At 36.7% G+C, this 288358-nt stretch overlaps 1 protein-coding gene across 1 annotated transcript; it reads right to left on the reverse strand.

Moving 5' to 3' along the window:
- Window positions 1-68390: 68390 nt before the first annotated feature.
- On the reverse strand, window positions 68391-69966 carry LOC149221669 (glyoxylase I 4-like). The gene is made up of 4 exons (XM_089383012.1): window positions 69643-69966; window positions 69432-69537; window positions 69015-69327; window positions 68391-68849 (listed from the first exon to the last, which is right to left on the reverse strand). The coding sequence occupies exons 1-4, from the start codon at window positions 69810-69812 to the stop codon at window positions 68749-68751; spliced, it is 690 nt and encodes a 229-aa protein (XP_089239138.1). The 5' UTR covers window positions 69813-69966; the 3' UTR covers window positions 68391-68748.
- Between the last annotated feature and the right edge of the window lie 218392 nt (window positions 69967-288358).

The following is a 288358-nucleotide window of genomic DNA, read 5'->3' on the forward strand; positions in this document are numbered from 1 at the left end:
TAAGAATTGCAGCGAAGTTATAAGTAAGTATTTACAGATTTATACATTGGTTTGCTTTGGTGAAGGTGCGTATACACCCTAGTTCGACTCTTCCAAGTAGCGTATGCAAAAGAAAATCTTGATGTTCAAGGATGACTAATCTATTAGATTAGTGCTACTATTTTACTGTTGTCTATCAATGAAGTCTTCATAGATATGAAAGTAAAACTTAATGCATAAAGAGTTTGTGTCTAATTGATTAATTGGTTGAGAAATAAGGGTGATCTTTGTTGCTATCTATTTAGAACTTTATAATATTACTGTAGATCTTTAGAATGTCACTCATTGGTACAATTTGTGGTTCAGAGTTTTTGTGATTCAGTATCTTTAGAGCTATATGCAGGTTGGGCAAAAGGAAGTAGCGTATACATGCAGGTTTGCTTCATTAAAGAAGCATATACATTTTGAAACATGCCTTTTGAGGTTACAGTTAGTCCTGGTTGTTGATATAGTGTTTTGGGTTCAGACCTATGTACTGGTTACAGTTATTTATTTGTTTTAGTTGATTGGTTGAATTTGATTAAGTTTGAATGAATGGTTGATTCAGTTGTGTTAGAGGTCCAGAGGTTTCAGTGATTGATTGTTTCAGTTATATTAGAGATTGATGATTGGGTTTCAGTTATATCAGAGATTGATTGGGTTTCAGTGATTGGTTGATGCAGATGTATTTGATGGTTGTATTACAGTGGTGATTGATTTTGAGCTTCAATGTTACTAATGGGTCCAATATGAAAATTTGATGAAACAAAGCCTTCATGTGTATTGTTGTGTACCAAGAGCATCCACTATGAAAATTTATGAAACGTGGTCACTGGAGGATACTGAGGGTTGAAGCCTTTAGTGAGGAAGTCGAAGCTTCCTGCCAGTAGTGGCTGGTGATTTGATCAGGGGGTTGAAGCTCCCTTCCGGTAACAACTGGAGAATGAGTGAAGGTTGTAGCCTTCTGTAGGTTGGATCCTACATACTAGTAAACATATCAGCTAGTACAAGAACTAGGGGTTGTAGCTCCCTTCTAGTAGAAGCTGGAGAACGAGAGAAGGTTGTAGCCTTCTGCAGGTGGGTGCTTGCATACCGGTATGAGTCTGCACCAATACAATATTGTAAACAGAGTTTCTTATTATTAAAAGAAGACAAAGATGACAACAACAGATGGTTTTCACCCACATTGGGTTTCCACCTTAAATCGTGGTGTTCATGTGTGTTGCTTATGTGTGATGGTTTATTCTATTATTACTACACATGGTTACTATTTAATGTTCAATAAAGTACTGGTGCACTGATTAAAGATGAGCATATGATGAATTAACTGAATCATAAGATATATGTTGGTTACCTTAAGAACAGTTGCGTGCACACGCAAGCTTCCTTCTCTGAAGTAGCGTATATAAATCTGATTATGGAAATGAAAAATTTATTGATTTGTAAATACTAATTCACCCCCCCTCTTGGTATTATTTCCAACAATTGGTATCGGAGCAGGTCCTTTGGCAGAAGTTTGATCACTTGAGGAGATCTGTAGAAACAATGGGAAAGAAGATAAAGAAGAAAGCACCTCAAATGAATAAGACATCTCAAGGGAACTATGACAGTGGAAGAGACGATTGGCAATTATGTGGAAGAAACTCCTCAAATTCAGAATTACCTTAGAATGAAGATGAACAAGAAAAAGAATTATCAGGTCTAAATTTGTTGTCCTTTGGTGATACATTTCTATTTTCATTTGAAGATAATGAATGTGATAGCGAAACAACTAAATTTTCTCTTATGGGTGAAAGAGAAACAAATCAAATAGAGGCAGAATTTAAAAAGCTCACAGACACATTTAGAGATCAAAAGGATCTAATTGATAAAAGGGAATGTGCCTACAAAGAAGAGGTTACCAGATTAAAATTCCAGTTGGAGGAAGGAAACAAAGTAAGGAAGCAATACAAGTAAAAGGAAGACCAATGTCAAAGGCTGCAAGATGAAGTGACATCATTGAGAATTGAAGTGAATGAAAAGGACACGACAACCAAGGAACTTTTAGAAAAAACTTGCTATTGTGAATGTCTTGAAAGTATGATCATTTTTCTAAAAGAAGATCTCAAACATTCAAATAAGAAGAATGAAGTACTACTCCAAGCATCTGAAGAACGAGAAAATTAAGTTCTCAAATTAAGGAAACAAGTGAAAGAAGGAAGAAAACCTAAAGAAATCATGAAAAAGAAGTATCTTGAAAAGGAAGAGCAATATCAGGTTCAGGTAAATATTGTAAAAGGTAAATTAGAAGAAAAGGATAAACTTTTACGATTTCAAGATAGTACTAAGATTTTGGATGATACTCTTAGTAGCCAAACGTCTCCTGCCATAAAATTTGGTCTTGGTTTTCATGAAACCGTTAAAGGTGAATCTAACTCACAAAATGAAGCAAGGAACTCTAGTGCAAAATCTAAAATGATCAACAAGGAGATAAGAGGTCAACCCCATCAACAACCAAGGAAAGAAAGACTTCAAAGAAAATTATTTACTCCTAACTATGGAAGTGATAATCGGTTCTTTCCTCCAATGAACAATGTTGAATGTTTTATATGTCATAACTTTGGACATGTTGTAGCCAGATGCAGAAGTAGAATGATTCAAGCTAATAACCGTCACACAGAAAGATCATCAACTTCTAGGTACTTTAAGGGATATTATTTTTCCTGCAATATGCTTGGTCACAAAGCCATTAACTACTATAGATGGAATATGAAACATATAAGATGGTATGCTTGTAACAAGGTTGGTCATATAGAAAAAGAATTCAAGAGCTAAATTCGGTCAACATACCAAAAGGAGCACACATCATCACACTCTAAGGTATGGAAGAAGAAGTATAGCCAGAAATATGTGGCATAGCTCAGTATACAGACATAACATACTCAGGAGAAAATTTGAGTATGAAATTGTAGTGTTCCAATTCTCATACGCAGTTATCATGAAGACAAGTCACATATATACGTGAGTTAGAAGTTGCACAGTCACGTATATGTTGGTTTGATGAAAAATTAGTGGGACAGACTCAGAAAAATGATCTGATATGGTTAAGACAACCACCAATTATATTTTATATCTTGATGATTGATGACTACAGTATGTGGATGTTATTTATAAGTGCTTTTGATCATCATAATTTGTTGATAACCTGATGTATATCTAATTGACGGTGATGCCTTGATATTTCTTACCGATATACGCAATGATCAGATCTGACAATGAACAGGTGGCATAGGTTCAGGGGGAGAATATGTTATGCTTCTAATATTACATTGTTGGAATTATGTTTAGAAGTCTTTGATACCTAATGATTCTTATCAATGGTGATGAGGCTTATGTGGCTAATGTGTTTAAATGATACATCATTTTATGTTGCGGTTATGAGTTGCCTATGATGATGATACTTGTATTGCTTGGGGTTACATAGTTGTTATTCAGATCAGATTTATGGGTGATTATGGATAACTTTTGATGATCCATATAGTACATATATGTTTCTTACATGGTGATCTGCATAAGGACAAGGACAAGTACAAAGCTTTAGTACACAACTTCATTATTTGACGACGAGTCACTCATTTCTTTTATGTCATTGTAATCATGCCTTCAAAGATGCATAAAGTTCATATGGTGCAGTTATGATGTAGGATTCCTCTACAAATGACTATGAGCTCATGGTTTTCTAGCTACATATTGCTATCTCTTTGATGGATACACATTATGATGGATACATGGGCGATTACTTAAGTTGCATATTGATAAATATTGTTGGTTGGCCAAGAGAATGGTGTTATTACAGGTCTCATCAAGACAGAGCTATTTGAAGACATGGATATTCACAGACATGGCTTACTTAGTCACATAATGATGATGCCTTCTTACTTTATGATGATAGGTTTGATACTCACATATGTTTATTATCATGGTTAATGCTTATTAGATGTGGAATGTTCCCTAGTGATGATACATGGTTGATATATTGAGGGTTCTTGTGGAAAGATCATGCAATTCTGGATGATGATGTTATGATCATAGATGATGAATATGGTGTTTTCACATACATATGATATGATGTGAATGATTTTATGTTACTACGTGGAGATATGACATATGCTTAGTTGATTCATGGAAGGTTATGATAAGGCTCTTTCTACTAAGGAAACTAAGCAAGTTGATCTTGATGAGATCAAGAGGATCAGTTGATATCTATATGGGGCATACTTTGTCACAGGTTGATGATATTTAATTTTTCATATGTTCAGAACTAATGATGGAAATATACACGTTGCGGGTCTGGACGTTGCTGACATATTCTTATGGTGCAGATCATATATGGTGTATGATAGTTTTTGATGACTATCATGGTCTTATTTAGATCTTTGGTCTTTCTTATAAATGTCATGTGTATCATTCGATGAAAAGGTCATACAAAGGCCCATGATGTAGTAATATGTCTCTCTCTTTCATAGCCTTTTAATGAGTCCTTTTGGTCATATGATGTAACTTATACCCCCACTATGCATGGGAAGGATGATGTAATAATTGCTATATTTCAGTCATGTATAAACATTTGGTATATCCCCACTTGGTTGGGTAGATGAGTCAAATTTGGTATATCCCCACTTGGTTGGGAGATTGATGTATGTATGAGTCATTGGTGATAGGAAGGTCATACTCACATAGTTGAGTTATAGAGTCATGTTATTCATTTAGAAAATATATTTGCAGACTTTGCATGTGCTTAGGAGAGCATTGATGGTATAATGCATCTCAACATGTACAAAGGGGGAGTTTAATCGGAGAATTCAGTACATGCCTAGGGGGAGCATGATCAATGTTCATATTCAGCTATTCAGATATGAAAATCTTCATTTTGGTAGGCCCTTTACCCTTGATATCAAAGTGGGAGAGTATATTGGTCCACCCTTTGCCCTTGATGTCAAAGGGGGAAGTATTTTGGTGTTGCTTGTTATCTCTAACAGTTTCTACAGCCTGCAGTAATCAACACCAACATAGTTTCCAGCAAGTCCAAAGGGGGAGGTTGTTGGCATTATGATACATGTGTTGTACTTGATGGCAACCCACTTGTAGCAGAACAACTCAGTTGTATATGGTAACTAGATGAATCTACACAAGAGAGATATCAGATGTGACTAAATGCATGGTAGTTGTGTTTACAAATGTGAAAAAATGCATGCCAGTTCAAAGTAATCATCTCAAGAGTAATATGGAAAATCACATTATAACAAGTCTATTCAGAGGGAAAAAAGTAATGGTACAAAAGAGTAGGATGAAGGAACAAAGGACTACAAATGAGAATCAAGAAATTGAAGAAAGAGAATGGTTTAATAAGAATACGTTGGTTCACCTTGTCCAAGTAGCGTATACACGTGGGCTCATGGAACAGAAGAAGCATATACATATGCACGCACTTTCATAGAAGGAAAAGTGCATACATGTTGGAAAACCAAGGTTTTGGTCCGAGGTATTGTTCCAAGGTATTTTGGTCCAAGGTATTTGGTCCGAGGTATTGACCTTAGGCTTCTGGTCCAAGGTATTGGTCCTAAGTGGTTTTGGTCCGAGCTATTGACAAAGGATCTATGTATATAAGGAGGAGAAGATCAATGGGCTAAGTGCCCAAGTAATGAATCTCTTATGAAGTGTTAGATCAAAAGAAAATATGCATGCTATGGGTTTATGATGCTTTGCTTGATCTAGACTAAATATACACCTGAGTGTTTGATGATGGATGAGATCTAATGATGGATCAGGATCATAATGACTTATCATTATGTGATCCAATAATGGATGGTATAGATTCGATTGCTAACACATGTTTTATCCTTTATGTGTGATGATATGGGTATGTCTAAACTCGGGAATTGTAGTGAAGTTATAAGTAAGTATTTGTAGATCTATACGCTGGTTCACTTTAGTGAAGGTGCATATACACGTTAGTTCAGCTCTTCCAAGTAGCGTATGCAAAAGAAAATCTTGATGTTCAAGGATGATTGATCAATCAGATTAGTGCTGCTCTTTTACTATTGTTTGTTAATGAAGTATTCATAGATATGAAAGTAAAACATAATGCATAAAGAGTTTGTGTCTCATTGATTAATTGATTGAGAAAGAAGGGTGATACTTGTTTCTATATGTTTAGAACTTTGTAATATGACTGTAGATATTTAGAATGTCACTCATTGGTACAGTTTGTGTTTCAGAGGTTTTATGATTCAGTATCTTTAGAGGTATACACAAGTTGGGCAAAAGGAATTAGTGTATAAATGCAGGTTTGCTTCATTAAAGGAGTGTATACATTTTGACAGAAGCCTTTTGAGGTTACATTTAGTTCTGGTTGTTGATATAGTGTTCTAGGTTCAGATCTATGTACTGGTTACAGTTATCTCTCTATTCTAGTTGATTGGTTGAATTTGATTAAGTTTGAATGAATGGTTGATTCAGTTGTCATAGGTTCAGTGATTGTTTGATTCAGTTGTGTCAGAGGTTCAGAGGTTTCAGTGGTTGATTGTTTCAGTTATATTAGAGATTGACGATTGGGTTTCAATTCTATTAGAGATTGATTGGGTTTCAGTGATTGGTTGATGCAGATGTATTTGATGGTTGTATTGTAGTGGTGATTGATTTTGAGCTTCAGTGTTGCTAATAGGTCTAGTACTAAAATGTGATGAAACAAGGCCTTCATGTGTACTGTTGTGTACCAGGACCATCTAGTATGAAAATTTATGAAACATGGTCCCTGTAGCATACTGAGGGTTGAAGCCTTCAGCAAGGAAGTCGAAGCTTCCTATGAGTGGTGCCTGGTGATTTGATCAGGGGGTTGAAGCTCCCTTCCAGTAGCAGATGTAGAATGAGTAAAGGTTGTAGCCTTCCGTAGGTTGGAGCCTATGTACTAGTAAACGTATCGGCTAGTACAAGAACTAGGGGGTTGTAGCTCCCTTCCAGTAGAAGCTGGAAAACGAGAGAAGGTTGTAGCCATCTGCAGGTGGGTGCTTGTGTACTGGTATGAGTCTGCACCAGTACAAGACTGTAAACATATTTTCTTATTATTAAAGGAAGATAAAGAAAACAACAGTAGGTGGTTTTCACCCACATTGGGTTTCCACCTTAAATATTTGTGTTCATGTGTGTTGCTTTCGTGTGATGGTTTATTCTGTCATTATTGCACATGGTTAATATTTAATGTTTAATAAAGTATTGATGCATTGATTAAATATCAACATATGATGAATTAACTAAATCATAAGATATACGTTGGTTGCCTCAAAAACAATTACGTGCACATGTGAGTTCCCTTATCTGAAGTAGTGTATATAAATATGATTATGGAAATAAAAAAGTTATTGATTTGTAAATACTGATTCACCCCCTCTCTCAGTATTATTTCTAACAGAGATTTCTCTGTGAACATCTTCTCATTGTTGACTTTGAACTCACTAATGACTGTAAGGACGTGTTGCTCTCTGATCCTCAGCCCGTCTGAAACTCCCACATGCAGCACATGGAGGGTTTGAAGTGGCAACATAGCCAAGTTCATCCCCATGTCCTTAATTGTGCTTGCACTCCACTCGCTTTCCCAACGCTCACCTGAGTACGATTGGTCTGGATCTGTAGATCATGTAGATCCTTCTAGACACTGCCTACTATCTTCATATATACTTGTTCAAACTGCTACCACAACTCTATTATGGCATCTCTGACCTTGTCGCTGATCTCATCAAGATCCCCTTCTGTAAGGACCATTGGTTCGATGTGCATCTACTTGTATGATTTATGCTTCTTTTGTGGCCCAACAGTCGTCTCCTTTTTACGCTTTCTCCATGTGAAGGGAGTGCTCTTTCCCTTTTGACTGCCTCTTTCCTATCTTGATAGTTCTAGCTCATCTGTATGCTTGGAAGCCTACTATCTTCATATATACTTGTTCAAACTGCTACCACAACTCTATTATGGCATCTCTGACCTTGTCGCTGATCTCATCAAGATCCCCTTCTGTAAGGACCATTGGTTCGATGTGCATCTACTTGTATGATTTATGCTTCTTTTGTGGCCCAACAGTCGTCTCCTTTTTACGCTTTCTCCATGTGAAGGGAGTGCTCTTTCCCTTTTGACTGCCTCTTTCCTATCTTGATAGTTCTAGCTCATCTGTATGCTTGGAAGCCGATTCTTCGACTTCCTCTGTACCAGTGCATTTCGCCTCAGCACACTCCTTCGCATCGTGCTCTTTTTCCTCAGCTACCTAAACAAAAACTTCTTTCTTCTTCTTCTCAGTCAGAGCTCGCGTTTCCTTCTGTGCTACCTCTTTACACTTTTGTGCAGCAGTCAACTATGCAACAAAGCTCTAGGCACCCTTACTGGTACCTACACCAAGCTCTATGGGTTCATGCCACTCTGCTGGCCAACTCCCCAGGATCTCCTATGCATCTATTTCTGATGCTAACTATGGAATCTTGTGCCATATATTCTTTGGGTCCTTCCACGCCCTGATTAATATTTTGTGGAAATCGGCATTGAACTCCGCAAAGTCCGTTAACTGTGCAAGAAAGGTTGGGGACAACCTTGGGTGCCGACTGATGACTGTCCTAAGCTCCATCTCCATTAATATCCAGAAAAATTTTGATTCTTGGGTTCCCTCTAGATCCTTAGCTTCCAACAGCGAAGCGACCTTCACTGCTTCTAGTAAGTCCTACGCCTGTGGAGGAAACTGGGTGTCCTCCGAAAATCTCCATGCGACTAAGAAAATTGAAAACAATAGCCACACATTATGGAAGGGCTTACTACCCTCTTGAGCTTTGCGATAGTTCACAAGGAACTCCTTGCACAAATACTTCTCCCAGTTATATTGAACTCCCTTCGCGCACTTGGTAGCCAATGATACTATAGGCACTAGAACTTCGTCTACACAACATTTTCCTATAATTTTTCTGCAAGAATTTGGGCAGCGAACTGCAATGCCTGGTCCTGAATAGAGTAGATAAAATATCTATGAGACTTATTTACAAGACCAAATTCTAATTTCATTTTTCTGCCAACTTCGTTTCTCCACTTTTCCCTCCAAACTGCTTGGCAGGGTCCGCCCCTTTGTATGGCAGCATTGTTATCTGATCAAATTAGCACATTAGTGATCAGGATGGGTTCCCCCAACCATAGGCGCCCATCATGAACCAGTGTGAGAAACTAGTGCACACACACCATGTTGATGATTGATCTATGAAAACGTGGTATGGATAGCATGTGCAGCAACCTAGCCTACTCAACAGCTCTGACCCACTTCATGGTTTCCAACCGCGTAACTCTAGTTTCCTCGTAGTAGATTTTCTTCATATATTTTCTAGTGGCCAAATGAGGGAATCTCTCATGGTCCACGAGATCCCAATCCTCCATCTTTAGCCCTTGAATGTGCACTAAGACTGTGCCTTCAAATTCAACCTGTTTTGGCAACAAGGGGTTGGAGACTTTAAACCTCCCAGAATGGGGGCCTTTTGTAACTTTTTCCTTCCCTTTCCATAGAGGGATATACTCTAGGAGCCGTATGATAGGCTCTCCCTCCTTAGTGTCCAATTCCTCCATGCCTTGGTACGCTTCTTCCTCTAGGCCCACAACTTTCTCTAGCTGCTTATCCTTTTTCTCCTTCAGCTGCACCTATGGGTTCTTCCTCGATGAATGTCTCACCGACATAGGTTTCTTCTGCTTCTCTTTGGTAGCTTATTGCTTTGTCCTAGGTGACCTCGGCATCGTAGGCATAGTGGGCGTACTTTCCATGATTGTTATTTCTGGTGCTGCCGTGTCAGGGACGACAACTTCAAAACTCACGTCTTCTGTGAGATTGTGGCATTCATTTGTGCGAGAATATTCCTCTCGTTAATTTTAGGTAGCGTTGTCAAGATTGGACTAGAAATCAAGTCCTCCCAAAACTTACAATTCATACAATGACAACAAGAGGGTGTAGAGACAATTATGAGAATGAAAAGTGTTCTTCAGCGGACCAACATGCTCAATTTATAGGAGGTTTTGAATTCAAATCTGACTGTTCCCTCCAATTTCTAATAATAAATGTGTCTTTGGCAGCAGATATCCAAATATTTTCAACATAAATTGCACCTATCCACTCCTCTTAATGAAATGTTTTCCATCAAATCATGAATAGTAACTCCAACGGCTACTTTTGGACCCATCTATGTGGTACCATTCTCCATGGCGCAACTCATTCGGCGCAACTTCACTTGTCGCACTCCTGTATTCCATTGTGCAACCTCCCTACTATGATTTTCTCCTCTTCAGGCAGTGTAGTATATAGTCTCGCAATCCCTTGGAACTTCCTAGATTACTAAGACTGTCTTGCTACCATGTAGTCATTGTGCAGGGGTAGGATCCCCTATATATAGCTTTAGCCTACTCTCGTTCACCTTTCCAGGGAATGGTTCCGCATTCATCTTCGCGAGTTGAACTGCGCCACCATCCGTGATCTCCTTAACAACATATGGCCCCAACCAGTGCATCTGAAATTTCCCTGGAAATTTTGTGAACTTGTTGTCATAGAGAAGCACTATGTCATCTATATTAAAAGTGCACAACTTAATATGCCTATCGTGCCATGCTTTCTCGCGTTCCTTTTGCACATGCTGGTGAAATCCTGTAAGAAAGCGGTCCTCTTCTAAGTCCATGATCTGTGCGAGCCGTTCCTCCCGACTCTCGTGATCCTCCATCTTTGTCAAAGCTATAATATGTAAACTCAGCAAAATATACTCCATGGGCATTACTGCTTCAATTTCATAGACTAGCCTAAACGGTGTTTGAATTGTCAACTTCTTGCAGGTCATCCTTTATGACCATATCACTATTGGTACGTGCATATGCCAGTTATTCTTGTATGCGTTGCAGACATTCGTCAACACATTCTCCAAAATTTTATTAAATTCTTCCACAATTCCATTTACCTGTGGGTGATAGGGTGTGCTCTTCTGATGATAAACCTATAATACCTCAAGCATCATGATGATCGTTTCATTCAAGAAATGTGTACCCCTATCATTCATCAATATCTTAGGGCATCCAAGCTATGTTAAGACATATTCAAACAAAAAATTCATAGCGGTGGAAGCTATACAATCCTTCACTTCTTGCATTCTACCCATATGGTTAAATACTCTGTTGCAGTAATGATATACCGTGTACCTGTCTTCTTACCTCGTGGTTGTATTGGATCTATGAAGTCAATGGCCCATTTATCAAATACCTACAATGAAACCTGAGGATTTAAAGGCAACTCATCCCTTCGCGAAGGCTTCCCCATCCTTTGGAAAACAATGCACACCTTGTAGTATGCCTTAGAATCCTTGTGTAATGTCACCCACCATAATCTAGTGCACAAAATCTTCTGCGCGGTCTCTTTTCCTATGTAGTGACCTCCTGCCACTCCTCCATGTGCTTCGGAGACGATACTAGCATGTTCAAACTCTGGAACATACCTTCATAGTATCTCATATGTTCCCATCTTATACAAGTGACCCACAATGACTGAAAAGTTCGCAGCACGAACTACTAACTCTTTCTTTTGCTGAGTAGAATAACCTTTCGGAGTTGTTCCTATTATTAAAAACTAAATGATATCAACAAAATGGTCATCCATGATTTGCACCACAAAGAGATGTGCATATGGAAGTCCTTCTTCCAAACTATTTGGTTCTTTCCGGTTTGAATACTTGACAGATGGTCTGGTCTTGGGTTCAACCTCCCAGACTTCACAATTACTTCAAATTAATATTCCTAAAACATTAGTAACCATCTGTAGATCTCCTGCCCTAGCACAAGCTTATTGACTAGGTACTTCAGCATGGAGTGACCTGTATACATTTTCAATTTTCTACCCAACAAATAATGCCTAAACTTTTGTAGCGCGTAAACCATCACTAGCCCTTTGCGCTCTGAAGTCGAGTAATTCTTCTTAGCCTTGGATAACTTTATGCTTGTGAAGGCTATCGATCATCAATTTCTCCTTCTCCTGCCTGTGTTAATACGAGTCCTAGCATGATACAAGAAGCATCTACATTTCCATGGAATTCCTTCTTCCAGTCTCGAAACACCAAAATAGGCGCAGTCACCATCTTTTCCTTCACGACATCTAGATTGCGCTGACATTCTTCATTCCAAGAAAACATCGCATCCTTTTTCAATATTTTTTCCATCGGCATAGTTATCTGAGCATATGCCTTGATAAACTTTCGGTAGTACCCATTTTGCCCCAATGTCACGTGTAATTGTTTTACATTCCTAGGAGCTTCCAAGTTCACAATCACAGTGATCTATGCAGGGTCCACCATCAATCCCTGCTTACATGATACATGGCCAAGAAAAATTCCAAAGGGTACACATAATATGCACTTTTTCAAGTTCAGTGTGATCTGATAACTTCAACATGTATCCAGCATGAGGAAGAGGCTTGCAACATGGCGCTTTAGTAACCCAAACATAGTCCAATCATCGAAATACACCTCCAAAAATTTATGAATAAACTCTTTGAACATCGCAATCACTACTCTGGAGAAAATTGCAAGCACATTCTTCAATTCAAATGGCATTAACATATATTGAAAGCAACCCCATTCAGTCATGAACGTTGTTTTGCTTCGATGTTCCAGTGCGATATTTATTTGATGATATCCTAAAAATCCATTAGTAAAGGAATAAGCCTCATATTCACCAACATTCTATAACACTTCATCAGTATATGGTGATGGAAACTGACCATGCATGCACGCATTATTCAGCTTTCTTAGATCCATGCATATATGGATTTTGCCTTTCTGTTTCTTCTCCTGGACCACCATTGGGCTTACCCAATCTGATTCCTTTACTGGGTCAATAATACCGGCATCCAACATCGTATCTAGTTCTTGGTGCACCTTCTCTTTATATTTTGGATTTAGTCGATAAGGCCTTTGCTCAAGAGGCTTCACATCCAGCTTCAGCGTAATCTTCATAACACCTAAATCTTCGATGATCCCTTTCAAATATGAGAACTTCGTTGTGAATAAGTCCTGGTACTCACACAGCAGCTCAACAACCTCATCAATCGTATATTCATCCCAATAGTCTCCTATCTTCGCAAACTCAGGCTCTGCTTCAGATCAAATGTTTACTTCTCGAGTTTTCAAAGGCTTTGATATGTCCAGGTTTTCCACCTTCGGTTCCTCGATTTTGCGCTATCCTTCTGTCTCTGGAATGGTAATATTTTGTGGATCTTCTTCTTCTTCTTCAACGGTCACATTATAACATTCCAACACATGGCATCGCTGTGCACTCCAATCTGGCTGAGTCCATTCAATCGATTCCTTTGGTGTTCTGAATATAGCTACTTTTATCTCCTGGAGCACTTCATCAATGCTTTGAAAGCCATCCTCAAAGCTTAAATTTAGTAGAAAACTCTCCTGTAAGATGTCCCATTCAGCTATTCTGTGGCAAAGTTCTGTCTACAAATACCAGTTCATTGGGGTTGTATCCAAGGTATCATAGATGCACCCATTCTGGTTGTGGATCTGTTCCCTAGGCCTTAGTCCATTGTCTCAAATGATCACGCAGATCATCCTTCCCACTTTATTTTTCTATCATTCAAGTATTAGCATACCCAAACCTTAATTTCATCATTCTTCTATATTCTTTCCATCCAATAAACTTCTCCTTGTGCATACCCCACCAATGGGCAGGCATAGCGTGCAGTGCCAACTCTAGTGCCTGGAATCGGTGCTCTTTTGGTACTTCCCTTTCAAATTCATCTAAAAGTAGTTCCACATCAGTCAAACAACCATAATGCGAAAGCTTCCTTACCTCAGTCGAGACACACTGCAGCGACTTGGTCATCATATTGCAATAGAGCATAGATACTTCATGTAACTAATTCTGCCAGTGTTCAAGTTCTTCATTTGAATTTGACATGCAAGTGCTATCCATGTCCCATGCGATTCTTCCATCCGCTATAGGATTGATCCAATCTTCATCGCGCATTGTGATCTTATATATATGATCCAGATCATTGTCACTTTCTACATAGTCGCGAACAAGTTCAGTATAACGTGCTCTTTCTGCAGGGTCTAGTGGCACTACAACCCTCAGTGACTTCCTTTCAAATGTCATCTTCCACTTCTTCAAGTTGATTGCCGCATCCATATCAAAAGCCTAATCAATTCCTAGTAGTGCAAGGTATGGGTTACTATCATTCACTATTTCAATGACCTCAAATTCATCCAACACGCTTGTGCCTCAATGTCCACCGTTACACCATATAAGTGCCCCATCATAGTAATATTTTGTTGATTTTCCATGCGCAGTTGAATAGGAGACCACTGCAGTGCACATCTCCCCATTCTTTCCCATGTCTGGTTAGGTAGGACATTCGCATTAGACCCGAGATCTAGAATTACCTGGTCCATTTTGTATTCTCCTATCTGCGCATTCAACCTCATCTCGCGCCCCGTGTGCTTCTTATGCTTACCGATTTTTGTCACAGTGCACTGCTTAGCGGGAGTCTTCTCTTTATTTTCTCACTTGTCAATTAACTCTTGCAACCCTTCTACCGGTTTCTGACCGCGTAGTAACTTCATGTAGGTCTTCAGAAAAGTAGCTAATACTAAAGATCCACCTCTTGCGTCACACTAGTTTTTGGCATTTTCTCCTGACTTCCTGAGGTGGAGGCCTCAACGAAGTCCTTTTTTTCTTCCATGAAGGTCTCTTTAGCGTGATTGTTAAGCTTATGAAGAAGGAAATAATTTGATACCTTGTTATCTGAATTGAACATTAAAACACAACACTCATTACAAAAACGTTAAAGACAAACATAGATTACAAGCTATGATAACTTTGAGGAAACCCCTTCTTGATTGAATCAATCATATATACATTTAAATAAAGATCCCTTGTATCCATAAAATATGGGTCACTTAGAAAAATAAGATCATCTTCATTTTTTCTGGAAAAAAATTAAATTATGTATATATGTCCACACGAAAAGAATTAGAGTAACGCCTTGTGGAGAATACCAACATTATTCTAAAGGTGAATATGATTGTCACTTGCCCGCTAACACAAACTTTCTAATCAATACTTTTATTAAAAAAATTAAAACTTTACACATTGAAAATGAGTGGATATTTTTACCTTTGGATCTCCATAACTTCACTAATCCCATCTTCCCATACCTTATAGATGAATACGTGCTAGACTCCATAAGAAATCGAAATATCTTCTACTTCCTTAGCTAATATCTTAATAAGATGTAAATATTTTATTTGTTAGTAATATTATTTTTTAAAAGTTAGCACAAATTATCAAACATAATTTCGTATATTATTTGTAAATTCAAGAAAAGGTCATGAATCATTTACATCACACGAAAATTTAATTAACCATTTGTTATCATGAAGAGTGACTCTAAAATTATAACTCTTCCCACATGTGTTGAGGGGTCAAAATAAAGTCCAAGCGCTGAATTACAAAGCTTAGCAAAGGCTTCCAGAGATGGAGTCTCCCCTAGCTGCATTTCAAGGAAGTTCACCGTTACCTCATTATTTACTAATTTTTATTTATTTTTCATTTGTTATTAATTTAATAATGTTTTATTTTCATTTATATCATATAATAATTTTTTTATGGTATTGTTTTCAATTTTTTATTTATATTTTAATATTTTAAATTTTCATTTTATTTTAAAATATCTTTTCTATATTAAATTTAAATACTTTTTACTATAAAAATGATTTTGCAATACTAACTTTTTAAATAGATATTTTTTCCAATTTTAATGTTGCTTAAATTTAATGGGTAGTCTCATTTATAGATGTAATTATTTTTTTCAAGTCATGTTTTTTTATTAATTTTAATTAAAAATTAAACAAGTTTTTTAAAAACTCCAGTTTAAGTTGTTTAATCTGCAGAATTGAGTGTATGAGAGATTTTTCAGAGTGGTGAATCTATATTTTATCTTATTCCAATAAAAAATTCTATTTCATCTATAAATTAAACTAACCAAAATTAATTATTTCATAACTAACTATATATAATACAAATACACTTTACTAAAATATATCTAATTTACTTCTACTTTTAACCCATATATTTCTCTTTAAATTAAACTAACCTAAATTAATTAGGTCATAACTAACTATAACTATATATGATACCAAATACAATTTACTAAAATATATCTAATTTACCTTTGCCTTTTGGTTTTGATTTATGAATCCTTATCCACGGTTTGAAAGTTTGGGAAAAAGTAAAAGTTGTTAAATTTTCCTCCGAGGAATTTGGCCAATTGGTTTAGAAAATTTCGCATCCTCTTTATTTGATAAAATTTGGTTACCATTGTTTGAGAAAAATTGGGTAGTATTAATCCTTAACCAGTGTGTGAGGGTTTGAAGAGAAAATAGTTAAATTTTTTAATGAGGAATTAATTCATCAGCTTCAGTCAAAATAGCAAAGATTTGCGCTTTCCATTGTCAAATGGGTTGATTATGGTAAAGACTCTTATTAGTTCAAAGGAGCAAAGATTGCGCTTTGCATTGTCAAACATGTACATGTTCTTATAGTAAAAAAATGTATTGGTTCAAAATCTTAATTTTAGATGTTTCCAAATTCATTTTTTGTTTGCTTGGAGTAATTGAATTGGTAATGGCCATGGAAATAAAATTTCAACAAACCAAAAATCTTGGATTCAAATTTTGTATAATCTTAAAATGAAAAATTGAATATGATGAAGATATAATGTTATCAAATTTACAACAAAAAAATTCACCATTTTGAAATCAAATCTAATTCTTATAAATAAATATAAACAAATAACTTCATATCTAAAAATAAATTCCATATGTTAAATTATGGTTAATAATATGCTAATGCAGACACAAGAGAAACTAGCATTTCATGGTACTATGAATCCTTCCCACTGGACTTTTTTATTAGATTGCTTAAACAGAGCCTCTTATAAATGGTGATACGGTTCAAATTCTTTGAATAATAAATTGGTATTTACTAATGATAAAAGGAATTTTTCGTAATTGGAAGCAGAAGCTTTAGAAAACTATCCTTCATTTTCAGGTAGCCAATTTCATTGGGCATTTCAACCAAGTTAAATTTCAAATGGTTAATGATTTTATAGTATGTTTTCAATCAGAGTCTTAAATAAAATATATTAATTTTTTATAAGAGTGATAAAATGTATTTTAATAAAAATTAAAAAACTAATATAATATAAATTTTTTAAATGAATTTAAGATTATAAATGAATTTAAGATTTTTTATAATCTTTGGAGCTAAACATTTTAGAAAAATATTTTATGACCCTATGTAAGCACTTTTCAAACATTCATGCCCCTTTGCCTTAAATCTCATTACCATGAGTTTAGACCACACTTTGAAGCAATGAATACAATGAAAATGGAGATTTATTCGAATTTTCAGAATTGCGTTGGGGAAGCGGATCACAAGGTTTTTAGGTTTTTTTAATAGTTATTATAATACTAAAGATGATTATTGATTTATTTTTTGTTTATACAGTTATTAACACAATTATATATAAATTTATAAATTAAATGGTTAATAAATGTTGATAGACATCAATGCATAATATATATCGAAATACTTACTTACTTAATCATATATCTTAAGTTGTTAAAATTTTAGAAAACATAAGAATTAACTAAATTATAACTTTTTTTAAAGTAATGATAAGTATGGTTAAAGATAAAAATAATCAATATACAACTTAAATATACATTTAAGAAAACATGTAACAAATTTTTTGACCATGGAGATTCACCTCACTTAATTATGGACGTTCTTAATTTGTAGGCAAGCCTTGTCATAATACGTGGACCAATACCATGGTCCATCAATACCACATGCTCAAAAAGCCATAACTCCTTTTATATGACTTCATATTATATTTTTTTTAATTAATGAATTCAATTAAAAGGGGAAAGAAAGATAGAAAATGAAAGGATGGACATGTTTAATTACACACAAAAAACAATTTTGTATTGCAACTTTGGTTTCAATTACTATACAATTATATAACTGATCTTAGATCCAACTGCTTGTAACCTTCCAAATTCTCAATTACCTTCAAAACTCAACATCTAAACATTATCTTCCAAGTCCCTCCCTTAATGTTTACATGCCAAATATAAAAATAACACAAATTACTTATAAGTCACATCTTATCTGATATGGTCTCCACTAACACTTCTACCCACTCTGATGACTCAAACACCACCCTCTTTCTCCACCACAATATTTGAGCTTCCAATTGACTCATTCGAGTCCCATCTTGTCTCATATGGTCTTCACTAACACTTTTCTCCACTTTGAAGTCTGATGGACAACATTCTTTCTCCACCACAACATTCATTCGAGCTTCCACTTGACTCATTTGAGTTACCACTATCTCGGACCATTGTTCGCGAGGTTGTAAGATAAACAATATTAACAAATGCAGGCTCATTGGGGCTTCCACCATAAGAGTTGACAAGTAATGAACCACTCTATGGATCTAACAGCATTTGTCGAATATTTTCTTTCACCCATCCATCAATTACTAGAAAGACAGTCTCAACACTGAATATGTTCAAAAGTTGATGAAACAACTTGACCTGTCTCACACATATAAATATAATGAATTAAAGCTTCGATCCTATAATGAAATATATTCATAATTAAATCAATATTAGGTTCATAGGCTTCGGAAACTACTGATTTAATTATGTTAGTTTGTTTATTAATTGGCTCTACACTTTTAATTTTACAAAAGACAATAAATGACACAAAATAAAATCGCTAAATTCTATAAAGACAACGACACTTTATACACCTGTGCAAACTACTATGCAATGAATCCAAGCACAACTTGATCATGTGGCTTCATTTTGGCAACATGGATTACAAAGGATAATGACATACTATGAGCTGTAGAAAATTGTAATTCTCCCCTTGAAAAAATGATTGGAGCTGATATCCGAGGGCCATTGACGAATTGGGCAACTACCTGTAAACTACCTGTTAAGACAATAAACTCTTTTGTGCGACCTTCCATGATTGGTAAGACTTGTACCATAATCAAATGGGTGGTTGCCCCCTTGAGGTTCCTCAACTAGGCAACTATATTTCCCCACGAAATCTACGCAAGAAGCAGTTTTCCAAAGTGATCTGTTGGTGATGCAGGATGATCTTCGTCCCATTGTATTTTGACTCTAGAAGAAGCAGTTTTCCAAAGTGATCTGTTGGTGATGCAGGATGATCTTCGTCCCATTGTATTTTGACTCTAGAAGAAGCAGTTTTCCAAAGTGATCTGTTGGTGATGCAGGATGATCTTCGTCCCATTGTATTTTGACTCTAGAAAAGATTTTATGATTGGAATTCTTTATCAGTGTTTTATTCCTAGTGTCCACATCTCTCATTACTTGGCGATACTCTTCTTGTTTGTTGTCATTCGTTCCGCCTCTTTGGTCGACCTACAAATTGCATTATAACTGATTTCTGGAATAGTGATGCTAACCATTATACTCATTATAACGCATCTGAACGCGTTGCCAAATCTCCATGAATTTTAATGTCAGGTGAGTCTACATTTTTGAAGAAGGAATTTGATCAAGCTCATTGATAATCCCTCTCGCATCCACGATATCTCTCTGGTTGCTATCAAAAACATCCAAGGGACAAACGAAACAAATCCATACAGATAATTGATTTAGAATTTTTGGGAATCGTAGAGCTGCTAGACCCCTACAACATACATATTTATACATTGGCCATTCCTTACTTTGACCTCTCTAGTAGTCTGGCCAAGGCTTTGTATATACGCACTGGCTCCAATAACGACGCAGATACCACATCTCTTCCACCTATGGTCCCCTATCAAATAGAGTCGAGCGCCTCTCCCCTTATCCTCCATGGCTTCACTAATTTGCATAGATCTGATGCTGAGATCTGATGCAGAGGGCCTCTGCCAAATTTGCGTTGAGTTGTATCGATGTTTGTTGAGGGAGGAGATCATTCAAGGCCTTGCAAACGAAGCACAGTCAACAACTAACACACCGGCACACGCATTCGTTGTCTGCAAGTTGATCAATGATTCAGACACTACACATACACACAGGCATATAGAGAAATAAGTTATAAACCTTACAAAAACTCTTCAATTTCACACAAATGAAAACTAAACACCCTCACACGGTTAAACTATGTACAGGAGTTAATTCTCAGTTATTTAAGACGTTCTCATTTTCCTGGGCTTTCCTTGATAGAGCCTATACAAGGTCTGATACCAAGATAGAAATTGAGAGAGTCAAGCTTATACAATTTTTGATACCAAGATAAAAATTGAAAATGCATATATGTTTATATAGATGACAGACATAAAATAATTTTTTATTGCATTTTTTTTCAATTACAATATATTTATATAGTTGATGTCAGATCCAAAAACTTCAAACTTCAGAAATAAGAGTTTTAAAAATCTCAAAACTATTTCTTACAAATTTCAAACCAATTCCAAAATCAACATGGAAACATTATCTTCCCAGTTAAAATGCACAATTACTTTCAAAATAAATCTTAAGCTTTCATCCATATAAACTAGTAAAATATTCTAAAATAAAAAAGTTATTTCATTATAGTAAACTATTAAAAATATTTTAAAATAAAAAACTATTCCGAAAATAAACATTCCTATCACAATATAATTAAGAAAAATATCAAATATATAGAAAATAGATAATTTTATCTGGCCTTTCTTTTTTCCTTCCTTGTAATTCTATTTGTAAATATTTATAACATGATTAAAAATAATGTTTAAAAAATGTTGGTTTTTTTGAATTTAAGAATTCTAGCTTTCTATTTTCTAAAATTTTGATGATTGTTTTTAGTTATTGATAAGATGTATACTCCGGCTTTCAATTATAGGTCCATATCCAATCGAATTCGAGCTCCAACATGGTAACTATGCATTATTATAGTGTAGATGGCAACTTGGTATTTCGGATGGTTCTCGCTCATATTCCCTCCTCCTAAGAGGTGCGAAACTCTCCAATAAGTATGCTAGTGAAACTCTCCAATAAGTATGCTAGTGATTCTGTGGATTCAACAGTTGCTGAAGTATTACAAGTTGATTACGCAATCGTAGGTATTGGTGAAATTAACACAAAGAGCTTTTAAACACAAGTAAGACTATTTGCGAATGATTCCAAACATCAAATTTTTTTTACAAAATATACACGCTATACTCTATTTCTATAATTTTAGCATTACAACATTGTTACACTTTGCAATTGCTATCAATTATAATGCTATACTCTTAGAAAACCATTTGAAATTATCTTCCCAAAGCTTTGTAGTGCACTGAAGTAGCAACACTATGGTTATGGTTTACAGGAAGCATGAAATACATGAGTGCTGGCCTGCTTCCCCATGGCAAATGCAAATGTAACGGAGAGTAGTTCTGTGACATATGATAGAATGGGTGGAGCACACAATGCTCTGATACCACATGAAAGAGACAGAGCAGGGCAGTGCTCCGATACTAATTGAAAGTCACAGAGCACAACGCTCAGATACAAAACAATACAGACCAGCTACGGCTGCTAAATATTAAAACGACATCATTTACATAACAGTGAAACGAGAAAGCAGCAGCTACAGCTCCATACAAGTACTCAGACGCACTCAGACTATGCGTCCCTACTCTCTACCATGTTCTATCATAGCTCAACTGTATTTATACAAAACTATTAAGTCGATTAAGCCCTCTTCAAGCTCGAAGGGTCATGGCAGTGAGTATGGTGGTGGTGCTTTTTCGATGGAGAGCAAGCCACGGCGGTGAGGCGGTGTTTGACCCATTGTCAGTTATTTGATATGGGGTCATAATTAATTTCCAACACTCCCCCTTAATTATGACCGACAACGTAACCTCGATAAAACTTAAACATGCCTGCTGATCTAAGTCTCAGCTAGGCTTACAATGATTCAAAACTTTGACATCAACTCTTGTGCTGGATTTCTTTTTCCTTTTCTTTCACATCATGTATCCTCTAAATTGGTTCACCTTTGTCTTTCAGTTTCTTCATTTGTTGTTGCAGCGCTACCAAAACATAAAAAATCATTTCAGGGTGTCCATGGACGTCCTTTACCTCTTCAAAAATATGTTTGTATGTGGACCACTGCCACATGTCATCTTCTATAGTTTGTTCTTCATCATCAATCTTCTCGTTATTATTTTGCTACAACATAAGTTCATAATAAAATTTAATCTCTTCAGGGCTCCAATACATGAAAATTTCATTTTCATTTTCAATATCATCCATATTGTCTTCAATACTCATACCTGCAATTTCTATGCAGGCATCATCAATACATGGTTTTTCAAACCATGCTTCAAGAAACTTTAATTCTTCTTCATGTTTTGTTGCTTCATCTCGGTTGCTTCTAACATCTGCACACACAATCATTTTTCAATTTATATGGAAAAACATTTTGAGACATGAAAATTTCATTTTCATTTTCAATATCATCCATATTGTCTTCAATATTCATATAGTCGCAATTTCTATGCAGGCATCATCAATACATGGTTTTTCAAGCCATGCTTCAAGAAACTTTAATTATTCTTCATGTTTTGTTGCTTCATCTCGGTTGCTTTTAACATTTGCAGACACAAAATCATTTTCCAGTTTATATGAAAAAACATTTTGAGAACCATATTGGTTCTGTTCATTTTGCTCTCGACTGAGCTTTCTCCTCTTCTTCCTTCGTTAACTCTGTGGATGCCTCATAATCTTGAGTCGCCACCTTTGCTTCTGCAAATAGGTTTTCTTCCATCTGGTTTTCAAAAACAAGTGGGTTTCTCTCACCAAATAATAGTCTATCAATAAGATGTTTATGTTGCATCATCTCCAACCACTCGTCACGAGTTAATTGTCTTCATCAAATTTAACATCAACGATTTCAATTGCTGGATCCACTGAACCAAATGCTTCTCCATTGGCAACATTATCTATGCCAAAATGAGCTAACACACCATCAACATTGTGATCCACTTTCAAGTGAGATTCACAAAATCCTTCATCCCTCTGTAGATTCACCGCTACAAATCCATCTTCATTCTCATCTTCAAGCACTGCTACAACAGGCTGAACAAGGCTGTTGTCTTTGACTTCTTTACTCCCCTTGCACCAAACTCTGCTTCGAGGATCTTCTATGCTTCATTGGAAGTTGTAGCGTCTGCTACCTTGCACAAAAATTTCTCATCCAATCCTTGTTTTATAAAATTTAATGTTAAATCATCACATACTTCATCAATGGGGTTATTAGACCAACGTTCAATTAAATCTTTAGCTCAAAGAAAAGTAAGCATTCTAATAACCCACACATCAACACTACACCAATCGCCTTTAATTTTGTCTGTATTTTCTACTAGACTTCTCAACCACTTTGCTTTTCCCATTAGAACACCACTTTGCTTTTCCCATTAAAACACCACTTTGCTTTTCCCATTAAAACACCACTTTGCTTTTCCACGCTCTTTAACACACTGTCACTTCCAAACTCAAAGCTTCTTGCCTTTGCCTTCTTTATCTACCTTTGCCTTCTTTATCCAGTTGGCAAAACTTTGATTCTGACGCTGGCAATTTCACAAATGGGTTGAACACTTTAATGAGTGCCACAGTTCCACGTTGCAAAAGATTAAATCACGACTTCATATTCAACTAGTGGGTGCATCCTCCACGACAGCTGATGCTCACTCAAGTTACAGTCTCACAAACAAATAAACAAGCGCCAACCCAAAAAAAAGTTCAAAAGCTTCGCTGAAGGAAATGTGTCAATCATCCAAATCAAGGAACACCATCGAACATAAACAGCAATCACTGCTCTATAGCACCTCGTGCACTACAATAGTAACCACACACAAGTTACGCAAGACTCGATTTAGAGTGACAAAGAATATGCCTCAACACTTCTTCTCTGCCATGTGGCTGTAGTTCTACAGGCTCACGGTTCTCTTATCAAGAAGAGTGTTACAAAGTGGCTATCTAGCTTTTCTTAATTCAATATAAGCATATGAATCCGCATATATTTCACCGATTGCAATTATGTAGAATTATGATTTTGTTTAGAAAAGTAGAGCTTAGAAAATAATAGAAAGTCAGAGCGGCTCACAATACTGGTGGTTGTGACTTATGGCAAAGACCTCTAGCGGGCCTTCTCCTCTTCTGTGTTGCCGCTGGAACCCTTGGGGCTGTGCCTCAACCTTGCTACTAAACTCTTCAACGAAGTCTTCAATTCTACAGGTTTGCAGCGGCCACACTAGCTTGACTACGACGGCTCGTTCTGATTCCTTATTCTTTAAGGCGACAATTAAAACTGAAAAAACTGATGTCTTGGTCCCTGATTACGACTGGGGCCGCGGTACTTCTTTCAACGACACCTTCTCCAGACGGCTAAACTTGCATCTCTCTTCACTGGCAAGCTTCAATGCCAAACGTCATTGGCACTGCTGGAAGCTCTGCACTGCAACAGTAACCTCATAAACAACTTCCATTGAAATCGTGGAATTTTCAAGCAACTTCATTCAATCAGTCCTCAACTTTGTTGCTGCGAGGGCCATTTCTGACTTTGTGGAGCACTGGAGATTTTTTCCCTCCACTATGACTGAGTAGAGGCAGCTCTGTTCCCAATTGACACCAGTGTTGGCAACAATATACTCTCACACCACAGATCAGTAAGCATTCTGCTTCTTTTCCTTCACTTTCAGACCGTGACAGTGAGCTACAATTGTAATACGCTCAATTACTCTGGCTCTCATACCAATTTACAGAACGGGCAGAGCACACAATGCTCTGATACCAATTGAAAGAAATTCAGTACACAGCTACAGCTGGTAACTAAACCTAAAACGACACATGAATTAACAGAACATGAAGCAGCTACGGCTGCGTACAATTCGGACTGTACGTCCGGACTCTCTGCAGCAAACTACTACCTTTTAGTCCATAGATAATTTGATACTCAGAGAAATTTCGAAAGAACATTATAAATCTACCAACATACAACAATGTAAATCAAAGATTTTCTTTTTTCTTGCGTAATGACTAGGCTTTTCTCAAGTATTGTTCATCAGATTTCTAACCAGTTTTTGCTTCAAGAATTTAAAACTTTAAATTTTTAAATAAGACAACAGTAAATTCACACCTCGCTAGCATCCGACTAACGGCAACTTAGACAGTCAACCACACAAAAAATCTTCAGCTGCCCTTTTCGGCTCAATCCACAATACCTCAATATGGCGAGCGGCTCTGCAATCCGGTGCAGAATTTACATATACAGCCACTGTTCCATTTACGCTTTTCCTTCTTCTTCCAAGGGTGCTAGTTGCAGGGTGAGGGACAATAATATCTTGAAGAATATGAGGTCGACCGAGAATATAAATATTCGATGGATTCTATTAAGAAATCAATACAAATCGCAGGCGCCTCCAAATTTGGAGCAGTCCTCCCCACACAAAGCAGTGATAAGTGACCCTCACACAGGGCCACGCTATACAGAATTTACTTTTGAAAAGCTGCAGAGCATAGCCAGTTATGCCATGATTTGAAAAAATCACACAACATGTTCTCTAAAAATTAGAGCATCAGCTTGATGTAAATTCCACTCATAACCAGACCCCCTTTCACCAAACCGGTCACTACAAACTTCACTGGCTCTTCAAACGAGTGATGAGCCACAATATAAGCTTCTATAGTTTCTTTTCATAAGATGGCAGCTTCAGAACTAATCAATCGATGGACTCTTATATACTCCACTTACAGAACTTACCTATTGCTCATACCTCAGCCGCTTCACACCACAATATTTTATGGTGTTCTCACACACTCACTGCATCTCAGACCCACGGGAATTGACCTCAAGGCTCACTGTATCAAGCATTGACTCACGCACACAGGTAGCTCATTCCTTAGTTCCTACTTCACGCTAGCTCGCACTAGCTTACACTCCAACCACACCATGACTTCACCACAACTCTACTGCGACAGAGTAGGGAGGTTTTATCTTCATACAATCTTCTCTTCACATTAAGAAAGAACGGGGCTGCGAAGTTACTGTGGCTGGTGGTTGTTCACGAAGCAATGACCATCTCTTTCTGCAAATGATTCCTTCAACAATTCTTTGCTCGTCTGGATCTGATACCAATTGATAGAATGGGCAGAGCACACAATGCTCTGATACCACATGAAAGAAACAGAGCAGGGTAGCGCCCTGATACTAATTGAAAGCCACAGAGCACAACGCTCAGATACAAAACAAGACAAACCAGCTACTGCTGCTAAATATTAAAACAACGTCATTTACATAACAGTGAAACCAGAAAGCAGCAGCTACAGCTGCATGCAAGTACTTGGACGCACTCGGACTATGCGTCCCGACTCTCTACCATGTTCTATCTTAGCTCAACTGTATTTATACAAAACTATTAGGTTGGTTAAACCCTCTTCAGGCTCGACCTGTTGGGTATTTTTGATGCAAAATACCAAAAACAAACAATATGTTTACCACAAAGGCAATGCTCTATTTACTCTGTCCAGGATCTTTTGACAGAGAACCTCTTAAAAACAAAATGACTCAGATGACACCATTAAACTGACACAAAGCATTTCTATTGAAAAATATATTGCCTCATACATATTCATCCTCTATTACTGAGAGGGATTCACCACTGTAAAATCCTTTTTATATTCACTGCTGTGAAAAACAACTTACTGCTGTAGTAAAAGTTTACATAAGTTTACTGCTGTAAAAAAAAAATTACACAGGCTTACAAAAATTCGCTCATGGATTTTACAAAACCTTCAACACATAAAACATTACGGGCTTTGTTCTCATTTCACCTTGCGTTTTCACCGTTCCATTACAAAGGGTCAAAACAAAACATTACCAAATATTTCTTGTGCACTGTTGTGCATACACCCTCTGGTTCTCTTTCACGCTGCTGCGAACACCAACATTCTTTACCTCCCGTGTGGCATACAAAAAAAATGTCAACGCAACAACATTGAGCACATTTTTCATGGCTCATATATATGAAACTTAATACAAAAAAAACATATTAAAACATACGACTAACACATATAAAAGAAAACTTCACGTGCCGTATGTGAAACTTAAGTATTCACCTAATCCTATGACAATGCATTAAAAGAAGTATGGTCAACGAAAATTGAGGAACACTCCACGCAACTTGATTTAATGCTGGTCGTATGCAGGTTCAATCGATCAACGGCGGAGAACAATCAATTAAATCGGACGGTGGACAACAATATCGGAAGGCACTTTGTCACCTAACTTTATCGCCCGAGAAAACTACGTTGCATTACGTCAGTGGTGAACCACGTGTCAGCTCCATATTATATCGGAGCTCCTTGCCGGATTATTCCTTCGTCGGCAAATTGCTCCGAGAAAATTCCGGTGAACGGTTTCTGGCTTGGTACATCGGCGTTGAAATTAGATTTCAACACTCCCCTTTAATTTCAACAGCTGGGCATTCGGTCATACCGAGACACTTCCTCAAAAATTCAAAGCTCTTCTGATCCAGTGGCTTTGTCAAGATGTCTGCTACCTGTTCTTGAGTCCTGCAATGTTCTAGGACAATTTCTCCATTGTTCACCAATTCTCTGATGTAGTGAAACCTGGTATCAATGTGTTTCGTTCTCTTATGAAACACTGAATTCTTTGACAATGCAATAGCTGAGCTATTGTCACAAAAAATCACTGTCGCTTTTGCCTGCTCTTGGCCTAAGCTTCTCAACATTCTTCTCATCCACACTGCTTGACATGCTGCTGCTGTAGTTGCCACATATTCAGCCTCTGTTGTAGACAATGCTACAATGGACTGCTTCTTAGAAGCCCATGAGATGGCTCCTGAACCCATATTAAAAACATAACCGGAAGTGCTCTTCCGATCATCTACACTTCCAGCCCAATCGCTAACTGTGTACCCAACCAAATCTGAATGTTCTAAGGCATGATATAGAATTCCAAACATTTTGGTACCTTTGACATACCTCAAAATTCTCTTTGCTGCCTGCCAATGTGCCTCCTTTGGCCTCTCCATGAACCTGGAATTAAACTAACAGCATACATTAAATCAGGCCTAGTTGCTGTTAAATACATGAGGCTGCCCACAATGCTTTTGTACAGGCTAGGATCAAAATCCTTGCTACTGTCCTCTCTGCTGAGTTTTAATCCCATCACTGTGGGAGTGATTGCTGCCTTGCATTCTTCCATCTTAAATCTGCCCAAAACTTGATTTACATATCTTGCTTGAGATATAAAAATTCCTTTTTTCATTTTGATCTACTTCTATGCCTAAGAAGTATCTCAACAAACCCATGTCAGTCATTTCAAATTCATCCTTCATGACTGATTTAAAATTCTCAATAAGATAAATATCATTTCCAGTAAAAATAACATCATCTACATACAAGACAACAATTAAAATTTTACCATCCTTTTCCTTGATGTAGACTGTGGGTTCTCCTTCACATTTGTCAAATTCATTATCTAATAGATATGAATCTATCCTGCTGTACCATGCTCTTGGCGCTTGCTTCAGCCCATAAAAAGCTTTCTTCAATTTGCACACTTTGTGCTCTTCACCTTTCTTCTCATATCCGAGAGGTTGTTCCACATAGACCTCTTCCATTAACACTCCATTTAGGAATGCTGATTTCACATCCATTTGGTAGACTTTCCATTTGTTTTGTGCTGCTATGGACAGCACTGCTCTCACGGTTTCCATCCTTGCAACCGGTGCGAAAGTCTCCTCATAATCTCTCCCATACTGCTGCTTGTACCCTTTGACAACCAACCTTGCCTTATGTCTTTCTATTTTGCCTTCAGCATTGCTCTTGGTCTTGTAGACCCATTTCACACCAATGACTTCTTTGCCTTTTGGTAACTCAACCAAATCCCATGTTTTGTTTCTCTCTATGGCATTCATCTCCTCATCCATAGCTTCTATCCATTTCCTATCTTTAATTGCATCCTTGAAATGAATAGGATCATCAACATGACAATACAAGGCAAATAAGGAATTCATTCCTTCTTCATAAATTTCACTTAGATTTCTAAACTTCTTACCTCGTTCACCTGGTGTGCAAGTGCTTGAAGATGCACTTGAATTTCCTCCTTGTGGTGTGCTTGGAGAAGCACTCTCATTGATCCTCAATGGTGTCCCTTGCTGTCCTTGTGTTGGCGCTGCTGTTTGGGGATGCATTTCAGCCACCTCCTCTTCATCTTCATCATGAGACAAACAGTTCTTGACATTCACTGTTTTCTCTATGCTTCCATCCCAAGCTTCTTCCTCAATGAATTGAACATCCCTGCTTACAAAGAACTTCTTGGTAGATGGGATGTACAGCCTGTAGGCTTTGGATTCATCACTGTATCCAATGAAGATGCATTTCTCCCCTTTGCTGTCCAACTTCCTCCTTAGCTGATCTGGAATGTGTGCATAGGCCACACACCCAAAAACTCTCATGTGGGTGACTCCTTGCTTTCTCCCACTCCATGCCTCTTCTGGCACTTTGTTCAAGACTGCTTTTGTAGGACACCTGTTCAATATATAAACTGCACAATGTACAGCTTCAGCCCAATACTCATTTGGCAAATGCTTTGCCTTCAACATGCTCCTCGCCATCTCCATGATGGTTCTGTTTTTCCTTTCAGCAACTCCATTTTGTTGTGGGGTGTACCGAGTTGCGAACTGTTTATGTATTCTATTTTCTCTACAAAACTTTAGGAATTCATTTGAGATATACTCACCTCCTCTATCAGTTCTCAATACTTTTATGTGTAGCCCGCTTTGGTTCTCCACAAATGCTTTGAAATTTTGGAATTTCTCAAAGACTTCACTTTTGTTCTTGAGGAAATATATCCAAGTCTTTCTTGTAAAATCATCAATGAATGTCAAGAAATATAGGCTGCCAGCTAATGATGGAGCTTGCATTGGTCCACACAAATCTGAGTGGATAATCTCTAAGGGTGTCTTTGCCCTTATGCTTTTCCCTGATGGAAAACTTTCTCTATGTTGTTTGCCCAATATACAACCTTCACAAAGGCTGTCCGGCTTCTCTATCAATGGTAATCCCTTTACCATTCCTTTTCTGCTCAATAAGTTTAGACCTCCAAAATTTAGATGCCCGAATCTCAAGTGCCATAACCAGTTCTCATCCTTTGGCACGCTTTGGAAGGCCTCTTGGGTGACTGCTGCCATTTCCTTCTTGTTCTTCAAGTCTGCCCTGATCCGGAGAGGGAACATCCTGTTCCTTGTCATCTTCACTTCAGCAATGCATCTTTTGCTGGGTGGTATATCCATGATGGTGCACACATCATTTACAAAGTAAACATTGTAACCCTTTTGGACAAGCTGTCCAACACTCAAGAGGTTACATCTCATTCCGGGGACATAGTAGACATCTGCTATGGTTTTCCTTTCTCCTTGTTTTGTAAATATTTTTACCTCCCCTTTTCCCATAACAGACACTTTACAATCAGTTCCTAGTGTGACCTCTGATTTCAAATTCTGATTTAAGGCTGAAAAGAGGGCTATATTCCCTGTCATATGGTTGCTGCAACCTGAGTCTAAAAACCATATGTCCTCACTATGTGTTTCAGCCATGTTACAAGCTAACAGGACATTTTCTTGACTATTGTTTTCTCTTGTAACATTTGCATTTTGTCTGCTGTTCTTATCATGTTGTTTCTTTCTACAATCACTAGCATAATGTCCATACTTTTTGCAATAATAGCATTGAACATTAGATTTATCATACCTTTGTCCTTGAGCCTGATACTGATCTCTTTGTTGGCTACTGCCTTGACCTTGGTTCTGATTTGGATTGCTGCCTCTTCCTTGTGAATTTGATGGGTTGTTCCTTCCACCTCTGTTCTGGCTTCTACCTCTTCCTCTTCTGTTTCCTCTTCCTTGACCTCTTCCTCTTCCAAAGGACATCTGGGTCTTGAAGGCTTGCTCAAGAGATGAGTTTTCATTCCTACTCAACCTCTGCTCATGTGTTATCAGTGATGCATGTAGCTCATCAACTGAATAGTTTGACAGATCCTTTGTCTCTTCAATGGTGGTGACTATGGCATCAAACCTTGAGGGTAAGACCCTCAATATTTTCTCCACTATTCTTCTATCTTCAATTGTTTCTCCATGAGTTCTCATTTGTGTGATTACACCAATCACATGAGTGAAGAATGATTCAATGTTGTCTGACTCCTTCATGTTCAAGTTTTCAAAATCCTTTCTCAGCAATTGTAGTTTTGCTGTCTTCACTCTCTCCATGCCTTGATAGGCTGTCTTGAGGGTTTGCCATGCTTCATTTGATGTTTTAGCTGCTGCTATCCTTGGAAATATACTCTGGTCTACTGCTAGATGCAACAATAAAATGGCCTTTGCATCCTTCTTCCTATTGCTCTTCAGGAGATCTCTCTCTCCCTGAGTTAATGCATTGAACTCAGTTTCATCTGTTGGTTCTTCAAAACCATCTTCAACTATTTCCCATAAATCTTGAGAGGCAAACAGGGCTCTCATAGTTATTGACCAGTAGTCATAGTTCTTCCCATTAAATTGTGGGAGCTGGGTGTTAAACATACCCATACCAGTGCTTGTGCTGGCCATTCCTTGACTGTGTATTTAAAACAAATCATTGCTTCTTCAGCAACACAAAAAAACTTTTGAAATACCTGAATCCTTTGTTGTCTGAGTCTTCTGTCTGCCTGAGAAGTTTTGCTGCAGCAACAACCTTCTCCCTTCAGCTTCTTTAAAGAGCCTGGTCCTGCTCTGATACCACTGTTGGGTATTTTTGATGCAAAATACCAAAAACAAACAATATGTTTACCACAAAGCCAATGCTCTGTTTACTCTGTCCAGGATCTTTTGACAGAGAACCTCTTAAAAACAAAATGACTCAGATGACACCATTAAACTGACACAAAGCATTTCTATTCAAAAATATATTGCCTCATACATATTCATCCTCTGTTACTGAGAGGGATTCACCACTGTAAAATCCTTTTTATATTCACTGCTGTGAAAAACAACTTACTGCTGTAATAAAAGTTTACATAAGTTTACTGTTGTAAAAAAAAATTACACAGGCTTACAAAAATTTGCTCGTGGATTTTACAAAACCTTCAGCACATAAAACATTACGGGCTTTGTTCTCATTTCACCTTGCGTTTTCACCGTTCCATTACAAAGGGTCAAAACAAAACATTACCAAATATTTCTTGTGCATTGCTGTGCATACACCCTCTGGTTCTCTTTCACGCTGCTGTGAACACCAACATTCTTTACCTCCCGTGTGGCATACAAAAAAAAATGTCAACGCAACGACATTGAGCACATTTTTCATGGCTCATATATATGAAACTTAATACAAAAAAAACATATTAAAACATACGACTAACACATATAAAAAGAAAACTTCACGTGCCGTATGTGAAACTTAAGTATTCACCTAATCCTATGACAATGCATTAAAAGAAGTATGGTCAACGAAAATTGAGGAACTCTCCACGCAACTTGATTTAATGCTGGTCGTATGCAGGCTCAATCGATCAACGGCGGAGAACAATCAATTAAATCGGACGATGGACAACAATATCGGAAGGCACTTTGTCACCTAACTTTATCGCCCGAGAAAACTACGTTGCATTACGTCAGTGGTGAACCACGTGTTAGCTCCATATTATATCGGAGCTCCTTGCCGGATTATTCCTTCGTCGGCAAATTGCTCCAAGAAAATTTCGGTGAACGGTTTCTGGCTTGGTACATCGGCGTTGAAATTAGATTTCAACAGAAGGATCATGGCGGTCAGTATAGCGGTGGTTATGGGGTCATAATTAATTTCCAACAACAAATGGCGCTGTCAAAGTAAAAAACATAACAACACGCTGATCGAAAGCTACTTTTTGTTCACCCCTGATACTTTCATGATAACATTTTATTGTAGAATAGAGCTTCGAGGATGTGATCTAATGATTAGATGTTATCATATAGATTTGAGGTTCATTAGATGTTATCTTAGAGTTTTGAGAATGCGATCTAATGATTAGATGTTATCACAGAGATATTAGATATTATGTTTCAGAGCGTTCGGTTTTACCTAGTACAAACTGTCCAGAAATTTGAGTACATTTGAGTGTCTGCAAAAGTTATTAAGGTTTAAGAGGCACTGTATTAGACGGCGGTCATGACATTGCCCTACTTAGGCGGTGTTAATGAGACTTAACTCCATGGTCCTGTTGGATCGGTCGGGGTCCGGCTGTTTTGTCTGGCCAGCGTAGAATTGATGCATCGACCCTATGTCGACATTAATATGAGAATATAGAGCTTGTCCGCATTAAATTTATTAATTTTAATGATCATGCCTGTTGTGTGTCATGTGATGGAAAATTTTATTTATATGAATGATGCTTAGTTGAGGTGGGCTATTCGTTTTCTCACCATTCAGGTTTGAGTACCAAAATGATAGGTTAACTCTTTCATCATTCAGGTTTGATTCCTAAAACTAATAAACAACTCCAGAAAGTTTTCACCATTATAATAGCTCAGCCAATATTATACTATTGGCACCATTATGGTAACTCAGGAAATACTATAATCCTCAGTGGTCAGAGATTCACAATTAAATAATCGTGGATGTTCTGATGTTGCTGATTGCCAGGCATTACAAGTTTATTGAATCATTAATAATCGTGGATGTTCTGATGTTGCTGATTGCCAGGCATTACAAGTTTATTGAATCATTAATATGCGCCAGGCAATATATGCTCACTTATGAATAATGTAATTATTTGAATTCAATGATCAACTTATACTGCGCCACTTATTTATGGCTTGTAAATATTGGTTGCCGTTGCCGATTACCCACAAGTCTGGTCCAATTTAGAATATGGTTCAATTTTAATTGAAATATTTATTAATAGTCTCAACCAGATAAGTTTTAAAACTAGATCTTAAAATGGATGCACATCGCTTCACATCTTTCTGTTCTTCAACAATTCATTAATATTGTAGACAGAATCAGTTACGAAACTACGTCTCGTTGGAAATGCAAGAACAAGATGGTTCCAGTGCTAGCCGGTTCGATTGATGAGTTTCGCCTGCCATTTTTTACTAGTTCGTTATTTAGATGTAACCATTACATTATCATATTTATTACGTTCTTTTTTCAATGATAATTAATAACATTTCTTTATAATAATTCGATTATAAACCTTATTAATATATAAACTCTATATTTTGTTTTTAACCTTTTATTAATTCTTGAAGTATTGTTAATGATTTATTATTCTTTGTATTTAAAATATCAATGTGCACAATATCTGTCTACAATTCATTAAAAATAAGATTACATATATATACGAATGTTGTCTGAGGATAGGGAGACTATTTTGGACATACAATCTGTTGGTTGAGAAAATCTTTCTACCCCACACCAAATTATAGGGAGACTATTTTGGACATATAATCTGTTGGTTGAGAAAATCTTTCTACCACACACCAAATTAGGAAATGGATCCTAACTATTAGGAACAAACTCCTTTACTTAGTGAGAATCACAACTAGAGACAAGTAGGAATTAGATATTCCAACACTCCTCCTTAATGAATACTTGTCTCAATATGAGTTTGCAAAATCTAGTTGTGGTCAAATATACCGAAAAGGTATATGGTGATGTCCATATAAAGGAGCAACCATCCTCCGGAATGCATGGGTACTAACTGCTGCAACCACCAGTCTTGTAGGATGTCCTTCGCATACATGGTTCCTCCAACCATTATAACTGCACACCTGTACATGTACTTGTAAACCCCCCTCCATCATTGTTACCCCGGGTTTTGTCGAATTACCCGTAACCATGCTTTGGGTTTTAACGGATCACCCTCAACCATGCCACCAAGGGCTCTCAGCCACCAAGGCTAACCACAGCCATGAAGGCTCAACAATGCCACCAAAGCACTCAATTCAACCATGAAGGCTCTTCATGTTAAAATGATACCATGTTAATATGAGATACCGCTAGGGCACTCCAACCACCATGGGCCACAAACCTGCTACTAAGGCACTCCAGCCACTCTGGGCCACAAACCTGCCACTAAGGCACTCCAGCCACTTTGGGCCAAGGGTTTTGTAGGCGAACCCTAAACCATGTTTATAAGAATAGTTGTCCCACTTCATTGTTACATGTGGTTTATGGCCCACCACAAACTGACACTGCAAATACAAAGTTGTTTTTAGATTACCACGAACTCTATGGGGATACACCTGCCTTATAAGGCTTACATTTCACACTCCAACTCTAGAGTTACCAGGTACATACATTACAATGACCAAAATAGAACATCCTAGACTTGCTTACATTACAACTGTGATTCACATTACAACATAATAGAGTCTATTCCACAAACACAAACAAACTCATACTTTCACCTAGTTGTCCATCATCGTTTAATCGTTGTTGCTGCTGGTTTCACATCTTGGGCATCTTTTTCTTTGTCAATTAAATCTTGGAGCTCCATGCTTAACATGTCGTCATTTGTTAGAGTTTCGAATTATACCAAAATAACCTTACCTAAATTGAGTTAGCTAGGCTCAATAAGGCACAATCATTTTATTTAAGACATAAAAAATAAACATTCAATTTAACAAAACATCAAATTTCTTTATCTCTACCCAACATGACTTTAGATCACTTATTTGAAAAAACAAAAAAAAATAAACATTCAATTTGACAAAACATCAAATTTCTCTATCTCTACCCATCATGACTTTAGATCACTTATTTGAAAAAACAGTCACAACACAATTATCTCTCCACTTAAATGAAACTCCACGCTCACCTCACAAAATTGGAAAAAACAGATTTTCGACGAAAACATATTTCTCAGCAGACGGAGCAGTTGGCTGAGAGTCAAACATAAAAGATGGAGTTGGTGAAGCAATCTATCCACCAAATACCGGTTGAATGGGACTAGATACCTGATCAGGATCTTCTGCCATGCTGTCTTCCATTTGATCAGCCAGTGGTGTTGTTGATGGTGCAGCCCAAACGAGATCATTATTGACTGAGGATATTATATTGGAAGCTCCAAAAGGTTGTCCCAAAAGGCTATCCCAAGCCTCATGACCTGATTCTCTACTGCACAAAAAAAAAACTTCAATGTTGGCCGTATGTTTGGCTGACGTAAAAGGCGAGAGCGGGATTGGAACTCGAGACCTATGCATTACTTTCTCCACAGAAATTACTCTGTAGCTTATATTGAAAATGTTAAATGGTAGTGGGATTCGATTCTAGGTCTTTTGAACAGATAAGCAAAGCATGTGAAGAAAAACACGCACCAATTTCCACCATATTTTCGTGGGGGAAAACATCATGCCGCCAAGGTACATGTTGCCGAAGGCTCCCTGGCCAACTGTGTGTGTTCCCCCTCCGACAATGCGGGGAATTCTAGAAATTTCTCGCCCTGTTCCCCATGAATCTATGGATGTCTGATGACTAGCCTTCTTGCTGACGGTGTAGGGTTGGCATTTATTTTTGGCCATGTTTGCATGAACGAATTCCATAATATCGTGCCGAATGCATGCCTTCAATACATCCGGAGAACGATTTCACTGCAATCGGCCATCACTGGTCCTCGCACATCCAAAATTGCATACACAGTGAACACCAAACTCTTTATTTTCCTCAACCCAAGAGCGACCAAGCCCACAAGGGGCCAGGCCCTTAGTGCTCTCATAGGAACTTAAAATATCAATATGCACAATATCTATCTACAATTCATTAAAAATAAGATTACATATATACATGAATGTTGTCTTGGGATAGGGAAACTATTTTGGACACACAATCTATTGGTTGAGGAAATCTCTCAACCACACACCAAACTAGGAAATGGATCCTAACTACTAGGAACAAACTGCTTTACTTAGTGAGAATCACAACTAGAGACAAGTAGGAATTAGATATTCCAACATTTATAATACTAAGTAATTTCTTTTTCTTTTTGAGAATATTTTGAATCCCTCCTATTAAATCTCTCTTAACCTTATTCCTTATAATATGGTAACCTTCTTAGTATTTAATATTACATAACAACAACTATTTTTATTAATATTTATAACTCCCTTATAATTTTATTATTATTTAATATTATATATAATATCCTAACATACATTTTTATTAATATTTTTAAACTTATTGTTAATCCCTTATTGATGAAGTATCCTTAACCATATCCAACAAATTTCTAACTAAATTTAGAAGATGAAAGGATTTATAAATAATTTTAGATTATTAAATAATTTATATAATTCATATCTACCTTTTTAAGAAATTTTAGTTATATGTTTAACTAATCTCCGAGGGCTAGTTTTCAACGGGTAGTTTGCAATGGCTAACCTTGGGCAATGATGGATCCTTGCTATTTATTCATGAAGATTGTATGATTTTTTCACCTTGTTCTGAGAATGAACCTCATTAGTTGGCTCGAAACTGGACCAAATTCTAATGATGTGATTAATCCAAAATGAATTTATCATAATATGGATCACAAAAGCCTCAGATCTAACAATAACATTTCTTTATATTGATGGTTAAAGTGTAGTCGTTAAAAATATATATAATAAAGTAATTATTTGATTTTATAAATTAAATGGCTATAAAATGTTTATACCAATAAATATTTAAAATTTGAAAAAAATAAAGTAAATTATAATTTTACTTCAAATTATTATTATTATTATTATAAAAAAATAATATATTAAATATATATAGATAAATAAAAATATTAAAAAAATTATCACAAGATACTTAACTATCGAGATTAAGTTTAAATAGTGAACCTTAAGATGTAAATAGTCTTTGATACAATAACAATACCATGGATTATCAATACCATATGCCCAAAAAACCATAACTCATTTCATACGACACTTATTCATTATGTCATTTTTTCAAAATTAACCAATTGAATTAAAAAGGTATAAAGGCTACTCTTAAGATAAATTGTAAGCTTTGATATGTGAGTACTACTAGAAATGTTTTCAAATATTCTTTGGAGGTTAAATCACCACCCACCAACAAATAATTATTAATAATTAAATCAAAATTGTAGAATCCTTATTCCAAAATAGACAAGAGGTTAAATGCTAATTAGAATAATAACTAGTTTCTTATACATGGAATTATGATTAAATATTACTTGAAGGAATGTGCTTACCACAAAGGATAATGGTTTTCTTGGGAATATTGTGGAGAGTACAACGCTCATAGTGTTGAAATAAAGAGTTGAAATTTCTTTTGGTTGTCCAGTAGCTCAAGCTCCAAAGACGTAAAGAAATAGGTTAAAGTCCCATAACTCATAAGTATCTACTAGGAGAGAAAACTCCCCACCTCTAATATATTTTTCCTAAAAAATGTTAATGGGTTAAATTTCATTAATAAATAATTATCAATGATAATTGTCCCAATTTTTAGTCAATAAGTATGTTATAATAGACTTTTCAACTTTAAAAAGAAAAACAAAAATACTTCATATTTTTTTCATAAAATTTTCATAAACATTAATAATAATCAAATTTTTATAGTAATAACAACCACACAATTTACATACTTTTAATTTTTCCATTTACAAAATTTTCTATATAAACATTCACATACAAAAATGTTCTCACTTCTCACTTCACTCATTCATAACAATGTGTTAAAAAATGGAAAGACAAATTAGTATGAAACTTACACACTGAAACTAGTAGCTCACAGGTGAGCAAGGTACAATTGAAGACTACCCAAGCAATACCTCTCTATTCCATTGACCATAAAATCAGGAATAAATAAGTTTACATTCAATTTAGGGAGATCAAAACTATCTCCTAGAAAATACGAACTAAATCTAAACTAAGACACACACACAACCGTGAAACAAACTTTCTCTATTATTTTCAACTCTCCTCCTTATTGGAGACAAAATTCACTTGCACACCTACCATCTCCCTAAACAATTCAAATTTGATCTTCCCAAGAGGCTTGGTGAAGATATTAGCTGTATTTTCACAGTTGTTACAATATTCTATAAAGCTCTCTTTGGACTAAACCTTTTCTCTCACAAAATGAAATTGAGTATCTATATGTTTTGTGTTTTTATGAAAAACAAGATTATTTTCCATCTTGATTGAACTTTGGTTATCACATTTCATCACCGTAGAATCCTTTTGTTCTTCTCCTACATCAAGAAGAAGTATTCTCAACCAAATTGCTTCACAAGTGGTTGCACATACAACTTGATACTCTGCTTCTACTGATTATAAAGATACAATACTCTGCATTTGACTGCTCCAAGAAATGACCCCGAACCCAATATTGAAATCATACCCAGTTATAGATCTTCTATCATCCAGATATCAAACTCAATATGAATCTGAATAGTCTGCCAGTTTAACATCAAAAGGATCAGTATATTTAATGCCAAAATTTATGGTCACTTGAAGATACCTTAGGACACCTTTTGCTACCACCCAATGATTTTCAAGAGGTTTTTTCATAAACTGACTCAACAAACTCACTGAATATCCTAAGTCAGGTATGGTTGTAGTCAAATAAATCAAACTTCCAACGAGTTGTCTATACAATGTAGCATCCACCTCTTTAGAACCATCATCACTTTGAAATTTAACATTCTGTTGTATAGGTACTGAAGCAACTTTACACTGATTCATTCAAAATTTCTTCAACAATTCCTTGACATACTTTCCTTCAGTAACAAAAGTCTAGCGAGAGTCCCTTCAGGCTTCAAGGCCCAAATAATAATGCATTTCTCCAAGGTCCTTCATTTCAAATACCTATCACATTTGCACTTTAATTTCTTCAACCAATTCATCAAAATTTCCAATAACAATCAAATCATCAACATATAAGGAAATCAACACAATATGCCCCTTTGAATCAAATATGGTATATAGATTTGGATCATTTCTACTTCTCTTATAAGCATGTTGTAAAACAAAAGAGAATGTTTTCTCATACCAAGATCTGGGAGCCTATTTCAACCCATACATTGTCTTCTTTAATTTACTGACCAAGTGTTCCTACCCCTTTAATGAACCCTTATGGTTGTGTTAAATATACTTCTTCCTTCAACTCCCTATTTAGAAAAGAAGATTTCACATCTAGCTAGTGTAAGCTCTAATGGTACTTTGTAGCTAGAGAAATTAACATCCTAATAGTATTTAACTTAGCTACAGAAGTAAAGGTCTCCTCATAATCAATTCCTCCTTTTTGTGAGTACCCTCTAACCACCAACCTAGATTTATACTTGTCTACACTACCATCCGCTTTGAAATTAGGTTTATATAGCTATCTACAACCTATGGGCTCTTTTCCTTTTGGAAGTTCACCTAATTCTGAGGTTTAATTTTTAATTATGGACTCATACTCTTATTTCATAGCTGACCTCCATTCATCATACTGATTTGCTTCATTATAATTCATGGGCTCAACAACATTTAAAATACTAGTCATAAGAGCATAATCTTTGTACCTTGCTAGTATGTGAGTCTATCGTCCTGATCTCCTTGGTAGCATACTTGCCTCAATTTTGTCTTGCGTGATTTATTGCTCACCTTTGAATGGACTTCAAGTGTTGAATGTATCCACATCCCTAGGTTCCTCTTTCTACTATTGTTGTAAATGACTAGCTTTGGACTCATCATTGTTGTCATCAATCAGTAAAGCCATGTGCCACTCCTCATAACTTCTCTCCTTATTCCCTTCATGAACCTATTCATGGAATATAACATCTCTACTCGCAAATACCTTGTGAGTAGATGGATTAAACATCTTATATGCTTTGAAATCAAAACAATACCCTACAAATATGCATTTTATAGCTTTAGCATCCAATTTCTTCCTATCTTCATTAGGAATGTGTGAAAAAACCTTAGAACCAAATACTCTTAAGTGATGGACTACAGGTTTAAAACGATACAAAGCCTCAAATTGTAACACCCTCCTCACACAACCACTCAAACATGCGACGAGAGGCTACAATGATTGGATTAAACCTCCTATGTGACATTAAGGAATTGGAATCAACAAAAACATCACACACAGTCATCCAACATCAAATTCAAAATTGTCAGGAGACATGTCAGCCACTCAGACAGCCTTTCCTTGCATCCCACTAATGTTATGGATATCTTAGGCCTTATTCCTTCTCAAGTTATGGACAAGGGAGTTACTAGAAACCCAAAGTCACTCTCACAGGCTTGCCTGCTAATGACCAGAGACTAAATTTTCCAGTTATGTGCCAGCGACCCTAAGATTTAAGCCACTTTTTCAAGCCCAAAACCTAGGTAACTACCCAAAATGGACTGGTAGCTTAAAATCAGTAAAAGTCCAGGAAACAATGATGTAAAAGCAATAAGTTTAACAAGACCTTATCTAGATCCCTACTAGCCATGTCATGCAGTTTTTCAAACATATCATCAATACGTAACCTACAGGTGTAAACAACAATATTAGGTCTAGGGATCTCATACTTATCTGAGAATCACTATGAACCATTGTACCCTCATGTCATTTGTTGCATTGTCATCTATTAGGCCATATTATCCATTCACTTCCAAGTAAAAACATGCTGAGAGCCATACATAACTACTGTCATAAAACATACATATAACCAACATAATAGGCACAAAAATATCATAACCATATCAGACATGAAATCCACTTATAATTTAGTACATTTACACATGAAAATCAAGGGAATGAATTTCTCATTAATGAATGCAACGAGCAAACCAAATATGTGACTACCACATTCCAACCGACCATAGAATGGATAAGCCAAATCACTCTTCATCCATTCACCCCCATGCCATATTCCAAGCATGAATGTGAGACTCAAACCAAAAGAACTAACGAGGGCATATCGAGGCTAAACCACCTCACCCTCATCAATAGAAACTAGGCTTGACCGTAATCCATCCCGGATCGCTAGGCCAACACAATGGACACATCATACTAGGATTTGTCATGATCTCCACCAAATCACTAGGGAAAACAAGCATCGATACCATCGGATTTCTTCACCTACACTATAAGGAATTTTCTTGTCTCCTAGTCTCTCAGCATTTACTGCAATCCAAATCCAGATCACTAAGCCCTAAACCGAGACCCACTCTCCAGGATTTACTGTATATCCCAAACCTAAGATTACCAGGCCCAACAGAGAGCAAACCACCTCTTTGCTTTATCGTATATCCTGCCATTCACCGACAAGGATTCCTAGGACCATCAAGGCAGCACAATCTTGGGTTTATCACAACCCACAATCTGGCTTAGGGGTCACTAGGTGAGTGGCTTTACTGTGATACACCATCCGGTTCAGGGACCACTAGGCCATGTGCTCTATCATTCATAGATTCAACTCACTGATCTTGAAATCCATCCGATAGTCCAGCTCAACCAAAACATGAGAACCCATCACAGCATGGCTATCCAGAAATGGCAAGGCTAGGATGAAAAAAATTGTTACACCTGGAAAAACCCATGCCATGATATAAAATAGCCACATGCAATGCCATGCATGAAAAATATAGCAAGGAAAATACACATGCAAGTCGATACTTGCAACGAAGCCTGTTGTAGTTGTTTGATCTTGCCTTTCCCTGCTTGGCCTTTTCTTCCTCTTTCCTTCTTTGCCTCTCTTTCTCAAATGCCAAAATACTCCAAGAAAACTCTAAGTGTCCAAGAGTGAGAGAGAGAGAGAGAGAGAGAGAGAGAGAGAGAGAGAGAACAATGAGAGAGCTCCAAAACTCAACTGAAAAAATGTTACCAATTGATCCTCACAAGCCCTTTTATGAATGAGGCCTCTATTTTCTTAATTTTCAATAATTTTCCTTCAATTTCCTGTTCACATGCAACATGTGACCCTTTACCTTCCTTTTCTCCTAATTTCCATTATTTTTAAAATTAAATATGCCAAAAAATTCATTTTCCCTTTCCATAGCCTTTGCCATTGCCTTTGCCAATTTCCTTGGCCATAATAAATGGAATCAACATCCATTGAGATGTCTTGCCCAACATTCAGCTTGGAATATGTGTCCCATCACCATGCCCTTATATATATATATATGACATGTAATTTTCACTAGTGTTGTTACAAAACCCTCTCTCTTGGGAGAACATCGTGCTCTGTGTTCAATGAGACCTATAAGCAACAAGACTGCTAAAACAAAACGTACTACCCATGGAGCTTTATAACACAACTCATTACGGTATTTACACTCACCACATATACACATATGCCAAACCATCAAATAAAAGAATATGATGCCTGTACCAATCAACAAGGGAATCCATAGGGCCACACCTACACCCTCGAAGTAATCCTAGGATTCAACTCCTTCCGAGGAAGTCTAGAATCCACTACAAGGTAAAATATACATCCAATGTTCAGCACTATAATCCTCCGCCACTTGTCCTCTCAATGAGCAATTACTAGATCATTATACCAGTGCGCACTCCCAATATGCACCCGATTCCATATGGCAATGCTAATGACCAAAACCAATACATATGCAACCTTCCCTTATCTACTACACAGTCCCTCAGGAAATCCAGTCACCCCCTTCTGTGTTGTCACTCACCTTCCAAGTTCCTCGACATCCCCTATCCTGGGTGATCCATGCCTTGGCAAGGCTTCCCCACATACGAAGATACAAAACGAAGGCATATACCTGCCTTAAAACCATCATACCAGTCATAGAATGCTCATGGAAATCAATGGACACTATTGGGTACCAGTTTCCCACAATGGCCCTGTTCTTGAAGTACTCTACTAGCATATTGTTGCATGTTCCAATTTCTTTCACTGTTGATGCTAATTCTTGCAATCGATTTCAACCATCCAACTAAGCGTTTATGTGCTTCCTATACGAAGAACATAACTTCCATTAGATTCAAAATAAATTGAGATAACCTTAAAGTATACCTCATTGGTAGTTGGTCAATAAGGTACACTTGCAATTATGTCTGCTTCCTCCCACAACAAGCCAAACTAATTGTTCGATCAAAACATCATGTATAAACATATCACGTCTGGTTAGCCCAAAAAATAACCATAATAAATCTAAATCATAAATCACATGTAACCATCATAAACCAAAATCATAGATCTCATATAATTATCATATACCATAGTCATAAATCACATGCATAATAAAAGTAAATAAAATTTTGATACTTATCCTTTGATCAATCCTTAGCTTATACCTTTGTCTTTATTTCGTACGCACTCTGGATCGGTTGCCACACCCGACAAACACCCAGTGCCTTCTCCTCAAACATGTGATCATACGCACAGTGTGCATCACACACATTCAACCACACACGACATACATCACCATGCAATACATGCACCTAGTACCACGTGCCTTCAACATAGCATGTATGACATGCACACAATACCACACGTACACCACTACCATACATACAAATAACACCTGCACAATGTGTGAACAACATCACATGTACACGTCACCACCTACACATTGTGTACATAACAACATATGTACACTGCACCACTATACAATGTGTACACAATACCACATGTACATAGTACCACACGCATGACATGTACACGACACCACATGTACGTAGTGCTACATGCATGACATGTACACATCACCACCTCCACATAGCGCCACTTGTACAACATATACAAAACACCACATGCACACAACAACACTTGTAAAATCATGCACAAAACACAATATGTACATAGTGCCACATGTACAACATGCATGCAACACTACCTGTACATGGAATTGAATATCCAACATGTACATAGCATCATTTGTACATAGCACTGCATATCCAACATGCACAAAGCACCATATGCACACAATGTCGCATATACATCATGCGCACAATACAATATGTACATAGCACCGCATATCAAACATTTACATGCACATATCATCATGTACAAAACAATAGTACCACACATCCAGAACCACATTATTTCTGCCAAGCAACCTTGCTTCCAGTGTCTTATCCATGCTTGTCGTAGCATGTCGCAGACCACACTGCTTTCATTTCATTGTTCTATCCCTCGGTATAACATGTCCATAACATAGACATAATATAATAAAATAATATCAACTCATAAACACATGATACTAACCTCATATAATTTTCAAGGCTACTCCCCCCCCTTGATTCCTCATAAGACAAGGAACCTCTTCATGTCATTTTCCTGCATAAGCAATCATTCCTCCACAAGAACGATTCTTGATGACCCTGTTAGACAGTGACATAGATACATGGACACATACATTCATTTATATAAACATTAGTATAAAACAGTCATGGTCCTATCAGACAACGACATACGTACACACATATATATATACGTATAAATGTTAGCATTAATATTCATGATCCATGATGACCCTATCAAACATGGCATAGATACACACCTACATGTATATATATAAACATCAACATAATCACGATCATACTATAATTACCATATATCAAGGTCAAGGTTAAGAGAACTTCCTTTATTTGTGCAGAACATGCATGGCATTGAGATCAATGGTTCCTAACATAGCCAAGGCATCCAACACCTCATATACATTTACTTTACCTTTTCTGGTTACCTTTCTCATGTTTGTGTTGCAACCATCCATTTACCATAATGGACTCAACCAGTCTAATCAACTGTCATAGTCTTACCTTCCGCTGCGCTCACTCATGCATCGAGCTTCATCTGGGTCTTACATTACCTGTCGGGTACAACAGAGCTCTCCCAGAGCTCCATTAACTTCCTCCTTTCCCAACTAATTCCCAAGATTCAAAACATAAAATGCAATACCAAGAAGGAACCAAGAAGAAAACCATGAAAACCAATAACAATACAACACCACAATAAAGTGGTATAACTATGCACCATACACCATCAAAATCGCAAATCAAGCACAAAAATCACAAAAGACCAAAAGCACAAGACTAACAACAGTCACCATGACTCAATCCCCATGGTTCCCAAGGAAATATCAACCTGAACCTTCTTCGAGATTTCATGGAAACCTCTCTTGCCATGCAACTCCTTGCATCATGCTGTCATTAACACATAACTTTTAGTGCATAAATAAACACAACAATACGCCAGTTACCTCATCTTCGTGTGCCAAGCACGTTGCTTGCAATTGAACACATCCATGCCATCTCTCAAGGGACTCCAATCCTTTGACAAATCCATATGTAACTAAAGACTAAATAATATACTTGTCAAGTACATCATCATAAATATAGCATGTATCCACATAATGTAAGACAAAATTAAGGTTAAGAATACTTCCTATATATGAAACATTCATTCATTTGGAATTAGGGTTTCCAAAACTAGCCAAAGGAATTATTGTCCAATTCCTTTCTTCTACCTTTTTACCTCGTTGCAATCGAGGCTTGATATGTACTACCACATCACCCAACTGTTACTTATATAAACACATCAAATATTACCTTGTCAAGCTAATACGGACATGCTTCCTCCAACTGCTCACACATGTCAACTACATGTTCCAAATATCAAGACAATCATATCTATCAATTTCAAATCAACTTATTAAGACCAACAATCATGTCATAATCCATAATCAACTCATAGTCATTAGACATAATGCTACAACTATCACCTACTTACACACAAGTACATGTCAATTGTCTCGTCACATATGTATTAGTACAATCATCTTAAAACAAGATCATTTATTCATGCAACCCTATAGACTCATACTCACATCATGCAATTAATCAGTCATTAAAGCAAGATATGAATGCACCATGTCAGATAAATCAACAAGACAACATAATAGGAACCAAACACTCAAACACCAAATACATGACATAATCAACAATGAAGCACCCAATATACATAAGCAAACTCATACCTTAGTGTATTTTAGGGAAGGGTATCTTGTGTACACAATCAATCTGGGTTAGCACAATACAACTTCACAACATATCGACTCAAACATAAATCATGATATCCATAACAATAAATAGCTAACATGTTCACACCATAATGTTATAGACATATTTGGGCACTGCAACCCCAATCACATATGTCCATAAACCAAGGGCTTCTAAGTCCCTAAAAGTGTTGTTTCATACCCTAAAGGAGCAAGGTTAGCTGATTACATCATCTCCCAGAAGTTCTCCATGAAAAACTACTCATAACTGGTCAAAGCAGGACCATACAGACTGCCCAATGATAAGGGTGCGATGCATCTCACCTGCCACATGCAAAAAGCGCGATGCATATTGGAAAGCCCTTTTGTAGGGTGCGATGAGTGAGAATAGACAAATGGCACAAGTAGTTTGCTACGTGGAGACCCTGAGAATCTTCTAGAAGCTGCTCATTTGACACTTGCCTCTCTGAATTCACCCAAGGATGAGTAATAGATCATAAAATATCCAAGTGGAACCAAGAACTATCAGAGAGATGACACTAATCAAAATCCTAGAATCTGACTCACCCCCTTGTAAACATCTATATATGGATCCCTTATCCCAGAGATCCAAGGCACTAGAATTTTGTAATTTGTAAGGAAGTGTTGTTGGTTTTTCTTTGAAGAAATTGTTGGGTGATCTTGCTTTGTATGAGATGAAGAGGGCTTTCATGTTGGGAGGATGGCACTGGGTTAGACCAATGGGTTATAATCCTCTCTTCTACTACTTCTATCAATAAAGCTATTTGAGTTTTCCTCCATATTCTTGTATATCTCTGAATCTTGTATTGATATATGCATTTGTATGGTTAATATACATCTGATCCTATATTGTGTATGGTTATATATCTCTATGCTTTGATGGTATTATGCTGCTTTGGCTCTACAGGTGCTCCTTGAAGCGGGACAAGTAAGGAAGGAGTGGCGAGATTCTATCAAAGGGGAAAGGAAACAAGCAAGGAGCCAAGTGAAAGACTGAGGTTGGTACTCTCTACTTCTCTCTCATCTATCTCTCGTAAAGGAAAACACAAGTGACTTTAGTTTGTTTGTTTCTAAGATAGCTACCCGTCTTAGTGGGACTAGCAGCTCTGAATAGACACTAGTTTTCCCGATAACAAAATGGCGACTCCGTTGGGGAACAAATAGTTTGATTGCTTGTCTCTATTTGTTTGCTTCATAAACTACAGACGGAGCCTAAAGTGAAGCCAGCTAGCCTTCGAACTGCATTTTGTTATTGGGAAAACTAGTGTCTATTCAGAGCTGCTAGTCCCACTAAGACAGGTAGCTATCTTAGAAACAAACAAACTAAAGTTACTTGTGTTTTCCTTTACGAGAGATAGATGAGAAAGAAGCAGAGAGTACCAACCTCAGTCTTTCGATTGGCTCCTTGAAAGCCCTCTTCACCTCATACAAAGCAAGATCACCCAACAATGTCTTCAAAGAGAAACCATTAGCACTTCCTTGCAAATTACAAAATTCCAACCCCTTGGATCTCTAGGATGAGGGATCCATATATAGATGTTTGCAGGGGGTGAGTCAGCTTCTAGGATTTTGATTAGTGTCATCTCTCTGATAGTTCTTGGTTCCACTTGGAGATTTCATGATCTCTTACTCATCCTTGGGCAAATTCAGAGAGGCAAGTGTCAAATGAGCAGCTTCTAGAAGATTCTCAGGGTCTCCACCTGGCAAACTGCTTGTGCCATTTGTCTACTCTCACTCGTTACACCCTACAGAAGGACTTTCCAGTATGTGTCACACTTTTTTCACGTGGCAGGTGAGATGCATTGCGCCCTTATCACTGGGTAGTTTGTATGGTCTTGCTTTGACCAGTTCTGAGTAGTTTTTCATGGAGAACTTCTGGGAGATTATGTAATCAGCTGACCTTGCTCCTTTAGGGTATGAAACAACACTTTTAGGGACTTAGAAGCCCTTGGTTTATGGACATATGTGATTGGTGTTGCAGTGCCCAAATATGTCTATAACAGTGGCCCCTAAAGCATGAGGTCGTAAATCTTTTTGATGTCGAGTGAAATGCTTTATTATGAGGATCCGAGGTTTTTCGAACTGGAAGTTGACCTGTAATAAGATACAATACAATACATTATCTTCATAATATTTTCATGATCTAGATGAGGTGGGCATTCCCATGCTCAACTTTATAAATTCATTTTCATGTACATAGGACAGACAATCGTCTGTGTAGCAAACCGATGATTCTAGTAGAGCCATCATCCTTTGGTTTGAATGATTATCTATGCAACATTGATGTACATTTGATGTCTTTATTTTCCTGAATATATCACAGCCTGGATGGATGAAACTAGATATGGGGTCTTCAAAACTCGTTCAATCTTCACCCGAAGTACAAGTCGGTGCATGTGAAAAGATGTTCCGATGTCGAACATGGAAAGACATTGCCTGCTTACCAGCCAATGATGTAAGATGTTAACAGGTGCCAAAGGAATCACCGATGATGATGATGACCCTTATGGTACTGCAGTACAATTCACGTCGTGTGAATACATGAGTCGATGTCGAACACCACGCAAAATCTTTCGGTAGAAGGCCATTAATGTAAACCTGTATCCGGAAGTGAGAAACTTGCTATTGAGGCATGCAAGCTTCAAAGTACTGAAAGGGTTGTTCCTAGGTCGACTTCTTGGATAATGAGCTGATGTCGACAAGAAGTGACCCGTCGTAGGAGGGCATTAATGAATCCCACATCTATGACATGGAACGGATCAAATGATTTTGTGGAGGTGAAAATGATCTGATGATACAAGGTTCAAGGTGGAGGTCATGAAAGAATGAAGCGTGAAGGTATTGCAGCGGATGAGACGCAAGCTGGGTAGGTGAATTCTCTAAGCGACTTCTCTTGAACATATTGGTGACAATGAAATGGATTGGTAGCGTTAACCCCAAAAGTGGATGGTATGGTGGACCAATGGTGATATGACCGGTGAATGGAATAACCCAACTTTACTCAATCATGGTGATGGAGTGAAAGTGTCATGTTCAAGAGCAACCTGCTACCAATAAAGATTCTTCAAGTTTTCTTCCCAATTTTCCCTAGTCATTTTTGACCAGTACCTATTTATTTTTGTCAAGCTTGAGGAGGATAACATATGCTTGTTCTATAATTTTCCCTTCGGGCAAACCCGTTGCTATGTTTTAACGAGCCTAGCGATAGTGAGACTCGCTCTTGTCTGAATGGACAAGTTTGTCACTATTGTTTTAACGAGTTTAATGACAAGGATAACTCGGTTCTTTTCAAATTTAGAGAGTCTGAAAAGAGATGGAAAGGAAACTCCAATATTCCTTTTTCGTAATATAATCTCTTAAGTCCGAAAAAGTATAAAATAATGCGAAGGGGATGACTTTTGGATAGTTTTAACGAGCTGAACAAGACAAACGCTTGATCTTTTTCTGTAATAATCCCTCAGGTCCAAAAAGATTAAAATCTAGAGGAGGGATAGCACTTCCAATCACTTTAACGAGCTGGAGAGGCCAATTGCTCAACAATATTTTCATATTTTACGAGTCAGATGAAAAGAGCTTAAAGGAGACTCGTTTTTTGAGGAATGAGTGATGTTTTCGAATAGCAGTTGGTTCCAAGTAATGTTTGGAACTTTTCAATCATGGCAGTGTGAAGATGGTATCTAATAGGATCACTCATCGTAGTTGTTCCTCAAAAGGGGTAAACAATCAAAATGGTGACTCCGCTAGGGAATGAATAGTTTGATTTCTTGTCCCTATTTGTTTACTTCATAAACTACAAACAAAGCCTGAAGTTAAGCCAGCTAGCCTTTGAACTGCATTTGCTATGCAAGTGCAAAGTAGATCAATGCTGCTTCTGTCAATCTTCGAGTTTGTTTATGAACTGAACAACTGAGTTGCAAACATCTTAAGTGCCCTAGAGGTAGCTCAAGTAACCTCATTAGATCAACCCCTACACTTTGTATTTAATGACTATCATTAGCTTAGCCTAAATCCCTGAACTAAGCTGCAAACTGTGACCAAAAACCAAGTTAAAGTCTCATCCCTGGACCATCGCACTGTCTCCTTTTGGTAGACTGGATTCATCGCACCTCTCATGTGCAGTAGGTGGGATGCATCCTTGTTTCCCTGTGTTATAGGTGCGATGATCAAGTAAGATTGTTTCTGCCTCCAGATTTTGGTTATTTCTTCATTGTCTTCAGCTTTATTTAAGAGTTTTGCTGTCTATGATCAGTATACCACTGTTGAAGCCCCCTTCCTTTGCATTGTTTAGCCTGCATTGTACAAAGAACTATGAATGTTTTTATGTATTTTTCGCCATTTGCAGTTCTCCTTTGCAAAATACTAGCTTAATCGAACTGTTGTATTTTGATTTGAAATTCTCGCAAATGTCGTTTTCAGTCAAAGAAAATAATCCTCCTCTTTTTGATAGTCAATTACACTGTTACTCTTGTATTTAATCTGAATTAATAGTATTTCAAGTGTCCAAAGCAGTTTTCAATTCAAAATCACAAAGTGTTGTTTTGTCTTCCTTTCGTTTTTTGAAAAGAAAATCATTAGTACTGTCACTTTGAAAGAAGAGATAATTCAGATTTTTATTTAGCATTTTTTTGTCATTCACACATTAAGAAAGCGAAAAACAAATACATGCATGTGCATTTGCATTTAGACTGCCTATTTATTTTGATTTAGGACAGTGCATCTAGTGTATGCTCTCTGTTCGCTTCTCTTTCCTTAGTAGCTAGGATTTTCATTGCAAAAAGAAGAGTAAATGACTATTTATCATCTTAGATTGCATACTTAGGAGTTCTATATCTACATCACGCAGTGAGCCTTAAAGACGAACTTCTTAAGAAAGATCAACTGTAAAATAAATTCAATGAACATAAAAATGCTTTGGGACCTAACGCACAACATCTAGAAGTCTAGGCTAGAGACGTATTCCAGCGTTGTAAAGCCTAGTAACTATCACTTTCATCGTAGGTTGGGTGATTCCTCCTCTTTGAGATGACAAGTGCCAGTACGGACTTGTGCTCCCACATACCGTCAAGTATATATTGGGAGACCACAATAGGCTATATCCTTTATCCTTAGGAAGCCATGTCTGTCGCCCTATCGATTGCAATGCACTGAACACAACATTCGGGAAGATTGACTGCCGTATCGTAAAAGGTATTCTACTGTTTTGCGATTGGTTTGGTAATCCCTCTGTCTAGGTTTCTAGAGTAGTCTCTTTCATTCCTTTTCAGACTCCTTAAAGGAAAAGGTCCATCTGAGCACTTGTCACTTCAGGCTCATTAAAAATCGAAGGCGACTAGAGTCATCTTTAGCTTTTTCTCGACTCTTAAAAATTGAAAAAGCAAGTTGTGTTAAAGCGTCTAAAATTTATTTTAATCGGAATAACGTCATTATTCTCTCGTTGATCTTAGGTTGAGAAAATGGAGTCCACTAATCAAGGATTTCCCCTTGGGGGAAATCATAGTCCTTTCTCCTCTTGGGGAGATGTTGGTGCACCTCATATGGCCACATTGTCCCTTCCAGGACTGACAATTGGCCTGCCAGTATGGCTTTTCTCGACCTCTGTCGTTCAAAGCACCGTGATTCCTAAGCAATCAAATTAGCAACTAGATGATACTAGAGTTACCCCCCAACCTTCTACTTCATTTGTTTCTCCCTCTCCTTCTTCCTCTTCGCTTGGTGAAGCTAGTAAAACTAAAAACCAAGTAACTGAGAAGAAGAAGAAGGAGCCAAGGACAAAAAGGGGAAACCATGCATCATCTAGAAAAAATCCATACGCTGCACTGTCCAAACCTAAATCTGCATGTGTCATCTGCAAAGGGGACCACTATCATCGAGATTGTCCCTGCATCCCATGGATCTTAAGGGACTGGTCTCCCCACTTGCACAATCCGGTGTCGTCAACCTCTGACAATCATGTTGAGAGTACACCATCAACTAGTGAAAATGAAGTCACCGGAAAAAAAGGAAGATCTAAAATTCCTTGTAGACTGTGTGAAGGCGATCATTCCATCCATCATTGTCCCTTCCTAGACAAAGCTAAAAGAGTCTTGGATAATCATCCTACTTCACCGCTATGGCTTCCTCCTGGATACAAGAAACTCTTGCCAAGTCCATCGCTAGTTGAAAATCCGACTGATACACCCTTGTTGTCGATCGAAGCACCTACCATTGAAGATAAACCCTTTGAGTCCACATCGGACCAAAATCAATAGGTCGAGACGACAGTCGACCCCATCTTGTCTTCAGAGGATTTACCTTTAGATGATACAGTCACCAAAGATAATGAGAACGACACCATTCAAATTCTTTTTGTAAACATAGATTCTGATGAACATGGGTGCAATATACCCGTTCCTTTACCGTAGGAAGGAAGTTTGTCAGAGATGTATCCGGCCATTTATTCGGTCCCACCTCTAAGCAACCTATTCATCTCCTTCGATTGGAATCTACTAGGCAGACCCCATCTACCATCTAATGTACCATTCCAAATCATAGTGCAAACTTACAGAATGGTCATAGTTGGTACCATCCTAGATGAAGGGGCTTCTATGAATATCCTTTCCTCAACTTCTTGGAAAGCACTTGGTTCAACAAAGGAAGTAGTCGACCGTTAGGGATCCTTCCAAATTTTCTTATAACTTTGAGAAGGAAAAATGTTTATCTGAACGTAATGGTAGTCAAAGGACCTTCAGATTATAATCTACTCCTTGGGCGTGATTACATTTATAGCATGGGAGCTATTGTTTCCTCACTCTTTCGAGTGATGTGTTTTTTCCATGAAGGTAGAGTGTTCCATCTCGTAGACCAGCTTTCATTCCCGAGTTCACACATAGCTAATAATCAAATGCCATCCCTAACATGTATTTTTGCCCAAGGAATGTCTCATCAATCTCCAGTCCGTCCACCTGATGAGCGCGAGTGATTCGGTGGTTGTGACTGAAACCTAGGGGGCATGCACCCTGGTCTACTTCGGCAAGAAAACTTCAGGTATAGGGTGGGTTTCTGCGGAAGATATATGACTAGTCTGACACATCCATCTGTTTAGGAAAATGGGATTAGACTGGAATAAGATACCTCCGTCAGAAGGTATGCCTTTCCTGACAGAACAAATGTTTTGTCTATAAATTGAAGGGTAACCTGGAAACTCTACCTCGCTATACCTGGGGGCATGCAAACCTTTTTGTATGAAAGTGAAAAGAAACCTTTTATTTTCTTAGTTTGTAGGTTATTAGCCCTTTAAAATAGTAGGATTAGTCGTTCCTAGCTTACATAATGAAAGGATCCGGAGAAAAATTTCGAATGGGGCAAGCTCCCTAAAAAATGAACCTATCAATGAGACACCTTTATTATACGGCTGGCATGAGCTGTTTTACGCGAAGCTCAAGCTCGCTAAAAAATAAACCTAGCAATGAGCATATTTTCCTCCAGAATTTAAGCTCGTTAAAAAATGAACCCACCTCCGGTAAATAACCATTGCAATCGCATTATTGTCAGCTTTTGAGCCTTGGTCGTGTTCTTACCATCACCTCCACTCTTTTTTAGCCGATCATACACCTCCATTTGATTGTTTACCCCTTTTGAGGAACAACTGCGATGAGTGATCCTATTAGCCACCATCTTTACACTGCCATGATTGAAAAATTCCAAACATTACCTGGAACCAGCTGCTATCCGAAAACATCAATCATTCCTCAAAAAACGAGTCTCCTTTAAGCTCTTTTCATCTGACTCGTAAAATATGAAAAGATTTCCAAGCAATTGGCCTCTCCAGCTCATTAAAGTGATTGGAAGCGCCATCCCTCCTCTAGATTTTAATCTTTTTGGACCTGAGGGATTATTACACAAAAAGATCGAGCATTTGTCTGTTCGGCTCGTTAAAACTATCAAAAAGTCATCCCCTTCGCATTGTTTTATACTTTTTTAGACTTAAGGGATTATATTACGAAAAAGGAATATTGGAGTTTCCTTCCCATCTCTTTTTAGATTCTCTAAAATTCAAAAGAACTGAGTTATCCTTGTCGTTAAACTTGTTAAAACAATAGTGAAAAACTTGTCCATTCAGACAAGAGCGAGTCTCACTGTTGCTAGGCTCGTTAAAGCATAGTGATGGGTTTGCCCGAAGGGAAAATTATAGAACAAGAATATGTTATCCTCCAAAAGCTTGATAAAAATAAAGAGGTACTGGCTAGAAATAACTAGGGAAAATTGGGAAGAAAACTTGAAGAAACTTTATTGGTAGCAGGTCGCTCTTGAACATGACACTTTCACTCCATCACCATGATTGAGTCGGGTTGGGTTATTCCGTTCACCGGTCATATCACCATTGGTCCATCGTACCATCCACTTTTGGGGTTAATGCTACCAATCCATTTCAGTGTCGCTGATATGTTCAAGAGAAATCGTTCAGAGAATTCACCTACCGAGCTTATGTCTCATCCACTGCAATACCTTCACGCTTCATTCTTTCATGACTACCACCCTGAACCTTGTATCATCAGATCGTTTTCACCTCCACAAAATCATTTTCTCAGTTCCGTGTCGTAGATGTGGGATTCATTAATGCCCTCCTACGACGGGTCACTCATTTTCAACATTAGCTCATTATCCAAGAAGTCGACTTAGGAACAACCCTTTCAATACGTTGAAGCTTGCATGCCTCAATGGCAAGTTTCTCACTTCCGGCGAAAGGTTTACATTAATGGCCTTCGACCGAAGTATTTTGAATGGTGTTCGGCATCGACTCATGTATTCACACCACGTGAATTGTACTACATTACCTTGAGGGTCATCATCATCATCGCTGATTCCTCTCGTGCCTGTTAATAGCTTACATCATTGGTTGGTAATCAGGCGATGTCTTTCCATGTTCGACATCAGAACATCTTTTCACATGGACCAACTTGTACTTCGGGTGAAGATTGAACGAGTTTTGAAGACCCCAGATCTAGTTTCATCCATCTGGGTTGCGATATATTCAGGAAAATAAGGACATCAAATGTACATCATTGCTGCACAGATAATCATCCAAACCAAAGGATAATGGCTCTACCAGAATCATAGGTCTGGTACACAGACGGTTGTCTGTCCTATGTACATGAAAATGAATTTATAAAGCTGAGCATGGGAATGCTTGCCTCAGCTAGATCATGAAAATATTATGAAGATAATGTATTGTATTGTATCTTATTACACGTCACCTTCCAGTTCGAAAAACCTCGGATCCTCACAATAAAGCATTTCACCCAACATCAAAAAGATTTACAACCTCATGCTTTAGGGGGTAACTGTTATAGAAATATTTGGGCACTGCAACCCCAATCACATATGTCCATAAACCAAGGGCTTCTAAGTCCCTAAAAGTGTTGTTTCATACCCTAAAGGAGCAAGGTCAGCTGATTACATCATCTCCTAGAAGTTCTCCATGAAAAACTACTCATAACTGGTCAAAGCAGGACCATACAGACTGCCCAATGATAAGGGTGCGATGCATCTCACCTGCCACATGCAAAAAGTGCGATGCATACTAGAAATCCCTTCTGTAGGGTGCGATGAGCGAGAGCAGACAAATGGAACAAGCAGTTTGCTAAGTGGAGACCTGAGAATCTTTTAGAAGCTACTCATTTGACACTTACCTCTGTAAATTCACCCCAGGATGAGTAAGAGATCATGAAATATCCAAGTAGAACCAAGAACTATCAGAGAGATGACTCATCCCCCTACAAACATCTATATATGGATCCCTCATCCCAGAGATCCAAGGGGCTAGAATTTTGTAATTTGCAAGGAAGTGTTGTTGGTTTCTCTTTGAAGACATTGTTGGGTGATCTTGCTTTATATGAGGTGAAGAGGGCTTTCATGCTGGGAGGATGGCGCTGGGTCAGACCAATGGGTTGTAATCCTCTCTTCTACTACTTCTATCAATAAAGCTATTTGAGTTTTCCTCCATATTCTTGTATATCTCTGAATCTTGTATTGATATATGCATTTGTATGGTTAATATACATCTGATCCTATATTGTTTATGGTTATAGATCTCTATGCTTTGATGGTATTATGCTGCTTTGACTCTACAGGTGCTCTTTGAAGTGGGACAAGTAAGGAAGGAGTGGCGAGATTCTGTCAAAGGGGAAAGGAAACAAGCAAGGAGCCAAGTGAAAGACTGAGGTTGGTACTCTCTGCTTCTTTCTCATCTATCTCTCGTAAAGGAAAACACAAGTAACTTTAGTTAGTTTGTTTCTAAGACTACCCGTCTTAGTGGGACTAGCAGCGCTGAATAGACACTAGTTTTCCCGATAACACATAAGATCATAAATATTGGTCATTCATACATATCAATCACATATGAAAATTAAATCTAGATTAGTACAACACTATGACACAAATATGTCTGCTCATACTTGAATGTCATAACCATAACCATCTGCATAGGCCAACCAAACATAGTATGATACATATAACATCAAGATCTTACATGCAATAACCCTAATCATCTAGATAACTATCACATAACAACAATAAGTTAATATGTAACATACTCATCAACAACATATAACATAATCTTCAATTTATCTAAGATAAAACAACAATAGCAATGCATAGAACCACCTGTTACCATGATTTGTGACTATTCGACACACATGCATATGATTATACTAATGAATTAGAATCTACCATGTATTTAACCATAACATCAAAATACATGTACATAAACCTAATGTAATAACCCCAATGCATATAACAATCCTTAACTTACATACCTGAGTGCCCAACATACACACTTGTATAATGACATGCTCTTGCCTCGAGGTCCAATACTGGAACTTCACTTTGATGATCTGCATCTTCTGCTTTACCTCGTTCAAAACATTAGCATCATAACATACCAATAACACCGTGATGACCTAAATTTCATACCATGACTTCACAAGGCATGTTTGACCTAGTATTCATACCATGACTTCACAAGGCATGTTTGACCTAGTATTCATGCATAACTATAGACAAGTCCATACATGCATAACGACTTCATATAGACATATAACACACAACTAAAAAACCATATACACATCCTTCTAGCTAAATTCTAGTCATCAATGCATGACCATATCAACTTCACAAACCATGACCTCATGCATGACAACAACCATTACTCCATTGTACACATTTCCACATGCAACCATCAACATGCATAACAAATGCATAATCAACTACACATACACATGAATAGATATAGTCGAGCATAAACAATCAATACTTGTAACCAACCTACAAGATTGATACATGTAATCAAAACATTCAAGAATGCACGTGACATACAAGGATGTAGTCAAGCTACATATAATAAACATATAAGTGACATATAACCATATGCAACCAATCATATACTCATGATGATGCATTCCAGAAAATCAATCATCAAGTTCCTCATGACAACCTTACTACCATCATGATCAACATCAAGAAAATGCAACAAGCACATGGAATGCAATTGTAACGGACAAATATGCAACTGACATGCATGCATGACCTACACACACTGCCCATCCAATCTGAGGGGTGAACCATGCTCAGATACCACTCTGTAACACCCTCCTCAAACATCCACCCAAGTAACCATACCACCAAGGCAAAACATGCGACGAGAGGCTACTATGATTGGATTCAACCTCCTATGTGACCTTAAGGAAGTGGAATCAACGTAAACATCACACACAATCATACAACATCAGCCTTAGAATCCTCAAGAGACATGTCAGCCACTTAGACAACCTGTCGCTATGTCCCACTAATGTTCTAGACATTTTAGACTACAGTCACTCTCATGTTATAGGAAAGGGAGTGACCAAAAACCCAAAGTTTCTCTCAAAGGCTTGCCTGCTAGTAATCAGAGACTAAATTCAATAGTTTTGCGCCAGCGACCCTGAGATTTAAGCCACTTTTTCAGGTCCAGAGCCCAAGTCACTACCCATAATGGAGTGATAGCTTAAAATAAGTAAAAGTACAGGGAAACAATGATGCACACACATTAAGTTGAACAACACCTTATCCAGACCCCTACTAGCCATGCCAGGAATTTTCTCAAACATGCCATCAGCATATAAACTACAGGTGTAAATACCATAATTAAGTGAAGGGATCTCATACTAATCTCAGAATTGATGTGAACCATTGTTCCCTAATTTTGTTTGTTGCATTATCATCTATTAGGCCATAGATACATTATCCATTCATTTACAATTAAAAACATGTTGATATCCCTACATAGTTGTTGTCGTAAAACATACATATAACCAGTACAACAGGGAAAAAAATATCATAAGAATATCAGCCATGAAATCCAATTATACATCAGTACATTTACACATGAAAATCATGGGAATGAATTTCTCGTTAATGAATGCAACAAACCAGCCATAGATGGGAATACCATGTTCCACCTGATCATAGAATGGTTGAGCAAAATCTCACTTCAGTCATTCACCCCTGTACCATATTCCAAGCATGAGTGTGGTACTCAAAACAAAATAACCAACCATGGCATATCGATGCTCAACCACCTCACCCTCATCAATAAAAAACAGGATTTATAGTAATCCATCTTCGATCACTAGACCAACACAATGAGCACATCATAATAGGCTTTATCCACCTACACCATGAGGAATTTCACTGTCTCCTAGTCTCTTAGGATTTATCACAATTCAAACTCAGATCACTAGGCCGTAAACCGAGACCCACTCTCCAAGCTTTATCGCATATCCCAAACCTAAGATTACTAGGTCCAACAGAGAGAAAACCACCTCTTGGCTTTATGGTATATCCTACTATTCACGGTGAGGATTTCTAGGCCCACCAAGGCAACATAGTCCTATATTTATTGCAACCCACAGTCTGGCTTAGGGGTCACTAGACTAGTGGTTTTACCGTGATCCATAGTCCGGTTCATGGATCACTAGGACATCTACTCTATCATTCAAAGATCCACCCAACTCAGCTTCGAATCCATCCAACAATCTAACTCAACCAAAACATGAGAACCCCATCATACCATGGCTATCCGAAAATTGAAAGGCTAGGATGAAAAACACTGTTACACGTGGAAAAACCCATGCCATGATAGAAAATAACGACATGCAATGCCATGCATGCCAAATCTAGCAAGGAATATACACATACAAGTCGATAATTGCAATGAAACCTGCTATATCTGCTTGATCATTCCTTTCCTTGCTTGATCTTTGCTTCCTCTTGCCTTCTTTTCCTTTCTCGCTTCAATGCCAAAATGCTCCAAAGAAAATCTAAATGTCCAAGAGTGAGAGAGAGAGAGAATAATGAGAGATCTCCAAAACTCAACTGAAAAAGGTTACCAACTGATCCTCAGAAGCCTTTTTATGAATGAGGCCTTTATTTTCTTCATTTTCCATCATTTTCCTTGAATTTCCTCCTCACTTGCAACCCTTGACTTTTCACCTTCCTTTTCTCCTAATTTCCATTATTTTCATAAATAAATCTTTCAAAAATTCTATTTTTCCTTTCCAAATCCTTTTCCATTTCCTTTGCCAATTTCCTTGGCCATAATAAACCGAATCAACACCCATTAGGATGTCTTTCCCAACATTCAGCTCAGAATACGTGTACCATCATCGTGATCTGATATATATATATATATATATATATATATATATATATATATATATATATATATATATATATATATATATATATATATATAACATGGAATTTTCACCAGTGTTGTTACACAAATGGAGTCTTGAGATCAAGACACCTAGTTGGACTTTTGTTATTTAAGTAAAATGTAGTACTAATAGCTTCTACACAAAAGCTATTGGATAGGTTCTTACCTTTCATCATGTTGCATGCACACTCCACTAGAGTTTTGTTATTTATTTCTACAACCCCATTCTATTGTGGAGTGTGGGGTACTGTAAATTGTTGTAGTATTCCATGATCTCTGCAATATTTGATGAAGTTTCCAAGCCTATATTCTCCCCCTTGATCTGAGCGGAGAATTTTGATGACTTTCCCTATCTTCTTTTCAACCATATTTATAAATTCTTTAAATTAATCGAAAGCATCACTTTTCCTTCTAAGAAAGTATACCCATGTATATCTTGTGCAGTCATCAATAAATAACAAGAAATAGTAAGCTCCACCTAAGGACCTTTTCTGCATAGGTCCACAAATATCAGTATGCACAAGTTCAAGTATATATTTCTTTCTCCAATTTAATCTAGAGGGAAATTCATCCCTATGCATTTTTCTAAGTGCACAACCTTCACAATCAATATGTTCCTTTCTTAAAATAGGAAGTCCGTCAACCATGACTTATTTCGGCAAGAGGAATAAGTCATGAAGGTTGATGTTACTAAACCTTTGATGTCAAAGATTCTCTATTGTCATGGTCATTGAAGTTAAAGTTTGATGTGGCATGCTTGTAACATTTAACTTATACAAGCCTCCAACTCATACTCCTGATGTGACTGACTTTTGATGATCCAGCAAATCATTTACATCACATAAGTTTTGAAAAATTCTACCTTTAAACTCTGACCTGTAATCATGGAGATAGAGATAAAATTATTTTAAATACCAGGCACATACATGACATTCTGAATGCACATGATATTACCATTAGGTAATATCACAGGAATATCTCCATACCCTTTAATCTGATATGCTCTGTCATCTCCTAGGTAGATGTTCGTACCATTGCTGGTCTCCTTGAAATTTTCATACAAGTGTTTATTACATGTCATATGAGTGGATGCTCCAGAATCCACAAACCAAGTTCCAGCCTCATCGATCTCAACAAAAAGAGCAACATCAAACAAAAATAATTTAAGATCATGATTTTGATATTCACCAACAAAATTCCCTGTATGCCTCTGGTTTCAATGTCTCTTTTGATTATTCTTCTTTTTATAACAGTATCTAGCAATATGACTAGTTCTGCCATAGTGAAAACACTTAATTCCTAAATCATTTTTAGTTGATCACATACCTTGAAATGGATTATTTTGGGATGGACCACCACTTTTATGTCCTCCTTCTAGTTTCCCTTTGAAGAATTTTTTCTTTGCCACCAATGCCAGATCTACAGTCTCAGGCTTCAGATTCAAATGCCTCACTTCATTCTGCATCAAAATTCCTGTCAACTCCTCAAAGGTGGGATCTTTCTCCCTCACTGCAAGCCCTGTAATGAGCATTTTCCATTTAAGTTAATTGTGATGAGATCTATGTTGGATACTTTCTCCCCTATGTCTCCCAACTTGTCTCTCAATTATTTGTTCCATGAGATGAATGCAACACCGAATTCATTGTCCTCCATTCTAATGGAGAGAATCTTACTCTTCAAAAGAAAGAAACGATTTTTATTTTTTGTTTCATACAAATCCTTTAGTGTCACCCAAATGTCATCAGCAGTTCTGCATTCTCATATATGAGGGATTATGTTGTCTTTTACATACATCTTCAGCAACACCTTCTCTTTATTTTCCATTTTTTCCCAATTTTGAACTGATGCAGCTGTGGCACCTCTGGCTATAATCAACTTTGCTTCATCTTCATTTATAATTGTCCACCCACTGGAATCCTCGAGCAATTTCTGCAACTTGAACTTCCAGTTAGCGTAATTTGACCCATCGAGCTTATCTCTCTCATTAAGGTATGTCTCTGCAATGTGATTATTCATTGTGATATAACAATTTCACCAAATCCTCCACCAATCGATCTACAGATCTGCCGCCAAATCCTACAACAACCAGTCTACGGATCAAACTCCAGATCCTCCAACAGTTGATCTACATATCAAACTCCAGATCCTCCAATAACAAATCTGCAGAGCGAATTCCAGATCCTCCAAATGCTCTAGATCTGGGTGCTACAGATCTAACTCTAGAGAGATGGCCTTCAAAATAATGCTAGATAGGACCACCAACATAGGTACATCTTGTCTCAGGACGCTTCTAACAGGAAAAAAACACCAACGCCCTTTCACCTTGTTGTTGGTCATGCTGATTTTTTTTTATATAAGTTCTCAACATTAGCACAGGTATAGTATTGACCATCAACACTCATCAACATTATTTCGGTATGTACAACTAGTTCCTATCAACCCATCCTCTCTTTGATGTGGGTGCATTGATCATGTTTACCCAAAAAATCAGCGCTCTACAACAAAAAAGAAATTGTACTAGTGTACCTCCCCCTGAGAAATTCCTATTGCAATCCTCTGTTGCCTCCAACAACAGCTTCACCTGCACTCAATAGAAAAGCAAGCTTACTCACTCTCCAATCTCAACCACCAAGGCTCTCAGCCACAAAGGCTCAACTCACCACAGACCCAAATCTCGGAGCTCCGGTACAATGTTAAAAAATGGAAAGGAAAATTAGAATGAAACTTACACATTGAAACTAGAAGCTCACAAGTAAGCAAGCTACACATGGATACTGTCCAAGCAATACTGGTCTATTCCATTGAATACAAAACCATAAATAAATAAATTTACATTCTATTTAGGGAGATAAAAATTGTCTCCTAGAAAATAGGAACTAAGTCTAAACTAAGACACATACACAACCATAAAAGAAACTTTCTCTATTATTTTCAACTCAATGTACTCAAGGAATAAATAAAGCAGTCTTTTTATTTGCAAAACGATAACCTAACTTAAAATCATTGAAGGTTGGTTATATTTTCCAAGTCAAGTTGTATATTTTGTTAAATATTAAAATGTTAGGATTAAGAATTTTTTAAATAAAAATGTTTTAAGAAAATTTATGAAATTAGTCAAAAAAATATTTGTGAAAGGCATTAACATGAATATGCAATTATATAAGATACTATAGAGCATGAAATCTTGGTCATTATAGGGAGAAGACTACTTACTGTTAATTTTTAAGTTTATAATTGTTAAATGGTAAGTATTTTTTTGTAATTTCTTATTCCAATTATATATATTTATCATTTCAACTTAAAATGAAAGCATTGAAGTAATATTTCAATTTTTTGTGAAGCTTATGACAAGGATGACTTTAAGTTTGGATGTTAATATTATTGATTTTATTATTTCTATTAAGCAAAATAATCATATCAAGAAGGGTTTTTTCTAGATCAATAATGACTACTTTTTATTCTATTGCAAGAACTGAGACAATAATTGAATAAGCTGTGAATACCATTTGAATGGAGTCAATTTCTCATTAACTAATGCCTTTTTTATGTGGTCATACCAAGAACTAAGAGTTTAGCTCCTCCTTATGCATGGTTTTATCAATGATAAACTTCTAGTTTTCCAAGAAACTTGGAAATATTAAAGAAATTCCATAATAAAGCTCAAGTTCTCCCTATTCCTTTATAAATTCACAATACATATTCTTATTGGGAGAATGGAAATTCTATCCTTGTTACATAGCTTTCCTAACAAATAAGGAGATTATTTTTTAGCACATGGGTTGAATTTTAAGTCCAACATGTTTATCCCTCACATGGAAGTAGCTTGGTGACATATAATGGACATGTAAAATCATATTATTTTATGGAAAGCACTATTAACGCAAAGATTGGAAGATGGATCACTCTTGTAAAAACTTAACAATAGCTTTTATAATTCTACCAACATTATTAGTTTTCCCTTCTTAGAGTGTGTCTAAAAGGTATTAATATGGTTAAGTGGTGTGGGTAAAGCACCACTTCTAAAATACAGAGTTCAACATTTAAAATTATATATAGAAATATAGAAATTTCTTAAAGCTTTTTTAGACACATTTAAATTATTAACTGATATATTTCATTAATATATAACATTAGTAAACAAATAATATACAATAAATAAACATCATTAATCATAGATATACACCAGGTTCAACATCTTATAGACATTGTAACTAAAGTGAAAACTTCATTAGCTATTTACAAAAGATTGTTCACTACATTATCTTATTTTATTCATAACATTTTACACAATTATTACAACTATCCTATTAGCCTCTTCTCAACTACAAATTATTCACGTTTGTAAGTGATGGTTGTGAAGCATTATGTCCTTTTATCTCTTCTGTATCTATTGATACCCGCTTTTCCATCATACCCACTTTTTTTTTATCTTCATTTAAATATAACAAATAACACTTAACTCTTAGTTGAAAATTATTTTGTTGGTTTATAGATTTCACATTTTTTAAGATAATATGATCTTTTATTAGCTCAATAACTTCCATAAGTTTCCATTGTTTAGATATTACAGTTTAATCCCTATTTTCTGTTTGAATTCAATCTCTTCATTTACATGCCTCCATTAAACATGAATTCTCTAATAAAATCTATTTCAAGCTTCCACCATTTCCTCACGTATAATCCCATTACATATATAAACTTATCCATAAGCTCAAATGTGCTAAGATCAACAAATTTATACACAAATTTCTAAGATCAACAAATTTATACACAAATTTCTTAGTTAGGCACACAATTACTAATATATTCGTGGTTATTCTACATGACTAAAATTCTAAACTTTCTTCATCACCTTGATAGCTGCTCCACATGCATCCTCCAAAGCGATAATATAAAGCGATAATATAAAATTGATTTCTGCATGCCTTTGCATCCTATTTCCTAATTAATAGGCATCCTAGTGCTTTAGGTGCCTATTGTAATTCTTCTTTGTTGCTGCCTTAATGTTGAATCTAATTCAATCTACTTTCTAATTAAATAAAAGCTATATAAGTTATCTCTGCAAATAGCATATCTGTATGAAACTTAAGGAAATAATTATCCTCACATATTCAATTAAGGTTTCTCTAATAACATTTGGTGTCTTTGGTGTTGCCATCATTTCTTGTTAAAAGAAATCAAAATACATAATGAATCCATCACTACATGTCACAACTCCCCTTTGTGTAACTAAGCAAGTGGCATCTCCCGTTCAAAAAAAAATACTTCATCATATGACATCATATTTCTTCAATGTTAACATCCTTCCTCTCCCATAATTGCAGCTAACATTCGTATCATTTAGTGTAGGGAGAACACCGACAACAATTTTTAATTCACTGTTGTATTAATAAAAACCACCCAACATAGATTAAAGTAGTAAATCAACATCAATAATGTAGATAACCATGGAATTCAATGTCTCATAAACACATGAACAAAAGAGAAAAAAAGATTAGATATAGAAACAACTATGAAAAATCATCTCTCTTTTTATTAATAAAATTCTACATAATTTTTAAAATTAGACTCTATGTGGTTTAACCACAAAGATTGACTGGAAAATTTCTAGAGAGTTGAACACCCTGTGACCTCTCAATAGAAAAGGAACTTTAACCACATAGACTTAACTAATTAAGCTAAGCCTCTCGGCTACAATCCTTCGTTTATTCTCACATTATCTTATATTTCTTTTATTTTAGACTTTTCATTTTTGCAAAGTTGCGTTGTAGAAAATTAGTTCTTATGAGGAACCTTTCATGTTGGTTTAGGAAAACCAATTAAAAGAATAAGAATCTATATAACAATAACATTTTTTTACATTATGTATTTGAACATATTTTAAATTGAATCTTATTAAAATTAGTGATAATGGTTAAATAATAACTAATATAGTTTTGATATTCATTTTTTATAATTCAAGATTATATTTATTTATCAAAAGGAAAGTACATAGATATCAAAATGAAAGTGGTCTCACTCCGACCGGGTTTATTGACCAATTCGATCACCATGTTACAAATAAATAGTAGGAGAAGAAGATTAGTAGTCCAAAGCTTAATAGGCCAAAAGCACCAAAAAATAAACAAAACCTGAAGGAAACTAGTGACCATACTCAGTCATCAAAAGTAATTGAAACTGGATTTCCTGGCCCAATCGTTGGAGGGGGAGGAGGGCAATATGAACTACTAACATGTTGTTCAAAGGGAGCCAACAATGATTCCAACTTCTCGACCTTTTATGCTATCAAATTTTTCCCCTACCAAATCGACACAATCCTTTCTCTAGCATGTATTAAAAGTAATGTAGTTGGTTAAGCATTGTGATAACAACCTCATGCTCTTCATTTTTTGTTGTATCATAATCTTCTAGATGATCGAGAACAGACTCGAACATGTTGCGAAGGGCATCAGGACTAATCGAATGACCATCGGTTGAATGCCTTGAAAGACCCACACTCCTCGACCTATTGATCAGGCTTCACATGCCCGCTTCACATCCACAAGCCACTAACCCTTCCTTGCCACTGCGAGTTACATGACTACCCCGCCTAAAGCCCACACCCCACTTGCCACCTCGAACTCATGAAGATGCCCTAACCACACCTCCTACAACATGTCCTCCCCACTTGAAAATTGAAGCGGTTCGAGCCGCCCGCGCTACATCCAACGATTTGTTCAATCCACCCTGACTGCCTTAGACGTTCTTCTTCATGGATTGAGATTGGGAGCTCCTCGAGAATTGATGAATGATGAAACCATAGGAGGGCACCCCCAGGACGAGGCCCAGTGTACATCTCAAACCCTTTCACGAAACCGAAAGTGAAAGAAGGCTTGTGATCAAGCCTGAGTTAACTAGCAAGGACCACCCTAGTGAAGTTGACCGCCACCACACGCAAGCGCAAGCCTGAAAGGAGGATACCTCGGCCACAATTGAGTCCCACACCAGCCAAACCAATGTCTCTACCTCTCCTCTGATAGGGGAAACACCAAAAAACGGTTTCGTGATCTAACTGACTACACCCTAGAACCCAAAACCCTGAAATCCTAAGAAAATATAAATTAAATCCATAGCCAGTTGCCAAACCACTTGGAGGCCTCCAAGAACTAATGATAATCACCCAATGGAGAAAATAACCAACCAAGCATCTTACCTCACTTGAAACCGACCAAGCCAAAACATCGCTACCACCTTCACTAACGAAATTCCACCTCGAGACCAAGAAGAAGACACCCCAACAAGAAATTGGCACAGAGGGAAAGGATAAGACAGGAGAGAGGACATTAACCAAAAGACTCAATGCGAGCAAAGGACCTAGGCACCATCCCCAACTCCGAAGACACTTAGATGACAATCTATTGAGCACCACTAGAATGGAACCGAAGCCCAACCACCCTACCCTAAAAGTTTTTGAAAAGGGTTGGGAAAGATCTTTGTGGAAAAAGGAACTTTGAAATTGAACTTCCTCCTTTATTAAATATAATGAAAAGAAATGTCTTTTTCCTCTGGAAAAAAAGTACAGAGTAGTAAATTGTATGAAATATACTTTTACAAGATTCACACTACGTATACAACTCTTCAAATAAGCAACGGCATAATGCATACAGGAGAAACCTCTAATCCCAATACGAAATAAGGATTAATAGAATAGATTAGCCTTATATCTAGATGCTCAGTATCATGGCATTCCTGGACGCTCTAGCTAACTTGTCATCAATTTTCTTGAATGGTACGGGCGTATGATTACGAAATATTTCCTCAGTAGCCATAGTATTTCGCATTGAAGGGAATATACCTCTGGTCATTACAGATAAAAATCCATGATGTCAAGGAAAAATGGTTTTTTATCATCAAGGGCATCTGATGAGTAGCATCTCACCGGTCCAGTGGCTTCGATCTGTTTTTCTGTTCACCACAAGTCAACAAAGAAAAGGTATAAGAATCCATTGAAGGGGTGGACTACTTAGTTCTAAGTACGCTTCTCTATGATGTATACACGGATACGAAAGTTTATTGAAATATTTTACATTAACCATATTCTAATATTAACCGTTCAGGTGAATAGCTTACCGTAAGGAGTGAAGTCCATTTGTGCTCTAGTAACATTCATTGGAACTAGAGCGATTTCTGAGCGGCTCTCTTCTCGCTCTAATTTAGGGTTAGATTGAGGTAAAGAAAACCGCAGAGATTTTGATCTCACAAAAGAGTGTGATCGTACAGGAATAATGGGAAGATTCTCGCAGTTGCAGATCTCGATCATGTAACCATCAGGATCATGGAAGAAAATTTGGTCCACGTACAATCCTCCATCCTCCACAACACTTTTTTTGTATTTTATGTCCATTTCTTGTAGTCTCTTTTCCACCAAAAACATATCTGGACACTGCAAGGAAAAGACAAGAACAATGATAAGCACAATTATAACATTAAACCACAGAACAGTAATAGTAATCTCTCAAAGATGATGGTGGGACTTTAAAGCTAAACCTGAAAAGAGATATGGTTATCTCTTGGATTGATCTCAGTTTTCTTAGGCAGATCTTCCAAAGACTTGCACTGCAAGAGATGTATGCCCACCCCGTAATTGAATAAACTGGATGATTCACACTAACATGTTATATCCTCACAGGGAATATCTATAACCGTATATTATATCCAAGGAGACTTATAGATTATGTTGAGGTAAATTATATCTTACCAAGCTCCGACAAAATCGAATGAAGATGGCCTTCTCACAAGCTGGAATCCAAGAACATTAATGTAGAATTCCGAGGAAGCCGTGACAGATCTGCAAAGTAGTGAAACGTGATTGAGAGATAACAGAGGTAAAGGTAGGTGACACGGCATCTGTTCCTCTTCCTTCGGCATCCTGTGACACAATTCCAGTGTTCGTGTCGGTGTTATTGCAGAGTTCCAAACTGATTCGATTGGCTCAGTCCTCTTCTGAGAACATTGCGTAGGGATCTATTTATAAAAAGAAGTTTCTGGTAAGTAATCCGATATTACAGCAGTACATGGTTCTTGTGTCGTTCGGTAGTGAAAGTATCACTCTCTTTTATTCAATATCGGGGTTTTAAGTACTAACGCGTAGGTTGGATATTTAATGATAACTAGTTGTTTACCTAAACCAATTTGGTGAATTACTATGCTATTTAATTCTACCCATTTTTGATTTGCGGTACTCTCGATGCATTGCTCCCTGCATCCAGAATTGTAGTAGGATTTTCATAAAATAATTGTGGCCACACACTAATATGATTTTGATTTGACTAACAGTTCTAAAAGAAAATCTAAAATATTGACAAGCTGTCCTTATGTTAATAACTTAAGCACTTCTCACAAGCGTATAAATATATTTTCAACCAAACTCCTCCAAAATCAAATATATAATAGGTTTCCAACCAAGCTCCCTCAAAATAAAATACACATTCTCTCCTCACAAAATAAAATCCAAAAACATTTCCATAGAACTTAGTAAATACCGTGGAAAACCTGCAGATGAATGAAACATGATTCAAATATAATAATGGCATTTCATTTTTTTTTAACCGCCATCCTATGACTCAATTATCATGATGCTACTAGTAGGACGTGCCTATAGCATTGTTCCCTCGGGAAAGTTATATATAGGGCCCTTTCGAAAACTTAGCACCATTTTAAAAAAAATAAGATTTATGATAGCTATAGAGAATAATCACTATCTATATGTATTTCATGAAAAAGTTAAGATTCATTATTTTTATTTGTATATTTTTTTCCAATTAGTGCCCAATTTCATACACATTGTAATAGCATTTTGTTGATTAAATGCTATTATAATTTTGAATAGGTCGTGTGTAATGCAATTTTGCTATTTTTTTTTTATTTCTATTTTGTTGATTGATTACATCTTATGCACTTAATTATTTCAAAAAAAGAAATAGCTTTAGAAGATGCTTATGACATATAGTTTTTGTTATCATTCATATTCAAAGGTGATGGTATCACCTTGTTATTACAATACAAATAACTTTTTTTTGTCGAATCTAGCTAAATTATTAAAGTGATGTAGGCTATATCTCTTGTGCACCAAAGATGATGGGATTATTATACACTCTTCATTCAAGCACATAGATCATGTCCTCTATAGTGATCATATATTTTTGAGTTAGTAACAAATGTTACCCATGTATAAACAATGTTAACCCCATGAGAAATTGCCTCCTAAGATATAGATTTCCAACTAGTAGCCTCAGATGATCCTCAAATAGTAACCTCTCAAATGGTTCTCTTCTACACTATAGTTAGCTCATCCACTTAAATGAGTTTCTCACTAGATGAAGGTATGTAAATGACCATTATGTACATTACATATTTTTCTTAAGAAATTCTTATATTTAATGTTTTATATAACCCAAGGATCATTGTTTGGAATTATATCATGGATCAAGATGCTTGGAAATTGAATGTGTTTCTTTATTTCACCTTTGGGGTTATCAGTTTCCTCCTATTATTATGTACATCTTGGGGTTTTCCTTACAGTGTTTAGGATTTTCAAGAATAGTAAGCATGGATAAAAGTTGTGTGTCCATATCCCTCCATACTCAATACCTGCATTCTTTCCTTGGTCCACTATCCTTTATTTTGTTTTGTTATTGTGAGTCACTTGTGCTAGTTCCATATAGGACTCATCTTGTGAGAAGAAGTGATACATTTTTTCCTTTAGGTTGATTGACCTTTAAAAGAAAGAAAGATAAAATTGTATGAAAAAAAAATATTTTGCAAAATAATAGTGAGGAATGAATGTTAAAAGCCAATTTAACGTCATCTCTAACACCTGACATGAGGCCATCACACTAGTCCCATGTTTATAACACCTTTAAAAGAAAAAGGAACTTATGAAAACCTCAAAAATCCAACGAGCATGAATAGCCTCATCCTAAAAGGGGTCTTAAATGAAACTAATAAAAGATTAATAGCCAAGTCAAATCATACAAAGGAAAAGGATAACTACAAAGTGGAAAAGGAAGTGTCAAGGAAAGGGCAATTCAAGTAGATCCAAGCACTCCCTTCATAAAGGAACTCATGGATGAAGGTCATGCATGACCTAGTATATCATTGTGACACCTTTCATGAAGTGCACTGCATACCATATCACTTATCACTTACATCTATTGAATGAAGGGTAAAACTAGGAATTGTTCCTGGCTTAGGTTTGGAAGCATACAATAGGGACATTTGCCAACCATGCCATATCTAAATTTGGTAACTTATATGATGTCTTAACATAGATAAATTTGAAGAAGCTATTTCATGTGATATCCTTGCATGTATTTGACATTAAATATGGCCAACATTTTATGCTTCTATGATTTTTGTGATCATGTTAGTTAAAATTTACTTGATTCATTTATCTCATGCTTGAAGATAATCAAAAAATTGTCACGGTGCTTTGGAGGATGTTGGTGATGCTTTAGTTACGCCTCTTGGATCTTCACGACAAACCCTTTTGAGTTCCTTCCACTACACCTTATCATTGTACATTGAATGACGCACATTGACATGATGATTACTTTGCTTGCTCTGAGAGACACTTCTATATCTATAACACCTTGAATGCCACACATTGGAGCTACGATGTTGTTGTTAAACAATGACATATTATGCTTGATGATGACGTGGCCTTTAGAAGATGACAATGGGGCATGAGGGAACACCTTTTAGATGATTAGAGGTGACTTTTGGGTAATGACATGCCCCCTTGATGAGAAGATACACATTTATATGATGAGATATGACTTTTGGGGTGTTCTTAGACTTATTTGGAGACAATGTCATTCTTGGAGGAACTTTTACTCATATGTGTAGGTTAATTTAAGATATTTTTTGGTTTGTTATTGAGGATGCTATTTCATGGGCTAACTTAATGTCCTATCGACTTATATCATGTATTTTATGCTTTTCAGTAATTTCAACCTAATTTTAGTTAAATTATTTATTTACCCTAGTATAAAAATGGGAGCAATTAGGTCATTTGGATTACTGTCACACTTGGAGGTAATTCATCTCTTTTAATAGCCTTTTTTCTCTAGCTCACTATGGAACACTAATTAAGCCACTTCTCTTGAGGACTCTTGTGATATGGATTAATCTCTTTACATGGATGGTTATGGTGAACCTTGGATGAATGCATGTTTAAGTAAGTATTTGTTAGCATGGTATTTGTTTCATAATCTCTCCTAAAGGAAGTAACATGTAAGCTCTTTCCCTACACTCATCTTAAAAATTGAGAACCTTGACCTTCAATATAAGCATTCATTGGTTCCCAAAACAAAATGTTAGGTAAGAGTTTGTCACCTTTGTCACTTTAACACACTTGAAGTTAAAAAATCATATTCTCTTAGATTGTCCAACATATATAAATTTTAAATTTCAATTTCAAAAGATATGTGAGACTACCAACCTCCCTAACCTTTTAACTTTAAAAAAAATAAATACTTTCTTAGAATAGAATAAACTATTTTTAATTAATAAACAATTAATCATCATCAACATAATATTAATTAATTAATTAATTTATTTAATAATTATATTATAAATTTTAATTATTTAAAATAGATATATTTTTATGATAATATAAGATATTAAAATTCCAAAACAACTACTAGAAATATAGTGATAAATTTTTAATAATAATAATAATAAAAGCTCAATCAAATTTATAATAATTTTTACCTTGGATTTATAATAAAGTTTACATTTTCAAAGATAATAATACCTTAAATAAAATAATTTAATTTAACCAAAATGTAAAATATTGAACATTTTGTATTTTAGTGACAAACGCATTTCTTAACTTTGCCAGCTCCTTCCATAAAACAGTGAATGATTTAATCTGTATAGAAGTGTCCACAGTCACTTAAAAATCAAAGTTAGTGAATAAATGATTTAATGTCTATAGAAGTGTACACAATCACTTAAAAATCAAAGTTTTATGTTGCCTATCGAAAGAATCCTGACATGGAATAACCTTAACCTTTAAAGGTGGATTTAGTGGACCGGGTATATGTGTATTTTGTAGAAGGGGCCAAAAAATACTAGATATTTGACATTTAAATGTAGGTATGTTGTCGTTTTATGGGAACACTATGGATATGTTGAAAATCATAACATTATAGCACAAAGTGTCACTAGTTACATACATGAAAATGTGGTATTTAGTATACATAAAAAAATTACGTATTTCTTTTTTTTATTATATAGACTATTTTGGGAAATAGTAATGCAACCATTTTTTAACCGAAAAGGGTTTGGTCCAAAACTAATGAGATGGACCTCTAAAGAAGATAAAAGGTGACAAGAAAAACGATTTCGAAAATTTATGGAATAATTATCTTGTGAGTGTTTTTGATGGAGCATGCAATGAGAGGAAGTGTGGATTTTATTGTAATAGATGCAAGAAAATGTTGTAATTTTTAGTGAGAAGGCTGAGAAAGCACAAAAACTAAGGCAGAGCTCATTGCTTTATGGTAAGTTATTATTGTGGCAAAATGGTTGAGGATGGAAAATATTCAGATGTTCTTAAATGCTAAGGGCATCATAGAATGAGTGGGGGACAATAGTTTCAATCCTCCAATCCTAAAAGAAAGTGTTGAATCCTATCAGGAATGTAAGTACCTTCCAATCTATCAAATTTGATCACATATACATAGAACAAAACTCATCCCTGATATGTTGTCTAAGAGAGGAGCCCCTAAGGAAACACGTAAGCTCTTCTTTTAAGCTAATGAACAAGGGATAATGGTCAATGAAGGCAGCACCAACATAGATACATCTTAAGTACTGATCTAATATGAGCTTAGAGGGATCAATTTTTTTTACCTACAAACTTTTTTAGAGTGAAAAATACAATTTGTATTTTTTTTTACTCTTAATTACTTTAAAACATATTCATTATTTTTAATTATAGACCACATTTTTTTTATATTTGGAACATAATTTTTATTTATTATTATTATTTTAAATGGGCAGTGAGGTACAAACTTACACATCCCCTAGTACTGGGCTTTAGAATGAGCCTCTCAGCTCAATTAACTATTCATAATTAAAAATGTATCAATTTTTGGAAACCTATAAGAGCATTTTTGCAGTTTTTATGGGTATATATGTATGGGGTTTATAGAATAGAGAACATAAATTAAGAAATAGATCCACAATGAAAAATGTATATGAACAATCAATATCAGTAGTTAGGTAAGCAATAAATAAATGGTTGTTATATAAAAAATTAGTAGATAAAGAAGATTATAAAGTCCAAAAAAATACAGAGAACATCTGCTACCTTTTTATATTTTAATATGAAGAAGTAGGTATTCTTTCTTCTAAAAAAAATGCAGTGTCCACAATCACATTTTGTATTTTTATAAAATTCAGTGATAAACGCATTTCAGAACTTTATATAAGTGTTACTCATCTATAAAATAACAAATAAAAGTATTAACGTTTATATAAGTGTTACATTGCATTTGCACTCGAATACGACCTAGGGAATTATTAAAAGATTACATTACACAACAACCCTTCCCCATGGAAATTTGGTACTATGGAGAGGTATTTCTTTATAAAATCCTTAGTCATGGTAGGTTATGAACTAAATATTTAAACAAGACTAAAAATGACTTAATATAGTAATGTTACACTTAATATAAGTAAAGAAGCGAATGAATGAGAATCTATTTTGAGCATGTAACTTTTTACAATAAAATATCAAATGAATAAGAAATATTGATTATTCAAATGAGTTTTTTTTATTTATAAGTATGATATAAAGAAGGCAATTTGACTAGGTCTAATGGTTAAGTATGTGTGTTTCCCTCTAGGAGGCTATAAGTTAAAATCTAGAGGGGGTGTAGTATGTACTCCTTCATAGAGTCTAAGATTCAAATCATAATGTAAAGGGTTTAATATAGTGTTTGACTCAACTATAATCCTAAAAATTGATTAATATTCTTATTATTAAAACTCAAGTCAACATAACATAATGACAATGATAAACGGTTGTGCCTTAAGACTTAACATGCCCCCCACTTCAAACAAGTATTTAAATCTAAAATAATAATTTATGGATTTTTGTATATGAAAAGACCATCTTACCGAGTTATATATCTACTTACAAGTTCTTCAAATTTATGATCTTCTCAATAACTATTTAGCTTGTATTTGTTTGGTCTAATACTCATTGAGGGCTTCAAGTTCAAGTAATATTTCTCCCTCTTCATCAAACATAAGAAAAATATTTTTAACTAATCTTTAGTCACCAATTGCATTCTTTAGACAAGAAGCATGAAAAATACTATGTATATGTAAACGATGATACTTTCATATGTAAGTCATATTGTCAATCACATCTAATGCTTTATAGGTACCATAGTACTTGGGTATATATATATATATATATATATACATATATATATATATATATATATATATACATATATATATATATATATATATATACATATATATATATATATATATATATACATATATATATATATATATATATATACATATATATATATATATATATACATATATATATATATATATATATCATCATCATCATCATCATCATCGAAAATACCCCTTCCCTCTCCTGCCTCCCCCACTTGAAATTTTCTCATATTGATGTTGATTTAATTGTTATTTCACAATATTTGGTTCTATAGCCATGCTATATATTAATAACATTAGAACCTATTGATTATATGAGATGTGGGCCTCTGCTACTTAAAACACAGGTTTCACTCTTGAAGATGATGTGATGGATAGAGGATTATACACATGGACTTCCATAGATAGGGACAGTTTGGAAAAAAGATGAGAGGAAGTGGTGTACCACCACTCTACATAAGGTAATCATTTAAACCATAATGAATGTTTATTAGATAGAAAGTAATGGAGACAAACTTCTAGATACTTATCCCAATATCACTTTATCAATTAAATTGAACGAAACAAGAAAACAAGCTAACCCAAAAATCACTATTGGATATTGGCTCCCTATCACCTACAACTATCTTTGGATGTCCATGTAGCTTTCTAAATGTTTCAATTAGTTTTGTGAATACTATACTTTATTTCAAAGTATGATTACTATATTTTCTTTGAAAGGATGGGAAGTGAGAAAAAATGAACATACTTTGCAAGTAAATTGACCGACTCTATGATAACATTATTTCCTTCATAAAGTAGTACAATTTTCATAAAGTAATTGTGGCCACACACTAATATGATTTTGATTTGAGTAACAATTCTAAAAAAATCTAAAAGATTGACAAGCTCCCCTTATGTTGATAACTTAAACACTTTTCACAAGCCTTTAAACATTAAATCTAAGAACTTTCCGCAAAAAAATCCTTTTAATGATATAATATATTTTCAACCAAACTCCAAAATAAAATATATAATAATTTTATAACCAAGCTCCTTCAAAATAAAATACACGTTCTCTCCTCACAGACTAAAATCCAAGAACATTTCCATACAACTTAGTAAATAAAATGGAAAATCTACAGATGAATGGAACATGATTCAATCATAATAATTGTAGAGTAAAGAACATGATTCAAACATAATTTTTTTTTTCACCACCATCTTATGACTCAATTATCACGATTTTACTATTGTTTGACAAAACTAATTTGAATGTGACCAACTTCAATATATGGCTAGGAATATTTTAAGTGGAATGCACAAACATCCATTTAAAAAATAAGTTCTAGGATCAATAATAGTAAGACATGCCTACAACATTGTTCCCTAGGGAAAGTTATATATAGGGCGAAAAGGAAAACTAAGAAAAATAAGAAAGGTGAAATTTTTAAAAATGAGTTATAGTACGTATAGAGAATAATCACTATCCATATATATTTCATGGAAAAGTTAAGATTCATTTTTTTGTTGGTCTAATTTTAATTAGTGAAGTTCCCATTCCCAAGTAGTGCCCAACTTCATACAGTTTGTACTAGAACTTTGCCAATTTAAAATACTATTATAGCTTAAAATATGTTGTGTGTGACGCATCTTGACTTTGCATCCTTCATTGATTTCTCTAATGTTGATTTTTTTTTGTCAAGTTGTCTGTATTTCTCTACGCTTGACTTGTGGCTTTAGAAATAGCGACCGAGGGGCATCTAAGCCATCAAAGTAACCTAGGAATCACACCCAGCCTTGGACACACCAGCTCTAAGCTGACTGGATTTTCTCCCTAACATGGGTACAACAACATCCATGAGGTTTGATCTTGGGTCGCCTTTTTAATGAGGCTCATCCTCAAACGGTTGTGCTAGTGAGACTTGACGATTTCTATCATGTTGATTCATTACATCTTATGCATTTCATTATTTTAAAAAAAAGTAGCTTTAGAAGATATTTATGACATATAGTTTTTGTTACCTTTCATATTCAAAGGTGATGGTATTACCTTGTTATTATAATACTAATATCTTCCTTTGTCTAATCTAGCAAAATTATTAAAATGATGTAGGCTATATCTCTTATGCACCAAAGATGATGGGATTATTATGCACTCTTCAACCAAGCAAATAGATCATGCGCTCTATAATGATCATATATATTTGAGTTACTAAATATTTGAGTTAGTAACAAATGTTACCCATGTATAAACAATGTTAACCCTAGGAAAAAATGTTTCTCCTAAGATATAGATTTCCAACTAGTAGCCTCAGATGATTCTCAAATAGTAACCTCTCAAATGCCTCTCTTTTGCACTATGGTTAACTCATCCACTTAATTGAGTTTCTCACTAGATGAAGGTATGTGAATGACCATTGTGTACATTACCTTTTCTTTTCTTAAGAACTACTTCTACTTAATGTTTTGTAGCACCTAAGCAAGGATCATTGTTTGAAATTAGATAATGGATCCTGATTCTTGGAAATTAAACATGTTTCTTTATTTCACCTATGGGGTTATCAATTTCCTCCTATTATTGTGTACCTCTTGGGGTTTTCCTTTCACTGTCTAGGATTTTCATGAATAGAAAGCATGGAGAAAAGTTGTGTGTCCATATTCCTCCATACTTAATACTTGCATTCTTTACTTGGTGCATTATCCTTTCTTTTCTTTTTTTTATTATTATGAGTCACTTGTGCTAGTTCCATATCAGAGTCATCTTACGAGAAGAAGCGATAATTTTTTTTCTTTTAGGTTGATTCACCTAGATAAGAAAGAAAGATAAAATCATATGAAAAAAATGTTATTTTGCAAAATAATGACAAGGAATGAATGTTAAAAGCCAATTTAGCTTCAGCTCTAACACCTGACATGACGCCATCACACTAGTCCCATGTTTATAACACCTTTCAAAGAAAAATGAACTTATGAAAACATCCAAAATCTAATGAGCATGAATAGCCTCATCCTAAAAGGGGTCTTAAATGAAACTAATGAAAGCTTAATATCAAAGTCAAATCAAACAAAGAAAAAGGATAGGTAAAAAGTAGAAAAGGAAGTGTCAACGAAAGGGTAATTCAAGTAGATCCAAGTGCTTCCTTCGTAAAGGAACTCATGGATGAAGGTCATGCATGACCTAGTATAATGTTATAACACTTTTAATGAAGTGCACTGCATACCATATCACTTATCACTTACATCTATTGATTGAAGGGTAAACTTTGGAATTATTCCTGCCTTGGGTCTGGAAGAATCTAATAGGGACATTTTCTGGTCATCCAATATCTAAATTTGGTACCTTGTATGATGTATTAATATAAAGAAATTTGAAGAAGATACTTTGTGTGATATCCTTGCATGCATTTGACATTAAATATGGTCAACATTTTATGCTTCTATGAGTTTTGCGATCATGTTAGTTAAAATTTACTTGATTCATTTATCCCATGCTTGATGATAATCCCAGAATTGTCACGGTGCTTTGGAGGATGTTCATGATGCTTCACTCACACCTCTTGGATCTTCATGACACATCCTTTTGAGTTACTTCAGCTACACCTTGTCATTGTACATTGTATGAGGTACATTGACATGATGATTACTTTGCTTACTATGAGAGAGACTTCTATACATATAGCACCTTGAATGCTACCCATTGGAGCTAGGATGTTGTTTTTAAACGATGACATATTATGCCTGATGATGATGTGGTCTTTAGAAGGTGACATTAGGGCATGAGAGAACACCTTTTAGATGATTAGAGGTGACTTTTGGGTAATGGCATGCCCCCTTGATGAGAAGACACACATTCATATGATGAGATATGACTTTTGGGGTGTTATTAGACCTATTTCGAGATAATTTCATCCTTGGAGGAAATTTTAGTCCTATGTGTGGGTTAATTTAAGATCATTTTTGGTTTGGTATTGAGGAGGCTATTTCATGGGCTAACTTAATGACATATGGGTTTATTATCATGTATTTTATGCCTTTATGTGATTTCGACCTAATTTTAGTTAAGTTACTTAGTTACCCTAGTATAAAAATATGAGAAATTAGGTCATTTGGATTATTGTGACACTTGGAGGTAATTCATCTCTTTTAATAGCCTCTTTTCTCTATCTCACTATGGACCATTAATTAAGCCACTTCTCTTGGGGACTCCTGTGATATGGATTAATCTCTTTACAAGGATGGTTATGGTGAACCTTGGATGAATGCATGGTTAAGTAAGTAGGTTTTTCTATCTTAGTCTCATGTTTTATTAGATGGATTTTTCATGCATGAAGCTAGTTAGCATGGTATTTGTTTCATCCTTTTAGACTTGATGTTTTACTAAGTATGTCGCACTTATGATCAGTAGAGCTCACCTTTATTCGGATTAGCCTTCCTTTATTCTCGGTTAATTTCCCCAACCTTGTTTCTTCTATGAGACACGTTGCTTCACTTTGTAATCTATTATGTAATTATGTCTGGGCCATGGCTAAAGTATCCTCATCTTCTTCCTCTTTTAAACCGAAGATTATAAGGTTCAAGGCCCTTTTGTTACACTCGTGGTTTAATTCTATTCATTTTTTCATTTCATCTTTAATTGATTTGATATCTAATTTATCTACCACATTATTTAGGGTGAGGCGGCTATTAACTTTTTCCCTACTAAATTAATGTATTTTGGATGACTTCAAGGAAGTAACATGTAAAGTCTTTCCCTACACTCATCTTGAAAATTGAGAACCTTTTACCTTAAATATGAGCATTCATTAATTCCCAAAACAAAATGCTATGTAAGAGTTTGTCACCTTTGTGACATTAACACACTTGAAATTAAAAAGCATATTCTCTTAGATTGTCCAACATATACAAATATTAAATTTCAATTTCAAAATATTTATGAGAGAAGAGAATTTTAACTAATCTAGATTATTTTTCTAAAATAGAATAAACCAATTTTAATTAATAAATAATTAATCATCATTAACATGATATTAATTTATTTATTTTGTTTATTTGACAATTATATTTTAAATTAAAAATATTAATTATTTAAAATAAATATATTTTTATGATAATATAAGATATTAAAATTCCAAAAACATTTTAATAATAATAACAATAATAATAATAATAATAATATCCATTTTTAAGGTCACAATCAAGCCAAACACCAAATTGGTGTATGAGACCCCCTTGTTTGTGGGACAAGGGACCCAACTGCTTGCAACAATTTGACTGCTAAGTCTAGGAAGGCATACATACTCTACCCCCTCTGGTTTTGAACCTGTGATCTCTTAGGAGGAAACACATGCTCTTAACCATTAAGCCCACTCAAACTGTATCAATAAATTTATTTTAAACCTTTTACTATGTTCTGATAATTTTTTTGATTAATGATGATAAAAGCTCATTCAAATTTATAATAATTTTTGCCTTAAATTTATAATAAAGTTTACATTTTTAAAGAAAATAAAGCCTTAATCAAATTAATTTAATTTCACGAAAATGTAAAATGCTTCGCATTTTGTATTTCAGTGACAAACGCATTTCTGAACTTTGCGAGCTCCTTCCATAAATAGCGAACGATTTAATGTTTATTTTTAAGTGCTCAATATCACTTAAAAATCAAAGTTAGTGAATAAACGATCTAACTTATGGCCGTTAGTGAATAAACTAAACGATATAACTTAAAAATCAAAGTTAGTGAATGAACGATATACCTTAAAAATATAACTTGGTGGATAATATAGATATAACGTATAACGATATAACTTATACTTCTGTGGGGGTGTTTTGATGGAGCATGCAATAGGAGAAAGTATGGATGTGAGGTTGTTATTTAAAGTAATTTCTTTGTTCTTTTCTTTCTTTCTTTTTCTCTTTTTTTTTGGGGGAATAAAGTGATAAAGTGCAAATAGTAAAGTAGAGATTTGAGCTTATTGTTTTATGAGGTGTTATTATTGTGGCAAAATGCTAAGAGGCTTTATTATTGTGGTAAAATGGTTGGGATGGAGAGTATTAAGATTGAAATGTTAAAGGCATTATAGAATGGGTGTTGATAATATTTAGAATGTAGGTACTTTTCAATCTGTTAATTTTGATCATATATACAGAAAATAAAACTAGATCATTAATAGGCTGTCTAAAAGAACAGCAAACAGGTAAATTTTTCTTTTCAGCTAATGAATAGGGGATAATGATCAATAAAAATAGCATTAACTACTGGTTGAAAATGTATTAATTTTTTGGAACATATAAGAGAATTTGCAGTTTTTGTAGGTATATATATATGGTTGAAAATGTATTAATTTTTTGGAAGGTATAAGAGCATTTTGCAGTTTTTGTAGGTATATATATATGAGGTTTATAAAATACACAACAAAAATTATGAGATAAATCCACGATAGAGAATGTATATAAACAATCAGTATCAGTGATTAAATCGGCAGTAAATAAGTGACTGTTATATCAAGAAAAAGTAGATAAAGAAGATTAGAAAGTCCAAAAAAATACAGAAAACATGTACTATATTTTAATGTGAAGAAGTAGGGTTTTTGTAGGTATATATGTCTTGAGGTTTATAAAATAAGAAACAAAAATTATGAGATAAATCCACAATAAAGAATGTATATAAACAATCAGTATCAGTGATTAAATCTGCAGTAAATAAAAGACAAGAAACAGTAATTAAATCGGCAGTAAATAAGGGACAAGAAACCTTAGATAAAGAAGATTATAAAGTCCAAAAAAATAGAGAAAAGTAATTAAATCGGCAGTAAATATTTTAGTGTCAAGAAGTAGGGTTTTTTCTTCTGAAAAAAATGAAGTGTCCACAATCACGTTTTGTACTTTTATAAAATTCAGTGATAAACGCATTTCTGAACTTTATATAAGTGCTCCTCATCTATAAAACAACGAAGGAAGGAATTAACGTTTATATAAGTGTCCACCATCTAGATCGTTGCAGGTCGTCGTTTGAAGTGATAGATGCATTTCTAAACATGACAAGTTCCCCATCCACAACATAATGAATGTACTTAGAATATAGCAGTGAAATCAATGTACCTAAGCATAACCTTATTTTGAGGAAGCTTCCTTGCAACTTCCTCGGAAAGGCTACTTAAATCTATTTGAAAAGTAATTTCAATTTTTGCATAATGGCAAACTTCAATAATAAAAAAGACAAAAGATACAAAGATTTTAATTTAAATGTTGAAAGCATCTCATTTTCATGAAGCTTCCTTGCAACTTCCCAAGAAAGGTACATAGCTTTATTTTGAAAACCACATTCTTTGCTTCCTTGCAACTTCGTTATGATTGGACAAAAGCTAAAATATTTTAAAAATATCTGTCATTTAATTCATACCTGCCCGCGATCGATGATGTGCAAATATTTCAAAGCCTGGATTCTGGTATCTGAATCGTTTATAAGCGTATCAAATACGTTGCCATTTTATTGGCAAGTACGTTGACAGCGGAATTACGTTTATTCATGTTGCACGTTGAAAATAACGGGATTACGTTGACAGCGGAATTACGTTTATTCATGTGCGGAATTACGTTTATTCAATAAATGTGTGGGGTATTGTATATGTTTACTATTGGATTGTGGTAGATCAGTTATTTATTGCTCATTGGCAAGTCATGAGACCAACCTTCGTTACCAACATTGGTTAGGATCCGTGCAAGAGGAGGAAGCTTCAATGAAAGAGGTTTGGATGGGGGCTTTTGGACTATAAATCCAGACACACAACTTCCACTCCTGTTATTTGTTGCCAAGAGACAGAACATTACTTAATACCTAACTAATAGACAGATCCGTAGAAGAGGAGGAAGCTACAATAAAATAGACACACAACTTTCACTCCTAAAAATTATGGGACGGTTGTACTCTTTTGGTAAGTGAAGGGTTGTGGCACGTGAAGGGTTAGGGCTATGGAAAGACGCTCGGATGGGGAATTTGAGATGGGCGTTGAAACAAAGAGACGCATCCCATGTGAAACTCTTAAGGGGAATGGGACGCAATTTCTTGGAAAGAGACTTGGAATTTGAGGCGGAAATCGAAACAAAGCAACAACTTCAGTGTCCGGTTCCCTGTTGCGCCTTGTTCCATAGGATTGTTCAACAAGGTTATTCCCTGTAATTCCATTTTAGCTCGCAAAAATTAGATTTAAATATAAATAAATTCAGGTGAATAATGATAATGATATATTAATTTTATGTTTATCTTTATAAATGTACATTTTAATTATTATAGTCATTTATCCTTGTTATTATCAAACATGTATTAATTGTAGTGATGAGCTTGTATAACATGTGTATATTTGCGTTTTATGGATCTGTAATGGTTAAGTACGACACTATTAAAAATATGATCATTGATTTGCATATTTGATTAAATAATTACGACACTAATAAAAATATGATCATTGATTCGTATATTTGATTAAACAATTAAGACACTATTAAAAATATGATAATTGATTTGTATATTTGATGTTTAATGGATCCATTATGGTTAATTATGACACTATTAAAAATATGATAATTGATTTGTATATTTGATGTTTAATGGATCCATTATGGTTAATTATGAAAGTATTAAGAATATGATTATTGATTTGAGAGAGAATATTGATTCTTTTTCCATTCATATTTTTTCCAAAGAAATAGTTTCTTAAACTCTTCATTTCATTGAGCCTCCAATGAGAGAAGGATTTGTTAAATTAATTAATAATTATAGATATGTGGAAATTTTTGGTAACTAAGAAAAAATTAATATGAAGTTAGCTTAAATCTTTCATAATTATTTGTCTTTCTTTTAAATTTGAACTCAACTAGAATAACTACTTTCAAAGAAATGTTCAATGGAATAATGTTGGGATGAAAAATCTCAAGTGGACTTATAAATGAAGAGACAAGTTCCATATCCAACTTTTACATAATGTTGTGAAGTTTAATGGAGATAGGTTTTAATGGGATGTTTGAATTGTAGAAACAATATATATAAATGACAGGATGTGAACTATTGACCAAATTTGAAGTTTTTATGGCTCTTCCAGAATTATTTAACTTTTCATACAAAGATATTAAATAATTTCATTTGCAAAATAAATTTAAAATAAATTACTTATCAACTAAATCATTAGTATTGCATCCAATAAAAAGCCAATACATAAGTTTTAAAAATATAGATGTGAAACCATAAAAGGTATGATGAGTGATGGTGATAATATTAACTCCATTGAGAAGTCCTTATACTTACTTTTCATAAATCCATATTGGTAGCCCCTACCAATGTATATTTATTAAAACAAACCACATATTATATGCTTAAGCTCTTAGGAATGTTTGTTTTTTAAACATGTTTAATAAGTAGAGGAAAGCCATGATTTTGCAATAAATTTTATAGGTTATTTGATTTTAACTTATGAAAAGTCACATAAATATATTATTAAGCTATTATTAATGTTACTACTTTTAATTTGTTTGAGATTTTTTCTTTGTGAATAAAATTGTAAACAATTAGAAATAGGAAAGTAATAAGATTATTGGAGGAAAACCATGATTTTGCAATAAATTTTAGAGGTTATTTGATTTTAACTTATGAAAAATCAACTAAATATATTATTAAGCTATTATTAGTTTTACTACTTTTAATTTGTTCGATATTTTTTCTTTGTGAATAAAATTGTAAACAATTAGGAATAGGAAAATAATAAGATTACTGGACCATTTACACATGAAGCAAGAACTTTCTCTATTACATATATTTTATTAAGTATCAATAAAAATTCAATTGGAAAATTATCTCAATGGCGTTAGAGAAAATTAACTATTATTTGTAATCCTACAATACCCATCTAAATAATTCATTGCTTGTTTATACTCCTACAATCCCCATCTCTTATGTTTGCCCCAATCCCTGCCATCGCTATTAGATAGATACACCTCTTCCTTTCTATTCAATGGTCTCTATATCTTTCTAGGTTGTTCACAAATTCCTCCAATCTAGTAGTGCTCTCTAAGCCCATGACCTAGGTACCCTCATACTTAAACAATTGAAACTCTTGGACCTTCATCCTCTTCGTGTGTCCCTACATTGGAGAGTTTGCTTCCATGCTTTGGAAACCTAATTCTCCCCACTTCTTCTTCTGAGATTGGTAGCTCTATGCAATGCACTCTTTTTGATAAATTGAATGCTTACTATGCTCTTTTTGATAAATTGAATGCTACTATGCAATGCACTTTTTTTGATAAATTGAAGGCTTACTGCAATGTGAGAATGAGAATTCTACAGAAATATTTATTTTTAATTATTCTTAGTTAACTAGTAGTTTTTATGAGAGTTTAAATCATTGCCAATTAAAGTTTTAAATATATTTCTCTCCATCATATTTATTATTATACCTTTGTTGTAGATTTGGACTAACTATGTAAATAGATTTCATGATCGATAAATGTTTTCTTTTGAAAAATATTATGGGAAAGAGCAGTTGTAATATGGAATTCTTGTTATCTTGAGAATTGTTAAGTGGTTGTCTACATAGTGGACAGTTTCAAAATATTTCTCCCAAAAAAATCATAGGAGAAAGATTGCTAATAGGGAAAAAACAGAATTAGGGAGAGATATTATAGTGGAAGGATAAACTTAGCTAGACAGAAAGGCATGCTTAGAAGGAAAAATGAAAGAATTTTTCCTAATTAAAAGAAAAATCCTAGGTAATGCAAAAAGGGGCTAGACCTTAAAAGCAAGATGTTGCTAGATTAATTTGTTGGGAAGAAAAACATAAAATGTCAATAAAGGAATACAAGAAGCAGTTGTTATTCTAGGACACTCATTTATCCAGGGAAGTTATTAGTGTGCAACAGGTTGGTCTAGAGGAATGTGTTCTCTCCCATAATTTTCAGAGAAATAATTTTCGAGCAGATAAACTATTACTATATTTAAGTATAATATCGATTTGGTTTGAAGTGTATGGTTATTATCTCATGCGTTTGTTTAAAATTAAACTAGTGGGATTTTCCTTTTAGTAATGTCCATGGAATGGTTGCAAACATAAGAGAAAAGTATATTTGGACAATTCATTTAGGAGATATTTACTACTTATGTATGTGGTTTTATATACAAAATGAGATCAAGACACCGGTCATCTTGGTACCAGCTTTACCCGAGGTACCAGTAACCTTGCGATGAGAAGAGTTTGATTCCCGACTCCGTGTGGTGGAGAGGAAGGGCCCCCCCTTGTTCGATGTTATGCCAGTGGGCAGAATGGCCGCCACGATACTAGATGCCGCAGAAGGTTGTCGACTCGTAGAGCTCAGGTGTTCGTTTTTGAGCGGTGCGTAGTGTGGAAAACACCACCCTGGAATTGGTGTAGGCACTGCTATGATATAGCAGAGTCGAGTTGCTAATTCGATCAAGTGACCGAGGAGTCAGGCCTTACTATTTCAACTATTGCTTGTTCCTTCCCCCAACATGACATGCTCGTAAATAATGTGCGTCACGTCTTTGTATTGTATAAGGTCCTGTCCTTCTATTTTTCCCCCTAAACCACCTATCTCTACTACCTTCTTTCTTAGGGATAAATCAATATTTGGAGCTTTTGAATTTGGCGCCTGATTTTTTATGTACAGATGGCATAGTGAAATACAATTCCTAAGTAAATACGATTGTTATGTATAGATTAATGGGATATAACAAATAGAATCAAAAACTCGATAATAGTTTATACTAGTAGTGTGGAATAATTATAGAAGAACATTTATACATGAATGCTAGTAGAATAAATCTACATAAACCCCATAGTGAGAATAAACATATATATAAAACATGTCTAGCAAGTCTCCTAGAAAGGTCCACGAGACGAGACTCTAAAATATTGATTATAATTACACTTAGAAATTGTTGTGAACTTTTTTAGGAGTTTGAATGAACCCATACTTTTGATCTAACTCTATACATATGGGAAGCAAACATCCATTAAGGATTGAGCCAATAAGATTCTCAGTATAAAAACCAATCAACATTAACATACTAGTTGAACCTAAGGTATCCTTTTACACAACAGATAGTGTAGCAACCTAGATAGGATAAAATAAATTACAATTTGAGTCTAATAGAACAGAATAGAAGTATATATATATATATATATATATATATATATATATATATATATATATATATATATATATATATATATATATATAATAGAGTGCTTATTATATAGTTGAGTCTTGTGAATAATATATAGAAACAATAATAGTATGAATGCTTAGCATATGACTAGATCTATGTTAATAGGGCTAAGAAGACTTGAGTCTGTTTATGTATTTAGCTCCTCAAATAAAAAATAATATTCAAAAAGTTAACAGCCTACATGATAAATAGTACATAATTAAACTATACAGAAAGGATTCAGAAGGATTATTACATTGTTGTTGTAATTATGGGCACATGCTTAAAGAATCACCTTATTTTACCCTATGTCTATGCATGTTACCAATATAATGGTATTATGCCAAAATAGGCTAAAGGTAAAAACTTTTTAACTTGAAAAGTTATGGCTAGTTGAGCCCATTGAAAAAGGGCTAATACACTAAATTATGACTAAAGACTATTTTATGTATAATAGAAATTACTATGGGGAATTAGCAAAACTCCAAATAACCCAAAATTGAAATGAAAAAACTGCCCTGAAAGAAATTCATAAGGGCACATGTGAACTACGAATTTTATTAAAAATCATAACATATATACTTAACTAAAGAAGGAAAAAGTACTAGGAAAGTTGATCCTAGGATAGTAATAAAGAAATGTACATTTTAACACTCAAAGATAATTATACAAGTGAAAGTAACAAAATGCTCCATTATGCAATTATACATCAAACAAAAGAGTGATATGTCCGAAAATATGATATATGTGTATGCATAAATACAAACACAGCCACAAATCTCTCTCTCTCTCTCTCTCTCTCTCTCTTTCTCTCTCTCTCTCTCTCTCTCTCTCTCTCTCTCTCTCTCTCTCTCTCTCTCTCTCTCTCTCTCTCTCTCTCTCTCTCTCTATATATATATATAATTTACAAATTTTGATACATTGAGCTAGAAGTAGTTGTATGTCACTTCTCATTAAACACACATATAATCACCATAGAAGATGAAATGTCTTAAATCAAATCTACAAATGGTTATTCCCTAGGACTACCCATAAAACGAATAAATGAATCTCTATTCAAAGAGACAAAGGGAGATCATTTGGGTTTCCTATTAACCCCTAGAAATAGTCACAACATGTTTAACTTGTGAATAAGAAGAGGGTCTAAGACGAAGTGAATGCCTTGGACTCGAAAACTGGAAAGAAAGTTGTAGGAAAGGGTGCAAGGGATCGGGCAATGAGAATCAAATGGTACTTGTAAAGAAAAGGAGTCACGAAATTGTGTCAAACACTAGAAAATATGATCACTCTTAATATTGAATTTGAGTCAAGTTAAAGTAGAGGAAAATGGATACATGTAGCAGCTAGAGAAGGGTGGAGTCACACTCTACCTACGATATAACTAGAAAAACATCAATAAATACATATAAATAAATGTATTTTTAATATTCGGGGTCTGAAGGTTATTATATATTGAAAACCCTAAATGTTAAAACATAAAACCGTGAACACTCTTACTAGGAAAGAATGCCATTTAGACTGGGATTCTATGAGAAAAGGATTAACATATTAATCCCTCATTTGAATTTTTCCAAAGAGTCTGGAGAGTACTGAAATGGAAGAAGTAAAAATTAAATACATAACTAATAAATGTGAGGGAGAGTTAAAGTACTATCCAAAATGACAAACCTTTGTCGAGATATTATCATTTCCTCAAAACATCCTTGACCTGTAGAAATGACAGAGGGTTAGTAATAAATGAAGGAGAAATGAGAAATATATAAATTAAGTTGAACAATGTAACCGAAAGGGGTAGAAATTGGTTACCTCGGTAGAGCATGAGGTGGTCAAACTCACCATGCCAATTCGCCACGAGGAATAGAGAATGGGGTCGAGAATGAAGGTGGTTGAAAACTATTCAACATTTGGAAATATTGCCTGCTTGAATATCCTAACGCAAAGTATCAATCCTGCCATAGAGAATCATGGAGGAATTAAAAACCATAATAAATGGCATGCAATATAAAATGGAAATTTAACATCCAAAACTTAATAGAGCTAGAGATTAGCAAGATTTTATTTTTGGTCAGCGTCTAAGTAGTGTTATAATATCAGACTAACCAAATATATTAACAAACAAAAAGGAAATAAGGCCACTTGAGGAATGAATTGAGGGAATCCATGGTCATAGGCTAGAATCCTCTTAGTTGCATAGTAGAGTGAAAATGGATAAAAGGAACTAAATGAGGAAATCAGAACAATTGTGGTCTACCCTATTCCAACATACCCTAACCATTCACGTCATCAGATATCTTTATAAATATTGACCACATAAAAAGAAACAACATGATAACAATGTGAAAATGGTGAGGTGGAATAATGGCCATAGGACTATGTTGTATGTCCATGGGCCCAAACAAATATGTTGACCTTAATACCATTCACCTAAGTGCGGGGTTATATCATGTAAAATTATATCAAGGTTTAAAGTGATTTTTAATTATTAATTCCTAAGTGCTAGACATAAACCAAATATATGTCACCATGCGTCATAGTATAAAGATGAAATGTTAACCCTTTATGAGCATTTACTCTACTATGAAATGGGTATTGTTAGTGTCAGTATTTGCATCCTGCCATTAGTGATAAAAAATCCTCTTCTCATATCATTTTAAGGGTCCCACTCAGAATTTTTTTATCATTCCACTAGGTCATGCAAAAAATTAGTCACTCATGGTAGTCCTAGTCCAAAAACATCAATCTTCCCTAAATGTGATTACTTGCTGGCATAGTTTCATATCTTGTTGACTGTACATCGTTTGTAAAGTTATTTTATCATGCCATTTGCATGAGTCACAAGGTCATTATGTCATCTTGAAATTCAGTCCTTCAAGGTCTCATTACGTCTTTTAGGGTTTTTCAAGGTTTCATTAGGTCATTAGGGTTGCCAAGGTTCCATTCCATTGCATAAGACCAGCAACTAAAGGGTGATTAAATAACATCCCTTCACCATGTGAAGATGATTGGTAAAGAGAAATGATTATTTCATTATGTAATTTTATGTCTTTCAAATGTAATAATTTCACCATCCCAAGTTATTAATTCAGTGTTCCAAATATACTAGACCATCAAAAGATCAATTTGTCAAAGGGAATAGTCAAGTGAAAGGGTAAATTTTCAAAGGGTCAAGTGCATTCCAAAGGGAGTTTTCTTTTCCCAAGGGTGTCCAAATCATCATATTTCATAAGCATAAACCCTAATTTCCTCACCCATTGAGCTAGGGTTGGTTATGCAATCAGAGACATTTGAGTATATGAGGCATAAGGTAGGTCATTTCAGCAAGTATGAGGCGAGTCCAACTCATACACATCATGTCTCCATAATTTTTCAATAAGTCATTCCAAGGGACAAATCATTTGCCACACATAGGGCCGGTTTTTCTTCAAACTATGTTTTAGACCAAACAGGGATGAATTTTGAAAAAGTGAGAGAGGTTTTTGTCCATAATAGGCCAAGGATGAAAAAAATCCTTCAATTTTTACACAGGTTTCATGGTTTTAGAGAAATGTAAAAAATACAGTTACTACAAGAGAGTTGCTGCACTTCTAGAGTGACTTTGGAAAAATAACTTTGTCTTCTATCTGGTGTGTCCAAACGACTTTTTGGATGAGTCAAATGATAAATAGACAAAAATAGCTTTCCAATGAGCTATCATGCACTCAATTTTGAGTTTAGTAATACCTACAAATGTTTCCTGCAAAAGAACACTTCATTTTTGCACCCAGGTCGTTGTGCGTTTACCAGTCTTGGGAGATTGGCACTTTCACAGGGAAAATGACCTTAAAATTGAAAACTAAAAGTATATCTGGAAAGTATACTCGAAGAGATTTCCAACGAGCTATATTGGAGTAAATTTGGACATAAGGAAGGCCTCCAAATTCATCCCTAAAGAGGTCGTTGCGCATTTGACGCTGTGAGGGCGCTCTTAACAACGAAATGGTCAAACACGCAGCACCTTGGATGCTGCGTTTTGGTTGGAGCATCCAATGAGAAAATGGTCAGCATTTTTGGATTCAGAATGATGAGAACATGCACCCTATACTTTTGATAAGAATTTGGAGAAAAACTGTTCAGCCAAGAGGGTCAAAAACTACCAAAAAATCACCTTCCTACCTCTTTTTTGACTTGGTCACTGCGCGTTTGAGCAGTCTTGGGAGATTGAAATTTTGGAGGGGTAAATGAAGCCCATTTTGAAAACCAAGGGAAGTTCTGGAAACTAGACAGGATAAAATTTCCAATGAGTTATTCTGGTCTAGATTTGGACATTGGGAAGGTAGTCAAAAGTCATCTTGAAGAGGACGTTTCACGTTTGACCAGGGTCACTACACGTTTGACATTTTTCCACAATTTTCATTATTTCATTTCAGCTTGACTTTTATCTATTGGAAATTCAAGTTTTACCTATGTAATTGATTTAGATGATGTAATTATCATGTTTTTTCTTTTACCTAGGGTAGATACATTAGTTAGATTGCCTATGTGGCATGTAATCAATCAGTTTGATAGAGTGAGGGATGAGTCATTTTGACCACCCTACACTCTAGCTATTAGTTCATTCTTTCTTGCAACTACTACTCAACTCATGGATTTGACCCCTTGTGCCTAGGATGAGTTGGTTGTTGGCCTATGTTATGTATTTTCTCAGTCATTTTACAAGTTGGACTCAGTGGGATGCTTATGATTTGGGTAAACATCATTTTGTATCAGTTTTAGTAGGATATTAATGAAAGATTGCAACTATTTCTTTGGGATCCATGTGGTATGATGTTGAGTTCATTTTTCTCTACTGTGATCATATGTTAATTTTTTTTTTTACTTCATTAATCATTTCATTTCTTTTAAGTGGATGTTTTCAATTTGATAGGCAGAATCCATAATATTTATGCTTGGGAAAATATTCACAGTTTATGTTTTCTTCAGTTTAGGAAGGATCCATGTTGCTCACATGCTCTTTATAGCTTCTCACCTCTATACAATCACCTCACCCATCAAACCCTAGTGTTTTGAGCCTTGTGTCTACCTTGCCCCATCGAACACCTTGCAATTTTGACCTAATTTCCTTTCCCTAACTGTTTGACTCCTCTTGATCCAGCAAAACCCTTCAAAAATGAAATCAAACCTTGTGCTACTATACCTACCCTAATATAATTTTCTTGATTCAATAATCTTGGTTGAGATCCTTATGGACAGAGCCCTCTCCTAGCCTAGTAGGGCTAGCTACTTGGCTAAGCATGGTTTGTGGTTACCCTGGAATTGCCTTCTTTCAACCTGAGGTTCAATCTAGGTGATAACATAGTGGCGAACATACTAGGGAAGAGGTGATAGATATTCTCCGAGAAATATCATTAAAGTTCATATCTAGTTGCTGATGGTGAACAACGGTCAGATGCATTCAAAGGCTGAAATCATTCACTTGGCAACTCTAGTGTCAAAAAATCCCAAGGTTCAGAATTTTTATGGCAACTCCACTGTTCAAGAACCAGTAGCCTGAAGGATTTCTTGGTGAATTCATTGTTATCAAAATGGATTCACTTGCTCAAAGGTATGCTCCCATGAGCCAAGATCACATTCTAGGTTTCCCGAATAAAATTCATAAGGTATATTGGCAAAGGAATTTGCCTATGTTTAAAGATGATGATAGGAATGTTGCTGCTTTACATCTAGTTAGATTTCACATGCATACTCGGAAGTTGAAGGTTCATTTTCCGGAATACTGCTTGATGAAGATATTCATGGCCACTCTAGAAGGTGAAAACTCGATCTTGGTATGAAATTTTGACGCCTGCTTGTATTTACTGTTTAAAGGATTTTCATACCATGTTCTTTGAAAGGTATAAAGAATCTTGTTCATCCTTAATATTAGTTCAGAACTATTGTAAACATGTTTATAGTTTTATTGAAAATCTTGAGAAAGCTTATGAAGATGATGACTTCATGGATGATGAGATCATGGAAGCCCTATATGATAATCCATTTCAACAACATAAAGAGAGCTTAGAGGATACTTATCAAGATGCTCAAGAAAATTTGCAGCATGTTCAAGATCTTAGTACAATTGAAAATGATTGAAGACAAGGTCTTATTTCAGATTTGCTCATAGCAGAAGATAGTATTCAGGAAAATCTAGTTCCAATTTCATATTGTGATAAAGTCAAGTTGGCTATTTCAAATCTAGATTCAGATCGTGATGATGAAGAAATCATTGAAGCCTTCTTTGATTTTTCCCTTTAACAACAGTCCCAAAAAGCCAGTCACTTTGATACACAAGATCATAGTTAGTATACAATAGCTTCCTCTTTGCTTGAAGATGAGGGATTTTTGCATCTTGATAGTCAATAGGAATCACATGAAATGAATCAATAGTTTAATGAAAATTTATATACCCCTTTTTTCTTGAAATTAATGAAGATATTCAACATCCTTGTGAAACTTTAGGAGGGAAATAAGACAATTATTGTTTTAGCAAAAGAAAACAAAAAGTACTGTCTCCTCTGTTTGAATATGAGATAGATCAACTCCTGAAAAGTCATGTTACAATCCAATCTAATGTAGGTTTTTTAGTCTTCACATTGTCAAGAAGGTGTTAGTGAAACTTCTTCCACTTTTGAAAATGAGGAAAATCATGAAATTAGATTTATAGATCAACGAACAGTTATTGTTTTCTTTCATGAAGATGATAGGGCTATCATGTTTGATAATATTGAAGAATGTTTTTTGTTTAAGAATGACTTAGACTATGAATTTGAGGAGTATGAGCCTGAGAGAGACAGTATGCCAGAAATCAAGTCAGAATTTCTCATGCTCGAGGAATTTACAGGCATCACTCAAATAGCAAAAGGTTATACTTCTCTATGCCTTCCTATCAATAACCAACCAATTATTCTTTTAGATCAGAATGAAGGGAGTACTTGTATTTTTGTTGCTAGATCTCAAGATAAGGTAGTGCTTTAGGATTTTCAAGATCCCTTCGGAATTATTTTGCAATCATTGGAGAAGATGAATGTTGTCTAGCTTGTTAGCATAAGCCTTGGGTTCAATTGTTATTGTGAGTTGCCTACATGTACATCGTTCTGCCTGCTCGAGGAAAGTGAGAGCAGACTTTCATTGAGTAGCCATTTTTTGGATTGGTTACATTGGAAGGTTCACTTCACACGATTGTACGTATTTCTTTAGTAAGCAGGTGGTTTCCATCAGTATTTTAAGCCCTTAAATCTCGATGGTCTCTTGCCATTAATAAGTTTTGTAAGTACTTGGTTCAGTTAAGAAAGTCTTGAGTCATTTTTCCAGTAAATTTCAAGTTAGTTTCGAGCCAGTTTGTGTCATTTGAAGTTGTCTGTGTTTAGTCATGCATTTAAGTTTTCGACCATATTGGCCCACATGGTTAGGCACTTGGTCTATGGTGTTCTTGACACCTCCAAGGATTTGCCATCCCCAATAAGGCCAATGTTAGTGTCAGTATTTGCATCCTGCCATCAGTGATAAAAAATCCTTTTTCCATATCATTTTAGGGGCCCCACTCAATTTTTCTTTATCATTCCACTAGGTCATGTAGAAAATTAGTCGCTCATGGTAGTCCTAGTCCAAAAACATCACTCTTCCCTAAATGTGATTACTTGCTGGCATAGTTTCATATCCTTTTGACTATACATCAATCCTAAAGTTATTTTATCATGCCATCTGTATCATCCATGAGGCCATTAGGTCATTATGTCATCTTAAAATACAATCCTTCAAGGTTTCATTAGGTATTTTAAGGATTTTCAAGATTTCATTAGGTCATTATGGTTGCCAAGGTTCCATTCCATTGCATAAGAATAGCAAGTCAAGGGTGATCAAATAACATCCCTTCACCATGTGAAGATGATTGGTAAAGGGAAATGATTAGTTCATTATGTAATTTTATGTCTTTCAAATGTAATAATTTCAGCATCCCAAGTTGTTAACTTAGTGTTCCAAAGATGCCAGACCATAAAAAGGTCAATTTTCCAAAGGAAATAGTCATGTGAAAGGGTAAATTTTTAAATGGTTAAGTGCATACCAAAGGGAGTTGTCTTTTCCCAAGGGTGTCCAAATCATCATTTTCCACAAGCAATAAACCCTAATTTCCTCACGCATTGAGCTAGGGTTGGTTATGGAATTACACAAATATGAGTAAATGAGGCATAAGTGAGGTCATTTCAGCAAGTATGAGGCCATTCCAACTCATACACATCATGTCTCCATGATTTTTCAATAAGTCATTCCAAGGGACAAATCATTTGCGACACATAGGGCCGGTTTTTCTTCAAACTATGTTTTAGACCAAATGAGGATGAATTTGGAAAAATTGAGAGAAATTTTTGTCCATAATATGCTAAGGATGAAAAACCTCCTTCATGTTTTACACAGGTGTCATGGTTTTTGATAAATGTCAAAAATACAGTTGCTACAAGAGAGTTGCTGCACTTCTGGATTGACTTTGGAAAAATCACTTTTTCTTCTATCTGGAGTGTCCAAATGACTTTTGTGATGAGTCAAATAATAACTAGACAAAAATAGCTTTCCAATAAGCTATCATGCACTTAGTTTGGAGTTTAGTAAGAAATCCAAAAGTTTCCTGCAAAAGAAAACTTCATTTTGCACCTAGGTCGCTGCGTGTTTACCAGTCTTAGGCGACTGGCATTTTTGCAGGGAAAATGACCTTTAAATTGAAAAATAAAAGTATATATGGAAAGTAGACTCGGAGGGATTTCCAATGAGCTATTGTGGAGCAAAGTTGGACACCGGCAAGGCCTGCAAAAGTAGCCCTAAATAGGTCGCTGCACATTTGACACTTTGAGGGCACTCTTGATAGTGAAATAGTTAAATGCGCAACACCTTGGATGTTTGACTTTTGTTTGTAGCATACAAAGAGAAAATGGTCAGCATTCTTGGATTCAAAATGATGAGCACATGCACCCTGTACTTTTTCTAAGAATTTGGAGCAAAACTGGTCAGCCAAAAGGGTAAAAACCTACCAAAAAATCACCTTTCTGCCTCTTTTCTGGCCTGGTCGCTGCATGTTTGAGCAGTCTTGGGAGATTGCAATATTGGAGGGGTAAATAAAGCCCAATTTGAAAACCAAAGGTAGTTCTAGAAGCTAGATAGCATAATCTTTCCAATGAGCTATTCTTGTCTAGATTTGGACATTGGGAAGGCGGTCAAAAATCATCTTGAAGAGGATGTTTTGCATTTGACCACGGTCGTTGCGCATTTACCAAGGTCGCTACGCATTTGACAGTTTTCCACAATTTTCACTATTTCATTCCAGGTTGACTTTTATCTATGGGAAATTCAATTTTTAGCTATCTAATTGATTTAGATGATGTAATTATCATGTTTTTTGTTTTACCTAGGGTAGATACATCAGTTAGATGGCCTATGTGGCATGTAATGAATCAGTTTGCTATAGTGAGGGATGAGTCACTTTGAGCACCCTACAATCCAGCTATCAGTTCAACCTTTCTTGTAACTACTCCTCCACTCATGGATTCGACCCCTCATGCCTAGGATGAGTTGGTTTTTGGCCTATATTACGTATTTTCTCAGTCATTTCACAAGTTCGACTTAGTGGGATGCTTATGCTTTGAGTAAACATCATTTTGTATCAGTTTTAGTAGGAGATTAATGAAAGATTGCATCTATTTCTTTGGGATCGATGTGGTATGATGTTGAGTTTAGTTTTCTCTATTATGATAATATGTTAAAATGTTTTTTGTACTTCACTAATCATTTCATCCCTTTTAAGTGGATGTTTTCAAGTTGATAGGCAGAATCCATAATATTTTGCTTTGTAGTATTTTCACTCGGATATTCCACAGTTTTCATTTTTGTTTTGTCGACGTTTCGAGTCTAGACCAAGACTCATCATCAGGACTTGATTTACAAAAGAGAGAGCCAACAATGATAAATAAGGTTAAGGTTGAGATGTCAAGTATGCGAGCCGACCAACTTACTGATTTGAATTAACTAGAATTTATTTTATTATGTATTTATTTATTTATTTATTTATTTTAGCATACTTGGTTATTTATTATAGTTATTATTAATTGTTTTGAGTGAAATAGTTTATGTAATAAGTTATTTATTATATTTTATTTAATAAATTAATTTACCAAATTGTGATTTAGTTTTTTATTATGTTTATTCATATATATATATATATGTATATATATTAAGGAGGATAATTTATTATTAATGTTGTGATAGCTTAAATGTTTGTTAATGTATTATAATAATTTTCTGATATATTAATTTTATTTATTATTTATGTAATTTATTATAGTTTGTTTATTATTTATTGTAATTTATTATAGTTTGTTTGTTTATTTATGTAATTTATTATAGTATGTTTATAAACAATTCAATTCAAGCCATTAATAAACAAACTATAATAAATTACATAAATAATAAATAAAATTAATATATCAGAAAATTATTATAATACATTAACAAACATTTAAGCTATCACAGCATTAATAATAAATTATCCTCCTTAATATATATACATATATATATATATATATGAATAAACATAATAAAAAACTAAATCACAATTTGGTAAATTAATTTATTAAATAAAATATAATAAATAACTTATTACATAAACTATTTCACTCAAAACAATTAATAATAACTATAATAAATAACCAAGTATGCTAAAATAAATAAATAAATAAATAAATACATAATAAAATAAATTCTAGTTAATTCAAATCAGTAAGTTGGTCGGCTCGCATACTTGACATCTCAACCTTAACCTTATTTATCATTGTTGGCTCTCTCTTTTGTAAATCAAGTCCTGATGATGAGTCTTGGTCTAGACTCGAAACGTCGACAAAACAAAAATGAAAACTGTGGAATATCTGAGTGAAAATACTAAAAAACCTAACCACAGAAATCTACAATCCATCATTTTGCTTTGTCTTGGGAAAATATTCACAATTTATGTTTTCTTTAGTTTAGGAAGGATCCATGTTGCTCACATGCTCTTTCTAGCTTCTCACCTGTCTTGAATCACCTCAGCCATCAAACCCTAGAGTGTCGAGCCTTGTGCCTACCTTGCCCCATCAAACACCCTGCAATTTTGACCAAATTTCCTTGCCCTAACTGTTTGGCTCCTCATGATCGAGAAAAGCCCTTCAAAAATAAAATCAAAACTTGTGCTACTATACCTAGCCTAATATCATTTTCTTGATCCAGTCATCTTGTCTCAGATCCTTACGAAGAGGGCCGTCTCCTTGCCTAGTAGGGCTGGCTACTTAGCTAATCGAGGTTTGTGGTTACCCTAGCATTGCCTTCTTTGTAAGTACTTGGTTCAATTATGTAAGTCTTAAGTCATTTTTTCAATCAATTTCAAGTCAGCTTCTAGTCAGGTTGTGTCATTTGAAGGTGTCAATGTTTAGTCATGCATTTTAGTTTAAGTTTTTGACCGTATTGGTCCACATGGTTAGGCACTTGGTCTACAGTGTTCTTGACACCTCCAAGGAGCTACCATCCCCAATAAGGCTGATGTTAGTGCCAGTATTTTCATCCTGCCATCAGTGATCAAAAATCCTCTTTTCATATCATTTTAAGGGTCCCACTAAGATTTTTTTTTATCATTCCACTAGGTCATGCAAAAAATTAGTCACTCATGATAGTCCTAGTCCAAAAACATCACTCTTCCATAAATGTGATTACTTGCTAGCATAGTTTCATATTTTGTTGACTGTACATCACCCATAAAGTTATTTTGTCATGCCATTTGTATCAGTCATGAGGTCATTATGTCATCTTGAAATTTAGTCCTTCAAGGTCTCATTAGGTCTTTTAGGTTTTTTCAAGGTTTCATTAGGTAATTAGGGTTGCCAAGTTTCCATTCCATTGCATAAGACCAACAAGTAAAGGGTGATCAAATAACATCCCTTCACCATGTGAAGATGATTGGTAAAGAGAAATGATTATTTCATTACGTAATTTTATGTCTTTCAAATGTAATAATTTCAGCATCCCAAGTTGTTAACTCAGTGTTCGAAAGATGCCAGACCATCAAAAGATCATTTTGTCAAAGGAAATAGTCAAGTGAAAGGGTAAATTTTCAAAGGGTTAAGTGCATGCCAAAGGGAGTTGTCTTTTCCCAAGGGTGTCCAAATCATAATTTTCCACAAGCACTAAACCCTAATTCCCTCACCCATTGAGCTAGGGTTTGCTATGGAATTAGAGATATCTAAGTATTGGAGGCATAAGGGATATCAACAGTTATGAGGCCATTTCATATAATGAACATTGGGTCTCCCTCATTTGTCAAGAAGTCATTCCAGGGGACAAGTCATTCACCACACATAAGTGCTTGTTTTCTTCAAACTGTGTTTTAGACTGAAAAGGGATGAATTTGGCAAAAGTGAGAGAGGGTTTTTCCCATGATAGGACAAGGATGGAAAACCTCCTTCACTTTTTAGACAGCTTTCATGGTTTTAGAGAAATGTCAAAAAGACAGTTTCTATAAGAGAGTTGTTGCACTGCTAGAGTGACTATGGAAAAATCACTTTTTCTTCTATCTGGGGTCTCCAAATGAATTTCTTGATGAGTCAAATGATAACTAGACACAAATATATTTACAATGAGATATCATGCATTCAATTTGGAGTTGAGTAAGATCTCCAAATGTTTCCTGCAAGATAACACTTCATTTTTGTACCCAGGTCGCTGCACGTTTACCATTGTTAGGAGTTGGGAATTTTGACAGGGTAAATGACCTTGAAATTGAAAAATAAATATATATCTAGAAGTTAGTCTCATAGGAATTTTCGACGAGCTATCTTGGAGCAAATTTAGACAAAGATAAGGCCTCCAAAAACATCCATGAAGAGGTCACTGCTGGTTTGACACTGTGAGGGCGCTCTTGACAGTGAAATGGTCAAACATGCAGTACCTTGGACGTTGCGCTTTTTTTTGGAGTATCCAATGAGAAAATGGTAAAAATTTTTGGATTTATAATGATGAGTACATGCACCCTATACCTTTTCTAAGAATTTGGAGCAAATACTGGTCAGCCAAAATGGTCAAAAACTACCAAAAAATCACCTTTCTGCCTCTTTTCTAGCCTGGTCGCTGCGTGTTTAAGCAGTCTTGGGAGATTGCAATTTTGGAGAGGTAAATGAAGCTCATTTTGAAAACCAAAGGAAGTTATAGAAACTAGATTTGGACATCAGGAAGGCATTAAAAAGTCATCTTGAAGAGGATGTTGCGTGTTTGACTAGGGTCACTGCGCGTTTACCAGGGTCGCTATGCGTTTGACAAATTGTCCAGTTTTTCACTGTTTTGTCCTAGTTTTCACTTTCACCATGGAAAGTCATGATTTTATATTTGTAATTGATCAGTTAAATGTAATTATGATGCTTCTAGAGCTTACTAGGGTATATTCATCAAGTAAAAGAAGTTCATGAGATGTAATGTATCCATTTGTTTGGGTTAGGGATCAGTCACTTTGACCACCCTATTTTCTTGTTTGCAGTTTAGATATTGTTAGAAATAACTCATCTTCTCATGGGTTTGACCCCTTGAGCTTAGTATGAGTTGTTTGGGGTCTATATGATGCTCTTCCTTAGTCATTGTATGGGTTTGACATAGTTGGATGCTTATGCTTTGAGTAGACATCATTTTGTATTAGTTTTAGCACGAGATTAATGAAAAATTGTAGCTCTTTCTTTGGGATCCATGTGGTATGATGTTCAATTCAGTTTTCTCTATTTTGATCATATGTTAAAATGTTTTTTGTACTTCACCAATCATTTCATTGCTTTTAAGTGGATGTTTTCAAGTTGACAGGCAGAACCCATAATATTTATGCTCTATTTTGGGAAAATATTCAAAATTTATGTTTTCTTTAGTTTAGGAAGAATCCATGTTGCTAAGATTCCCTTTATAGTTCCTCACCTGTCTTGAATCACCTCACCCATCAAACCCTAGAGTGCTGAGCCTTGTGCCTACCTTGCCCCATCGAAACCCTGCAATTTTGACCTAATTTCCTTGCCCAAACTGTCTGGCTCCTCCTGATCCAGAAAAACCCCTTCAAATCAAATCAAACCTTGTGTTACTATACCTAGCCTAATATCATTTTCCTGATCCAGTCATCTTGGCTGAGATCCTTACAGAGAGATCCCTCTCCTGGCCTAGTAGGGCTAGCTACTTGGCTAAGCATGGTTTGTGGTTACCTAGGCATTGCCTTCCTCCAGCTTGAGGTTCAATCCAGGTGATAGTAGGTAGTGTGTTACCTTAGACAAGTGTAATGTTAAAGTTATAATATCATTTTTTCAAGGGCATTAAGTCTTTTAACCAGGCACAAGTAAGTTAAATATACCATGGTAAAGTTTAAAAGAAAAATACAATAATCACATAAGGTTAAAGTTGAGTGTGGGATGGTTAATAAACACCCCTTTTCTTTGCTAGAAAATGTTAACCTAAGGGATTAAATGGTAACAAAGAGAATGTGATAGCATATTTGGTGATTGTGCGAGGAAATTTATGCTTATAAGTAACTAAAAAACAAACATGCAGAATGAAAATACCTTTTAAAATACTCTTGACAATATGAATAAATGTCATCATTACTCATGGAAAATTCCCTAGAAATGCCAATAGAAACAAATAATTCTTTTCAAAGTGTGGATTTTTGGTTATATTACATTTATAAAAGATTATTCATGAGATTTTTTGGCTCTATTTAATCATGTATCTTAAAAAAGTAAATCAATTTGAATTAGAAAACTACAACATTATTATGTGGTAATATTGTGAATTAGCAATTAATGTACTAGTATGGTATCATTTACCCTTTAGATTTGTTATATGATTCTCATCATGTTAAGACTTCTTATATGATTCTCATTGTGTTAAGATTGCTTACTAGGGGTTTGAGGTGGTTGTTTCTTGTACAATAAGTTAACACCACCGAATGTTTGCAGAGACCCTTTATGACTGTGAGCACAAAGCAATTGTCAATGTTATGCTATGAACTGCTCTGTGAGGGAGAGCCATAGAGCTAAAACTTCCCTACCACAAACCCTAATGGTAGCTAAGGTGATCGTCTCCTTTTTCATTTTCATTGTTGTCATATTGATCCCCTACAAATGAGATTAAATTCTATGAGTTAGCCACCATCGAAGGGTCTAAAATTTATTGCAGAGTGGCATGTTTGGGAGAAATGTATTAAAGTTTCGGTAAACATTTTTTTAACAAAAAAAAGTATTATTTTATCTTGGAAAATTTTGAATAAACACATCTACGGAGAAATTAGTATGGGTAATTTTTTTAAACATAAATTATTAATTTATTTATTTTTGTGTGTGTGGGCAAATTTTTTTGACTAAAAGGGGATTTTATTAATCTTATTTATCAGTGAACATATAAAGGGTTAATTTCCATTGACAAAAGGATTTTTGAAGAAAATATAGATATAGATATCCTTGAGAGTTACCAATTCTATTTTTGATATAAAAAACCCTCAAGTTTAGGTTATTAAGATAAATGATTTGTTAAGTTCATAGGATTTCTAAGAAGTTGTAGTTTGTGGCTATACAAAGCTATCTCATGAAGTAGTTGAACAAGGTTTAACTGTTATGAAACCAGCTCATAAAAAGATAGAAAAGATAGATCAACGCCTTAGAATTCAACCTCTTCGAGGGGGCAACCTCCTTTACATTACATAAATGAACAATTCTTGGATGATTCAAATGACAAAACCTCCTTTCTATATATAGGAGTCCAAGGAGTACAATATAACCTAACTGACCTAACAATAATAATATAAAGCCACAAAAATAACAATAGAGGGATTCTATGGGGCACAGTAATAACAATATGGGGACAACAGGGGCACAAAAATATTAATAAGGGATACAACTACAATAGTAATGGGGTAATCACTAGTATTATAGGGACCCAACATGCCCCTCTCCTTCAAAAATTGTTGTCCTCAACGCTTGAGTAGTTATGGATGCCTCTGTATAAAATTCTCATCCTCCCATGTGCAATCTTCAACAGATAAGTTCTTCCACTTGATAAGATACTCTGAAATTGATCAATTTCGTAGCTGTCGAGTTCTTATTTCTGTGACTGCTTCATGTTCCAATATAATTTTTCCTTCCTCGTCAAGTTCTGGAAAAATTGTTTGAACTGGGAGCTTGTCACCTATAACCTTCTTTAAACATGAAACATGGAAAACTGGGTGCAATCGAGAAGCTGCAGGAAGCTCCAATTTGTATGCCATAGATACCAATCTTTTGCAACACCTTGTACGGACCATAATACTTTGGTGATAATTTATTATCCTTCTTAGCTTACTTGAGGGACATTTGCTTATATGGTTGTAGCCATAGGAATACCCAATCACCTACATCAAAACTTCTTTCAATGCGATGTTGATATGCCTATTGTTTCATTCTATTCTGTGTCAACACGAGGTTATCCTTTAAGAGTTGGAGGACTTGCTTTTGATGTTCGATGTGATGTTCCACTGCTTGAACCTTAGAATTTTCTCTTAAATATGATGTGATGGATGGTGGGTGATATCCATAAAGTGCCATAAATGAGGTCATTTTTGTTGATGTATGGAAGGAAGTGTTATACCACCATTCAGCCAGAGGCAACCATTTGACCCATTGTGTCTGTTTATTAGATACAAAGCAACGAGGATATCCTTCCAAACATTTGTTTACTATCTCAGTTTTCCCATCAGATTGAGGATGATAAGATGATCTATGAGCTAATTGATTACCAAGGCAAGAAAATAATTTTGTCCAAAAATTTCCAGTGAAAATGGGATCTCTGTCACTTACAATAATCTTTGGGTTTCCATGTAGCTTTTAAATTGTTTCCATAAATGCAGTAGAAATTGTACTGGCTTTAAATGGATGTGATAATGCACAAAAGTGTGCATAATTGGTAAGTTTGTCAACTACCAGCATGATGACACTCCTTCCCTCAGACTTGGGTAAACCTATGATAAAATTCATTGAAACCTCCTCCCAACGTTGGTTTGGAATGGAGAAAGGTTGATAGACCCAGTGTCTTAATTGTTTCAACTTTATTTTGTTGGCAAACCAAACCTCCACCACAAACTTTTGAATATCTGATTTAAGGCCATCCCAAAAAAATTCCTTCTTAACCCTGTGGTAAGCTTTTAAAAATCTTGAGTGCCCTCTTAAGGGAGAATTGTGCAATTCCATAAGAATCTTTTGTTTTAGTTGGGAATTCTTATAGAGGTATAAGCGATCTTTGTACCATAAGGAATCATTTTTCCAACTAAATATATCAGACGTATTGGAATCTTGTTGTAACTTTCGAATAAGTGCCCACACTTCTTCGTCATTCTTCCATTCCTCCCTTGCTTCGTTTATCCAATCTGGTTGGATAATAGAAATGACACACAATAATGCTTCCACATCCTCACCCTTTCTTGAGAGTGCATCTGCCACCACATTTTGCTTTGCTTTTTTGTAGATGATTTCAAAGTCATAACCCAACATCTTTGTGACCCACTTTTGTTGCTCTTCAGAGGATAATCTTTGTTCTAAAAAGTATTTAAGGCTATCATGATCTGTTTTTACCTTGAAGTGTCTTCCCATTAGGTAGGGTCACCATTTCTTAAGTGCATGGAGTATTGCCAACATTTCCTTCTCATAAATAGCTTTGTGTAAAAACTTTCCCTTGATTGAACAACTTACAAAAGCAATGGGTCTTTCATCTTGCATTAAAATAGCACCAATTCCGTTTCCTGAAGCATCACATTCCACAATAAAGGTTTTTGTGAAGTCCGGTGTAGCTAAGACCTGTGCTTGGCACATTGCCTCTTTAAGATGTTCGAAGGTCTTTGTTGCTTTTGGAGTCCATGAAAATGCATCTTTCTTCAACAATGTTATTATAGGTGCTGCTATTCTCCCATAGTTCTTAACAAACTTGCGATCCCTATAAAACCGAGAAATCCTTGCAGATGCTTTATGGATGTGGGGATTTTCCATTCCTTAATGGCTTTAATTTTGCTAGGGTCTACCTTAACTCCTTCATGAGATACAATATGACCTAGATATTCCACCTCTTGTACTCCAAAGAAACATTTGGATCTTTTTGCATATAATTGTTTCTCCTCCAATAGTTGTAGCACCTTGTCAACATGTTCAACATGATCCTTCCAAGACTTGCTGTAGATTAGTATATCATCAAAAAATACTAACACAAATTTTCTAATGAATGGTTTGAAAATGGAATTCATCAAACCTTGAAATGTTGAAGGTGCATTGGTAAGGCCAAAAGGCATGACCAAAAATTCATAATGACCCTCATGAGCTCTAAATGCTATTTTCGGAATGTCTTCAGTCTTCATTTTGATTTGATGATATCCTGAACAAAGATCCAATTTGGTGAAGTAAATTGATCCATGCAATTCATCCAATAATTCATCACTGATAAGAATGTGAAACTTATCTTTAATAGTGAGCTTGTTGAGCTCCCTATAATCCAGACACATGCGTCGTGATCCATCCTTCTTGTGCACCAATACTACTGGAGCAGAGAAAGAACTTTGACTCGGTTGAATTATACCAACCTCTAGCATTTCTACAACCATACGTTCAATTTCACTTTTTTGGGCATAGGGATATCTGTACGGCCTGATGTTCAGAGGAACACTTCCCGGAATCAGATGAATAGCATGATCATGATCACGAATAGGTGGGAGACCTTTGGGAGTCTCAAATACCTTGGAATGATTGTCCATGACTTTTTGGAGATCTGGAGAAATAGATGGTTCCAATGTGGAAACATCTAGTGAACATAATTGTGCAATTACACCTCGTTGTTCCTTTTTTAGAAGTTTTTTCATACCGTTAGAGCTGATTATCTTTCTTGGTTTCCCTGCAATTCCCCTTAATTCCACTTCCTTTCCTTCCACAAAAAATTTCATGAAATGTTCTTGAAAATTAAAAGCTATTGTACCCAAGAATTGTATCCATTGGACTCCTAGTACAACATCAACACCTCCCATTGGAATGGAAAGCATTGGGCTAGTTAATACATATTCTCCCATGGATAGCTTGATATTATGGCACTTTCCAGAGCAATTTATTGTTCCTCCATTTTCAACCATAACTTGACACTCTGGTGCTAGATATAAGAAGTAATTCAATTCTTTTGCTACCTTACAATGAATAAAATTGTGGATACTTCCTGAATCAATCAACACTATTACCTTTTTCTTCTTGATTTGTCCTTCTATCTTGATGGTTTGAGGAGTGGTAATTCTTGCCAATGCATTACAAGATATGGTTGGATTCATTTCTTCTTTATCTAGGCTTTTTTCTTGGAGTATATCCTCTTCTTTTGACCTTTCTTGCTCCTTTTCTTCTTCCTCTTCATAATCTATGTAGAATAATTTCTTCTCAGCACACTTATGACCTTTAGTGTTTCGCTATCACAAAACAATGTAAACTTTGAAACAGGAACTGATACTGTTACCCGTTTCGTAGAGATAGCAAAAAAATGATCTGATTTTGAAAAGGGGTGATGTAGAACACACATGTTTTTTTTAGAGCATAGTTTTTGGAACTTTAATTTTTTTCATGTGCATAACATTTTAGAATGGTAGTGATTTTCATGCTGATTTAAAAAAGTGAGTATTCTGCATCACACCCTTTTTTTAAAAGACCTATTTTTTGACTTTAAATTTTCTAGTGTATGAAATGTAAATAGTTATTTTCTAAATTTGATAGTTTTTGAAGTGGTTTCTTTCTTCATATTTTCTTGTTTTCTATTTTAATTTTAATTTTTTTGTAGTGGGGTTTTTATTGTTTTGCATTTTTAAATTAGAAAGTCGATAGTTTGAATTTTACATAATCTACATATTTATACATCCTTAATTAATTTTTCAATCCACATGAAATAATTGTTTCTAAAAAACAATATTTTTTAACAATGGACATAAAAATAACTATTTTTAACATAAAAATTACCATTTTTAGCATAAAAATAACAAAAAAACTACATGTTTTGATAATTTTTTGCTAGAATTAACATGTCAAAATCACAATTTTTATACAAAAATTTTAACTAAAAATGGTCAAATGATATTTTTTTAATGAATTTCATGTCAAAAAAATAACAATAATCACTTTTAAAAAAAAAATAATAATCAACTTAAAAATCAATGCGAAAATCACAAATTACAAATATTGAACACATAACAACTTTAATTGATTGATTATTCTTTTCATAAAATGTCAGAGTCAAAACATTGCAAAACTTGATTTCCAAGAATAACTTAGATTTAATCAACAATGTCACGTAATCCAAACTCTTCGTCCTCTAGAGTTTCATCATTGTCTTCTTCCATAATATTTTCTGCTTCATTTTGCGCATTTTCCTCTTCTAATGGGTCTTTGATGTCCGCGAATCTCCCAATGTATGTCTTTCCAAACATACCATGTAATGGTGGTTGGGGTTCCTTTGCCTTTTTTGCCACACGTGATTCACTAAAGTCCCCTTTCTTCAACCCAATTTCTTGCATTGCCTCTGGAACAAATTGAAGAGCATTAATTCTTTGCTGAATGAAATTGCATTGTAATGGATCTTTCTTAATTGCAATGCAATTTCTTCTTTTTTGAAGGCAGCATTCTAGTGTTGTACCTAATTATCAAGCACACAAAAAATAATGAAGTAAATTAGTACAATGACATATTAATTAAAAAAAGAACATATTGAAATTCAATTCCATATAGCAAAACCTACTTGAGCCAGAAAATAAATCCAGAACCCAATCTCCTTCATTTGAACATATGTCTATAAGATAGTTAATCAATAATTGTGGTTTTTGATAAATGTTAACTATCTCTCCTTTCGTTTCTTTGTCTTCATATGTTAGTTTTCTCACAACAGCATCATAAGTCAGTATTTGGATGACTCTTTCCATCCACCCGATTAAAAATCATAGACATGTGGCTATCATCTTTTGCCCAACTATCAATATGAATGAACTCACAGTCGTTTATAAATTGTTGATCTTCATTGTTAAGAAGATTTGACTTTTGCCTGTAACATGAAATAGTAAAAGTTCAGTTAACTTGTACATAAATGAATTTTTCAACATTAATCAAATATACCTATTAAACGTCTTACCATGTAAGCTGCATCCTTGAATTTGTTTTCCCCTTGAAGCTTGACAATATCATTGCGAATTGTGTGTCTGAATGAAATGTCACAAATCTCCATAATGGTGATGACGTCACTTCTACAAATCCCGCAACCACTTTATTAAAAGCTTGATAAGTATAAGGGTCACTATCATAGTAAATGTTTGGAATATTGAAACCATGGGGAATATCTGCAATAACTAGGGCATAATCCCTTTTTGGTATGAGTTTAGCAATGTCTTCACAGTCGCCTTGTATTACTTGATATTGAATAGTGTCTAGCCCATTCCAAATGAAATGATTAAGAGTTGGATCAAGTTCAACATTCTTAATACGTTGCTTCCTTAGTCTTTCAATCTTTATTTTTTCAATAGAAGTCTTGAAACTGTCTGGTGCTCCATTATCTTCCTTCCTCATCTTTTATCAAATAAACAAATATATGTGTAAGTTTTAAATTAAAAATAGTACACAGATGAATAAAACTGAATGTATAAATCAAGCTACCTTTTTAAATGCAAGATAAAAAGCTTTTAATGTTGATGTAGAACTTGAATCTGGATAGTTGCGTACAACATCATCCCAACTATCTTCATTCAACAATTTAACCATTTGTTCCTGAATTTTCATGTAAACTTTGTGACTGCATAGATAAAGTAACAAAAAGTTAATATAATGATATGTATAACAAATAGTACCAAGAACAACATGTTTTATTTAAAATATAACTATAATCCTGGAAATAAATAAAAATAATTCAGCAAACTTACTTTTGAAATTCTTCAGACATTTCTTCCAATGATAATTCCCCAGACCTCACACGAGATAATATTGTTTTGACAATTTTTTCATCTTTCACTCCTTGCATCGCCCTCCAAGGCGTGATGGTCATATCGTCTGGAAGTTGCTTCAGTTCAGGAGCAGATTTACTGTTGCTACATATCAATGGCTTAGATTTTTTGACCCTCTGGTTTTTAATGCCAATGTCTTCCCATATGGTAAAAATCTCATCAATCAACTTCCAAACATCTCCAGTTCTAAATGCCAATTGGAAAATGTTAGCAACACCTCTGAATAGATCACTATGTCTGTTGTCTTTTCCACCTTTTGAATTGGTTTTCTCTTCAATTTGATAGCCTATTTCCATACAACATTCCTTTCGGAAATCTGCAGTAACATGTATCCTATCCCCACCACATTTTTCTTGAAATTCACTATGAATAAATCTAACCCTTTGGATGAAAGTCATAGACATCCTATATTCATTATCTGAATTATGGTCCCATGCTACTAACTTTGCTTCTGTTTCATTTAAACCAGCATAAATGATACATTTCATTGTTTCAAAACGTGGGTTATTAGGATATTCCTCCATCAATTGTCTTTGAGCTTCTATAGAATGGTTCCCCCCAAGCACATAATAATTGTATTCAAAACATTTTGACTTATCAAATGCTTCTTTGTTGGGAACTTGAAGTGGATCAACAAGAAGCACATAACTAACCACATGAGCATATGGATTGTACCTCATCAATGTCTTCAAGTTGTGAACATGCAGATGATGTGGCTTTCTGACTTGATATTGGCATTTTCCTTCACTTGCCTTATAGGTTTGTCTGACATTTAGCTGAAATGTACGACCACCATCAATTAAGTTTCTTTTTGTCAAGTTCTGTCGAATGGCATTTTGTTTTGTTTTGATAATGCCATCATCTAAATCAGCTCCTGGTGTAATGATTTCTCTACTTTCTTTTGAAGTTTCACTAGGTTCTTGACTGCTAGTAATGACTACTTCAAGATCTTCAACTCTACTTTTCTTCGTCATAACATTCTCAACAGATTTATTCTTGGGCATTGTTACTTTTGGTCTTTTACGACTTTTCTCAGTTCCAATGTCATCTTCAGTAATGGCAACATATGCTTCACTGTCAATTTCAACTTCATCGTCCTCAAAAGTAACTTGTTTACCCTTGCTAGATTTATCCACCAGAGACCTTTTTTCTGATTCTTTGGATGTAGTTTTGTAGCATCATCAATTACTACATTTTCCATGTTTTCCATATCTTCTTCCGACACTGAGTAAAAATGGCTGAAAACTTTCATGATATCATGCTCTATGAAATGAATGCCTCCCAACCTAATTGAACAAATTTCAACAAAATTCTGCCAAACAAAATATCATATGTCAATAAAAACAAAATTAAAAAAATTTAGCGAGACACTTTCAAGAACGCAAAATAAAAATACAAATAACAATACTTACGATATTTTGTGTCATCTCGTTTACGATTTGTTTACACAACTTTGTAGATACCTCTCTCGTGTCATATAATGAATATGATAGTCGATATTTAATCCTTTCATGTGACTTGGGATCTTTTGTAAGTACGTAAACAACTTCAGTGTTCGGTACCGAACACATATCTATGACTCTTCCCATCACCTCCAAATTTTCATTACTATGGGGTGTATCAATATATAGATATATATTCACATTTGTGCTCTCTTTCTTTCACATACCAGGCCCTTGATGAAAAATTAAGCTCTTTTGAAGTTTTCCAGTTTGAAATTATCTTCTTATCACTTAAGGCACTTGAATGATTTGTAGCCATGAGCTCAGGTGGAGTTCGTTCACCAATGTTTTTCGAAGGTGCACCTCTAAGAGTCTTTGGTCCAAAAAGATTCACAGAAATTTTCCTTGATGCCATTTTCCTAAAAAATAAAAACACATAAATTAGTAAATAAAAAAAGCATATCAACTTAAATTAACAACGAAAATATACCATAAATTTGTTATTTGTATAATCAAAATGGCCCAGCCACCTCTAATGGGTGGGCGGGCGGGTCGATGGGCGGGTGGGAGCTCGGGTTAGGGACGACGAAGCTAAGTGGACTGCTGGGCAAGTAACGGCGAGCCGCCTACCCCCTACCCATGCGCCCCCCACAACCCCCCTAACTCCCCGCTACCCCCCGGCCCCCCCACCTAACTCCTCTACACACCCCCCCAACTCCCCCCCCCGGCACCCCCCTAACTCCCCTACCCCCCCCCCCCCCCCAACCTAACTCCCCTACACAACCCCCGGCCCCCCCTTAACCCCCCCTACCCCCCCCAACCCCTACCACCCCCACCCCCCTAACCCCTACCCCCTTAACCCCCCCAACCCCAACCCCACCTGTACCCCCCCCTAACCCCCACCCTAATCCCCCTAACCCCCCCCACCCCGCCCTAACCCCCTGCCCCCCAACCCCAACCCCCAACCGTGCCCCCCCCTACCCCCCTTAACCCCCACCCGTGCCCCCCCCTACCCCCCCCCCCCCCTTGTGCCCTCCACCCACCCCCTAACCCCTACCCGTGCCCCTGCCCCTACCCCTCCCCTCCTCCCCGGCCCACGGCCCCCCTCCCCACTCCCCGGCCCCCCTACCCTCTCCCCGCCGCTCCCCATCTCCCTCGGCGCGACCCTCCGCCTCCGCCCCATCTCCAGCGGCGGGGAGAGGGCGGGGGGGCCGGGGAGTGGGGAGGGGGGGCCGTGGGCCGGGGGGGAGGGGAGGGGAGGGGAGGGGGGGGCATGGGTAGGGGTTAGTGGGTGGGTGGGGTAGGGGTTAGTGGGTGGGGGGGGGGGGGGTAGGGGTTAGGGGGGGTAGGGGTTAGGGGGTGAGGGGGGGTAGGGGTTAGGGGGTGGGGGTGGCAGGGGTAGGGGTTGGGGGGGTAGGGGGGCGCGACTAGGGTTTAGGGGGTGGGGGGGGCATGGCTAGGGGTTACGGGGTGAGAGGGGGTTAGGGTTAAGGGGGGGCACAGGGTAGGGGTGAGGAGGGGTGGCTGGGGGGGTTAGGGGAGTTAGGGGGGGTTAGGGGTGGGGGGTCGTGGGGTGTGTAGGGGAGTTAGGTTAGGGCGGTTTAGGGGGTGGCGGGGTGTGGGCCTGGGGGTAGGGGTTAGGGGGTAAGGTGAGGGGTCAGGGCGACCCACGTGGGGTGGGGGGGCCGTTGGCCGAGGGGAGGGGGAGAGGGAGGGGGGTTGGGGGGTAGGCGGATGGAACCACGGGGCGGGGGGATGGGGTGTTAGGGAGGCGTGGGCTGGGGATTGGGTTGGACGGGGCACATGGGAGTTAGGCGGTGGGGGAGGTGAGGGAGGGGAGTTGAGGAGGGGGGCGCATGGGTTGGGTAGGAAGGTGAAGAGGGCATGGGTGAGGGGGAGAGGTCGGTAATGGGTTGGGGGGAGGCTGAGAGGTGAGGGGGGAGGGCGCATGGGTTGAGGGAGGGTGGCATGGGACATGGGGGGCACGATGACGACCTACCCACGGTTATTGGGCGATTGAGTTTGATCGGGTCCACCATGCTCAGAAAAATTATTAAGTAAAAAAAAAAAAATTCTTCATTAAATTAATTTAATATGAAAATTTTGAAGGAAAAAAAATTGAACTTACCTTTCAATTGCGAGAATTCTTTGTTCAATATGTTGTTGATAACAATGCAGCTGCTCCACAAATTCACGAGTCTTTCAACGAAACTCAAAAAACCCGGATGTGACGTGAGTAATAGTGATAATGAAATTTAATATATAAGTGAAATTACAAAGATGTTTTCCCGTACGATTAATGTGGGATAACTTGTTTTAAAATATTATAAAGCGAATATTGTAGAATTGTTTTACAGCGGATTGAATGTGGGATTAATTTGTTTTAGAATATATTATAAAAATTTGAAAAAAAATCAGTTGTTAGTAAATATTATATACTTCAACTATTACAATAATTAATGTACAATTTATAGTTTACAATTTTAATTTTAGTGATTTATTTCATAAAAAAATTTAGTTTGCATTTTTCAATAAATTGTAGAATAAATTAACGAAGGTAAATAAATCTAACAAATTTTTGGAGGGAAATTATTTCGCGAAAATTTTTGGAGGGAAATATTTTCGCGAAACTTTTTGGAGGGAATAATTTTGGAGGGAATATTTCATTCTTTAAGCTATATAATATCCTTAGGAGACTCCATTTGTATCATTCAACATCTCCTATTTCAAAGGGATGGATTGTTCTGATAGTGAAGTTTCGATTTATACACCATCAACATCTTCATCGCTTAACAATTCTATTCATATTGATGAATATAGCGGGAATTCTTCCACTATGAATAGAAAGTCAATTCTTCCACTTAGTCCCCATTCTAAAGACTATGAGAGCAGCACTGATGAAAGAGGGGATGGAGAATTTCAAATTAATAAAGAGTCACAGATTCCACTTAGTCCTAATTCTAAGGACTATGAAAGCAGCGGTGATGAAGAGCATGATGGTGAAGTTCAAATGAATGGACTGTCACGATGTCCACTTAGTCCTAATTCTGAGGACTATGAGAGTAGCAGTTTTGAAAAGCATGATGGTAAAGTTCAAAAGGATGGAGTGTCACGGTGTCCACTTAGTCCTAATTCTGAGGACTATGAGAGCAGCAGTTTTGAAGTGCATGATGACGATTTTCAAAAGAATGGAGTGTCACGGTGTCCACTTAGTCCTAATTCTGAGGACTATGAGAGCAGCAGTGATGAAGAGCGTGGTGATGAATTTCAAAAAAATGGAGTGTCAAAGTGTCCACATAGTCCTAATTCCGAGGACTATGAGAGCAACAGTGATGAAGAGCGTGGTGATGAATTTCAAAAGAATGGAGTGTCAAAGTGTCCACTTAGTCCTAATTCTAAGGACTATGACAGCAGCAGTGATGAAGAGCGTGGTGATGAATTTCAAAAGAATGGAGTGTCAAAGTGTCCACTTAGTCCTAACTCTAAGGACTATGAGAGCAGCAGTGATGAAGAGCGTGGTGATGAATTTCAAAAGTATGGAGTGTCAAAGTGTCCACTTAGTCCTAATTCGAAGGACTATGAGAGCAACAGTGATGAAGCGCGGGATGATGAATTTCAAAAGATTGGAGTGTCACAGTGTCCTCTTAGTCCTAATTCTAAGGACTATGAGAGCAGCAATGATGAAGGACAGGATCATGCAGTTAGTCCTAATTCTAATGATTATAAAGGTAGCAGTGACAAAGGATAGGATGTAGCATCTTCAATAATTAAACAGTCTCATTTTCAACGTCGTCCTAATTCTATGGACTATGAGAGTAGCACTGACAATGCACATGAGGAAGAATATCCATTAAACATTGAGTCAAAATTTCCATTCAGTCCGAATTCTAAAGACTATGACAGTGGCACTAAAGAAGGGGAAGATTAATAGTATCCTCTAAGTCAATCTCTGAAAAGCAGAGCTGATGATAGTGTGGATAACATTCCTCTTAATGATGATGAAAATCCTTATAAAAATGTTGATTCAATGATGGATATGTTGCCCAGAAATATTGTATCGAGGAGTAGGAGCAGACCTTTTCGTATAAATGCAAGATGTTCTAGTTATACAAGGGGTAGAGCAGAATATCTGACGAGAAGAAGTTCTATCAGTGCTCTCATTTCAAGTGAATGTTGCCAAAAAAATTGCTTGAAACATATGGATTTCACATTTGCATTAGAAAGCAGGAAGAGATATTTGTCAATGAATAAAAGCATGCAAAATTCAGATTTAGTTGGATGCATGCAATCTACATTGTTAGGTTATGATTATCATATTAGGAATTTATTATTGTATAGAAAAGCTTTCAAAATGTTTCATTCGATTGGGAATTTTCGTCTCTCGAGAATTCAAGAAAATTTGGAAAAGGATCCCACATTTTATTCAGAAGTACGTCATAAAAGATAGTTTGGGCCATTATCAAACACTGCAATGTCATGGATGAAAGATTTCTTTTCAAAGCATGGAGGGTGTATGCCAAATAGAGAGACAATACATATTCCAGATAATTTTTCAAGACGAGAAATCTACAACTTATACAAAGAATATGCAGAAGGTGCTAAGGGACATGGCCAATTTATTACATATCAATATTTTGTGAAGATATGGAAGAAAGAATTCAATAATGTCCATATTCCTAAGAAGACAAGGATGGGGATTTACAGTACATGTGCTTCTCTTAAATCAAAGAGGGACAAATGTGAAGGCTCAGAAAGAGGTAAGTGTTCATAACTTTAACTTTTAAAATTGTATAGTCATCAACTATGAAAACATATTTCTTAATGAATTTCTTTTATGTTGTGTAGATTTAATTGTCAAAGAACTTCAGGAGGATCGCCGACAACAAACAAATGAAAGGAAGAAGTTGTACAAGCATCGAAAGAAGTGTTATGATAATCTGAATAAATATTTGGGTTTGATAATTAATGGTATGGACCAGAAGAAAATAATTTTACAACATTTTGTTCGCACACCCAAAAATTTACAAGAGGAAAATTTTATTCAGTTTCACTTGGTCGGTTGTATGGTCTTCAATGGGAAAATGTTGCCAAGGGTGTACTTCACAGCTCCAAATATTCATAATGATGCAAATCTGACCATAACCATAATTCATGATGTGATTTCTCATTGGTCTGGTAATCTTCCTGAAGTTTTGTATCTACAATTGGACAACACTTGCCGTGAAAACAAAAATCAGGTTGTTTTTGGATATCTAAACATGCTTGTTGAATTGAGAATTTTTCAAAAGGTAAAGGTTGGTTTCCTTCTTGTTGGGCACACTCATGACCATATTGATCAGATGTTCAGTCGTTTTTCAGTCACCTTGAGGAGGAAGGAAGTTGGGAGCTTGCCATCACGAATTGAATGTATTAAGAAATCATACATGCCAGAGCCTACGTTTGATGTGTTGGAAGAAACTGTTGACATGTGAAGGTTTAGTCTGGGATCATATGGTGAGGGGAAATGCATTGAACAACTTAATGACATTAGCTTCCAACATCAATTTCGTATCAAAAAAATTGATGGGAAAACACTAATATGGGGCAAGAAGTTTTCAACTACTACAGAATGGGCACCGTCATCAGGTTTGCAATTTTTGAAGTTCATTCCAGATCGTCCAATATTTGCATCAAAAATATTATTATTACAATCAGTTGGTGAAGTTCAGAATGCACGCAGACAGAATAGACATATAAATTATTTTGATTGCCTGGAAGAAATTAAAAAAATGTATTAGATATACATATGAGTACTTTGACATTGTTGATTCAGTTTGGTGGGAATCATTTTTCAATAATCAGTGATATCATTTCAACAATAACAAATGAAGATATACCTTTGAAAAATCCATTTAGTTGGCCACAAAATGTGTCGAATGAACATGAGGAAGTAAACATTGTTGAACAGCAACAAAGTCAAGGTATTATTAATTCTTCACAGGCAATGGAAAGAGAGATATATATTGGTTCCAGAAGATCTCGTGCACAACATGAAGCCATGGATGACCTTTACAGGGGTTCAGTACAGGATATTAAGGAGGGTTGCATGATTGCAGTGCTAGCAGATGGAGATCCCAATGGCTATCCATTTTGGGTTGCTAAAGTTATAAAGGTCTTTACAGAAAATGAGGATGTTATAGGTGTTGAAGTACATTGGTGTGCCACAAATACACACCCATTCAATGGTGTGTATAAGCCAGAGATGGTAGCTGACAAAAAAAATGGTGGAAAAAGAAAAAGAAAGAGTACAAATATAAATCGTCGCCGCACAGACATATTACAATTGGAGGATGTTGACATACTTGTTTATGAATTCAATTTAACAAAGAGAGGAACTCTTCACTTCAAGACGATAGAGATTTTGAAAAGGTTGTTACCAGAAGGAACAATGTTGACATGGGAGTCTGCTGAAACCAGTCGTAGATCTAGAAGAAATTTGAAACCTGGAATGTTTGGCATGCATGTGGATTCAGATGGGGCACTAGTTGATGAAAGAGAAGAATATGGAACATCTTCGTCAACATCCAGTCACTCATCTGAAGATGTAAATTCTGATGGTGTGCAAGAAAATATTAGTGATTTTGAATAATTGTTTAAGACAGTTTATATAACTGATGTATGCATCGTATCTTCAAATAAAATTAATGTTTTCCATATGGTGTTAAATGAGAAGTTATGAATCATTTTTATGTTGTTGGATTATATGTCTTAAGTATGATAAATTTTATTGTTTAAATATCTACAATGCAATATCAAATTAGAGATATTATGTATGTTTTATTTAGTATACAAATAAAGACTTTTGAATTCATTTAGTGATGTAATTTTTTCATAATGTCATGGTTTCTTAATTTTATAGTTGAAAAATTTTCAATTTCTTTTGTATCTAACATGTTATGGTTGAAAACATGTTAAATTTATACTTAGGAAATAAAAATGATATTCTACCAAAAACATTAATGTGTTTTTTCCTCATAAATAAATTTGTTTGAGACATAAAAATTTGGTTTTATTAGCATTTTTTAAAAATTTCGAAAATTGACCCTAAAAAAAAAATCATTGTTCCAGTATCATTACTTTCATTTTAAAGCTATTATTTGCACATAAATTTCATGGTAAATTTCGTATTCACTGCCATTTTTAAAACATGTTCAAAATTTACGCCTAAAAAATAAAAACATCGTTCCAGTATACACACTTTTCGTTTTTAGCACTATTTTTGATGTTTTTTTGGGGTTTTTGGGCCAGAGTTCCCGTATTGAGTTTATAGTTCCCGTTTCAAAGTTTACATTGTTACAACTGTAACAAAGCACTTTTACTCTTTTTTCTTCCAATTGTTGTGGTGTCAACCTTATAGGTTGTGGAATACTAGGGGCAACAACACTTCCATCTTTATAGTTGTGAGTGGTATGCTTCCTGGTTGCCTTAATTTTTCTTTCCATTTTTCTTGCTAATTTGAATTCCTTCTCTAATGAATCAGGTTCCCAAAGGTGAACATCATGTTGTATATTATCCTTTAATGTCCCTATGAACACATAAATCCCATGCTCCTCTGGAATATTTTTTACCCTTATGTTCAATTTTTGGAACTCCTCAATGTGCTCCATTATTGAAACCTTTTGTTTGAGACATATCAATTGGCTAAAAAAATTGTTGCTTTTTGTATCGTCATAATGTGCTATCAATTCTTCTGGAAAAATTGCCCAAGTGATAATTTATTTATGACAGTAAAGGCATTGATACCATACAAACTGATTTGGTTCCAAATATAAAGTTGCAATACGTACCTTTTGTGTGTTTTGCACATTATTGAGATCGAAAAATTGCTCCATCTGTAATATCCATGTTGCGAGATCCTTGCCATCAAACTTCTTCATATCGATTTTTGGAATATGGTGGGTCTTTGATCCCCCATTAGAGTTTATGAAATCATGATTAACATTTCTTTTATTCGCATCATGAGTTTCCTTTACTACCTTTTCACCATTAGTAAGTATTTCTTGTAGAAAATTTGTCAAATCTATCTTCAATTCTGCCATGTCTGTCTTCAAATCTGTCTTCAAATCTATCTTCAAATCATCCATCTTAGCTTCCATGCCCTTTATCTTAGATTCCATGCCATTTATCTTGGCTTCTGTTAGATTTTGTGAGATTGACATTTGTTGCACTTGGTCTTGTAATTTTGATATATCATGTAGCATTTCTTCCTCTTCTTCATGAGTCATGCTAGAGCTTTTAGGCTGCTTACTAGGTGTTTGCATTTTCTTTCCTCGGGGCATCAGTTATCGATAATAATGCTCTACTATGCCCTTTGAATTCCTTCAAAATAAATTTTCAAACCAAGCTTGAGCAAAAATTTAAAAAAATCTGCACACCTTTTTTCACTTTGTAGGAGCTCGATATTGCCTCTGATGTATCTCTGTACTTTCGGATCATCCAGTTCTGAAATTTCAATCTGCAGTAGCCCTCTATTTCCTCTTTCCAATGCCACCAGTCTGACCGAAATTCGATTCTCGAAGGAAGAATTATGTGAAATCTCCCACAGTGACTTGATTATAGACTAGTTTAGTAAAGTGAACTTGTATGACGTGCCACGAGTCACTGCTTCAACCTTTCGCTCTGAAAAATATCTACAAGAAACTAGAGTTCGTCCTCTTTCTGTAACTTCTTATGGAATTTCAATCCGATGCTCAGAGAGAAAGTTATGACGATTTTCCCCAGGTCACCTGCTTGGAATGTAATTCAGGAGTCTGCAAAAAGACCAACTTCCTCAGATTATATCTCCACAAATATAGCGCAAAAAGCTCTGAAATTCGGACCCGAGGTTCAACACGATGTATTCTCAAATGGGGTTTATTTTTTAGCTTCTGAAACATCGTAGAAAAAAAGTTATAGCGAAAATTCCAAGATGACCTATTTGGAGCAGTGAAACCCTAGAATCAAAAGCTCTGATACCAAATGTTATGAAACCAGCTCACAAAAAGATAGAAAAGATAGATCAACGCCTTAGAATTCAGCCTCTTCGAGGGGGAAACCTCCTTTACATTACATAAATGAACAATTCTTGGATGATTCAAATGACAAGACCTCCTTTCTATATATAGTAGTCTAAAGAGTACAATATAACCTAGCCGAACTAACAATAATAATATAAAGCCACAAAAATAACAATAGAGGGATTCTATGGGGCATAGTAATAACAATATGGGGACAATAAGGGCACAACAATATTAAGAAGGGATACAACTACAATAGTAATGGGGTAATCACTAGTATTATAGGGACCCAACATTAACAAAATCATAGAAGTATGAGTTAAGAGAAAATAAAAGGAAGGATGGTAAAAATGGCATGGTTGATACTATATTTTCCAAAATCTGAGAAGAAAATTTCTCCATGATATCATGTAACATATTAAAGATTAATTATCAGGGCATTATGAAGGTGAAGACAACTAAGTTGTAGATTTTAAGGATAAATTTTGAGAATTTTAATATGAAAGAGTACACCCATACATGACTGAATTCTTAAACATCATTAATCATATAAGGATGAATGGTGAAGATATTTTAGATCAAAAGATGGTGGGGAAGGTTCTTAGAACCTTTCCTATGAAGTTTGATGTAGTAGTCATGGTAAATGAATATTATAGATTTATCGTAGCTATCAGTAGAGGAACTGTTTGGATCCTTACTATCCCATGAATCTTGAATAAGCAAGAATGATTCATTTTGGAAAACATGTTCAAATTGTAGGTTTATTTCTCAACAGGTAGAGGAGGTTCATTATCAAGAGGCATAGCTAGGAGTAACACAAGTAAAAATAAAATAGATGGTTCAAAACAAGAAGGGATGTTAAACCAAAATCCTCATAGTAGATGAACTATTGGGATCCTTACTATCTTATGAATCCTAAATAAACAAGAATGATGCATTTTTGGAAAAAACATTCAAATTGTCCCTTTCTCTCTCAATAGGTAGAGGAGAGTTAAGATTAAGAGGTAGAGGTAGGAGAAACATAAGTAACAATAAAAGAGATGATTTAGAAAAACAAAGGGAATTAAACCAAAATCCTAATAGTTTAAGGGGGGTAGAAGCAAAAGTTTGCAATCAAATCAAAGGTACTTAAAATTCAAAATTAAGTACTTTTATCGTAGTAAGGTTGGTCAATATACACATGAATGTAGGAAAAATAATCCTCATCTTAGCAGAAAATATGCAAGAAATTCTGCAAAGAGTTGTGAAGAATCTTGATTCCTAATGTGTAATGATTCTCAAGGATAATCGAATGATATTTGGCTTATAGATAGTGGATGTAGTAATCATATCATAGAAAAAAGAAGCATAATTATAGATTCTTATGATTTAGTAAGAAATGAAGTCAAGTTGGGGTCTGATAATATCTAAATGTTATGGAAAATAGATCGGTTAATATTCTTACCATATAGAGTCAGAAATGGCACACGCCAAATGTGTACTACTATCTATGTTTGGAACATAATCTTCTTGGTGTTGGACCAATTACCAAAAAGGGTTGTATTGTAATATTTAAGGGAGATTATTGTTTCATATATAATAAATCTCCTAATAATATGTTTATTACCAAAGTAAGTAGGAGAAATAAAGATATGCACCATCTCACCATAATGTTTGATAGACATAACAAATCATTTGCTAACACAACAACATGCTTGGTTATTTTTTGGTTATGGAGTTTTAGGCTTGATCATTTACATTCTAGTGTCCTTAAACAATTATAGAAAAATAATATGGTTTAGGGTTTGTATCCATTTTAAGGGAAATCCAACTCATGTGAGAGTTGTATTATAGAAACAAAACATAGGGATATTTTTCCTAAGGGAGTACCTTTTAGAGAAATGTTCACACAGAGAACTAGCTACTCACACAGAAAACTCCACAGATTTCATGTGCAAGCCCCTCAGCTACCCAAAATCCCACTCAGCTCAGAAACTGTGCAGAGATGTTCACCAGGTCAGCCTCCCTACAATTACGCAATTTTTGTCACTAGCAAATCCTACAACATGCTGCCAGCTCCTCTAGGAATTTTGTAGTTTTTGTTGCCAAGACTCCTACAACCCACTGCTTCCTCCCTCCAGGAATTACGACTTTTTTGTTGCCAAGCCTCTTGTATCCCATTGCTTCCTCCCTCCGAGAATTGTGTAAGTTTTGTTGCGAAGCCTCCCACAACCCACTCCTTCTTCCTTCCAGAAATTGCGCTGATTTTCCCTCCATCCAAGCCAGATCCTGCAGATAGTCACTACTAATCGAGCTTGTCCATCTCAGTCTCTCGGTGACTTCTACGCAATTTTCACTAGTAGTGCCTAGATCCTACATCCCATCTTGAAACTTTCCTTGCACGATTTCATAATGTTGTCCTCTCTCCCTGTCACCTGCATTTGAAAGCGAAATACCATGCATCATGGTAGACTAGGAGGTTTATGGATTTGTTGTTGTCCTGTCATGAATGATTGCAGTTTTAGGTACATGAATAGGACATGACATGACGAGGGAGGGATGAATAAGGAGGACACATGCAAGGAGATGTGTTTGTGAATGGATGAACGAATGATGCATGCAAGGAGATGTGCTCGTGAATGGAAGAGCCAACGATGCATGCAAGTAGATATGTTTGCAAACGGACGAGGAGAATTTTTATGCGAATGAATGAACATGTCATGCATGTCATAGTACAATCAATGGAGCAACGTGCACATGCAACATCAAGTGAAAACCAATCACCATTGAGGACTTCGCACACCTTTTCATGTGGAGGTGATGCTGTGATACACCAAGAGGACATCCTTCACTCGTCAGCACTGCAGCTCGACATGAACACCAACAACAACATGACCATACTAGCGTTGTCATGTTGAGTCGTGTCATGAGTCATGTTGGACACATCACTACTATGGGCCATACTATTGTAAATCAATGTAATGTAACGTGGAAGTTCAAGAGACCCACCTATAATCTCAAGAGTCATGTAAAATTGAAATGTCATGAAAGTCAAAAAGTCATGAGGGAAGTCGAACAGTCAGAAGGGCTAGTTTTACCCTTGGTGATAAATAGCCCTCATTTGTACATGTAAAATACATTTCACCTTGGCTCCTCCCACATAGCTTTTAGAGTCTGTAATATTTTCCTTGGGGAGTGAGTAGTGGCTTCAACTCCCCACCTACGGGGTTAGTGATCTATGGTGTATCGATGTGTCTTGGAGCTTTCACTTAATTCACAACCTTGATAACAGGACAATACGTTTTCACAAATGCATTGTAACTGTTTGTAAGACTAATCTTGAACACTTGTAATGCATGTCTCTTTAACCTGTGTTAAACAATTGAACTCTTTCAGTTTCTCTAATACATATATTTATGAGAATGTGTTGTATGAGTTGTTAACGTTTTCATGCCAACATGGGTTGCCTCACCAGACGTCAGATAGAACCTTTCTCACAAACTTGTTATAATGGCAATCACACTTGTGCGGATTGCTCCACTAGGTGTTGTACGTGCTATCTTCTCTTGTGTGTTGTGACTACCACATCCATGTGGACTTCTCCCCTGGCAGCTATGCATGTCATGCTGTTTTGTGTTTGTTTGATAGATTTTTTACTTCTGCCCTTTCGACCCGAGACTCACCTTCACCCTCTCCCTCTGCAGTGAGAGAACCTTGACACAAGTAACACTAGCACTCACTAAGCACATGAACATCACTATTCAAAGATGAGGAAGACCACTCTCACGTGCTGAAAAGAAAGAGATAAGGCATATATTTAAGATAATGGTAACCAAGACATCGTGCGAGATGGGATTCCTACACCAAACGATGTGAGCTTTAGTTGGGACTTCATACTAGGGAGATCCCATGAATGTTGGCAGGACCAACACCGTCAACATAGTCTTACAACATGCACGATAAATGCATTAAAGTGTGTTGACTCTGAGAGCTTCAAATATTAAGTGAATGTTCAAAGATGCACAATTACAATGATACAACACTCGCCCCAATAGCAGAAAATTAAGTCACTACTTTCTCCTCCAAAGAACGACAATTTATTTATAAGAAATGAGGTGACTCTTCACCTCCCATGTGACTCTTGACCTACCTCATGACCCTTGAGATCCGATGTGACTTTTGAGCTCCTACATGACTCTTGGATTTCATAGTGGCTCTTCATTTCCATGTGTTCCTCTTGGGATTCCACACATTTTACATTTTCTCATTTTTTGGAAATAAAAATTTACATTCTAAAAATTGTTGTAAAATACATGGACAACATAAGATTTTTGTGATGACACTTTGAGAAGCCATAATTTGGAAACTGTGAAATAAGACTTCATTCTAATGTATCAATGCCATGTTCCTCTCGTTACTGCTATGCCTCCAGTTCATGATTAATTTGTGTTGTGCTTCGTATTCACCCTCTAAAAGGTCTAGATAAGTATTGGAGTCTTTCATTTCATCTTGGACTTCATCCATCTGTTGTGGTTCAAAATTCCTTTATCTCCTTGTTTGATGGTTCCTAGATCTTATCTTCCACAAGTGTCCTTCTTGTAAACTCTACTTAATGACCGCCCTAAGCATTATCTTGCCATGTTAATATCACATGGGCTTCAGTGGGGGAGAAATACCACACCACGTGCATTCATATCAGGGAATATATTTTGAGGAAAAAATGACATAATATATTGAGCATATAAAGCAAGGTAAAGGGATTTTATATTGGCAGGTATAAAAAATGGAGCTCAAAGTTAATAAAAAAATATAAAGGGGTATAAAAAATGTTAATGAAAATATGGATACTTAGAATATCTATTGAAAATAGGCTATTTTTTAATTGGGGAGATGTATTGGGTTTGTATTGGTAGGGGGGTAAATAATGATATTTTTGGAGGTATTTTCCAATATGTAGTCATATTAAAGGTATTGTTTAATATTCCATGAACGCATGTTATATGTCATAGGTTGACTAAGTGAAGCCTCCATGGTTGGGATGGCAGCACCTAGAATTGAATTCCACTCATGAGAAGTCAATACTAGTCCCAAAATCACCTAGCCTAACTTGTTTTCGCATGTAAAATGTTGACTATGATGGGATAGTGTGAAATGGCTGAGAGAGTGGACTTCTTGGGCACAATATAAAGGATCATGAGGCAAGGAGTGGAGGACAGAGCACTAGGATTTTTCAATGTGCAATGTCAAGGGAATAGGAAGAATTCTTTTTTGCATTGTGCAGGTCATGAAGGTAGAGAAGGTAGGCTTTCTCAGTGATAATGCAGAATGAGTTATGCATGTGCAGAAGGATCAAGGTGTTGTACTGTTGAGCACTACAAGGGTTGAAAGATGAATCTATTACTCACTACAATTTCTCAATATCCAGTGAAGGTAAGGCTAGTCAAGGAATTGTGCAAAAGGCAAGATCAGGAGATAAGGGGTCAAGCTTAGGCACTGTAACTACACAATGCATAGTGGAAGAGAAGGAGGCTCTAGGGATTGTGTAGTTGAGCACTGTTGGAGTCCACAAATGGCCCCACTATCCACTAATAATGCATAATACACAATCCATGGTGGGATTGGTCTAATCTTGTGTAGGCGGTCAATGCATGTAGCAAGGTTGAGTGTTTTTACTCTGAAGTTGCTAAATGTGCAATTAAGGAGGTTGTCCTCTAGGTGAGAGCAATGTGCAAATCTAGGAGTTAAGGGTCTCACCAATGAGGCTTAGGAGTGCATAGTGTTCTCAACACTTGGCTATAAGTTGAATGTGCTTATGGGTTGTGCAAGATGTGAGGATAACGAAGAACTTTTTAATTGATTAATTGTGAGATCAATGAGACAAGAGAGTAAGAGCATATAGCATGTATTGAACATGACTACATACACACACATGTACAATCAAGAACATAATAATAATATATAAAATACCTCAAAGCATCACATATACGGTGAAACGACAATAAAATTATACTTATCTCTAAGTGTCTAATGTAACCAAAAGGTATGCTATGCCATGGGAATGTGTCCAAACATGTTATAATGATAAATAACATCAACTAGTAAAAGAGAGTGTGTTGGATCTACCTTTAGAAGATGTACCAAGGTGTTATTAACAAGATACAAGAAAGCAATGGATTTAAGAGAAAAAGTGACACTTTTGAAAATATAAGAAAGAAAAATCGACATATGGAAGAAGGAAATAAAGAAAACGAGACACTTGTAAAATATAGAGTATAAAAAAAAGACACATGTAAGAGCAAGAGAAAGCAAAAGAAAAACATGCGAAAGCAAAACTGACAGCTGAGAAACTCACTCGTGATATGGCATATTTACAACCAAGGGTGAGAGAATACTCCTTGTGCTTCAAAAGTTAATAGAGATCAAAAGTGAAAGATGAATGTGAGATGAGCTCTCAGATATACACTTTATAAAGGGAGAGAAGACATGTAATTAAGGTGAGAGTTTCTGAATGTTCTTAGTGCATGTCAAGGAGTTAGGAGTCAAGAGTGAATTGAATGCCACTTGTTGGCTTATTGGGGCTTGGCCCAGGTTCAGAGTTAATTAGCCAAAAAAATCCCTGTATTACTGGCCGTTTCGACAACAGTCTACTAAGCGCAGATTGAGGTCTCACCTGAAGTAGTATGGGGGGTGCTGGAACCATGTTTTTGCACACTGTAGATGTCTAAGGGGTTGATTTGGTCCAACTAAGAGTCTCTTCACGTAGGGTATCTCACGCACTTCCTTGGCCTTCGTACCATGATATATTTAGCTTCGCACAGCCCTAACCAGGGGATATGGGGCTTTCGCATTGCTGGAGCAGCGACCTGCACTATCTTCCCTAAGTCACACCCGAGATCTTACATGTCTTCTTATGAAAATTAGTTATCTTCATGTAAACGGATGCCTTATGTTTTATTTACTTATTCATCCTATTTATATGAGTTCGTGCAATCAATAAACAATAAACTTTGCAGTTCATACCCAATAATACATAAAATAGGAAAAGATATATAGAATTATGGTAAAAATTCTCTTTATTAATGCTTCCAATGGTTACATACTCGACTTTTCGTACGCACTCAACTGCGGACAACTAGGCCTTTGTGCACTCAGCTGTAGAGCCTTCTCCTAATCTACGACCCAAAGACACGACTTACACTTCGACTCAATGCTTCTATTCCTTCTATTCCATAGTTTTACTATCTCTCTTACACTTAGACCCTCGCTCTATTTATACAATCCAATGGTCCATGGACCATAGGTAGATCTTTCAAACCGAAATTACATTACAAAAACAAGGGCAAAAAAATCATGTGACTCTATTATGACCTCAGGCTTTGCACCCACAAATCGTAGATTATTTACAATGGACTTAGTCAAAAATTAGGTTTTAAGCCCCAAAGCATGCCTTGGGGTCATTCCACGCCCAACAAGCCCCCAACAAAAACATCGTGACTCGCCCTCGAGTCACTCTGTTGGTGCAGAGATCTTCGCATGGAGACCCTCCAACTTTTCTCGAATTACTACAAGGTCGGCAATGCACTGAGTGGGTGCCTGCTGAATCTATTGTACATGTTGTTCTGAGACCGTGGTGTTGGAACTGCTTCCCTGAATCTGTTCCTACATCCCCTGTATTTTTTTATAGTTGCACGCCTTCTTCTGACTACTTGGAGTATGAATATTGTGCTTCTGTGAGCTAGTCAGATAGCTGAGCCACCCGTGTATGGCTTCAATCGACTGCCATTCACCTTGCCTGTGAAAGGTTCTCCATTTATCTTTACCAACTGCATTGCGCCTCTGTTTGTGGCCTCCTTAACAACATACGGTCCCAGGCAATGCATTTTAAATTTTCCTGGGAATTTATCAAACTTATTGTCATATAGTAACACTAAATCATTTACCTTAAAGTTGCACAACTTAATATGGTGATCATGCCAGGCCTTTTCGCGGTGCTTTTGTACGTGCTGATGAAAGCCATCCAGGAACCATTCCTCTTCAAGTTCTTCCAACTGTGTGAGCCTCTCTTCTAGGGCTCTGCTATCCATCATACCTGTGAGCGTTGCTATGCACAGATTAGGCACAATATACTCCATTGACATGATAGCTTCCACACCATAGACCAATCAGAAAGGTGTCTGGCCCATCAGTTTCTTGCACGTTGTCCTGTAATCCCACAGTACTGAAGAAACACACAGGTCCCAATCAGTCCGCTATGTGTTGCATACTTTGGTCAGCACAGTCTCTAGTATTTTGTTAAATGATTCTACTGTCCCATTGGCTTGGGGGTGATACGGTGTGCTTTTCTGATGATACACCTGAAACTCTTCTGTTAGCGCACTGATTGTTTCATTCAAGAAATGTGTACTGCGATCGCTCATCAAGATCTTCAGACTTCCAAATCATGTTAGGACATGGTCAAATAGAAACTTCACACCCATGGTGGCCGTGCAATGTTTTACCTATTGTGCCTCTCCCCAACGAGTCAGGTACTCTCTCATAGTGATAATGTATCTCGTGACCATCTTTCCTTGAGGTTTGATAGGTCCTACAAAGTCAACCACCCATTTTTTAAAATGGCTGCAACGTCATTTGTAGATTCAAAGGCATCTCGTCCCTCTGTGATGGTTTTCCTGTTCTTTGACATATATCACAGGCCTTGCAGTTTGCTTTTGAATCCTGGTGAAGGGTTGGCCACCACAACCTTGCGCAGAGAATATTTTGCGCAATTGCTCAACCTGTATAGTATTCTCCTGTAGCGCCCCCATGCACATCCGTGAGGATCTGAATTCATTCGATTTTAGGTACATACCTTCGCAGTATCTCATCATTTCCCATCTTATATAGGTGCCCCACGATGACAAAAAAATTCTGCGATGCACACCATCAATTCCTTCTTTTGCTGGATGGAGTATTCTTTCAGCACAATTCCCATCGTCAAAAATTGGATTTTATCTCCAAAGTTTCCATCCACTACGCGCACAATAAAGAGCTGTGCGTCAGGTAATCCTTCCTCCAAACTAGTAGGTTCCTCTCCCATATGAATGCGCGACAAATGATATAGTCCCGCATTTAGGCGTTTAGGCTTCACAACGACCTCAAATTCATATTCTTGGAACAATAAGAACCACCTGCATATACGCCCCCCCAACACAGGCCTATTGACCAATTATTTCAGCACAGAATGGCCTGTATACATCTTGAAGTGTCCCCCTAACAAATAATGCTACTATTTTTGGAGCGCGTACACCATAGCCAATCCCTCTAATTCACTGGTGGAATTATTTTCTGCTTTAGACAATCTACGACTCTCATATGCGATAGGGTGATCCAAGCCCTCTTCACCCTCTTGTGTCAGTACCGCTCCTAGCACTATACACAATGCGTCAACATGGACATTAAACTCCTTGTCCCATTTCGGGAAGACCAAGATCGGCGCAGAGGCCAATTTTTATTTTAATACGTCTAGGCTCTTCATGCAGTCATTGTTCCAGAAGACCATAACATCTTTTTTCAATAGCTTCTCCATCGACGCAGTGATGTGGGCATAACTTTTGATGAACTTCTTGTAATACCCCTTATGTCCCAAGGTAGCACACAGCTGTTTAACACTTTACAACACTTCCAAATTTAGAACTACCACAATCTTCAAGGGGTCTGCCATTAGTCCCTACTTGCAAACCACATGTCCCAACAGGTTCCCAAAGGGAATGAGGAATGTACACTTCTTAAGGTTCAACATGATTTGGTGTTGTCTCCAGGTATCTAGCATCAAGCGTAAGCTCGTTACATGGTTCTTAACCAATCCAAATATAGTCCAATCATCTAAATAAACCTCCAAGAACTTGTGGATATATTCCTTGAATGCTGCAACAACTATGCGAGAAAATATGGCTGACGTGTTCATTAATCCAAACGGCATAACAATGTATTGAAAATATTCCCACTCAGTCATGAAGGTGGTCTTTCTCCTATCTTTTGACATGATTTTGATCTAGTGGTACCCTAAGAACCCATCAATAAAAGAATATTCTTCTTGCCTGCCGACATTTTCCAATACTTCATCTGTGAATGGAGTTGGGAATTGGTCATGCATACACGCGTCATTTGATTTTCTGAGGTCCACACATATTCTTATCTCTCCCTTATGCTTCTTTTCCTACACTACCATAGGGCTTACCCAATTGGATTCTTCCACTGGCTCAATGGTTCCAGCTATGAGCATCTTCTCTAGTTCTATGCGGACCTTCTCCTTGTACTTCGGATTCAAGCGGTAAGGCCTCAAGTTAACTAGCCTTTTAATTCCATGATCTTGGTGGGGAATAGGTCCTGGTACTGCGGAGTAACTTAGCAACTCTATCCATTGTCACATCATCCCAGTAGTCGCCAAGAATTGCGTACTTGGGTTCGGCTTTCATGCCAATGTTCACTTGCTTTGTTTTTACCGACGTGGTTATGTCAGGATCTTCAATGAGTGGCCCTTGAACCTCTCGATAGCCTTCAGTTTATGGAATGTTAACTTTTCACAGATCCTCGTCATCTTCTTCAGTTTTTACATTATAACACTCTAGCGTGTAGCTCAGCTAAGTTGCCCATTCAGGCTGAATCAATTCGATTGGCTCTTAGGGTGTTTTAAAGATAGCTACTTTTACTGCTTGCAACGCGTCATCAACAGTATCCCACCAACGATCCTCAAACATGAAGGTTAATAGGAACCCTTCATGCAAGATATCCCATTCACTTGTCCCATGGTGGAGCCCCGTTCCTATATACCAGTTCATGGGTATAACATCTAGGGTATGACATAATAGGTGCACCCACTCAGGTTGCGGCTCTTCCCCATAGACCCTTGTCCACTTGTCGAGGTGCGCACGTGGATCATCCCATTCATCATACTTGTCTTTTAATCACATTTAAGGCTTCCCAAACCACATGCACATCATCCTCCTACATTCATGCCAGTCCTCAAAGCTTCCTTGGTGCGTGTCCCACCACCTCGCGGGTGTAGCGCACAGTACCCATTTGAAAGCCTCGAAACGTTGTTGTTCTGGTACCTCCCTTCCGAATCTATTTAGGAATTCATCTACCTCGCTCAACCCATCATACGTAGGAAGATCCCTTACCTCTTTCGATACGCAGTCCAAGGATCTCATCATCATGTTACAGTTCAGCACAGTTACCTCATGTAACCATTTTTTCCATTGCTCTATCTCCTTGTCAGAATCTGATTTATAGGAGCTTTCACGCTCCCATGATATTCGTCCATCAACAGTGGGATTTACCCAGTCCTGCTCACATGGTTATCTTGTATATGCAATCCAAGTTGTCGTCGCTTTCATAGTCATGCACTAGCTCTGTGTAGCACGATCCTTCTGCAAGTTCCAAAGGTATGACTATGTGCAGAGACTTTTTCTTAAAAATCATCTTGTGCTTCTTTAGGTTTATCACCCCATTCATGTCAGTGACCCAATTTATCCCTAATAGCCAAGGGTAGGGATTTCTATCATTAAAAATCTCTAACACTTCAAAATATGCCAGCACACTTGCTCCTTCAATATCCACCATGATCCCCTACATTCTTCCCATCTGTAGGATCTTTTGTTGGTTCTCCATTCACATTTGGATAGGAGACCATTGCAGCATAGGCCTCCCCATGCACTCCCAGCTCTGCTTCAACAGAACATTTGCATTCGATCCTAGATTGAAAATCACTTAGTCCATGTCATATTCCCCAATCTGCGCACTCAATCTCATCTCTCTTCCCATAATTCTCGCGTTCTTTCCAACCTTCCGGACTACGCACGGTTCTCCTGGCGTGGTCCAAGCGCATATATTTATGAGTTCCTACAGTCCCTTTACAACCTTCCTATCACACAACGACTTCATGCATTTTTCAAGGAATTTCATCAGCATCGGTGGGTCCATTTCTGGCTCTGATCTATCTTCGTTTCCTGAAGTGGAGGCATTAGTGAAGCTCTCCCTTTCTTCCATGAATATTTCCTTAGCACTCTCCAAATCAAACTATGGTTCTCTTGTCGGAGCATTGCGAACCCAAGTATTATCTACAGGCAGATTTCCTTTATCATCCCCTGTCATAATTCCACTTCGGAGCACAATGTTCACATTAGGGTCTTCCTCTCGTGGCTCAGACCTTATCGTTCAGAAGTTCTGAGTTGACGGAGGTTGGAGTGCTCCCTTGTTGCGTAGCCATGCTATCACTATGGGACAATCATCCATCTCATGATCAAACAATGTACAATATAGGAAATGACACATGTGTTGGATTCATACAATCACGGGCATAATGTGCTAGCCCTCCACAGTTATAACATATCAGTTGTCTGCAACCTCTTTTAGGTCCTCTTCCACCTCAGTCTCGTCCGCGCCCCTGAAGTCCAGTTCACCCCATCCCTACGTTTTGGTCAAGGGGCCGCGTTTCATCTTGAACTTTGTAGGTGGGAGTCCTATTCATCATTAGCTCATAGCTTCTACAGGTGCACTAATCATATCCTACTAACCTAAAGAAATTACATAACAACTATTTCAAATTTTGCATGTACTTCTGCAATAAATGGTAGATGTCTGTGGCATGCTTCCCCCTTATTTGACAAATTGCACACCATAATGTAGGCGCCATGATGGGTCCTACTTATGCCTCAGGTGTTAAAGGCATTGGTCCTCCTCCCATGAGGTAATTCATGAACATTGGGCAGTGGTCCTTATCATGACCTTGACCCTTACATTTAACATGCCATACCTCGCCACGCACCTCTCGATGAGTCGTCCTGTCCTGTTTCAGACTTTGCGTCTCAAGTCACAAGTTTTTCAACTGCACGTGGATTTTCTGAAGTCCCGGGTTAGGATCCTGTATCAGGATCTCATTTATTCTCATCACAATCTCCAAGGTCTCAGCTTGAGTTGTTAGCCTCTACTGTGACAACGCGTTCCTTAAATGCAACACTAGCGATGCTGCAAACCATTCATGGTGTTGTCCATCCGTCAAAGTCATGTTAGCTTTGAAAATTGTGCACTTCAGTCTTTGATCCAACTCCCAACGGGTCTCAACTAGTAGCATTATGATCTCCTTGAACCCAATGATCAACTGTGCCTCCAACTTCGGCCTACTAAATTCTCTATTCAACGCAATTTTGATATATGTGATCACCGCATTCGGATTGTCATTGGAATGCTTAATGTAACAAGTCAGCGCACGATCCTGCAGAGTGCTGACCAATGTTGATTTCTTTATATTGTCATTCGTAACACCCTGCGCTTCCCATATATCTTTTATCACAAACGAAAACTGGTCCAGATCTTCATTTCCTACTCCCTTGAACACTGGAAATTTTATCGTACATGCCATATTCACTCAGGGGGGTGGCGGAGGTGGTATGGGCGAAGATGGGGGTGAAGATGGTGAAACTGGTGGTGGTTTGGGTGGAGGTAGTTGCGAAAAATCCTCTACCTTATCAAATTGATCACACTTCCTGGTGAGACCTTCGCGAGCTCTTCCTCGTCCCCTCGTGGAGGTGAAATTAATGGGCTAGTTTCGAGTTCTGGACTACCTTCATTTCTATGAATTCTCTCACTTCCCGTAGCCTCAAACATCAATGTATTCGTATAATCCACTTTTCACACAGTAGCATTTTAATCCATCTATTCAAAGACTTAACGTACTTACCTCATGGTCCTTTGAGGAAGCGTCGTTCTACCTCACTATAGCTTACTAAAGTATTTACCACGAACTCAATGATGAATCCTCCTATAATTTGATCGAACCAGTGATCAAAAGTGCACACGATCTTACCCTCTGATGCTTCCAATCTGGGCACCAATTCTAGAGTCCCCACAATAGGTCTGTCGAGCTTGCACCTTCCTTGGCTATCTACTAGCTTTGCAATCTACTCGTATAGGTGAGTAGGGAAAGATGCGAAGAAAATTTCATGGACCTTTGTGTACAGGTAGTAGTCTAACAAATCTTCTTTTGATAGTCATGGATTCATGTTCTCCTATGCCACGAACTCTTGAATCTTCCTATCCAACAGATCTTCAATTCCTTTCTTAGTTGGATTCCAGTGATACGACATCAGACATCTCTATGCAGATCTCGGTCCCGGCAATAGAACCATTTGTTGGCTTGTTGGGGCTTGACCGAGGTTCAGAGTTAATTAGCCAAAGAAATCCCTATACTATTGGCCCTTTCGGCAATAGTCCGTGGAGCACGGACTCAGGTCTCACCCGAAGTAGTATGGGGGTGTGATAGAACCAAGTTTCCGCACTTGGAGATGTTTGAGGGGTTGATTTGGTCCAACTAAGAGTCTCTTCATGCGGGTACCTCATGCACTTCACTGGCCTTCATACCATGATATATTTGTCTTTGCGCAACCCTAACCAGGGGCTATGGGGCTTTCGCGCTGTTGGAGCAACGACCTGCACTATTTCCCTAAGTCACATCTGAAATATTACATGTATTCTTATACTAGTTAGTTATCTTCATGTAAATGGATGCCTTATGTTATATGTACTTATTCAGTCTATTCATATGAGCTCGTGAAGTAAATAAATAGTAAGCATTGCAATTCATAACCAATAATACATAAAAAAAGGAAAACATACATAGAAATATGGTAAAACTTCTCTTTATTAATGCTTCCAATGGTTGCAGACTCGACCTGCCCTACACACTCAGGTACAAAGGCCTGAGCACTCAGCTACGAAATACTAGGCCTCTGCGCACTCAACGGAAGATCCTTCTTCTACTATACGAACCAAATACATGACTTACACTTTGACTCAATGCTTCTATTCCTTCTATTCCATAGTTTCACTGTCTCTCTTACACTTAGAGCCTTGCTCTATTTATATAATCCCATGGTCTGCAGACCATGGGTAGATATTTCAAACTGAAATTACATTACAAAAACAAGGGTGGAAAACCCTATGACTCTATTATGACTTCATGTTCCGCACCCAAAAATCACAAAGTCTTTACAATGGACTTAGTCAAAACTTGGGCTTTATGGCCCAAAAAATCCATTGGGGGGATTCCACGCCCAACACCACTAAGAGGTGTGACAATAATGAATTGAAGAAGTACACTCATACTGTCAAGAAAGAGTTAACAATCACTATCTATAGAGGATGCCATTACAATTTCATTGGGAACTATGAAATCATTGTGGGCAGTGATTGCACATTGACTATGAGAAAGGATTGCACAGTGACTATGAGCAAGGATTGTGCAACACTATCCCTCGCAAGTGCACAATCGCCATTGGAAAGTATTACACAATCACTATCTCTAGGGAATGCACAATCATTTTCTCTCAACAAGAGATGCATTATCTTTCTTGCTTGGAAGAAATGTGCTTATGAAGACATGTAGGATTGGGCATGTGAAAACAATTAGTTCAACAGTTAGGTTTACTTAAGGAAGACTTGAACACTTAGACAACATGAATGAGAATGACATTTATGGCTTGATATACACAATGGCATGATCATGAGGAGGCTCTGAAATTTGAAGATACAAAAAAATTTGGAGGGGATTGTAGTAGTTACAACACTTGACAACATGCAAGAAGAACCCCAAATTCTTTGTTTAAGTTTAACATTAAGTATGAGGTATATCCTTTTGGAAGTACTGTCTCATCCTATTGATAACCCTAGCTTCCTTATTTATCGCAATTAAATATTTAGTCCCTTCTATTCCTCTTGTTGGCTTAGCACACTTCACACGATTAGTCCAATTTCGACTATTTCAATTAGGGAGTAGGAGTATATGAATTTAATGAGTTTAAAATAGTCATAGTTTTAGTGTCATCTCTAGTGTTTCTCCGCTATTAATAGGCCTTTTCAATACTATTGAGGAGTCATTTTAAGGAAACATATGCATTTTGTTTTTGCGAGTGAACCTGTTTGATACCCCAACAAAGTTGACACAAGAAGCATTTCTCTTCTTTCACCATTTATTTATTTATATTTGTATACTTTATGCCCATTGGCATTTTATCGATGCTTATTTCGTCAAAGTGGAAACGCCAAGGTGGAAGAGGGATATTGACTTATTTTATTAAAATAGAGGTTGTTCCTTGTTTTTCAAAGACACCTATATATGTACCTCTGAGATCAGTATTATCGCTTAAGTTATTTCTCCTTTCACTTCTCTACTCAAATAATTTGATACGTTAAAACTAATTAATATAAATGATTGATTAAAGAAAATAAGATCCTATGATAGATACAAGCATCATTATTTTACTTGATCTTTTTCTTTCAATGAAACGTATTATCTGTACATTCATCATTGACCTTAACATATATTTAGGTAAAAACAAAGAAGTAGACCAAAGGTAAGGAAAGTGTTCTTAGTCATCACATTTTCACTTTCAAGTTTTTCCACATTCCCATAGATCCAAAGAAAACAACTTTCATTCATGGTCTTATTAAAAACAAAACACCAACAAAGACATGAAATAACACATGACATGATGTAAAATAAATTAAACAAGAGAGAAAAGTCAAACGTAGAAGACTATGCAAGGAAAAAAACTCAAAAGAGATAGAGGGTGAGGAAAAGTAAAATAATGCGATGAAGAAAAACTAGAACGCAAATATACCTAAACCTTAATCTATCTAACTAGAAGTTTAGGATCATGTGAAACCAAATTTCAAATGTAGCCACTAGAGTTTCTGTCGGCTTGCAAGAAGAAAGATACAAGCAATTAGTACCATGATGAAACAATGTGCAGAAATAAAAATATGTAACTGAATATCCTGCACAAAATTTTGAAGCTCTTTCCTACTAGTAGAAAAGTGTGCCATACATTCTTATTTTAACCAATATACAATTGTACATGCATTGTTGTTTTTATTCTTAGCAAACATCAGGTAAAATCAAAACTTATTATTAACAATAGAGCTTTCAAAGTAAGATTTTTCCAACCAATCTACGATTCAATCATGGAAATTTGAAAAAATCCATTTTAGAACCTTGAAACTCTTGAGAAAATTAATTTTCGATCAACTCAATTGAATTATAAAGAGAATCTTGTGAGGGAAATTTGATTGGATCCTATTTAGAAACCTTGTCAAGATTGTGAGGACGTAACATAAACATCAACACAAGTTGAACTAAATCAACTTATTGACAAACATTTGAGTAGTGAAATGATGAATCATAAGAATTTAAGGCCTCAATGAGATCAACAAATGTAAAAAATATATCATCTGATTCACTAGTGGGAAAATGATTAGTTGAAGGAAAATTGTTAAGGCTAGTATTGTCATCACATGGATTAGTTAAGGAATAAGATTCTCCATTATTTAAAAATAGAGATAGGTCAATTTTACAAATTTTACAAATGCTTTGAATAATATGATCATTCTCCTTGCATTCTAAGTACAACAAATTGTTACCTTGTATATGATTACAGACTAAACCAACAACACAAAAATAGAGAGAATAAAAAATGAATGTTGGTACAATAGATCCAAGAAACAAGTCAAGATGTAAAGAATAATGAGAAAAGGCTGACAACAGATTAAAATGTGTTGAATCAGATTTAATATTTATATCAGCTTGGAAAATTAATTTTTCAAGATGAGGATTTTGCTTCACCAAATAGCTCAAGCATTAACTAGCAATCAAGAAGACATATTGTGGTAAAACAAAAATGATTAGCTTCATAACATTCAAAAAGAAAACTAGGATTTTATTTTTCACATAGTCACTTAACATATATGAAGCCTTCAATGAATGATAATCATTGTCTCGATAATCAAAATGATAGGTTTCATAGCTTTGTGCATATATGAAAGATATACATTACGATCCTTAGTTTGATGCAAGAGCTTTACATGAAGATGAATTTCTTGGCTTGACTTGGGCTAAACAAGGTCCAATCTATACTGTGCACCAACAAAACCATCAATCACTGGACCTTTCAGTAACAACCTACAAGAAGATCGTAGTCTCACCCAAAGTGACTACGGGAGGATGCAGAACTAGGTTTTTGCATCCTCGAAGGATTAGGAGATGTGGTATGATTATGTTATCTTAATCTTAGTATTTTTTAATCACTTGGCCATATTAGATTAATCACTTATACATGTCGTATAAATCCATAAACCATCACTATGATGAAATAAAATGCAACTGTAATAACTGATACTCTACAACAGATAATAAGAAAATATACACATCAAAACACTAATTTATCATGGTTCACCCTAGTGTAGGGGTACGTCCACAAGAACTGTTGCTTAATATAGTAAGTCTTAGAAAAAAACAGTTCTTGACCTGTGCACTAAGCTGCAAGTTGTCTTCCAACTTAGCTACAGACTCAGGCCTCTACACACTCAACTTAAGAGCCGGTAATTCGCTACCAAATTGAAGATCAAAATAATTTACCCATAACATTGATCTGGATCAAAATATTGATGAATCTCTTCTTATTATTTTACCGTATCTATACTATTACATAGAAGGGTTACATCATCAAAATACCCTGGTCCAAATACCATGGATTCCCTAAAAGAGGAAACTAAGGTCCCAAAACCATTGATCCCTTACAAAATCACATGCTTTTACAAAAAAGAGGTGCTTTGACATACCCAAAAACCCTTACACCGCGGGCTATATTTAACTCCACAAACTACGATCCATTGCTCGACTGTGTGGTCCACTTCATGCTCTATTGTACACTCCACTGCATGCTCCATCCCTCAAAACACAAAGTTTTTGCCAAAATCTCACATCTGACTTGTCCCAAGTCACTTAGCCAATTTTCCTCTCATCTTCACTGCAATGCTATTGTAGGCACTGTTGAAATACAACAAAATGTCTGTGACCTGCTTCTCTTCATTGCATACTTCCTCCAGTAGTGCTTTTGTCATAGGTTATGTAATCTTCTACATCATTTATGTCTCTCTTTGTCAAATATTTTGAAGCTTGTCATCTATTTCTTGGGTCCTTCCATGGATGAGTTCTCTTTGTCAGATACTGCACTTCCTTCCTCATCTCCCCTATCTTGTTTTGGAGGGCATTTCCCTCATTGATCTTTGTGAGATTTTGTGATATTGGTAAGGTTCTCATAGTTTCTTGAATATCCTCCATCTATTATTGTTTCTGCTAAATATCTTCTTGTATCTTCATCACATTTGGATCAAATTGAAACGATGTCCAAATCTGTAAGATCTCATCTAATAACTTCCCATAATCTTCTATTGCTGCAGAGATGTCGACCATTACCACCTTCATGCCAGCCTCCCTCTGCTCCCACATTTCCTGTGGTGTGGTTGGTTCTCAATTCATTTGTACCTCGCTGATCTTCATCTCATATGTAAATTGCACTTCTACAATCATATCCTTGTGTCGTTTTACTACTAGGCCAATCTTCATGACCTTGTACTCCACTGGTTCCTCTTATCGGATCTCAATGTCTGGGATCTCACAGCATGTTTCTTCAACAACCTCCTTTCACCTTTTATGTTGCTGCATTACCCGATCCCTCTCCTAGATCACTTGGTGGAGCTTCTGTTGTAGCGAAGTTCACTCTCTCTCTAGTTGAATGTTTAACTTTGAAGTGCATTTTTCGTGTAGCTTCAACTCATTTATGATCTCTAGATAAAACTTGTGTAATCTCTGAAGTGGTACTATTGCAATTTTCATGTTCACATACCTCCACTTTTTGGCCTACTGCTATACCTTGACACTTTCAATCTGTAGGACTCCGACATGTATTGGTGTTATCCGCGTTTCTAGTGTAGGCTCTATTGGTCTTTCCTGTCCAAGCTTTTCCTCTGCTTGCACTAGCTATCTGACTGTCTATGCCAATATCTTAAGTTCTATAATGTGCTCCTCGAGACCTATTAGAAATGCATCGTAGCAATCCTCTAACGTGTTCCATGATTCCACTGTTTCTTCCAGAATTTTATCCCCAATCTGATCCAAGTCCCCATTAGTAAGGACCACTCGTGTTATGTCTTCTGTCTTCTTTGCCTTCTGCTTCTTTTTTCTTCTTGTGACAGCTTTGGCGCCTTCCTTCCTCTTCTCCATGACAACTTGGTATGTCTCTATCTTTTCAAACTCTTTATTCTACTCATCACCTTCAGGAGGATCCTCGTGACGCTCGTCATATTGCTCCTCTTTTTCAGACTGTAGCTCATCCTTATCCTTCTTACTAGCTTCCCCATGTTGCGTTGTGTCCTCTTTTGTTAGACTATCCTCTATATTTGTCTCTAGCGCAGTCATCCACTTCATGGGCCACTAATGTGTCTATGCTAGGAGATCGTCTTCTGTCACTAAATATGGCTGGGGATGCCATTTCTTCCTTGTGTCCCTACAAGTCTCTATGTAAATTATGTGGAAGTTAGCCTTAAACTTCGCGACATTATTATACTTCTTGTATTGGCTCGGTGAAAGGCGAGGGTGTTGGTTCCCCAACATGTTTAAGTCCATATGGTATAATATAAAAAACATTCTATTATCCTGTGCTCATGTCGGTTTAGTGGTATACCATAGTGAGGCATACAGAACGAATTCACAAACATCCGAGGGTACCGAAGGGAACTGTGAATCTTCCAACTCTCTCCATGCAAGCATCACAATTATCAAAATTAACCATGTGTAACGAAATAAAGTACCTTTCTCTTGATCCTTGCAATAGTCATCCAAAAATTATTGTAAAATATATGCATCCCAGTTGCACTGAACCCTATTAGTGCACTGTGCAGCTAATGAAACTACCAGTGTAGGGACTTCATTAGCTTGATACTTCCTCATGATTTTTACAGCTAATATGTGTGCTACAAAGCGAACTCCCAAGTGATTTATCATGTTTATATCATAACCTTGCTCCCCTTTTTCAGTTCAAACTTCTTTTTCATGTTTTTTGCTATTTTTCTGTTCTTATATTTTCTAACAAACTCCTCTGTGAGGTTCAACCCTGGATAAGGTAGTCTTGTGATTCTCCATATTAGCATTGGGTTGATAGGGATCCTCTTCCCTATCCATAGGAATCCATCATGCACTAGAACGAGCAGTTGTCTCACACAAGCTGTGCTTTCTGGTCTGCTGCCGAAATGTGGCACATTCAACATATTCATCAAGCCCGACTGCACCAATCCAACCAGCCACTGATGCGGTTCTAATCTTATCACACCACTCTCATGGTAGTACACTTTTTTTAAGTATCTTTCTGGTCCAAACTGTGGATATTTCTTTCTTTCATTGAAATCATAGTCCGCGAACTTTAGTTGCGAAATATTCCTAAGGGTTTCTTCAGTAAATCACACTAACTCAAGCAATAAAGGTGTGAAGGTTCCATGACTTCAATGACTAAGCCCTTCTCACTAAATAGGCAAATAAATTCTTCAGTTGTCAAGATATTCATGTGGAAATTTCTGCAACTTCTTCGCAACACCATATTCAAATTCTCAATTCATAAAAGTGTCAAATTTTGGTGGCACCTAAAATTTTATAAGAAATCTAAGTTTATAACCCCATCATTATCTTAGATTGTGTTCATTAATTTCATATCTATCGCTAGATCTGTTCAATATGTCCTCATAAATGTATCTTTTTGTGCATTTTAACGACAACTTTCCTTTTTAATAGTCATATTTTTTCTGAATAACTTTGATGCATCCCATATGGTAGTTAAGAAATCCCTCTTAGGACTGAAATTCAACATAATTTATATAGTAGCAAAGTATCTTTCTATGTCGAGCTCTCTCTGTAGCATAGTTTATAGTCCTGTGCCGACTTTCAACTGCAAGTGGCACTAAGACTTTTCTCCTTTCTTTAGATTAAAGTTATAGGGGTAGGTTTGTCCCTGTACATCTTCAACTTGATACCATTTACTCTTCCTTTAGCCAATTCTCCATTTAACTTTTCTAATTGAACTGTGCCTTCTTCAATAATATTCTTGATAATGTATGGGCCCAACCAATGCATCTTGAATTTTCCTGGAAATTGTACAAACTTACTATCATAAAGGAGAACAAGGTCTCCTACCTCGAACTTCTTTTGATTAATATGTCTGTCATGCCAAGCCTTTTCTCTTGCTTTTTGTACCTGCTGATGGAATCTTTCTATAAATCTATCTTCCTCCAAAGAAAGAAACCACAACATTATTTCCTCCATTACATTAGGATCTGCCATATCTGTAAAACCTGGAATTCTCTGTTGGCTTAACGGGGCCTGACCCAGGTTCAGAGTTGTTCTCGCCAACCAGCAAAACCCTAACTACTAGCCCTTTCGGCCACAACCTACATAATGCAGGCTGCAATCTTACTCAAAGTAGTATTTGGGGATGCTAGAACCAGGTTTTGGCATCCACAAACAATGTGATAAGTGGCATTAATCCTTCGTGGCTTAGATTTGCCTTCACATAGATTGATATCCTTTGATGGCCTGCTACCATAACTCTAAGGAAATGGCTTCTAGACCTTCGTGAAGGTCAGTGATCAGACCTTATAGGCCTAAGGGAAGTAATCTATCCACTTTCATGCACTAAATAGTAACCCTAGATATGACTTCGCATAGATCTATCTAGTTCGACAAAAATAATAATAGATTCCACATTTATCTTCGCGAAAATAGGTAGTTACTTAGTTCATGCATAAATATTAAAGATTCAGTAGCTCACAGTAATTACACATTATTCCAGAAAAAACATATCATTGAGCGATAAAGCATAACATGAACATAAATCAGAATAATACTCAAAAGCAATATATTTGTACCAAAATCAATCTTTATTAAGTTTAACATTTAGTTTATAGGCTTCTTCCACCCTTTGCACTCAGCTGCAAGGGTCTGCGCACTCAGCTGCAGACTTACCAAGGCCTCCTACGCAGTCAGCTACAGGAGCCTTCCGCTTTCACCTAAGTACAGGAACCATAGCCCCCTACCTTAGCACTTCCCAAACAATATCTATCCTGACTTAGCTACTTGTCTACTTACCTCTTAGACTCGTTATGACTCAACTATATATAGCCTTTTCAATACAATACCATGGTCTGCGGACCATGGGTGAGTCTCAACATTCAACCTATCACTTACCCAACCACGGGGCTAGAGCCCATTTGACTCCTACTTAAATACATGTGCTACATCCACATTTCACAGAGAATTTACATTATTTACAAAAAATTTAGAAAAATTGGTTAAAATAACCCAAGAACTACCCCTGGGGACCCTACAACAGGACCCTAACAAAAATATGGTGACTCGCCCTCGAGTCACTTGGTTGATGCCTTTATCTTGCTGCAAAGTCCACATAACTCAACCTGCGATGTTACTATGTCAATAGAGATTTGTACCGCAACTTGCTACACTTCTTCGACCAATTTCTCTATCATCGGGCCTTCCACTACTAGGCCAATTTTCCTTTGAGTCTGATGCAGTATCCTTAGCTTTTCCTGGAGTGATAGAGTAAGTTGACAGGCTTCCTCTCTCTACGGTTGTAATCTGGCCTTGAGAGGTGCCTCTTTCTTTTGTAGCTCTTTTGTCTATGGTTGCAATTGCTTACCTTCCTCCAATTGCACGAGGCGTTGGGATGGAACCAAAGTGTGCACAATCGCTCAGATTTCATCGTACATGCACTATGTATCTCTTATATTTGTTTTTAGCCTTTGCAAGTTTGGGTCCTCCTGTAATTTTTTCCATAACTCCATAGCTTCATCAAACATCATTGTGCAGTCTGTAACTGTGGTATCCAATGTGCCCATGTTTTCGCTAATCATTGCCTCGCGTTGCTCCCAGACCTTTGGCAGAGTGGTTGGCTAAAACTTTAGCTAAAGCTCTGAGATATTCTTTATAAAATTGAATGTAACATTACCTATCTCATATTTAGACGCGCAGATCGCAGTAGCCAATTTTCTGACTTTTGTTGTAGCTGTGGCATCCTCTGGGATGTTCAACTTTGGGACTGACTTGCATGCTTGCTCTATTGCTGTCTCCATGTTCCAACTTCATGCTTGTAGCTCCTCCTTTTCTTCAGCACCTGAGCTTGTTGGAATAATGATACATGTGTTGTACTTGATGGCAACCCACTTGTAGTAGAACAACTCACTTGTATATGGTAACTAGATGAATCTATAAGAGAGATATCAGATGTAACAAAATGCATGGCAATTGCATTTACAGATGTGACAAAATGTAGGGAAGTTCAAAGGAATCATTTTAGGAGTAATATGGAAAATCATATTATAACAAGTCTATTTAGAGGGAACAAAATAATGGTACAAAAGAATAAGATGAAGGAACAAAGGACTACAAATCAATATCAAGAAATTGAAGAAAGAGAATTGTTTAAGAAGTATACGCTGGTTCACCTTGTCTAAGTAGCATATACACGTGGGCTCATAAAACAAAAGAAGCGTATATGTATGCACGCACTTTCACAAAAGGAAAAGTGCGTACATGTTGGAAAACCAAGGCTTTGGTCGAGGTATTTGGTCTAAGGTATTTTGGTCCAAGGTATTTGGTCCGAGGTATTGACCCCAGGTATTTGGTCTAAGGTATTGGTCCTAAGTGGTTTTGGTCCAAGGTATTGACAATGGGTCTAAGTATATAAGGAGGAGAATATCAAAGGGCTAAGAGAAAAAGTAATGTATATCTTATGAAGTGTTAGATCAAAAGAAAATATGCATGATATGGCTTTCCGATGATTTTATTGATCTAGACTAAATATGCACCTGAGTGTTTGATGATGGATGAGATCCATGATGGATCAGGATCATAATGACTTATCATTATGTGATCTAATAATGGATGGGCTAGATCTGATTGCTAACACATGTTTTATCCTTTATATGTGATGATCTGGGTATGCCTGAACTCAGGAATTGCAGCTAAGTAACAAGTTATAAGTAAGTATTTGCAGATTTATACGTTGGTTTTCTTTGGTGAAGGTGAGTATACATCCTAGTTCGAATCTTCCAAGTAGTGTATGCAAAATAAAATCTTGATGTTCAAGGATGACTAATCTATCAGATTAGTGCTACTGTTTTCCTATTGTCTGTCAATGAAGTCTTCTTAGATATGAAAGTAAAACTTAATGCATAAAGAGTTTGTGTCTAATTGATTAATTGATTGAGAAAGGAGGGTGATCCTTGTTGCTATCTGTTTAGAACTCTATAATATTATTGTAGATATTTAGAATGTCATCCATTGATACAATTTGTGGTTCTGGGTTTTTGTGATTCAGTATCTTTAGAGCTATATGCAAGTTGGGAAAAAGGAAGGAGCGTATACATGCAGGTTTGCCTCATTAAAGGAGCGTATACATTCTAACACATGCCTTTTGAGGTTACAGTTAGTTCTAGTTGTTGATATAGCGTTCTCGGTTCAGACCTATGTATTGGTTATAGTTATTTATCTGTTTTAGTTGATTGGTTGAATTTGATTAAGTTTGAATGAATGGTTGATTCAGTTGTGTCAGAGGTTCAGAGGTTTCAGTGATTGAATGTTTCAGTTATATTAGAGATTGATGATTGGGTTTCAATTATATCAGAGATTGATTGGGTTTCAGTGATTGGTTGATGCAGATGTATTTGATGGTTGTATTGCAGTGGTGATTGATTTTGAGCTTCAATGTTGCTAATGGGTACAATATGAAAATTTGATGAAACAAAGCCTTCATGTGTATTGTTGTGTACCAGGAGCATCCACTATGAAAATTTATGAAACATGGTTGCTGGAGGATACTGAGGGTTGAAGCCTTTAGTGACGAAGTCGAAGCTTCCTACCAGTAGTGGCTGGTGATTTGATCAGGGGGTTGAAGCTCCCTTCAGTAGTAGCTGGAGAATGAGTGAAGGTTGTAGCCTTCTGTAGGTCAGAGTCTATATACTAGTAAACATATCGATTAGTACAAGAACTAGGGGGTTGTAGCTCCCTTCCAGTAGAAGGTGGAGAACGAGCGAAGGTTGTAGCCTTATGCAGGTAGGTGCTTGCGTACTAGTATGAGTATGCACCAATACAATATTGTAAATAGATTTTCTTATTATTAAAAGAAGACAGAGATGACAACAACAAATGGTTTTCACCCACATTGGGTTTCCACCTTAAATCTTGTTGTTCATGTGTGTTGCTTATGTGTGATGGTTTATTCTGTTATTACTGCACATGATTACTGTTTAATATTTAATAAAGTACGGGTTAACTGATTAAAGATTAGCATATGATGAATTAACTGAATCATAAAATAAATGTTGGTTACCTTAAGAATAGTTGCGTGCACACGCAAGTTTCCTTCTCTGAAGTAGCGTATATAAATCTGATTATGGAAATGAAAATTTTATTGATTTGTAAATACTAATTCAGCCCCCCTCTTGGTATTATTTCCAACAATTGGTATCAGAGTAGGTCCTTTGGCAGAAGTTTGATCGCTTGAGGAGATCCGTAGAAACAATGGGAAAGAAGCTAAAGAATAAAGCACCTCAAATGAAGAAGACATCTCAAGGGAACTATGACAGTGGAAGAGACAATTGGCCATTATGTAGAAGAAACTCCTTAGATTTACAATCACCTTAGAATGAAGATGAACAAGCAAAAGAATTATCAGGTACAAATTTGTTGTCCTTTGGTGATACATTTATATTTTCATTTGAAGATAATGAATGTGATAACGAAACAACTAAATTTGCTCTTATGGGTGAAAGAGAAACAAATCAAATAGAGGAAGAATTTAAAAAGTTCACAGACACAATTAGAGATCAAAAGGATCTAATTGATAAAAGGGAATGTTCCTACAAAGAAGAGGTTACCAGATTAAAATTCTAGTTGGTGGAAGGAAACAAAGTAAGGAATAAATACAAGTAAATGGAAGACCAATGTCAAAGGCTACAGGATGAAGTGACATCATTGAGAATTGAAGTGAATGAAAAGGACACAACAACCAAGGAAATTTTAGAAAGAACTAGCTATTGTGAAGGTCTTGAAAGTATGATCATTTGTCTAAAAGAAGATCTCAAACATTCAAATAAGTAGAATGAAGAACTACTCCAAGCATCTGAAGAATGAGATAATGAAGTTCTCAAATTAAGTAAGCAAGTGAAATAAGGAAGAAAACCTGAATAAATCATGAAGAAGCAGTATCTTGAAAAGGAAGAGAAATATGAAGTTGAGGTAAATATTGTAAAAGGTAAATTAGAAGAAAAGGATAAACTCTTAAGATTTCAAGATAGTACTAAGATTTTGGATGACACTCTTAGTAGCCAAATGTCTCCTACCATAAAATTTGGTCTTGGTTTTCATGAAACTGTTAAAGGTGAATCTAAGTCACAAAATGAAGCAAGGAACTCTAGTGCAAAATCTAAAATGCTGAACAAGGAGATAAGAGGTCAACCCCATCAACAACCAAGGAAAGAAAGATTTCAAAGAAAATTATTTACTCCTAACTATGGAAGTGATAATCGGTTCTTTCCTCCAATGAACAATGTTGCAGCCAAATGCAGCAGTAGAATGATTCAAGCTAATAACCGTCACATAGAAAGATCATCAGCTTCCAGGTACTTTAAGGGATATTGCTTTTCCTGCAATATGTTTGGTCACAAAGCCATTAACTACTATAGATGGAATATGAAGCATATAAGATGGTATGCTTGTAACAAGGTTGGTCATATAGAAAAATAATGCAAGAGCTAAATTCGGCCAACATATCGAAAGGAGCACACGTCATCACACTCTAAGGTATGGAAGAAGAAGGAAGTATAGCCAAAAATATTTGGCATAGCTCAGTATACAGACATAACAGACTTAGGAGAAACTGAGAGTATGAAATTTCAGTGTTCCAATTCTCATACGCAATTATCATGAAGAGAAGTCGTGTATATACGTGAGTTATAAGTTGCACAGTCACGTATATGTTGGTTTGATGAAAAAGTAGTGGGATAGACTCAGAAAAATGATCTGATATGGTTAAGACAACTACCAATTATATTTTATATCTTGATGATTGATTCTGCCTTCCATTGACCAGATTCTATTCACAATATATATTCCATTCAATATTTTTTATTCATTCTCGTCTTGAACCTTCTGCAATGCAACAAAATGAAAAGGAGTATTTCTATTCCTCTCATCCATCTCTATGTATACTACATCGTGGTCCGATACGAATGAGTCTACGGGAAGGAATGAGTCGATTTTTTCATAACTCATAGAGCTAAATGAAATGACTATAGTATGTGGATGTTATTTATAAGTTCTTTTTATCCTCATAAGTTGTTGATAACCTGATGTATATCTAATTGATGGTGATGCCTTGATATTTCTTACCGATATATGCAATGATAAGATCTGACAGTGAACAAGTGGCACAGGTTCAGGGGGAGATTTTGTTATGTTTCTAATATCACATTGTTGGCATTATGTTTAGAAGTATTTTGTACCTAATGATTCTTATCAATGGTGATGAGGCCTATGTGGCTAAAGTGTTTAAATGTACATCATTTTATGTTGCGGTTATGAGTTGCCTATGATGATGATACGTGTATTGCTTGGGGTTACATGGTTGTTATTCAGATCAGATTTATGGGTGATTATGGATAACTTTTGATGATCCATATAGTACATATATGTTTCTTACATGGTGATCTGCATAAGGACAAGGACAAGTACAAAGCTTTAGTACACAACTTCATTATTTGACGACAAGTCACTCATTTCTTTTATGTCGTTGTAATCATGCCTTCAAAGATGCATAAAGTTCATATGGTGCAGTTATGATGTAGGATTCCTCTACAAATGACTATGATCTCATGGTTTTCTAGCTACATATTGCTATCTCTTTGATGGATACACATTATGATGGATACATGGGTGATTACTTAAGTTGCATATTGATAAATATTGTTGGTTGGCCAAGAGAATGGTGTTATTATAGGTCTCATCAAGACAAAGCTATTTGAATACATGGATATTCAGAGACATGGCTTACTTAGTCACATAATGATGATGCCTTCTTACTTTATGATGATAGGTTTTATACTCACATATGTTGATTGTGATGGTTAATGCTTCTTAGATGTGGAATGTTCCCTAGTGATGATACATGGTTGACATATTGAGGGTTCTTGTGGAAAGATAACGCAGTTCTGGATGATGATGTTATGATCATAGATGATGAATATGGTGTTTTCACATACATATGATATGATGTGAATGATTTTATGTTACTATGTGGAGATATGACGTATGCTTAGTTGATTTATGGAAGGTTATGATAAGGCTCTTTCTACTAAGGAAACTAAGCAAGTTAACTTGATGAGATCAAGAGGATCAATTGATATCTATATGAGGCATACTTTGTCACAGGTTGATGATCTTTACTTTTTCATATGTTTGGAACTAATGATGGAAATATACACGTTTCGGGTCTAGACGTTGCTGACATATTCTTATGGTGCAGATCATATATGGTGTATGATAGTTGCTGATGACTATCATGGTCTTGTTTAGATCTTTGGTCTTTCTTATGAATGTCATGTGTATCACTTGATTAAAAGGTCATACAAAGGCCCATTATGCAGTAGTATGTCTCTCTCTTTCATAGCCTTTTAATGAGTCCTTTTGGTCATATGATGTAACTTATACGCCCACTATGCATGGGAAGGATGATGTAATAATTTCTATATTTCAGTCATGTATAAACATTTGGTATATCCCCACTTGGTTGGGTAGATGAGTCAAATTTGGTATATCCCCACTTGGTTGGGATATTGATGTATGTATGAGTCATTGGTGATAGGAAGGTCATACTCACATAGTTGAGTTATAGAGTCATGTTATTCTCTTAGAAAATATATTTGTATACTTTGCATGTGGTTAGGGGAGCATGGATGGTATAATGCATCTTAGCATGTAAAAAGGGGGAGTTTAATCAAAGAATTTAGCATGTGCCTAGGGGGAGCATGATAAATGTTCATATTCAGCTGTTCAGATATGAAAGTCTTCATTTTGGTAGGCCCTTTACCCTTGATATCAAAGTGGGAGAGTATATTGGTCTGCCCTTTGCCCTTGATGTCAAAGGGGGAGAGTATTTTGGTGTTGCTTGTTATCTCTAACAGTTTCTACTACTTGTAGTAATCAACACCAACATAGTTTCCATCATGTCCAAAGGGGGAGGTTGTTGGCATTATGATACATGTGTTGTACTTGATGGCAACCCACTTGTAGCAGAACAACTCACTTGTATATGGTAACTAGATGAATCTACGTAAGTAGATGAATCTACAAGAGAGATATCAAATGTGATTGAATGCATGGTAGTTGTGTTTACAAATGTGAAAAAATGCATGCCAGTTCAAAGTAATCATTTGAAGATTAATATGGAAAATCACATTATAACAAGTCTATTCAGAGGGAACAAAGTAATGGTACAAAAGAATAGGATGAAGGAACAAAGGACTACAGATCAGAATCAATAAATTGAAGAAAGAGAATGGTTTAAGAAGTATATGTTGGTTCACCTTGTGCAAGTAGCGTATACACATGGGCTCATGGAAAAGAAGAACCATATACGTATGCACACACTTTCACAGGAAGAAAAGCACGTACATGTTGGAAAACCAAGGTTTTGGTCTGAAGTGTTTGGTCCAAGGTATTGGTCCAAGGTATTTGGTCTGAGGTATTAACCCTAGGCTTTTGGTCCAAGGTATTGGTCCTAAGTGGTTTTGCTTCGAGCTATTGACAAAGGATCTATGTATATAAGGAGGAGAAGATCAAAGGGCTAAGTGCCCAAGTAATGAATATCTTATGAAGGGTTAGATCAAAAGAAAATATGCATGTTATGGGTTTATGATGCTTTGCTTGATCTAGACTAAATATGAACCTGAGCATTTGATGATGGATGAGATCTAATGATGGATTAGGATCATAATGACTTATCATTATGTGATCTAATAATGGATGGTATAGATTCGATTGCTAACACATGTTTTATCCTTTATGTGTGATGATCTGGGTATGTCTAAACTTGAGAATTGCAACAAAATTATAAGTAAGTATTTGTAGATCTATACGTTGGTTCGCTTGGGTGAAGGTGCATATACATGATAATTCAGCTCTTCCAAGTAGCGTATGCAAAAGAAAATCTTGATGTTCAAGGATGACTGATCAATCAGATCAGTGCTTCTATTTTACTGTTGTTTGTTAATGAAGTCTTCTTATATCTAAAAGTAAAACATAATGCATAAAGAGTTTGTGTCTCATTGATTAATTGATTGAGAAAGAAGGGTGATACTTGTTTCTATATGTTTAGAACTTTGTAATATGACTGTATATCTTTAGAATGTCACTCATTGGTACAATTTGTGTTTCAAAGGTTTTATGATTCAGTATCCTTAGAGGTATCTGCAAGTCGGGCAAAAGGAATTAGTGTATACATGCAGGTTTTCTTCATTAAAGGAGTGTATACATTCTGACAGAAACCTTCTGAGGTTACATTTAGTTCTGGTTGTTGATATAGTGTTCTAGGTTCATATCTATGTACTGGTTATAGTTATCTGTCTGTTCTAGTTGATTGGTTGAATTTGATTAAGTTTGAATGAATGGTTGATTCAGTTGTGTCATAGGTTCAGTGATTGTTTGATTCAGTTGTGTCAGAGGTTCAGAGGTTTCAGTGGTTGATTTTTTCAGTTATATTAGAGATTGATGATTGGGTGTTAGTTCTATAAGATATTGATTTGGTTTCAGTGGTTGGTTGGTTCATTTAGATGTATTTGATGATTGTATTGTAGTGGTGATTGATTTTGAGCTTCAATGTTGCTAATGGGTCCAGTATTAAAATGTGATGAAACGAGGCCTTCATGTGTACTGTTGTGTACCGGGAGTGTCGAGTATGAAAATTTATGAAACATGGTCCTTGTAGGATACTGAGGGTTGAAGCCTTCAGCAAGGAAGTCAAAGCTTCCTATGAGTGGTGCCTAGTGATTTGATCAGGGGGTTGAAGCTCCCTTCCAGTAGCAGATGCAGAATGAGTAAAGGTTGTAGCCTTCCGTAGGTTGGAGCCTATGTACTAGTAAACATATCGGTTAGTACAAGAACTAAGGGGTTGTAGCTCCCTTCCAGTAGAAGCTGGATAATGAGAGAAGGTTGTAGCCATTTTTAGGTGGGTGCTTGTGTACTAGTATGAGTCTGCACTAGTACAAGATTGTAAACATATTTTCTTATTATTAAAGGAAGAGAGAGACAACAACAGTAGGTGGTTTTCACCCACATTGGGTTTCCACCTTAAATCTTTGTGTTCATGTGTGTTGCTTATGTGTGATGGTTTATTATGATATTATTGCAGATGGTTACTGTTTAATGTTTAATAAGGTACTGATGCACTAATTAAAGATCAACATATGATGAATTGATTGAATCATAAGATATACGCTGGTTGCCTCAGAAACAATTGCGTGCACATGCAAGTTCCCTTCTCTGAAGTAGTGTATATAAATCTGATTATGGAAATAAAAAAGTTATTGATTTGTAAATACTGATTCACCCCCTCTCTCAGTATTATTTCTAACAGATATTTCTTTGTGAACATCTTCTCATTGTTGAAATTGAACTCACTGATGACTGTAAGGACGTGCTACTCTCTGATCCTCAGCCCGTCTGAAACTCCCACATGCAGCACATGGAGGGTTTGAAGTGGCAACACAGCCAAGTTCACCCCATGTCCTTGATTGTGCTTGCACTCCACTCGCTTTCCCAACGCTCGCCTGAGTCTGGCTGGTATGGATCTGTATATCATGTAGATCCTTCTAGACACTGCCTACTGTCTTCATATATACTTGTTCAAACTACTACCACAACTCTATTGTGGTATCTCTGACCTTGTCGCTGATCTCATCAAGATCCCCTTCTATAAGGACCATCAGTTCGATGCGCATCTACTTGTATGACTTATGCTTCTTTTGTGGCCCAACAGTCATCTCCTTTTTATGCTTCTTCAATGTGAAGGGAGTGTTATTCCCCTTTCCACGGCCTCTTTCCTATCTTGATAATACTAGCTCATCTATATGCTTGGAAGCCGATTCTTTGACTTCCTCTATACCAGTGTGTTCCGCCTCAGCACACTCCTTCGACGTGTGCTCTTTTTCCTCAACTACCTGAACAAAAACTTCTTGCTTCTTCTTCTCAACCATAGCTCGTGTTTCCTTTTGTGTTGTCTCTTTACACTTTTATGCAGCAGTCAACTACACAACAGAGCTCTAGGCACCCTTACTGGTACCTACACCAAGCTTTGTGGGTTCATGCCACTCTGATGGCCAACTCCCCAGGATCTCCTATACATCTATTTATGATGCTAAATATGGAATCTTGTGCCATATATGCTTTGGGTCCTTCCACGCCCTGATTGATACTTTGTGGAAAATGACCTTGAACTCCGCAAAGTCTGTTAACTGCGCAAGAAAGGTTGGGGACACCAGACAACCTTGAGTGCTGACTGATGACTGTCCTAAGATCCATCTCCATTAATATCTAGAAAAATTTTGATTCTTGGATTCTCTATAGATCCTTAGCTTCCAACAGCGAAGCGACCTTCACTGCTTCTAGTAAGTCCTCTGCCTACAGAGGAAACTGGGTGTCCTCCGAAAATCTCCATGCGACTAAGACAATTGACAACAATAGCCACACATTATGGAAGGGCTTGATGCCCTCTTAAGCTTTGTGATATTTCACAAGGAATTCCTTGCACAAATACTTCTCCCAGTTATATTGAACTCCCTTTGCGCACTTGGTAGCCAATGATACTACAGGCGTTGGAACTTCATCTGCACGACATTTGCTTATAATTTTTCCTGCAAGAATTTGGGCAGTGAACTGCAACGCCTCATCCTGAATAGAGTAGATAAAATATCTATGAGACTTATTTACAAGAGCAAATTCTAACTTCATTTTTCTGCCAACTCCGTTCTCCACTTTTCCCTCCAAACTCCTTGGCAGGGTTCGCCCCTTTGTAGGGTAGCTTTGTTATCCGATTAATTAGCACATTAGTGATCAAGATGGGTTCCCCCAACCATAGGCGCCCATCATGAACTAGTGTGAGCAACTAGTGCACACACACCATGTTGATGATTGATCTATTAAAATGTGGTACGGAGAGCATGTGTAGCAACCCAACCTACTCAATAGCTCTAACCCACTTCATGGTTTCCAATCGCGTAACTCTAGTTTCCTCGTAGTAGATTTTCTTCACATATTTGCTAGTGGCAAAATGAGGGAATATCTCGTGGTCCACGAGATCCTAGTCCTCCATCTTTAGCCTTTGAATGCACACTAAGACTGTGCCTCTAAATTCAACCTGTTTTGGCAACAAGGGAGTGGAGACTTTAAACCTCCTAGAATGAGGGCCTTTTGTAACTTTTTCCTTCCCTTTCCATAGAGGGATATACTCCAGGAGTCGTGTGATAGGCTCTCCTTCCTTAATGTACAATTCCTCCATGCCTTGGTACTCTTCTTCCTCTAGTTCCACAACTTTCTCCAGCCGCTTATCCTTTTTCTCCTTTAGTTGCACCTCTGGGTTCTTCCTCGGTGAATGTCTCACTGACATAGGTTTCTTCTGCTTCTCTTTGGTAGCTGATTGCTTCATCTTAGGTGACCTCGGAATCATAGGCATAGTGGGTGCACCTTCCATGATTGTTATTTCTGGTGCCGCCGCATCAGAGACAACAACTTTAGAACTCATGTCTTCTGTGAGATTATGGCATTCATTTGTGTGAGAATATTCCTCTTGTTAATTTCAGGTAGCGTTGTGAAGATTGGACAAGAAATCAAGTCCTCCCAAACCTTATAATTCATACAATGACAACAAGAGGGTGCAGACACAATTCTGAGAATGCAAAGAGTTGTTTGGTGGACCAACATGCTCAATTTATAGGAGGTTTTGAATTCAAATTTGACTATTCCCTCCAATTTGTAATAATAAATGTCTCTTTGGCAGAAGATTTCCAAATATTTTCAACATAAATTACACCTATCTACTCCTCTTAATGAAATTTTTTCCATCAAATCATGAATAGTAACTCCAATGGCTACTTTTGGACCCATCTATGCGGTAGCATTCTCCATGGTGCAACTCATTCGGCGTAGCTTCACTTGTCGCACTCCTGTCTTCCATCACACAACCTCCCTACTATGATTTTCTCCTCTTCAGGCACCATAGTATATAGTCTCGCAATCCCATGGAACTTCCTGGATTACTGAGATTGTCTTGCTATCATGTAGTCATTGTGCAGGGGTAGGATCCCCTATATATAGCTTTAGCCTACTCTCGTTCACTTTTCTAGGGAATGGTTCCACATTCATCTTCATGAGTTGAACTGCGCTACCATCTGTGATATCCTTAACAACATATGGCCCCAACTAGTGCATCTGAAATTTCCTTGGAAATTTTGTGAACTTGTTGTCATAGAGAAGCACTATGTCATCTATATTAAAAGTGCACAACTTAATATGCCTATCGTGCCATGCTTTCTCGCATTCCTTTTGCAAATGAGGGTGAAATCTTGCAAGAAAGTGGTCCTCTTCTAAGTCCATGATCTGCGTGAGTCGTTCCTCCAGGCTCTCACAATCCTCCATCTCTGTCAAAGCTACAATATGTAAACTTGGCACAATATACTCCATGGGCATTACTGCTTCAATTTCATAGACCAGCCTAAACGATGTTTGAACTGTCAACTTCTTGCAGGTCATCCTTTATGACCATATTACTACTGGTACGTGCATATCCCAGTCATTCTTGTATGCATTGCAGACATTCGTCAACGCATTCTCCAAAATTTTATTAAATGATTCCACAATTCCATTTACCTGCGGGTGATAGGGCGTGCTCTTCTGATGATAAACATGTAATTCCTCAAGCATTGTGCTGATCGTTTCATTCAATAAATGTGTACCCCTATCATTCATCAATATCTTAGGGCATCCAAACTGTGTTAAGACATATTCAAACAAAAAATTCACAGCGGTGGAAGCTATACAATCCTTCACTTGTTGCGTTCTACCCATATGGTTAAATACTCTGTTGCAGTAATGATATACCGCGCGACTGTCTTCTTACCTTGCAGTATGCCTTAGAATCCTTGTGTAATGTCAGCCACCATAATATAGTGCACAAACTATTCTATGCGGTTCGCTTTTCCTGTGTACTGATCTCCTACCACTCCTCCATGTGCTTCGGAGAGGATACTAGCACGTTCAAACTCTGGAACATACCTTAATAGTATCTCATATGTTCCCATCTTATACAAGTGACCCGCAAGGACTGAAAATTTTGCAACGCGAACTTCTAACTCTTTCTTTTGCTGAGTAGAATAACCTTTCAGAGTTATTCCTATTTTTAAAAATTAAATGATATCAGCAAAATGGTCATCCGCAATTTTCATTGCAAAGAGATGTGCATATGGAAGTCCTTCTTCCAAACTATTTGGTTCTTTCTAGTTTGAATACTTGACAGACGGTCTGGTCCTGTGTTCAACCTCCCAGACTTCACAATTACTTCAAATTCATATTCCTAAAACATCAGTAACCATCTATAGATCTCCTCCCTAGCACAGGCTTATTGGCTAGGTACTTTAGCGTGGAGTGACCTGTATACATTTTCAATTTTCTACCCAACAAATAATGCCTAAACTTTTGTAGCGCGTAAACCATCACTAGCCCTTCGCGCTTTGAAGTCAAGTAATTCTTCTTAGCCTTGGATAACTTTATGCTTGTGAAGGCTATCGATCATCAATCTCTCCTTCTCCTACCTGTGTTAATACGAGTCCTAGCCTGATACAAGAAGCATCTACATTTCCATGGAATTCCTTCTTCCAGTCTTAAAACACCAAAATAGGCACAGTCACCATATTTTCCTTCATGACATCTAGATTGCGCTAACATTCTTCATTCCAAGAAAACATCGCATCCTTTTTCAATAATTTTTCCATTGACATAGTTATTTGAGCATATGCCTTGATAAATTTTGGGTAGTACCTAGTATGCCCCAATGTCACGCGTAATTATTTTACATTCCTAGGAGCTTCCAAGTTCACAATCATAGTGATCTACGTAGGGTCCACCATCAATCCCTACTTACATGCTACATGGCCAAGAAAAATTCCAAAGGGGACACATAATATGCACTTTTTCAAGTTTAGTGTGATCTGATAATTTCGACATGTATCCAGCATGAGGAAGAGGCTCACAACATGCACTTTAGTAACCCAAACATATTCCAATCATCAAAATACACCTCTAGAAACTTATGAATAAACTCTTTGAACATCTCGATCACTACTCTGGAGAAAATTGCAAGCACATTCTTCAATTCAAATGGCATTAACATATATTGAAAGCAACCCAATTCAATCATGAACATTGTTTTGCTTCAATGTTCCAGTGCGATATTTATTTGATGATATCCTGAAAATCCATTAGTAAAGGAATAAGCCTCATATTCACCAACATTCTATAACACTTCATCAGTATATGGGGATGGAAACTGACCATGCTCGCACGCATTATTCAACTTTCTTAGATCCACGCATATATGGATTTTTCCTTTCTGTTTCTTCTCTTGGACCACCATTGGGCTTACCCAATCTGATCCATCTACTGGGTCAATAATACTAGCATCTAACATCGTATCTAGTTCTTGGTCCACCTTCTCTTTATATTTTGGATTTAGTCGATAAGGCCTCTACTCAAGAGGTTTCACATCCAGCTTCAACGTAGTCTTCATAACACCTAAATATTCGATGATCCCTTTCAAATATGAGAAATTCATTGTGAATAAGTCCTAGTACTCACATAATAGCTCAAAAACCTTATCAATTGTATATTCATCTCAATAGTGTCCTATCTTTGTGAACTCAGGCTCTGCTTCAGATCCAATGTTTACTTCTCAAGTTTTCAAAGGCTTTGATATGTCTGAGTTTTCCACCTTCGGTTCCTCAACTTTGCGCTATCCTTCCGTCTCTGGAATGGTAATATTTTGTGGATATTCTTCTTCTTCTTCAACGGTCACATTATATCATTCCAACACATGGCATAGCTGTGCACTCCAATCTGGCTGAGTCCATTCAATTGGTTCCTTTGGTGTTTTGAATATAGCTACTTTTATCTCCTGGAGCACTTCATCAATGCTTTGAAAGCCATCCTCAAAGCTTATTTTTAATAGAAAACTCTCCTGTAAGATGTCCCATTTAGCTATTCTATGGCAAAGCTCTGTCTCCAAATACCAGTTCGTTGGGATTGTATCCAAGGTATGATAGATGCACCCATTCTGGTTGTGGATCTGTTCCCTATGCCCTAGTACATTGTGTCAAATGATCACGCAGATCATCCTTCCCACTTTATTTTTATGTCATTCAAGTATTAGCATACCCAAACCTTAATTTCATCATTCTTATATATTCTTTCCATTCAATAAAATTCTCCTTGTGCATACCCCACCAATGGGCAGGCATAGCATGCAGTGCCAACTCTAGTGCCTGGAATTGATGCTCTTCTAGTACTTCCCTTTCAAATTCATCTAAAAATAGTTCCACATCAGTCAAACAACCATAATGTGGAAGCTTCCTTACCTCAGTCGAGACACACTGCAGTGACTTGGTCGTCATATTGCAATAGAGCATAGATACTTCATGTAACTAATTCTGCCAGTGTTCAAGTTCTTCATTTGAATTTGACGTGCAAGAGCTATCCATCTCCCATGCAATTCTTCCATCCGCTATAGGATTGATCCAATCTTCATCGTGCATTTTTATCTTGTATATATGATCCAAATCATTGTCACTTTCTACATAGTCATGAACAAGTTCAGTATAACGCGCTCTTTCTGCAGGGTCTAGTGGCACCACAACCCTCAGTGACTTCCTTTCAAATGTCATCTTCCACTTCTTCAAGTTGATTACCGTGTCCATATCAAATGCCTAATCAATTGCTAGTAGTGCAAGGTATGGGTTAATGCCATTCACTATTTAAATGACCTCAAATTCAGCCAACGCGCTTGTGCCCTCAATGTCCATTGTTACACCATATAAGTGCTCCATCATAGTAATATTTTGTTGATTTTCCATGCGCAGTTGAATAGGAGACCACTGAAGTGCACATCTCCCCATTCTTTCCCATGTCTGGTTAGGTAGGATGTTCACATTAGACCCGAGATCTAGGATTACCTGGTCCATTTTGTATTCTCCTATCTACGTAGTCAACCTCATCTCACACCCCATGTGCTTCTTATGCTTACACATTTTCATCACAGTGCGCTGCTCAGTGGGAGTCTTCTCTTTATTTTCTCACTTGTCAATTAACTCTTGCAACCCTTTTACTGGTTTCTAACCATGTAGTAACCTCATGTAGGTCTTCAGAAAAGTAGCTAATACTGAAGATCCACCTCTTGCGTCATACTAGTTTTCGGCATTTTCTCCTGACTTCATGAGGTGGAGGCCTCAACAAAGTCATTCTTTGCTTCCATGAAGGTCTCTTTAGCGCGATTCAGATCAAAATCCATTTCCTTCCTGACATCCTTGTGCACCCATCAGTCTTCCTCAAGATACTTGCCTTTATCTGCACTACTCACCATATCACTTCTTGTCACTATATTTATGTTGCGATCTTCTTCGCGGGGATCATCCGTCGTCATTTGAATATTTTGCATAGACTTCTGGGGTTGGGCCTTATTTTCTTGCATCTTTTCCATCAGGACCAGACATTCCTCTATCACATGGTAAAACTATCGATAATACTTACACAAAGAATGCATGGGGTTTGTACAATCTCACGCGACGTTCCCTTCTTCACCACAACTATAGAAAATTACTTGCCCACAACGTTGACCTCGTCCTTGGCTTTGGATTCCTCACTTACTGTTCAGGTGCCCTGATCCATAGGCCATTTTTGTGCCTGCATTCGGTAGATAGGGGTTCTATCCATCATCATCTCATAACTACTACGATGTCATTCATCATTCCACAGACTTATAGAAATTGCAAAACAATTATTGAGGGGTCCGTAAAAACATCTGCAGTAAATGGCAGTTATCTTTGGCATGTTATCTTGTAACCTAATAGATAGCACACCATAGCACAACTTCCACACTCATCCCAACATTATTCTCTAGTTTTAGGGGGACATGCCCTTCCCCAATGATATAGTTCTTATAGACTGGGAAATGGTCCTTATCATGTCCATGGATTTTACACTTCAGACACTAGACCTCAGTGCGCACCTCCAGTTGGGCTTCCCTTCATTTCTTTAGAATCTACAACTCCAAATGCAGGCTTTCCAACTGTGAGTGAATCTATTGTACTCCTAGGTTCGTATCCTGTATGGGCAAAGTATCCAACCACATTGACATTTCCAAAACTTCTACTTGTGTTTCTATCTTTTGTTGTGACAAAGGCACTCTCAAGTGTGGCAAGAGCGACACTATATACCAGTTGCGATGCTGGGAATCCGTGATTATCATATTGGCCTGCCTGATTAGGTATTTCAACCTTTGATCAAAATCCAAAGGCATTTCATCTACCTTCTATTGCATTTCCTTATACTCAATTACTAACTATGCTTCTGACTTACGCTTATTGAACTCCTTATTGAAATCTTTCTAGGTCTTTGCTAACGTTGCGTTGGGGTAATCAGTACAATACTTGATATACCATGTTAATATGTGATCCTATAAGGCTGTAACTAGCACTGATTTCTTGACACTGTCAACTGTAATCTCTTGTGATGTCCATACATCTCATGTGACAAACCAAACATGTTCGGGATCTTCTCTCCCTATCCCTTTAATAATTGGCATCTTCATTGAGTTCGACATGTTGAATGGTGCAAATGGAGGTGGATAGGGTGAAGGTGTAGGTGTATGAGGCGATGGTGGAGGTGGAGGTGGAGTGGATGGATGAGGTATCCTCAGGACACCCTGTGTAATTAACTAAACTACACTTTGTGGTGCAGTTAGCACCACCCATTCGTGGTTGCTTGAAGGGGGTTCAATGAGCAGACTATATTCTAGGCTTCAACCTTCATTTCTTCTAAAGAATCTCCCGCTTCGTGTAGCCTCAAACATCAAGGTAAGTTCATAACCCTCTTTTAACATAACAACATTTTAATCCCATATTTTAATTACTTCAAATACTTACCTTTCAATCCTTTAAAGATACTTCATTCCACTTCACTATAGTTGATATTTTTGTCGATCACAAAATAAGTCACAAAGCTTCCCAATGTGCAATCAATCTAGTGATCCATAACCCACGTGATACTAATTTCTGATGCTTCCAGACATCACATGAGTTGAGGAGTCCACACTATAGGACCCTCAAGCCTCCATGTCCCTTGACTATCAGCCAATTTAAATAACCACTCATGTAGTTCATTAGGGAAGAAACAAAAGAACGTGTCGGTTTCATTTGTGTATAAAAAACTATGTCACCACTTCTCCTTAGATAATTTAGGGTTCCTGTTCCCTTGAGCCGTGAATGTGTGCATGTTTTGATCAATCCCCTTGTCAATCTCTTTCTTAGTAGGAAACCATTTATCACAAATAGCTTAGATAGATCCCGGTCCTGGCAACAGAACCATTTTTTTCCTTAAGGGGGCTGACCTATGCTTGGAGTTGTTTGTACCAACCAACAAAACCCTAATTGTTGTCCCTTTCATAAACAACTTGCATAACGCAGGCTACAATCTCACCCAAAGCAGTATCGGGCGATGCTAAAACCAAGTTTTTGCATCCAGAGATGATTTGATAAGTGCTATGAAGCCCTCATAGTTCAAATCTGCCTTCACATAGATCGGTAGCTTTCTATGGCCCACTATTGCAACTATAAGGAAATGGATTCTAGACCTTCTGTTGGCTTATTGGGGCCTGACCCAGGTTCGGAGCTAATTAGCCAAACAAATATAGGTACTATTGGCCCTTTTGAGCAATAGTCCGCGGAGCGCAGACTGAGATCTCACCCGAAGTAGTATGGGATGGTGCTGGAACTAGGTTTCTGCACCTTTGAGATGTTTGAGATGTTCGACTAGTCCTTTGTTGGTTCCTTCGTGTAGGTGGCTTTGCGCACCTTCCATTCCTCGTGACCTGATACCCTACCTTCGCGCAACCCTAACCAGAGGTTGTGCCACGCTCTGCAATATTACCCAAGATCTTATTTATCTTCCAGTATTATTTAAACACCTTTGCCTACTTAAATGTCTTAAGTTATACTTAACAATACAGAACATCCATACAGGTTCACGTAGTAAATAAAGAATATATTTGTTGATTATATCCAATCATGCATTAAACCAAGAAAAGATACATGAAATTACAACAAAACTTCTCTTTATTGATTCTGCAATGGTTACAGACTTGACCCGCCCTACGCACTCAGTTGCAAGGGTTCGCACACTCAACTGTAGACTAGTAGTCCTCTACGCACTCAACTGTAGAGCCTTCTCCTACTCTACGACCCACAGACACCCCTTACACTTCGACTCAATCTCTTAGACATCTCATTCTTCTATTCTCTTCATTATTCCTTAGTATTGTTTTACACATAGAGCCTTTATCTATTTATAAAATCCCATGGTCCGTAGACCATGGGTGGGTCTATCCAGCCGACATTACATTACGAAACTAGGGTGGGCAACCTTGTGACTCTATCATACTTTTGCACCCCACGCGCGCAATTCGCAGAGCTTTTACAACAATATTTTGTCAAAACTTGGGCTTTGAGCCCCAAAACATGCCTTGGGTGGATTCCATGCCCAACAGGCCCCCAACACAAACATTGTGACTCGCCCTCGAGTCACTCTATTGGCATGGAGATCTTTGCGCAGAGTCCCTTCAACTGTTCTCGAACTACGGCAACGTCACCAACACACTGAGTTGCTACTTTCTTGATTTGCTGCATATGTTGTTCTGAGACCTCTTTGTTGGGAGTGCTTCTCTGCATCAGCACATGCATCCCCTGCATGTGTGTGAGCTTTCCTTCAATTCCTATTGTGATGGTGAAGGCCTCGTCGATCCAAGGCTGAACACGTGCCTTTAGGACTACTTCCTTGTGTCGTTCCATGTCCACCTGCTCTTTCAATGCTTTAGCCTGTTGCATCTGCGCAAGCCTCTGAGTGAGGGCCACCATTTACACATTTCATTTGACGTCATCATACTGCTGTTGGAGTTCTTCTGCCTCTATCTCTATGCGCTGGATGTTGGGGTCCTCCTGTAGGTTTGTGAGGACCACAAATGATTCTTCCAACATGCTGGTGTAGTCTCGCACTGCACTACCAATTTCCTCCAGTCCCATTGTGATAGCACTAACGCGTTGTTCTCTAACTTCCGGGGGGGTGGACGGTTGTGCCTTCAACCGCAACTTGGCGATCTGAAGGTTCAGCTCTAGCTGAACCTTTGTCATTTCTTCCCTCTTCTCACATACCCTTGCTACTAACCTATGGATGTGTGTCTCTGTTGTTATGTCTGCTAGGATGGTCAACTCTGGGACGCTTTGGCAGGCTTCGTCTATTACCTATACCAACTATTGATTCTGTGACACCAATTTGTCGCGTTGCAAGCTCAATTGTTCCATATTGATTTTCTACTTGTTGAGAACTTGTAGTGCGCTCCTCTCCCTAGCTCGTAGCTCTGCAGTTATCCCACCTTGTGAAGCATATAAGGTCTCTCATGGGAGTGTAGCCATATTGAGACTGAGATCTTTCTACGTGCTAATTGTAGGCCTGTCGGCCTCATTTCATGTCACTAGTGCCCCTTCTACAACACTATGATATTCTTCATTCGCGCGCGCAACATCTATTCTACTACTATTGAATCAACTGTGAGGCTGGTCAAAAGGGTACCAGCCTGAGGAAGGCACACCTGAAACTCCTACAAATGCACTTTGAGGCCCCGCAACACAATTTGGTTTTCCTGCATGAAATTATAGAGGGCCTCAAAGGTGACATCGTGCACTGTCTCATTGATGTCACGCAGATCACCCTCGTTAGGGTGATCGGGTCAATCGACAACTTCGATCCCTTAACATTCTTACACGACCTAAACTACTCGGTTGGGTGCTAGCGCTTTAACTGTGTTGACTCGGTTCGGGAGTCTGCGCCTTCCTCTTCTTCATCTGCTTCTTGCTCATGCAAAGGTGACAGTTGGCCCTCGCGCACCTTTGTGACTGCCTCCTGCGCTGTTGCTGCTATTGTTGTGGCATGTTTCTACTCAAGTGTTGTTTGTGCAACATCCCATGCCACCCATACTTCTGCTACTATGACTTCCTTCCTTCACTTTTCGACCAACTGTGCGATGTGTATCTTGGCCTTGTCTTTCTTTTGTTGTACCATCGACTTCTCGATCTTTGCAATGTCTGGAGTGTGCCACTCCAGTGGCCATGGTAGCTTTATCCACTGTTTGGTTGGGTCCTTGTTCCCTCTGATATAAATTGTGTGGATATCCTCTTTGAATTTTGCAAAACTCTGCAGGCTGTTGTAGACAGTGGGCAACAACCATGGCTTGCGGTTGATCTCCATTCTAAGGTTCATCTCCATGAACACCCAAAATATTTTATTGTCGTGGATCCTCTTGGCATCCTTTGTGGCCCAGAGCAAAGAATACTTCGTGGCCTCTAGAAGGTGCCTGTCAATTATGGGGAATTGACTATCCTCTGGTAATTCCTTGGCCATGAAACCATTTGTTGGCTTGTGGGGGACTGACCCAGGTTCGGAGTTAATTAACAAAACAAATTATGGTACTAGTGGCCCTTTCTGTAACGTTGGTGGAGCGCGGGCTAAGGTCCCACCCAAAGTAGTATGGGAGGGTGCTAGAACTAGGTTTCCACACCCTTGAGATGTCTGAGAGCTTCGACTGGTCCTTTGTTTGTTCCTTCACGCACCTTCTGCTCCTCGCAGCTTGATACCCTGCCTTCGTGCAGCCCTAACCAGGGGTTGTGTCACTTTACGCTATTATCCAAGATCTTATTTATCTTCAAGTATTATTTAAACATCTTTGCTACTTAAATGTCTTAAGTTATACTTAACAATACAGAACATTCATACAGGTTCGCACAGTAAATAAATAGTATATTTGCAAATTATATCCAATCATGCATTAAACCGAGAAAAGATACACAGAATTATAGCTAAACGTCTCTTTATTGATTATTCAATGGTTACAGACTCGACCTGCCCTGCGCACTTAGCTATGGACTACTAGGCCTCTGCGCACTCAGCTACAGAGCCTTCTCCTACTCTACGACCCACAAACACCCCTTACACTTCGACTCAATCACTTAGACTTGTCATTCTTCTATTCTCTTCATTATTCCTTAGTTTTATTTTACACTTAGAGCCTTTCTCTATTTATAAAATCCCATGGTTTGTGGACCATGGGTAGGTCTATCCAGCTGACATTAAATTACAAAACTAGGGCGTACAACCCTGTTACTCTATCATACTTTTGCACCCCGCGCCTGCAATTCGTGGAGATTTTACAACAAGATTTGGTCAAAACTTGGGATTTAAGCCCCAAAACATGCCTTGGGGGGATCCCATGCCCAACATCTTCATGAAGGTCAGTGATCAGATCTTACATACCTAATGGAAGCAATCTATCGACTTTCGTGCACTAAATAGTAAGCCTAGTTCTGCCTTCATGCAGATCTGTCCAATTCGACATAAATCATAATAGATTCCACATTTATCTTTGCGAAAACAGGTAGTTACTTAGCTCATGCATAAATATTAAATATTCAGTAGGTTCACGTAGTAATTACACATTATTCCATAGAAAAACTATCATTGAGTGATAAATCATAACATGAACAAAAATGAGAATAATACTCAAAAGCAAGATAATTGTCCCAAAATTAGTCTTTATTAAGTTTAATGTTCACTTTACAGGCTTCTTCCACCTTGTGCACTTAGCTGTAGGGATCCATGCACTCAACTACAGACTTACCAAGGCCTCCTGCACAGTCAACTGCAGGATCCTTCCACTTTCACCTAAGTATAGGAAAAAGAGCTTTCCTACCTTAGCACTTCGCAAACAATCTCTATCTTGACTTAGCTACTTGTCTACTTACCTCTTAGACTCGCTATGACTCAACTATATATAGATTTCCTCAATACAATACCATGGTCCACAGACCATGGGTGAGTCTCAACAATCGATGTATCACTTACCCAACCAAGGGGCTAGAGCCCCTTTGAATCCTACTTAATTGCGTGGTCAACATCCACATTTCGCGGAGACTTTAAATTCTTTAAAAACGTTTTACAAAATTTGGTTAGACTAACCCCAAAACTACCCTTGGGAACCCTATCCTAACATTCTCAAGCTAGGCACGATGTACTCCTTCGGTACCATAGTTTCTTTCCCATAAACTAAATTGAAAGGTGTCTGACCTGTCAACTTTTACATGTGGTCTTATAAGCCCATAATACTGCTAGAATTCTAAGGTCCCATTCATCTCTATTCACATTGCAGACCTTAGTAAGTGCATTCTCCAAAATATCATTAAATGTTTCTACTCTTCCATAGGCCTACGGATGATAAGGTGTACTCCCTTGATGATAAACTTGGAACTCCTCAATCACTGCGTCAATATTTTTATTTAGGAAGTGCAAACCTTGGTCACTTATCAAAATCCTTGGACATCCAGATCTAGATAATATGTATTCAAAAATAAAATTTGCAGCAGTATTTGTGTTGCAGTCCCTTATTGGTTGTGATTCTGCTCATATTTTTAAATAATTAGTCACTATAATTATGTACCTTGAACCAGTCCTCTTTCCAAGTGGGTTGATGGGTCCAACAAAATCAATGGCCCATTTATCAAAGGCCTGCAATGTAACTTGTGGTACCAATGGTATCTCGTCTCTTCTGGAAGGCTTCCCTATTCTTTGAGACACATCACATTCTCAACATCACTCCTTCACATCTTTATGTAGTGTAGGCCAACATAATCCTACTCTCAAAATATTCTATGCAATATCTTTTCTTGCATAGTTTCCACTGGCTGCACCCACATGAGCCTTTGCTAGAATCATCTATCTTTCATGTTTAGGAACATATCTGCACAATATCTCATATTCTCCCATCTCATATAATTGTCCTATTATTAATAAAAAGTCAGTTGCCTTAACTACCAATTCTTTCTTTTGTTGCATAGTATACTCTGAAGGAGCCATTCCTGTGGTCAAAACTGAATGATATCTACGAAATGGGAATCTACAACTCTAGTTGCAAATAAAATTGCATCAGGGATATTATCCTATACGTTGGTTGGTTCTTACTCCATTTCTAGTCTTGATAGATGGTTAGGTCTTGCATTCAGTCTCCCTGGTTTAACGATGATCTCAAAGTCATATTTCTAAAATAACAATAACCATCTACAAATATTTCTTCCTAAGACAGACTTATTAACGAAATACTTCAATGCATAATGATCTGTAAACATTTTAAAGTTTGATCCCATCAAATAGTGTCTCAACTTCTGTAAAACATATACAATGGCCAATCCTTCCCTTTCTATAGTGGTGTAATTATTTTCTACTTTAGATAACTTTCTAATTGCAAAATCTATAGGATGATCAATCTCACTTGCACCAGGTTGTGCCAGTACCAATCCCTAATCTATAAACGAGGCATCTACATGGATATGGAATTCCTTATTCCAATCAGGGAATAGTAGTATAGGTTCAGCTACCATTTTTTCTTTCAATATGTCGAGGCTCTTATGACATTCTTAATTCCATTGAAAAGTTACATCCTTCTTCAAGAATTTCGCCGTAGGTGCAGTGATTTGAGCATACCCCTTGATGAACTTCCTGTAATACCCAGTATGTCCCAATATGTCTTCGATGGCTCTGTTATGTCTGGTATCTCTAGCTTAGGTATCATTACTTCATGGTATCCTTGTGACTCTTCTATGTCAATGTTGCGAGGATATTCTTCTTCATCTGTAGTAAGGTTATAACAATCTAGTGCATTTTCATCTGTGTAGCCCAATTAGGTTGTTTCCATGTTAGTGGGGTTACATTCTCAAAGATACTCTTCTTGATTGTCTGAAGGGCCAAACCTATGTATGGGAAATCATCCTCAAAGTTGAATGTTAATATGAATCCATCAACCATGTCTGCCCTGTTAACAGTACCATGTCGAAGCTCCATTTCTAGGTACCAGTTCTTAGGGATTGTCTCGATAATGTATGAAGAAACCTATGTACCCATTCTTGATGTGGAATCTCCTTCCATGATGTAGTACATAGCTGGATATTCTTCCTAGGATTAGTTTTACCATCATATTTTATCTCCATCTCTGTATCTATTTGTCCAAACCTTATCCCCATCAGTCTTCGACATTCCTACCAACATCCTATATTCTTCTTCTATGCATTCCGCCATCTAGTAGGGGTAGCTTTCAAGGCTATATCCAAGGATGGCAACCTTTGAATTTTTGGAACTTGTTATTCATAATAATTAAGAAAAGTATTTACATCACCTAAGCCATCATAAGAAGGCAGGTTACATACCTCAGATATCATACAACAAATTTATTTGGTAATTCTTGCACAACACCTTATTGATACTTCATGTAGCTTATTTTGCGAGTTCTCCAACTCTTCTTTTGAGTCTAACATACAAGAAATATTACACTCCCAACTCAAGCTGTCTTTTATAGTAGGGCTAACAAAATCCTATTCCTTCGTTGTCATTTGATAGATATTGTCTATGTCAGCTATGCAACATTCTTCTTTGACTTGTTATGTATATCTTACTCCTTATGACAGATCCAAGGGAACAATTACTTTCATATTGTTCCCTTCAAATATCATCTGTCTATTCTTTTGATTAATTATGGCCATATTATCAAATGCCCAGCCAATTCCAAGCAATACCAGATACGGGTTACTATCATCGACGATCTCTACTACTTCAAAATAAACAGTAGTTTGAACTCCAATATCCACTATGACACCTGGTAGTCTTCTTAGAGGGAAGATATTTTGCTGACTTTCCATCCTTAACTGAATGGGTGAAAACTGTAGCTTTGGATTACCCATTAATTCCCATGTTTGCTTCGTTAAGTCATTAGCATCAGATCCAAAATATAGAATAATTTGATCGATATCATACTCTCCAATCTACGCACTAAGCCTCATCTCTCTTTAGGCTCTCTTCTGTCAATGCAAAGTATTGACTATGCGCATTCCACTTCGTGGTGTTTCATTGGATGCACATGAATCTATCAACTCCTAAATCCCATCTACAGCCTTTTGCTCTCTTAACAATTTCATACAAGTCTACAGAAAATACTTTAAAATACCTACTTGATTTGGTGAATCTCAATCTTGTGCCAGAACTTGATTCTATGTTAGAGATAATGACACGCCATAATTACTTTTCTAATCAGAATTTTGTTGCGAATTAGAGGTCGAAGGTCCAGTATCTATAAAAAGTCACTTTTCTTCCATAAATAATTCTTTTTATTTATGAATTTAAAAAACAAGAACTTTCTCAATAGTTTTTCTAACCTATGCACTTTCAGATTATTTCTTTTCATCTACATTATCACTACCAGTTGCATCTCCGCTTCTAGTAACAATACTAATTCGAGGTTTCTCCATCCTCCTTTCAATAGTCATCATTTGGATATTCTATGTCGGCTACTAATTAATTTTTTCTTGCATCTTAGACATATGTACAAGACATTCTTAAATTACATGTCAAAGGATTTACATTACTTACATGTTGTTCTGGGATTCTGGCAATCTCTTGCAAAATGACCTGACTGGCCACAGTTATAGAAAATGATCTATCCACATCCTTGACCATCTCCACCACCTCGACCTCGTCCTTGGTAACATCCTTGACCAACATGTTTTCCATTTCTCTCATGTCCACGCTCTTCTGCTTGCATTCTATAAGTGTCATCACTAGGCTCCATCATTAGTTCATAAGCCCGACAATTATTCTCATTGTGCCCTACTACTTTATAGAATTTGCAATATAGATTCCTTGGAGTTTGTATATATTTATGTAACAAGTAACAATATTCTAAGCGATTTTGGCCTCTATTCTTACATATTTCGCACCATAGGAAGGATCCTGCATTCAAGGGATTTGGTGACCCACTAGCCATGTAATTCCTGAAGATAGGGCACTGTTCTTTAGAATGGCCTTCTGATCTTCACTCCGTACACCATACTTCTCTAACTTATTTTATTTTCTTGATTTCTTGTATCTGTAGGGTTAGGTTCTCTTGATAATTTTTAATCTGTTGCATACATGCATTACTATCTCCTATAGGAGAATCTTCCAATTTCATCACAATTTGTAGAGCTTCGACCTAACATTATATCTTTTGTTGCATCAATGGCAATCTAATATGCAATAGAAACACAACTATAAACCATTTTTGAAGTTTCTGTGGAGCTACATTGAAGATTACTTGATCCAATAAAACCTTAAATCTCTGATCAAACTCTCAAACAAACTGAGTAGGTTCCTGTTTGATCTCTTTCAAGTTGGTGATGCACTGTGACTTAGACTTCAGTTTCTTAAATTCTCTTATCATTGCTATTTTATTATCTACAAATCTTGTGTTATGATTATTTGAATACTCCATATACCATGTCAACTTTCTATCTCATAACATCGTAACCAGCTACACTTTCTTTATATTCTCATATTTGATCTACTTCGTTGTCTATAAAACTTCACATAAAAACCAAAACTATTCTTGATCCTTTGATCCATTTCCTTTGAAAATAGGTAGCTTACTATCATCCAACCATACTTCTTCTTGGAGGGGGAGTGCGAAGGGGAGTAGTAAGGGGAGGGCGTGGGTGCTAGGAGGGGTAGGAAGAGGGGAAGCGGGAGGGGGAAATCCAACAACACCCTGGCTATCACTGGATTCTGGTTTCTGTAAACTTTCAGGCTGGGAGGGTGAATATTTCAAAGTTACCTGGGGGTTATCAGGGAGGATTTATTCTCTTTCACTTTCAGATTCACTTAAAAGATGACTATAATCAGTCTCTACAAAGGTCTTTAATTCTTTCCCATGAGTTATCTTTCTGGTATCTACTCTATATCTCTTTTGACTTCATGTTGTTCTAATCTCTTGCTCAGATTTATTCTATCTTCTTCCAAAGATAAGTAAACTATAAATATGGTTGCATATGTAAAACTCCATTTTCACATAGAAGCGTATTAATCCAAATTTGTTTAGATTTTGAATACTTAGCTCATGGTCCTTTCAATAATCGTCATTCAACTTCATTGTAGGACACGGTCGAGTCTATGACGCACTCTGTAGTGAATCATCCCAAGATGTTATCAATTGAGAAATCGACAACCCTTGAGATGCTATTGTCATTGCCCTTGAGTCACTATATCAGTTCAAGAGTCCACATCGTAGGTTCTTCACCTCTAAAATAGTTGTTCCTTTCAGTGAACCTTGATATCGACTCATACATCTCAACACGAAAAGAAATGAAGAAAATATCATATTGGTATATACAAATATACTTCTATAGCCAAGCTTTGGATGTCAGAAGAGGATTTCTATTTTCCTGATCCAAAAATTCTTGCTCTTTAGTTTTATCCAATCTTCAATCTCTTCATTCAATGGGTACCACATCCACATATCCTTCAAATAGATCCTGGTCTTGGCAACAGACCATTTCTTGGCTTGCCTTGGGCTGACCCAGGTTCAATCTATACTGTGCACCAACAAAACCCTCAATCATTGGCCCTTTCAGCAATGACATGCAAATAGATCACAGTATCACATGAAGTGACTATGGGAGGATGAAGAATTGGGTTTCTACAACATTGAAGGATTAGGAGATGTGGTATTATTATGTTATCTTACTCTTAGCATTTATAAGTCACTTTTTCATATTCGATTAATCACTTATACATGCAATATAAAACGATAAACCATCACTATGCTGAAATAAAATGCAATTGTAATAACTGCTACTCTACAATAGATAATAAGAAAATATACACATCAAAAAACCAATTTACCATGGTTCACCCCAGCTTAGGGATACATACCCAAGAACTGTTTCTTAATATAATAAGTCTTTGAACAACAAATAGTTCTTGACCTGTGCACTAAGCTACAAGCTGTCTTTGCACTCAGTTGCAGACTCAAGCCTCTGCGTACTTAGTTGTAGAGCCTCTGCTTTGCTATCAAATTACATATCATAATAATTTACCCATAATACTGATCTTGATCAAAATGTTGATGAATCTATTCTTATTATTTTCCACTATATACACTATTACATCAAAGGGTTACATCATCAAAATACCATGGATTCCCTACAATAAGCAATTATGGTCCCAAAACCATTGATCCCTTACAAAATCACGTGCTTTTACAAAAAGGATGGGATTTGACCCACCCCAAAGCCCTTACACTATGCGGTATATTTAGTTCTTCAAATTGCGCTCCATTTCTCCACTGCGCAAGACACTTCGTGCTCCACTCCATGCTCCACTATGCACTCTATCCCACAAAATGCAAAGTTTTTGTGAAAATCTAGGCCAACTTGGTTTGTGCCCAATAGAATTAACTAACATAGAATCCTCTATCCGATCATAAACCCAATCTTGAAAATTAGGAAATCTACCTTGGAAATTCCAAAAATATTTCAATAAAGAGTTTGAATCCAGTGAAATAATGTGGAGAAAAGAATTATCCGAGAAAATCCATACTTGACCTAGTTTTGGGATCTCATTAGGATCATGAGAACTTGACATAACCATCAACGAGAGGTGAAGTGCCTCGACTCCCTGGCATGTCCCTGAACATTCAAATGTTGAATAATTATATTTTGAGAGTTGAGTCACATCGTGAATTGTATGTGGATAACTATTATTAGTTATTTCAACAAGATCACTATTATATAAATGGAATTCATATACATCACTGGTTTAATCATATTTTTTAGGCTCAAAAAACATATTTCTCAAGTCATAAGGTTTTTTTGATTGCGTATTTGAGGATGTACAAATAGGAGAAATTCCATGAGCAACCTAACTTGAAGAATTATCCTCATGCAAGACTGGAAATTGGAAGGCATGGAATGTGTGGAGTACTAAAAAGAGTATGTTTTTATCGTCTGTTTTGTCATCTTCTCTTTAAAACTCATAACCTCTTTGCATCATGAACTGGGTAGATAGTAAGAAATCATGACAAAATCTATGGGATTTATACGCAACACAAAACTACTAATAATTTCCATTTCTTATGCAGGAAAAGGGAAAAACAAAAGATTGCCATCCCAAACAAAAAGACAGGGCAAAGTTAACTACTGTCCCTTTGGCAGGGAACCACATGCAAACAAGGTGGTCCAAACTGAAGCGTATCAGCCAAGGAAGGGAAAAGGAGATATCGAATCTGTGCAAGGAAACAAATGGATAACTGCAAATTAACAGTTTAGCGAATCCCTTAGGATCCTTTGATCCTGAGGGATCGCTATCTTAACTATTTTTGCATCATTGGTATCTCTGCTCATCTGTGATAAAAAGGGGCAGCACTGCTAGCCCGGGGGGGTGATCTACTGTTATTTTCTATGTAACTTTCCTTTTTATTTGAAACTTTGATCATCGACTCTCGTTGAGAAGTGATCCAATGTAACTCTGCTTTAATATAAATCTGGTTGTTGTTCCATCTTTGATCCTAGAATAATCTCAAGTGGTGTGTCCCTGAAGGCTAAGGGCCCGGCCCTAGTGGAACACTTGCTCTTGTACCATTATCTTTAATTCGTGCATGGTTTTCATTATCAGCTTTGTTCGGTAATCTGATGTGTTTTGTTATTTTACATCATGGTTCTGTTATAGTTGATTTATGTTCGACTAAGTAATATCGTTCTCTGTGACAGGAATTTCGTATTGTTCATTCTAACTTTGTAGCACATTGTTGTTCCTTTAATCATTGATATAAAATTGCTGGTCCTTATAGAATGCCATTGCTATTCAATTACAGAGTAACCATGCTGTAACATTTATAAGTTGTTATTACTTTATTCATCTATGGTTTACACTTAATCGCGATTGTTGTTCAATTGATGTTGCTGTTCCATTACGAATTACAATCGTTATTATTTGTAACTTAGATTGATATTTGTGGTACCAAAGTCAAATTACTGTTTCTCTCAATATTAAAGCGTGCCATGTGTGTTATTTATTTTGGTTCATTGTACATTTACATTTGGCTCTAAGTGCTGTTCGATATTTCATTGCTAATCAATTGTCGTTCTATTTCTATTTGCTGTCCGATTTATCCTTAGAGTAAAGATTGCTCTCTAATTTCTGTAGGATACGATTAACGCACCTATTTTTGTAGATTAAGTTTTTGCTGTTTATAAGAACTAGTTGTTGTTCCATTTCCTGTTATTTGCGTTATCATTGCTTTGGTGTGCAGAACGATATGAAACTATAGGGAGCATTGACATTTGTTGTCTAGTTCCCATGTTGATGATCTATTCCTTGATTATCTTTAGTTACATCAGTTTACAGAGGGATGAGTTATTGTTACTATACCCTTGACTGATAATTTGCTTAGTTTTCTGAATGCATGATTTAAGTCACAAAAGTGCTTTGCTATAAGTAGATCTTGTTTCAAACATCCGTTTACTCTTGTATTCTGAGAACTATACTACTAGCATTACTTTGACAAATGACGCCTCAAACTAAGTACACTCTTTGAGATAACAAATCGTTCTTGGATTGATAAGTTAATGTGAGGTAAATAGAGGTGAAAAGGACGCTTTTTACTGCTCGAAATTTTGGCACCATTGCCGGGGAAGAGTGTAGCCATTTGTTTCTTTTCCAGGGTAGTGTAAGAACCTGTTAGGAAAGAATTGGGTTTTAAAAATGGAAGGTAAGAACCTGTGTGTGGAGTATGTAATAGCCCTGCTACCTTGCCCGCTTTCCTACAGATTTGTTGCTATTTTTTGGGGTAGAAATTAGCAGTTGATTTGTGTGCATGACTAAGCAATAATATCCTAAAAAGAATCCCAAACCTCTACCCAAGCCTGATAAAGCTAAGGGGCCGGTGGCCCTTGGCCAATCGACCTTTATAGACGAAATCCTTAAGAAAGCAGAATCTCAGCCTTCAGTAGGACCTAGGAAAGTTACTTCTAGACAACCTACTAGTTCCCTTCAGGCCACAGGATCACCATCTGTAGCCTTTGTTGAGCTGCATAGTCAAACCGAAGAGCAATATTTTCAAGAAATTGAAAATTCTAGCCCAAAATCATTGCAAGAAGGGAGCCTTAGCAACCTCTGTGAAGGAAGAGGAGAAACAGGAGAGACTGAAGAACCAAGATCTCCTCTTGGGGTAATTCAACCACTAAGTAGCCCAGATAAGGGAAGTGTTGTAAAAATCATTTATAACGAAGTTGAAAAAACTCAGGAACCTGAACCCCCCGAGACATTAGGCACTCTCATCATCCCAGATCAAGGAAGTGCTGTTAAGGCCCTTCTAGTTAGAGCCATTCCCCCTCGACAACCTAGGAATACCCTCCTAGATATCCCAGAAGGTTATTGGCATATATTTGACCAAATGGCCCAGAACCAGCCAAACACCCAAACCTCTACATTGTAATACCCCATTGTGGATACTGCAGCTAATGCACCTATGAAAGAAATTCCTCTCCAGCATATCCCTGCATTCCATGGCCTTACATCAGAAGATCCAGATGCATTCTTATTCGAATTCGATGTGCTATGTAGAGGATATGACTATACCACTGATCCCCAGAAACTAAAATTATTTCCCTCTACATTAAAAGGGGCTGCTCTAAGATGGTTTATGGGATTGGGTGGTGGTGTCATAAATAATTGGGACCAAATGAAAGAGTCTTTTCTAAGAAAATATCAGGATTATTGTAGGTCTAGAGAGTTAAAGGATGAAATATTTCAAATGGTAGCTATACGAAATGAAACATTAGAAGAGTACATTGAACGTTTCCAGTATAATCTTCAAAGATATCCTTATGCATCATTACCCTTACCTGATAATGTATTAAAAACAACATTAATTAGGGGAACGAAGGAACAATGGATTGAAACAAATATTATGGGAAAAGGAGATATTTATGAGGAAAACTTTGCTGACATTATTAATCTATGTATCAGGAGCTCGTGAGGTAGCACAAGACTAAAACCAGCAGAACGTGATCAGTTTGCAAGAGATAACAGAATTTTGGCAGAAGGAGTAACTCGTGTAGAAATTGGAAATTTATTATAAAAGTTTAAAACTAACATATTGGGGACACTGACAACACAACTTGATATTATGCAGGCCAAACAAAAGAAAGTAGAGGCAGAACAGAATTTTGCAATCTTCTGTCTCAGATGCAGAAAGAAACACAGCCATAAGGAGTGTCCATTAGATGGAGTCCAAGTTTGCACCATTTTTACAAAAGACCACTCTATAGAGAGCTGTCCCTCACTTCCTGGATTGAAAGCAGTATACAAGGAAGTAGAAGAAGAGCCAGAATCAGTGTATCTACTCAATCAGTGCCATCAATGGTAGCTGCGACAATTAGGTATGTTCTTAAACCTAGCTTCTTCTTTTCAACCTCCACAATATCATGCTAAACAATATAATAGAATGTGGCATAAGCAACCTCCCTCCCCGAATTGGTCACAACAATCATTTCTTTCATCATCTCCATGGCCGAATCAAGCAAGCCAACCCGATTGGCGAAATTCTCCCTATACCCCACCATATTGGCAAAACAATGTATATCCAACACAGTGGACCCCTCCTACTTCACAGAGTCAAGCCTCGCAGAAAAACTAGCAAAGGCCAATGAATTAGCTGGTAGGAACCATCCTGCTCCCTCAACCTACACTACTAGCATTACAACAAAACCCCCAGTCTAACTTAAGACTGCAACTCCTAGCCCAACCCAACCCCAATCAGAATAACAGACCGGTCCAATCCATTCAAATAATTGAAACACCAAAGATAGGAACCGATCTAAGGGAGTGTAATGACTTGCAACTAAGATCTGGGCACATCATTGAAACAGAGGGAGATAAAACCACTCAACTTGAAAATCAATTACCTATAGAACAACTGCCACAAGAAGAGGATGTGATTAGACAACAAATTCATGATCAAACAACCACATCTTCTCCGCCATTCCCAAAATGATTAATTATACCTTGACCTATACAATATCCTAATTTTGACATTCTAGGAGAACTAAAAAATCTGTACATAAAAATCCCACTCCTCCAAGCCATTCAAGACATCTCGATATATGCAAAGACTATCAAAGAGCTATGTATAAAGAAACCAAGGAGGAAAATAACAAATAACCCAAAAGTCCAAGTAGTTGTCACTCTATCTGACCTATTATCAGGAAAAGAAACATCCGTTAAATATGAAGACCCAGGAAATCCAATAGTAACTGTACAAATCAATGGACAAACCTTCTCAAATTCCTTAGTTGATCTAGGAGCCACAATCAATATCTTAACAACTACCACTTATCAAAAACTAGGCATTACATCAGTAGAACCGACTTCCACTTTATTAGAATTGGCTGGTTGATTTGTGGTTAGGCCAAAAGGCACACTACATGATGTAATGGTATTCGTTGACTCCTGGGAGTATCCGGCCGATTTTCTGATAATAAACCCCAAAAACCGACTTGATGGACATCCATTGATTTTAGTCAAACCTTGGCTTGCAACTGTCGATGCTTATATTGGCTGCCGACAAGGCAGTATGACCATAACTAGGGGGGCTAATATTAAGAATCTAGCTTTATACCCTCCCGCACAGCCAAGCGTCACAATAATAAAAACTAACAAACAACCTGTATCATACCTCACCGAAAATATTAGATCTCCATTAACCATAGAAGAGGCCCTCGATTTCAAAGACCAAACAGAAGATGATGCCATTAACAATTTTATTAGCCAAGCTGAACCCAGATCCCACATACAATGTCATATGATAGAAGCAGCATTTGATAATGAATTAGAAGAAAATCCTCTTAAAGATACACACGATCAAACAATACCTAATACCTCTCTCTCAAATAGCAAAATTGTAGAAATTGAGCCAGGAAAGACTTTAAACATTAATGCCAACCTCACTTCCGAACAAGAAAAGAAGCTCATCTAACTACTAAGGAAATACAAAGAAGCATTTGCATGGGACTATCCTGATATGAAAGGAATTGATCCCGAGTTATGTACACACCACATTTACATAGAAAAAGATGTGAGACCTATTCGCCAACCACAAAGGAGACTTAACCCTCATCTAAAAGACATTGTAAAAGCTAAAATTCAAAATTTTTTAGATGTGAACTTCATCTACCCTATCTCTAGTAGTAAGTGGGTCTCTCCACTTGTTGTGGTACCAAATAAGAATGGAAAGTGGAGGATTTGTGTAGATTATAGAGAGCTAAATAAAGCAACACAAAAAGACACTTTCCCCTTCCATTCATTGACCAAGTATTAGACAGTTTGGCAGGAAAGAAATTCTTTTCTTTCTTAGATGGCTTAAGCGGATACAATCAGATTCAGATTACCCCTGAAGACCAAGACAAAACCACTTTTACTTGTCCTTGGGGAACATTTTCCTACAGAGTTCTACCTTTTGGCTTATGCAATGCTCTTGCCACATTTCAAAGGGCTATCCTCAGCATCTTTTCAGATTTAATAAATGAAGGGCTCGAAGTATACATGGATGATTTTACACCATACATGGATGATTTCGACCTAGCATTGGACACACTAAAAAAAGTCCTGAAGCGCTACATTGCCACCAGGCTTTGTTTGAGCCATGAAAAATGTTATATGATGATGACTAAAGGACTTATTCTAGGCCATCATATCTCAACAGCTGTCATACAGGTAGACCCAGCTAAAATTCAAATAATTTTGCTAATTCCCACTCCTACCACTCAAACAGAGGTACGTAGTTTTCTTGGATTTTCTGGTTATTATAGAAGATTTATAGAACATTTTTCTGATATTGCTACATCTCTATATGCACTAACAGGTAATGTTGACTTTCTTTGGACAGAAAAATGTGACCATGCTTTCCAAGATTTGAAAAAGCTTGTCTCAACAACTCCAGTCCTTAGAGGTCCAAATTGGGACCCGCCATTTCAAATTTCGTCAAATGCTTCAGATACAGCTATTGGAGCAGTCCTTGGGTAGGAAGAAGATAAAAAAGCATAGGCAATTTATTATATTAGGAAGAATTTATCCCCTGCTGAATTGAATTATACTGTTACTGAAAAAGAATTTTTGGCTGTAATACATGCTATCAATAAATTTAGGCATTACATTACTGGATATCATGTTGTCTTCTATACAGATCACTCTGCCATAAAATACTTACCAAATAAACCAATCAAAAATGGTAGAATAACCAGATGGCTGATTTTATTGTAGGAATTCGATATCACAATCAAGGACCGACTTGGAAAAGAAAATCCTGTAGCTGACTTTCTCTCGCGAATGCCAAAGCCAATAGACACAACAACAGTTGAAGATCAATTTCAATATGAGCATTTGTTTGCTGTCACTGTTAAAACACCCTGGTATGCTGATGTTGTGAATTACTTAGCAATAGGAAAATTAACAAAACATCTGACCCCCAATAAACGAAAACAGATTGTCCAGCAAAGTGCTCGATTTTCTTGGATTGGGGGCTAGCTATTCCATACAGGGGTAGATATGCACATCAGGAGATGCATATGCAAGGATGAAATTTTTGACATTTTGAAAGCTTGTCACGACAGACCATGTGGTAGAAATTTCGCCGATCGAAGAACTGGACATAAGGTGCTGCAAACAGGGTATTATTGGCCCACAATCTTCAAAGATACAAAGAAGTTCGTTCAAGCTTGTGACAGTTGCCAAAGAGTAGGACGCCCTAGTCAGTCCGACAAAATGCCCCTGAATCCACAACTAGTTATTGAACCATTCAAGTGATGGGCCCTTGATTTCGTTGGTCCAATTAACCCATCCTCGAACTAGAAAACATGTATTTTGGCAGCAACAGAATATGTCACCAAATGGGTTGAAGCAGAGGCATTGCCGAGAGCTATAGAGGATTTCTTCATATAGTTCCTGTTCCATATATTTGTGCGATATGGGCTTCCAAGAGATATAATTACAGATGGTGGACCACAGTTTGCTGGTAACAAGATTTCTACAACACTAAAAAACTATCATATCCTGCACAAAATTACCACTCCATACCACCCATAGGCAAATGGTCAAGTAGAAAGCAACAACAAAATAATAGAAACAATCTTAACAAAAACCATTGCGTCACATAGACGTGATTGGTCTGCAATATTACTAGAAGCTTTGTGGGCTTACAGAACAACATGGAGAAGCACTACTGGCTATTCACCATACCAATTGGTGTTTGGAAAGGAACCCATGTTTCCCATAGGATTCGAAATCCAAACATTGCGAACAGCACAAGAAGTCGATCTAGATTTAAACAAGGCGTAGATTAATAGATAACAACAGCTGAATGAGTTAGATGAAATCAGGCTCTCTGCCTTCAAAACACTGCATTAATCCAACAACAGCGAGCTAAATGGAATGACGCTCTCATTAAAAATAAAGTCTTCCACGAAGGAGATTGGGCACTCTTATATGATTCCAGGTTTCAGGATTTTCCCAAGAAGCTTCAGACTCATTGGCTAGGGCCATATGAAATCCAGAAGGTACATGATAATGGCACCCTTACTCTAATCACCATTGACAGATCTGGACATACCTTCAAGGCAAACGGCCACTGAGTTCAACTATACCATAAACCACTTAATCGGGAATCCTTCTACTAGCAACTCTGCGAAGACTCTGACATGCAAATTTTGGAGGTGGAAGAGAAATCTTCCTCACCTCTGGTTCATTAAAGTGATTCAACTATTCTTACATTTTGTACATAATTCCTTTGTTTTGTTAGCATAAATTATTCTCTGTACATATTTTTTTTGTATTTGCACTTTGTTGTTCCTTTTCGAAGAATCAACAATTCTATTGTTTTTGTTGTTCCTTTTAGAAGGAACAACACCTTCACCATTTTGCTGTTCTTTTTTTCAAAAGAACAACACTTGCATTTTTATGTTGTTCCTTTTTCAGAAGGAACAACACTATCATTTTTTCTGTTCCTTTTCTGAAGGAACAACATTTGTGTGCACTTTTGTTTTTCTGCTGTTCCTTTTCCAAAGGAAAAATACTTTTATTTCGATGTTCTTCTTCCAAAGGAACAACACTTTTGTATTAGCAGTTTCTTTTTCACTTTCATTTTGCTGTTCCTTTTCCAAAGGAACGACACTTGCATTTTCTGCTATTCCTTTTCCAAAGGAACAACACTTTTGGTTTCTGCTGTTCCTTTTCCAAAGGAATGACACTTGCATTTTTTGTTGTTCCTTTTCCAAAGGAACAACACTTGTATTTTTTTTCTCTTCCTTTTTGAAACGACAACATTCTCGTATTCCTTTTATTTATGCTTGTTCTCCTTGCTGTTCCAATTAAAGGACAACTGCTATTCCTCTCAATATATAATAATTTCGAGTCTTTTGGAGCACAACTATACACTTATGCAATGGATACAAAACTAGAGCACACTGAAATCAAAAAATTATATAAAATCGCTATTTTTACAAGAAATTGCTTTGAATTGATAGGAGGAAAGAGGAAAGGACACAACTATTCATCACTTTTGCTGTCATTATCCTACTAATACTAACATGATTGGATATCTTTATCATAGTGGTTCTTTTTCTACCATAATATTCTTTGATCATTATTAAGGAATAAGAACAAAGGGTATATTTTTCTATTGAGATGTTAAGACTTCTTCCACCATTCCTACTCTTAAGGAGTTCTGAACCACCCTTTGTGTATAAATAGAAAAGTACTTTATAAAAGAAAAAAAGAGAAAAATGTTTATATGACTTGTTTATATGAGTTGTCAAATGTAGGATAGGGGGTCTCATCAAGAACCAGCCTACCATGATCATAAGGAAGAAAGTGAAGTGGGATTCCCACTATGGCCACCAAACCAAGGATATGATCCAAGAGGTACATCAGAAAAAATAAAGAGTCCTTGGAACAGGAGGTCTCATCATGAGCCGGCCTACCCACCTTTCACTCCTTCCTGGTGAATGGCATTATGGTTTAACTGGTTACCAAGCCAGCATAATGATCTCCATTTTGACATTGCACAACACTTCCTATGAATACACAAAGGATCATGGTTCCATGGGTGAAACAAACAACTCTGTCAAGGTTATGGACACCTGTCGGTAGCAGAGCTCTGTTAATGGTATTGAAGTCACATTCTTTATACACCAATAGCAATCATTAAGACCCTTCTTGGTCTTATACCTTTGTAACAGGTCAAATGTGATTATGTATATCATTTCCCTGAACCTTTCAACACATGAAATTCTATTATAACCAATCAAGATGGAAAAGTTGATAATGACTGCATTAGACTTTTTTTGCACGTCAGCTGTCCTATCCTCCCAGCCTCGTATCGTATCATGACATTCTCTTATTTGTTAAGCGATCCTATACACCTCGATTTTGACAATTTGTTCCTTTTGTAAACATGGCATTTCAGTATACGCTGTTCCTTTATGACTCTGTACCATGATAGTTCAGCACACCGCTCTCTCATTTGACAGCTGAGGACGGCCTATCACATTGCAGGGGGGAGGCAGGTGACCTCATAATTTGGTGGTATATGTGTCAGACTATTATTCGGAAAACTTTCACTTGGGATTATCAAGGCTTAACGGTATATCATTTTTCAATTTGCATGGCCTGCTATTCCTATGCTATTTCTGTATTATGCTTTGCAACAATTATTAAGTGACTCAGGATTTGAACGAGCCTTGTTGTTTTGTTATTTTCTCTATGTTTCTAATAGTTTCAACAGCCTGCTATTCCATTGCCGTCTCTTTGTTTTTATAGTGAGCTAAAACATGGGAGGAAGATCAATTTAGAGAGAACCACAAGTATTGACAGTTTCTGATGCTACACGGGAAATCCTGGCAAGGGAAGGATGGTTAGTTTATCTTAATCGTTTACAGGAATCCAACGAGACCGTAGAAATAGAATTCTTGCAGAAATTGCAAGAATATCACTCCACAGTAAGGGGGAGACACATAGCAGTCATCGATGACATAATTGCAGAGGTCTCGGGACTGCCAGCGACTGTACTTGTGTGGACTCTAAAGAAGGAGAGACTACGAAAGATCATAAAAATCTTCCAAGATGAAGGCCAGAACCTGACAGTCAGAGGAAAGGGAGTTCTACCAATAACATTAGGGGAGCCGTGGGAAGAATTGGCGAAGATAATCTAGAGCTACATCACCTGTGAAGGCAGGAAAGACGTGGTAAGACCACGACACCTTAAACTTTTAGCCTTATTAAAACAGAAATGCTCCGTGAACTTACCTGCATTTTTAAATTCATTACTTCATGATGTTTCCCAAAGCATGAGAAAATCACAACATGTAGAATCGGTAGTAAGTCACCATGGGCTGATATGAATGATAGTTAGCCACAGTCTTACTCAGAAATAGAGCATCTGGGAAGAATTAATTGCTACGATGGATGGGGGACTGACTCTGCCACCCCCAAAACAAAAGCATGCTACCAGTACATCGAATAGACCATTGAAACGGAGAAAATTAGTTAGATTGGCATGGATTAGAGGAAGGTTGGACAAATCCTAAGGGAATACCATCCAACTAGTGGAGATAGATGATTCAGGGGATGAGCAATCCCCGCAATTGGAAGGAGAAGAGAATGAGAAAGAATTGGAAGGAAATGAGGAAGGAGAAACAGAGGAAGAGACCGAGAAGCCTGGGCAAGCGGAGGAAGAGATAGAGCAACGTGAAGAAAGCCATTGGAAAATATATTTCAAGAGAATGAATTGGCCCAAATTCTGGCCAATGTGGGCAAATATGCCCAACCTCTTAGCCCGCTAGGCCTCCATATTGAAGAAGAACCAAAAGAGAATTCTGCTCACGACAAAATGCACCTAAAGAATTATGCGACGAGGAAGAAAAAGAAGAGAATCATTCCATTAATGATGAAAGTATGATAGGAGAAAAAAGTGATGAAGATACAGAAGAGGAACAATCTGTTCCCAACCAGACTACACTGGAAGAATTTCAGGGAGAAGAAGGGGTGGAAAAAGAAGTCACCCAGGAAATAACAAAATCAGCTAGGTTTTTTACTCCTGAGCAACCCGAACAGAACAACGAAGGAGCACCCCAAGAAGAAAACTAGGGAATTGGGCAATATGATAGTCCAAGCCCGAGTAAACAGACAACTGTTCCTTCTAAGGAAATAGAAGAAATTAAAATATTACGAAAAGAACAACAAAGATTGTTGAATGTGATAGCACAACTTCAACAAAAAATCAGGGTTTTGAAAATGAGAAAGAGAGCAAAAAGGACTTCGGGTGTAAGACATGCAACCACTCCAGAGAGACCCCTTAAGAAAAAGGTAAGGAGGACTGAAGTCCAGCCTGCCATTCAAAACCAAAAGGAACAACATTCAACTATTACCCATGTTGAAGTGTAAACAAATGATATATCGGCCTGTGACAAAGAAGTTCAGACAGAGGCATAGCCCTCTGAAGAAGTGCGAACCATAAACACGAGACGATGTAATAAGAGGATTCAAGTGAACCTTCCGCTTACCACTACCATGTGGGACAATGATCTGAGGATAGTAGCCCTATGAGAGGGTTTGATGCAAGCTCAAGAAGCAATAGAAAAACTCACAGAACAAATGGTTTCTCGAGAAAAGTATGAAGAATTACAATAACAACTAAGGAATGTCAATTTATTTGAAAGCAAAGCTTTTGAAGGATGGTGAAAGGAAGAAGAAAAGGTCGCAAAGGTAATTCATAGGTTAGATGTAGTTATCAAGCATATGGATACCTTATCCTCTTTGTACACTGACGTCCTAGCATGTAGAGCCCCTGCTAAGAATTATGCTTTGCTTTTAATGGAATGATATTTGCAATTGAAAATTAAGGCCGTCAAAGCAGGAGCCCCTATACAAATTAATACTATTGATGATTTCATAAATTGTTGTAAGAACTATGGAGTAAAGGTTCAAAGATTATTGTATGAATTCTATCTACATAACCTTATAATGCCTTCCAAAGACAAGAAAATGGATTAGACTTATGGGTAAGATCTGAGCCTAGAGATCAACTACAGTTGTGGAATAAACATAGGACCCTGATGAGGACTCCAAGCGTGATTGAAGCACTAGGACCCATTCATACAACAATCAATCGGCAAGGGATAGAATACTTTTTTACCATTAAGGACCTTGCCATTGCAGCTACTAAATTTTGATATCAGACTTCTAATCTGAATATCCAACTCAGGGAAGCATTTAATTATGATAACTTTAAGTTAGCAGCTGATCATTTGAGCCTCTACGGTGATCTTATCTTTAGGGTAGGGCCATCTTGGTTAGGATATGGGTTTTGGAGTCCGATTATTTGGCACCCTGCACCTAGATACCAAGCCCTGTATGAGATGCCTGAGGGTCAGACAGGCCATCTTTTTGAACACCTAGTTAGGCATCATGGCTGTAGACCACAACATGAGATCCCATCTCCGGCCTACTCTCTCACCGCCTTACATGTCAACTACAATGTTTTCATGAGGGCATGAAAAAGGGTAAGCAGGGGGCGTGTGGAGTACTAAAAAAGGCATGTTTTTATCATTTATTTTGTCATATTTTCTTTAAAACTCATAACCTCTTTGCATCATGAACTAGTTAGATAATAAGAAATCATGAAAAAATCTATGGGATTTATATGCAACACAAAACTACTAATAATTGCCATTTCTTATGCAGGAAAAGGGAAAAACGAAAGATTTTCATCCTAAAGAAAAAGACAGGGCAAAGTTAACTGCTATCCTTCTGGCAGAAAACCACATGAAAACAAGGTGATCCAAACTGAAGCGTATTAACCAAGGAAGGGAAAAGGAGATATCGAATCGGTGCAAGGAAACAAATGGATAGTTGCGAATTAATAGTTTGGCGAACCCCGTAGGATCCTTTGATCCTGAGAGATCACTATCTTAACTATTTTTGCATCATTGATATCTCCGCTCAGCTATGATAAAATGGGGTAGCACTGGTAGCCTGGGGGGACAATCTGCTGTTATTTTCTATGTAACTTTCCTTTGTATTTGAAACTTTGATCATCGACTCCCATTGAGAAGTGAGCCATTGTAACTCTGCTTTGATGCTTTATTATAAATTTGGTTGCTATTCCATCTTTGATCCGTGAATAATCTCAAGCAGTGTGTGCCTAGAGGCTAAGGGCCCGGCCCTAGTGGAACACTTGCTCCTGTACCATTATCTTTAATTTGTGTGTGGTTTTCATTATCAGCTTTGTTCGGTAACCTGATGTGTTTTGTTATTTTACATCACGGTTCTGTTATAGTTGATTTATGTTCAACTAAGTAATATCGTTCTCTATGACAGGAATGTCGTATTGTTCATTCTAACTTTGTCTCGCATTTTTGTTCCTTTAATCATTGATATAACATTGTTGGTCCTTACAGAATGCCATTGCTGTTCAATTATAGAGTAACCATGCTGTAACATTCATAAGTTGGTATTAATTTGTTCATCTATGGTTGACACTTAATCGCGATTGTTGTTCAATTGACGTTGTTGTTCCATTACGAATTACAATTGTTATTCTTTGTATCTGAGATTGATATTTGTGGTACCGAAGTCAGATTACTGTTTCTCTCAATATTAAAGTGTGTCATGTGCGGTATTTATTTTGGTTCATTGTACATTTACATTTGGCTCTAAGTGTTGTTTGATATTTCATTACTAATCAGTTGCCATTCTATTTCCGTTTGTTGTACGATTTGTCCTTAGAGTAAAGGTTGTTATCTGATTTCTATAGGATACGATTGCCGCACCTATTTCTGTAGATTAAGGTTTTGTTGTTTATAAGAACTAGTTGCTATTCCATTTCCTAGTTGTTGTTCCATTTCCTGTTATTTGCGTTATCATTGCTTTGGTGTGCAGAATGATCTGAAACTGTAGTGAGCGTTGACATTTGTTGTCTAGTTCCTAGGTTGATGATCTGTTCCTTGATTATCTTTAGTTACATCAGTTTACAGAGGGATGAGTTACTGTTACTGTACCCTTGACTGATAATTTTCTTAGTTTTTTGAATGCATGATTTAAGTCTTAAAGTGCTTTGCTATAAGTAGATCTTGTTTTAAGCATCCGTTTACTCTTGTATTCTGAGCACTATACTACTAGCATTACCCTGACAAATGACCGCCTCAAACTAAGTACACTCTTTGAGATAACAAATAGTTCCTGGATTGATAAGTTAATGTGAGGTAAATAGAGGTGAAAGAGACCCTTTTTAATACTCAATAGAATGGATTCCCAATGATTTAATTATTTTCTTCCTTGTCATGTGTGACCCTAACACCTTGTGTCAATTTAGAATTATGCTCATCAGATTGTGAATTCAAAGAACATGGCATATTTTCATCACGAGTTGATTCATTACACACATCTCAACACAAGTGTTGCTGAGATGAGGAAAAAATTACTATAAGAAACTCTTCTATGATCAGATCAGTTCCTAGATCAAAATCTTTCATATCCAAGTCTATTTGAGAAACGAAGAAATCATCAGATGAATTTTGGAACTCATCACCATGTATATTTGTCAAGTCATTGTCATCATGTTGATGGTTTCCTAAGGCTTGATTTTTATCAAGGGCTCGAATTTCACTTGAATGATCACTAGGATCACAAGATGCTTGATAAGCTAAGAATGTGGGAGCTGTTAAATTTTCTGATTGTTCCATGTTTTATCAGTTACTTTAGCCCAATTTACTTCTTCATTAACAATGCGTCCAATTATTAACAGTATAACCAATCATAAATGTAACTGAAGAGAGAACCATATATGGAGTGACAAAGAGGACAACAACACAACCATAAGAGACAACATATTGGTCCAAGAGTAGGTAAAAACCCCACAAGGGGGGAACCCTTTCAAATCTTCTTCTTTAATAGATCATCATAAAACACTTTTAGCAGAGAGTACAATGAGTCCAATTCATATGTTTGCAAAAAATATTTATAAATCATATCTAAAGATCTATATAATAGCAGTGAGAAAATCAAATCCACCAGATCATTGAATCCAACTAAAGCTAAAATGTTAAACCCTAGATCTGAACCTTGGACGCTCTCATCAAAATTGACTGTGTCTAAAACTCCCTGGACACTCTCTCAGACACTAAGTGAGGACGTATGTGACTGCTGTCACACTCTAAAGAAGACTCTATGTGTGTGTCTAGTGTAAAACACACCAAAAACGCTTGGACACTCCCTTACAGCTATTATGCATGCATCTAGGATAGATTGAACGCTCTCAGGACCACTCTGTGTGAGCGTTCGGGGACTAGTGCAACCTAGTCTATCTTCAAGCCCCTAGACACTCCCATAATCATGTGTGCCAGTGTACATGACACATGTAAGAGAAAGAGAAATAGAAAGAGACACTTGCAAAATATAAAGCGACAATTGAGAAAATCCCCTAGGAAATGGCATATTTACAACCAAGGGTAAGAGAATTCTACATCTGCTTCAAAAATGCATAGGGATCAAAAGGGATAGATGAATGTGAGATGATCTCTAGTATAGAATCTTTATAAAGGGAGAGAATACATGCAATTAGGCTTATATTTTTTTAATGTGTCCAGTACGTGTTAGGAAATTAGGTCTCAAGAGTGAATTGATTTCTTCTAAGAGGTGTAATAGTAATGGCTTGAACAAGTACACTCTTACTATTAACAAAAATTTCACAATCATTATCTAAAGAGGATTCCCTTACACTGTTAATGGTAATTGCGTAATCACTATGGGTAGGGATTGCACAGCGAGTTTGAGCAAGGATTGCACAATGATTATGAGAAAGGAATGTGCAACACTATCCCTGACAACTGCACAATCCCTGTTGGCAAGGATTGCATAGTCATTGTCTCTATGGACTATGCAATCATTGTCTCTCAACAAGAGATACACTATCTTTCCTACTTGGAAGAAGTGTTCTTATGAATACATCAAAGGTCAGTCATGTGAAAACAAATAGTTTGAGACTTAGGTTTGCATAAGGAAGAATTGAATACTTAGACAGCATGATTAAGCATGACATTAATTGATTGAAATGAAGAATGGCATTGTCATGAGGAGGCTCCCAAATTTTGAGATAGGAAAAATTTTGGAGGGGGTTATAGCAGTTACAATTGATTATATAGAGGAGGTGAGATGATTCAAAATATTTTCATAATATTTTCAAGCATCATGGGAGAAAAAGATAGTTCATAACAAGGTATACAGTATAAAAAATTGTTTTGGATGAGAGGAAGAGAGAAACCATAATGAATATGGCTAGAAACATGTTGAAGGAAAAGCATATATCAAATGAGTTTTGGTGATAATTAGTAGCTTGTTTAGTTTATTTTTTAAACATATATCCAACTTAAATTGTGAAGAAAAAAGTTCATAGGAAGCAAGGATAGGTTTTATTTTCATTCTATCACATTTAAGAGTATTTCGTTTCATGGAATATGCTCACAAGCCTAAAGAGTTAAGAAGAAGCAAGATGATAGAAGTTAGAATCACATTTTTTGGGTACAGTGATAACTCTAAGACATATACGTTGTAAAATCCAATAACAAATAAGATCATAATTAGCAAAGTTATTGAATTTAAAAAAATACATTGGATGGAAGAACTGATAAATCTATAATAGTTGGATTAGTGATACATGAAGTAAAAGATGATGCAATGAATAGGTTGTTTCAGGACAACAAAAATGTTTGCAAACCCATTCATAAATTACAAGTACTCCAACAGGAAATGCTAGACATTCTAGTCAAGCTGAGTCAACTACTCTGGAAGCCGAACCTGCTCCTACTGCTCAGCCAATTAATGAATATGATTCATTATGGCCTAGAAAGACTAGAAGCTTGAGAGATATATGAAGAATTAGTTTTGAATTAAGATTTCACATTGTCTACTTGTCAAATAACATGTTTTGAAGAAGAAATAAAATATGAAAATTGGGAAAGAAATGGATGAATAGAAGGATTATGTATAGAATAATGATACATGGAAACGATTAGAGCTACCAAAAGATAACTATTACATAGGTGTAAAATGAGTTTACAAAATAAATCTAGATGAGAAAAAAGAAATAGAAAATTGCAAGGCTATGTTGGTAGAAAAAGGTTTTGGATACCATCCTAGAGTGGATTACGATGAGACCATAGCACCAATTGCAAGGTTAGATACAATCAAATCTATCTTAGCCATTATAACTTAAAACATGTGCAAATTTTATTAGATGGATGTAAAGTTAATATTCTTGAATAGAATTTCAAAAGAATAAGTATATGTTTCATAACTACTAGGATATGTGATCAAAGGTCATCAAAATGTATATATGTTGAAGAAAGCTCTTTATGGACATATGAAAGCTCCTAGAGTTTGGTATAATATAATTTATTCATATCTAATCAACAATTTGTTTCGTATAAGTAGCAATGAGAATTCATTCCTTACGAAGGTGAATGAGCAAGGAAAGATTCTAATTATTTGTTTTTATGTTGATTATATGATATTCAAATGGATTTTGTTAGTAGACAAGTTTAAATTAGTTAAGAAGAAAAAAAATTAAATTTATTTTTTGGGGTTAATGGATTATTTCTTGGTATTGAAATCATTCAATTAGATACCAATACTTTTGTGTTTCATGAAAGGTATGCCATCTACGTGTCTAAAAGGATCAAGATGATAAATTGTAAACCAACACTATCTCAAATTGCAAGAGGAACAAAGCTTAATAAAAGATATATGGGATCTAATGTAGATCCAACTCTATTCAAGAGATCAATTAGTGACCTTATGTACCTTACTGCCACTAGACTAGACATTATGTATGCTATCAGTTTCATTTCTAGGTTCATACAGTCTCTAGAAGATTCATAATGGCAACAAGGAAGAAGAATTATGAGATATATTGCAATAAAAATGACATATCACGCATTATACTCCAATAATGATAGTGATATCTTTGATGGATATATTTATAGTCGTTTTGCAAGTAGAAATGATGACAAGAAGAGTATGTTAGTGTACATTTTTCATGTTGTATTGGGTGTCATTTCATGGGATTCTAAGAAGAAACCAATTGTGTCAATCTCATCGATTGAATTTATGTAACTTGAACAACAACAACTTGTCAAGCAACTTCGTTACACAAAGTATTGGGTGATCCACAACAAGAACAAGAGAGATAAACTACAGTGTATTGTGATGAAAACTTAGTAATATCGTTTTCAAAGAAGCATGGCTTTCATTAGAAACATGAGCATATTGATACAATATATCACTTTATTAGAACACTTATAAACAATGAAGAAATCCAATTGGAATTTAGTAAATCAAAAGAAAATTGATGACATATTCACAGATATATTGACAAGTTATGTACTAGAGTTTCATATACAAAAGTTAGTTTTTGTAAGCCTAGCTGAGCATAACCTAGCAGAAATTAGTTGTTTTAATTGAGGGGGGATGTTAGAAATAATTGTTCCTAGTTATTACGAGTTAGTTGATAGTTTCTAATAGTTTTTAGTAGAGTATAAATTTAGGGAAAACTATTCATGCATGTGTAAGCTGAAATTAACATAGCCATAATTAATATGTTAAATATATTTCGAGAGGTTTCTCTATGATTTTTTTGAGTCTATTTAATTGTGTATCCTCAAAAAATTGAATCAATTTGAGTTAGAGAACCACAACTTTATTTTATTCTATTGTTTATTATCTGGTAATATTGTGAGTGTTTAACTATTATAGTTGTCGGTTGTCATCCTTTTTCCTTCAAATTCAATAGTTCTTAGCTTGAAATTCAATGTTAAGGGTTCATTTTACTAGTTCTATGTATATCAAAAATTTTCCATTTTCATTTTCAGAGATCTATATTAGACATTTGAAAGTATTATTCCAAATGGTGGGCCTATTGTTGGATGTAACTATGACTAGAGCTCACTCACATTCATAATTAAGTTATCCTACGAGATTGGGAGAGTAAGGTTGTCGAAAAAATGGTGTCCTTTTTCATTAGTTTCTATAGTGTCTTCTACCTTGCTCAAAGGAATAGTATCAAAATCACAATGTCCTAAATTATAATATTAAGAGCCTTGTATCTAAAAATTAACATTCAAATTAAATATTGTATATAGATATTTCCATTATTTCACTAGATAAAATCTTGTCACATAAGCATGTACCACCTTTTGTTCACATACTTCATCAATTTTTGTTCCTTCTAAAGTGAGAGATTTTAGTCAACTACTTTAAAAATATGAATGGACATGATAGCCATCTTGGACAATTTCCATGCTTTCATAAATTTGTGTGCCACTGTAGATATCCATATGTCTCTTCCACATGGCTTGGTACACAGTTCTTAATTTGACTACATGTTATTAATTTGACCACATAAGTTTTGGTGTTGTGGATTATCTTTCTTTGCTTGATTTAACAAGTTTAGAATTTAAATTTTTACCTAACTTGTGTTCTTTAGAAGGGGGAGCACGATAAGAGTGATAGGTAATTATTGTCACTAGCAGCATCACCAATGGAGGAATAACAAAATGAAACCATGGTGAATGCTAGTGGTGGAGATCGTAGGGTGAAGGAGCAAGAGGAGCACATGAATGCTAAGAGATTAATAGTGGGGGAAGAACAAAGGGGGTGAAGAGAGGCTTCATAGTGGGAGAGAGGGGTGATGTCTAGAGATGGAATAAAAACTAGAAGGAGGCTAGTGAGGTTGATCCTAAATACTACAAGTAGAAGTGAGGAAGAAATCTCTGAAGGTGAGAAATGCTTAGCATAAGAATATTTGTAATGTTATCCAACTTCGAGGAGGAAGAAGAGTGCTTAACAAAATAACAATTACAAAGAAAATGGATGTTACCAACTTCACTTTGGTCGCATGGAGCTAAGGGTGGAGTAGGTTCCTTGGATTGGAAATTTCCAAATTGAGGAGGTTGCATTTTATCTACACTATGTGCGATGAAACATGGTTGTGGAGAGAAAAACACAAAGCTACTTCTTGTTGCTACTACTATAAGTGATAGGTTATACTGACGACCAATTTTTATAGGGAAGGAATTAGAATGAGATTGAATTCTTAAAGCCATGGGTAAAATTAAGCTTTGTTAGGAAACCATAGGAGTGAAGGCCCAAATGACATACATAATGCATGAGTTATAGTTAATATTTGAACACAGGGTACTTAGAATGTGGTTTGGATGAATGGTTGTTGTCATATTGTAAGTTCAACAAAATTAAATTCAAAATAGGTGCATTCTACGAAGTCCCCCAATCCTTTGGTTAGGTGGGATGGTAGCACACACCCTCATCCTTTTGTCTCAATCAGAACCCCATATGGGGTGGGAAGGTATTTTCGAATGAATTTCCATCATAAAAAATTCCAATGGGAGTCTAGAAGAAGGCTCTAGGTGGAGGATATAAGGTGTAAGGAGTTTATACATCCACAATTGGAAAGAAAGTATGCTACTTTATTTATTTTTCACTAAATATATGATGGAATGATAACTGTGATGTTTGCAATGAGGGAGGATACTTAGTTGAGGGGTACTTCCAGAAACCAACTCATTGATATTTTGTGTATCGATGTATCTTTCTCAAATTTTTGGAGGATGTTTACAGTGAATTGGGAGTCTCCTTCCACAAGGAGTTTAGTAATTCCTTGGGATTGAGTAATTTTCATCCTATATATGAGAGCCATAAGTTTAGCATCGATTTTACTACTTATACTAATCATTTTAGTGTACATATAGATAGCCATACTTGCATGCTTGTAGATGATGCCAATAGACCTCATTGGGCTAGGAATTCCTTTATATTCCCCATCAAAGCTCAGTGTAACGAAATAAGGTGAGGGTGGGGGGGGGGGGGGTGTTGGAAGCCAAGATGATTTGCTAGCTTAGGGGAAGGGGACGGGAGGAGAGAAATATGAATAAGTGGGGTGCGGGACGGTGGGAGCATGGGCGGAGAAACAAATAATAGAGGAGACTAGCTTTGCTCTAAAGGGCTGCTAATCCTATGGGCGTCAGAAAAGAGAAAGAATAGATTTTTTGATATGATAGATAATAGAGTTTCAGAGGGAGTCTAAAGGGATGTAAGATCCCTTGAAAATTCTCATGTTTTATTCTTTATATATTTCGTAGAGGAGGAATCCAGGTGAACTAGTACAAATGTGATTTAGAATGTGATTAAAGAAAGGATAAGAACACCAACTAGCGGTAGTGTTATAATATTGCTGGGGTTAATCTCAGAACAAGTGAGGCATTCTTCCAACCAAGTACATAGACCTATAAAGAAAGAAAAATTATTGAATAAATGCTCTAGATTTTCAAGATGTAGAAAGTGGACATAGCAATGACACATGTTAGTTTCACTTTTGAATGTTATCCAATGTTAGAGGATTATTCTACATCAAGAGCCATAAAAAAAATGAGGTCATAGGAAATAAATGTTTCTTCCAAATTTTGGACTAGTAACTCTTTTACTTGTAGCACTAGATGATGTACTTCCAAGTTGTAAGCTTCATGAATAGAAAAGGTGCCTTTGGCATGTGGCCCCAGTAAAGTTTATCAGATTGAGGTGAATAAGGAATGTGCCTTTTTTGTAGTTTGCACTAGAAGTTTTTCCATTATTTTGTGATTTATGGTGCCATGTCTTTTGTGGGAGCCATTGACATCATTACAAGACAGAGTTAGTGCTTACCATGTACTATGCAAGCTTGGTTAGGCCTTGAGCACTGATCTCTAGTCGCATCATGTCTAGATATTGTTGATCACCTAGTTTAGGAAGTTACTTCCATGATTCATCCTAGAATATGGTATTATTTCCATATTTAACTTCTCAAAAATTATGTTGTTGAATCAAATAAATACCACTTTCAACAAGGGTCCATATAGAGGAATGAAGGGTTGTGGTGTGTATTCGGATGAGGTACTATAGAGGAGACTGACAAGCATGCTTGCACTTCTGAATACTTTTCTATAGATATGGGTATCCTTGGAGCCATTTCCACCAAAATTGTTGTCCCACGATAATTGTCATGATTGAGGGGTCACACATCTGAAGTCTTGCTTTTACATTTGGCCTACAGAGTTTGTCCCATGCCACCAAGGACCATTCTTTTTCCTAGAAAGAGCCACCAAAGAAGAACATTTGTTGAATTTGGCATAGTTGTTGTATAATCGAGGATGGAGCCATCATTGCTAAGCATAATAAATAGGTAGTGTCTAAAGTACTGCTTTAAGGAGTACCAATATTCAAACAATGTTGGGTGAATGAGAGGAACATCATGTCAATTTCTTATTGAATTTGGATAAAACTTCCTCCCACATGCTCCTTTTGAGATAGATAGCAGCCAATGGGGCACCTAAACATTTTGAAGGGATCTTAAATTTTTGGTAGCCCAAATATGGGTAGTGTGTCTCTCAACAAAAATGGGGAAATTAAATAAGAATAATTTCAATTTAGTCTTGTTTATATCCATATATGATGAAAATATGAAAAAATTTAGTATATTTGTAAATCCCTGAGATTTGTGAACTTTTGGGGTGATCATTCCTGTAATGTCATCAACAAATTGTTGGTCAGTGAGTGGGAGATCATATCCGAACAAGAGAAGGACCTTGAACCTTTTTGTTGTAGTTTTATATTTGAGTGATAATGCCAATAATTTAAGGGTGAGTATCAAGAGGAATGTCAATAACGACTCTCTTTTCTAGATCCTAGGAGTTGAGGTAAAAGGTGGAGATGGCGATCCATTGACAAGAATAGGTAAAGACGAAAATGAGATAAGATTGTTGATCCATTATACCCAGTCATTAGAGAAACCAAAATCTTTGAGGTTCAACATAGAAATTTCCAATCCAACTTGTCGAATGGTTTCAAAATGTTAAGTTTAGGCAACATTCCAAGATTCTTTATGACTTGGAGAGAATTAATGGCTTCATGGGTTACCATGGTTTTGTCCAGGATTTATTTTCCTTCTACATGTCCCATTTTTTCCATATAAATTAGATTTGGGATAAAAGGCTTAAGTCTACTAGTTATAATTTTAGTGATATTTTGTAAAACAATTTACATAAGGTGATAGGCCTATAGCCATTTGGATTTTCCATCTTTTCTTTCTTAGGCACCATACTAGGAAAGTAGCATCAAAGGAATTAAGAATGGATAAATACTACTAAGATTCCTCTATCTCTTTCCAAACGTCACTCTCAATGATTCACAAACATGCTTGAAATAGTTCAATTGTTAAACAAACTCATCTAAGTGTTTTATTACTTGCCATTGATTTATTGTTGGATTCTATTTCTTTAGAGGAGATATCTATGAGCAAGGATTTATTTTGTTATGGAGTGAACACTTTAGCGATGGGATTGAGTATGAGTTGAATCACCCTTGATCTATTGATTGAGGGTTCAAAGATTATATTTTCAAAAATAGAGAATGTTCTTGGGATATTTCTTGATTGGTCTATAGTTTTCCACTTTTGGATTTTCAAAGGAAGATGTACGGTTGTGATTGAAATGGTGGAGAATAGAGTTGTGGAAAAAGGAGGCGTTATTTCTCCTTCTTTGAGGAAACAAATTTGGGATTTATTCTACCAAAAGAGCTCCTCCTAATTTTTTCGCTCCTCCAAATCCTCATGAGTGGAAGCATATTCTTTGATTAATTCATATGACCTTCCAAATAGAATGCCTTCATACTAAATCACTTCAATTTTTTTGTTTGATTTTGTGCTTTTCCTATAGAATTTTGTCAAATTTATCTATGTTTCAACCTTTGAGATTGTATGTTATATTTGTGAGGTTCCAATGAAGGTTAAACAATGTTGGGCCTCCCAATCTTCTAGTCCCTCCCAAAAATTATTTCATATTGGCTTGGAATTCTATGTGTGAGAACTAGAATTTTTCAAAATGGAATTGTCTATTATGAGGCAAAGACTTTAGTTCAATACTTAAGTAGGTGGGAAAGTAGTATAAACCATGATTGGTGAGGACAAATGCATTGAGAAAGAGATATAACATAATTACCTAAAAATATCATTTGAGATTAGAAAGAAATATAGTTTTTAGGCCACTTGTTTCATTCCTCCATCCTTGTTATTCTAGGTAAAAGTTCCATTTCTGTATCGATATCAAGAAGCTACAAAGCTAATATTATTTCCTAGAAGAGGACAGAATTGACATCTTGCTTTGGTATGCCACCTCACTTCTCATATAATGATCTAATGAGGTTAAAATCACCACAAGGATCCTTGAGAAGGGAGAGAGGACATTGTGAGTGTTGAAAATATGGTGAAGGAAGAAGGATTTAGGTCTATGGATGTTGGGGATATAAATATTGGAGAGGTAGCAAGATTTAGTGGTGCTAATGGGATTGAAGTTTATGGTGAGGATGCAGAAGGTAGCAAACATATTGAAAATCTCAATGTCTTGATCACTCTACATAATAAAAAAACCTCCAGAAAGTCATTTTGCATCTATAGTGATTATTTTCACTTTTCCCTCCTATTTTATTATCATATTGATTAGTTCTTGACTGGATGTTTTGGTTTTTTGAATCAGAATTACTGTGAGATATTTTTTAGCAGATTTTTCTTTAAGGAGCTTCTATTTTCCTTTAAAATTAAGGCCCATAATATTCCAATAGATGATTTTCATGATGGGGTTATGCTAGAGGTAGTGAAAAATTTCATGATTACTTTGATCCACTCTAAATTAACCAATATAACCTTTAGTTCATCCAAAAGATTCAAATTACATTTTGTTCTTCCTTTCTTTTCATACCTGTGATGTTTGGTCGAGTCTTTTAATGAGTGGGTTTGGATGCCCATAATACTGGTGTTAGATGATCCAATGTTTGACCTTGACGCGACATGGAGAGAATTAAGATATTCCTAAGCCAACATTCCGAAATGGTGTTTCATGAGAGAAAATGGGTCCTTTCCCTTCCATGCATTGGCCAACTCTGGCAGGGTGAGCGAATTGACATCCTTGTCTTCACATTCATCCGGGTCTTGATCCAATACTTCCATCACAGAGGATAATATCATTGAGAGGGGGAGAAAGTAGATATTAAAGGTGAGAGGTAGCATGGTGAAGGGGGAGGGGTTAGATGATGGGGTGGATGGTGGGGAATGTAAGGAGGGAGGTAGGTCAGAGCTTGAGGTCAGTAGTGAGGAGAACTACATAATTACTTCCAGAGGTTGCTTGAATGTGGTGGGATCAAAGGGTTCAAGATATGATAGTGGTTCATAGTAATTGGACCCTATGGATTTCACCCAAGAGGAGGGGGATTGCAAGGGAGAAGCTTTGGGGTTCCTTCTCTTTATTTCCACTTTAGTGAAATCTTCACGATCAAGGGTAGGATCTAGATCACGGTTCATATTTCTGGTAAGAAAAGGGAAATTGTGCTAGATATTTCCATAGTTATGACATCAACAACAATAGAAGGGCACATGCTCATAATTTAGGGTTTCCTTCCAAATATTTTCTTGGTAGTAGATATCTAAAGATTATGATACTCGTTAAAATTTTTTCATATAAACTTTGATTTAGGCATATGAGATGTACCTTGATTTCTTTCTCATTTCAGACTTTCACAAAGTGGCCAAGGAGATTTCTGATGCTAGTGAGGGTTTCTCCATCCCATAACTCCCTTAGTAGTGACTACGTCTAGATCTACACTAGCATCACTATGGATTCCTCCTTGTCTAGCATAAAATTCTCTATCATGAAGCATAAAGAAAGGCATGTTGAATTAAAAAATATATGGGTCATTATCAAATACCTATGTACAATCCTCTAGGCTAGAGAATACAATAGTTAAGAAACCCTTATCTCTCAGTTCAAGCTTGATTTGGCCTCTAGATTTTCATTTTTTTCGTACCTAATGAGAGAGAATTTGGTTTTTGGCCAAATGCCTAGAAATTTATTAATGAGTGCATTCTAATTAATATACTAAATATGTTATCTAATTTGGCTTGAGTGGATCTCATATTTTGGGTCTATTAAAGATTTGGCATGTAGCTTCCTTAGTAGAGTTTTCCTGGCTAGGTAGTAGGATGTTGAAGGTTGAGATAATCTCCATTAGTGTTAGGGATAGAAGAGATTATGGTCGAAGTCGAGGGCCAATCATGATTATTTCTTCCTACAAAAATCATACTATAGGAAGGAGCGACACTCCCTCCACTAGTATTTTCAATAGGAAGAGTCGATGGGGTGAAAACTAGAAACGTAGCGACTAGTGTTTGATGAAAAAGCTAAAAAATTAGAGTTCCTAGTTGCTAATATTTTTAACTCCATCCATGTTTGACATTATCATAATACCAATGACCACATTTTTACAAAGACAAGGCATAGCATTATTATGTCTCTCAACCACATTGCCATAATGTGGCTAAGAGGTCTTGATATTGTGGATACTTTCAATGATTTCTCATTGCCTAATGAGAGGATACTCTTCACAAAAACCATCAAGCATGACTCCTTGACATTGTTGAAGTGTTATGCTTTATAATGACCCTTGATATTTCAATTTTGTTATTTTTAAGCAAATTCTCTTGACAATGCCCCCAATCAAACATTCTTACAAATCCTAAATAATCATTATGTCACAAAGGTCCTTCAAGTTTTCTAAAAAAAATGGAAGTAATACTACCAACATTAAAATATATGAGACAAAAAAAACAATAGAAACAAATTAAATAAAATAAGAGAAAATAATAGGGGCAACTACACACCCAATGATGGAATAGAACTTCAAATTTGAGTAATGGAGAAATATTACTTGAGTTAAGCTAGTTAATTGTATTACAAAAATTCTAAAGAATTATAAATGAGGCTAATAAACCCCAATTTATAATGAGAGGAACTAAAAAAAATATGAGTTGAGTTTTAAGTCAATCGCAAAAGCAATAGAAATGTTTTACATAAAACTAATTTTCACAAATATCAAAAGATGATATTAATATGTATATATGAGATGTGAACATTATTGAAATATTATGGGCGTGCATAGAAAGTAGATACATAAAGTTTAGTCCTCTATATCTGACATATATAAAAATGTCCCTCAGTGAATGTTTATGAAAATCCTAATAGTAAAGGTAAGAGTTGTTACAAAAACTTAAAATATGTATATTCTTTTAATATCAGTGTAAAGTATATCTATAATGACTCAAAATAGAAAATACATGCTTTTATATTTCGAATAAGCTTCAAATTTCTTATATTTGGTAGTAGAGATGACCTCTTCGCCCTAGGTTCACAAAATAACTAGAGTGCACTTTATGAATAAGCCCACAAATAATTTGAGTGCAGTTTATCATCAGGTCACATAACAAAGTACAGAAAAATATTTGAACCCCAAACTATTTTTTTTCAAAAATAAACAATTAAGTTATTTATATTAAACATATTATTGTGTCTAAAACATAAAAACAAAAAGTGGGGCTTTTATATTTTGATGACTATCCAAATGGAGTGGTATATTTACAACATCTGCAAATGGTTTATTTGTACAAACAAATATTTCTCACTTTCAAAGTATTTCTCTTGGTTCTCATAATGAGCCTTTTTATCATTTGCAATCATTTTTTATGGTCATCTCAAGGGTGTTAAGCTACGTAATTGTTTCAAAAACTAGCTACGTTTTTTTAAATCGCTTTTTTTTTAAATGATAGACATGGAATACATCATGGAATCTTCCCTTGTTTAGTATTTGTATTTGTAGTGAATAAGCTACCTCACCCATTTTTTCTCTCATTCTATGTGAGTATAATTTTTCCTTTTAACATTGTTAATACCTTCATGTAATAGTTTTAGTTATCTTTAGGGTCGTGTAGAACAAATACCATATCTAATCCTAAAGTGTTTTTTCTCAGTGGCGTTGGTAAACCTATTATTTCATTTTCATTTGTTAACAAGACGTTGTCTTTTACGACGATGATGAATATGCTCTAAATTTTCTAAGTGTTTCGGTCACAATGGCTACTTTTAATGACCGAAGCATTATGTGATGGGGTTCATTGCTATATAATTCTTTAATGGTGTTTATTGGTGGCAAAGTGATATGTATGATTTAAAAAAAAAATCGAGATAAAAGAACCTCATCCATTTACATTCCTTATTCCTTTTATACATTCGAATATATCCCTCTAATAAATTATTAACTACTTGTATTTTTTTTGGGTATATAATAAATATAGGTAGTATTCCTATTGTAAGCGAATCTTTCTGATTTTGAAAGTTATTTGAATAATATCACTACAAACTTTTTAGGACACACATCCTAGCTAGATGTCATATTAATTAGAATAAAAAATACAATATAGGTATAGGCATTAGATAATAGGTCTTTAGATTAGAAATATTTTCACTCAAATAAATAGTGTACAATATCTAAAACAATTTTTTTAAAAACTAGTCTTACATGTTTATAGAAATCGCTACATCATATGAGTGGGTCGAATTGAGACTTACCATCGGTTGATTCTCCATAATTATTGATCACATAATTTTCTAGATCATTAACAATACCACATATAGGTATTGTTCTACATGTTTATATAGCCACCATTAGCATTTCTTAATACTAAGTATTGGTTTTGGGTCTTAAGCATGGTTAATGTATATTTTCTTAACCATTTTGGGCAATGAAAAATGTGTTGAATAACCACACACATACACTTGAACGTATCATTGTCCAATGATTGGGGATATCAATGTCATTAAGTTGTTTGTATAGTAATTATGTTTCAGGTGCCTAGAAATAATATAGTGAAGAAGGACATGCCTTACTCCTAAAGAAAGCTTTGAGGAATCCAAAACAATGCCTTGAAACACCACATATGACATATGGATAATATCCCTATGCTAAAAGAAAGGATATTAGTTCCCCCATAGGCTAAGGGTCTGAAGGCCTTGATATGATCAAGGGAATAAATTTAAATCTTGGCCAAATTAAAAATCTTGTAGGAATCCAAGGCCAAACATGACACTTCAAACCAACAACTAAACTCTTGAGGTTTAATGTAACTACTAGGATTCAAGGGTCATGAATGACAATGCAAACCATCATAAATGACCTTATGAGTGGATCTATGGCCTTTAAGTTGGGATATGTTCATCACCAAGATATTTTGAGCAACAAGTATAGGTCTAGGATCCTTGGACATGCTTGAGTGAGTAAACGCAAGCCTTAGGTCCTAAAGCAAGCTACCATAAATTTATGGAGAACAACGAACATGTTGGACTAGCAGAAAGGGACATTTTAGGTTATTATTGGTCTATGGATGGGGATTGTTAGAGTTATGATGTTTTAAATATTATGTATGAAGCTTTAGGGCCTAAATATGAATAAGGGAAGAAAACCAACCTATGAGTAAAGGCTTAAAGGAAAATTTTACTCTTTTAGGTCTAGGAATTACACTTTGAACCTCAACACATGATATCTCAAGGGCATCCTTTACCTCTAACTAAGTATAAAGGAACCATTATCAGTTTTTAGCACTAGGTATGTGTTTAATAGCCATAAAAATGGTTAGGGTAGTAGACATGAACCTTCCACCCTAAATAAAGCTTATATCCATGAAAGGGAAAGAAGGATTCCTTTAACAGCAGTGCATGGCACCTTGATTGTATCCTAAAATATTGTTGGGGATGTCAATGACATTACATGGATTTCAGTAGTAGTTATTTTTCCATGGGTATCGAAATGATTTAGTGCAGAGGCCCATGAATTAGGCCTTGATGAAATGTTTGAGGCATCCAATGTCATGACCAATGCCTCAAAGCACCGTACATGCCCTTTGGAGGGTTTACTTGGTATTTAAGAAAGGAAGTGAGTGCCCTCACAAGGTTTTGAGAATAGGTTATCAGTTTTAAGGGCTTGATATGGTACATGGGATAAAGTTGAGCCTTAGCCAAAGTACAAATATTATAGGCATATAAGGCCAAACATGGCATGTAAAACTATGATACTCAACCTATCAAGGTTTTAGGTAAGTTCTAGGGCTCAAGGGTGATGAATGACACCTCAAACCACCATAGATGATGTCTTGAGGGTATCTTTAGATTTTGATCTAAACTTAAACGGGAATACAAAACCTTCAAATATAATTGTAAACACAGATATGCAATAGAAAAACACTTCAATTGAATACTAGAAAAATACTAAACTATGCTTACAAACAGAATGGAAATGAGATAGCTCAGGTGATGGTAGCTTATCTCCGAGAAGAGATGTCACGGCTACATGCCTCTAAACCATGTTACAATGAGGTTCAATGGCCTATTTATTATTGGAAAACATGAGAATACCCTAACCCCATGGGATGTAACACCAAGAGTTTGTGGGCTCCATTGGGGTTAGTTGGGTAGCTAACTTCTCGAGGTCGTAACTTGGTCATATTATCTCCTTTGGTGCTTACGATACCTTGTTGGAAAGGTCTCACTGAGTATGGGATAATTTTCCACGGGCCCTTGCTCATGGCTATGGGCCTGCCACAAACCCCAAGAAAATGTTGTTTAGGGGATCAAAACTACTCTTGAAATTCAAGACCCAAAAAAATGATAAAAATAGTAAATGCTGAAATGAACAAGGAAACATATGAAACTGACCAGGGGGTCTAGGTGGAATAGGTGGGTGGCCATGAATATCCACCTAGATCATTCCTCCCCCCTTTGGAAGAAATGGTCCCCATTGTGCACAGAGCTTCCATGAGGTGAGGAAATTTCTGTTGAACCTAGTCACTAGTAAACTACTTGTCCTAATGAAGGATTTGGGCTACTTTGACAACTTGATATAATTATATCCTATATTGGTGAGTGTTCTTGATATGTGTGCCCATGTTCTGATTAGTTGTGGCCTGTTTCATGTAGTCCAGGTTGAGCTTTGTTGGTGTGAGCTATTTTGCAATGTCAGATGTGTCCAACAATGGTGGGAAGTATGATTGAAGCCGATCTATATTGAACACTCAGTGTAGACCAAGGAAAAATGGGATGCTGAGCTCGAACCCAATGTCACCAACGACCTTTGTGATGGTGTATGGACCATATCAAAGTGGGAAAGCTTTCGGTGGGGTTCAACAAGGCACTCCTTCTGCAAATATATCCAAACTTTGTCGCCCACCTGGAAATTGTGTGTCACTCGATGTTGATCATGGCATTCCTTTTACTTAGCATTGGAACTATCCAATATGTCATGGACCTATTGAAAGATGTGTTGAGTGCACTCAATGAAGATGTTAGCCATTTTAACTTCGGACTAAATGTGATCCAAATCTACCTGAGTGGCTGCAAATGGTATGGCCACATCAATGGCACATAATGGGTGAAATCCCAACCCTACCTGAAAGAGGTTATGGCCTATTGAGTTGTGGAGCACTCTGTTGTAGCTGTGTTGGACATAGGAGAGACTTTCATTCCACATGTGTCGATGCTTCAAGTTGTACATGCACATAATGCCTATGATCATCATGTTGACAACCTCTATTTGGCCATTATTTTGGTGATGGAAATTCGTGGAATTAGTAAGTTTTGTATCCAACATCGACTGGAGACTTGACCAAAATGTACTTAGGAATTTTCTGTCTCTATGTAAGACAATGGACTGTGGGATCCCAAAGTGTACCTAGACTCACTCAAGGAAGAGCTTAGTAGTGGCCTCTACTGTGATAATCTTCCTGTAGGCCTCTATGATGGCCATCTTAGATAATCTATCGAAGGCCATGAAAATTCAATCATTGTCATGCTTAGTAGAGGGAAGGCCTGAAATGTAATCCATGCAGACAGATTCCCAAAGCCAGCTAGGAGTAGGTAGAGGAGTATACAAGCCTTGCTTCTTGATGGTTGGTTTGGCAACGGGGCAGGCAGTGTAGGATCTAATGTACTTCCCAACATGCTAATGAATTTTTGAACAATAAAAATACTTCTGAAATACCACCATTGTTTTCTCTTCTTTGAAATGTTCAGTGACCCGATTGTAGTGCACCTCCAAAATCATCTTGGAACGCTCACTTGAAGGAGAAAAACGTGTCCTAGGTGGCATAATAGTGCATCTTGAAGGTGAAAATTTGGAACTTGCTTCCCTTCTAGGAATGTCTAGGATATGCTACCAAATTCTTGATCGCTCTTGTAAATATGTGGCCACCCCGATGCGTCGTGCCCACAAGAGTCAAGCACAGTGATCAGTGCCATGACCGGTGGTCGGCTGAGGCAATCAGTGAAATTATTGGTGGTGCCCTTCTTATACTTAATGTTCAAATGGAAATGTTATAGATAGGTGGACCATTTCTGATGGCGATCGTTCCACAAGTTCCCTTTTGTATATATGAATTGTAGAGGTTGGTGGTCTACGTGGATGACCATTTCCTTCGCCAAAATATAATGCTTCCATTGACGACAAACCTGCACAATGGAATACATTTCTTTTCTGTAAGTGGGGTACTTTCAGACTGTGTTTGAAAGTGTCTCATTGTGGTAATCTAGTCGATTCCCATGCTGAGTAAGAACCACACCAATAACATAGTCAGAGGCATCTGTATCAATCTCAAAAGGTTGTTGTAGTTATGGTAATGCGAGCACTGGTGCAGATCAGAGGGATTCTTCAACTCAGAGACTTCATTTTATTTGGTTTTCAACAAAAAAGTATTTGCTTTCACTTCGCCCTTGGTGACTTGACTTAAATTCCAAGTGATATGAGATAACCCTAACACAAACCTATGGTAGAAATTGGCATGACCCAAAAATATGCGGAGCTCTGTTAGAGTGGTTGGGGCTAGCCGATCTCGAATGACTTGTATCTTGGATGGGTCCACATGTACTCTCTACTCATCAATGATGTATCTTAGATATTGAACCTGGGTCAGATCAAAGGTGCATTTCTCCAAGTTTGCACACAACCTTTGTTACTGTAAGGTTTGAAGGACCTATCGAATATGCTAGAGGTGATCTTCCCCAATCTGGATGAAGATAAAGATGTCATCAAAACACTCCACCACAAATGCATTGGTGAAGGGTTGCAAGATGTCATCCATTAGTCTCATGAAGGTTGTATGGGTGTTCATCAATCCGAACAGCATGACCAACCATTCAAAAAGGCCCTCCTTGGATTTGAAGGAAATATTCAACACATAGGAGGTTCAATAAGCACTTGGTGATAACCTGAATTCAAGGCAATCTTGCTGAAATATTTGGCCCCTTTGTGTTGGTCCAGAAGGTCATCAATCTGCGAGATTGGGTACCTATTCTGAACAATGATCTTGTTCAGTGCCCAATAGTTAGTACAGAGCCTCTGGGTCCCATCCTTCTTCTGTACCAATACAATTGAGCTCCCACAAGGTGATGATATTGGCCTAATGTTCCCTTTCTACAATAGTTCCTAAATTTGCCTCTTGATCTCATATTTCTCCATAACAGAGCATTGATAGATTGGTCCATTGGGCAGTGGCACACCTCGGGTCAAATCAATGGAGTGCTTCACCTGATAGTGCAGAGGCACTACTGTGGATGAGGTGAAAATATCCCTGTATTCCTCCATGACCTTTTCCATCTATTTTTGTTGTGCAGAGGAGCCCTACCTGTAATCCGTGGCCACAACCTTCTTCTTGCCTTGGGGGCGAATCATAAGGAAAACAAAAATCCTAGTCTAGGAAATGATCTTATTGCATTGCTTTGCAATGATCAAAGAGATGGCAGTAGGCAGGGCTACCTCCGGTATCCTGTACAGCTTATTAGCCAAAGCAATAATCATAGAGCGAGGTGTAGACTCATATACAACATGTCACTTCCACCAGTATGGTTTTCTTAACAATACATCACAAAATTCAAGAGGAGAAACGTCACATAGTACCTCATCTGTGAAGGGATTGATGTTGTAGGGAAGGTGGAACTGCCTGCTAACGCGAAGATCTCGTCCTTGGTGAAGCCACTCGATGGTGTATAACTGTGGATGTGTTGTAGTATTTAGGCCTAGCTGGTTCATGACCTCTACTGAAATGAAGTTCTTTTGGCTCCCGTTGTTAGCAATGAACTGTAGTGGCGAACCCTTCACCCACATCTGTGAGTGGAAGAGCCATCCCCCCCCCCCCCCCTGGATCTTCAGGCTCAATCTTCCAGATCTTGGTGATGGCCATGGTGGCATTGGGCTTTGCACCAATTATCTGCTTCCCTTTTTCATTTCCCTTATCAGTTTTTGAATTAGGGTTAGAACCTACATCTCATTCGAAAGCATTCAGCTTGGCCACTAGTGACTGCTTAGCTCGACACTCACTTGTATTGTGAGTGGAGCTCTTATGGAACTCGCACCATTTTCCTGTGTCCATCTTCGTATTTGTGATGTTGTTATTTGCTTTTGGTTTTAGCGGGTTGTCCTGGGTAGCCCTGCCTTGGCTTGGTCCTTTATTTTGTGGTTTGGGAGCACCTTTTCTTTGATTTGGATTTGCAGATCCAAAGTCCCACTTCTTCTATTTAAGCTTTTGTTCAATCTTGGCAACATTCCAATACGTCATACCGAGCAAGGAAATGTCCAAGAAATCCATCTTGTCCTGGATGTACTTGTGTAGATAATCGCAGTACTTGAGCACAAAATTTCACTCAGTATTGTTGATATCCAGCTTCATGCAAAAGGGTATGGAAAATATTTGTGAACTCTAACACATCTTAGCCCCTTCCCTGGCATAGCATGGTCCACTATATGTATTTGTCTTCATAACTCATGACAGGGTGATATTGTTCCTTCATGGCATCTCAGAAATAATTCCAAGTTGGTGTAGCTGAAAATAACGAGGGTTCACTCTTTCCCTTTTGTTCACAGTAGGTTTCCCAATAATCCTTAACGTGTGGGGTGGCTTTAAGAAGTGGAAAAGTAATATTTTCTTGATTGGAAAGGTCATGAACTGAAAAATATCCTTTCAACATATTTAACCATTTATCTACAACATATGCATCTACCACGCGCTCGAATATGGGAATATCGAAGTTAACTTGTTCCATAAAAGGAGTGGCACCTCCAAAGTGGCTGTTGGATGAAGATGCATCGCTTATGGGTAGTCGTCAAAGGATTTGGGCAAAGATATCCATCATCGAGTCCCTTTATCGCTCGATGGCTTCCTCGAGAAACATTTTGAAAGGATCTCCTACCCCCTCGTCTTTCTTTTCTTCTGCCATGGGAGGTCATCCGGTTTTGTGAGGCTGATCTTCCAATAGTTCAACCAGATCAAGCCCTAACTCCTTATACCCTGACCTTGTTGTGGACATGCAAAGAAAAACAGATAAAGAATAGACCTCTCTAATACCACTGATTTGAACTTAAACAGGAACACAATAACTTAAAGATATAATCATAAACATAGAGATGCAGCAGAAAAACAATTCATTTCATTAATAGAAAAATATTGAATTATTCTTACAACCCGAATGGAAATAAAATAACTCGGGCGATAGTAGCTTATCTCTGATAAGAAGTGTGGTGGTTACATGCCTCTGAACTATATTACAATCATGCTCAAGGGCCTATTTATTATTGGAAAACATGAGAAAACCCTAAACAACTGAAACTCTAACCCACGAGATGTAACACCAAGAGTTTGTGGGCCCCGTTGGGGTTAGTTGGGCAGCGAAGTCCATGGTGTCATACCTTGGTCATATTATCTCAGTTTGGTGCATATGAAACCTTGTTGGAAAGGTCTCACCGAGTACTATAGGTTTCACCATTCAACCATGCCTACAACTATGGACCTGCCGTGGACCCATAAAAAACTTTGTTTAGGGGGTAAAAACTGCCCTAGAATTTCAGGACCACAAAAACTACTAAAAATAGTAAATGCTGAAGTGAACAGGGAAACAGATGAAACTGACTGGGTGGTCTAGGTGGAATAGGCAGGTGGCCACCAATATCCACCTAGATCAGGTTTTAAGTGGGAATACATGCATAATTAGGAGGTTTTAAGAAATATGTATGGGTCTTCAATCATATGACATGATTGAAAGAAGAAACGCGTAAATTAGGTCCTAAAGGAGGTTTTTATGCATCCAAGGAAAACCACATGTTATGTGAGCACAAGGGACCTTCTAAGATATTCTCTTATTATGGATGGAGATAATTAACTTTATGAGTGCTTTAAAATTGAGCATGAGTCTTTGGACCTTAGGTATGATAACGAAATCAAACCTAAGAGTAAATCTCATAAGGAATATTCTAGGATTTCCAGGTTAAGAATGACACTATGAACCACCCTAAATGACTTCTGAAGGGAACTCATTGTCTTAAATTTATTGGATTTTACCACTAGGTATGGGTCTTAGACCTTGGATGTTTATCAACGATGTGCACGCTGTCCTTCTTATGAAAACAAATGTATTCTAAAGCGCCTACACACTTTTGCTAAAAAACATGCACACATGTTAAAGCACATGGATGCTTCTACTTAAAAACATGTGTGCATACATTCTAATGCATATGCATGTCTCTGCTATATGTCCTTATAACATGTCATGCAATCCCATAACCTCGTTTTCAAATTGAGAAACCTTTTCTCAAAAATTTGTGAATAATATACAATAAAATGTTTGATTTTAGCAATAATAGTAATGAAATTTAAAATATATGATAAAATGTATAATATATTTATATTAATTTAAATAAAAAGACTTTAAATTAATGTGATTAAATTTACTTAATAATTTATTAATGATGATTTTTAAATGAAATTTTATTAACTATATAACAAATTTAAAAAACTAAAATTAATTAATTTTAAATATTTCGACTTTTTATTATAAAATTGTGATAGTTAGATTGTTAATATTATTTTTCGAATGATTAATACAATATTAATATTATTTTTGAAATGATTAACATCCTTATATATATATATATATATATATATATATATATATATGAAGAGTGTTTTGAAATAATTGTATTTTTGTAATATTATAAATTATTAAAATTTCGAAATAATTATTTTCAAATAATTTTATTATTTATTTATTTTTAAAGATTTTAATTTATATATATAGATATAGATATTCATTTTATGTCTCTATTCATTTAAATAAATTATTATAATAAATGGAAAAAAATTATTTTAATTTATTTTTTTAATTAATTAAGAAAGAAATATATATATATATATATATATATATATATTAAAATATTTTTCTTAAAATATTGTTATCATTTTTTTTATAGTTAAAATGAGCGTAGAATTATATTTTTTTATTAGAAATTAAATTGTGAGGGAGTTGTGTTTACTTTTATATATATGGTATTATATGAGTTTATTAAAGGTGGATTTAATAATCACTAATAATTATTTTATATTATAGAATAAAACTAAAAACTATTTTTAATTATTTTAAAAGTAATTTTAATAAATTAAAATAAAAAGTAAATTAACCATTTAAAACCCAAAAAAAATATATATATCTAACATATTATTATTTATACAAATTATTAAAAAAGTGCACATAATCACATATCATATCTTATTTTACTTAATTATATGTTCATCATTATTACTAGTTTACTGGTATATCTATTTATTTATTTTTTCTCAACCATGGAGCCTCACTCCATGGGTGTCAAGATAATTTAACCCATGGCCTCTCAAGAACAAAGGTGTCACTTGAGCTCAGGTGTCACTTGAGCTAACTTGGTAGTTACTTCCCACCTTTATTGATATTTTTCTTTGAGTGAAGTTGTAACTATGTAGACTTAATAATAATTACTACTAAGCAATTAATTTATCCACTTCAAATTCCAAATTTATAAATTCCTACCAAAGCAATACTATAGGATTTTAATTACCTATTACCCACTACTAATTTACCATTGACCAATGTAGGTTATAGTTTTTATACAATTTTTTCTAAAACATAATTTCTAAATTAAGTGAAAGACTAAATTGATGTGTAGAGTTTGTTTCTCTTGTTTAAATTTGTTTTAATGTAATGTGTATATTATAATTTTCGGTTGTAAGAGATTATCTGTAATTTTTCTACCACAAACAAAATTACAATACAACAAATTAAATTCAACAGATATATTATTTTTATTACTTTTTTTAATTAAATAAACATTATACTTTCTTTATTATTTTTAGATATAATACTTTATTTTACACACTATAATATCTCTCCCACATTAGTTCAACATTTAAATATTTATGTTCATTTACCATCAACAAAACATCCTCTCCATATTAAAAAAGCACATCTTTGTCCTACTAAACTCAAAACCACTTCCAAAAGTAATAAAAATAATATTTTGAAATTATATCATTTACAAAAGGTTTACGTCCAACCTCCTCTCTATTCAAAAAAGTACTTGTGATCTTTGCTTCGTCTAATTTCTTCATATTTTAAAAAATACTTTAACCATTGCTTCTTTATAAATTCCTCGTATAAAATCAAAGAATCTAAGTTCGCGGGAAAAGTTTCATATCTTTATTGTGAAAATACCTACATTCTTCACGTCATTGGGACTTTTTTCGATTCCGAACATGGTGACAGCAACTCTTTGAAATCAAATGCCAATTCTGGAATGTTGAGTTTGCGTTTCATTATGCACAGGATAGTGAGTTGGGTTGCAGGCCAAGATTTTTCCTTTGAAAACGCATTTGTTGACAGATTTATTTACGACCATGTATGACCGTTGTAGTGTACCCCTAAAGGACTAGGTGGGACCCGAAATACTCTCGTATCTGAATCGTTTATAGGCGTATCGAATGCGTTGCCATTTTATTATGTACAATCGATTTAGGTCGTTTCAATTTGCAGGTTAAGGAGATTCACGTTCGTCAAGAAGTTACTGTGGAAGATTACTTGATACATAACTGATACAGAGTCCACGAATCCGTGCAAGAGGAGGAGGGGGAGCAAACTTCATCGAACGAGGTTCAGATGTGAGGCTTTGCAGTGTAAATCGATCGAAATAGACATAAAAATGATGGGACGGTTCCGACATTGTTCTGTTACGCGGAGGGTTAGGGATAGCATGAAGAATTGGAAGTCAACGGGACACTGATTTTAAAATATGTTGTGTTTTTTAATTGGTTGGCAAATTTGTTTGCAGATGTGAGGTTGGTGTGATTGTGATAAAGATTGTTTTGATATGAAAATCAATTATGTTCAATTATGATCCAACTTTGCATTGTGACAAAGATTGTGCTAATATGAAAAAAAATGAGTCATACTCAACCATATTTATTTTAGGGTTTTATAATATGTATATTAAGTTTTATATACTTTGAGTTTATAATATTAATCCCTTGTGTTTAATATTATTCTTTTGGGTTTATAATACCATGGTTTTAGTATTAATCACTCGGGTTTATAATATGAATATCTTGGCCTTATTAATCTAAGGGTTCATATTTCCAGGGTATAATATTATTCATAAGGTTTATAATATTAATCCTAGGGTTTAATATAAATCCACTGGGTTTATAATAATGGTCAACCATGGTCTAACATCACATTGTGACAAAGATTGTCTCAATATGAAAATCACCCATGGTCCAATGTCACATTGTGACATAGATTGTCTCAATATGAAAATAAACCATGGTCAACATGGTCCAATGTTGCATTGTGACAAAATTATCTCAATATTATAATCAACCGTATGTAACCATTGTCAACCATGGTCAATCATGGTCAACCGTGGTTCAATGTCAAATTATGACAAAGTTTGTCTCAATATGAAAATCAACCATGGTCTTACATCACATTCTGACAAACATTGTCTCAATATGAAAATGAGTCATGGTCAACCATAGTCCAATGTTGCATTGTGACAAAGATTGTCTCAATATGAAAATCAACCATGTTCAACCATGGTCAACACTGTTTATTTCACCATTGATAATATTTATGATATGGGTTTATACCTTGGTTTATAATATTTATCTTAGGGTTTATCACAGGATTTTCTCAATATGAACCATGGTCCAATGTCTCATTGTGACAAAGATTGTCTTGATATTAAAATCAATCAAGGTTAACCATGGTTGTCCATGGTCCAACCTGGCATTATCACAACGATTTCCTTAATGTGAAAATCAACCATGGTAAACCATGTTTATTTAAGAGTTTATAATATTTATCTTAGGGTTTATATAACTTGGTTTTAATATTATTCTCTTAGGTTTTTAATATTAATCCCTTGGGGCCACACGGTTGATCAAGAGCAGGTGACTGTGGGGGAAACACGCAGAACTAGGGTTTGCAATAGGTCATGATTGTTGGGCACCATGGAGGGGTGAGAGGGGGGGAGTTCCACTCCCTCCTATAGTCATGCAGTCTCAAACCACTTCAAGAAACCAATGGAGGTAGAAACTAGGAGTATCAACAGAGAAAAACGGAAAAACATCAGATAACAGGAACAGGAAGAGAATCATGAGGCAGTCAGAAGAGAGAAGAGAATAGGAGGAGGCAGTCAAAAAGCTTACCACAAGAATATGATAGGACTCTGTAAACTTAAGTCAACCATCACACCCTGGGTTGTATTAAGTGATCCAGCACTACATGTGCATAGGGATCACATGGCGACTTATGCAGTAATATGAAAATTTATGGGGATATGGCCAACAGAGAAGGCTTTGCATGCATGGATAAAGAACCACTCGAAACCTAAGGGAGAAATAAATCTTCACCTTGGGTCCAGGGGTTTCTTCACAGTAGTGTTCACAAACTTAGAGGATAAAGACAGAGTGTTCGAAGGAGGAACATATTTTATGCTGCTGCAGGCCTCTACATGCGACCATGGGTGATGAATTTTGTCCCGGAGTTAAATACATTCACATTGGTGGCAGTATGGATAATACTCTACTCCATACCTTTAGATTATTGGCTTCCAGAATCCTTAAAAGCCATAGGCAATAAACTAGGTCATTTTTAAAAAATATCAGATGCAACACTGCGAGGAAAATACACTTACTTTGCTCGAATATGCATAGAAATTGACCTTTCTAGAGCACTTCCAGATGAAATCATTCTAGAATTATATGATGAAGAATGGGTATAGGCGGTGGACTATGAACATGTCCCATTCAGATGTCGCAAATGTCATGAACACGGGCACCTCTTCAGAGACTGCCCTTTAAACAAAATGGAGAGCAATATTAAAGCCAACAAAAGTAAAGATACTGAAGGCTTTACCATGGTGGGAAGCAGAGGGAAAGGAGGGAAAAGGAACCAGAATAAAATCAACGAGGAGAAGCAACCAAGTCATAACAGATTCAAGATATTAGAAGAAGAAGATGGGAACAATGGAACGAATCAGGTACTGGAGGATAGTTTTGTAGAGAAGGAAAAAATGACAACATGGAGGATAGACCTGAAAATAGCGAACTAAAGGAGGATCTGCCAAGCACTATGGAACTTGACAAGGACCATAAGCTGACCCCAAGCAAGGTTGGAATGGAGGACCATGATCTACAGGAAATTCTTGAAAGGGAAAATCTCGATCTAGAAAAGTTCCTGGAGTAGGGAACTGCCAAAGGGGTTGATTATCTACCTCAAGAGGAGTTTAATAGAGTAAAACAACTCTTCCTTTGGAGATCTCAAGCAAAGGGTTCGGGAGTCAAAAGAAGACATGATATCCAGGAAAACAAAGGGGTAAAAACGATGAAGGCAACATTGGGACACACTCACAAGAACCCAGGAAGGAAAAGAGGAAGAAAAAAATAGAATGAGCTGCTCATAGAGTGGGGGAAACTCATGATCAACTCAGGTAAGATGAAATACCTTACTAGTTACTCATTTACAAACCTTTCTTAATGAAGCTTACAACATCCAATATTAGGTGTCTAGGAAGTAAAAGCAAGAAAAGAAATCTTAGCAATAGAATAAAACAAGAAAAACTAGATATGGTGTTTATCGAGGAAACAAAATGTCCAATAGGTAAAATAAGAGAGATACATAGAAAATGTCTTATCAAGTATGAATATCTAGAAGCTAAAGCTAACAGCACAGCAGGACAGATTCTCACACTTTGGAACCCCCAGAAACTTGGAATCCTAGATGTTGAAGCATCCAGGAACTACTTATCTATGGTAATCCAACCTTTGGGTGATAATGAAGTATATTTGATCACAAATTTCTGTGGTCATCAAAAACTTGAAGACAAACTCAGGCTTCTTACTGCACTGGAGGAGATAAGAGAACGATATCTTGTTGTCCCCTGGATTCTGGGAGGGGACTTTAATACGATCAGATCTCTTTCAAAAAAAAGGTGGGACCAGAACACTAGGCAGAGATTCCATAGCCTTTCAGAACTTCCTAAACGACATGAGGCTAGTGGATATGGAGACCAGAAATGTTACTTTCACCTGGAATAATAACACGGGAGGGGGCTTCTCAAGTTGCCTCTAAACTAGATAGATTCATAATATCTGAGGACCTCATCCTCACAGGCCTTGACTTGTCTGCTTTAATCCTCCATTTTGGAGGCTCAGATCACTAGCCTATCCAACTTGAAGCTTCTTGTATAGGCACTCTGAGAAACAGACATTTTAGGTTTGAAAATATCTGGCTCACCCACCCTAACTTCATCAGCAACATTGGAAAGTGGTGGGAAAAAGATATGCCCATTCAGGGAACTAATATGTTCCATCTGCATCAGACACTGAAACACATCAAACTCAAGCTTAAAGAGTGGAAGAAAAATGATTTTGGTAATATCTTTATGAATAGAAACTATAGGGAATTATCCAGGTCCTCATCAAAAATGGATTTAATGAGGAAATGAAAACACAAGCAGACTCTTTTCAACAGGAATGGGAAGACAAATGCAAGCAAGAGGAAATATTTTGGACATAGAAATCAAGAGTGCAATGGATAAAGGAAGGAGAAAGAAACACAAAGTTTTTTCACAAGTCAACCATGGATAACAGGTCTCATAACAGGATTTCAAAACTCAGAGATACTCAAGTAAAATAGCTCAACAGCCATAAAGAAATAGAATCTTCTTTGGTTCAACATTTCCAAAGCAAAGTAGAGGAGCCTCTCATAGACAGATCATAATATATCAACAACTTCACAAAGCACATTCCTAAGCTTGTAAGAAGAGAAGACAATTACAATCTTAACATGCTAGTGATTCAAGAGGAGGTCAATGAAGTCATCAAAGAGATGCAAAATGGGAAAGCTCCAGGCCCAAATGGGTTCAATGTGGACTTCTTCAAAGCATGTTGGGAAATAGTCAAACAAGATATCATAGATGTGGTGGAGGACTCAAGGAAAAAAAAAACTGTTTTTAGGGCACTTAATGCCTCTTTCATAACTTTGATTCCAAAGCAGGAAAAAGCTATGACACTAGATAGATTTAGACCCATAGCTTTACGGAATTTGGTGTAGAAAAATTATATCCAAAGAAATTGCAAACAGGTTCAAGCCCCTTCTTCCAACACTGGTGTCTAAGGAGCAAACTAGATATGTGGAAGGAAGGAAAATTCTAAATAGCATCATTCAAGCTCACGAGGTGGTTCGTTGTCTCAAGAGAAATAAGTAAACAAGTATGATCATACAACTTAACATAGCGAAAGCTTATGATAAGCTAAGATGGGCATACATCAGGGAAGTACTAAAAGTGTATGGCTTTGAACATAAATAGATAAGATGGGTAATGGCCCTTGTCACCACAGCGAGTTTTTCAATCCTACTTAATGGCTCACCATCCAAAGCCCTTAGGCCTTCGAGAGGACTCAGACAAGGAGATCCTCTCTCCCCCTTCCTCTTTCTTCTCATGATGGAAGGTCTAGGAATGCAATCAAATCAGCTAAAGAAGAAGGAAAATATAGTGTCTCAAACTCACCTTGAATGGGGATGCCTTGACTCATAAACAATTTGTGGATGACACTATGCTGGAAGGTACGCCCACAGTTAAGGAAGCTAAAGATTTCAAGAAAATCATGAACGACTATGATATGCTTGTTGGTACAGAGGTATTCATTTCCAAATAAAAGATTTTCTTTTTTAATCTTGACATTGCTATTCAGGGAAACCTCACCAAAATTCTCGACTTTCAAAGAGAACAACAACTCGCCAAATATCTGGGAATACCTCTAACATACAAACCTTTGAGCAAGGTAGTTTTGGAGTCAGTCACTAATAAACTCCAAGACAGAGTCCAGAAATAGACAAGAAGGTCTTTGAATTTAGCAGGATGGCTAGTGCTAACAAAATTTGTCCTACAAATTGTTCCCATCTTCATGTTTTCAACCCTTACTGCTCCTAAAGGAGTTGTGTAACACATCAAAAATATCCAAAGAGACTTTCTCTGGGGCAAAGGGGAAGAGGAAAATAAATGGGCTTTGGTAGCATGAGATAAGATCTGTAAACCTAAGACACATGGAGGTTTGGGACTTCATAACCCTGAAACCCTAAGAAACGTTTTGGGGGCAAAAATATGGTGGAGATGGCTAAAGAAATTGGTAACCCCTTGGGCCAAGGTCTAGAAACAGAAGTATGCAAGTAATTGGCAAGAAAGGGATCACATTCGAATGTCTAGGCTCATCAAAGGCTCCCACATTTGGAACAAAGCATGGGCGAATAGAGCCATTGTTCAGAAACATAGTTTCTGGGAGAAAAGAGATGGAAATATAGCTTGGTTTTGGGAGGACAACTGGCAACAGGAACCTAACCTATTAAGAGAAGAAGTAGCCAATCTTAAGGATGACATTGAAAACAAAGGTTTACTCAGGGTAAATGACTTCTTAGATTAGGCTAGTGTTGGGTGTGGAGCCTGATTATCTTCTATATTCAAAGGTATCGCTACATTGGACCCCAGTTCGAAATGGGGGCGGCAACGCCGCCCGTAAAATATTCGCTACAGGGGGGGTCCAGGGGGGGCGGCTGCGACCTTTGGGAGCCCCCCCCTGGAGGGGGGTTTCGGGGGCAGCGCCCCCGAAGCTAAAAACAGCTGTAAAATTGCCTTGTAAAAATATAGAAATTTCTAGTCAAGCTGGGCCGTTCATTAGGCAGATGATCTGACGGTAGAACTTATGTTTAGTTTAGGGTTTTTTGCCCTAGAAGGCAACCCCTCTCTTTGCATGAGGGCATTGTATTTGAGGCTGTGTGATAGATGTGTATTCTGTGAGCGAGAAACAGAGAGGTGAGACTGTGAGAGAAAACAAAGGATATTACACCGGATTTGTTGTAGGTTGTGTCTCTTCATTTTGCTGGATAATAGAAAGGAAGGACTGGCTGTTCGGGGTGGACGTAGCCCAAACTAGGTGAACCACATATATCTGTGTCTCTCTTGTTTTGTGCGTTCTGTGTGTTTATATTTCTGCAATATTTTATGTGTTCCATTGCTCCGTAATATATAATTTTCTAACAACTAGTATCAGAGCCGAAGGTCTATTTAGCTAATAAACTCGCAGGAAAGAAGGGTTCCTGGTTCGAGTGGGAGCAATGGGGGAAGATGGTAAGTTTAGGGTCGAGAAACTTAACGGCCAAAAATTCTCATTGTGGAAGATGCAGATGGAATATTATCTGTATCAGAAAGATCTATACCTACCATTGGGCGGAAAAACAAAGATGCCAACGGGTATGAAAGACGAAGAATTGAACCTTCTCGATAGAAAGGCGCTCGGAACAATACGATTGTGCCTTGCTGCGTCAGTCGCCTTCAACATTTCGAAGGAAACCATGACAGAGGGTTTGATGCAGACGTTGTCGAAACTATATGAAAAACCCTCGGCCTCAAACAAGGTATTTCTTATGAAACAGTTATTTAATATGAATATGTCGGAAGGTGGATCTGTTGCAAACCATTTAAATGATTTTAATACAGTTACAAGTCAGTTAAGTTCTATAGGGGTAAACTTTGATGATGAAGTTAGAGCTCTGTTATTCTTGTGCTCATTACTAGAAAGTTGGAATGGTTTGGTAATGGCCATTAGTAACTCTGTTTCTGGATCTAGTACTTTAAAGTTTGATGATGTTGTCGATGCTATCCTTAGCGAGGAAATGTGACGGAAAAGCTCCGGTGAGACATCAGGAAATGCTTTGAGTGCAGAGTCTAGAGGAAGAAAAATGGAAAGAGGAAAGAGCTCAGGATATCGCGGTAAACCAAGGAAAGACAGATCCAAGTCCAGATCGGGGATAGTGTGCTGGAAATGTGGAAAGAAAGGACACCTAAAGAAAGGCTATAGATCTCGGAAGGGAAAAGAAGGAGATACATAGCAAGAAAACAATCATGAAGCAAATGTGACAGGTGAGGTGTTACAAGATGCTTTGATTCTTTCTTTCGAAAATATTACTGATTCGTGGGTGGTAGATTCAAGGGCTTCATTCCATGCCACACCTGATAAGAAATATTTTCATGACTATGTTCAAGGAGATTTTGGACAAGTTCGTCTAGGTGATGATAAACCCTGTAAAATCGTTGGAATGGGTAAGGTTCTTGTAAAACAGCAGAATGGAAACCAATGGCTATTAAAGGAGGTAAGGCATGTTCCAGATCTAAAGAAAAATCTGATTTCAACAGGGCAGTTAGGCAGTGAAGGTTGTGTGACAACTTTCATAGATAAAGCTTGGAAGGTCACCAAAGGAGCCCTGGTAATAGCAAAAGGCGAAAAGGTTGGTACATTGTATTTATGTAATGGTATTTCTAACTCTGTTAATGCTTTAACTTCCAAAGGACCACATGCAGCATTATGGCATCATAGGCTCGGACACATGAGTGAAAAGGGGATGAAGATTCTTCACTCAAGGAATTTGTTGCAGGGTTTGAAGAATGTAGATTTGGACTTCTGTGAGAATTGCATTTATGGAAAACAGAAGAGAGTCAGATTTCTCTGAGTTGGGAAAGAAAAGAAGAATGAAAAATTAGAGCTTGTGCATATAGATGTATGGGGACCTGCTTAAGTATCATCTCTCGGTGGCTCTTTTTATTATGTTACTTTTATTGATGATCCAACTAGAAAAACTTGGATTTATTGTATTAAGAATAAATCTGATGTATTTGATACTTTCAAGAAATGGAAAGCTTTGGTTGAGATTGAGACAGGAAAGAAATTTAAGTGTCTTAGATCAGACAATGGAGGTGAATATTGCAGCAAAGAGTTTGATAGGTATTGTTCAGAACATGGAATTCGTAGAGAGAAGACAGTTCCAAGAACACCACAAGAAAATGGTGTATCAGAAAGGATGAACAGAACAATCATGGAGCGTGCAAGGTGCATGAGATTGCATGCAGGATTGCCTTTACAGTTTTGGGCAGATGCTGTAGATACTGCTGTTTATCTAATAAACAGAGGGCCTTCAAGTTCCTTGGATGGTGGTGTTCCAGAGGAAGCATGGACAGGTAAAAAGGTAAACTACTCCTTTTTAAAGCCTTTTGGTTGTGAGGCCTTTGTCCATATTGATAAAGAAAATAGAACAAAGATTGAGGCAAAGTCAAAGAAATGTACCTTTATTGGATATGGTGTTAATGATTTTGGTTATCGCTTATATGATTACGAAAATCACAAAATCATTAGGAGAAGAGATGTAATATTCAATGAAAAGGTCTTGTATAAGAATCAGTTGCAGGAAAAGAAACAGGAAAAGAAAAACAAGGAATACGCAGTTCTTGATGAAATCACTCAAAAAGGAAAGGTGCCTGAAAATAATAATAATCAACAACCACAACAATAGCAACCACCACAACAACAACAGGCACCCCAAACACCTGAAAGTGGTGTTAGAAGATCTACCAGGATAAGTAGACCCCCTGAACGATACTCTCCTTCATTATATTATTTATTGTTAACTGATTCCGGTGAACCCGAATGTTATGAAGAAGCAATGCAGGTTGAATGCAGGAAGAAGTGGGAGGTAGCCATGGAAGAAGAGATGGACTCCTTAATGCATAACCAGACTTTGGATTTAGTCAGGTTCCCTGTAGGAAAAACTACATTGAAGAATAAATGGGTTTACAGGCTGAAGCAAGAAGATGGAGGAAAACAGAGGTATAAAGCTAGACTTGTGGTGAAGGGGTTTGCACAGAAGAAAGGTATTGATTTTGATGAAATATTTTCTCCTGTTGTTAAAATGACTTCAATCAGAACTATTTTAAGTCTTGTAGCAGCTGAAGATTTGCATCTTGAGTAGTTAGATGTAAAGACAGCCTTTCTCCATGGGGATTTGGAGGAAGAAATATATATGCAGCAGCCACAAGGATATGAGGTGAAAGGGAAGGAGAAACTAGTGTGCAGGTTGAAGAAGAGCTTGTATGGCTTAAAACAAGCTCCAAGGCAGTGGTATCTAAAATTTGACAAGTTTATGTCTGAACAAGGTTATACTAGATGTCACTCTGATCATTGTGTTTATTTGAAAAAGTAAAATGATGGAAACTATATTATATTGTTATTGTATGTAGATGACATGCTTGTTGTAGGATCTAACATGCAGGAAATAAATGTGCTCAAAAGAAAATTGGCAAATTCATTTGCAATGAAGGATTTGGGAGCTGCAAAACAAATCCTTGGTATGAGAATAACTAGAGACAGGAAAAATCGTAAATTAACATTGTCTCAGAATGAGTACATACAAAAGGTGTTGAAAAGATTTAACATGCACAATGCAAAACCAGTTAGTAAACCTTTTGCTAGCCATTTCAAACTTAGCAAGGAAATGTGCCCAAGGACCCAAGAAGACATGGATTATATGTCTAAAGTTCCATATGCATCAACAGTTGGAAGCTTAATGTATGCAATGGTATGCACAAGGCCTGATATTGCACATGCAGTGGGAGTTGTAAGCAGATACATGAACAATCCAAGAAAGGAACATTGGATGGCAGTGAAATGGATTCTCAGATATTTGAAAGGTACCACAAATCAAGCATTATGCTTTGGTGGTTCAAACATCTCCCTACAAGGATATGTTGATGCAGATATGGCAGGTGACAGAGATAACAAGAGGAGCACTACAGGATATGTATTTACTATTGGAGGAACAACTATCAATTGGGTTTCAAAAATCCAAAGTGTTGTTGCACTTTCAACAACAGAAGCAGAGTATGTTTCTGCTACAGAGGCTAGTAAAGAAATGATTTGGTTACAAAGGTTTATGGGTGAATTGGGTAAGGAGCATGATATGGGAACGTTATACAGTGATAGTCAAAGTTCCATTCATCTTGCAAAGAACTCAACATTTCATTCCAAGACTAAACACATACAGCTCAAGTACCATTTCATACGATCAGTGTTGGAAGATGGAGAGTTGAAGCTGGAAAAGATACACACTAGCTAGAATCCTGCAGATATGCTAACAAAAGTTGTAACCTGGGAGAAACTGAGAATATGCTCAGTTTCAATTGGTCTTCAAGGATGATGATGAAGATGAGAAACAACCAGGTCCAAAGAGGAGTCATTTTCCAGCAAATGGAGCAGCGGTGGAGTTGCTGCAATCAGTCTCCAAGTGGGAGATTGTTGGGTGTGGAGCCTGATTATCTTCTTATTCAAAGGTATCGCTACATTGGACCCCAGTTCGAAATGGGGGCGGCAATGCCGCCCGTAAAATATTCGCTGAAGGGGGGTCCAGGGGGGGCAGCTGCGACCTTTGGGAGCCCCCCCTGGAGGGGGGTTTCGGGGGCAGTGCCCCCAAAGCTAAAAACAACTGTAAAATTGCCTTGTAAAAATATAGTAATTTCTAGTCAATCTGTGCCGTTCATTAGGCAGATGATCTAACGGTAGAACTTATGTTTAGTTTAGGGTTTTTTGCCCTAGAAGGCAACCCCTCTCTTTGTATGAGGGCATTGTATTTGAGGCTGTGCGATAGATGTGTATTCTGTGAGCGAGAAACAGAGAGGTGATACTGTGAGAGAAAACAGAGGATATTACAGCGATTTGTTGTAGGTTGTGTCTCTTCATTTTGTTGGATAATAGAAAGGAAGGACTGGCTGTTCGGGATGGACGTAGCCCAAACTAGGTGAACCACGTATATCTGTGTCTCTCTTGTTTTGTGCGTTCTCTGTGTTTATATTTCTGCAATATTTTATGTGTTCCATTGCTCCATAATATATAATTTTCTAACAGCTAGGAACAAGGGAAAATGGAGGGTATGGAAGGACTTGGTATATAGTGAATAAGAGAACCCTTTGAAGGCCCAAGCATAAGCTCTTCTACTGATCTTGGAATAGAGAAATATTTTGATATAAACTTCGTCAAACCAACTGAGATGGGAAAGAAATATTGAATGCAACTTCAACCTCAATGAAGCCAAGGGAATTGCCCTAGGGCTTGACTTTCCAAACCCTGGTAAGGGTTGGAAGCACCTATGGCAGAACCACCACTAGATGAAAATCAAATTGTTCATGTGGTTGGTGCAACATAAAAAAAATCTGACTTGGGAAAACCTTTGGAAAAGAGGTGTAGCTAGTCCAACTAGATGCTAGTTATGTAAATTACAAGAAGAAACAATGGAACATCTACTCAAGCTCTTCCCATTCACCTCCACCTTGTGGAATTGGGTGGCTTCAATCTTCAGACAAACATATAGGGACAACTTCAGCATTACTGGCACTTTGAAGAATTGGAGGAGAAACTTCTTTGAAAATGAAATAATCAACAAAGCTTGGACTCTGGTTCTAGGCTTTCTAATCTGGGATGTCTCGAAAGAATGCAGCAATAGGATTTTCAAGAATAGAATTGTCTCATCTTAGAGCATCATATCTCAGATCAGTAGACAACTCAAAGAGACTGTAGGAGCCCTTCTAAAGAAACCCCTCGAGAACCCACCAGAAGACTAGGATGCACAAATACTGTTACGGTTGGGTATACAGGTGCCTTTCCCCGAGGGTATGAGCAAGGCTGTAAGTCATATAATAGCAAATAAGGACTTCTGGCAACCTCCTCCTCATGGTTTTTTGAAATTCTATATAGATGGAGCCTCTAAAGGAAACCTTTGGGTGGCTAGATATGGCGGAGCCATAAGACATTAGTAGGGATACATAAAAGTCATCTTTCATAGTCATTTGGGGAAGGCCACTAATAATATGGCAGAACTCATGGCCCTAGAGCAATGCCTAGAAATCTTGATTCAATCAAATTTACATAATACTATCATTGAAGTTGACTTTGAACTGATAATTAATTCGGTCAAGAAAATATGCAATGGCACAACACCAGAAAGAGTGTCAAAGCACTGGAGGTTATTGCAGGTCTATCAATGTATACAAGCCCACCTGCGAGCCCTAAGAACCCTCAATTTTGTTCATGTACGCAAAACAACCAACAGGTTAGCAGACCGTTTGGCGAATGAAGGAGTACTTTGTTCGAAAAGTAATAGAAGATATGACTAGATATCGACTCCCCAAGGTTGATTGCGTAAAGACTGTCACAGATAGGCTACCATATATAGGGAATACTTTCAAAGCATGAGAAATAATAGAGAGATAGCTAGTGTTTTGAGTAAAGACAGAGTATGGCAGAGAAATTGGGGATTAAGCGTAAATCCATAATTAAGAATAAGATCAACAACGTAGATAGAAAGGAATGGGAACCATTCGATCTCTCATATCGATGGACAGTAATGGAGAAAGAGAATGGAGTTATTTCACAGGGAAAATGGTTTCACAACTGTAAAAATGGTATTTCAAGTGACCTCAAACCCTTAAGTGGTTTTGAATGGCGAGCACTCGATGCCACTCATCAAGCAACACGTAGCAGCGAGGAGGAGAGAGGAAACCGCTTTTTGGGTGGTTATTCCTTGTGCTACTTGTCTACCCAAAATCCCTCTAAGTCGTCAGATATAGTAAGAGTAGATCAACGGTTGAGGTTGTCATGCAAATTGGTTGATTAGGATAGAGACAACTGTCAAATCAAGTGCCAGATCAATGGCCAAGATCTATCGCAAATCGCATTAGAGTGACATCAATGGATGACGAAGATAGACTTGCGATTCACCGATGGGTGATTAAGCAATGTGTTCATAGCCGTTGGATCAGACATTGGAATCAACGTTGGAGATTGGGCCGAGCAGAGATGAGTGAATGGAGAGTGTAGGGGAACACCGATGGACTGGGAGCACGGACCCACCGATATTAATATTCATGGACGTAAAATTTTTGAAGTCCGGCCTTTTAGGTGTTGAGTGGGATTTCCTGTGTTTTCCTTTGGTTTCCGATATATTGAATGGTCCCGGTTTTCAAAGGAAAACTCAATAAAGTCTTGTGGTCGGGTTTTAAGGCTTAAAGCCTCAAATGAATGCTCCTGATAGGTTCTGTGGGCCATAACCCACAAGCAGACTATTCATGGGTATTTATTGGTTTCTCTACACACTTGGTTGGGTGGATGTTTTGATCCACAGCTCCTTTGTAGCCTTGTTCAGGCTTTTCATAGTTTTTGGAGTTAGGTTCAGGTTCGCTAGCCCAGCTGTCTATTGAATTTTCACAGAGCTGGTGCTGCTCTTTGTACATTATGTATTTTTCTAGATTAATGGAAGGTCTCACTGTTACTTGATTAAAAAAAACAAAATATTAATCCCTTGGGTTTATTATTCCATTTGGTTTATAAAATCAATCATGGTCAACTATGGTCCGAAATTACATTGTGACTAAAATTCTCTAAATATGAAAATCAACCATGGCCATCCATAGTCCAACATCCTGTTGTGACAAAGATTTTCTTGATATGAAAATCAATCATGCTCAACCATGGTCACCCATGGTAAAGCATATTTATTTTATGGTTGATAATATTTATCTTAGGGTTTATATACCTTGGGTTTATAATATTAATCCATTGTGTTTAATATTATTCCCTTGGGGTTTTAGTATTAATCCCTTGGGTTTATTATTCCATTCGGTTTATTAATAAAAGGGTTCATATTCCTAGGGTATAGCATTATTCATAGGGTTTATAATATTAATCCTAGGTTTTAATACAAATCCCTTGGGTTTATAATCATAGTCAACCATTATCAACCATAGTCCAATTTCACATTGTCACAAAGACAATGTCAATATGAAAGTCAATTATGCTCAACCATTGTCAACCATCATCAACCATGGTCCAATATCACATTGTGACAAAGATTGTCTCAATATGAAAATCAACCATGGTCCAACGTCACATTGTGACAAAGATTGTCTTAATATGAAAATCGACCATACTCAACCATTGTCAACTATCATCAACCATGGTCAATCATGGTCAACCATGGTTCAATGTCACTTTGGGACAAAGATTGTCTCAATATGAAAATCAACAATGGTCAATCATGGTCAACCATGTTCCAATGTTACATTGTGACAAATATTGTTTCAATATGAAAATCAATCATGGTCAACCATGGTTAACAATAGTCTAACATTAGAATATGGATTTAGCAATAAGGAATTACTGAGAGTGGGCGTGAATCAATAATAGTGAGGTTCTTAAAACTTTGTATGAATATGTCTTTAGTTATTTCCTCTATTGTCTATTACTTATGAGAGAATTCACACATAATACAAATGATAAACAAGACGAGACATTCATATATACACACAATCCATCACATGAGAAATATACACATATTAACACTAGTATTTTTACATGGAAACCCAAAGGGAAAACACCACCAATTTGTTTCTTGTTATGTTGTAAATTAAGCACCTACTTAATTACAATAGCTTGCTTCTGAGCACCCACTCATAAGAGACACAGACACCCTTAGGATAGTAAGCACCAACTTTCCAAGAGGCACCAACCTCTTATGAATGTAGGTCACCACCTATTCTAGCCACTGTTCTACCTTTCATATAATTTCTAAATTGAAAACAGAGGCACATACAAATACAGAAAAATACCAATTTGGTTTAATGCATAATCAACTTCTACTCTCAGTCCTCTACTGTTCCACAAGCTCTCTTAGCCTCATACAACAACACCCTATCCTTTGCAATCTACCTTCTATTCTCTAGACTGTCTGGAACAATCTACTCTAGTTCAACACTTGGGCTAGTTGCTCAGCTCTCACGCACTTTGTTCACCACCCTTCATCTCCTACAACAATACTCCCTTCTCCCACTTTTCGCGATGGCAATCAATGGTTTTGATCCGTTGCTGCACTTTTCATAATACTCCCTCTACTACCTATTTCCACATTGCCTAAGTATACCTCTATATTGTTATTTCATATGCTACCATAGTTTTGTCACTACATTAAACATGAGGATGGGCTCCTGAACCTTTCACCAAAAATTTGTGTGATATATATGTTGAGAGTTTAATCTTAGTCCACCTGCACACTCCAATCATACTCCCCATGCTTGTTAAAGGGTTGCAAAGCTTGACGTACTAAAACATGGATTTTTTTTTCTTATTTAAGTTTATAATTTGTGCATGGGAAATAGGAGATGGCTTTCTTCCAACATCAAGAATAGCTCAGCAGTTCTTCCTTGAGGATCATGGTCCTTACTGCATTGACCAAGCTATTTCTGCAATTTCCACTAACTCCATCAACCATCTTCTCTACACACATTTACTTAGAAGTTTTCTACCCATTCATCCTTTAACACTCTATATAGGTGTATCGGAGCCATAAATTATAACTTCTATAAAAAGAACATTAAAAAATCCTACAATGTCAATGCCCCTTTATCCCCTTGGTGATTAGCCTTTATTGCTTTTTATTTCATCATGGGACCAGGAGTTATGATTGTTGGCTTAACTTTTAAGTGTGAAGGCATTCAAATCCTACCAGGGGCCTATCTCCCTTTTTATTTTTCTCTTCCACCCTTGGTTCTCTTAGCTTCTCATTCAGGAGCTAATATATTAGAGCTCCTTTATCAAGACTTCCTTGATAATTAATTTTAGAGGAGTTATGAAATTTTGACCTCTGAAATACTGATAGCACTTAGGTGTTGAGTATTATTTATTCCCTTGGCCCTTTTGATCTCACACGACTGTGCACTAGTCCACATCAGAGCTCATTTATCAGACTAATACTTTTCTATAGAGAAATTGGACAGGAGTTACAAATAACTCCATCCTTCGATATGCCACCCTTCGAGATAACTTCATGATGCCATCATCATCCCATGTGGCACCTCCTTAGTGGTAACACATGTCACCCAGATTTTCCCCACTAGGCCACCAAAAATGTTAAGTCTGACTGCCACGTGTCCACCGTAAAGTTACATGATGTTGATGCCATCTGCCTTGTAAGATATTGAGGGGCCAAATAGCTGCTACCATGTGCCTATTAGAGGAGAGAGAAAAGAGTCCATCGTTTCTTGGTTTTTTAATAATTTCCTTTGTTAATCCTTCTCCTCGCAACTTAGGGACCTTTTTTAAATAATTACTTTGTTAAGGAGTTATGGGGCACCGATATCTGAAATCTCTAGGCTCTGAGGCCCTTATATGATTCCATGTGTCTTATCTTGCTATGTTTCTGTCATATCTTTGAGATGACCATCCTTGTGAGGTATCAGGCCTTAATGCCATTTGGGGTCCCTTTTAAATAAATATCCAAGGTCCCAAGCCTACGACCTTTGATATTCAACCCTTTCGATATCTAGTTCCGAAAGTTAGTTTCCTATTATATTCATCCTTCCATTCTACTGACCTCCAAAAATTTGGGTTCTGATATTTCAGCTGCCTCTGATAATTCAACCTACTTAGGGCTTCAAGACCATGATTTCAGTAGGCCATAAGTTTTGATCCAGGAGGCCATCTGAAAAATTCAACACACTTTTGGAAACCTCTTTCAAAGAAATTTCTAGTGGGGATGGTATGATGTAGGCTTCGAGCCTATCTTCTACCTTATAAATGGTCGCAAACTCTTTGGCTCAAATCTACTCCAGCTGAAATCAATGCAAACATACCAAATGCCACAAGCTATCTAGACAATGCCAACTATCCAACAATCTCCCCCTTTGGAATTGACGGAAACAACATAACATACCCCTAAAACTAGGCATGGACTTCTTTACTACTACTGTTCTCATTTTCTCAAATAATATCCCTTCGCCCCCCCCCCCCCCCCCCCCCCCCCACCCCCCTTGGCATCAATGGCAAAGTATGCCCTTGAATACTACCCCTAAACTAGTGCAACCTACTCTTCCATTGATACCACATCCTAAGTAGTTTCCAACGCAAAGAAGAATCATGTAATTTTGGAGGACGAGTCACAACTCCTATCTGTTGCCTGAGATATTTAGAGGGTTCTCTTTCCAGTGGCTTAGTAAATATATCTAAAAGTTGGTATTTAGTGACCACATATTCAAGTCTAACAACATTGGCTACAACCTATTCCGTTAAGAAATGGAACTTGATAGGGATATGCTTGGTCTTTGAATGCATGATAGGATTCTTAGAGATGATGATGGCACTTGTATTATCAAACATGATTGGAATAGGATTAGTTAACTCTACGTTATCATCCTTCAAGGTTTTCTTCATCCACGGAATTTATGAGCAACAAGTGGCAGCTGCAATATATTATGCTTCAACAGTTAAATGGAAGCTTGTTTCTTGTTGACCCATGACACTAAGTAATTTCCCAAAAATAATTTTCCACCTGAGGTGCTCTTCCTGTCATCAATACTGCCTGCCTAATCAATACCAGTGTAGGCCCTAAACTTAAACTCTCTTCTTTTAGTAAATGACGATCAATAATCCATTGTCCCTTGAAAATATATGAAGATCCTTTTGACAATGATTACATGCCTTTCATGACAGAAATCTTGAAATATGGACACAAGACCCACCAATTGCATGATGTATTTTCACAAAGCTATGAGATACAACAAGCTTCCTATAATGGATTTGTATTCCATTTGATTTACCAGCGGTGTCTCATATTCTTTGCACATATTTGTAGCTTGTAACGATAGGTGTGCTAGCTGGCTTGCAAAATTCCAACCCAATATTCTTCAAAGTTTCTCATAAGTATTTGGATAGTGACATAAACGCTCCATTTTGAGACTGATAAATTTTCAATCCCAAGATGAAAGACAACTCTTCAATCATGGAAAATTCAAACTCTTTCTGCATACAGTTCACGAATTAATGTCCCAATTGTTCCACGTCGCTACCAAAGATTATGCCATCCATGTATACTACTACAATTAGTAGATTATAGCCTTCACACTTGATGTATAAATTGTTGTCTACAATTCCTTTCTTAAAGCCTTGTTGTAGAAGGCATCAATCTAGTCTTGAGTTCTAATCTTTTGCAGCCTGTTTGAATTCATTTACGACCTTTTTTAGTTTGCACACAAATTATTTATCTTCATACCAAGTAAATCCTTTTGGTTTCTCAATATAAACCTCTTCTTCCATATCTCCATTGAGAAACACAGACTTCACATCCATGTAATACATTTTGATATTTTTATGACTAGAAAACACAAGAAACATTCTGATAGCTTCCAATATCTCTACTAGGGAAAAGGTTTCCTCAAAGTCTACCCCTTCTATCTCGACATATCCTTTGCAGACCGATCAAGCCTTGTTCCTAATTATTTGACCCTACTAATTTAGCTTGTTTTTGAAAATCCATTTGGTTCCAATGACATTTTTATCTTTGGGTCTTGGAAAAAACTCCCAAGTGTCATTCCTTTCAATTTAGTCAAGTTCTTCTTTCATAGCTCTCACCCAAAGTTTGTCCTCACTTGCCTAATTGAGATTTTGAGGCTCAATCTGAGACAACAATGAAATATTTGCGCAACTTGAGCCGCCAACAAGTTTTCTCCTAGTATGAACACCACGTCTTTGATCTCCAAGAATCTGACTCACAGGATGTTCCTTGTATACATATATGGAAGGTGTTTTTAGCCTTGGAGTTGTTCTCATTTCCTTGCCTTCATTATCTGAATATGTTTCTTCTGGATCTGAGGGTTTCATGTCTGAATCTTCTTCTCTATCTGAGCTTATATTTTATTTGGAAGACTCTATTTGTGAAGCTATTTCATCTACTATTACATCAATGTTATCTGCAACCCTCTTTGTATGTTTTTTGTAACACTTATATCCTTCATGTCAAGTTGAGTACCTAAGTAATATACCCTTATCAAGGTGTGAGTGAAAATTTGTTGTAATTTTATCATTCCTTTTGATAAAAAATTTATCCCAAACATCTTGAGGTTTAATTAATGCAGGTCTACCCTTCCACAATTCATAGGGAGTTTTGTCACTATTAGTCTTACATTGAGTTCTCTTTTATAGGTACATTGTTTCTTGTGTTTCTTCTCCCTAGAAGATGTGGGACACATCTACTTCATCCAACATAGCTGTGGCGATTTCCTAGATTGTTCTATTGCTTCTCTCAACCACTCCATCTTTTTGTGGAGTTCTAGTCACTAAATATTGCCTCCTAATCCCATGCTCTTCACAGAATTTTGCAAACTCTCTTGAAGTATATTCTCCTACTTTTTCTGTTATTAAGAATTTTAGCTTCAACTCTTTCTCATTTTCTACTTGAGCTTTAAATTTTTTAAAATTATTAAATTCTTATGATTTTTCTTTTAAGAGCACAATCCATGTGTAACTGGAAAAATCATCAATGAGCAGCATAAAATACCTTTGTCCTCTTGGTGTTTTTTCTTGTTCTAGGCCACAAATATTTTTGTGAATTAGCTCCAATGGTATAGATGAAGAGAACACTTTTGTCTTGAAATGAGTCCTAGTATGCTTACTAAATTGACATGACCTACAGATTGAATTAACAGGTTGTGACAGTCTTGGAAAACCTCTTGCAACTGCCATCTTTCTTACTCTTGTCAGACTGTCAAAATTCATATGACAAAGTCTCATGTGCCATAATCAGTCTTTATTCAACTTGATCAAATAGTAGCTTACTCTTGAGTCATCAAACACATATACATTATTGTGATTTTTAACTACTTTTACCACCAGATTTCCATTCTCTTCATTTTGGATCTCACGGTCCTTAGATCAAAAAGTCAAATTAAATCCATTATTACACATTTGACTTACACTAAGAAAATTTTTCTTGAGACCTTCCATGTACAACACATTTTCATCTTTAGTCTTTTGATCCAGTCTGACTATGCCTTTACCCTTAATTCTTGTTGGGGCATTGTTGCCAAAAATAACATTCTTCCCTATGTATTTTTCTTTTAGAGACACAAATTTTCTTTTATCCCTAGTCATATGATTGAAACAACCACTATCCACATACCATATGTTCTCCTTATTATGTGTGGATAGAGAAAGTCCACATTACATGCTCTTTTTCAGTTTTTCATTTCCAATTCTCCTTATAGTTTTGAGAAACTAGATGTCAAACATTCTGAGGATTAGATAGGTACTAAAACCTTCTACTGCATATACTTGACTTTTGAAAAATTTTATTACATTTGAAACACTCAACATCACTTACCAAGGGAGATAAGGAATTTCTATCTTTGAGATCTAAAGTTCTAATACTTATTATATCTAGATTTTTCATCTCTTTCAACCTTTATCCTTCTACAATCAACAACCTTATGTCCAAATATGTGACACTTATAAAAATAACCATATAATAAATAAGTGTACCTATTTTTGGAAGGTTTAAGAGGTCATGCATGAAGTTACCTCTATTGTCTAGCTTATTGATCCATTCTCCATTGGTGTTGCTCCTTGGGGTGGATAGAATCATTATTGTAGTGATGATATCCTCTTTGCATTGTCACCATTTCTTCTTCATTTATTCTTACTTCAATCTTATTTTCATAGTTATGCGGTTCCTTAGATCCTGTGGACCTGAAGTTTAGCTTTACCATAGAAGGTCCTTGTGTTATTGAGTATCGAAGACCCATTTTGTTTGCTAGGGATGTTTGACTATTTAGAATATGATCTAGCTTTCTTATTCCTTCTGCAAATTTTTCATTTAAACCTTTCTTGGTCTCCATTCTCTCAAGATCCATTCTCAAGGAGACGACCTTTGCCTCTAGACTCTAGAAACTGTCTTCCAATTCAAGGATCAAATCATGAAGAACTTCTTCCTTTCTATTAGCTTCTTCTAATTTTACTTTCAAGGACAAAATTTCAACTTGAATGGTTTTTTTATTTTTTCCTTCTACACCTTGAGCAACTGTTGATTTAAATGCTTCTTCTCTTATTCTAGTTTCCCATATGTTCCCTATTTTTCTTCTAGTAGAAGGGCTAGACTATCTTTTCTTTTAATGGTTTCTTCATGTTTTTCTCTTGGGTAAACAAACTCTTCATTGTCTGAGTTGTACATACCTTCTTCAACACATTGAATTTATTCTTTTAGTTGCTTTTTATTTTTACTAGCCTTCTTTAACTCATCAAGGGAAGTGATGAGTTCCCCTTCAAAGTCCACTATGCCTTATTCTTCCTCTTCCTCTTTAGAATTAGTAATATTTTGTTTTTGGGAATTTGCTCCAAATGCCATAAGTAAGTATTTATGACTCATCTTCTAAAGAATTTTCACTATCTGAGTTTGATGTTGAACTATCCTCTTTGGAGTAGAGCCCCTTTATATTATAAATCTTCTTCTTCTGATTTGTATGATATTGTTTCTAAATTTTTGATCATCTTCCTTTTCATTCCTTTCTTTCTAAGGGAACTTGTAGGGGAAATGTACGACTCTCCCACAGTCAAAAAATTTAGAGGGAAACTTCCATTTATATTTTCTTGAGTCACACCTTAGTTTCCTGGAAAATTGATCCATCTCCTGATCATATTCACAACTGGGGTAGTCTATATGGTCTTTTCTCTCCTTGGCCTCCTTGGGTTCAAACTTCTCTCTTCCTACTCTCATCTCATATGCTGTGAGAGTACTAAGAAACTAGTCCATATTTAGATCATTTAAATTAGCCATCTCTTCAATAGCAGAGAATTTGGCATTAAATCTCATGTGTAGGGATCTTAAGGCTTTTTGAACAAAAATATCACCCTTGACTTCTTCACCAAGTCCTCTAATAATATTGGTTTCTTCATCAACTGTGAGGAAGTATGCTGCAATGATTTCTTCTTTACTCATTTTTAAACTTTCAAACCTCATTCTAAAAGCTTGAGGTTTGGCATGCTTGAATTTGTCATCAACTTCATGACTCTAATTGACCTTCACCCACACTTCCTTAGTAGACTTACAATGCATAACCTTTACGAGTTTAGATTGACAAAGGCCAAAGAGAATGGAATTCTTGGCTTTAGCATTATTTTTTTAGAATTTGTATCAGTGGGAAGGACATCATGGACATCATAATATACAATACAAAGCTCCAAAATTCTACTCCTAGGGATGTAAGATAGGATTCTATCCTAATTTTCCAGAAGGCATAATTTGCTCCATCAAATACTAGTATCTTGCTTGAGTAAGCATCTTGATACTTTTGCCTAGACATAATTCCTTATCAATCTACCTTCCCATGGTTAGATTTTTCCTAAAGGAACTCCACTCTAATACCAATTATTGGAATAAGCAATTACTAAGAGGGGGGATGAATCAGTAATAGTTAGGTTCTTGAAACTTTCTATGAATATGTATTTAGTTCTTTCCTCTATTGTATGTTACTTATGAGAGAATTCATACATAATACAAATGAGAAAGAAATGAGAGATTCATATATACAAACAATTCACCACATGAGAAATATACGAATTTTGAAACCAATATTTTCATGTGGTAACCCAAAGGAAAAAAACCTCCAATCTGTTTGTTGTTCTCATGTAAGTTAAGCACCTACTTAACTACGTAAGTTTGTTTGTGAGAACCCACTCACAAGAGGCATTGATCCCCTTAGGATAGCAAGAACCAACATTCCTAGAGGCACTAACCTCTTATTAATGTAGACCACCACTTGCTCTAGCCACTGTTCTACCGTTCGTACAATTTTCAAAATGAAAATAGAGGCACGTGGAAATACAGAAAGATATCAGTCTGGTTTACTACAAAATAAAACTTTTCTCTTAGTCCTATACTGTTCCACAATATCTCTTAGCCTCACAAAACAACACCCTATCCTTTACACTCTTCCTTCTATTCCTTAGGCTTTGTGCAACACTTTGCTCCAGTTCAACCCATGGGTTAGTTTCCCAGCGCTCACACACTCTGCTCACCACTCTTTAGATAATGCAACAATACTCTCTTCCCCCACTTTTCTCGATGGAAATCACTAGTTTTGATCCTCTGTTGCACTCTACACAACGTTGCCTCTGCTTCATGTTTCCACACTGCCTTAGTGTACCTCTGTATGACACCCTTTTACTATTGTTGCATTTTCTTATTGAGTTTTTCCATTGCATTAACCATGAGGATGGACTCTCGAGTGTTTCACCAACACTTTGTGTGATCTCCATGCTACGAATTTAATATTAGTCCACTTTCACACTCTAATGGTACTCCCCATGCTTCTTAAAGTCTCTAAGAGCTTGACTTTACCAAAAAAACGCTTCTCTATTTCTTATTTAAGTTTACAATGTGTGCACGGGAAATAAGATATGGATTTCTTCCAACATCAAGACTATCCCATCAATTCTTCCCTGAGGATCATGGTCCTTGCTACCTTGACCAAGCTATTTGTGTAGTTTCCATTAAATCCATCAACCAACTTCTCTGCACATGTTTACTCAACAAATTTCAACCCATACATCCTTTATCATTTTTTACAGGTGTATCAGAGCCATAAGTCATCACAACTTCTACTAAAATAACGTTACGAAATCTCACACTGCTAATGAATTTATCCCCACAGAACTTTCCCCTTATCACTTGTTCTTTCATCAACGGACTAGGAGTTGTGACCCGTGGCTTAGATTTTATCTGTTAAGGCATTCAAATCCTGCCAGAGGCCTATCTCCCTGTGTATTTTTTCTTCCACCCTTGGTTCTTTTAGCTTCTCATCTAGGCACCAATATATCATAGCTCCTTTATCAAGACTTCCTCCATAATTCAATTTTGGAGGAGTTCCAAAATTTTGACCTCCAAAATACTCATATTACTTAGGTGTAGAGTCTTGTTTGCACCCTTTGTCCTTTGGATCTCTGACAAACATGTGCTAATCCACATCGGAGCCCCTTTTTCAGATTGGAACTTTTCTGTAAAGAAATTAGAGAGGAGTTACAAAAAATCCATCCTTCGATATGCCAACCTCAGAGATGATGTCATGTTGTCATTATCATTCCACATGGAGCCACCTTAAAGGTGACACATGTCACCTAGATTTTCCCCATTAGGCCACCGAAAATGTTGAATTTGACTTTCACGTATGCACCATAAAATCTCATCATGATGACTTCATTTGCCTTGTCGATTCTTGTTTTTCAACGATTTCCTTTGTTAATCCTTCTCCTCACAACTTTGACTCCTTTTTTACAGGATCACTTTTTTAATAAGCTACAAGGCCTTGATCTCTGAAATCTCTAGGCTCTAAGGCCTCGATATGTTGCCACATGTCTTGTCTTGCCAAATTTTTGGCTTGCCTCTGATATGACCATCCCTACGAGGTATCAGGCCTTCATGCCATTTTAGTTACCTTTTAATTAAACAACCAAAGTCCCAAGCCTCTGACCTTCGATATTCATCCCTTCTGATATTTGGTTTGGAAAATTGTTTTCCTCAGATATTCATCCTTCTGCTTTTCTCACCTTTGGAATTTTGGGTCTTGATATTTCGGCCACCTCTGATATTTCAGCCCACTTAGGAGTTTAGGACTATTATTTCTATAGTCCATAAATCTTGACAGACGTGTCAATTTGTAAACTCCATCAAATTATTGGAAAGCTCTTTTAGAGAATTTCCAGTGGAGAGGGTCTGATGTAGGTTTTGAGCCCATATGCCACCTGAGAAATGGTTGAAAAATCTCTGCCTCAAAGCTACTCTAGTTGACATGAATGCCAACATATCAAATGCCACAATCCATCGAGACAATGCCAATTGTCCAAGAAATCAACCATGGTCAACCATGTTCCAATGTGACATTGTGACAAATATTGTTTCAATATGAAAACCAACTATGGTCAACCATAGTCCAATGTCACATTCTGACAAATATTTTCTCAATCTGAAAATTAACCATTGTCAACCATGGTCCGACATCGCATTGTGACAAGGATTATCTCAGTATTAAAATCAATCATGGTCAATATGAAAATAAACCATGGCCAATCATGGTCAACCATGATCAACCATCGACAACCATTGTCAACCATGCTCAATCATGGCCAACCATGATTAACCATGGTCAAACACGGTCCAACATCACATTATAACAAATATTGTCTCAATTTGAAAAATCAAACATGGTCAACCTTGGTTAATCATCATCAACAATGGTCAATAACCAGGGTCACAATGTGAAAAATATTGTCTCATGTCCCATTGTCACATTGTGACGAATATGGCCATCCATGGTCAACCATTGTCAACCATGATCCACTGTGACAATGTGACAAAGGTTATTTCAATATGAAAACCAATCATGGTCAACCATGGACCAATGTTGCATTATGACAAAGATTGTATCAATACGAAAATCAATCAATGTTAACCATGGTCAACCATGGTATAATTTCACGTTGTGAGAAATATTATCTCAATATGAAAGTCAACCATGTTTTTTTAGGGTTTATTATATTTATCTTAGGGTTCATATACCTTGTGTTTACAATATTAATCCCTTGGGTTTTTAGTACTAATCCCTTAGTTTTAGTAGTGCCTTGGGTTTATAATATGAATCCCTTAGGTTTATTAGTGCCTTCTGTTTATAATATCAATTGCTTGGGTTTATTAATCTAAGGGTTCATATTCCTAGGGTACAATATTGTTGATATGGTTTATAATATTAATCCTAAGGTTTAACATAAAACCCTTGGATTAATAATCTATTGGCTTTATAATATAAATTCCTTATGTTTATTAATCCATTGGGTTCATAATATTAGTAATCACTTATGTTTATAATATTTATTATATTATTGATAATGTCAATATTATTATCATATTACTATAATAAAACAAGTGTTATTATAATTTTCTATTATAACTGTTGTAATTATTATCGTATATATAATGTAATGATAATAATATTTTATAATATAATACTAATTATTTTCTTATTATTATTATTGTATTTATATATTTATTAATATCAATATTTATATTAATATTAAATCCACATCCATTGATGCCTATCGGTGTATATTAACAAAATTTATTAATGTTATTGTGTTGGTTATAGCTACATAAGTATGTAATTATTATAGTTATATATCTTTGACAGAAATACTCATAATTATATAATTGTTTTAGGATTCATAATTGTTTATATTAAAATTTATTTGTCATATATATAAATATTCTAGACAATAATGTTATTTAAGAACTTTGTATGATATAAGAATTTAGAATTAATATAATTTTTTTGAGTAATTACAATAGTTCAACATTTTTTATTTTGTTTTGGATATGCTTATTTATAATTATATGTAAATATTGGTTGAATTTGGTGGTCATGGCCATGACTTAAGTGGACTAATTATGTAAACGTTTATGATGAATAAATGTCTGGTTTTTAGAAATTTTATGGGATAGAGGATATGAGTAATATGGAAATCTTGTTATTCTAGGAATTATAACATGGTGAAGTCCACATAGTGGATATTCTAAAATCCCCCCCCCCCCCCCCCCCCCCCAAAAGAATCCTTGGAGAGAGTGCCACTAGGGAAAAAACATAATTAGATAGTTATAATATGGCGAGTGGAAGGAAAAACTTAGCTAGAGAGAAATGACAAGTTAAGTAAAAGTTAAGAAAATCACAACTTGAGAGAAATATATTCTTAAGAGGAAAAATTAATGAATTTTCCAAATTAAAAGAAAAATTCTATGTAAAGCAAAAAGGAGGCAAACCATAAAAGAATGATGTTGCTAGAGAAATTTGTTGGGATGAAAAAAATTAAATGCCATAGTAGGAAAAGAGGAAGGGGAGGTTATTCTAGTATACTCATTGAACAGATTATGCAAGCATTTTGAGCTTAGGGGGAGTTGTTGGTGTGTAGCGCGTTGGTTGAGAGGAATGTTCTCTATCCCATAATTTTCCCACAAACCTTTTTTGGTAAGATAAGTTGTGGTTGTATTTAAAAATAGCGTTGATTTGGGTTGAAGGGTATGGTTGATTGTCTCATATGTAATTTTAAAAGAAAATTGATGGGATTTTCCTTTCAGTACTAAGCATGGAACGGTTGCATACATAAGAGAAAAGTACATGTCTTGATAAATTATGTAGGACAAATTTACTATTGGTGCATGTTGATTTACATACAAAAGTATATATGGATAATTATTATTGATGCATGATGGTTTACGTATAGAAGATATAGTGGAACAATATTCTTGAGTCAAGTTTATTTTTATGCACAGATAATTGGGCTATGAATAATATAATTAGACACTCAATAGTCGTTATCTTATACATGTAGTATGGAAGAATTATAGAAGAATATTTATACATGGACGATGATAGAATAGTCCTACATAAACTCAATATTGAGAACACCAATGTATAAAATACATCTACTGCGTCTCGTGGAAAGGTCTACCAGGCTAAACTATGAAATATTGATTTCTAATTACAATTATCAATTTTTGTGATCCATTATGGGAGTTTGATAGAATCCATAATGTTTATCTGACTGCATAATAATAGAAAATTAATATCCATTAAGGACTGGGCTAATAGGAGTTTAGGTATAAATATCCACCAACACCAAACTTACCCACAGAACATGAGGTGATATTTTGTATGCAAGATAGGCTAGAAACCTAGAAAGTAAATAGAACCTCCATGAGGATGTCATTAAGGAAACTGTGACCCGATAATAAATCATAAGGAAACTTAAAAGAAAAAGGAAACATGGAATAGAGAAGAACTATACTAATTTATATATTATAGAGTGTATATTATATAGATAAGTAGTGTGAATAATATATAGAAGCAATAACATGGTAAATCCATAGAAAATGAGTAGATCTATGCTAGTAGGGTTAAGAAGACTTGAATATGTTCTTGTATTTAACTTCTAAATTAAAACAAAATATTTAAACATTTTACAACCTAGAAGATAAATCTTATATTATCTCCATTATAATAATTAAGCTTTAGGAATAAAAATCTTTCAAGAAAACAAACGAATTGAGGAGGATTGTTACATTGTCATCATACTTTGGGAACCACCTTAAAGCACCCAAATTTTTCCCTATGTTAACACAAGATACAAATAGAATGGGAGTATCCTGAAATAGGGTGAAGGTACTAACATTTTTATTTTAGAATTTATGGCTTGTTGATCCTTGTGATAGAGCACTATTACATCAAATTATTACTGAAGGTTGTTCTATGTACAATAGAAATTACTATGGGTAAGTAGAACCTTGAATAACTTAGAATTGAAATGAATAACCTAGCTAGAAGGAAGTTCATAAGGGAAATTGTGAACAAAGAATTTTACTGACAATCATATCAGATATACTTAGTTAAAAGAGGAAAAAATGTTGGGAAAGTTCATCCCATAATAGTAACTAGGAAAATTATATTTTAAGAAAATGAAAGTGAATGATGTAAGAGAAACTAACTAAAATTCACAGAATTCATTTGTGGGTTCATACAACTGACAAAAGGATGAATTGTTCAAAATATGACGTATATTATAATCGAGAAAACATCTATACATTAAGCTAGAAGCGATTGTAAGTCATTGCTCAAAGAAAATAATATATAGTCACCATAGGTGATGCAATGTATTAATTCAAAGCTACAACTGGGCATTCGCATGAATACCCAAAAGCTAAGTGAATTAATCCTTCATCCAAGAGACAAAGGGTGAGAAAGTGGGTCAATTGTAAACCCTTAAAATAGTATTGGCAAGTCATACCTATGACAAGAAGTAGGTCTAGAAGGAATTCAAGGTCTCGTATCGAGGAACTAAAAAGAAAATATGTAGAAAGGCTCCAAAGTATCTAAGCAGTGAGAGCCAAGTGGTACCTACAAAGAAAAAGAAATGAAATTGTGTCAGGTAACACAAAATAATTATCAATCATAATAATGGATTAGGAACTAGAAAATAATTATCGATCGATTACCTCTTTCTCTCTCTCCCTCTCTCTTTGGGCTTACAATCTTTACACAATTCATAATATGATCACTTTTAGGTATAAATCTTAACAGCATCTACTTTCACAACATAACACTTGACATCAATTCAAAAAAATTGTTTCACGTGTATAAGATTTTTGTTTCTTTTTCTCTAAATTTTACATTCCACAAACATTTTCTTCTTATTCAACTTCAACTTTTTTTCTTTATTATTTCCTTATCTTATTTTCCTCCAAATTTTATATTCTACATATATTTTCTTGTTGTTCAACTTCAACTTTTTTTCTTTCATATTTCCTCATCTTCTTTATCTTCTCCATTTGCTTCTTCTTCTCCATCTTCTTGTACCTTTTTTGTCGACGATTGAACAATTTTTTTAACCTCATCAAATACAACATTTTCATTTTCCTTCATCTCCTATTCCATGTGTACAATAACTTTTCCTTAAGTTTTCTTTCATTCATTCCTTTCCTAAAGTGAGGGAACCTTTTTCATGTGCATTTTTATGTCCATGATACTTGGAATTTTGAAAATAAATATTAATTTAACATCATAATCAAATTCAACATTCTCTATATCCTCATTCAGGTCTTCAATAACTTTTGTTGTAATATTTTCCTTATATTTTTTTATTGTTTCAAATGCAATTTCATTCGCATATTTAACATAATTTTCATCGTGGACATGCATATCTACACTATGGGATTCACTTTCTTCGACATGATCATGGTCTACACTTTGAACACAATAACATTTTTTTGTGCAATACCTTCAGCAAACTAATCTTATTGTAGATTTGAGTACAAATACATTCTCGAATATTAGCCAACTTCTCCAATTATTTTGGCAAATTCAAAGACTTCAAGTTTTTATATTAAAATACTTGATATGAAATGATCCATATTATATTTAGGTATGGCATCATAGTATTATTTATTTTGGTTTTCTTCAAATCCTTTCAGCAAAATATCCCATAAATCAACTATTTGTAGTGGGGTTCTCAGCCCAAAATCATAGTTTTCAGAAAATAAAATAGAAGGAAGATATTAATAACATTGCGATAACTCTAAATTAGTCAAGTTCACTTTCCAAGGTCAATGATGGAATAATTAATCACTCTTACTAGTAGGGACTGTAGCATTCTACTAATAAATCTTTGGCATTTTCTATGACTCTTTAATATAATTAGGGTTCTAACTAATGAGATTTGATTACACCCTTATTTGCACTACACTATTACCCCTAAAATATGAGAATATCCTTCCAAGTGTTGTGTTTTGTTCCATTATAATTGTCATATGGTAATTTTAAAATATCTACATAACTTCCTATATCATTGATAGTACATGAAAGTGAGATTTTATATATAAATTTGTCTAACCTAGTACTACTCAAAGGGATACTAATATAGGTTACAATGTTTTCCAATTCAGTGAACCAAACACTAGAACCACCTAAAACCATGTGTGATTCCTATATATTCTTTCCCAATGGAATTTTACTTGCCTTAATATATTTATGAGCATTTCTCTAGCCTATATGATTTCTAAAAGTTGCAGAGGAATACATTTTCCAGCAAGCCATGAAGTGCAAACAAAATCCCTTCAAGTGAAAAGGAAATTCATAGAACCAAGCCATTAAAATATTTCTACTCACTTAGACTAAGATCATGTACCTTGCTATATGCATTCTTGTATACCTCCAATGAGGTTTTTTTATCCACTTCTATATACAAATTATTTACAACACCACCTTTATGATAGGAATAATAAATTAGATATAGCTACAACTATATATCATTAAGATAAAAGTACATACAATCACACATATGAACCATAAGTCATCAAATTTTATATTAAAATGAATTTTCCTTACATTTTGTTTGAAATATTATATATACAATTTATTTTAGATAAGTCGTCCAAGAAGGACACAAACAAGATATTTATAGACACTTCAAAACTAATCATGTAATGGAGTACCATATAACATGTTTATCATTTGTGCTTAATGGATCTATAAAGGTTAATTATGAAATACTACCAACATGACCATTGATTCAATGAGAGAGGAATTGGTGGCTTTTTTTCATTTCATATGTTCTAGAATGAAATGTGTTTTTTTAACTCTTAATCTCAAATGTTCTAGAATGACATGATCTTTTTATTTAACTAGTCCACATTGTGATAGGGATTTGTTAAATGGAAAATCATTTACTAGTATTTTGAAACCAATGGTTTTTCAAAATAAAAAGAAAGAAAAATTGTAGCATATATACCTTCTATAAATGTTTATCTTCTCTTTTTTGTTTTCAACATGATTGGATAGTTATTGCAAAATATAGGTTTCATAAAAAGAGGTTCAATGGAGATTTTGAAGTGTAGAGAGCAAGTCATAAACTAATGGCATGTGGGCATGGGATAAAATTTGAAGCATTTATGTATATTGAAGAACTATTTAAACCTTCAATACAAGTACACCAAATAATTTCGATTAAAAATATGTCATGATGTTTCAGGGAAAGAGGTTTAATTGAGAGTTTATATTGTAGAGACAACTTCTATGTTGATTCTTAAAATGATAAGATATAGATTTAAATTTGAAGTCATTCAGGATTTAAAATAAATATTTAACCTTTCATATAAGAGCACTAAATAATTTATTTTAAGAAAGAAGTCTAAAATAAAGGAATTACTTATAAATTACCATAATAATTAGTATGGCATCGAAAAAAAGTCCATACATATTTAAAAAAAATTGTGAAGCTAGAAATGAAATGTAAGTGATACCGATAATGCTAACTCCACATGTAGTTGGTTCATACTTACTTTGTGGAGTTAATTTTTTTATACTTATTCTACACAAATGTACATTAGCACCGCTGATTAATGTAAATTTATGAAAATAACACTACATAAGTTATGCCTAAACCATTACCAATGCTTTTCTCAATGTCTAGATTTGAACATGCATGAAAAGTAAAGAAGATGCACGATTTTACAATGGTTTTTTTTGGGTTATTTGATTGAAACATTTTATTAAGGTTATGTAATTCTAACTCAAGAAAAGTCAACGAAATATAATGTATTCCTCATCTAACAAATCTTCTTTCACTCTTTTTAATTTGTCTTTTAGTTTTTAATTTTACCTATTTATTTTTTAAATGTTAATAAGATTGGAATGTAAATATGTTTTGCAATGTTTAGTTTTGATTGAGCTAAGAGGCTCATTCTACATCCTAATGTGAAAGCGATATGTAAATATGTATATATATTTTAAAATAAAAATAAAATATTTTCTAAATTTAAAAGAAATGTTGGTTATGATAAAAAAAGACAAAAATATGTTGTGTATTTAATTAGTTTTCCATATGGCCTAATATAATTTCATGAAAAGTAATTAGAAGTAGTTTCATGTAAAGTAATTAGAAGAAACTACCTCTAATTACTTTACACGAACTTTATATGTGTGTGTGTGTGATGTTTAACCTTATACTTTTCAAAAATATTTTAGCACGTGATCTCAACCTCATATATACATCTATATATAGAAAATGAATGTTAAAATAAAATAATTTAAGGTTGTTGTAATACTCCTTTGTCTCTATGATTATGTTTTTCTATAATTAGACTAAATTGTTTATAAACTTGATGGTGGGAAAACCATGATTTCTTGGAATGAATATCATCGCAAAAGTATTATGATGTAATAAATAAATTTCATTAACAAATGGAAAAGCTAGAAATTACTTGGGGAAGAAGCACTAGAGTAAAGATATTCTTTCCAAATTTGGAAAATTTATCCTTGATCGATGAGAGTAAATTAAAAATTTAAAAAGACTCATAAAAATCCCTAAGAGATAAAAAAAATATTTGATGGGATGGGAGAGAAAATTGAATTAAATCACTTATGTATGGAAATATGTTAAGGATGGGCAGAATAAAGCATCGCGGGAGAGAAGGGTAGGATTTAATGAAAAAAATGGAAAGATAGCATAGGCAAGTGGGATGGAAGACCCAAAAAAAGTAGGAAGCTGTTAAGGAAAATATGCTAGGGAATAAAATGTATAAAATACATTAGTTGGGAATCAAATAGGTTGTTGAATCCCTAGAAATCACACCTCAACTCGAGGGGAACTGGAGGCTTCAATTCAAGGTTAGGAGGAAAGGTGAAATTTATCAAGTGTTTCCATTGACAATGGTTACGGTTAGAATTTTTTTTTTATGTTCCTTTCACTAGGGAAAATAGGGCATAGGTGTTTAAAATCAAAATTTGTTTATGTTATGTATTTGTCAACATATTTTGTTTCTCATTTTATGGGGAATGCTAGTTAACTGATTCGAGGGAAAAATTTAAAGTCATATATGATGTAGGTTTTAACCCCATATAGAAATTACCTACATACGAATTTTAAAACTAAGAAAATAAAAAATGCAAGAGCATAACACATAAAACACATATACACAGAGATTTTCCCCTAGATCCCGAAACCAGGACTACCACCTTCACTTTTCATGATTTTCCTTTCAATGTTACAATACATATTTATACATGCTGAAGCATCCAATACCATGGACTGAAAACCATCACATCCAAAACCATGGACCGAAAACCATTGCGTCCAAAACCATGTGCGAAAAATCATCCACAAAACCATAGGTAGGTCCGCCCGGACCCCATATAGTGGGGTTACCTGCACCCCTCAAACCCCCTATGACTCCCCCCGCTACGCCATCGACACAACGAGGGGGGAGATCCACCCCCCTTCTAACCCCCCAGTTAACTGCATGGGCTAGTCATGGAAAGAATATAACACAACCCAACATTCTCCCACTTGTTGTTTTCTTCCCACAGGGGCCCACAAGAGAGCTTAGTCATTTATCTAGCCCTACAATGCCCATTGTTTCTTTACACCAAGATAACTTCTCAGAGCTCAGAGATTTTGTCAATGCATCTGTAGTATTCCTCAAAGTGTCCACCTTTACCAACAATGCCTTTTTGTCTTCTATCACATCCCTCACAAAGTGATACTGAACATCAATGTGCTTTTTCTTTGAATGATATATAGGGTTCTTTGCCAAGAAAATTGCACTTTGGTTGTCACAGTCTATCCTTATAACTCCCTGTACTAACCCCATACTTGAACACAATCTCTGCAACCAAACTAGTTCCTTTCTTGCATGAGTGGTTGCTATGTATTCTGCCTCTGTAGTTGATAGTGCCACTAGATTGTTTCTTATTCATTCAACTGACTACACCTCCAAATAGGTTAAACGCATACCCACTTTTAGATCTTCTTTCATCCAAATCTCCAGCCTAATCTGCATAAACAGAGCCACGAATATCTAGCACTCTATCCAATCATGGTCTTCCTTGGTAGCATAAGCCATAATCACTAGTGCCACGCAAATAACTGAAAACCCACTTCACTGTTGTCCAGTGCTCTTTCCTTAGTTTTGACATAAACCTGCTCAATACTCCCACTACATGTGCAATGTTTGGCCTACTACAGACCATCACATACATCAGGCTACCAACTGCACTTGCATATGGAACACAGGACATGTCCTCTTCCTCTTCTTGTGTCTTGGGACACTAGTCAGCATATAACTTTACACCTATAGGAATAGGAACCTTCACCGGTTCACTATCTTGCATATTAAACCTCTACAATATTGTCTCAACATACTTCCTCTAGTTTAACCAGAGCTTCCTCTTTATCCGATCCCTTTTAATTTCCATGCCCAAAATATAGTTTGCAGCACAAGATCTTTCATGTTGAATTTGGAGGACAAATGGGTCTTCAAATCCTGGATAATTTCTTTTTTATTTCGAACCAGCAACATACCATCCACATACAAGACTAGATAAATAACATGGTCACCAATTAATTTAAAATACACACAGTGATCTAATTTTCTTCTGGTGAAGCCAAGTCCCTGTATAAATGTATCAAATTTCTGATACCACATCCTTGGTGACTGTTTTAACCCATACAAAGACTTCTTTAACTTGCATACCAGTTCTTTCTTACCCTTCACCGCAAAACCTTCAGGTTGCTTCATGTAGATCTGCTCTTCCAAATCCCCGTGAAGAAATGTTGTCTTCAACATCCATATTTTCTACCTCAAAATCAAAAGCAATAGCAACAGATAAAAGTAATCTAATAGAAGTTACCTTGGAAACAGGAGAAAAAATATCACCAAAATCAATTCCTGACACCTGGGAATAACCTTTTGCTACCAACCGAGCTTTGTATTTCCCCACCTTTCCTTCTGCATTTGTCTTCTTCTTGAACACCCGTTTGCTGCCAATGGGTTTCCTTCCAGCTGACAACTCAACCAAATCCCAAGCCTCATTTTTGTGAAAAGATGCCATTTCATCAACCATGGCCTCTTTCCAGAGTTTTCCATCCTCTGAATCTACTGATTCCTTCATAGTTATGGGATCATCATCAGTAATAGATAAACCAAAATTTGAATAGAAAGCAGATGACTATACCTTTCTGGTTGGCTTCTTTCTTGAACTGATCTTCTCACACCCAGAGTTTGTGGCTCTTCATCTTCTGATTCCTCCTTTGTTGTAGAGTCTGATTCTTCTTCTTTAGCTCAAACTCTACCTTCTCAGGTTCCTTTGTTTGAATTTCATGTTTAACAACATCTTTCACCTCTCTGAACATGACATCTTGGTTGTATGCAATGTTCCTTGTTACTGGGTTCCAAAGCTTATAACCCTTTAAACCATCCTGATACCCAATAAAGATGCACTTTTCAAATCTACTATCCAACTTGGTTCTTTTCTCCTTTAGAACATGTACATATGCATCACATCCAAAAACCCTTAGATGTGAAAGAGAAGGTTTCTTACCAGTCCATACCTCTTGTGGAGTCTTATCTTCCAAAATGTGATCTATTGACTAGGTAACATGTACTCTGCACCGTCTCTACCCAAAATCCTTGTCCTAACCTAGCACCACTGAGCATGCTTCTTTCCCTTTCCATCAATGTCTTATTCATTCTTTCCACAACTCCATTTTGCTAAGGTGTATATTTCTTACATGTTATACCACACTTATTACAGAATTCTTCAAATTCCTTACTGCAAAACTCTCCACCTTTATCTATCCTTGACACCTTTGTCTTCTTCTCTATCTAGTTTTCCACCAGAACCTTAAATTCCTTAAACTATCAAAGACTTCAGATTTCTTAAGGAAATATATCCATGTGTTCGTTGAGAGGTCATGTATAAATGATACATAGTACACAGGCTTACCCATTAATGGAACCTTCACAGGTCCAAACACATCACTGTGCACAAGCTCTAATATATGTTTCTCCCTCTTACCACCAGAGGGGAAACTCACCTGATTCTGCTTCCCATATACACAATTTTCACAAAAATCAAAATCTAGAGAGCTATTACTCATACCTTCTACCATACCTTTACCTTGAAGTATTCAAAGTCCCTTCTCTCCAATATGTCTAAGCCTTTGATGCCACAACATGGTCTTCTCTCCAAAGACCACTAGATTTTCTGCTCCACTTTCATGAACCACAAAACTGTTGCACCCATCAATAATAGTACTACCTTGCATCTTGTACATATTTCCAACCCAAGCTCCCCGCATCAAAACCAGTGCTCCCCAAACCATTTTGTTGGTATCCTTTTCGAACATTGTTTTTACACCTACATCATCCAGCTTGCTTATGGAAATTAGATTTCTAGCCAATGCAGGAATATGTAGAACACCTGGAAGTATTCAAACCTTCCTGTAATCCCCCAATAAGACATCACCACCATCATATTTCTCATACTTGTAAATCCACTCTCTATGAGGAGTAAAGTGAAAGGATTCACATGAGTCAATCAACCATGCCTCATGATCTACATGTGTACTTGAAGAAGCCAAGTACACATCCCCACCTTTATCTGAGGTGGTTTTTGCCTCTACAAAAGGGGCATCATCAAATCCATTTCCTTTGTTAGGATCTTTAGATTCACAATCCCGTTTGTAGTGCCCTTCCTTTCCACATTTCCAGCACACCACATTTATAGGTTTTGCTGGAGATTTACATCTCCCTCTAGATTTAGATCTCCCACTCGATGACTTACTTTCGTTTCTATTTTGGGACTGTCCTTGTATAGACAAGGCATCACCATTCTGGCTCTCCATATTTTTCCATCTCGTCTCCTCTGTCAGTAAGGATAAGACTATTTCATCAAACTGCAATGCAGTTGCATTGCTACCTATTGCAATAACCATACTATCCCACAAATCTGGTAGAGAACAAAACAAACTAATGCACTTATCTTCATCTAAAATTTTAATATCAACAAATAATAACTGACTTACCACAGTATTAAATGAATTCATATGTTCTGTCACCGAGTCTCCATATTTAATCCTCAGGTTATACAACTTTTAATGTAGGAACAATTTATTCACCAGAGACTTAGATTGGTACAAAGTCCCTAACTTGTCCCAAAAATCCTTCACCATAGCTTCCCCTAATATATTCAACAATACTGAATGTGAGACACACAATTGTATTGTGCTCTTAGCCTTCTGATCTAACTTCTTCCATTCTTCATTGGACACTCCCATTTGTTTAGTACCTAGATCTACCACGACCTGCTGATCTTTATCCACCAACAGATCCTCCATCTTGAGTTTCCATAACTCAAAACTCTAACCATTAAATTTCTCGATCTCTATCTTTCCATTGGCTGCCATCCTCTTTCACCACCAGAATTGATCTCATAGATCTGCCACTAAACATGGTCTACCACAGGCCCGAGCAAAACCCATTAGCAAGAAAGTTGTCCCCTTGAAGCCAAAACAATTCCGATACCAAATGTAGGTTTTAACACCATACAAAAATTACCTGCATACAAATTCTAAAACACAGAATATAAACAATGTGAGAGCATAACACATAAAACACATAGACACAGATATTTTCCCCTGGATCCCAAAATTGGGACTACCAACGACTAAAGCATCCACTACCATGGACTGAAAGCCATCGCGTTCAAAACCATGTGCAAGAAATCATACACAAAACCATAGGTAGGTCCGCCCAACCTAACATAGCATCCCATAGAGTGGGGTTACCTACGCCCCTCAAACCACATGTGACCCCACCCCCCACCCCCCACGCCCCACTAATCCATCAGAACAACGAAGGGAGGGCTCTGCCCCCCTTCTAACCCCTCGGTTAATTGCATGGGCATGTCATGGAAAGAATATAACACAACCCAACATATGACTCCTTCATGACTTTATTGAATTACGGTTGTACGAATGATATATCAATTTTTTATCAATAATAGGCTTATGAGATAAGAACATACCTATAGGTAGAACAATATAGTGGAATGAGTTAAGGTATATTACATAAGAGTGGGTTTGTTTTAGAAAATGACCATGGGGCATAAGAATTTGTTTTTATTTAATGATCTAGAATATATATATATATATATATATATATATATATATATATAGAGAGAGAGAGAGAGAGAGAGAGAGAGAGAGAGAGAGAGAGAGAGAGATGATTTGTTACTGCCAATTTATTTATACATTTATTGTGTATTTGTATCAATGAGTTATTCGCAGATACTGATACCATCTAATTAGGATGTTGAACACTTAGAAAGAAAATTATTTAGAATAGGGACAATCATTTCATGTATAAAATAATGAGACTGTAATCATATATACTTATTATTTCTTTTTCTTGTGAAAAGTTAGAAAATATGTGTTAGCTCGAAATCAGCATAATTAGCTACTACTATAGAACCAGTTTTGGGAAAAAGCATAAATCAATGTTGTATTACACTTTTCTACATACATAAAAATAAATAGATAAGCACTACAATTTATTGAACCTATAAGAAGTGATAAAGGAGAAAATACCAAGTCAGAGATGAGGAAGATGACATCGAGAGGCAATAGAATAATTATAGCAAAAATATATTAGAGGTAACAATAAAACTGTCAAATTTCATATAATTACGGCTAAGACAACTAATTTAAATTTTATTGCCAACCATAGTAAGTATGTCTGACTATAAATAAGTTAACGAATCTTATAAAAAAAATATGTTTCATTATATGAATAACCTAGAACCACATAATAATATGATAGCCTGATTAGGAATTTGTTGATGGCTTTGGACCCACCAACATTCAAGGGATAACCCAGTATGAAGTCCCAACCAGACCTCACACCATTTGGTGTGGGAGTCCCATCTCATATGATGGTAGGTTTGCCATTATCCTAAATATTTTCCTTAACTCTTGTTTGTCAACACAGGAGAGTGGTCCCATTTCTCTTCGAGAAGTGGGGTTCACGTGCTTGGTGATTTCTAGTGTCACTTGTGTCAATGGTTCTTTCACTGTATAGGGAGAGGGTGGGAGTGAGTCCCAATTTGGTTGTGAGGAAGCCCCAACTCGGTTAGGAACACACCACAAAAGAGGACATGCATAACTTCCAGAGGAACAATTGACACAGATGCGGTAGTCACAACAAGCAAGGGAAGATAACACATACAACACTCAGTGGATGAGTCCGTGTGAGTGCAATGGTTGTTATACCAAGTTTTATGTGAAAGGTTTTTCTGATGTCCGAGGAGGTAGCCACCATGGGTAGGATAACATTAATAGCATATACAACACATTTTCATTGATAGATTATGTATTACAACAAGTGAATGAGTTCAAGTGTTAAACAAAGGTTAAAGAAACTTGCATTACTAGTGTTCAAGATTAGTCTTACAAGAGTTACAATACATGTGTGAAAATGTGTTGTCTTGTTAGCAGGCTTCTGAATTGAGCAAAATTTCCAAGACACATCGTTAAACCGTAGATAACTAACCCCATGGGTGGGGCATTAGATCCACTACTTACTCCTCATAGAAAAGATTACAGACTCTCTTGGCTATGTGGGAGGAGCTAAGGGTGAAACTGACCCTTGTGGTTGTTTGAATACCCTCATGATTGTTTGAATTCCATGAAGTTTCAACTTTACATGACTCTTTGTACAGAAGGTGGGTCTCCTGGACTTCCATGCTACATTACATTGATTGATAGTATGGCCCACAGTAGAGATGTGGATGACAGGACTCATCACATGACTTGACATGACAGTGATGATACATTCATACTATTGTTGGTGTGCATGTCGAGCTATAGTATTTTTGGGTGATGGATGCCCTCATGTTGTGTCACAACATCACCTCCACAAGGAAAAGTGCGCAGAGTCTTCGATGGTCGTTGGTTCGCTTGATTTTTCTTTTTCATGTTTCTCCTTTCTTGTATTTTGGAGAGCTTGAAAGGTTTTTCCACTTGCGAAGAGTGCATGTTTGTCTATCCATCCGTCTGTGAGCACATCTTGCATGTTTGCTCATCCATCCATTCACGAACACATCTTTGCATGATCATCCACTCGCGATCACATCTCTTCGCATTCATATTTTGTTCGTTGTCACACCATGTTTGTTTGTGTACCTGTACCTGTAGTCACTCATGACAAGATGAAATCAAATCCAAAAACCTCCTAGTCTACCATGATACACGATCGTTTCGAATGTAGGTGCCTGAGAGAGGTAACTAGGTTGCGAGGGGGGATGGAGGCTCTAGGCACTGCTAATGAAAACTATGCAAGAGTCACTGGGTTATGAAGATGGGAAATCTAGATTGATAGTGTTTATCTGCTGGATCTCGCTGATCTGGAGGACAAAACTGTGCATTTTTTGAGAGGAAAAGTATGGGTTGTGAGAAGGTTTGGCAGGCCAAATCTGTGCAATTTCCAGAATGAGTGGGCAGTGAGAGTGTGGCAGCCAAAACTGCTCAATTCCTGGAGGGAATTGGTAGCTGGCTGCCGAGACACTAGTAGCAAAAACTGCACAATTCCTATAGGGAACTAGCAGTTAGCTGCTAGGTCATTGGCACCAAAAAATGCACAATTCCTGAGGGGAACTGGCAGTCAACTGCTGGATCTTGGCAACCAAAACTATGCAACTACTGAGGGTAACTTTTAGTTAGCTACTGGGAGATACTAGTAGGAAAAACTATGTTGATGCTAGGAGGCTAGCTTGTTGATCACCTCTCCATAGTTTTTGAGCTGAGTGGATTTTTGGGCAGTAGACAGCTTGCTCATGAAAACTGCTCGGTTTTCTTGGTGAGTAGCCAGTCGATTGTCAGGGGACCTCACTGGAAGAACTACACAATTTTCTAAGGGAGACAGGTACAGACACTGGTTGTCTGTCCGGCCTATCTATGCAATTTTCCCCGTAATCAGAGTAGGCAAGGTCTACAACCTCTACGCAATTTTTGAGTGGAATCTGTCCCGGGGTGGCTGCTGGGTCAAACTCTCTAGTTGACCAACATGAACGATGATTGATTTGCTTGCAGGAAATGCAACATTAAATGGCTTGCTTGGTGCTTCTGCACTGTTCTAGGTGACAGTCGATCATGTCGATATCTCGGTGATGGTCCGGCTGTCATATGGGAGTTCAATCATCAAAACTTTAGAAAAGTGACAGTGTGTGACCGAGTGAAAGATGCATATGTGATCTTGCAAACACACACTTACATGACTCGATGACGAGACGACTCAAACCATCCAGACACACATGTTCAACATGACTGACCGACGGTGAAAGCGAAAAGCACAACACTTGTGATTGATCGTTGGTCGACCATGATGATGCTTGCGCAACAGTGAATGTGACTTCATGTGCAAGTGTGAAAAATGTTTTCATAGTGAACACAAAATTTACACATGAAGCGAAGACCTTGAGCGTGACTCGAACATGGGCGCAAGCATGACTTTGACATCAACATGTAAAAACTTAAGTGAAATGAATAAGCAAGGTGGCTGAAATTTTGGAGGGTGTTTGTAGCCACTACAACATTTGGAAACACACTGGTACAACTCCAGCTTCTCTGTTTTGGTTCATTGGTAGCACAGGGCCTTGGTCTCTTTGGGATTATTGAATCATTGTGTGTGTTCCTTTGACTTCTCCACTTACCCCATGGTCATACATGGTTCACCTTTTTCAAACTAGCTCAAACAAAATCAAAAGTTCATCTTGATCATAGTGTTTTGAATCCAGGAAGGGTAGTTTAGTTTGTGAGTTGAAAATTTTCAAAGTATAAGTTTTCATCTCTGATGTTTCTCGGCTGCTAGTAGGCCTGGACATTACCCTGGTGGAGTCACGAAGAAGCACAGGAATTTCTCCACTGTCAGCGAGCCTAGTCACTACCCACTATAGGAAGCCTTTCTCTTCTTCCGCCTTTGTATTTTTGAAGAGGATTGTGCATAGGGACTTATTTATTTTTTGGGGTTGAAGCGCAATCTTGAATTATTGAGAGTATAAGAGGTTGTTCCTTCAGATAAGCATGTAAGAATTCTGACACAGGTTTTCTCGTTTAGATTTCCCCTTCTCTGTTTCTACTAGTTGGATGAGCTTGAACACATAGAGAAGAAGGTTGAGTACAGGAATGGGGCTTCCCAATGTGGACACAGGTTCATGGTTTGACCACAAATCCCCTTGTAGACAGTTCATATTTTCCATCAAGACTTCATCGACCGAAGGTTATAACTAGGCACAGAGAACATAGACACAAAACTGGCCAAGTGTTGCAGTGACACAAGTCTCTTCAAATTTCAACTGCATATTCTATTTAAAAGCCATAACACAGTAGTTTGCAACACTTATTTATGGAAACAAAAATAGTGATATATCAAGCAAACAAAAAGAATGTAAACAAAAATAATAAGAAAAACAAACAAAATTAAAACAAAGATAGTAAGCAAAGCAAACAAGATGAAAACAACAAGCACTAAGCAGACTGTGTACATGGCACGGGGCACGGCTCGACCTACTGGAAGTAATGATTGAGATCTTGGTTGTTGACAAGAAGGTTGTTAACCCTCCCGTCAAGTGATTGCATACAGTACATGTGTGGGCCAAGTTTCTTGTGGATTGTATAGAGACCAATCGACAAGGACTGGAACTTTGTATGTTTTCCTTTTTCTTCTTGGGACTTATCCCATTGCAGAACAAAGTCAACATCACTGAAGTTATCCTTCCATGCAAACCTCTTATTGAACCATCTCTTGATATGGTTCTAGTGGAGTGTGAACTTTTCTTTTGCTTTCATCCTTTCTTCCTAGAGCTTATGGAGAGCATCCATCCTATGCTGAACTAGTTGGAAAGGCTTGCCTTGGGATTCTTGGGAAAGATGAACTGCAGGCAAGTAGATGTTTGGTGGAAGGATGGCTTCTTTAGCATAAGCAAGGAAGTATGGTGAGGTATTCAGAGAGGTCTTGGGTGTTACATAGTCAGTGCATAATGCATTCATCAGGGCAGTATGCCTATTGCGCTGTGCAGAGAAAACAGTCCTCTTGATTATACGGATGAGGTTTTTATTCATGGATTCAGTGAGACTGTTTTCTTGCAGGTAATAGTTAGATGAATGTTTTAGCACAATATTATTCTCTAATGCAAAATCATAGAGTTTCAAAGAAGAAAATTACACTTCATTATAAAAAATAAGTGATACGAGAACATCGAAGAGTGAGATGATGTTCTACTAGAGGAAGGTAATCACCTCCTAGTCATTCACTTGTTTAAGTCGAACTACTTCTGTCCACCATGTGAAGTAGTTAGTTGTTTATGATATAGTATTGTTCCTTTGATGAATGTGGGAAGATTTCCCCAATCATGTCCAGGTCCCATTATTGGAATGGTTCGGTCACTGCAACAGGGTGCAGTGGGGCTGCTGATCTTTGTGGTTTTCCAACAAATTGCTAATAAACTGGGCACATGCGGGCATAAGCATGTGCATCATTGAATAACATGGTCTAGTAAGAACTAACTGGCATAACATTTTTGCGTAGTGGTGTTTCCCTCAAAGTGACCCCCAGTGAGTCCACCATGCAGACCTTGAAGTACATTCTCTAATTCATGTGGCTCCATTGTTATAGACATTTTTGGGCACTGCAACACCAATCATAAACGTCCATAAACCAAGGGCTATTAAGTCCCTAAAAGTGTTGTTCCAACCTCTAAAAGAACAAGGTCAACTGATTACATCTTCTCCCAGAAGTTCTCCATGAAAAACTGCTCACAACTAGTCAAAACTGGACCATCTCACCTGCTCCATGGTCAAAGTGTGTTGCATCCCACCTAAATACACTCGCGAGGTGCAATGCATCTTGAAAATCCCTTCTATGGGGTGCGATGGGTGAGAGTGGACAAATGGAAGGGTCAATATGCAAGGTGGAGGATCATGGAATCTTCTAGAAACTTCTCCTATGACACTTGCCTCTCTGCATTCGCCCAGGGATGAGTAAGAGATCATCAATATCCAAGTGGAATCAAGAACTATTAGAGAGAGGACACTAATCAACTCTCAAAAGTTGACTCACCCCCCTTGCAAACATCTATATATGGATCCCTCATCCCAGAGATCCAGCTGGAATTTTGTATCTTGTAAGGAAGTGCTGCTGGTTTCTTGGTGCAATATCATAGTGTTGGGTGATATAAGCTTTTCATGAGGTGAAGAATGGCTTTCTTGCTAAGAGGATGATGCTGGGTTAGAAAAATTGGTTGTAGTCCTCTTTGCTATTTCTTGATTATCAATAAAGCTATTCAAGTTTTCCTCCACATTCTTGTATGATTGATGTTATATGCATTTGTGTGGTCAATATATATCTGGTCCTATATTGTTTATAATAATAGATCTATGTTCTTGGATAGTGTTATGCTGCTTTGATTCTACAGGTGCTCTTTGAAGCTGGGTACACGAGGAAGCGAGTGGCAAAGATCTATCAAAAGCGAGAGGAATCGAGCAAGGAACTAAGTGCAAGACAGAGGTTGGTCTCCTTATTCCCCTCTTATCTATTTCTCATAAAGGAAAAACGAAAGTAGTTTTAGTTTGTTTGTTTCTAAGGTAGCTACCAGCCTTAGTGGGACTAGCAGCTCTGCATAGACACTAGTTTTCCAGATAAAAAAATGGCGACTCCACTGGGGAGCGAATAGATTGTTTGTTTACCTACATTTGTTTTCTTTATAAACTTACAGATGGAGCCTGAAGTTAAGCCAGCTAGCCTTCGAACTGCATTTTCTCTGCAAGTTCAATGTAGATCAATGCCACTTCAGTTTATCTCCGAGTTTTGTTTATGAACTGAACAATTGATTTACAAGCTCTCTAATTGCCCTTGTGGTGGCTCTAGTGACCTCTTTAGATCTACCCCTGTGATTGATTTACAGATTACCACTTGCTCGGCCAAAATCCCTGAACTGAGCTGCAAACTGTCACCCAGAACCCAGTTAAAGTCTCATCCCTGGCCCAGCGCACTGTCTCTTGTGTGAATTCTAGATGCATCGCACTTCCCGAGTGTAGTAGGTGTGTTGTATCTCTTTTTCACTGTGTTACAGGTGCGCTGATCAGACAAGGCCTTTCCTACTCCTAGATTTGGTTTCTGTGTTCACTCTTTTCAGCTCTATTCAAGAGTTTTGCTGCCTGTAGTCAGTACACATCTATTGAAACCCCCTTCCTTGCCATTATTCCACCTCCATTGTGCAAAGGACTTTAAATGTTTTTATGTATTTTGAGCCATTTTCAGTTCTCTTTTACAAAGAAGTAGTGTAATTGTACTGTCGTTTCTTGATTTGAAAGTGTCAAAAGTGTTGTTTCCAGTCATAGAAGAGAATATGATTGTTCTTAATAGTCGATTACACTGTTACTTTTGTATCTTATTTGAATTAGTAGTTTTTCAAGTGTTGAAAGCAAGTTTTCAATTCCAAATCGCAAAGTGTCATCATTGTCCTCATTTTGTCTTGAAAAGAAACTTGTTAGTAATGTCGCTTTGAAATAATTTAGATGTGCGCTTAGCTTTCTTTTTATCATTCACACATTAAGAAGGCTGAAAACAAATACATGCATGTGCATTTGCATTTAGACTGTTTGTTGGTTTGATTTAGGACAATGCATATAGTGTGTGCTCTCTGCTCTCTGTTTGTTGGTTTCCTTAGTAGCTAGGATTTTCATTGTAAAAAGAGGATTAAACGACTGTTTATCATCTTAGATTGCATTTTAGGAATTGTAAATCTACATCACGCGGTGAACCTGAAAGGCAATTTTCTTAAGCAATATCAACTGTAAAATAAATTTAATGAATCTAAAAATGCTTTGGAAGCTAACGCACGACATCTAGAAGTCTAGGCTAGAGACGTATTCTGGCATTGTAAAGCCTAGTAACTATTGTTTTCATTGTTGATTGGGTGATTCCTCCACTTTGAGACGATAAGTGCCAGTATGAACTTGTTCTCCCATGTACTGTCGAGTATATATTGGGAGACCACAATAGGCTTTATCCTTTATCCATAGGAAGCCGTGTCTGCCACCCTATCGATCACAATGCACTGAACACAACATTCAGGAAGATTGACTTCCGTACCATAAAAAGTATTTTGCAGTTTTGCGATTGGTTTGGTAATCCTTCTGTCTAGATTTCCAGAGCAGTCTCTTTCGTTCCTTTTCAGACTCCTTAAAGGAAAAGGTCCATCTGAGAACTTGTCACTTCAGGCTCATTAAAAATCAAAGGCGACTAGAGTCATCTTTTGTTTTTTCTCGACTCTTAAAAATTGAAAAAACAATTTGTGTCAAAGCGTCTAAAATTCATCTAATTCAGAAATATACTTCCCCTTGATTTTTAGTTGATCTAGTAATCCGCAATCGTGGAAGAAATTCAATTGAAAACCCTTGTTCGCGGAGGCTTACGAGTCAACCGTCTTTGTCTCCAGAATCAATACTGTTACGGACAAAGCGAACTCGTTTAACCGGTTCCAAATCCCCTCGTAAAGTTAGAACAAGTGTTCCAACACCATCAGAGACTCCGGTTACTCCAAACATTTCTGGTATCCCTGCCTTTACAGAAGAAGTTCACCAGCCACCAAAGGACAGTATAACTGATCCTAGTGTGAAGGTAAACACTTGTATTACTGAACCAGATCCATCTACAACTGATTCGGAATGTGTTATTCCTGAAACATCCGTTGCTACAGATTATGTACCTTCTTTGGCACCATAACTATTTTATGGACCTGACGGTCTACCTATTCCACCTGGTCTGATTGCTATAGAAGAGATTGTGGAAGATCCTCCATCTAGTACTCCATCGCGATTTGGAGTCAGGATCACTCTATATCCTTCTTCATCAGAAATTAGTCTACCGTCATCGGAAGCTCCTCTAGAATCGCTAGGCAATCTTTTGGATAGACTAGAAATGTCTGAACAACCATCGACATCTAGGACTGTGTCATCCGACACAGTGACGGCAGAACTTCCTGCTGTCACTCCAACAATGTTCGCCGGCATACCATCTATCCCAACTAGCTCACAATCGCTAGAAGGGGCCTATTCAGGGGCTATTTCAACAGTATGGTCTGTTCCTGTTTGTTCATCCAAAATAGTATCCAGGAACGCTTGTGTTGAGTCTCAGCAAATTGATCCTCCAGGGTGTCAATTTGGGCAGTCCGGTCCTCAAGGACAAACAATTCCTTTGAGTACCGGATTACCACCGTATGGGGGGCAGTATACCCTTTCATTGTCTCCTCCGGGAGGACAACCATACATGAGTTCACAACAAAATTCAGGTTATGCTGGAATTACATCTAATTCTGCCTCAACAACCAAGAGTTGTATATTCGATGCAACAATGTTTACCTATGTCAAATATACTAACTACGCGAACTATCATGACAGCGTCGCAAGTACAAGCATTGCATGTTGTATGTCAACCTCAGGTTTCTCAGGTTGTAATGCAACAGTCTCTTGTCCCTGGGACTCAACCACAATCGCCAACTAGTGGAATAACAAAGGCCCAAACGGGTACAATTACCCCTCATCTTGGTCAAATGATCAGTATTGGACAACAACACATGGCTTCACAACCATGGCTGGTGCAATATCAACAACCGCAATTCCAACAAGTTTACCAGGGGTCTGCGCAACAAATCTTTGCAAATAGTGGGTAGCCATATATTCAAAATGGTCAAAATCAACCATTCTACAATGGTTATTCCCATCAACCTTACCAAAGTTACCAGCATCAAATGCATTATGCTAGTATGCAAAGACCAACTGCTCAGGAAATTTCGTCATATCTTGGGTATGCTTCGCCAAACCTGAATCAACAGTTACCCTTCGTGGCAACTTTAGAGTTACCAGATCTAAATCGGCTAACAAACGATCCAATTGCTCATGCCCCTTGGTGGCCAACGATTCCACATAAACTTCCATAAGATATTCCTAAATTTAATGGAAATCCGGGCAAAGACCCGTCGAATCATGTGATGACATTTCATCTGTGGTGTCATCAAACACCCTAAACGATGATACGATTAGGCTTTGCCTTTTTTAGAGGACATTAACTGGTCCAGCAGCAAAGTGGTATATCGAGTTACCCAGAGCTTCGTTTGACAACTTCAGTACCCTAGCCACAACCATTTATAATTTATTACCAATTTCAAGCAAACAACGACCACTCACATATCCGATCATATTCATGAGTGGCGACGTCATCGTAGAATGGTAAAAACGTATGTTCCTGATCATCTTTTAGCTGAATGGTTTATTAAGTCATTATTACCTTCCATTATAGAAGATGTGGCAAAAGGAGGAGTCATCACTGAAGAGCAAGTTATTGCTCATGCGCAATATTTAGACTTGATTTATACTCAGTCTGGCATGCTCTACGATAAAATCCCTGACGCTCCCAGACCGGAATTTTCCGTCCCTCCTCCTCCTAAATCGAAAAATGACTCTCATGCCGGCTACGAAATCGACAAAGGCTACATCTAAAAAGGCTCGTAAGATTTCCAGTCAAAATGCAAAAGAAGAACTTCTCGCCTCGCAAGTAAATGCCGTCTCGACTGACAAAGGCAAAGAAACCAAGAAACCGGGAGGTAAGAAGAAAAACAAAGGGAAGAAGAAGAAACAGGAGGAATCATCACCTGAAAATTCTTCTGCAAACCCTCCTGGAGATAGGAAACCAAAAAGTCAATGCTTAATATGTGATGAGGATCATTGGACAAGAGATTGTCCACATAAAGCTGAGCTTAAAGATTCTCCAAGAATTCGAAAACCTCGGCGGTATTGACTGATCCGTTTCCAAATCCAGGGACAAATCTGGTTGCTAGTGGAAATGCTTCCCCATCCCAAGTGCTGATGTTGTCAGTTTCGAAACAACAAAATGATGCTTTGATACCGACAAGGAATAAAGATTACAGGAATCCACAGCTGACAAGCAACAAGGACAAGGATCAACCTAGTAGTTCGACAACAACTTTGACCGAAGTTGCGCCACCCATCATTCCAGAGCTAACAATAAAACTGCCAAAGGGAGTAGTACACAAGTTGACATTTAATCCTCGTGCCAGAGCAACACATCATTATAACATAGTGGAAGATCTAGCCCAATCGCCATCTGATATGTCGACACTTGAAGTACTACAAAATTGCCCATCCCAAAAGCAGGCTTTATTATCAGTTATAGGTGGGATAGACCCAAAGGATTCTAATCTTGTGTCCTTTAATCACAAAGGATATGATCCTCAGTTACCAGCTCAACTAGCTTTCCTCATTCAAGTGAAAGCCCTCAACAAAACTGTTCATTGAACAATTATTGATGAGGGGGCATCTACATGTATTATGTTGATGAGTTGCTGGAAAAATTTAGGATCTCCAACCTTTTCACGATCTTCGACGACATTAAAAGAATTTGACGGACGAACATATACCCTGTATGGTATTCTAAGTAACTTGCAAGTTGAACTAGGGGGGAAAACAGTAGAAATAGATGTTGAAGTAATCGACGGAAACCTCGATTACAACATCCTACTGGGAAGACCATGGATATATGATATGGCTGCGGTTGTGTCGACCTACTTTAGGAAGATTGCATTTCCTTTTCAAGGAGGAATTACAATCGTCAACCAACAAACATTTCTGCCCAATAGTTCCCAAGTTTCGGGAAGCATTCCGATGATCCATGGAAGGCCCCATTCGCTTCAAAATATCAGAGTAGGCCTACTAAAAGACCCTATATTAATAGGGACTTTTTCCCTCTTGCCTCCAATCAATCTGGCAGAAGTGGCGACGGTAGGAACCTGCAATATGATATCTTCGACTCAAAAGATCTTAGAAAACGATATTAACATGGATCATCCACAGGTATTGCCTCCAAGCCCAATAGAAATATTGTAGCAATCAATGTTTTTGGCATGGGAGGCAAACCCAAATCAATGCTCATCGAGCGTTTGGATAGATAGGTCTAAAGAATATGACACCCCTTCAGATCCTTGGTCGAAAGTGCATTACACCGACGAAGGAATTGTTCAGTCAATGACAATTGAAGGGGCACCATGGGAAGATTACCACCATCGTTCCCATCTTCCGCATTGTCAAGAAGATACTCCTGATGACCTTCATCATCCTTCGGTTTTTTATTTCCTATCAAATACTGTAAACACAGTGGATTCCGAGCGAAACTTGTCCAATATTGAAGAGACTATCGCCATAAATATCTCGACCAAAATGGATGTTGTAGAGAATATTTATGTTGGAAAATGTTGTTGTCCTTCAGAACTGGAAATATATAACGCTCTTTTTCACGAATTCAGAGATGTCTTTGCTTGGTCATATGATGAGATGCTAGGCATTGACTCGAGTATAGTTGAACACAAAATCAAGATGTATCCAGATTTCAAATCGGTACGACAACGGCTACGGCAGGTGCACCCCAAGAAAGTCGCTGCCATCAAGGCGGAAGTTGAGAAACTTCTCCATGCTGGTTTCATATACCCAGTTCCTCTAACCGATTGGGTATCGAACATTGTTCCTGTGATGAGAAAACAAGGAACAATTAGAGTGTGCGTCGATTATAGGGATGTAAATCAAGCTTGTCTGAAAGAAAAGTAACCTACACCATTTATTGACCAGATAATTGATGAATGCATCGGATGTGAAATCTTTTCATTTATGGATGGATTCTCTGGGTATAATCAAATAGATATCCACCCACAGGACCAGTCAAAGACTGCATTTATTTGTCCGTGGGGCACATTTGCATATCGCAAATTACCCTTTGGTTTAAAGAACGCAGGGGCAACATTTCAGAGGGCAATGAATTATGCCTTCCATGACATCAAAAAAATCATTAAACCATATCTCGACAACCTTCCGTCTCATTCGTGAAAGTGGACCGATCATCCGTAGCATTTGAGAGCAATATTTCTACGTTGCCGACACTACAAGATACGACTCAATCCACACAAATATGTGTTCTGTGTCAGTTCTGGTTGTTTGCTTGGCTTTGTAGTCTCAAAGGACAGGATTTGTCTCGACCCATGTAAGGTTCAGGAAATCGTAAATTTGCCCCCACCTTGAAATTTTCTTTAGATTCAGAAACTCCAAGGGAAAGAAAACTTTCTGAGGAGGTTCATTCCAAATTATGCCGAACTTGCTAAAGGTTATACACGTCTATTGAAAAGGGAAGTGCCCTTCCTTTAGGACCAGGTCGCGCAAGCTTCCTTTGATGCTTTAAAAGAATCCCTAATGAAAGCATCATTAATGTACGCTCCTGATTATCAAAAAGACTTTAACCTGTATCTGGCTGTAGCAGATACAACCATCACAATGGTTTTAGTTCAAGAAGAAAATGGAATAGAACATCCTATATATTATTTGAGTAGGAACTTAAATGATACAGAAAGCAAGTATTCCTGTGTTGAAAAGCTGGCTCTTATAGCCGTTCAAGCGATACAGATATTTCGACACTATGTCCTCTTTCGAAAAACTACCATTTTGTTAGATTGCAACCCCATGACTTATATATTGTCACGACATTTGCTGTGGGGCAAATATTCAAAATGGATAACAATTCTCCAAGAGTTTGATCTGGAAATCATAAAATCCAAATCAAATAAATCCCCAGTTTTCACGGAATTACTATGCGATCTCCCATCATCGTCCAACGATGAAACATCTGAAGAAACCATTATGGATGAATCTTTGTTTCTGATATCTTCAAGCAATCCGTGGTATGGAGATATAATAATCTATCTCCAAACCCAAAAATATGGGTCTAATACCTCTCGCTCGGAACAGAAACGTATTCGATACCAATCAAAAGACTACATGATCATCGGTGATAAACTTTACCGTCATGGTGTCGATACAGTTCTGAGGAGGTGCCTCACCCACGAGGAGGCCGAAAAAGTCTTGAATGATTGCCATTCAGGCGCGTGTGGGGGGCATCAATCTAGTTACGCTACAGTGCAAAATGTTTTACGAGCAGGATACTTTTGGCCAACAATGTTCAAAGATTTCATAACCGCAGTTAGAAGTTGTCATGCATGTCAAATTTTCGATAGCAAAACCAGAAAACCACTTGCACCTCTGCAACCGATAGTTGTTGTTGGGCCATTCGCCAAATGGGGCATTGATTTCATGACATGTAACCCCACTTCGACCAGGGGGCATGGTTATATCATAGTCGCCGTAGACTATTTTACCAAATGGGCCGAGGCGATGCCTACATTAGATAACACTGGTGAAACAACTGCCCTTTTATTTTTCAATCATGTAGTCGCCAGATTCGGTGTTCCACAAGCTATAGTCACAGATCATGGATCACATTTTCACAATCACATGATGGTCGAATTGGTTGCCAAATTAGGGCTGTCCCACGACAACTCTACTCCATATTACGCAAAGGCCAATGGACAAGTTGAAGCAATCAAAAAGTCCTGAAGCGGATGCTACAAAGGATGATTGGAGTCCACAAAAGGAGTTGGCACCTGATCCTGTACTAAACTTTGTGGGCATAACGAACATCGGTAAGAAATGCAACCGGGTTTACACCTTTTCAACTGGTGTATGGCCTAGAAGAAATCTTACCAGTTCAGTGTGAAATCTCGTCCCTCAAACTCGCAGTTGACCTTCTCCCCGGAACTTCAGAAGAGGAGGCTCGTTTCTTGGAACTAATCCAATTGGATGAAACCCGTCGTGATGCTGCTTTGGCTAAAGACGCCCATAAGAAACGAGTCAAGGCGGAGTTCGACAAGAATGTCAAACCCGGTGTCTTCTCAAAAGGTGACTTGGTCTTACTTTATGACCAGGAATCCGATAAATTGGGAGCAGGTAAGTTCAAGTCTTTATGGATGGGCCCCTATATTATTAATTGAGTATTAGCAAAAGGAGCCTATGAGTTAATGGATTATGACGGGATTCCACTGGCGCAACCCCGTAACGGGTTGTACCTTACGCGTTACTACGCATGATTCAGTGTGGTAACCTATATGCTTTTGTTACATTTTTGTTTTCGCTAAGAGTAATTGTTTTGGTCAAGTAATCCACTTTTTACATTTGTCACAGATGTCAGACCAATTGGAATCTTTCGTTGGATATGCCGACAGAGCGAGTCATAGTTCGTGGAACCTATCTTCTGCGACCTGGGGCATTTTTGATCCAAACGGCGAGTTAGTAAGTTTTAGAGGGGTATGTATTGGTCGGTCAGGAAATACCATCACTGAGTATAGGGCATTGATAGAACTTCTCTCTGATGCCATCACACATGGCATAAGCTGACTTGCTGTCAGGCTAGACTCACAGCTCATCATACTACAACCCACTGGTATCTACTCCGTCCGAAATCCAACTATCTATCGTATGTTCCTAAGGGTCAAGATTTTGGAAAGAAAATTTAATTTTATTCAATATCAGCATATTTCCAGAAACTTAAACACATTAACAAACTCATTGGAAAATTATTTGTTAGATAGACATTTGCAACATTTATAAAAAGAAGCATTTCATTAGTATTTGCATCAGGATCATGTAACTTAACCAAAATAAAACTCCGAAAATCAAAAATAGATATATAACTGTTTATGGTTTACACATAATGTTCTATAACCAAGACAAAATTGGTCAAATGACCCAAAAATCAAAACGCTAGGGGGCACCCTAGTCTAATGATGCTAGTGATAACAAGTCACCGCCTGTGCAATCATGCATAAAAGCCTAGTCCACCGACTCGGCACACCAGTAGTATGTCGCTGCAACCTCAGGGGCAGCTCGTCAGTCCTCACATCTGGAATACAAAGAGTAAGGCCCTCAACCTGATCCTGCAATGCTGAAAGAGTCTCGACCACATCAAGGTCGCAAAGGATAGCCCTTACCGCACCCTCTCCTGCTGCAGCGGCAGCTGGCACTCTCAGGCATACTACTGGTCGAACTGGTCCAACATCTGCATGAGCACATGAGTTTTGATTAGTCCTGATAGAAGAAAGCACAAGAAAATTATAAAGAGAAACGATAAACAGGGATATGGTCAAAGAATTTACCGATGACACCCTACTGCTCGTCAGCAGGCAGTACCAAATCTGGATCACCCCGGAAATCCATACCGGCATATGTATACTCGGAAAAAACCATCTCCTGACGGTTGAACCACTCGAAAACAGTATCAGAGAAGGAAATCTGGGACTGACCAGCATGTCTGGCCATAAGGTCGACCCATCTCTGCATCCGTGGCTCAGTCGGTGGAGGTAAACCAAGTGGAACATATTGCAGCTCCATCAGCAGGATATTTTCCAAGATAGAACTTGCATAAAGAAAGGATGCGGGGCAAAGATTTGAAAAAATGTCGTTTTTACATGAGACATCCTTATTATATGACTGGATTGAGTAGTTTTAATGCGGAATTCAAGCTCGTTAAAAAATAAACATAAGCAATGAGCAAATGTTGCCCCAGAGTTTAAGCTCATTAAAAAATGAACCATTTTCTGGTAAATAACCATTGTGAACGTATTATCACCAGCCTTTGAAGCCTTGGTCATGTTCTCATCATCACCTCCACTCTGTATTGGTCGATCATTCACCTCCATTTGATTGTTTACCCCTTTTTGAGGAACAACTGCGAAGGGTGGTCCTGCTGGCCATCCTTGTGACACTGCCGTGATTGGAAAATTCCAAACCTTACCTAGAATCAGCTCCTACCCGAATTTATTACTCGCTCCTCAAAACACGAGTCTCCTTTAAGCTCTTTTCAACTGACTCGTAAAAAATGAAAAGATTACCGAGTGATTGGCCTCTCCAGCTCGTTAAGGGACCAGAAGTGCTATCCCTCCTTTAGATTTTAATCTTTTTGGACATGAGGGATTATTAGACAAAAAGATCGAGCGCTTGTTTTGTTCGGCTCGTTAAAAGTACCAAAAATTCATCCCTTTTGTATTTTTTTATACTTTTTTGGACTCAAGGGATTATATGACAAAAAAGGATTATTGGAGTTTCTTTACGTCCCTTTTTCAGACTCTCTAAAATTGAAAAGGATCGAGTTATCCTTGTCGTTAAACTTGTTAAAACTGAATAGCGACAAACTTGTCCATACAGACAAGAATGAGTTTCACTATCGCTAGGCTCGTTAAAACATAGCGATGGGTTTGCCCGAAGGGAAAATTATAGAACAAACATATGTTATCCTCCTCAAGCTTGACAAAAATAAAGAGGTACTCATCAGCAATGAATGGGGAAAAATTGGGAAGAAAACTTGAATAAACTTTATTGGTAGCAAGTTGCTCTTGAACATGAAACTTTCACTCTGCATCCGAGTCGGGTTGGGTTGTTTCATTCACTGGTCACATCACCATGGTTTCGTCACACCATCCATATTTGGGGTTAATGCTACCAATCCATCATATCAGTGTTGCCGATATGTTCAAGAGAAGTCGCTGAGAGAATTCACCTATGTCTCATCCACTGCAATACATTTACACTCCATTCTTTCATGACCGCCACCCTGAACCTTATATCATCAGATCGTTTTCACCCCAATTAAAACCATTTTCTCTGTCCTGTGTCATTGATGTGGGATTCATTAAGGCGTTCCTATGATGGATCGCTTCTTGTCGACGTCAGCTCATTATCCAAGAAGTCGATCTAGGAACACCCCTTTCAATACTTTGAAGCTTGCATGCCTCAATGGCAAGTTTCTCACTTCTGGTGACAGGTTTACATCAATGGCCTTCAACCGAAAGATTTTGCGTGGTGTTCGATGCCAAGTCTCTCATTCACACCACGTGAATTGTACTATAGTATCTTGAGGGTCATCATCATTATTGGTGATTCCTCCCGCACCTGTTAACAGCTTACATCATTGGCTGGTAATCAGGCGATGTCTTTCCATGTTCGACTCCAGAACATCTCTCACATGGATTGACTTGTACTCTGAGTGAAGATCAAACGAGATTGAAGACCCCGGATCTAGTTTCATCCATCCGGGTTGCGATATATATTCAGGAAAATAAAGACATCAAATGTACATCATTACTGCACAGATAATCATCCAACCTAAGGGATGATGGCTCTACCAGAAGCATCAGTCTACACTCAGACGATTGTCTGTCCTATGTACATGAAAATGAATTTATAAAGTTGAGCATGGGAAAGCTAGATCATGAAAGTACTATGAATATAATGTATTGTATTGTATCTTATTACAGGTTGCCTTCCAGCTTGAAAGAACTTGAGATCCTCATGATAAAGCATTTCACCCGACATCAACAGATTAACGACCTCATGCTTTAGGGAGCAACTGTTATACACATTTTTGGGAACTATAACCCAAATCATAAATGTCCATAAACCAAGGGCTCTTAAGTCCCTAAAAGTATTGTTCCAACCTCTAAAATACAAGGTCAACTGATTACATCTTCTCCTAGAAGTTCTCCATGAAAAACTACTTAGAACTGGTCAAAACTGGACCATCTCACCTGCTCCATGGTCAAAGTGCGCTGCATCCCACCTAAATACACTCGGGAGGTGCGATGCATCTTGAAAAGCCCTTCTATGGGGTGCGATGGGTGAGAGTGGACAAATGGCAGGGTCAATCTGCAAGGTGGAGGATCATGGAATCTTCTAGAAACTTCTCCTGTGACACTTGTCACTCTGCATTCGCCCAAGGATGAGTAAGAGATCATCAATCTCCAAGTGGAATCAAGAACTATCAGAGAGAGGACACTAATCAACTCTCAAAAGTTGACTCACCCCCCTTGCAAACATCTATATATGGATCCCTCATCCCAGAGATCCAGAGGCTGGAATTTTGTATCTTGTAAGGAAGTGTTGCTGGTTTCTTGGTGCAATATCATAGTGTTGGGTGATCTAAGCTTTTCATGAGGTGAAGAAGGTCTTTCTTGCTGAGAGGATGATGCTGGGTCAGAACAATTGGTTGTAGTCCTCTTTTCTCTTTCTTGATTATCAATAAAGCTATTCAAGTTTTCCTCCACCTTCTTGTATGATTGATGTTATATGCATTTGTGTGGTTAATATATATCTGGTCCTATATTGTTTATGATAATATATCTATGTTCTTGGATAGTCTTATGCTGCTTTGATTCTACAGGTGCTCTTTGAAGCTGGGTAGACGAGGAAGCGAGTGGCAAAGATCTATCAGAAGGGAGAGGAGTCGAGCAAGGAACCAAGCGCAAGATAGAGGTTGGTCTCCTTATTCCCCTCTTATCTATTTCTCATAAAGGAAAACGAAAGTATTTTTAGTTTGTTTGTTTCTAAGGTAGATACCAACCTTCGTGGGACTAGCAACTCTGCATAGACACTAGTTTTCCCGATAACATCCATGCACTTGAGCAAAACTCCATTACTATGCTTTTTGTACAATACTCCGTGCACCGACTGATATGCTAAGGATTTAAGGTGTAATGCCCTCTTCTATCTAATGGAAATGTGAGAGTGTATGGTGTCATGCTCAAGGTATTGGCACACATCTGCATACCAAGAGGTTTCGTCTTCAGTGGGTGTTGCTCGCCTTATATCATACATCTCCATTTCCTGCTCCTAGCCAGTGAGCTCTTCTTCGCTCTCCAAACTGTGTACTGCTTCAATTGTAACTTTGTAGAGCCCATGTCCTTTGATTGTGTGAACTATCTTGATTTCAAGATCATACTCTTACAAGGCTATCATCTAGTTCGCATGTCGTTCAACCAATTCGTTTTTTACAGGCAATTTGTGAACTGTTGGGTGAGGGACAAAGACTATGCAATGGTTCTTTAGCAAGTAGGGCTTGAGGTGTTTCACCGCCTTGTACACTGCATATGCTTGCTTATCAATGGTGGGGTAGTTGAGCTCTAGTCCATACATGCTTGTGCTCATGAAGGAGATGGTACATCCGTCGTTCATTTCATCCTTCTGAGTGAGTACTTTAGCTAGTGAATTATTGGAGGCGAAGATGTATAGTAGGAAATATTTCTTGAAGTATGGGTTTTACAGTGTAGGCGCTTCTACATTCTTGATCGAGGCAAATGCATACTTTTCCCTCTTGCCCCAGCTGTAGACTATATCTTTCTTGATCATGTCCTACATGGGCTTGACTATCTATGCATAATCCAAGATGAACTTTCGAAGGAAGTTATCTTGCCCAAGAAGGACTGCATGTGTTCCGTGTTGGTTGGGTGAGGGATCTATGTAATAGTCTAGATCCGACCTGGATCCATCTTGATTCTGCTTCTGGAAAAAATGTGTCCGAGAAGGTTCCCCTCATACACTAAAAATACACTCTTTTTCGGATTCAAGGAAATCCTATATCTCCGGCATCACTCAAAATTTTTCTTAAGATGGCGTATGTGGTCTTCTCATCTTCTTTAGAATATAGTCACATCATCGAGGTATACCACCACACTTTGTCCGATGAGTCTACAAAACACGATTTCCATGGTGCGCTGAAAGGTTGTGCCTACATTTACAAGCACAAATGACATTCATTTGTAAGCGAACGTGCCCCATTTGGTACGGAAAGTAGTTTTAAGTCTGTCAGGTTCTGCTACCAGAACCTGATTGTATCCTGTAAAACCGTCAAGAAGAGAAAACATCTATACCCCAAATACTATTTGCAGAATGTGGTCCATAGATGGCACAACGTAGTTGTCTTTGTCCGAGGCATGGTTCATGTTCCAAAAATTAACACAGAAGTGGATTGCCTCGAAATTCTTACATACCGGAAGAATATTTGAAACTAATGTGGAATGAAAAAATTTGTATATGATCCGTGCATCCAACATCTTAGTAATATCTTTCTATATGAGGGGTTCAAGTGACAGATGTACTTTCCTTAGCTTTTGTTGATATGGCTTGACCCCTTCTTTGATTGAGATGATCTGTTCGATGATCCGTGTGTCATGGGTTTTGAAATCATCATATGTCCACATGAACACATGTCGGTACTATTTGAGCAAGTAGGTAAAGGCTTACTACTGTTGCTGTGTGAAAAATGTACCAAGATTGATGAAATTTAGATATTCTTTTGTTCCTAGGTTGACCAATTTATGCATCATGGTGGAACTATGGGTCTTGTTGTTCCTCAGCCCCTAAAAACATCCTTGCAAGTCATAATAATTTTCCAATGCCACATCTTTTGTGATAAGGTGGCCTTTCCTATTACCATCTTCTGCTTGCAGAGAGCACTTATGCTCATCATCATCTATCACTGCATCTTTGAAGATGTCATTGTTGGCCATGAAATGCAGTATCTCTTGCTGCTATTCTTGCTGCTTGCCCGTTTAGATATTAATTACTTACTCCAAACAGACCTAGGGATGTGAACACCGAAAGGACACAGTCATGCCTACCCGCCTCTTGCTGTCCGCTTGCTGGCTTTACGAATGAATCACCGAACGAGATAGATGGATTATGTTTTTGAGATGTGGTGACAAACAGTGAATGGCGTTACATACTTTTCGTACCACTATCTATGAATCACCTACCACTTTGAGTGTGACCATGTTGAGGTTGATGGATTTTTGCAAGCCTAACATGAGTGCTTCATATTCAATAATGTTATTTGTGCACTCCAACTCCAAGTGACTTGAAACTAGATGCTTCCTGTTGTTAGGGTCGATCAAGACACGCCCGTCTCCTGAGCTATCCTATGTCTATGATCTGTTAAACTACATGGTCCACAACTTGTCTGTACATGGAATATTTGACGTGGTAGTACTGTTGCTACTATTGTTGCTACTACTACAGCTATTATTGGTACACTATATACATGTTTCATTACCATCAGTTGGGCATGGAAGGAGTCCCAACTATGTGTCTGATGGGTTTGGAGCTAGCTGTGTAGGATAACACCCTAGTGCTAGTTCTAGGAGGCAATTCCAAAACATGAGTTATGCAAGGGCCAATGGTTCATTCTTGCCATTAAGGGGAGTGACATTATTCTTCATATACCTCTTAGACAATACTTGGATTTTCATGCATTTTCCCTTATACGAAAGGCAACTATGGGACCTGTCTGTAGTAAAATATCCGTCTAGCTTTCTGGACCAATCTCTACTCAGTAGTAGAGCATATGCTTTTGATATGCCCAAAAAACTATGTTGATGCATTGGTGGACATGACTATCAAGATATAGTCGGATGATCACGACTCGTAGTTCACCAATGGCTAGTACTGATGTTTGATCAAGTTGGATGATTTGGGTGGATGTCTCACTCCATTGTGAATTGATATTCTTCCCAATGGAAAGTTGCATGATGTTGGCTGCCATGCCGAAATCAACCGATTAATTCTAAACATGGCAGTTAAAAATTTCAAATGATAGCAGGAATGGATGGCAACTTGAGTTTTCTTCTTCCATCTAGAGTGTGTTGAGCACAATAAAAAGTGATCTAGGAGGTGTGCTTGCTCCCTTGCTGGTAGAGGTTGTCCTGTCCATTTTCGTCTGTCCCAATGCATGCAATAGGATGTCTTGCTAACTATGGATCTTAGCTAATTCGAAAAAATAGACATTTGCTCAATTTTTCTTCATGTCACCTACAATTTTGTAGTCCAAAGGTAGTAGACTCACCTAGGTGTCCGAGGACAGATGTTCGTGTTGTCCAGTGAAGTGCTTTACCAACTTGCTGGTCATGGACATACTCTTGTTTGCTGCTGTCTTCTCGGACTTGTTTTGTGTTTTCTACTTCGGGGAAGTCATCGGATCACCCTTCCTCATAAGTAGTCTAGTCTCTTCTTGTGATTCCCCAAGTGTAAAGGGATCTCCTTTACTATTGAGATTGTAACAGTCATTTCTCTTCTGGGGCTGCTTCTCGGTGTTTGTCTTTGACATTTCTTGCGAGCACCAATACATGTTCACCACATGCCTAGAACTTGATGCTTCATGAGGTGCACCCTCTTTGTCATTATCATTGTCTTCCGACTACTCTTGCATACTATTTTATGCATCGAAAGTATGACTACATATAGAGTTTGCGACTTGCTTCCAGTTCGAATAGGATTTCTCAAGGTGATGTTCTTCATGGAATTAATAGAACTTAGGATATACACACTGTTTGAATTGGAACATAGATCTCTGCATAGTTTTCAGAGGGTACTAGTTGCTGCCTAATGAGCTACTTCCCTATCTTTGTCTAGGTAGATGGCTGCTTCCAGATGTGTCTGGTTTCCATTGTTTGAGCTTGGACAATTTTGTAGTCAAGTTCTTGACAAGGTGAGTGAGGGCTTCAATATCAATTGCATCCTTGTCTCTACCCTTGCTCGCCATCACTTGGGACTTCCTACTCACATCTTCGAAGTCCTTTGTTAATTTTTCATCCTTGATGACTCAAATTGCGTGTAAATCTTTCTCAACAGTAATAGCCTCTTCGAATTTTTCCAAAAGTGTTGGTTTCACAACTCATTTGACAAGCTGTGCAATGTTGGTTGGTAGTGTTGATGTGTAGTAATCAAATTGATGGAGTCATGAGGTTTAATGTCCACTACAAATTTGTTTAATATTCGTGTAAACCTCTGATTGATGTCTTTTACCTTTTCTCTTCCCTCCATCTTCAAACTTCCCAATTCTTTGAGTAGCATGGCTAGGGTCTTTTCATTAGCAAACTTTTCAAGCAAAATGTGTTTGAATGCATCCCAATTCTATATGGAGTTCGGAGCACCACTGTCCAAGGTAAATGGAAACAATCTACATGCTACGTCATCATATCGTACCTCAATGGTTTGCAGCTACAGGTAGAAGCTGTCCAAGTTATCTTCTGCATTCACTGTGTTGTTAGGGTTAAACTTGATGTTCATTATCTTTTCTCACTTCAGCATCTTATGCAAGACACTTAGGAGAGCCAGTGGTCCCTTAGTCATCCATTCTAGATTTGGGTCAGCCATCTCTTCTTCTTCTTCGTCCTCCTCCTCTCTTTTAGAGTATGATGGTTCTGGCTCTGAGTCCATTGGTTCGTCTTCGCCTTTTCCTCCTCCACTACCTTCCCCTTCATCTCCTATACCAAAGTCTAATCCCAAGATCATAGGAGTGTCTTGTTCGCCTTGCTGGAAGAGCAGAGGTTCCTCTCCATCTTCAACAGCTTCTATCAGATCTTCAAGTGTGGCAAGGAGTACTTCTTCGACTGATGATACAACAACTCATGTAGGAGTGGCCTTTGGCTTCCTTGATGCGTATGGAAGATGTTGTGTGACTGGGATCAGTCTAACTACTTTCGTGAATTGGTGGGTGATGGGATGGATAGAGTGAAGTTGATCGTATGGAATTTTGTGTTTGGTTCTAGGAGGTGAGGAGTAACCAACTGCACAGTCACGCATAAGTGAGAAGCAATGCGAGTTACTTCCTTAACCAAATGGTTGATAAATTACTATGAGAGGATGTTCAGCCATATACAACAAATTTTCCTCCTAGCACTAGAAATGTTGACAGTGCTAAACCGACAAAAATTCAAGGGATCACCCTGATGTGAAGTCCCAACTAGACCTCACACCATTTGGTGTGGAAGTCCCGTCTAGTATGATGGTTTGGCTGTGATTATCTTAAGAATTTGCCTCAACTCTTGCTTGTCAGCAGACGATAGTGGTATGCTTTTTCTTCAAGAAGTGAGGTTCGCGTGCCTGGCAATTTCTAGTGTCACTTGTGTCAGTGGTTCTTTCACTACAGAGCGAGAGGGTCGAAGTGAGTCCCAAGTTGGTTAGGAGGAAACCCAAACTCGGTTAGGAACACACAACACAATAGGACGTGCAAATTTTCCAGAGGAATAGTCCACATGGATGCAACAGTCACAACACATAAGGGAGGATAACACGTACAACAATTAGCGGACGAGTCCATGTGATTGGAACGGTTCTTATAGCAAGTTTTATGTGAAAGGTTTGCCTGATGTCCCGGGAGGTAGACGCCATGGGAAGGACAACGTTAATAGCCTATACAACATATTTTCATTAATAGATTATATATTACAACAAGTGAATGAGTTTAAGTGCTTAACATAGGTTAAATAAACATGCATTACAAGTGTTGAAAATTAGTCTTACAACAGTTACAATACATGTGTGAAAATGTGTTGGCCTGTTAACAAGCTTCTGAAATAAGAGAAAGTTCCAAGACACATCGTTACACCATACATCACTAACCCCGTGGGCGGGGCGTTGGAGCCACTACTTACTCAAATAAAGTATTACAGACTCTCTTGGTTATGTGGGAGGAGCTAAGGTGAAAAGTCCTTTCAATGTAAAAATGAGGGGGTATATATAACCAAGGGTAAAAATAATCCTTGTGGTTGTTCGACTACCCTCATGACTATTTGAATTCCATGAATTTTTGACTTTACATGACTATTTATACAACAAGTGGGTCTCTTGGACTTCCATGTTACATTACATTGATTAACAGTATGGCCCACTATAGAGAAGTGGACGACATTACTCATGGCATGACTCGACATGACAGTGCTTATGCATTTATGTTGTTGCTGGTGTGCATGTCGAGTTGTAGTGTTGTTGGGTGATGGCTGTCCTCATGGTGTATCGCAACTTCACCTCTACATGGCAAGGTACGCAGAGTCTTTGATCATTGTTGGTCACTTGATGTTGCTTTTTCATGTTGCTCCTTGCTTGTATGTTGGAAACCTTGACATGTTCGTCCGTTCACGAAGAGTGCATGTTCGTCCGTCCATGAGAACATCTTACATGTTTTCTCATCGATCCATCTGCAAACACATCTTTGAATGATCATCCATTCGCAAGCACATCTCTTCTGCATGTAACATTTGTTCGTTTGTTGGTGAACCTATCCTTTTGCATGTGCTCCCTTCGTTCATCCCATTTGTCACTACACCATGTTTGTTTGTGAATCTATACCTGCAGTCACTCATGACGAGATGACATCAAATCCAAAAATCTCCTAGTCTACCACGATAGATGATCATTTCGAATGTAGGTGACTGGGAGAGGTAGAAAGGTTGTGAGGCAGGATGGAGGCTCCAGGAACTGCTGATGAAAACTGCAAAAGAGTCACTAGGTGATGAAGATGGGCAATGTGGATCGATAGTGACTTTCTGCGGGGTTTGGCTCAGCTAGAGGACAACACTACAATTTTTTTGAGAGGAACAACACAGGCTGCGGGAAGGTTGGACAGGCCAAATCTACACAATTTTGGGAACGAGCGGGAAACGAGAGCTTGGAAGCCAAAACTTTGCAATTCATGGAGGGAACTCGCAGCTACATGACGAGACACTAGAAACAAAAACTACACAATTCCTGGAGGGAAGTAGCAGGCAGTTGCTGGGTGATTGCTAGCAAAAACTGTGCAATTCCTGAGGGGAAGTAGCAGTCAGCTGCTGGAGCTTGGCAGCCAAAACTGCACAATTCTTGACGGGAACTATCAGTTGGCTACTGGGAGCTGCTGGTGGGAAAAATTGTGCTAATGGTGGGAGGCTAGCCGCTCATCACCTCTGCATATTTTTTGAGCTGAGTTGACTACTGACTAGTAGAGGGCTTGCTCATGAAAAATGCACAATTTTCTTGGTGAGCAGTCGGTCGACTGTTAGGGGGCCTCGTTGAAAAAACTCAAAATTTTATAAAGGAGATAGGGACGAGAACTCAATGTTTGTCCAACCTGTCTGCATAATTTTTCCAGTCAATGGAGTGGGCAAGGTCTTAATCCTCTTCACAATTTTTGAGGGGAGTCAGTCCCGGGGTGGCTTCGAGGTCAAACTCTTCGGTTGACCAACATGAAGTATGATTGATTTGCTTGTGGGTAGCACAACTTTAAATGGATTTTTTGGTGATTTTGTGTGGTTTTGGGTGACAATCGATCAAGTTGATAGCAAGGTGATGGTACAACTATCAGATGGGAGACTGATCCTCAAAACTTCAGGAAAATGACTGTGTGTGAATGAGTGAAAGATGCATATATGATTCTGCAAACACACACGTACATGACTTGACGATGAGAAGGCTCAAACCATCTAGATACACATGTTCAACATGATTGACCGATGATAAAAGTGACAAGCACGACACTTATGATTGATTGTTGGTCGACCATGAGGATGCTTGCACAACGGTGAATGTGACTCCGTGTTCAAGTGCGACAAATATTTTCATAGTGAACACAACATGTACTCAGGAAGCGAAGACCTTGAGCTTGACCAAAAAATGGTCGCAAGCATGACTTTGACATGAACATGCAAAAACTTGGTTGAAATAAACAAGCAAGGTGGGTGTGAAGACTCACATGAGCTCTCGGAGTGAACCTGAGTGTGTGCAGTCATCAAATGAAACTCTCGAGGGAGGCTCCAAAATTGGGTGCAGGCCAAAATTTTGGAGCATGGTTGTAGCCACTACAAGAGAATCCTGAAACAAATGTATATCCAATTTCTTTGCTGAGTGTACTATGTGTAGAAACATAAAATTAAGGAATAACCTTTGAGAAATTCTTATGTTAAGCCAAAATAACAATATAATATAATAATAAAAATAAGTAAAATTGTACACTTAGTAACTCAAATACAATATCCACCTTGACAAAACAACTTGGATTAACATTAATTAGTTAAATGTCAACCAAGATGATTACAATAATTGACTGGGAGAGGCAATAATACAATCAAGGATTCGATGTAACAAGTATATACTTGCAGAAAACTAGGCATTCGCCAACTGTAGAGACTAAGTGGCACCACAACAAAAGGAAGAAAATAAATAGCTAAATTAACAAAATAATGATAGGTGAAAATGTATTCATGGTCCAAAAATAAATGTATCCATTAATTATCTCTACATCAGAGAGGAATGTGGCCTCTGAATGATACAAGGAATTGAGAATTCCCAATCGGAAAAGAAAGGAACTAGAGTTAAAGGACCTCAATGCCATAATTACTAAGCTAGAAATAAATCAGAAATATCATGGAGAAGATGCGAATTGAAACTTTAGTGCCCACCTGAAACATGAATTCCAAGGGAATTGAGCTATCCCTCAACAAGTTTTCCAACCCAACAAAAAGGGATGTGTGTGTGAGCTAAGTCGACTTATCTCTACCTAAAATAAAAATGACAAGAACAAAAAAAATAAAAGTAAAAACTCAAAATCAATGTAATGATATAAGAATGAAATTAACTTTTCTCCGGAAGTTCATATTATTATGGTGAGACATTATGTAGTAGAGGGCTACCTGTAGGGGTATCGCCATAAACACTCCACCAATCTTGGACAATAAACCCCGCAAACTTTGTAATTAGTTCATTGAAGTAGTCAAGTTACTAGTTGCATCTACTTTAACAAAAGAAAAACATATATATAAAAATCATTACTTCTAGGAATTCCATGGTTCAAGAATCTTAATTATATGGTGAGGGGTATGTGGAAAATTGAAATTACTGAGTTATAAAACCCTTCAATATCATACTATGAGAGGGAGGCATGATACCTTGTATATCCAAAAATATAATCTTATTCTAGAACACTCTCATATGGCAAGGGTAGGTGGTACATGAGACCCAGAAGAGAGAGGAAGTTACCTGAGAAGAACTAGGGAAAAAAATGAGGTTCTGAAGATGCCACACATAATTCTCCAACCCTCATACCCAACCTAAACACTAAATGAAATAATAGAAGGTAAATGTCAAACAAAACAAGTTTAGATTTTAAAAATATAGCAAAAGCGACAACACCATAAAAAAATAATTATTCGCATCGAATAAATACTTGATGGGTAGGAGAGGCGAGTCGACTGAATATTTCATCCCTTGGAAATTAAGGGACATCAGGACTCTACAAGAAAAAAAAAAGAACATTTCTTAACAGGAAAAACGTGTGCCAACATAAACTCTTACAATCTAAAGGGACTTCATAGTATACCTATTTCAAATTCAAAATAATGCTAACAATGAAATTTAATGAATTTTAATAGAAATTAAGACAAATCAACATACTTGAGGAAAGGATGAAATACTCTATGAACATAGATGTTTAACCACTTTGCATCACTAAAAGGAAGTGGATGGGTGGTAGAAATTGACACAAGCAACAGAAAAATCCTCGCTTATAGAAAGGGTGCCCTACAAACCAAAAAAGGAGGGAAGGTGTTGTCAAAAAATCTGGTTAGGTTTAAGTGGGAAGACTGAGAAATGCCATCAACTGTAGTATCACTGAGTCAAATCCTTCACCATTGAGGAGAGACACAAGGGTAGTGAACGTGATGAGCATGCGAAGGGCCAAATGAATTCCTGTAGAATCGTGTCACGATGGGTTCGTACCAATCATATGTGAGGCAAAACATTTTCACATCTAACCAAGCTTTATGTATGTCAAAAAAATCTCGAAAAGCCAAATGCCTTGAAAGGTGTAACATGAGTATTTTTAAAAGTAGTTATATAAAATTAGCTCCTTATAGGTGTAAATAATTTCCACCATATCGAAACAAAAGAGGATGTTTTATTACAATGACTGTTGAACATTGTATACCCTAAATAGTCAAGCTTTGTATGAATAGAAAAAAACATTGGAAAACATAAATATTAGGGAAAGAAACAACACCATCGAATGCACCCTACATGTAAAATAAGTTTAGTTGTGCTATGACCTTAGAATAATTGACCATAGAAAATTTAATTAATAAGGTATAGTAGAGTTGAATATGAATATTTATATAGGAATGTTTTTTATTTTTTTGGGAAATTTTGGGAGATGTTATAGATGGTATCAGAGGCCAAGTTCAAAATGGGGCTTGACGGAACCACCATAGTAATGGGTAGAAATGTGACAGTAATAAGTCATGCGAAACTGATAGCTATTGTGTTTTGAATAAAAGATAATTGAGAATGCTACAATGGAATGGCAAAGGACCCCCCTCCAGCAAAGGACCCCCCTCCAGCTTTAAGAGTAGGTGAAGAATTATATGTCAAGTTAGGAAATGGAAGTACCCGACAAACCTCTTAGTTTATGGAAAGCAAAATAATAATAATAATAATAATAATATAAATAATTGACACACTTTAGGAATAACAATGAACATCTGCTAAAATCTAGTAAGGAGAAGGAAAGAATGATAAGAGAATTAACTGAAAAGTTTAGTCATAGAATAATAGAGCCAAAATCATCAAAAAGGAAGAGTGTGAAGATGAAGTCAGAGAAGTCTGAAAGTGGAGGTGATTCCAACATGGGTTATCCAAAGCACTAGAATAGAAAGAAGAAGACGGAACTTAAGGGGAGTTTTGGAAAATAAAACCCCCTACTTTTGATGGGGTGAAGGAAGAAGATGCATAGGCTTCGCTCCTCAACATGACCAATTATTTCCAAGTGTATGAGTATGAGAACAATCTAAAAGCTAGATTGGCCATTTACCAACTATAACATAAATATACTCTCTAGTGGGAAGAGGCCAAAATAATACATACCTTGGAAGAGAAGATAGTATCCTAGGAGGAAATTCAAATATAGTTTGAGTCTCGATCTCTAAATGAAAAGTATTATGATGATAAAGTAAAGGATTTTCATGAATTAACGTTGGGGAAGCTCACAATGGATGAGTTTGTAGCAAAACTTACCATTTTTCTATGGTATTTTCCTTATATTAAAAAGGAGAAGGCCAAGGTACAACGATTTTTTAATTGTCTACCATCCCCTTACACAGAAAGGATTGAGTTTGAAAATCCTAACGCAATGGATGAGGCAGTAAGGAAGGAAATATTATGCTATCAACAATTCAAGAACAAGGGGGGGAAGCCTAAAACCTTGGTAAAGAAAAGATAGAAATAAAACTACAATGGGGTCAAAAAGACAAAACCATCGTATCTTAAGAATTTTGGAAAGGACCATCAATGGAAGAAGTTCATTAAGGGAAATTTAAATAAGCTAGCACAGTCTCAGACTAGGTCCAAACCCATGGACCTGAATAATAAAAGGACTAGTGGGGTCAAGGAGATAGAACCGTTGAAGTGTCGGGGGTGTGGTGAACCACAATGATTGAGAGGCTTCCCCCATAATCTTATATCCATTCATAATATTCAGGGTTTCCACGAGGCAACAAATATGAATGAAATTTCTAGAAACATTCATAGGATAAGTGTTGCGTTGGAAGCCAAATAGGTGAAGCATCAATCTATGGTGATCGAGATTGAAGGTATACTTTTAAACCAATCTGTTTCTATCTTAACTGTTCCAGGAGCTATTTTAAGTTACATTGGTCCAAAAGTTGTAAACAAATGCAAACCTAAAATTGAAAAATAGAGGACTACATGATTGGTGCAACTAGTAACTGGTAGAAAGAGAAGGGTAATGAGCCAAGTGAGACAGTGCCATATTGATGTAAATGGGTATTCCAAAACAATAAATTTAAATGTATTTCCATTATAATCCTATGATGTGTTGATATTCATGGACTGGTTGGAAACATAGGGAGCTATCATAGACTACTTATAAAAAACAATGAGTTGTGTGAATTAGAATGGAAAAACTCAAATAATCAGAGGCATGCCAAAATCCATATCAGCTAGGTGGATTTTAGCCCTACAAGTGAAAACCAGTGCACTAAATGGGTGCTAATTATTTATGGTTCATGTAGGAATAAATGAACAACAAATAGCAGAGAAAAAATTAGAGAACCTACTAGTCATTAAAGACTTTCTAGATGTATTTTCGGAGGAAATTCTAGGTTTACCTCCCTGCAAAGATATATCTTTTTCCATTGTTTTAATACCAGGTGCAATCTAAGTATCTAGAGATCCTTATAGAATAAGTGCACCCTAGTTAATAGAGATAACAATGCAGTTACAAGAATTATTGGACAATGGCTATATTAGGCCTAGTGTATCACTGTGAGGGGCTCCTATGTTATTTGTTAAGAAGAAGGATGTGACATTTAGGATGTGCATCGATTATCAATAATTAAATAAGTTAACAATTAAAAAAAATACCCATCGCCCCGTATTTATGACCTATTCGATCAATTAAGGGGGAAACCATTTTTTCAAAAAATCACTGAAGCACTGGATATCACTAGTTGAGAATAAAATATGAAGATATTCACAAGACAATCTTTCGAACTAGATATGGTTACTACAAATTTGTAGTGTTACCATTTGGCGTTAGTAATGCACCAACAACCTTCATGTGTTTAATGAACAATGTACTTAATAAGTATCTTGATAGATTTGTGTTGTTATTTATAGATGAAATCTTAATATATTTCAAGACTAAGGAAAGTCACAAGGAACATCTGAGATTAGTGATGAAAACCTAAAGAGAACATCAATTATATGCTAGATTTAGGAAACACGAGTTCAGTAAAAACAAAATACAATATTTGGGCCATGTTATTTCATAACAGGGACTAATTGTTGACCCTGAAAATGTTAGAGCCATTGTAAATTGGCCCATACCAAAGGATGTGTTTGTTGTTAATTTGTTTATGGGAATCAAGGGTGATTATAGAATATTTATAAAAGGGCTATGTAAATTAGCCTACCCTATTACATCCTTATAGAAGAAAGGATAACAATTTGAATGGACAACCAAATGTCAAGAAAGTTTGGACAAATTAAAGCACTTACTCATAGTGGCCCCTATCCTAAAAATTGTAGATCCAAATAGGGAATTCATTGTTTGCACTTATGTTGGTATGGAGAGTCTAGGATGAGTTTTGATGCAGAAAATTCAGTTCTAACTTATGAGTCCAGGAAGGTGAAAATACATTAAAGAAATTATGTTATATATGATTTAGAACTAGTTGCCATAATACATGCCCTAAAGATGTGGAAACACTATCTGTCAGGGAAGAAATTCACCTTGGTGATAGATCATATGAGCTTAAAGTATATTTTTAGATGATTAGATGTTAATGCTAGACAAGCTAGGTGGATGGCATTTTTTAGTGAGTTTGAGTTCGACATTAAAGACATAAAAGGGAAAGAATATAGAATAGCAGATTCTTTGAGTAGACATGCCTATACTCTAATGCAAGTACATGTTAGAAGTATTAATATAGATTTTATGGAACAAATTAAAAACTCAATGCCTAGAGATCCTAAATACATGGAAATTCAATAAATAATGTAGCAAATAGATATTCCATCCTATGTTGAAAATTATGAGAAATTGCTAATTTAGAGAAAAAAAATTGTATGCTCCCAATGTAAATACTCTGAAACACATGATATTATATGAGTACCATAAGAAACCATATGCAGGACACCTTGGACATCAAAATATGATAACAACATTAAGGAAACAATTCCTTTGGCCAAGCATGAAAAATGAGGTGGCAGACTATTTATCAAAATGTTTAGAATGTTAGCATGTCAAGGTAGAACACTAACATCATGGTGGTTTGTTGAATCGATTACCTGTCTCTAAATGGAAATGGGAAATAATTTCCCTAGATTTCATCACAGGGCTACCAAGGACCAAAATACATCACGATGGCATTATGGTGGTTGTAGACACCTTAAGTAAAGTAACAAATTTCATACATGTATAGTCCAGGTATTGTGCAACAAAAATTGTCAACATCTTCATGAAAGATATGTTTTTACTACATGGTCTGCCAAAGATGGTGATGTTAGATAGATATGATAAATTTAATTCAAAGTTTTGGAAATATTTTTTTGGGCGTATGGGAACTCAGCTAAATTTCAATACTACATACCATCCCCAAACGGATAGTCAAATAGACGGAACCAATTAGATTTTGGAGGAAATGCTAAGGATGTATGTCATCGATAAACATACTAAATGGAAGGATATTTATCATTTGGCAGAATTTTCATACAACAAAAGCTACCAAACATCAATAAAAATGAGTCCTTCTGAATCCATGTATGGTAGGAAATTCCATACACCTCTCAGTTGGAATCAACTAGGGGACATGTTAATATTATAACCAAATGCTTTGTAGGAGCAATTAGGAAAAACATAAAATCTACACAAGGTAGGTAGAAAAGTTATGTAGATATAAAGATGACATATAAAGAATTTAAGGTTGGATACCATGTTTACTTAATGGTAAAACTGAGTATATTACCATAAGAACTAGAACTTGCACTAATTTGGTACCACAATTTTGTGGGCCTTTTGAAATTTTATATAGAATTGGGCTAGTGGCGTATCAACTGACATTACCCAGCCATATTAAAGTACATGAATTTTTTCATGTGTCTTTGTTAAATAAATATGTCCATGATAATTCTCACATTATTGATAGGAATTTGGTATAGGTAGAACGAGAAGCAGATTTCTGGAGTCGACTCATCGATTGGGTTAAAGTGTAGTGGAAGCATTTTACACCTGAGGAGTCTACTTGGGAGTTAGAAGATAAAATGCAAGAAACCTATTTGACACTGTTTCAAAAGTGAAGTTATTGGACAATTAACGTCGAAGATGATGTTAGATAAAAAGAGGAGCAATTGTAATACCCCTCTGTATTTATGATTATGTTTTGCTATAATTAGACTAAACTATTTATAAACTTGATGGGGGGAAAGCAAGGATTGCTTGGAATGAATATGAATAGGAAAGTATTATAATGCAATAAATAAGTTTAATTAATAAATGGAAAAGTTGGAAATTACTTGGGAAAGAATCACTAGAGTAAACAGATTCTTTCCAAATTTAAAAAATTCATCCTTGATGGATGAGAGTAAAATAAATCTTCCTTGGAAAGGACTACCAAAAATACCTAGGAGATAATAAGTAAGATTTAATGAGACGGTAGAGAAAAGTACATTAAATCAAGTAGTTGGGGGAATATGCTAAGTATGGGTGGAATAAAGCACCATGGGAGAAAAAGGTAGGCTTCAAAGAAAAAAGAGAAGAAAGATAGCCTAGGCAAGTGGTTTGGCAGACCCAAGAAAAGCAAGACGCTAGGAAGGAAAATTTGCTAGGGAAGAAATGTATAAAATACATGGGTTGGGAATCAAATAGGTTATTGAAACCCTGGAAAGCACATCTAAGATCAGGGGGAATTGGAGGCTTCATCTCAAGGTTAGGAGGAAAGGTGCAATTTCTCAGATGTTTCCAGTGATAGTGGTTACAGTTAGAATTTATCCTTATGTTCCTTTCACTAGGGTAAATGGGGTATAGTCGTTTAAAATTGAACTTTTTTTCCATTATTTATGTGTCGGTATATTTTTTTACTGATTTGATCGGGAATTTTAGTTAACTGATTCCACAAAAACACCTAAAGTGATATACAAATCCTTTATGACTTTATTGAACTTTCATCGTATGTATGATATATCAAATTTTCTCCATTAATAGGCTTATGAGATAAAATCATACATGTAGGTATAACAATATGGTGGAATGAATTATGGTATATTACATAAGCGTGGAGCCCGACTTAGTAAATGATGAGGGGTATTAAGAATATATTTTTATTTATTTATTTAATAGTTGACTTGTTACTCCCTGTTTATTTACACGTTTATTGTGCATTTCATGATGTTTTCCAGTACCAAGTAATTAGGATGTTGAAGACTTAGAAAGAAACATATTTAGAATACAGACAATCAATTCATGGAGAAAATAGTCAGACTCTCGCCGTATGTACTTATTATTTCCTTTTCTTGTGAAAAATTAGAAAATATGCTTTAGTTTGGAATCAGTAGAGTCAGGTACTACTATAGAAACTTTTGGGAAAAAACATGACTCAATGCTCTATTACATTTTTCTTCATACATAAAATTAAATAGATAAGCACTACAATTGACTGAACCTATAATAAGAGATGAAGGAGAAAATACCACGTTAGAGATGAAGAAGACAACATCGAGAGGCAATAGAATTATTATAGCCAATATCTGTTAGGGCTAACAATGGAAATGTAAAATTTAATATAATTACAACTACGACAACCAATTTCAATTTTAATGCCAGCCAGAGTAAGTATGTCTAACTATAAAGAACTAACCAATTGCGAGAAAAGCAATATGTTTCAATAGATGACTAACCCATAACCGTGTGATAATAAGATAGCCTAATTAGGAATCCTGAAAAGAATGTGTATCCAATTTCTTGGCTGAGTGTACTACTTGTAGAAACAAAAAATTATGGAATATCCTTTGAGCCATTCTAAGTTAAGCCAGAATAACAACATAAAATAGTAATTAGAATAACTAAAACTTCACACTAAGTAACTCATATATGATATCTAACTTAACAACACATCTGTGATTAACATTAATTAGTTAAACCCCAACCAAAATGATTACTAGAACTGACTCAGAGAGGCATTAATATAATCAAGGATTCATTGTAACAAGTATACACTTGTAGAAAACTAGGCATTTTCCAATTGTAGAGACCCAGTGGAACTGCAAAAATAGTAAGAAAATAAATACCTAAATTAACGAAATGATGATAGTTGAAAATGTAATCATGGTACAAAATTAAGTGTATCCATTAATTGTCTATACATCAAAGAGGAGTTAGGCCTCTGAACAATACAAGGAATTGAGAAATCCATGCTGAAAAGAAAAGAATGAGAGAAAATGGACATTGTCACCATAAATACTAATTTAGAAATAGATCACAGATGTCATGGAGAAGACGAGAATTTGAACTTGAGTGCCCACCTGAAACATGAA

The sequence above is a fragment of the Pinus tabuliformis genome, chromosome Q, assembly GCF_031772625.1.
Source record: "Pinus tabuliformis cultivar Carrire ecotype Pingquan chromosome Q, CPIR1, whole genome shotgun sequence".
Taxonomy (NCBI): domain Eukaryota; kingdom Viridiplantae; phylum Streptophyta; class Pinopsida; order Pinales; family Pinaceae; genus Pinus; species Pinus tabuliformis.

Bases quoted from the DNA above. Each gene is read 5' to 3' on its own strand.
- LOC149221669 (XM_089383012.1), bottom strand. From the start codon at position 69,812: ATGCCGAAGGAAGAGGAACAGATGCCGTGTCACCTACCTTTACCTCTG. The intron at 69,538-69,642 runs GTAAGATATAAT...TGAATCATCCAG, and splicing joins TTCGATTTTGTCGGAGCTTG to TTTATTCAATTACGGGGTGG. The intron at 68,850-69,014 runs GTAAGCTATTCA...TGTGGTGAACAG, and splicing joins AATGGACTTCACTCCTTACG to AAAAACAGATCGAAGCCACT.